This window comes from Syngnathus acus, chromosome 5, assembly GCF_901709675.1.
Source record: "Syngnathus acus chromosome 5, fSynAcu1.2, whole genome shotgun sequence".
In the NCBI taxonomy this organism is placed as follows: domain Eukaryota; kingdom Metazoa; phylum Chordata; class Actinopteri; order Syngnathiformes; family Syngnathidae; genus Syngnathus; species Syngnathus acus.
The window spans coordinates 8,643,643-8,874,832 of NC_051091.1; the positions used below are offsets into that span (position 1 = coordinate 8,643,643).

At 41.7% G+C, this 231,190-nt stretch overlaps 22 protein-coding genes and 5 long non-coding RNA genes across 44 annotated transcripts; 13 read left to right on the top strand and 14 right to left on the bottom strand.

Moving 5' to 3' along the window:
• Positions 1-11,433: 11,433 nt before the first annotated feature.
• On the bottom strand, positions 11,434-22,724 carry rad18 (RAD18 E3 ubiquitin protein ligase). The gene is made up of 13 exons (XM_037251382.1): positions 22,583-22,724; positions 22,156-22,234; positions 21,895-21,956; positions 21,366-21,436; positions 18,299-18,645; positions 17,647-17,746; positions 17,249-17,436; positions 17,013-17,083; positions 16,841-16,901; positions 15,366-15,491; positions 14,911-15,037; positions 14,282-14,323; positions 11,434-11,771 (listed from the first exon to the last, which is right to left on the bottom strand). The coding sequence occupies exons 1-13, from the start codon at positions 22,631-22,633 to the stop codon at positions 11,672-11,674; spliced, it is 1,425 nt and encodes a 474-aa protein (XP_037107277.1). The 5' UTR covers positions 22,634-22,724; the 3' UTR covers positions 11,434-11,671.
• Positions 22,725-26,510: 3,786 nt separating this feature from the next.
• srgap3 (SLIT-ROBO Rho GTPase activating protein 3) lies at positions 26,511-58,771 on the bottom strand. 2 transcript variants are annotated; one of them, XM_037251028.1, is made up of 22 exons: positions 58,286-58,771; positions 49,787-49,982; positions 43,615-43,777; positions 42,701-42,763; positions 40,564-40,749; positions 39,136-39,264; positions 38,356-38,577; positions 37,780-37,881; positions 36,951-37,148; positions 36,744-36,828; positions 35,300-35,327; positions 34,180-34,210; positions 33,611-33,671; positions 33,030-33,107; positions 32,807-32,941; positions 32,253-32,358; positions 31,678-31,905; positions 31,534-31,607; positions 30,223-30,403; positions 29,992-30,141; positions 29,604-29,919; positions 26,511-29,524 (listed from the first exon to the last, which is right to left on the bottom strand). In XM_037251028.1, exons 1-22 carry the CDS (start codon positions 58,347-58,349, stop codon positions 29,078-29,080), a joined length of 3,243 nt encoding a protein of 1,080 aa, XP_037106923.1. In that variant the 5' UTR covers positions 58,350-58,771; the 3' UTR covers positions 26,511-29,077. The 2 variants fall into 2 exon arrangements, with proteins under 2 accessions (XP_037106923.1, XP_037106922.1); XM_037251027.1 differs by lacking the exon at positions 34,180-34,210 and adding an exon at positions 34,640-34,742.
• A 668-nt stretch (positions 58,772-59,439) lies between these two features.
• thumpd3 (THUMP domain containing 3) lies at positions 59,440-63,896 on the top strand. The gene is made up of 10 exons (XM_037251031.1): positions 59,440-59,568; positions 60,081-60,285; positions 60,365-60,442; positions 60,853-61,281; positions 61,673-61,803; positions 62,222-62,291; positions 62,379-62,494; positions 62,907-63,011; positions 63,105-63,228; positions 63,421-63,896. Exons 2-10 carry the CDS (start codon positions 60,094-60,096, stop codon positions 63,607-63,609), a joined length of 1,434 nt encoding a protein of 477 aa, XP_037106926.1. The 5' UTR covers positions 59,440-59,568; positions 60,081-60,093; the 3' UTR covers positions 63,610-63,896.
• Positions 63,897-64,623: 727 nt separating this feature from the next.
• LOC119122620 (prostacyclin synthase-like) lies at positions 64,624-70,760 on the top strand. Its single transcript, XM_037251029.1, has 10 exons — positions 64,624-64,766; positions 64,837-64,960; positions 65,312-65,487; positions 66,030-66,173; positions 66,612-66,739; positions 67,643-67,824; positions 69,171-69,324; positions 69,662-69,843; positions 70,213-70,364; positions 70,451-70,760. The coding sequence occupies exons 1-10, from the start codon at positions 64,699-64,701 to the stop codon at positions 70,596-70,598; spliced, it is 1,458 nt and encodes a 485-aa protein (XP_037106924.1). The 5' UTR covers positions 64,624-64,698; the 3' UTR covers positions 70,599-70,760.
• Positions 70,761-71,585: 825 nt separating this feature from the next.
• On the top strand, positions 71,586-98,059 carry LOC119123229 (potassium voltage-gated channel subfamily B member 1-like). The gene is made up of 3 exons (XM_037252153.1): positions 71,586-71,835; positions 73,048-73,653; positions 94,120-98,059. Exons 2-3 carry the CDS (start codon positions 73,102-73,104, stop codon positions 95,857-95,859), a joined length of 2,292 nt encoding a protein of 763 aa, XP_037108048.1. The 5' UTR covers positions 71,586-71,835; positions 73,048-73,101; the 3' UTR covers positions 95,860-98,059.
• An 8,143-nt stretch (positions 98,060-106,202) lies between these two features.
• LOC119123125 (retinol dehydrogenase 10-B-like) lies at positions 106,203-108,287 on the top strand. The gene is made up of 5 exons (XM_037251966.1): positions 106,203-106,749; positions 107,498-107,596; positions 107,706-107,851; positions 107,920-108,051; positions 108,139-108,287. The coding sequence occupies exons 1-5, from the start codon at positions 106,300-106,302 to the stop codon at positions 108,257-108,259; spliced, it is 948 nt and encodes a 315-aa protein (XP_037107861.1). The 5' UTR covers positions 106,203-106,299; the 3' UTR covers positions 108,260-108,287.
• Positions 108,288-108,586: 299 nt separating this feature from the next.
• cse1l (CSE1 chromosome segregation 1-like (yeast)) lies at positions 108,587-115,257 on the bottom strand. Its single transcript, XM_037251965.1, has 25 exons — positions 115,145-115,257; positions 114,374-114,466; positions 114,104-114,246; positions 113,910-114,011; positions 113,680-113,825; positions 113,424-113,514; positions 113,242-113,349; positions 112,999-113,091; positions 112,746-112,913; positions 112,547-112,676; positions 112,405-112,470; positions 112,045-112,247; positions 111,888-111,972; positions 111,677-111,738; positions 111,462-111,598; positions 111,266-111,369; positions 111,088-111,185; positions 110,862-111,012; positions 110,581-110,789; positions 110,358-110,455; positions 110,187-110,272; positions 110,029-110,110; positions 109,533-109,679; positions 109,170-109,401; positions 108,587-109,100 (listed from the first exon to the last, which is right to left on the bottom strand). The coding sequence occupies exons 2-25, from the start codon at positions 114,456-114,458 to the stop codon at positions 109,011-109,013; spliced, it is 2,916 nt and encodes a 971-aa protein (XP_037107860.1). The 5' UTR covers positions 114,459-114,466; positions 115,145-115,257; the 3' UTR covers positions 108,587-109,010.
• Positions 115,258-115,494: 237 nt separating this feature from the next.
• Positions 115,495-124,079, bottom strand: pbrm1 (polybromo 1). Of its 2 annotated transcripts, XM_037252052.1 has the most exons (29): positions 123,939-124,079; positions 123,750-123,847; positions 123,539-123,686; positions 123,274-123,423; positions 123,083-123,199; positions 122,935-123,003; positions 122,762-122,860; positions 122,605-122,690; positions 122,446-122,531; positions 122,145-122,361; positions 121,681-121,822; positions 121,513-121,607; positions 121,164-121,443; positions 120,985-121,090; positions 119,989-120,628; positions 119,699-119,910; positions 119,451-119,636; positions 119,224-119,381; positions 118,878-119,147; positions 118,656-118,801; positions 118,367-118,524; positions 118,103-118,286; positions 117,683-117,881; positions 117,407-117,605; positions 117,183-117,335; positions 116,688-116,822; positions 116,327-116,379; positions 116,030-116,234; positions 115,495-115,962 (listed from the first exon to the last, which is right to left on the bottom strand). In XM_037252052.1, the coding sequence occupies exons 1-29, from the start codon at positions 124,077-124,079 to the stop codon at positions 115,799-115,801; spliced, it is 4,896 nt and encodes a 1,631-aa protein (XP_037107947.1). In that variant the 3' UTR covers positions 115,495-115,798. The 2 variants fall into 2 exon arrangements, with proteins under 2 accessions (XP_037107947.1, XP_037107946.1); XM_037252051.1 differs by having other exon boundaries at positions 121,164-121,607.
• A 1,728-nt stretch (positions 124,080-125,807) lies between these two features.
• wdr77 (WD repeat domain 77) lies at positions 125,808-128,304 on the top strand. Of its 3 annotated transcripts, none has more exons than XM_037251024.1 (11): positions 125,808-125,874; positions 126,070-126,168; positions 126,502-126,687; positions 126,765-126,906; positions 126,979-127,028; positions 127,206-127,276; positions 127,410-127,467; positions 127,575-127,646; positions 127,725-127,833; positions 127,904-127,972; positions 128,053-128,304. In XM_037251024.1, exons 2-11 carry the CDS (start codon positions 126,084-126,086, stop codon positions 128,195-128,197), a joined length of 987 nt encoding a protein of 328 aa, XP_037106919.1. In that variant the 5' UTR covers positions 125,808-125,874; positions 126,070-126,083; the 3' UTR covers positions 128,198-128,304. The 3 variants fall into 3 exon arrangements, with proteins under 3 accessions (XP_037106919.1, XP_037106920.1, XP_037106921.1); XM_037251025.1 differs by having other exon boundaries at positions 127,581-127,646; XM_037251026.1 differs by having other exon boundaries at positions 125,829-126,168.
• A 211-nt stretch (positions 128,305-128,515) lies between these two features.
• LOC119122611 (uncharacterized protein C6orf132 homolog) lies at positions 128,516-134,728 on the bottom strand. Of its 2 annotated transcripts, XM_037251016.1 has the most exons (5): positions 134,494-134,728; positions 133,029-133,117; positions 131,932-132,019; positions 129,565-131,452; positions 128,516-129,487 (listed from the first exon to the last, which is right to left on the bottom strand). In XM_037251016.1, exons 1-5 carry the CDS (start codon positions 134,570-134,572, stop codon positions 129,391-129,393), a joined length of 2,241 nt encoding a protein of 746 aa, XP_037106911.1. In that variant the 5' UTR covers positions 134,573-134,728; the 3' UTR covers positions 128,516-129,390. The 2 variants fall into 2 exon arrangements, with proteins under 2 accessions (XP_037106911.1, XP_037106912.1); XM_037251017.1 differs by lacking the exons at positions 131,932-132,019; positions 134,494-134,728.
• A 1,863-nt stretch (positions 134,729-136,591) lies between these two features.
• On the top strand, positions 136,592-139,125 carry LOC119122612 (myosin-11-like). Its single transcript, XM_037251018.1, has one exon. The coding sequence runs from the start codon at positions 136,788-136,790 to the stop codon at positions 139,020-139,022; it is 2,235 nt and encodes a 744-aa protein (XP_037106913.1). The 5' UTR covers positions 136,592-136,787; the 3' UTR covers positions 139,023-139,125.
• A 2,454-nt stretch (positions 139,126-141,579) lies between these two features.
• Positions 141,580-143,207, bottom strand: LOC119122618. Of its 2 annotated transcripts, none has more exons than XR_005097920.1 (2): positions 143,126-143,207; positions 141,580-141,928 (listed from the first exon to the last, which is right to left on the bottom strand). It is a non-coding gene; the product is annotated as an uncharacterized LOC119122618 (long non-coding RNA). The 2 variants fall into 2 exon arrangements; XR_005097921.1 differs by lacking the exon at positions 143,126-143,207 and adding an exon at positions 142,298-142,380.
• On the top strand, positions 141,913-145,228 carry irf6 (interferon regulatory factor 6). 3 transcript variants are annotated; one of them, XM_037251021.1, is made up of 8 exons: positions 141,913-142,156; positions 142,322-142,504; positions 142,652-142,847; positions 142,952-143,050; positions 143,146-143,388; positions 143,556-143,948; positions 144,039-144,157; positions 144,348-144,578. In XM_037251021.1, exons 2-8 carry the CDS (start codon positions 142,331-142,333, stop codon positions 144,576-144,578), a joined length of 1,455 nt encoding a protein of 484 aa, XP_037106916.1. In that variant the 5' UTR covers positions 141,913-142,156; positions 142,322-142,330. The 3 variants fall into 3 exon arrangements, with proteins under 3 accessions (XP_037106916.1, XP_037106917.1, XP_037106915.1); XM_037251022.1 differs by having other exon boundaries at positions 141,914-142,156; positions 143,146-143,366; positions 143,597-143,948; positions 144,348-145,228; XM_037251020.1 differs by lacking the exon at positions 141,913-142,156 and having other exon boundaries at positions 142,331-142,504; positions 144,348-145,228.
• On the bottom strand, positions 145,060-151,768 carry LOC119122617. Its single transcript, XR_005097919.1, has 3 exons — positions 151,660-151,768; positions 150,563-150,758; positions 145,060-148,302 (listed from the first exon to the last, which is right to left on the bottom strand). It is a non-coding gene; the product is annotated as an uncharacterized LOC119122617 (long non-coding RNA).
• eps8l3a (EPS8-like 3a) lies at positions 145,710-151,662 on the top strand. The gene is made up of 20 exons (XM_037251019.1): positions 145,710-145,841; positions 146,348-146,426; positions 146,880-146,953; positions 147,019-147,083; positions 147,329-147,487; positions 147,572-147,721; positions 147,905-147,945; positions 148,016-148,098; positions 148,165-148,328; positions 148,498-148,603; positions 148,701-148,774; positions 148,858-148,932; positions 149,045-149,190; positions 149,275-149,497; positions 149,583-149,647; positions 149,985-150,081; positions 150,169-150,276; positions 150,395-150,480; positions 150,603-150,738; positions 150,820-151,662. Exons 2-20 carry the CDS (start codon positions 146,362-146,364, stop codon positions 150,820-150,822), a joined length of 1,920 nt encoding a protein of 639 aa, XP_037106914.1. The 5' UTR covers positions 145,710-145,841; positions 146,348-146,361; the 3' UTR covers positions 150,823-151,662.
• A 640-nt stretch (positions 151,769-152,408) lies between the features above and the next one.
• LOC119123567 (AMP deaminase 2-like) lies at positions 152,409-171,965 on the bottom strand. 6 transcript variants are annotated; one of them, XM_037252762.1, is made up of 20 exons: positions 171,887-171,965; positions 170,716-170,840; positions 170,430-170,500; positions 160,790-160,920; positions 160,036-160,166; positions 159,612-159,680; positions 159,314-159,425; positions 159,031-159,217; positions 158,372-158,510; positions 158,208-158,297; positions 157,792-157,921; positions 157,481-157,675; positions 157,263-157,394; positions 156,915-157,078; positions 156,710-156,836; positions 156,467-156,630; positions 156,273-156,393; positions 156,016-156,189; positions 155,842-155,952; positions 152,409-155,703 (listed from the first exon to the last, which is right to left on the bottom strand). In XM_037252762.1, exons 3-20 carry the CDS (start codon positions 170,482-170,484, stop codon positions 155,488-155,490), a joined length of 2,448 nt encoding a protein of 815 aa, XP_037108657.1. In that variant the 5' UTR covers positions 170,485-170,500; positions 170,716-170,840; positions 171,887-171,965; the 3' UTR covers positions 152,409-155,487. The 6 variants fall into 6 exon arrangements, with proteins under 6 accessions (XP_037108657.1, XP_037108658.1, XP_037108655.1 ...); XM_037252763.1 differs by lacking the exons at positions 170,716-170,840; positions 171,887-171,965 and adding an exon at positions 170,593-170,646; XM_037252760.1 differs by lacking the exons at positions 170,430-170,500; positions 170,716-170,840; positions 171,887-171,965 and adding an exon at positions 168,959-169,170.
• On the top strand, positions 169,176-177,295 carry LOC119123571. The gene is made up of 3 exons (XR_005098106.1): positions 169,176-169,433; positions 176,395-176,689; positions 176,787-177,295. It is a non-coding gene; the product is annotated as an uncharacterized LOC119123571 (long non-coding RNA).
• On the bottom strand, positions 173,586-176,473 carry LOC119123570 (G-protein coupled receptor 61-like). Its single transcript, XM_037252770.1, has 2 exons — positions 176,352-176,473; positions 173,586-175,439 (listed from the first exon to the last, which is right to left on the bottom strand). The coding sequence occupies exon 2, from the start codon at positions 175,234-175,236 to the stop codon at positions 173,851-173,853; it is 1,386 nt and encodes a 461-aa protein (XP_037108665.1). The 5' UTR covers positions 175,237-175,439; positions 176,352-176,473; the 3' UTR covers positions 173,586-173,850.
• A 4,462-nt stretch (positions 177,296-181,757) lies between the features above and the next one.
• LOC119123569 (amphoterin-induced protein 1-like) lies at positions 181,758-185,712 on the top strand. The gene is made up of 2 exons (XM_037252769.1): positions 181,758-181,898; positions 182,247-185,712. Exon 2 carries the CDS (start codon positions 182,285-182,287, stop codon positions 183,752-183,754), a length of 1,470 nt encoding a protein of 489 aa, XP_037108664.1. The 5' UTR covers positions 181,758-181,898; positions 182,247-182,284; the 3' UTR covers positions 183,755-185,712.
• Positions 185,713-186,323: 611 nt separating this feature from the next.
• Positions 186,324-191,557, bottom strand: LOC119123568 (RNA-binding protein 15-like). The gene is made up of 2 exons (XM_037252768.1): positions 187,478-191,557; positions 186,324-187,065 (listed from the first exon to the last, which is right to left on the bottom strand). The coding sequence occupies exon 1, from the start codon at positions 191,399-191,401 to the stop codon at positions 189,005-189,007; it is 2,397 nt and encodes a 798-aa protein (XP_037108663.1). The 5' UTR covers positions 191,402-191,557; the 3' UTR covers positions 186,324-187,065; positions 187,478-189,004.
• A 545-nt stretch (positions 191,558-192,102) lies between these two features.
• LOC119123246 lies at positions 192,103-198,849 on the bottom strand. The gene is made up of 3 exons (XR_005098020.1): positions 198,749-198,849; positions 197,109-197,188; positions 192,103-193,680 (listed from the first exon to the last, which is right to left on the bottom strand). It is a non-coding gene; the product is annotated as an uncharacterized LOC119123246 (long non-coding RNA).
• Positions 196,174-205,274, top strand: LOC119123244 (sodium-dependent neutral amino acid transporter SLC6A17-like). Of its 2 annotated transcripts, XM_037252175.1 has the most exons (12): positions 196,189-196,384; positions 198,534-198,962; positions 199,605-199,762; positions 200,594-200,720; positions 200,897-201,078; positions 201,158-201,268; positions 201,380-201,621; positions 201,714-201,906; positions 201,985-202,177; positions 202,266-202,425; positions 202,530-202,692; positions 202,833-205,274. In XM_037252175.1, exons 2-12 carry the CDS (start codon positions 198,680-198,682, stop codon positions 203,226-203,228), a joined length of 2,208 nt encoding a protein of 735 aa, XP_037108070.1. In that variant the 5' UTR covers positions 196,189-196,384; positions 198,534-198,679; the 3' UTR covers positions 203,229-205,274. The 2 variants fall into 2 exon arrangements, with proteins under 2 accessions (XP_037108071.1, XP_037108070.1); XM_037252176.1 differs by lacking the exon at positions 202,833-205,274 and having other exon boundaries at positions 196,174-196,384; positions 202,266-202,450; positions 202,530-202,620.
• LOC119123245 lies at positions 200,017-201,254 on the bottom strand. The gene is made up of 4 exons (XR_005098019.1): positions 201,156-201,254; positions 200,938-201,070; positions 200,573-200,693; positions 200,017-200,177 (listed from the first exon to the last, which is right to left on the bottom strand). It is a non-coding gene; the product is annotated as an uncharacterized LOC119123245 (long non-coding RNA).
• A 705-nt stretch (positions 205,275-205,979) lies between the features above and the next one.
• On the bottom strand, positions 205,980-212,184 carry strip1 (striatin interacting protein 1). The gene is made up of 20 exons (XM_037252080.1): positions 212,054-212,184; positions 211,530-211,599; positions 211,391-211,465; positions 211,161-211,295; positions 210,956-211,076; positions 210,521-210,696; positions 210,245-210,372; positions 209,966-210,148; positions 209,549-209,769; positions 209,410-209,475; positions 209,270-209,333; positions 209,108-209,179; positions 208,953-209,027; positions 208,691-208,788; positions 208,382-208,508; positions 208,186-208,286; positions 208,052-208,118; positions 207,850-207,954; positions 207,334-207,538; positions 205,980-207,093 (listed from the first exon to the last, which is right to left on the bottom strand). The coding sequence occupies exons 1-20, from the start codon at positions 212,162-212,164 to the stop codon at positions 206,846-206,848; spliced, it is 2,448 nt and encodes an 815-aa protein (XP_037107975.1). The 5' UTR covers positions 212,165-212,184; the 3' UTR covers positions 205,980-206,845.
• Positions 212,185-213,163: 979 nt separating this feature from the next.
• LOC119122507 (S-adenosylhomocysteine hydrolase-like protein 1) lies at positions 213,164-220,884 on the bottom strand. Of its 2 annotated transcripts, XM_037250792.1 has the most exons (17): positions 220,407-220,884; positions 218,931-219,042; positions 218,711-218,854; positions 218,380-218,480; positions 218,141-218,243; positions 217,663-217,757; positions 217,486-217,592; positions 217,275-217,391; positions 216,666-216,729; positions 216,488-216,576; positions 216,275-216,345; positions 216,107-216,201; positions 215,907-216,005; positions 215,731-215,799; positions 215,515-215,593; positions 215,312-215,432; positions 213,164-215,199 (listed from the first exon to the last, which is right to left on the bottom strand). In XM_037250792.1, exons 1-17 carry the CDS (start codon positions 220,584-220,586, stop codon positions 215,193-215,195), a joined length of 1,653 nt encoding a protein of 550 aa, XP_037106687.1. In that variant the 5' UTR covers positions 220,587-220,884; the 3' UTR covers positions 213,164-215,192. The 2 variants fall into 2 exon arrangements, with proteins under 2 accessions (XP_037106687.1, XP_037106688.1); XM_037250793.1 differs by lacking the exon at positions 213,164-215,199 and having other exon boundaries at positions 215,308-215,432.
• A 386-nt stretch (positions 220,885-221,270) lies between these two features.
• Positions 221,271-225,155, top strand: srsf3b (serine and arginine rich splicing factor 3b). 2 transcript variants are annotated; one of them, XM_037250796.1, is made up of 6 exons: positions 221,271-221,410; positions 222,036-222,246; positions 222,324-222,464; positions 224,282-224,320; positions 224,480-224,566; positions 224,658-225,155. In XM_037250796.1, exons 2-6 carry the CDS (start codon positions 222,044-222,046, stop codon positions 224,683-224,685), a joined length of 498 nt encoding a protein of 165 aa, XP_037106691.1. In that variant the 5' UTR covers positions 221,271-221,410; positions 222,036-222,043; the 3' UTR covers positions 224,686-225,155. The 2 variants fall into 2 exon arrangements, with proteins under 2 accessions (XP_037106691.1, XP_037106692.1); XM_037250797.1 differs by having other exon boundaries at positions 221,314-221,448.
• Positions 225,156-226,237: 1,082 nt separating this feature from the next.
• cdkn1a (cyclin-dependent kinase inhibitor 1A) lies at positions 226,238-230,431 on the top strand. Of its 2 annotated transcripts, none has more exons than XM_037250795.1 (3): positions 226,238-226,359; positions 228,316-228,757; positions 229,091-230,149. In XM_037250795.1, the coding sequence occupies exons 2-3, from the start codon at positions 228,322-228,324 to the stop codon at positions 229,144-229,146; spliced, it is 492 nt and encodes a 163-aa protein (XP_037106690.1). In that variant the 5' UTR covers positions 226,238-226,359; positions 228,316-228,321; the 3' UTR covers positions 229,147-230,149. The 2 variants fall into 2 exon arrangements, with proteins under 2 accessions (XP_037106690.1, XP_037106689.1); XM_037250794.1 differs by lacking the exon at positions 226,238-226,359 and adding an exon at positions 226,938-228,157 and having other exon boundaries at positions 229,091-230,431.
• The last annotated feature ends 759 nt before the right edge of the window (positions 230,432-231,190 follow it).

A 231,190-nucleotide genomic window follows, 5' to 3' on the forward strand; every position in this document is an offset into this window, starting at 1 on the left:
AATATTACATTGTGGGCGTTATAAATTTCAATAATTCATACTAATGTGGCTAAGAATGCACATTAGTTAAATCCGTTGAATGCCAAAGTCTCAATCATCTAACATGGTTGTCCATGTCCGGCACGGACTGCAGTTATTCAAGTTGAGTTCAGAAAAAGCAGCAATTTATGCAAAGTGTGAGAAGGCATGAGATGAGAACACTTGAGTAGAGTGGCTTACAAAAGGTTTTTGCTTGCCGTGGAGAAAATAAAGGTGACATGATGGATGTCCACCTTCTTTGGGGCAAGAATGAACTATCAGAGAAAAAGAGGGAAATGCAAGACAAATTACAGCCAAAGGGTTGAGGAAGAAGATGCTCACCGATATTTATGATGTGTCATGAGAATGTCCTAGAAATAGATATTGTGACAAAGATTGAAATGTTGACAGGTCCACTTTCACCAACAGACATGAAAAAATAAAATCATCCCTCTCTGGTCCCATCTTGTACATGTAATTTGATTTTAAGTAACCGGCGCTCCTGAGGAAAAACAATCAATCAGAGACAAAGGTTATCTCTGGTTTTCTCTGCCAAACGCAAATGCTGAAATGTCCATTGAAACATTGCCTACACAGTAAATAAAGTTTTTATGATGGTTTAAACTATGGAGCAAATTATTCCAAATATAAATCAACGGAATTAGATTTTGACCATCTTCACAAAACTCATTATAGTCTCACAAAACTAATTGCACTATCACTGCACTTTTTATTTTTTTGTTCATACATTTTCAGTTTTCTAAAAAAAAAAAAAAAAATTCTAGAAATAAATCCATCCTCCCCTGTCCCGATTCTGGTGGCTCAGGAGTTCCCACTTATTTTGGAGGGCTTTGAGTTGACAGTTCTAATTATTATTATTACATATAATTGCACAGTACACCAAGTTCTCAGCTCGCCATTTTCCTCTGTGATCCAACGTCATGAGCTGCACGAACAAAGTAAATCAATACGCAGCAGGATGCAAGGCACTGCTGTCAATTGCATCTCAGTGGGTGACGCATTATACATGCAAACATCACTCAGTTGGGGAGGGGGCATTTTCCACATCATAGCAGCGCACTTTAAGAAGTTCCCAAGAGTGTAAACAAGAATTGAAGGCGCACATCGCACCGGCTCGAGACATACCTCACCCACTCTTTGAGCTACGAGGCAGCACTTGGGCAATATCTCATTTTCCACTGAAATCTTCTAGTGGGCCTCATTTCTGGGAGAACTATGTCGGTTTTCTGTTCAGGATCTGAAGCATCAGATTCCGACGGGATAACAGGAAAAGACTCTCAGGAGTGCTTCAAGGTATTTTACTATTTGTAGCTTTGACCACATTTAGAGAGAAAAAAAAATCAATGTGACATACTGCATTTTCGATTCCGTGCCTTATGGGGAAGACGCTTGAGGATTCAGTTGATATCCTTGATATCATCTTAAGTTCCAAGGCTGCTCTTAGCACTCAATAATAAAATTATTCAGCACACTAGCAGGGCGACTAGAAGAATTATCTTACAAGTGAGGACAGCCAGAGTATGTGTTCTGAAGCTGTTAGCAATATTTGAATGTAGCGTCACATGTCAAGTCAAATTAATTTGTATGGTCTTTAATCACAGAAGCGTAACATCCCCATAGAGTTGATATAAATATTCAATAAATGCTCAAGGGCCTGTGTAACTTTCTAAACATAAACTTAGCTTATTACATATTGTTGAATGTATTGATTAATTCAAAATGGAGCATAATTATCTCTGAGGAGATATCAGAAATGGGAAAAGGTGAGGTCACACTTTTGGTTCACAGTGGTGGCGAGTCCCCGCATTACAATTTGAAGTGACGCACAAACGGGAATTTTCCACAATCTCATCACAATATTGTGCTTATCAAAATTTATGACCAGTAAACTACAATCCACTTTCTGTTTGCATTATTGCTATGATACATGAAGCTACCATGAAAATGAATACAAATGTATGAACATTAGCATAAAGTGTTGGCTAAGTTAAAAAAAAAAAAGCTTGCAATGTTGGTAGAAAAGCTGTAGTGTCAAAATTACACTTTTAGTTTTGTAATACTTTCAAAAATGACAACTTTTTGCACACCCTATTTAGTTTTCATTTTAAAATATATTTAAATATAAATAAAATATGTGAAGTTCATTGTTTTCCTTGTATTGCAACAGTCTCATAATTGTCTATATTTGTATTGTACGATTTTCATTCATTTATGTTTCCAATCATGCTTTTGCTTCCCATGGTAACTATGCTTAATTGAAAAAAGTAGCCCGGAGTAAAAAGTATGCCATATAAATGATAATTAAAATGAGTAAAAAGCTAAATTGATAAATACTCTTGTCAGTGACTCATCTGTTGTTTACGTACAGAAAAGTTCAAGCTTGGCATTTTAAATATATCCACCATTAAATGGAATGGTTTTGCCCTTGGGCTGTGCTAAAACACTGCAGTCACAGCCAAGTTTTGTCAAAATTGGCCCATGTATTAGTTAATGTATTGTATATACTGCTTATCTTGATATGAAACCCATGCACAAGCCAGATTCAAACTCTCAACTTCACAAGTGTGAAGCGGATGTGCTTCTCACTTTGGCACCGTGCCGCTCAAGCCATGACCCTTGCAACTGAAGATGATGCAGTGACGTGGCTGAGCCCTCCACTATTGACATTTCAAATTTGCTTTTTTATCAAGGACATCGGAGCCCAGGAACAATACATCAAGCGTCCCCATTTGCCATTATTCAGAGCTCGTTCCGAAAAGCAAGAAGTCACCTTCGAGTTGACTTTCCGAGTGTCCCTAGATAGTAAAACCAGCTCAGCTCACAAATCAAGTTTACTTACATTTCAGCGCTCGGTGGCATTTAAAGTAGCGTGCTGTGCACTGACACACACGCTGTTGTTACATTTGACATGCACTTAACACTAAGCAAACAGCGGGCATGGATGTGACGCTAATAAACTTTACTGCCTAGCAACAGCATGAAACTAAACATGAAATATGCTCAAGTGACACCTTGGCGATAAAATCATTCTTTTCAAGTAATGTTCACTTTGACTGACCCGGTCAGAGAGCTATTTGACAATTTGGATTATTATTATGGTTGTGAAATGTCACTTTGACATAATGAGAGGTCTATCCAATATTATTATGTGATTCGGTTAGATTCAGGACCTAAACATTTTTTTTTTAATATGATTCGGTTAGATTCAGGATCTGAACAAAAGCAATTTTTAATATATGCAGTTAATACAAATATGATCTGCTGTTTTTAAAAAAATCCACAACGCCCATGGCGCAAAACTAACATTAAATGCATAGCAGATTCGAATTTGTACAAAAAGGTGAACTGTGTCGCTATGATAGGTCAAATAAAAGGACCTGGAAGGCAGAGAGAAAGAAGGTAAGTGAAAGCGGTACCGAGGGTTGAGTCCTGCACTTGATGAGGATAATCAAGCTCTCGCTCCATTAACTTCCTATAGTCCAGTTAACCGCTGGTCATTGCACCTTTTGTACCTGTGAGCGTGCTGCGGAACAAACTGAGCACGGTTTTGTGTTACCTTTATGGCGCTGATAATGTCCCTCTCGTGTACACAAATATCATTAGAAACATTTGCGACTAGAAACCTGAAATAAACTCGAGAGAACACTCAACCCTCTCGCAAGCCTGCCTGGCTCAGTCCATTTCAATCAAAACGACATCAGAACAATTAAATCAAGTGTTCCAGGATAATAAGGCGTATGCGCCACGGAGAAGTCCAACAGCAGACATCTCAGGTCACGTCTGGGGAATGTGCCAGCACATTTGGCTGGTTAGAGTTGCTTTTTGAAAGGATCCTCAACAGGTGATTATGTCATGCGGCATGAGCTCGAGATTGTGGCATGGAGTACCGAAACTGTGCAATCAACATGAGATTGTAAATTGATTCCTAAGTACTTTCAGCCCATTTGTGATGACACAGCCAAGTGTAAACTTCGACGCGCCCACCAGACCAATCACAAAAGAGAATCGAATGAGTGGCCAAAAATCCTCGGTCCAATTTAAACATAATCCTCTTAAAAAGTGAAACTAAGTTAATTAGTGAGTTCTGTCAGCCTATTAAAAGGAACGACTGAGGATTATTCAGATTCTGGATCAATGGAAACTTTCTAACAAAGTCCAAACAACACCAACATTTTATTCTACTGCATCACTTGGCAGTATTGTGTTAAAATAATAAACTCATTTGATGACGTAAATTATAAAGCAGCAGAGTCATGAGGAAATTAATAAAAACATTTGGATAGAAGTTGTCAATAACAACTTGACAAAATAATTTTTTTCTAGATCTTTCAATAGAATGAATAAAGGCCAAGAAGTGAGTTTGCAGATTTTTTCCCACATGGTCCTTTGTGACAGTGAAATACTGTACACTGCCTGATAACATACTAAAATGCTGGTACTACACATATTTTCTCTACATTTTACAGATAAGGATTTGTTGACTGTTTTCTTAGAAATGAAATACAAGTCGAGTAATAAGTCACATAAACATTCTTCCCCTTCAACACTGATAAGGAATTGCGCATTGACAGAATATATGGGACAAAATTGCAAAGCGCAGATTCTATAAAAGTGAATAATTTGTAATAATCACCATGCATTGCAATCTTTCTGCAGCTACAGAAAGCACAGAAGCGCCGAAAGCACAGGCGAGCCAAACCGAAGGCAGCCATCACGCTTACAAACTTACGACTTCCCTCCAACAAGCTGGCTGAGTTATAGCCGGGGGGACAATTTCACAACCAGCTTTTACATGCAAATGTATTCCAACCCTGACTGTGACATTGAAGGCCTGCCTGCAGCTCTCCTGTGAGTGCCATAGAGTCAGATACCACAATAATGTACTAGTATTTGAACAGGGGTGTGTAGACTTTATCTAGGAGGTAGGTCTAGCATGCATATTACACCAGTGGAGTAATATGGAGTGAACTGGGGTCACAGTTATTGTGAAAAATATTTCAAAGTACTTGAAGACTTTTACTATAGTTCAAATCATTCTTAGTATTATACCCTCGGAATAAATAAATGATTGATCGATGGTCTCGGGGTAAAGTGACGGGAAATAATTACTTCTGCCAAGAAGCAAACGTGTCCATTTATTGCATTTTCATTAGTCTTTGTAGGCCCGGTCCGAAAATTGCATCATGGATCGAATGTGCTGCAATGATGAGTCACTTCTATTTTGTTTTTGACAAAGTTTCGGAAGAATGGGCACTCAAAAGAAGATAACTGTCTTGGTAGTATGCAGCTGAGCAGATAGTAAAAATGCTCAGTGGGCACCCACAAATTTATTCTCAATTAATATAAAACCTCCTTATCTTTAAGCTCATGCATAAGGTTCGTTTCTCATTTGCGTTTACTATACGTTTAATTTCATGCTAATGTATTTGCCCAGAGTAATTTTCAAATGTTTTGGAAGAAAACAGAAAACACTACTGGAACTTGTTTTGTTAAATATAAATCAAAATAAAAACAATACTGTCTGATTATTAAAAAAAAAAAGGTAAAATGCCGAAAAACCACATTAATTCCCTCATCCTGATTAAGCCAAAGAAAATTGTCATTCATTTCTTTTCCCCAAGACAGTAAGGTCAAGATGCTCCTGCTGACTTGTCATTGATGGATGACCAAGACTGATTTTTGAGCATTTCCATTACTGAAGCTCAAAAAGGCTTAGCATCGAGAAGGAAAGGGCTAACACTGCACTCTAAGAAAATGAAATGGAAAAAGAATGAATGACCAGTGTACATTGGCAAACAATTGCATTGCATCATACTCATACCTCCTTCCGAAATCATGGCGACACTTTTTCCCTGCAGGAGGGGCTAAGACGATCGATGTGATACAATGCACATTTTATGCCGCAGCACTTTGTATCGCTAAACATATACCAGAGTGGTTTCTATATTTGGAAGGTTTCTGAGGAATAACAGTGATGCCACTGGCGGAGCTAGATGGGGGTCGCGGGGGCATTGGACCCCCCCAGGTAGTATAGCAGATAATTGACTTTAGGGGATTTTCTGATTTTGTTTTTTTCCAGGAATTCTTTTTCACATTTCCACCAAAGGAATTATCCGCATTTTATAAAGAACTTCTTGGATTTGTCTTTTTTTTTTTTTTGTTCCGCACCCCTCCGAGATATATTTTTTAAGCTATGTTATGTTACAAATAAACTGCGAAGGGCTTTTATATTCTTTATAATTTGTTCGTCTTGTAGTTCGACAATTTTTCTGGAATTACAAACAAAAAGATTGAAGTACAATATCAATTCACTAAATTTTCGACCCACAATATTGGTTTTATACAATAGTTACTTGGACAGGAGAGGGTAAGCAGGCCGCTTCCTATTCAGACCACGTTTCTCAGTATCCAGACTCAACGCCTGAAAAATTTAATCATGTCACAGAACAGGAAGTCAAGGTTTGGTTCATCTTCATGGCCCACTATTTTCTGCGCACACTCGTGGATATTTTACTGATGGCCTCAATGGTGCTTTGAGAGAAGAGTTTTTTTTTTTAAAGAAATGAATTATCCTTACATATTTTCAATGCTCAAACCTAGTTGTTGCTCTTCAGTCCGTTGAGTAAATAAACAGTAAATAATAAAGGACACTGAAAGCACACGTGATGTTCTTGAAGAGGATTAAGTGGCAGGACCCAGTAAGGGGCTCGGAGACGAGAATATATTTGACAAGATGCTGAGTGCCATCTCCAAAGAGCACTTTCAATTCAAGAAATCTCTGTGGCCCCATACAACAATTTTTGGATTGCATTACGGCACTGTTGATGTTTTTTCCATTCCAATCATTTTGGGGGTGACGTAATCGTTCGTCTGTCGCAGAAAACGCTGCCCTACGCGATCCATCATGCTCGAGAGCCATCATTCAAAATACACGACTGAGGCGTCGGTGTAGGAGTTATAAAATCAAATCAGTATAAAAAAGAAAACTATAACAAATCCGGTGATGCAGAAATATCCATGCTGCCATTCACTTAGATTGTGTAAGACGGGAAAAACAGCTCACAGGCATTATGAGCATTTTTCAGTCCATCGTGCAGAATTAAAGTTAATGTTCTGCAAGATGGTTGCTTGGCAACAAAGTGATGGATCCATTCCGCACCCTGCAGAGTCATGAAAGACTGACAAGGAAATGTTCATTTATTGACACATTGGCAGGTAAGAAGACAGCAAATTTAATTACACTCACTGCAAGGATGGCTGTATTTCCTCCTAAGGCCAACGAGCTGCTCGGGACTCATCGGCCTCCGTGTCTGGATCTTCTGTAACCCAATCAGAGACAGCAATCATGGGGCTGGATTTTGGAAGACAAAAAAGACAACATACATTAGAATGAAGGCCTCCACCTCCTTTGATGAACACAATCAAAATTCGGAGTTCTTCCGCCATCAGACGACAATTTTTTTTCCACCGATCACATTTATCATGTCAAACCTCAATGACAATTTAAACAAATATGACAAAAAAGTCAGTTTCCTTTTTTTAAAACAAAAATCCCAAACCCCCATTTAACATGCAATCATTCAATTTCCAAGGCAAGTTCTTCGAGCCAAGTCCTCACAGACTGAGCTACTACAGTTCCCCCCCAAAAACGGCGATTAAAGATAAGTGCAGCTCTGAAAGTGAAACTGCAACATTGAATCTCTTCATCCATGCTTGTTAAAAATAATATTCTGGCGTATAAGCCATCGTGAAAAATTGTTACCTTACTCTCTCATCTGCCTCTTCATTCAACCTTGTGAAACACAAGAAATGACAAATAATAAATTAGGACAAGTCTGCATCAGAATAAATACTCTCGGCTTATAAATAAGACATAATTTGTTTCTTTTCTACAACATTATTAGATGATTTCATATAATTTTTTTGCTGGGCCATTCACTGAGATGTTGAAAAGCAGACAAACAAAACAAAATATGTCATAATAATTCGACTTACAATGATCCGGCTTCACAATAGGATCGTTTTGCTCTTTGTATTACATGAAAATGTTGAGAAATAAATGCAAGATTTGATTAACAAGTACGCATTACGACTTAATTGGTATGTTAATTTGCATGAAAGTGAAATATTGACAATAATTCCTCTGACCCCTTAAAGTGACATCTTGAGGCTTAGGAAGGGGGTCCTAGGAAAATGTTCTCACTTGCAATAAAAAAATAATAATAATAATATGTGCTTTTCCTTGAATTCTGAATCAATCCACCCTCAGGCGCAACACTCAAATAGAATGTAAGAGTTGCTTGATGCACAATTGAAGAAATGCCAGAAAATGTTCCGGAAGCTCCATGCTACACTAATAAAAAGTGCAACTATCCAATTCCAAATTCTTTTTCAAATCTTTCCACTTGCCTGGAGTCCCAAGAGGAAGCGATGAGAAAAGTTTGCAAAGATGTTAGAGCAGCAATGATGCTGTTCTACAGCAACTTTAACAGATCAAACAAACAACATTTTCATTCCCTATAAGGCAAACGTGACAATTTACCGTAAGAAAAAAAAGAAAAAGTTTCACAAAAGCAGTTCACCCTCCAGCGTTTTTTCCATGAGGACAACGTTCCATTTAACAAATGTAAGACAAAGGCAGAGCCACTTTGCTACCTTCTATGGTTCTGCGGGAACTGGACCAAGCAGTGTTACCTTTAATAACCAACTAATTGGACACAAATGGGCCTTCTCTTTGAATAGTTAGGAAAATAAGCTGGTAGCATTTACTTCTCCTAATTAAAATGATGATAAATGATTGGGCCAGAAGCGGTCGACAACAGGAGGAATCAGACAATGCTAGCCCAGAGAATATTTGATTGAGTTTGCGTTGCCCTTTGTTGGGCCACCATCTCAAGAAGGGAATTGATTTTCATTGTAGTAATCAGAATAAGCATGATTTAAAGCGGGGATGATAACAGGGCGATGCAAAATGTGTGAGAAATTGCAGCATGGAATATGCAAGCCTGTGAATGAAATACGAAGCGGATTCTCTGGATTTTTGGTCATTTGCAGTGTTGTCAGTTAAAAAATATATATATATATTTTGTGCGACCCCACTGGTCGTCCATTTTGACCATTTGAATTGCAAGTTAATTTGAATTTACAGTTTAAAAGGAGGATTTATTTTTTTTATGGGTTGGTTTAAATGATCTTTTATTACAGTCCTCAGTTCAAAATGACAAACGATTATATTAAGAAACAATCTTGTTCCAGTGATAAAAAAAAATAACTCTTAACAAGGTTTACATTTCACTTCATCTCATGAGAATGTCATTCTGCTCTCCATGGGGGCCATAAGTAAAGAACCTCGATAACAAGCACTGATAATCCTGCTGGTGATACACCACAGGCTTATTTGGAAGTTTTTGCTATGTATTTTGTTGACCTAAAAGAAACAGCACGGCTGTCTACAAAAAAAAAGTGTCCCCACGGCTATTATGTTACATGTGTACATTCTCTATTGATCTCAGAGATTTGTGTGCTCCGTCTAGTCCTCACGGGAATGCTAAAGCACAAAGTAAAAGACGCCATTAAGAAACATGACTTGCAGTTCAGTTCAAAGAATTTTTTCTTCTCCCAAGGCTATACGGTAATAACATTTTTCAATACTCAATCGTAAGACCCCCCCCCACAAAAGATCTTAAGGTTTATGAAACTGATACATTGAAGAAAAGTTAGCCTCGTTCAGATCAACATTACAAATTGATGTCATCACTTTGAGATGGTTAACTTAAATATACAGAATAAATAAAAAGTGTGCAAAATGTATTCAGAGTAGGTGAGGTTCTAAATGCAGAAAAATCTTGAATATAATCAATTTTCTGTAAACTCAGGACCAAAACCACAAGTCACTCAAGCATGCCTGTAGTATTGAATAAGTGCATATTAGTAATATCATTTTGTTGTAATAAAAACAAGCTTTTTTTTTTTTTTTGCAAACTCCTCAAAACCGCTGAGAGAAGTCAAACAGGTCAACAACGACCAGGCCAAAGTCAGCATGCTAAAATTGAGCTCAAGTGGCTCTTTCCAAAATAATGTCAAACAAAATGTGTCAGGAGGCAGGAATGTAAGCAGATCATTTGGATTTATATAACCCATCCTCTGATGATTATTATTATTGTCAACACTGTCTGCTGAGGTCAGGCAATCAGTGTTTGGCACATCAAAAGAAATAAAATATACTTCCTTTTAGCGTATTCATATTTTGCATGATAGCTAGTGCATTTGTGTAACATGATCTTTAAATTACATATCAACTTTTATCAAGCTTTTCTTATTTGAGGTCGTAGGCAATCATTTCTTTTCATGCCAAAGGGTAGCGGGATTATATAGTCAAGTAAAACAAGATTTTTAATCAGAATTTAATAAGATCTTGAAGATCTTGTCAAGCATCCAGGAATACCACATACTCTATTATAAGCATTTTGGTCATCAAACAATTAATCTTCATCACGTTCTGCGCTTTAATTACTTTTACGCAAGAAGACATTTTTTTGTGTTGTGACAGGATTAGGTTAATACCACTTGACCTGACGTGATGATCGCTGTCGGCAAGGTGGATTCAGCGTCGCTAAAGACAATGAGGCTGGACCGTGATTATGAATTTACTTCTTTGTTATGAGGCATCTAAAGGAGTGCAGGATGAGGAGTTAACAAAACCAAAAAAATGGCCATCACAACTGTGCAGGGTATTTGAGAGAGACGCGACATATAATTCTCACATAGTTATGAGGTTTATGATCCTTCAGCCGGGCCACACAATGGACACGCTGGCTTCCTATCCACGGCTGCAGGTCGAGACCATTATGTGGATAAAATTCTTGTTAGGTCTTGATGCCGCGTCTCTTTGAAACATCACAATCGGGAGCTCCTCAGGACCCCGAGTGCTGTTCCAAGCGGGAGTACAACCCATGCTAAGTAAGGTAAACAGCCATTCGGCTCAGGAGAAGTCAAAGGAGACAAGATCAGAGGAGGTGTAATGAGCAGCGTAGATACGAGTTGGGCTTTTGTCCGTCGGCTTGTCTGTGCTCGGCCCGATGGGAGCGATAAGAGTCTGGAGCGATGCTTTTTTGTCCAGGCTCCAGGCAAACTCTGGTTTCAATCAAGATTAAGTTCTCTCAACCTGTCCCTCATTCACATCTACATAAACACCACATCCCCTCCGCAAGTGGGGGACACCCTTGCTTTGACCCCGGCTTCCCATCAGCATTGGATTGATTGAATTACAGTGACCTCAGTCATTTTTTCCATCAGAGGATAAAATCAAAATTGAGTGAGTGAACGCTCATAAGACAGAACTCCATCTATATATTTACTTCTACTACAGTTTCGAAATAAAATTGCTCACTAAAGTGAAATTGGTTCAATAACAGTTCCTTTATTTATTATTTATTTATTTGGACTAAAATCCATCGTAGAGACAGTAACAGAGGGCCACTTAGACATATGTACAGTGGATTGCAAGGTAACAAATGTAACCACACAAATCACAATGTTAAAAAAGCGTCAACCAAACATGCTCTTGATAATGCATCAAGTTTGGTCTCATACGTGTTCAGCCTTTAGTTCACTATCTTGGATAAATCCCTGGTCACGTTTTACGGCGCCGTTTCTCCAAAGCGGTCAATGAAGCATCCATGTTTTCCCGGGAGCGAGACGTCCGCTTTTTGACAGACGTCAACTTTGTGACACTGTTCAGAAGAACATTTGGTCAATTTCAAATTGGGTATTGGGAAATATGCAACATCTCTCCTAAAAGACATATCCTGAAGACGACAGTTTTATTGGACCATAAGCGAAGCAGATGCTTAACTGTTTTGAGGTAAACAAAAAAGAGCCTTTAATTACACAACTCTGCAATAAACATTTAAACGTTGGCATTTACTACGTTATGTGCAATATAACAGGCCGGTGTATATAATAAGCGTCACAGTTGATGTTTACGGTCCAACTAAACATAATTTAAAACACTGACGTAAAGTCTAACGGCTTAATGCTATCACATGAAGGGAAAAGCTACCAAATAGCGACAGCTATTTTAACACAAAAGGTGGAGCAACACATGTAAACAAACAATATAACAATACTAAGCGACATATCTATATATTTGTCCTCTGCAAGAAAAAAAAATAGAGCGAGCTCACCAAGTCACTTACAATAGTTATGCAAAGTAAGTTTAAAACTATAATATGCTGACGCCCAGTGGCTAAGTTGCTCACAATAGAAAGACCCGCAATGAATTAATCATGATGCACAATCTGTTTAATTCTCTGCAGTCTATTTAATTCTTATTGCTATGTTTTTATGCAGTACTATTTCAAAAATGTTTATTACAGCAGTAATTATGACAACGGGAAAAAAAAAAACCTTTCAACAAAACTTCTGTTCTGCCGCTTGATAACGCTGACAAGATATGAGATTATACTCCAATGACAGCAAAGTGATCACCCATTCTTTATCATTTCTATGGTTCAAATCTATAAGCTTATATTTCTTTGAATAGAAAGATTAAATAAGATTAGCGATAAATGTAGTCGACTATTAATTAACCGAGACTTTACAAACCCACTGACATGAAACGGCTTAAATTAAGCAGAAACTCTGCACCTATTCAATCCAAGTGAATCTGTGCTTGATTAAAATGCTGTTGGGGCGACCGAAAATTATTGCCATCTATCTCTACTAACAGCCATCCAATTTCGTCAACAGCAAATTAATTACAATTGAACTGGTTCCTCGTGTGGTTTAAAACCGCCCTGCAGAGATAAGAAATGTATGCCAGCTAAGTGAATGACGATTACTGATTCCTTCACACACATATGTCTTCCAATAATTCCCATCCTTTCGGCGACAGGGAGGGAAAACTACAAATTTGACCTACAGAAATAATTTCTCAATTATTTTCACGCAAGTGGTGAAATGTCATCTTGATTTTTTTTTTCTTAAATGAGGTCAATTCAACTCAATTGGACTCATTTATGTCATCCTGCTGCTCAAAAATAGGACATACTGGAGTATTGGAGAAATTCAAAACACCTTTCTAAAACTCTCAATAAGGATTTGAAGACGTTTGTGCTTACGGGAAAATATCCAACGGTGGGGGAAAAACAATCAACAAAATCATGGTATGGTGTACTGAATTATGCCACAAAAAAGGGGGAGGAGTCTAATTGTTTGTGGATAATGCAATTAATTGAGACACAGTGGATGCCACTAAAGTATTTGCCGATATAAGGTAAAACAATTTTCATGGTCAAAGTTTCCAGCAGCATTAGTGGACCGCCTGACAACACATCGGGAGCAAGTCGCCCAGGTAACACGTCTGTGAGACAACCGCCAATGAGTTGCAAAGGCCACATGTGGAACCTCTTAAAGCTCACAAGGGGAGGGGTAAAGATTGAGATCAGCTCACAGCCTATGACAAGGTGTCCCATGTCTCTTTACCCTGACTTTATTGACAGGAAAAATAGCATTCCAGCACTGGAATTTGGGTCACAAGTCCACGTGACGAGTGGAAGCTGGAAAGATGACGGAGTGGGTTAGCGGACGGGCAACGGGCCGATATGCAATGCTTGAGCGCCAACCACGACAATCTGAAATGTGGAGATTAAGTCCTTTTCTTTCCGGCTTCCTTCCGTGGAGTTGACATGCCTCCTCCACACCCAATCTGCAAGTCTCCACTTAGTCTGGATTTATTATTCTGAATGTTTAGCTCAAAAACAGAAGCTTGAAGCCTAACCAACTGTCAGAACGTGTGAATTTCACATGCACATTTCCTCAGGAACTAAATTCAAATCTAACTTTGGTACAATTTTACAGTCAGTAAATACAACACAATTGTTAAAAGAAAATCTCAATTTTAGTTATTCATAATGATTTTTGCATATTATGGGGTAGCTGAGTTTAGCCTGGGTTGTTAGTACAAGTTAGAGAGTCTTTGGCACATATGCATGCATGTAAACGGACATCTTGGAAAACAATTATTTTCAAGAAAAATGTAAAATACTGAAATCATACCTAAATATTTTGGATTAGTTTGTGGTGTATTTAGTAGCAGTGTGCAATGTGTGTGTTTTTTTTTTAGCAAGTGTTTGATGGATGCTTGATGTCATAACTCAGAATAAATTTAAGTATCATAAAGAAAAACCAAAACAATGACAACTAGATTTGATTTATTTCTTTTAGGGTGGAAAAGACTTACTCGTTTATGGAAGGTTCTGGTGCACAGATGTCTGAAAGTGAACTGAAGGTAGGGGGGGAAAGAATGGAAGAATGAGGAAAAACAGTTAATTTTACTGATAATGTGGAGTTACTGTGGCAACACAAGGCTTTCATAAAGTTGCTGGATTGGACTGCACTGAATCTAAATTGGTGCCAGACTTTCACACTCAAACTTATAAAAAATGTAAACGTCATACTATCTACACACGGCGTGAAACGCTTCCCTGCTGCTGTGATGAAGTGATTTGGCGCATTTTCTGCTCCCTCCATTTCAAGAAACATCAGGAGAAGATGAGGAAATGCAAGTTGTGCGCAAATATTATTTTCCGACCATGACTTGTATTTGAAAGACTTCTATCAAATCCCCCGCCAGCTCTTATGACTTACAGCACACATCAGCACCCGCAAAGGAGAGCAACACATTTTGCAGTCAATTTGTGGTTTCGCACTTGGGTGCAAAAAAATCCGCCAAGCATTCTGCCAGCCATGCCACACATCTCTCATAGTGCGGACAGCCAGCGATGTCCTCAGGTGGATCACAAGTTTAAAATTCAGGCTTTAAGGGGAGTTTGGGGGGGGGGGTCAAATGTAACCTCATGGAAGGCTCACCTGCTCACTGACACGTCACTGTACGTGGAGCTGTTTGAAAGAAAAATGTCTCTGGGAAAAAGCTCAATTTCTTCCTCTTTCTCCTCATTTTTGATATCCAAGGAATCCCTTGATTTTGCAGCTTCAGCTGAAGAATACAAATGATTTTTTTTAATCACAGTCTCTGACTTCATATATAATGTTTGTCATCAATTTATTGAGATAGTATTAGGCGTGTTATAAAATCTAAAGAAAAAGTTTCCACCACTGTAAATTAGCATTAGAAAAGGAAATCGGGACTAACTTTGGTCAAATTATAAAAGTGAACATAGTGGCATTTCTCACTCTTTCCAACTCAATTACATGGCCAATGTGTCACTGAAGGGAAAGTTCCAAACCCTTCAAATACTCATGGAGACCTTTATCTGGAGCTTTAAAACCTTTGTAATGTAAGAATACCTTAAGGCTCCTCATACCTGCCGAAGGCGATTGCTCCGCATCCTCACCTCCCGCCGCCTCCTTTATCCGAGTCTGCCTGGTTGTATCCAGGCGACCACGAACCTGAGCAACGAGCCGAGAGAAGTCTCTGCTGTGCTGCTTCCCTGTGAAGATAATGAAGCACGAGAAAGCCATTTGGACTTGCGTGGTCGAGTTCACTTGCTAAGCCGCGGGGGTCAATCATGTCATTGGTAGCAAAATGTTGATTATTATGGCTGTGGTTTACAACGGCAATGCATCACAGATTGTTCCAGGGCCGATGATATTGTTGAATAAGCAGCTGTTGATTCTGCAAATGATAAGTGGCATGTTTTGACAAAAGGCTGCAAGCTCGCACGAGCGCTTTGCAGAGTTTCCTATCTGTTATGCTGGCTGTGACTCACCCACATCCTCCTGTGATAAATCAAGGGGTTATCACGCCAGTGGAGCTATTATTAGAAGCATCCTTGTGTGAGTCACGTTCATTTTTCAATTATTTTCAAAGGATTTTTTCGTTCGAGGTTCTTGTCAACACGACGGTTAGCCGGAAAACATTCTCCAACGGTGCGATCCGTGTTTGACAAAGGTAAAAAAAATGGACCCAGGTCAGGTTTTATTTGAGTTTGATTGACTTTGGGCCGGTAGTGTGAAGTTACAAGGCAGGATTGGATGAGAGGTGTATCAAAGATTTTTTTTTCTTTAGCAATTGAGATAACGCCTGCAATTATTTCCTCCTCGTCTGACGGAAAAATGAGTGTTCTTTGCAGAGAGCTTCAAAGGAGAAGCTGTTCCTCAGCTCACAAGAGGCATGAAGATCTACTGCTAATTTTGCATTTTATTGCAATCGAAGACATCTTCCTGACCCGTTTCATGGCCTACTACTCGTATTGATTCCCATGTAAAGTGCCTCCCATCAAAGTATTTTTTGTATCCGTTTTTTTTTTTGTCGTAAGCCTTTAAGGCTGTGAAATATATTGGAAAGGCTTTATATGGACCAGTACGGTATATATCTTTCCCAATAATTTCTTTCTGTGTGGATTTTTTTTTTTTTTTTTTTTTTAAATCAGACAGCAATCCTAATGTTCAGTTTTGCAAAGGTCAATGTTTTATACATCCATCCATTTCTTGTATTTTTATTTATTTATTTGAAATAGAGCCAAAATGTACTTGATTCATTTGATTTAACAGAAACCCAATTTATTTTATTATTTTTTTCATCACAAATACTAGTATTTATGATGTTTTATTTGGCCATACACACCTTGCAATTTTGCAGCCCATTAATTACAGTAATGAGCAGTCTGTTGAACTTTGGCGTCGGGCAATTTAGTGGGCTTTGAATTTTGTTTTGATTCCTTGTGCAGTGCAGAAGCTGTTTTGTGTGCCGTAGTAATCACACATGCAGTTGAAATAGATGCAATTTATAAGACATCAGAACTGACAACAATGACTGAATAACAAGAAAATCACTTACTATATGTTGAGTGAACTTCCTCAATTTCCTCCTCAGAGTGATTCTTTGAGATAACCATAATCTGCACATTTGACATCATCATTGTTAAAATTTCAAAACATTACATCATGACAAAAATGAAATGAGTCCAAAACAGATTTCACAGGAAAGACATTTTAACCAATGAACTCACAGGTTTGGCCTTATCACGTAGCTGAGCTTTGATTCTCTCCGTGGCTTCCACCTCTTTAACTATTTCTTCAACTGTTGAGAAATGATATGTTTAAAATACTTAATGATGCTCAAGTCAAGCATGCTTTAAAGCAAATCCAGCTACGCTTCTCAGAATCCCTTAATCTTCTCCAGAATCGAACCGAAGTCACATGTGAGATTGGCGTTCCTAAACTTTGAAGGCGTTCTGTGCTTCACCTGATTTAGGGTTGAGCGAGTCACGCTGCGCATTGTAAATATGCACAAACTCCTTGTGCCTTTTGATCAGCTGATCTCGGGAGCCTTTGACAGATAGGTGGCATTCCTTGAGCCTCCGCTTCAACTCTTGCATGCTAAGCAGGTTGTACACCAGCTTTGCCATCGGGCGCTTCGTCTTGCCAAGCGAGCTGAGACAGACAAACATTGGAAATTGGTTAGCGTAATCGGCTGCATGCGTGTCACAATATAATTATATTTACGATATCATCATTCCTCACTGTGAGCTATTTAACTTGACAGATATAGTCTGATAGAAATAATACCAATGAAAACATGTTTTTGGTATTTATAAAGCATTGGAAGCAAATACTTTGATGATGTTTTATAGTTTGAATTACCTCCTTAAGCTTCCCTTCTTCTCTCCGCTTGCGAGACACATGTCCAGATGTTTGTTGATGAACGGCTGGGACACACTTACAGAGCACACAGGGCACTCCACTAAAAGAAGAAAACATTAATTGGACTCGACATAAATTCCAGCCAAAAAAGAAAATTAAAAGTGAAGTAGAACATTTGTCATTTGCACAGTATCTGAAAAGTAAATACTCCATGTTTTCAATTTCACAAATAATAACTTCTCTATACACAAAGAAAATCGAATATGAATAAAATAAATATGATACAATTTACTATAAAACCAAAACTTTGAATACAGTAGTTTAATACCATTGAAAGGGAAAGTGGCTTTGATGATAATACCGTCAAAACCAATTTCCCTTTCAATGTGCACATCTTGCATTGCCAAATTTGGAAGGTGACTTTGCAATGTATCAGGTTCCACTTCTTCGTGCCCAAAAAAAAATCTCTAAGTGTGCCAAGAGTTCCTATTATCTGCCCTGTTCAGGTTCACAGCAGTGGCGGTTTCAAGGCTTGATCTCATGGCAGCTATGTGAACCGCTACACTACTAATGTCTTGCGCATAACCAGATTGCCGGCGTTACATAACTGGCAATATCAGAAGCGGCCTTGTGTGCCGGAGATAAGCTTTACCTTTCATTACGGGCTTCACATCTGTTGGTGGTGATGAGGATGAATGCGCTATCTCTTCCTCTGTGTTGTTGTCGTACAATTTTGTGTCCTCCTGCTGTGCGCCTTCCCTCACATCAACGGGTTCTTCCTTTACATTGGTCGAGCAAAGGTCGGCGTCGTCCGCACAGCCTGTCCGTCCAGTCTGGACAACTTTGACAGGAGTCTTTCTGGGTCTCTTCTGGAAAAAGTGACTCACAACAGAACTGTTGGACTTCTGGCCTTTGTCTGTGGGTGATATGCATTTGACTGATGCGGGGTACGTCCGGGATATTGGTGGAGAGTCAAAATAACTTTGTGACAATTGCTGTCTGGAGAAAGGAAGAAAGCGCGTGTATGGAATTACAACAAGGAAAAGAGACAGGAGAAAATAAAAAGATAGTTTTGTGAAAGCTCTGATCTTCTGACAAAAGCACAACAATACAGGATTACATAAACATCAAATATCCTGCTCAACTTTTCAAATCAATGAGTCGAGGCCAACTTTAATGTTCCTTTTCAACGGACCATGAAAAAGGCGACACTTTGTCGCGGATCTTGAAAAGGTGAGAGAAAAACACATGGCAGCAGGGCCATTACATGGCAATAAAATGGAACCAATGAGGTGTGCAACGCTCCGTTTGCTATATTTAAAACTTTATATTTGAACTCATTGTGCCCATTAGTCTTGACTGACACGCATCGGACGTATACATGTACGTACGCACCTCCAAACTCCAAACAAGACATTGGAGAAACTCACTAAGTGGACATTATGTCATTCTTTATGTGGAACAGAGTACAATGGTCACAGATATTCAGAAGTTGTCTTAAAAGTCAAACAAATGTTTGTATGACATTAAAACATCATCTGAGTTTAAATTTGGAAATGAACACATCTTTTTTTGGTCCCGCTGCATTGTCTTCAATGGAGTGAGACCTATCTACGTGTCACATTTAGCTGAGAGATGGGGGAGTTCTGCAAAAGTGCAATCAGTCTCGACTCACTTTAAATATCCAGTCGTATGAAGATAACCAGATTTGCAGCAGATTCTATCCACAGTTCATTAGTCAGTGGCAGGAAGTAGATGGGGATCATTCATCAATTTGGGACAAAGTAAAGAAACACTTCAGTGCAATACTGACACTGTAGTAAATAATATTTCAACTACTTGGTAGCCCTAAAGTGCAAAACATATTAACTTGAGGCTTCCGTTTACCTGAAGCGCATGTTTACGAAAACCTACACAAGCACGAGAAGAACATGCAAAAAATGGCAAGACCACATTCCACCGTGCTGCCAGAATACGTTGCATAAACACCACATGTGTATTTGAAAGGAATTTCATGTGGAGTGAATCACCTCATATAGAGATAGTCGCCTTTCTCTCTTGACAGAAACACATTTTCAGGCACTCAAGCTGACAGGAAATTAAAAGACCAGTTGCGTCACGAGCTCATTCGGTGTCAACATTCTGAAGTGAGACCGTTGTTGCAGTCTTGATAACTCCGAGGTGATTGATGGAAGAACAATGGTTTTGCGGTAACAAAATAAAATTAAAAATGCAACGTCGTGAAGCAAGCTCAGGCAGTTTGTTTTGTTTATTAACTTGTTTGCTCAGAATGATGCCCACTAATGAAAGAGATTATATTCATTGTCAGAACAGATGCTGAATAAAAGTGTTTTTTTGGCTGGATACACAATTAGCTCATACTACGAGGGGTACCAATCAGTCCTACTCACACCCCTAAAAAAATTCAAAATTCAGGCAGTCAAAAGAGTATTTGTTAAGAAAAAAAGAATTCTAATTTCAATTAATTATTTTTAATTTTAATCTCTCAGCCTCAACTGTAGGGAACGTTTTTATTAATTGAGTTTAGAGGTACAACGCCATTAAGTGATTCATCCTAAAATTAATGATGATTATTTTTGATAATCGAATAATCGTTCAGACAGCTTCTTTAAAACATATCTGTGACAACAGACCAAACTGCTTCCTAAATCAAAGTAAGTTTTTGCTTTTCACCACAGAATATTGAAATCAAACTTTAAATTTGGGCATTCAAGCTGGAGTATTCAAAAGAAAAATATGTCAGGCAGACGGAGAAAGTGAAGCAAACCATGTGGTCAGGGTCAACGCTTACTTTAAAAATACTCGTCAATTTCCTTGAGAGCAGCAGCCTGCTGACATTGGGGCCTTAAAGCAAACATGAGCCGCAAAGCTACACAGCATATACAACAACAACATACAATCTTACGTAACCTCAGCTAATGAAAACAAAATCCCCAGTGAATATGCCTTAAATCCTTTGTTTTGAAATGAATTCCAGGACTGGAATACCTGTTTGTTTTTCTTACACCTTCTCAAATGCAAATTACTAATGATGTGGAAGCCAGGAGTCGGGAGATAGGGTAGTTTATGTCACAACTGGATTAATGTTGCAAATAAAGATTCAGTTGAAGAAAAATATGCCACTTTAGAAAAGAAGAACAGCAAATGCGACCGGCAATAACAACCTCATTAAATTATGACGTTAATAATATTGTCACCACAGAGACAATCGATCATTCTGGCGACACAAGTGGCTGGTTAATGTTTTAATACTGACAAATTAGTGGCACAATATTATGTGCCTGTTTTTTTTACAAACTAACAGCAAAACTTTGTCATCCGATTTCGTACATTGATTGCGACAGTAATTGGGGTAAATTATGAGGTCTGTTCAGTCCTCTAACACAAATAGCACACGACAAGAACTGCAAATATATTGTTACTTAATGAGAAGACTAAATTTAATTTAGCAAAGGATAGAGTGTGGCCATAAATGGCATCACAAATAAGAAGTTTCAGATGTTGAACTTCACACAGCAGACCTCAGAAGACCTTAACAACCTTTCCAGTTTCTTACACCATCCATTTGTAAAATGAATTGCCCTCCACTGCATCATCACTTTTTTTTTTTTTGCTGTAGAGGCAGACTGACTTCTAGTTTAAGCGTCATCACATCGGCATAACGCCAACAAATTTTGTTGGATCTCAAGTTTGCTTACCTTCCAGCTTGAAAGTTTACAACCAATTCATCCAGTAAACGGTTGTTTCGTAGATCTTGTTCCGTTGCTTGCTAGTAGAAGAGGAAGTAAACGTTAAATAACAGAAGACAGATACGAATAAATTGTGTTACAAGCCCAGTCAAGGAACGAATTGAACTTGTTTCTGTCCTATATCTGAATCAGCCTAAGAAGGTTTATATCGGGCCAAGGCCACGTTATCATTGTGGCCCAAAAAAGTCTAACGTAAACAAATAATTTCATTGCGCTCAAAGATTATGTGAAGTGGTTTGAAAATATTTTTTAAGGCATATTTTTCGTGGAAATATTAAAAATTGGTGCTGATACACTTTGAAGGTTCTACTGTATTTTCAAAATTGGGGGGTTGGACAAAACAAGCCGAACAGATAATAATTGCAAAGTTTTTCAACATTAGATCACGTTTCCTTGACTTGGTTATTTTTTCTTTTCTAAAGGAGGAATTACAGTTCATATTGGTTAATGAGATTCCTGAAAAATGCTTCAAACTTACCGTATTGCAAACTGGACAGTGAAGCTTATGAGAAAAGAATTTGCGGATGCACAAGGAGCAAACTGTGAAATGAAACACAGACAATTATAATCCTTCTCATACACTGTCTGTTTCTGTCTAGCAAGCCATCTAATGATTGCAGTTTTGTTAAAGACTCAGAAAGTTATGAATGTTTCAAACTCGCATTGAAAAAAAGTTCACCGCTTATATTCTTAAGGTGACCAAAACAATTCATTTACAAAATACAACTGCCGTACTTACAATTGTGAGAGCATTTGGTCATCATTGAAGTGTTGAGAAAATCAAAACAAATAGGACATCGGAGTAGGGCGTCAACGTTCTGTCAAAAGGGGGAAACATAACAAAAAACATGTCAGGTATTAGTTACTCGTCTGTTATAACATGCAAAGATATGACTTAGCACGAAAACATGGTTCGGATCACAATTATAATTGGTTGTATGGAGGGATAAACAGACTGGATCGCAATTGTTGTGTTAAGTTTCTTACTTAATTGGAGATGACGAATGCAACGCCAGAAAAGCTTGGCAGCACATATCTTGTGCATCTTATGTCAAATAATCTTTGGGTGCCTCGTTAGCTCCTGTGATCAACTCACAATTTAGCCAACAAGCTAGCAAAACAAACACACGCGCGCGCGCAAAGTACTGACAGCAGCTCAAACTTACTTTTAAAGCCACCACACACGGTGGGAGATTATTTTCCGTTTGAAAGGCCATATCGCATCAATCAAACTACCGCTGCACCGTATCTCGGACTTTTGATCGGTTTCGCAACAACTTGACCCGCTCGAAATCGAAAATCCGACTACGTCATATGACCACTTCCGCTCGGTCAACGTGTCTGAACCGGGACTCTGTGTCGAAATATTATTGTGATTATGCAATGGTGTGGAACGAGTTCGATTCACAAAGAGAGCTTTTTATAATATTTTTTTGAATCAATAGATCAAGGTATGAGCATGCAGTGCGTTACAAATTGTAACGACTGTTAGATCAAATTAAATTGTGAATCAAAACAGCACTTAATTATTGGCGTAAAAACTATATTTATAAAGTCAGGATTGGGTAAGCATTTGAGCTCGTGACTTTTAAATTGAACAATTCTTGAGTTACAATTAACAATTAATAAATGAGACAAACAGAACAGTCCAGCTGTGATTGAGTCAACACCTGGAAAAATATTATTATTATTATTATTATTAAAGTAATTTGTGCTTGAAAGTGTTTTTATGTTGTCTGTGGGTTATTTCTTGTGGTATTGATCACGTTTCTGCAGCCATTGGATAAATAGAAGTGGTTCTTGAGTCTTTACAGCTGCACCAAAGAAACAAAACAAACACACTCTTTCTTGTTAAGTACTGTGTCATTGTTGAAGTCTCCTGGAGCAATTTACTAAATCTGTACCAAACCCCCGGTGGCTCCTGATGCTGTGTCGTCAGTAAATAAATTGACGAGTGTTGTTTTGAGTAGCTCAAAGGTAGAAAAGGCGGCGGACAAGTGAAAGCTATTTTACCATAATTGTGGGAAATAAAAGGCAAAAAAGATCCCCTTGGACAACTTCAGCTCCAAAAACAACATTGATTTTGTACAGCAGACATAAAAGGATGTCGAGGCAAGTTGCAATGAGGTCCCAAATGAATTGCCAGCCTTGCAAAGGACATTGGATTAGATCAATGGAAAATGAGTTGGGTTATTGCAGTGAACTTCAATCAAAATTGAAATAATGTGAAATATGCACAGTCAAATCAGTTTCAAATAGTTTGTCAAATCATGAAGGGAAACATTAGTTTTCAATTCATCTCAAGAATCAGCCAATTTCCCCTTTGTTTGTGTGCGTAAGCAATTCAAGCCACAAATAATAAGCAGCATATTTTCCTTAACTTTCATCTGCATTTTAATAAGTGTAGCTTGAAAATGGTTAATACCAATTGGGCATTTAAAGAAAAAAACAACAACACATGATTAAGGCACACTTTTGTAGAATGAAACACATAATGCTAATATAATAAATAGAAATGACAAAATAAATCCATCCATCCGACAGGTGTATTTCATTTCCATTTGATCAGACTAAACATGTAATTAAATAGCTTTTGTTGTTTGTTATTTGTCTCACAGTTTTCAATAAAAGCATAAATAAGCACAAAGAGATTTCACAGACAGAGCCATGCAGTGTCATCTCAAAAAATTAAGCCGGCTTCCGGGAAAACGTCCTGTTCGGCTGCACTTAGCTAAAGCCAGGCATGTGTAGCACTTTGATGTGAATGGTATCAAGCATTCCACATATGAAATACATCAAAGAAACATTCACTTAACTTGGTGATTTCGTGCAGCTTTCTGCATTGTTGAAATAAAAAGCCTTCGCGGGGGCAAGCAATGTGTTTCCACTTAAATGTGCGCCCAAAGCAAGTTCTAGCGGCACACCGTGGATCAGTGGAACAAATTCATTAACTTTCCTACGCCCAGGGGAATGGAGCCCTCACATGAATCCAAATCCAGACAACCTTAGATTATCTGTGAAATAGTTTTGAAAATGTAAGATCATTGCATGCCAACAACATGGAATGTCATATTGGGAATTCAATCGCTCAGTCCATATGAGGAGACTCCTAATGAAGCTGTTTGCAAGTTAGTTATGATCCGGTCTTGTTATTGTATGCAGTGCACAGGTGTGACCTGCATGCGGCTTGGCCGGAACTGGAGCAAATGAGTCCCAATAGATGAAGCCAAACATGCATCTGGAATGAAACAACATATGTGCTGATTAGATCATGATGCTTTTAGCATGTGCTTTGTGTCTGTTGCATCTTATGTTGACATGATCTTCAACATCATTAGCAGGATGCAAATGACAACAAGGAATCTTGCGATCTTTACGATGGGGAATGGTTTGAAAACAAGCATGGAACATCGACAAAGCCAAACAGTAAACAAATATTGATTGAAAAAATTTGAAATATGTGCTATTCCTCTTCAGTTCTCTAGGTGGCGGTAATATCTGTACATTGAGGATGCTCACACACACACACAAATGTTGAAGAAGGGGGCAAAATGTTAAAATCAATGTTTACCTATATGATTTTCAATATTTATTTACTTATCCTCATTAGGGTCACAGGTGAGCTGGAGCACATCCCGGCTGACTTTAAGCTTGATGCTAGGTCGGCATAGACCGGTCAGCATGTCAAGTGTCAATTTTGCACCTTATTGAAAAATTAAAACCCTCGCTGAATCTAAATGCAAGTTTTTGGAATATGTGAGTACGCGTGGAGAAAATAAACAAAAAGAGCGAGACCAAACTGCATGCAGGGAAGTCAAGTGCCAAAAGCCATTGACTGTGAAGGAGGCATGCTATCCATCCATCCATTTTCTGAACCGCTTAGTCCCCACGGGGGTCGCGGGTGTGCTGGAGCCTATCCCAGCCGTCATCGGGCAGTAGGCGGGGGACACCCTGAACCGGTTGCCAGCCAATCGCAGGGCGCATGCTATCCAAATCTTCTCCATTTCACCTTGAGAATTATATAAATAATACATAATTCTAGAGTCACGTACAAATTAGGAAGAACAGATGGTGCAATCATGTTAACTGAGCGCTTTATAATGAAAATGCTAGGTTGTTTTCATCATCACACGGTTTATCACTTAATGGGATTCACCTGAAAATACAAGCCGCTACTTACCACGCAAACATGCACAAGGAAATGAAATAAATGATATAAATTAAACATGACTTCCACTTGTTTACACGATTTCATTGTGATTAGGCAAATGAATGATCGCCCGGCTCACCAGTCGGGCCCAGGGGGCCCATAATTGAAGAGAAACGCCATGTTGATGAGGTCAAGGAGGTAAAGGTAGAGGCAGGAAGTACATTTACGATCATTTTGTTCCACTGTGACTTGCGCTAATTGATTATCCGTTATTGTTCTGTTTGCGCTGGTTTTTGTTTTAATTATGGAACAAATACGGCCAACGGCAAGGCCTTGTTCAACCATTTTGACGAATCATTAAAAAGTAAGAAAAAACAATCTTCCTCAGGTTTCCCAAACATATATCGCCTTAATTGAATGCATTCAATGTGGAGGTTTCTTCCTAAACAACAACAGATTTGTGCTCCTTGGGAGAGCTAAGCTGTTTGTTGGACATGTTGTTGGTTTTGTCAGGTGGAACAAATTGGATTTTGTTAATGCTATGTCACTCTAACGAGCGAACTTTAAAGGCAATTTCCAAGAGAGATGCAATCGTCTAATTTATGCAGGATTCCGTTTTCTGAGCATTGACTGGATTGTTGCCTTCCAGGTGCTTTCACTAAGCGAGACACCCTCGCAGAATTTTATACATTGTATTGATGCGCGATCGCTACCTTGTGGCCACAACAAAAACTGCATGCTAGATCTTAATAAAACAAATTATAAAATATTTTTAGTGAGCGATTTATTTGTATTTTTTATACATATATGTATAGCCTACCTTTAATATTTTCTATATATTTTATACACTGTACTTTTTGTTCTCGATTGGGTTTTTTTGTGGAAATGTTTAGTACTGTAGTGTACATTGTATATAGAAGTAAATAATTCCCCAAACAAGACCATTGAGCATTAATGGTTTTATTTGGATGCACATTTTTTTCATCCTCTTAGTGGTAAGGTATATCACAGGTTTCTAATTAACCAGACACTCACCACTAGACATACAATTAAAGAGAAGATTGACAACAACTCACATTCCATCATCACAAGACAGGCACAGTTGTCTCTCTAACAGAAGTGTTTTGTATTATTATTATTATTTTAATTGTATTATCGCACCAGCTCCGCAATCGAGAGAAAATGACTTTTTACATCACACGTAGAGAAAACACAATTGCCTTTTAAGCTCTACAAGCAGGAACCCTCATTCGTGCGTTACCCAGCAACACTGCAATGTGTTTGCTTTGTTCAAGAAGGAAAAGATGAATCTATGGCTCAGGCACAGCACAGACACGTCACCGGGAAAACAACAAGATGCAATAAATATTCTGAGAAAACTCTACTGAATTTGCTAACCAGTAGATTAGGTGCATAGTGGTATTTAAATCTATTTTTTTTATCTGTCACTCAGCACGGGAAAAACAGTTCATAATGACCCTGGACAAATTATTGCAAAAAGAGCAATTGAAGGTAATCATAGAAAAGTAACATTCATAATAAATATGACAAATAATATTAAAAAAGTAATACAAAAGTTAAAAAAAAAAAAAAATCAATGCAGTGCACAAAAGGCACTCTAGACATCCATTTGCACATAGCTGTATAAATAAAACTGACAAACACGATTCTCCTGTATTTTTTGTGGTCTCTTTTGAATATTCTCATATTTTGTACATACAATTTTATAGGGGCAAAAGTCATGTTTGATAAAGACACACATAACTAAAGTACAGTACAGTATATCTTTTTACAGGTTGCGTAAAATGGACTGCTGATGACAAGGCAGTACCATCGATAACCATCAGGGGGAGCAGATGCCTAGTATAACTTGAGAAAGGTGGGGATGCTCTATTTTTGGCAGTACTTGGTAGGAAATCAAATATTTTGCATTGAGAAAGTGCTTCGTTTGCATGCTTGAGTATTGTACATTTTCCTGTAAACGGATTAAGTGATCAATATGAGGCCAGGTAGAATCAAATAGTTTTGAGTCAAGGTTTTATCCGCCAAAGCCAATCATGGAAGCATTTAATCAACAGTGCTGACATTACACCAGAAAGCATGCAGTACGACTTTGACTCCAGAGTTTCTATAATAAGAGATAAGTCATTACACTTCGAAAAATTAGAGCTGAATTAACAAATGTTGCATCATTCAGAAGAGCTTTGATGTTATTAATAAATTGAACTTAATTGATAGTGTGGTGCTGTGGGTCCTCTTTGTAACGTCTGTGTTGTACTTTTTTTCTCTCGATGTAACAAATCTCTAAGTAGAACACGAGACATGGCATCAATCCATCTTGCTTCTCCTCACCCATGTTGCTCCTCACACTCAAGTCTTCAAAGCATGAATGTTTTTGTCCTACAGACGGAAGATGGTGCATGGGGAGAACATACAAACTCCACACAAGAAGGAAGGAGCCCACATTGGAACCCCGATCTCATTATTCCTCCGTGCTGCTCTGAAATTCAAGTTTTTCAAATGAAGACTTTTATGAAGAATATGACGGTGAACCCATCCAGCCATCAGTTTAGTACAGCACACTCAGCAACTGGATTCAAACACGCACAACAGCAGGTTTGATGATTTCACAAAGACAGAGAATAAATTGAAAATGATTACAAGGGTTGTTTGGTTGAGATATTTTTAAGTTCCCTTCATGTCAACGATCTCCTTTTTTGAAATTGAGTCTGTACAAAATCAAAACATTTAGAAAAAAAAAATCCCTGCTATATTTACATATTTGAGGATTCTAACAATTAGTGGATTCATTAGTTGTGTCTTGTCATTCTGGTCGCACATGCCGGACAGTTGTTGTTACAGCACATGCACCACTGTCCGCCTCCACCGGTTTACAAACACATTGTCGCAAATGTGTTTTTCTCCCTCAACTCCCCAGTGTGCCTGAACATCTTCACCAATCCAAATGATGCATTCAAACTGCACTGGGGAAAATCCAATTGTCCATAATCTGACTCCATGGATGCAGATTTTTGTTAGTTGTTCTTGAGGTAAAAAGCAGATACATATGCATGATGCTCATGCATGTGTATTGTTATAAAGAAGGCAAAGCTTGAACCTATCACACCTCTGCAGCCCTCTCCCCATCTGCATCACCATGGCAACCCTTCACTACGGCAGCTTCCTACAGATATGCGTTAAGTCAGGCAGAAAACAGAGATAAAGCATCAGTTTGCCACACATGGCCCCGAGCGTTTAAAGCCAAACGATGTCTTCAGGAAATTCCCCTGCAACTTGTTTTTATTTTTAGAAAGAAATCATACTAGCAGCTCCTCTGATATGAACACTGCACCTCAAAATGATACTTTCTTTTACCCCCTCCTCCCTCGTCACTAACTGGAGTGGAGCATTGATCACGCAAATAAAAGGCTGCGTTGTTTTCTAAACTAGGTAGCCGAAAATATTATTCAAGAGTTGCAGTCCCATTTCCAGCCCTCTTATTTGACCTTCGCTACATGGTGCCAGATTTGTCAGCATCGTTGGCCACATTCATACCGGACCCGGCCGCCGTGCTGTTACTGGGAAACATTTTATCAGTGGGCGTTACAGCCGGGCTGCCCACCCCAGAAGAACCAGAACTGCTGGAGCGGTGCTGGGTGGGAGGGGGACGCAGCGGCCTCATGGGCGGCGGGCGCAACTGAGCGCCGGCGGCGAGCCGGGCCGAGAGCGTCGGCTTGAAGGTGGTCATCATCTCGGAGGTGGAGCTGTTGCTCCGGCGCATGGCTGCATCTGGGTCGCGGATCATGATGGTGTGTAAGGGACTGCCAGGTTCTGAGCTAACCGGGTTCTTCAAGGGCTCCAAGGTGTCCAAAACCACATCGGGAGCCTGCTTGGCTGAGTTCTGCCGCTCCAGCTCACGAAGCTCATGGAGCGCCGTGGTCATGGTCTTCTCTATGTCCTGCTCAAGGCAAGAACCGACATATGAAGAACATAAACACAGGAAATAGCAGAGGTGCTAATTGACATGCCAGCCTCACCTCAGCCAGAGCCTCGGCTTCCAGTGACTTGTGGTCCCCAAGGCTGCTATGGCGTGTGGCCCCTGACACGGGCCTCAGCGGATGGCCCTCGGGATAGACCTTCCTTTCTGGATAGTTAATATTTCCGGAACTACCAAAGGTCCCCAGTCGCTTTTTTTCTGGGCTTTCCATACGCGCCTTGTTGACGGACATCTTGCGAGGACTGCTGGGACAGGCAGCGGCCCGCGGAGGAGTGTCGGGTACTCGTGTTGGACTCTGAGTGTCTGCCCCGCTGCGACGGCGAGGAATGGCTGCTCCGTCGGAACGCAAGCGAACCCTGCGGGGAGGCACATTTTGTCACACAGCAAACCTTAGCTGCATAAAAAGAGAAGGGGTTGATTTCACTGACCTGCCCATGACGCCTCCAAAATTGTAATCAGGCGATTGTTCACATGGTGAGGGGCCGTCGTTTTTGGAGGAACTTCTTTCATCCAGTAGTGGCCCACTGCTGGCTTCACTATCCGCTTTCTGACTGAGGTTATCTGAGAAGGCATCATCCCTGAGAGAGTAGTAGCTTGCTAGTCAGGATGGATTGCAGCATAAATACAAAGTCAACAGCTAAATGGAGAAAGTTACTTACACATCTTGCACGACGATGTATTGATGAGGGATCAGCCCATCCACGCCGTTGTGTCGGCCCTCCCACCAGTCCTCGGATGCACGGTGATAGAGAAGCAGAGACGCTCCCTTCTTGAACGACAGTTCTCTCGGACTGCGGCCCACGTAATCGAATTTAGCGATGGCCTCGATTTGTTCAACCTCTGAAAATAATAAATCAATACAACAAAAGCAATCAAATCAAATACAATACGAGTGTCAAATCTGAAGGTAGCGTAACAATCGTTACTTAATATTTCAGGAAGAAAATATTTTTAGCTTCCTCATATAACTGCCCAAGTCATTTTAACACAAAATACCAATAATGGAGGCGTATCAAATGTCAATGCATTTTTCGCATCCAACCAGTAGAGGTCAGTAATAGTTAATTAATGCTGCTCCCGTCTCAGCAAATATTAGGTCCCAAATGATTTACACCATGGACAAAAAAATTCTAAATGAAATAAAACGTTATCTGTTCAATAAATATTTAGTATAATAATCGTAAGACGTTGTCCTAAGAATGCTCAAATTAAGAAAATATACAAAGTTTTAAATTTAATTGTTGTACTTTATCAGTCTCTTGCCACCAAAAAAACAAAAATACTAAATAATACTATATAATTGATGGACGATGGAATCATTTTGGTACTAACTGAATCTATGTTAAAAATAACAGTTACAAAATGTGCAGATGTTTCAGAATGATCTACATCAGACAATGAACATTTCCAGTCATGTTGAACAAGAGATTTTGAGACATGAGGTTGTTATTGAAAGAGCCCCTGATAGAATCATGTCCATTATGCAATTTGTGGATCCACGGCACGGAGAAAAATATATTCTGCAAAAGTCCCGAGAGAATTGCTGATTCGAACAAAGAGCGGGCAAGCAGAGATGAAGGGAGGAGAGTGAAGAATAAAAAGAGAAACTCATGTCAAATTCAATCATATTTACCACTAGGGCTGAATTGACAGTTTAAATAAAAACATCCATTGCTAAGTACAAAACAAACATGCAAAAAGTTTTTTTTTCCCTCAATAAAGATAATGTTATAAATTAATAAAAAAATACAGCATGGACATTTTAAATGTGGTAATCTGCTTATACAATGTTGTGTTTTCACTGGCTAAATAAAATCGTCTGGGTCTGAGTAGATAAGCAAAACACCTCCATCACTTACTCATAGCCAGCGAGTGAGGATAAGCGATTCAGAAAATGGATGGATGGAAGGAAGCAGTATAAAATGCGGAAATCTTGAGCAATTAACAGTGACGACTACAATGCCGCTGACCTTCATCACTCGTGTGGGGTTCAGTTCCATTGTCGGCTTCATCCAGAGTTCCTGGCTCACTGTGAGGACTGTCACTGCAGTGATAAATTGGACATTTAAATATGTGATTTCTGGTTACCTATGATATTCTGACAGTTCACTCACCAGTATTCCTCTCCTCCAGTCATGCATTTTTCATAGACCGGGCCGTCCAGTTCCCGTAGACTGGGAAAGATGACTTCATTGTGTATAATGATAGTCTTGATGACCTCGTTCACATGCGCCTGGCATGACACCGGGTCCTGGCTGTCAGGAATGGGCATCAGCGTGGGACCAAAGCAGATGGCCAAGTTGTATGGATCCATCATGTTCTCGTCACTGTATTGGGAGAGACTGAGGCACAAAGAAAATATGTCAATCATATCTCAGCTGACATGGAGATCATTTTATTTCCAATACTCAGATTGTTTGGTGCTGGTTGGAAAGATTCAGAATCACCTTGAAATTACTTATGATTTGAGCTAGAACTCACAGCTCACCCTAAGTCACTTGACACATTGGAACATTGTAAGCTTTGACCACAGCCCAGTGCACAAAGCAATGTTCATAAAGATATGCTTGGAAGCTTTGGCCAAGAAGAACTTAAAACGATCTTGATGAAAAACTTCCCAGATCAAATTTGTTCATATCAATGATATAAGTGTGCAAAGAAATGACTCATATGTAAGAACCAAACTCACTGATTGAGAAAAGCAAAAAGGTATCTCATGACAATGATGATAGTCCGAGGCAGCGTCACAACAATCTGCTGGATGTGACGTGCTCGCTCTGCTCCCGACTCCAACTCTGAAACACAACATTAGGCCACATGGTAACAATTTAAAGCCAGTGTCCAAGAGAATTATTTTCACCAATTTCAATTGGTGAATTAAAACAACAAACAGGAAATCCGTCAATATGTTGTCGCACTTTATTTGATTTTTTTTTTTCGTCTCCATATTGCACATGTGACATTCCTGTTTGTACCGAGTGACACTATTTAAGCTAGCATTTTTTTTGATACACCCGTCTGCCTTCCAGCCTGTGACACATTTATCACGCCTCTCTCTCTTCCTACTGGCTCTCTGCTAAGTATTACAGAGGGAGCGCTGGGGTTCGGATTGCTTCCATGTGTTGACTTCTCTCGCATCAACCGAGAGTCTCGGAAACTTTGTTTTTCCCCTTTGGCGATTTTGATTGCACACAAACACACACAGATTCAGTCGCTCTGGCTTTGAATTGCGTAGTGACTCACTGATGGTTGAAATGAAGTCCAGGAAACGTTCCTTTGGGAAGAGGGAGTTCTCCAGGCCTCGGAAGTAGAGTTTAAGCACTCCTGCCACTGAGTTGATATCGTGCTCATTGTGGTCGTCTATTAAGGGATCTTCTCCTGATGAATCATAACAATCAAGCGTTCAACGGCTAATGAGCTCCAGGAACATTAATCGTAGATGACATGATGATAAGAAGCCTCTCACCTCTTTCAAATGAATTTTTGATATCATTCACTTCCACCTGTGATCCAGGAACTCGGAAGATGCCTTGCTGCTGCAGGCCTGACGGGAAGATATAGCAGAAAAACAAACATGAAGCGTGCAATGTAATGTAGACCTAAATGGAGATATTTGATTTTTTGCTTCAGGAGCAGGCCTCTCTGTTAGCCGCCAGCATGTGGTTCCAGTTAAAGGGCTACTAATCAGTTTTCTGGAGTTTCATTAGGTCCAGATTCAGGGAAGAGGCCTGCAGGCTAGAGCAATGAGCTGAAGACAGATGTGAAGGTAGACGGGGTGGAGCTATAAAAAGGTGGGGGAAGGGGGTGGAAGACAACAGAAAGCATAGACTGGTGCATGCAGGGGGGGGGGGGCTATCATAACTGTGTGTGCGTGATCCCTTGTTACGAGCTTGTCGAATCCCCGGGGGAGCAGGTCAAGCCCGGGCACCCGCGGCTATTTACGAAGCTACAAACACTCGAATGCGTCATACGAGAGTTCACAAACACACTTTACAGTAGCTTGTCTTTTATTTGTTCTTTTTCAGCCTAGCACAACGTGAGCCTTACCGTAGAGGTTGATGTATCTGACACAGCTCTCAACCACAAGAGGAATGGCTTGACCTGAATCCTGAAATAAGAGGAAAAAAAATTGTAGTCCGTTTTTAATTGGAAATAATGAGAAATAAGAAAAGCAGTTGGATGCTTCATTCAAGCCAGCTGAAGCAGCAGCAAGTAGTCTATCACAATTGGGAAATTTGATTTGCGATTCTCAGTGGCCACAACATTAGACACTTCTGCATAAACATACATATGACCTATGAGAGTTGTCACAGTCTTAAAATATTCTCTACTGAAGTGCTCTGACTTTTTATATTTATTTATTTGAGAATATTAAAAATATTTAAAAAACATATACAAGTAAGGTGTATTTTTTGTTAATTAATTAATTTAGCTTTTTCTTTGAAGTCATCCTCCCATTTCATTTTTTCTTTTTTTTCACAATCACAAACATGATTTAATTAACACATCTTTGAGTAGACTGAACATGCTCTCTCCACTGTTCCAATAAAGATTTGGAGCCCATTAGAGGTGCACCTAATGAAATGGCCAGTGAGTACATATTCTCAGAGAGGTACCTGGATGCGAGCACGGGCATTCCTTCTCCCTCTGACAAAAGCAGCATAGCACAGTTGGGTATAGCAGAAAAAGGAGGGCAAAAAAAGCAAACCGTTAGATAAGCAATCATGAGGAATGAGATCCTCGTGAGGTTAAAGAAGGTAAAGCGTAAGGACTGAACAACAGGGGGAAGCCACACGTGTGCAGTGAGGGACAAAGCAAGATGTCTCCTTCCACCCAAAGAAGTGACCGCATTTGTGAGGCAGAGACAGTAAATTGCGTGTGAATAAAGAGACGGCTGACGGCCGTTCCGCCTGCGCTGGCAGCGCCGCAGAAGGGAGGAAGAGGATTAGAGGTTAATCAAAGGTTACGTCATGACGAAGGGCCGCGGCAAGGCGGAGGAACAAAAGGCTCAAATGAGGAAGAGCAAGAAGATGAGAGGCTGGGGCTGGCCCCATCCCTCGGAGCACAAGAGGGTACCTTGACGAAGCTCTCCAAATTGCCATTAAACAGCTTATGGTTATAGACCGAGCGTGGTCTAAGCTTCCGCATTTTCTGGGGTTTAGGGGGGAGGGTGGGGGGCCTGGGAAACGAAGGACAAAAGGATCATCATCGCTATAATATTTAGAAACCTCAAGCTAAGACGGAAAATTTACAATTGGGGACAAAGAGGTATTTAGACAAAAGTTTTTTTTTTTTAATCGGCTGTTACGAAACAAATCTTATTGATTCTATTATGTATATGAGATAAAGTCCACTGATTGGATAACGTATTAGGTACACCTGCACAATATAATGTGTCTTAAAAAAGATGGCGCTCAGTTTTGATTGACACAGTCATAAGGTTACTAATTTAGCAGAGTTTAATTATATATTTCAACTCAAGCTGAGTCAAAGAATTTTATTTTGAAGGCATCCTGTCAGCAAGGTCAAAGAATCTTTATCATTTGTCAGAATGAAAACATCGAAAACCGGTTATAAAAATGAGATAAGCAGCATAAAAACTCATTAAAAAAAGATTATAATAAAATAAAAAATCCAATTTAGTTTTTTTGCTCGTATCTCTTTGGCAGCAGCTTTGAAAACTCCTAAAGTCTGGGGATTGCTGAAATAAACAGATGCTTTGAAAACTGAACTTACCTTGTGGTTCCGCACTCGGCTCTTTCCCCTGAGGAAAAGACACACAAGAGGGAAATGTTTTATATTAGTGCTGGAAGTGAATATATTAAAACAGACTGCAGTGTCCACTCTGAGAAGGACAAATGGCGCCCCAAAAGCGCCATCGGGTGAACAATGCTATTTAGCGATAGACGATAAAGCCTCGGGGGACCTGGAGTATATGGCGAGAGGGAGGGGCGGTGAGAGGGGGATGCGGGGGTCCACCAGCAGTGACTCTGAACAATGACTGTGCCGCTTCATTGAGCCTTTTGTTGAAGCAAAAGATTTTTTTTATTTATTGCTGTTTCTTTCTCCCCCAAAACATTGCTGTAGTTCACAATAACACTCAGCATTAACAAACTTGTAAATATTGAGCTCTTATCAAAACAAAATGTTACAAAAGAACCGAAGTGACCAGGTGGGTTCTCTTAAACTGAGCTGCAAGGGAGTCCATGTGCAATAAAAGCAACAATGGCACCAAAGTACTTCAACATTTTCTTTTCACACCAAGCCACAATGGATAATCACAGCGAGAGCTTCGCCACTTCTCCATACATCATTGTGGCATATGGGGCCAAATAAACAGCAAGTTTCCCACACATCATTCCACTGACTGATTACCATGTTTATCTCTGGTTGACCAACCGCACAATTGTACACTTCAAAGATGAGTCTGCTTCAAACCGAGACTGAGGGCTTATGGTATTATCTTCCCAAAGGCTGAATTTTATATTGGCTCTCATTGTAGTGTCCAATAAAAATGTCCACTGAGTGTGCAAATTGTACAATAAAAATATTGTGGACCTTTTATGTAGCATTTAGTATCAAATGCATGACATGATGTTTTCATTAGGCGCCGTGTGGCACGCGGTTTCATCTTGTACCGTTTGACATGCTCACACGCAACCCCACAGATGCGACAGTTTGGACAAGAAGCGGCGAGCTAATGAGCACAGCGCAGTGCTGATTGATCATCTGAATAATTAAACTCAGGCGGTACCTGGAGACGCCATATGCCGCGTTCACGTGCTCTCTGCTGCCCCCGCCCGCCGCAAAGGTAAACAAATCTACCCAAAGATGGATGAGAGCGGCTGTATAATGTGAGGTTGTTTGCACTGAAGCTCAAAAAGCAGAAAGACTGAATATGTTATCAAGGCAGTCGATGTACCCTCAGCTGTCTGCTGTGCTGGTCTATTAGGAAAGCTCTTGATGCAGGAGCAGCTGCAGAGATGAAGATGGACTTTGTGATTGATTGGCTGTAAAATGTTCACGGTTGAGGTGATCAGGGTACCCATGGGAGTAGGAGGGGGGGGAGAATCGCTTTGTCATTTTTTTTCTAATCCCTTTGTGGGCTTAACTAGCAGCAAAAAGGGAATTCCAGTAAGCACTGTAGGGACAGTGAGGAGTCACGTTTACAAGATCTTACCTTCGCCAAGGGTCTGCTTCAGTAAGTCATGCTTGGCCTGCAGTTTAATGATGAGATTACTGCCATTCAGGTACTCCTTGAATTTCTAAAAAAAGAGATTAAGATGATAATGAGCGATTGGCTCCTCTAATCCCGCATCATGGAAATTCTAATCGAACCGCTATACAATTGAAATTTGATGTCACGGCGAGCATTAAATGGACTCACTGAGAGGTAGAACATTTCAGTCTCCTGTTGGTTGGCTCTTCTCTTTGCTACATTCATCTTGCTCATGTAGGACTCGGAAGCCAGGGACTTGATGGATTCAGTGGAGCGGCTATGTTGGAAGGCGTCTGACACATCAAAATCTTCCACTGTCAGCATGTCCTGCAGAGTTTGCATGGTAGCGTCCAAGGTCTTTCTCACCTGCACCGAAAAAGCAAGCGTGGAAAAGGATGTCAAGTCAAGCAACGCCTACTCAGGCTTTGAGGAGGAAAAAAAAAGCCTGACAATAATAAGTGACCTTATTTGCAAGGGCGAGCTAAAATATCATTTTCGTTGCGGTGACATGAAAAGCAAGTCACATCTGAATAAAGGAGAAAAATTCAGGAGTACAAATGCATACATATTTTTGGAGCAAGGCATAGATTGATAAAGCTCATTTGGAGTCATGGCACACCCCATCCATTATTGCACAGAACAGAAAACACGGTGAGGAAGGAGAGGAACAGCAGTTGGCACAGGAACAGGGCTTATTATCACCTCCATTTGCACCTTTTGCGACTGACGCTTTTTGATGAGAAAGCCCTCGCTTCATCAACATAACACACACTTGCAAACTGAAAACAACACTGGCACAGTGACAAGGCACTAAATAAATTCTCAGCTCCAGCCAGTGGGGGGTCAGTGTAGAGTAATTGCAATGAGAACAGATGGTGATGCGGCCCTGCTCTGTGGCTCCAGGGAATGGCAGACAGACCTTTCTCTGTCATGGGGGGGAGGGGGGGTCGTGAAGAGGGGGCTGTTGGACAGACACAAATCCCCCATAAATCCTTACCTCCTCATTCTCAATCTTCAGTGTAGCCAAGCGAGACTGTAGCTGGTGGTAGCGCATCAAGAGCTCGGTCTGGACAGGTTGCTGGGCACTCACCTGGCACACCTAAAAAGGAACGTAAATATTCAGACGCAGATGGAAGTTAATGTCTTAAACTGGGCAGGAAGGTTGGCAGTACAGAGCATAGGTGTCAAACCCAAGGACCGGGGGCCAGATACATCATGTGATGTGGCCCGCGAAGACAAATTGTGCATCGACGTCACGTGTCAATCTTAAATTGTCTTTATTTCACAAAATAGAGGTATTGCTAGCAATTTTTATTACCATTCATCTTTTTAATATATCGGAACAGTTTTTCTCATCTCTTATTTCAAAACTTACTATTCATCAGTTTGTTGTGTAGCCTATACTGTATATCATATATGCCTCCGAAGGAAACCATGATTAAGATATGGCCTGTGACAAAACTTTTGACACCTCTGGTAGAGCATGCTCGACCATATTTGGCACTGGTTGCTAAGCAACCAAGCAGGATGTAGCCTGGTGCCCACTGGTTTGCACAGAACAGTATTATCTCACCTCATCACCCATGTGTGGCAGGTACTCAAAGCGCATGGGAGGGCAGAACACCTGGTTATGCATATCCATGAGCTTGTGTTTATCGCTTCGAGAATCCAAGTTGTCCACTGCGTTCTCGATGACATCGAGTCCCTCGTGGCGAGACGTCTCCAGGTTGTACTCTGCCGACAAGTAGGTCCTAAAGGTCCGTGCCAAGCTAGCGTGGTATCCCAGATCGCAGCACTGTGAAGACATGTCATTGCGGTTCTCGTATATATACTTAGAAATGCAAATGATGCCGGAAGAGCTTGCAGGGAAAATCCCAAAATGTCATGTTCCATGTTGCGCTTCCAAGACAAGAGTTAGCCTCGTAGGACACCAGGGATAATTACAGAGTTTTATCACACTCAGCGGTATGAAGTAACCCAATTAAGTAAAGGAATGTTTGGAGGGAGCAAGAGAGGGAGCTGGAGGCGACTGACAGTTGTATGAATCACGACTCAAACGCTCTTTAACGCTCGTTAGCACGAGGAAACTACCGCTTTACTTTGATGCGGCCTCAATAAGTCACCATATCCTTCTCAGTACGAGGAATGTTTTCACGGTAAGCTAAATATTCAGTCCAAATCTCTTGCTAGGCACAGTAATATTTGTTCATAAAATTCCTCATAAAGCTTTAAAGAGTTTGATTAAGAGTGTCAAAGGGAAGGGCAAGAAAATCCATCCATCGAGTTCATTGCCCAGTCAAATCCACTTCAACTTTCATCTGAACCACGTAAACAAACATTGTTGCATACTTACGTCTATCATGTCGGCGACATCGTGGATGTAATATTTGGCCACCACTGCGTTTGTTGCTGCCAGGTTCAACAAATAGTCATTGCGGGCTTTGGTGCACTTCAGCTTATTCTCAGAGTATTTGGCTTGCCTCTAGAGAGGAGAGAACAGATGAAGAGAAAAACACATCAGTGGGTAAATCAAGCAGATGTGTGTGTTTGTGTGTGTGTGTGTGTGTACTGAGGCACCCTCCGAGAGGCAGAAGAGGTAGCGGGGTGTTTGGAAACACTCCAGGGAAGCTGCATCTACATTAGTCATGTGTTAAGCGGCGCAGGCAAGTCATGAATGTGTTTCTCAGTACTCAGGAGACACCAAAATGCTGACAACAACAAAAAAAGCTGTGACTTGAACAGCTGGTGTACTCAGAGGGGCTAACGCATCTAATGAGGGCCAATATAAGACGCGGCGCACAATTTATATCTAGCAACCAATTATAAAGAGCAAACCGCCATTTGCGACGCAGCCACAAGCACGATATTAATGGTACTGTCCGGCCCTCCTGTGCCGAGTTTGCATGTTCCTCCCATGCTTGCATGGGTTTTCTCCAGGTAATTTAGTTTCCTAAAGAAATGCCGATTAGGCAGATGGAAGACTGTAAATTGTGAGTGTGGGTGCTTGTTTGTCTATATGTGCCTAAGACTCCAAGGATGGTTATGCATGGAACTGGCCCAATGCTTTTTTTGTACTGAATTAATAGAGCAGCTTCCTTTTTGACCGTGCGTGAAATGTTAAAGCCTCCCGGATGCAAATTTCAGGGGCGTCGTCGTTAGGTTGGTAGGCTACAAAGTGTGAGGCAGAGACAACATCAATAGCTTCCAAACGGGGGATGAGAGAGCTGGAACGCTCGTTGCTGCACTGCGTTATAAAAAGTGCACAATTCCCAAGCTAGCGCCATCCCGTGTAAATCAGAAACACTGTCATCTTTTCAGCCTTTTGATTTCCTGAACCTGATATATGAAAGGAATTTCATTTGCATGAGGAAATTCCAGAGGAAGCTCCTGAGTGAAAACTGTTGGAAGTAATCGTACTCTGCAGCAATAGAATGCGAGCTGAGCTTGCCTTTTAGCCTGCAGTCTCCTCAGAGAGTTTTGGACTGCACCAGCTCGCTGTCTCATAGTTTTTATATATGAATATACAATTATATTCTATGTAATAAAAATAAAATTATATTCTATATATAATAAAATAAAGTTTTGTTTTTTTAAATAATTTTATGAATACACAATTATATTCTATGTAATAAAAAATAACATTATATTCTAGATAATAAAATAAAGTTTTGTTTTTTAAATAATTTTTTACATTTTATTTGATCTTTTTTTAATTGATTTTGTTGTTTTTGTTAACTATAATAACCTTGGTCTCGAGTGAAGATCCCTGGTAAATACCCACCTTCTCTTTCATTTTCTCGATCTTCCTACTAGAGCTGCGTCGGGACTGGCGGTCTTCGTGGCGCAGGAGGTTTACGTTGAGATCTCCTGACTTGCTGAACTGCTTCTCCTCCTGTTTTTCTGCCTCCTTCAGCTTGCTCTCCGCGCTGATGCTCTCCGTGTGGTACATGTGGTACGTCTTCATCACCTGTGGAGGATACGTCCAAGTTCAACAATGGCCGCCATCGTCATCTCATTGACAGACTCAATTACCGAGCTTTGGAGATGCTCCGAGGTAAATGTAGAGGCCATTTTTACTTAGTGTGCTTTTATATTTGAATGAAGAAGTCTGTTTTCAATGTTAGAATAGTTTGACTTGAAAATGGAACATCGCCCTTTTCCATTAGAATGAAAAGGCACTTAAAAACGAGCCCAGTCAGACTAATCGATGATTTACAGAAGAAAAGGAGCCTCTGAGAGATGTCCTCTTCCAAATTCTTCAGCTCTTTCCAAAGAGCGCTTTGCTCTTTCACGGTGGCCTGCAGGATCATTTAGCTCAAAAGATATGACACATGTCCCCCACACATGGAATATCTCAACAGATTACAGGAAGGCATATATATCCAAGCCATCCTCACATCCACCCCCTCAATTTGCTTTAAAATCTATTTTTTTTCTTCTTCCCTCTCCAACAAAACAACTAGCAAGGTGACAAGAGAGGCGTGTGGTGGCAGAAGGCCTGAAAAAAAAAAAAAGCCTTCTTGTTAAATGTAACCATATGCTTCTGCCTCCATCTTGTAAAGTGTCACCCAGATGCGAGTGGTGTTTTTAAATGTCTTAAAAGTATTTTTTTAAAACACCCCAGGATGTTGGACAGTCTACATAAACAGTGATTTATTTGTTTCCTCCAAGTTTCCTGTAATCCACTAAATCATGTACGCTTAGCCACTACAAGTCCTTTCATCTCCTAAAAGAACTGCCTTTGGGTCAAAGCCTGTGATAGAAATTATTTCCGATGTTTAGTTTTATTTCGTCCCATTGTCATGTGCGTTTACACAAAAGAAGGGGGGGGAACAACAGCAACAACAGAGGGACAAACAGCTAGAAGGTAAATATTTGAGAAGAAAATGTATACAAGAAAAAAAATATCATTTTCAGAAAGACACAATGACGTGCAAATCTATTAAAATGAATATAGAGGCTGGCTTAATTTGCATAATATTTTCAAATTAAAACTATATGGATGTGAGTAATTGAAAAAAAAGTCAACATAGGCATGAATGACAGATTGAGGCAACGATTGGGAACAGCACAACTTTCCATCTGAGACTTTCAAAATCACTATTGCTATTCATAAGGAGCAGCCAACAGACAGCAGGTGGTCCATCACAAAGATAAGAGCAGATTTATTGATCTCGCTGGGGATATTAGGTCTGTCTGCGTAACCGGAAATTAGCACCGGTTGAAGATTCTTCTGAGTCATATTGCTGAAAACATCAACAGGAGATTTTCCAGCCTTTGCACTTTCCTTATTTCAAGGCTTGGCAAACTGAGAATGTTTTTAGCTCACGGCCTTCTATGTCTGGATCAAGAGACGGGGATTTCACTCTTTTGTTGGCTGCCAATGAAAACCATTGGAAGGAAAAAAAAATACCATGTGTTACCAAGTGACTACAATTTTGATTGGGCTATTTGTGAGGAAAAGAAAATACTAACAATGTTGCAGTCAGGGAAATAAAATGATTCTTATTCAAATGATTTCCCCGGGTCAGTGTCATGAAATGAAAACAAAGCAGCAGGAAGGATTGAAATAAAAGTGCATTGTCAAGAAAAAAAAAAAGATGCACTTTGGGTAATTCATTTTTTTCTCCCTGCAAGCTCCCAATACAGCTGCATTTTGTAGATAAAAACAAAATGACTGCTATGTGACAAAATGACACCTTTGGGTATGAATCCACACAGACAAACTGTGAACCCAAAAGCAAAAAATTACAGAGGCAAGAAAATATTGAACCACTTCATCACTTTTGTTTTTTTTTACATCATCATCAATTTTAATTACTATTGGAAAAAACAATTAAAAGTTGATAAAACTAGGAAGGAAAAGAATGAAAGAACCCATGAAAAGGCTTGATGAAACAAGAGATGATGTAACTTACAGTGTAGAGTTCATTGGTCACCTTCACCAGCTCCTCGTGCATCTGGATCCCGATATCCTTGCTCTGAAAGGCGACAGCGTGACAAAAAAAATTTGCTCGTGTTTAAAAGGTATCTGTGTGTTGTCACAAGATAGGCATCACTTTCTGCCAGATGATTTCAGTCTATAGATGTTCCTAATATTGTGGTTGGTAAATATACTCCAGAGAAAAAAAAAATCTGTGAATCTAGTCCAATGTTTAAAAATAAAAAAGGGTGCATGGAGGGGTGGCGGTGAATTAATATGATTTGATTGTTTTTGCATTCAAACAACTGTCAAACTCGATGTGATAAATCCTTGAATTCCCGCAAGGGCTCAGGCAGCTGGTAAATAGCATCAGTGCGCATCATTGGCTCTGAAGTGAGACCGACTGCAGCATGTACTGCAGACAGTGGCGGTTCTGACGTGGGGGGGGGGTGATGAACAAATATGATGCAACACTCTGTAAGAATTGGAACACTTAGCCCTATATGTCATAGAAAAGAAATGCATCCATATTGCGTAATCATTCTTTGAATGTACAGGATGTGAAAAATAACAGACTTAGTAAGTGGAGTTGTTTTTCAAATGAAGGCTTTCCATTGGTCCGTGTTGGCACACACACAAACATGCACACGTTTTGATGTTTGGGTAAGACCTCAATCATCTCAGCTATGTGCTGACTAGATGCTGCTAACACTGAATGGGAGGCGACAAAATATTTGTCCAGGGGTGTCTGGCCCTCAGCATATTTCTACTTCTACAGTCCTACAGGGCTCCAAACCAGAACTTGTAACACAAGACACACCAGCACAATATATTGAGATTCAATAATATTTACCTCGTAAATCCTTATGTACGGTTTTTGTGAAGTAAAGAAATAAATGATTGACTGACCTTCTTGAAGAGGCGAATGACGTCTTCACTGATCTGGGCCAAGCGCTGAATGACGTTGTTGGTGTAGATGTCACTGAGGGTGGCGTGGTCACGACTCTCGCGCCTGGTCTGGTTCAGCACCAGGTACCAGCAGTTGACAGAGGACAGCAGGTGCTGGTCTTTCCTGGGGTGAGGACATTTGTGTTTTAAATTTGTAGGTCATATTTATTATGTCGAATTACGCAGGAGAGTTTAAACATTGAATCTCTTTTTTTCCTCTTCATTCATTCCATGGCTGCCTCATTGCCTACAGTAAGATCACTCCATCCAAATCATTCTACATGATAGACTCCAAACTACATTGCACTCTCAGCTGGTTAAATGTATAATGATGCATGGGCCTGATTTGCCACATAATGACTTGGCGGCAAGGGCGCTTTCAAATCCAAAGAGCATTGCATAGACGTATACACACATTGGACGATATGCTTTTAAAGCCATTTTTATCTGTGAATTCATCAAACAAGCCACCCCAAAGAAGAAGAAACAGAGAAGGAAATGAGAGCAAAGCAGGACCAGAGTGCGGTGTTTTGGTGGGGGGTTAGTGGGGGGATTACGCTCTGCAGTCTCAGCAACATCAAAGAAGACCCTCTGGAGATGATGCTAATGCTAATCGCCTTTTATGAGGCTGATACTGAGCTACAAGTACTGGGAATCGTTAAGTAACTCACATTCTGATATTTAGCAAAATAATGTCAACTTTTGTCCGAGTTTCTTCTTCTACACTTCAGTCACTTGAAGAGCGCCACCTTGAGGATCCATACAATAATGGCTCATAAAGGTATCTACAGTAAGTGGCTTTGGAATTCTTGGAGAAAAATAGTGAGGCTATATATTAACATTTAAATAACCATATTGGTATAAAATGTAGTCCAATGCTTTCAAAAGGAATCGGAAGAAAATCATCGAAAAATACATGATAAATATAAATAAAGTCATTTTAAAGATTTGAGGAATGTAACATTAATTGACACATTACTAATTACATCTTTCCTAGCAAAAGCGGATCTAAAGTAGCCCATTTTGTGATTCCCATTTGTGGGATGGCCTATTTCTACATGCTCATCATGAGTCCTTTTGTAGCGCTCCCTCTTGAGCTGTCTAATTGCCTCAGTGGGCTGCAGATGGGTCTTCTGTGCTGTTTGGAGACCAAGCACCTCTAAATTCTTATAATCCCTAAAAAGTGGTCAGATTGTTGATCACATGGTTCTTTTTTTTCTTTAAATCTCACTTACACAAAATTGACAGCAACAAGAGGGCACAAGATGTTGTCTCCCGTGCCACTGCCCTCGTTTCACAGTAGCAGGAGGCCGCTAATTAGGCTTGTGCCTGACCCACATCTCTGGAAATATTTCAACCTCTTAATAGATGTTTTTAGGTCTATCAGACATCAAAGATTATCTTTTGACAATTCTTGTTCCAACTGGGCCTGTAACAAGGAAGTAGATGTTCTGTAGAGCGCAGCGGGTGGGGTCGATATCAAATGGCATCACGTCATGAGTATTTATACAGATATCATTAACATGGAGAAGCTTCTGTGCTTTTGTCAATTTCTCCTCTCTGACACGCTCTGTAAGAAAAAAAAATGGAATACCGAGGTTTAATTGGGGAGAGTAATTTGATTGGATGATAAACCAGCTACTGCAAGATGCCACCGTTGCGTACAACGAGCACGCTTCATGCTTGGATGGCATCGTCTTAATCACTCTGATGTGTCCCGGCCAGGAATCCCAGAAGGAAGCGTGTATCTATCAAAGCAAAGACTGTTTGCTGAATGCTCCTAATCCTCGACACACTGTCTGCCTGCCTGCTGCTTATCGACCAAAGAGCCCAGACAACAAGAGCCAAACTGTTTCAAAAGGAAAAAAAGAAATAAATTGTACACGGGCACCATGCTGCACATTTTCCTTTTATCGGGTTTTTGCACATCATGCAGCAGTTTTGCTTGATGAGGAAGACTGCCAATGTTTGCTAATGCGCAGCTACATGCCGGCAATGGGCGGAGCTTTGGCAAAAAATTGCAAAAGTTGCAGTGTGAAGCAGCTCATCTATTGACTTCCACCAGCTGCACTTTGCATTGGGAAAACGGCGGCCTATTGACTGCTGCCTGTAAACCAGACGTCATGGATTAGTTTAACATCTGACCGTCAAAGCGCCACAAAGGAAGCATAAATTGAGAACATTACAAAACCAAGTGGGACTAAAGCCATAGAAGTTAGTTGCCATAGCGACCATTTAGAGGGACAGTAACAGCCCTGATGCTTTCTGTAGATGGGCAGAGCCTTCCAAAAATTCCCAATTTGCATGTTTGTCATTCAGCAGGAAAAAGAAATGTTCATAACATTTTGAAATGTCTATAAATTTTGCACTCACCTGCAGCTCGTTAAATTATAATAAATAAAAAAAAGCAGAGCGAGATGTGGAAACATTTTGCTTGTCAGCAGCAAGCCTGGAGAGAATTCAAACTGCTCAATGTGGCCTAACAGCTTAGCAAATGTCACACATTTAACAACCTACATTTAAATAATAGCCGGACAAATGTTCATTATTTTGTGACAAGCACGCTTATGCCCCACTGGTTGCATAAAGCAATTAAAGATGAATTCTCATGCATTGCTACATTTTCCCTGAGACATCAGCTGGGGAAGAAGATTGAAATCATCCTCAACAAATCATTTGGACACACACTCAAAAAGCGCAACACACACACTCACACACTTAAACAGTGCAATTTTGCATAGCCCTGTCTTATCTCTTCCATCCAAATGGACACTTATGACACTCAGCAGTGATTGTAGTTTAATGAGCCACATCATCGACTCCTCAAAGGTCATAGTTAAAGTCAAAACATGAACCCTTCAGAGATTTTTTTTTCTCAATGTGCCAAATGAGATTTACTAGAGGAGCACAATAGTGTTTGTTGGGTCAGTGTGTTGTAGTTGCAGTAGCTGTAAATCACCAACATTCTGGACTGGAAAGGTGCCAGCTCGACTCATACTAAAGTCTGTTCTAGTCTCAAAATAATAACAGTGCACAATATAGACGGTATAGATATGATCCACAAATGATTGCTTTATTATGACTTATAAAGTTTGTTCATCTTTCGATACCAGCGACATATAGTGACAAGCACAACAATTAAACACTCTTCCACTAGATGGCAGAAGGCGTATCCATCTTGCATCCATCCATCTTGCATACCATAGAAAAATATTTTTTGCATTCAACTGAACAGGGCCAGAATTGACTATTAACCCCACAAAACCACAATTAACTATCACATTATTAGTTCAACACAACAATCTAGTATTCCGTTAGCTGGCTTTGCGCCAACAAAGTGTTTTTCTTCCAGTTCACCATCAACCTAATTACACCAAAATGAGAGGAAAGAAGCATAAAGGGCGTGTCACATCTGATTAAGTGGATTTGTGATTGCCCTCCTGCCTGATCCAGGAGTGCACACAGCAATTTATTGTCTTTTTTTTTTTTTTGTGGCGTTCTGTGCTCAAGTCTTAATTATAACCACCATTTAATTGCTATTAGCTGCAAGTGCGGTGACAGCACAATGCCTTGAAATGCGCGTGGAGGTGCTGCGAGGCCAACACACATGAGGAAATCTGACAAAAACAGTCAATTTTTCTTCTCCTTCTGCTTAAAACATTTCATGGAATCACACTTTGTTGAAGGGCTTGTTAGGGTGAGCTCCAATCCCAGTGGCATTGCAATAGATGAAAGGCATAATAATGGACGCGTAGGCCACAAATGTGGCAATGATCAGCTCTCGGCATCTTATGAAGATCAAAGTCATTATTTCGCATTTGATCAGATGGCTCCAATGTTATTCCTCACGCTGCTCTGAAACAGCCATGATGTTCTCTGCTCTCAATACTTTTTTCCGTTAAGCGACGATATTTGCGTGCAATTTCTGTGCGAATTGCAATTTCTGGTTATTTTGCACAATTTATTTATTTTTGCTGTTATTCTGTGGCACAGCGCAAAGGTTAAGCCAGTCAGTTTGCACCGGCAGCGTTGTGTCAACTGAGAGGAGATTCTCAAGATGCCAGAATGTAACCTGCCGCAACAGCTGGTTTCATTTATCCAGTCAAATGCTCGCCCCAGTTCATGCGTGCAAATTCTACGCCAACTTCACAAATAAGGACTGCCAAGAATGCCCAAATAACATATTCAAGAAGAATCTAACAATATTCCCCTTGTGCTTTAGAACACATTAGTCATCCACAGTTTGAATGCACATGTCAAAAAGTAAGTTTTTTTTCCCACATATCACAAAGAGTGAAAAGACAAGCCAAGGTGATGTGCGTGTTATATAAAGTTACCATTTCTATTGAAATCAATCAATGAAGTGTTTTTTAAAGAAAACCAATTAACATTAGCATCACTGCCTCAGAGGGATTGAATGCATTGAGACCTCATGACTCAGTTTATGTGACTCTACAGAGGAAGATTTATTATTTTCTTTGTCACACAGCAGTTTTGTTCTACAAAGCCTGACGGAAAAAGAATTTGTTTCTCAGGAAACATCACACTGACATTGATGGAGGTGCTCACATTCAAAACTCGTCAATATGACAACGTTCAAGTTGCCTTATTTCCTCCCGCTACGATCAGATGCAGGGAGTGAAATGACAGGTTGGTGCCGGTTTGGGGTGAGATCTGCTGCCAGAACTCAGCTGGGTTACTGCTCCAGGTTTCAGAGCGAAGCACACCGACATGCCCTGAGGTGTTTGATTCTGGGAGCGGCAGAGGCTTAATTTCATGCCGTGCGTGAGTCGTGTGTCAATGTGTTGCTAGGGCTCCCTGTGAGAAGAGTTTGGTATGGATTTTCAATATGATCACGCCTACAACTACCTTCATCTTTTTATTTATAAGAATCCTTTGTAGAAACCTCAATGTAGTTCAACTAAATTATTTTTGAACTGCGATACTCTTGAGAAATGCAAAGAGCGTGCAGAGAGATCCTGTTGCCAAACCTAAACGGCAATAAAATAAATGGAATGAGGACTACATTAGTGGCTAATAAATCATGTAGCCTAGCATATCATGTCATAGCAATCCCCTGGCACCATGCAAATAGGCCCCTGATCAGGTATTACATCACAGCAATCTGATTGAAGGTAGACTAAGTGTTATGATTTGCTAGTGAGGGCAAATTCTCATTCCATTGCATCTAACTGGAATGACATAACCGCATAAAACACTTATAATAACATATTTACTTTTTGCACCTAACTGTGACCCTAAAAGTACAAACCTAATAGAAAGTGGGTAGATAGAGTACAAGAAATCTCAAGAACTACCTGGACATTAAACATTCTGTCTTAAAAAAGGCAGTGGCGGAGCTAGAGGGTGGACCTTGGGGGCACTGCCCTCCCTAAATATGCTTGGACCCCCTCCTTCCAGGTGCCAGATCAGATAATTGACTTTAGGGTATATTCAGATTTTTTTCAGGGATTTTTCCTAGATTTTCATCCATCCCAAAAGAAAAAAAATCGTATCCCCGCCAGTGAATAAAGTCAATACATCTCAGTTTTGATAAGAGTGTAATTCAATTTTGATTACTATGGTTGTCAGATAGACAACTACGATATTTAGTGCATGACGGCACTAGTGTGAACGCTAGTCCCTCACGATTCGGCATCATTAAGGCACAATGGCATCGTCGGTGTGCTCTCTGTGCAGACGGCAAGCTGTTGTTATCTCGACTGAATGACATGATGATTTGATTGGGATGCTCTTTAGTACTTAGGCAAAAGCAATTGACAACTTCTAATGTGGAGCATCTGTTACATATTTAGATGGAAAATGTGATTTGATACAACACAGAGTGAAAAGCTTTTTCCGGGCAATGTCAAGTGCTGAAGTGAAGCACAGTGAATGCGGTCTGTCCACCCTTTCGTTCTTTAATGAGCCGTGACCTGCTTACAACGCCCCGGCGAGCTGACCTTTTAAAGATGTTGGTTATTATAGAAGGTACTCCACTACAGCACATAAACATGATTTAATATTTTGTCTTCTGCACTGCAGTCAAATAAGGCAGCGCTACAAGTGCTGCGGTTCACAGGAGGAGGACAGGCCCACCAAGGACAAAGGTGAAAAGCCACGGCGGACTTACTTGAACTGCTGGTGTTCCCGAGAACTGCGGATTTTGGAGGAAAACCTCTCGGAGAGTTTGTCTAAACTGCGGGAGTATTCCAGTTCGATCTCTGCCTTGCGGCGGAAAAACTCCTGCAGGTCCTGCAGCAACTGGATGCGTGATTCCGATTGTTGCTCCAAGCATTTGAACTGCTCCACCAATTGGTTACGGATTTCTGTCCAAGAAAAACACAAAACATAAGAGTCATCTTGCGTCCTTTGGCTAATTTCAGTTCAGTTCTATTCTGTCAACTGAGCATATAAATGCCTTCGGCCCGGCTACTAATACTTCACTTCGTAGAAAGAAAAACAATAAATACATGAAATAGTCCTTTGAAATGACAAATTTAAAGATGGTGGTAATTACACTGTTTGCCTATAATGAACTGTAGAAGTAGGGCAACACTTCTAATTTTAAACCGTAATACAGGTTATAAAATATCCTCCCATGCATAATTGAAAATAAAAGAAAGCCTACTCATTTAACATGTGAGATGTAATGAGAAGCGTATGTGCTTGGTGGAGTAAAATTTCTCCTCAAGAGGAACCTGATGCTGCCCCGCAGGCAGGCTGCAGCTTCGTATGCCAGTGGGAACCCACCCGAGAAACCTGAACCCACTTTGCAGCCGCAATCACTGATCCCGTCCCAGAAAGGTCCATTTTGCAGAACAAAACCTCCTGTACTAAGAAGTAGATAGTCTTTTGCTATCACATAAACCATACTTATAATTTTTAAATAATGCTAGTAATTTAATAAATTAAACAGAAAATACACCTCCAAGGCAGTGGGATTCATTTTTTTTTTTTTTTTAATATGAATATTACGCGTTTCTACGCGGCAAGCAGAAGTGACCCATGTTGATGAGGGTGTCATTTTGGTCAGCCAAGCCCTCCCGTGGATAAACGCAGGCTAGGAAGAAGCTTGTCATTTGAGGTGCAACAGTGAGGCTTGCCGCCTGTGATGTTCAGCTCGGAGTAGCCGGCTTCAACCCTGCGGTTAACCACCGTCCCAGCCCGCTTTTTAATGCGAGGGGGCCTCCCTTATCCCTTCACAACTTTGCAGTACTACATGAGACTCTCCGGGGATGCAACATCACAGCTTCCCAGGAATCCCTCCTATTCCCACAAGTGATCTATTCCCCGCTTGGGTTTTATTCTCCAAAGAAGCCAAAGGGAAAATGTGACGGTGGTGAAGCCAGAAAACAAGCCACAACAAAAAAAAAAAAAGGGAACTCTGAACTACCAGCTGCAGCGCAACATTTAACACAACGTTGGAAAAATAGGTCACTCACACTAAAAAGTGTGTTAGAAATCCTGAGCCAGTGTGGAGAATGATCCCCAGATCTTCATTGGTTGCGGTTTCGACAAAGTGCCGAATGTTCGCTGCTTGTCCCTAAAGTGTGCTTTGCAATAATGATGGCAGCACTTCAACTACAACTAAAACACCCAAGAGGGAGGAGTCGTCAACATGATTTCTAAATTTGTTTAAATAACATATCAATATAGATGGAGATGACCCTATTAAATGTACCTAAAGCTTCTCTGGGGAATGAAAAATCAATCAAAGTTGCTAATTCATCAATTCATAATTTAGTTGACTCTAAATGATCTAAGTATTCAAAAGGAGGCCTCATTGAATTTGCACAAACATTTGAAGTTGTTGATTAAGCTGCCTGCTATGTGGCTTGCTGTGTTTCTGTTTTGAGATGGAGCCATCTGCTATCTGTTTGGTGGCAAAAGGGGGGAGGGAGGATAGAAGGAGACTGGTGAGGTTGAAAGTTGCCTGAACTGTGCTGTAGATCAGAAAAAAAAAATCGTCCATCTATTTATTTGATTATAGAATATATTTTTATTTGATAACCTGCCCCCTTTTTGTCCAACACCTGCTCCACAACAATGTTTCCTTGATAGAGGCAGGAAATGGTGGACACTGGTCTCCTCATAGAACAGGAAGACCTTTGGAAACAAAGGCAGGATGTATCAACTCCATGACCTTTGACTTTCAAGGACGAGAATCTTGTATTGGCATCTGCATCAGTGTCGTGGTGGCCTTTGAATTGTTTTGCTTTTCTTCTCGCGGATGTCAGAAGAAATGATAAAAGTGATCAGCTTATCATCATAAAACCAATGAAGGTAGTTCAGTGGCAATGAAGTAATAGATTTTTAGTGTGACAATAAGATACTGTCAAATGTCAAGAACAAAATCACAATCCAGAGCTTTGATGATTAATAGAGAGCACGCAGCGGCATCATTCAACAATGCTTTGTACTGAGCCAAGCAAAACAAAAGTGCTGCATTTTTAATCACTGATGAGTCAATTAGACATGACTTGAACGAAACACAAAGTTACCTCACTACAAAGATATCTTTTAATAATTTGAGTTTGAAACAAAAGCCTACCAATAGGAGTCTTTAGAGTTTTAGTAAAGTGAACACCGACTCAATGAGTTTGTTTTTTTTCCTTCACCTCCAACATAATTTCACTCCACCACTCCCCGACTTATAAACTTATTTTATGGCAGTCAATAATGGCGGGGTGTGTAATTAAACATAGCCTGCTCACACTATGAAGGTGTTACGAAGGTGACACTTTGAACTGGAAGTCATTCATTCAATTTCCATGATTTCAAAAAAAGTGAAAAAAAGACTCAATTATTCTACGGAAAGACTTCAGAAATACGCAAACACATAAGAGACAAGCAACCCTAAGCCAAATTCACCATTTTAATCCTCAACTCAGCACTGCGGTTTCTGAGCTTTACACTGCAGAGTAAAATTCACATGAAAAAGACGCCACAGATGCAAGAGCAACCTTTAATTCACTTTCTGCACCTCCTCTAACCAATCTGACAATACGAGTCTTTGAGCTAATCCTCTACTTCTCTGGTCTGTTTTTAATCCCACCATGATAAAAGCAATGTTGGATTGACAAAGGGCTGCACATTGACGTGTCACTCCATCATTAGCTGCCGAACGTGCTCTCGAAGATAAAACCGACCGAGACCAAATCAATGGGCGGCAAGAGGTGAGCATGTCAGCTAATCTTTGGCCTTTCCTCATTAGCGGATGCGTGATGAACTTATTGGCCTTAAAGTATTGCAGTATTGCCTTTAATTGTATGGCTTTTTGGTGCAAGGGCAGAAGAATCCGCCTCGATTTTCCACCCGGGCTGCTTCACATTGATTTTTTCTCGTCGGAAACGTCAGCGCGTTAGCACGTTACATGAGCCCGATGCTTCAGGGAACCTCGTGTGTGAGCCAAAACCCGGAACACGCCCCGAAGCTGTCCATCACCGCTGTATCCAGGATGTAGCTCAGCATGTCGCCATGGTAACGTGGGTGTGCACCAGTCCCCTCGGGAGCATTTTATTGGAGAAGAGATGGTGTGTCTTACAAGGAGCGGTGGCAGCATCGCATGAAAAGTCACATGTGAGTCGAAATGTGGAAACAGAAAAGAAATCATCTACTTCTATTTCAACACCAAAGGCAGAAGAAAATTACATATTGATGGAAATGTTAAATGATTTTTGAAAAGTAACAACTAAAAATGTGAATATGGTGAAGCCTTCCTAGTGCAAGTTTGTATGTCAAAGCATCTAGTTAACTTTAATAGGCTGTGGATACTATCTCAAGCAACTCGATTACAGTAGCTAATTACCGACCGTAATTAGCAGGTAGTTAATTAACAGGCCATTTCGTTAATCACCACCAGCGCTCAAAATCTGCTCCTCTTGTTGACTAAAACAGTAATAAAAAGATCAATAAAAAAAACACACACACGCAACAATCTACTTTATTTACTAGAATTCAAACCGTAACGTATATTTTTCAATATGCTCTGGCATTTAACAGCTTCAATAAAACGATTTATAGAATCCTGGCACTTTATTTGTTGCAGCTTGATCAATTGTCCATAAAATGTCCCATTCGGGAACAAAAGCAAGCTGACTAGTTACAACTTAGTTGTAAACTAACATAATTGAATCTAAGCATCGCCTTCAGTGAGCAGCAATGTTGTCGACTCCTGGCAGAAATGTGTGACGACAAAAAAGAAATAAATAAAAATAAAAATCAGCAAACAAGCACTCTCGAGGCTTCGAGACAAGTCGATGGAATTCAGCTTTGTAGACTTGTACTGACCTGTCCTGTGTCAAACTTGGGTGTGTGCAGCATTTGACTGTGGATATACGTAAAAGCATGGCCTGAGGGATGTTCAAGTATTCCTTCAATTTGTAATTTTTTTAACATATTGGGACTATATTTATCTGTCAAAAAGTGCTGCTTATTGTTACCACATAGTTTATAATAAATCAGCAGTTGAACAGAATCGTGAAAAGGACTGTGCCCAATTTATGATAAATCACTGTACTTGAATGTTTTGTAATATGTGCTAAGACACCAAAATAATAGACTGACATTTTTTCCCCCATCAATGAATACTATCAGAATACTGTCATGTCTAAACAGGCATAGCATATTGTCCGCCCTCTTTGTTGAGTGTGTCAAGGCAAGAGTTTCCATTATTTAGGAGAGCATTGCCGAAGGGGTGAGAGCACATGAATATATATTGTGCAGATTCGTTTTGAAACTGTGATGCCACAACAGTCATAATGTTGAAGGAATAAAACAGTTCTTCAGGCAGTGCTCAATGAATTCGTTCTACATAAACAAGTGAAAGTGTGATCATGAACCGACTGGCACCCAAAAATAGAAAGCGATTGAAACCACTTGCCGTTTTTTTCTACTTTGTGAATGCTGGCACACAAATTCAAAGATGATTGAGACTGTGTGAATAGCGAATCTTTGTCGTTGACTGAAAAGGCTGACTATGTGTGGAACAAACATCCAGTTAAATAGCGGCAGCTGCCTTCGTCACACTGAACGCCACAACCGACCGAATGTGACTGAATTATTGCACAATCTTCACGGTTATAAAACTAGATTTAATGACTGGCCAATTGTCAGCATCTGCAATTTAAATTTTTAATTTCAGTGGAATGGATTTCATGTTTTGAATAATATGTAACTATTTGACATGTCATTTATATCTGTGGCTAAAAAGCCAAGTGTGGAGAGTCTCTGTTGTTCAAACGCACAAGTGCAGCCAGTGAATGGAGCTACAATGATCAATTATTTTGTGTTTCCAGTTGAATTGCTGAGCAGGCTAAGCAACTCTGGGTGAACTCCAAAACTTTTTTTGACCCCCCCAAAAAAAACAATCTGGTCCACCACAGAACTATTTTGCTTGGATATTTGCTAGCTGTTTGGCTAGAGTCCACGCAAGTACGTACATCAGCTGCTCCGTAACAGCAACACACCTAAGGTGACATCTCCGCATGCTGTCAGCAAAGTGACCACAGGCTGTCCCCTCTTTGTTAACACAGTAAACTGTGAGCATTTTTATCGGACTCATTAAATCCTCTGATCAGCATCATTGCATGCGCAAGGTTAATCTCCCAGCAAAACATTAAAACGCAATAATGGGTCAGAGTGCTGCTGCTCTATGAACTGCAAACGGAGGCGATAAACCTCGCCCCCAAAAAAAGTGTTTAATATCCCGACAGGCTTTAAAATGGCTTTGCTTTGACGACTTAAGGATTCCTGAAGGTGCCACCAAATAATTCCTCTGCCGTTTGTGGAGACCAAGCAGAAAAAATGTCACAAATGAACTGTAAAAGTGTCAAAACATGCTTCCTTGTCAGAAACACGTCTGTGTGTGTATGCGTGCGTGCGTAAACTACAAACTACAGCACCTTTCACGTTTTACATCAGAGAAGCTGTCTGACTTCAAAATAAAAACATGCAAAGTAACTTGCAGTCTAATGTAGTTTTACATTTGATTAAAAAGCTTTTTAAAAAATAAATAAATAAAAAAGACACTAGTCCCAGAGGTATAGTGTGCCAGGAAACCTGAGTGGAGCCAAATTGGACTCCACTCTAATCAAGCAAATGAATGATGGATACAAAAAAAAAAACAGCCAGAAAAAGACAGATAACCGCTGACCTCAAGTGAAATACTCTACAATAAAGATGTCCTGGCGCAACTACTTCGAGGTCAAAATAATTAACCCAACCTTGAGCAAATGTAATGCTCAAACTTAAAGAAACAAGCTAGTTTTTTTTTTTTTTGTGTGTGAATGTTCCATGTGTGAACCCTAACAATGACATCATCCATAATTGTTATACATTTGATCCTTGTTATTTTTAAGGCTAATTTTGAAAAATTGTAACAAGCGACCTTGAATTTGACACCAGTAAATCAGAGGAAGTGTGTGCAGCTTAAGAGCTAAAATTTAAGTGAGCAGAGCGCTACAGTGCTACAAGCACACACAATTCCAAACCAGTCACAGTAAACTCGCCTCGTCATTGACATGGAAATGAAAGCTTGAATGGCTTGAATAAGGCCAAGGAGGTTTTGACTCTATCATTTTGTTACACTTTACTATGAAGTTCACTTCATGGTGTTCACTTCTACACATTTTTTCTTTGGTCATACCGCTCATGTATTCAGCCTCATACATAATAAAGCAAGCTTGTGATCTTGGAATGACCCAATCAATGCCACTCTGATGACAAGGGCCCCTTCTGCCATGTCCACATGAACCATTAAGCCATAAGTCACAATACGACAGGTGCAATTTCCAATGTGAATTTCATTAGTGTTCACTCGCTGGTTGGTTCATCTCAAACGTGGTCATTGTTGTGAGGAGGTGGAGAGCCCTCCATGTCTGCAGTCCATGCAAAGCACGAGCGGTGAATGACAAATTATCCATAAATTAAAATCCCCTCATGCCGCTCAAGGACCCTGGCTAATGCAAACCGGGCCAAACCGGGTCTGGCATTAAAACAAAAGCGATACATCCAAAGCGTGGCGGTCTCTGAGCTGAATTATTGACGCGTGGATGATCAAAACTGGCCTCGGGTCAAGCAGTGAAGGGGAAAATAGGATGGATATTGACATGGTGGTGCTTTCTGAAAGAAAATACCCAAGCTCACGCTATGAGATGCTAAAGCTCGAACTGAGGGATGATGAGCAAAAGCCCCTGAGCTGGAACATAAATGGAACCATTGGGTTTTAGTCAAGAGACTAAAATTGAAATTGCATCCAAGCACCACTTGGGGAAAAGCTGGCTCAAGATCACTTCATTCAGAATCATTTCCTATACAATGTCTCCACAAAATAGTATAGGTCATTTTCGGACCCCTTGAAGGGGCTAAACCACGATGGTGTTAGGGTGGAGACAAACCCCAATACATTGATTGGACCACAATGGGAACAGATTGGGAAGATCCAAAAAGTTCTGTGGAATGTGATCTTGGAAATTTGGCAGGATTCAGGACTAAATTGGGTCAAGAAAATGGTGTCTTATGAAAATATTTAATTTTTGCTTAGAGACGCTAGATTTCAGAAGACTCCAACCTAAATCGTCAATACAACACTACACAAACAGCAATGACCCCCCCCCCAAAGCCCTTTGGTAGTTCCTTTGAAATGCATGAGGAGTTATGAAATCCGTGTCCTCCAAAAATATGGACATATTCAATGTTTCATCGAGAGTGCCGGAATGGGAATTTTTCTGCATCAATATTTAAGATAGTCTTCTGTACTCTTGTCCAAAAAAAGATTCATGCACAGGTTTTGTCATATATCTATCTGTGGTCAGTCCTTTGCTCCCCCAGTAGTAGTGATGAAAAATTGTGGCCCCTTCCAAATTGCCCATCCCTGCAGGTCTATATATTGTAGCGCAGTCTTATTTTTCACCACATGAGTCTATAAATATTAAGTGCTATCATACAAACATAAATATAGCGAGAGAGATTGCAGGTATCCAAAATTGTTTCCATCCATGTTGGCAATGCAATGTAATAAACACCTTTGATCACACTTGTGCACCTGTTAGTGTCTAACACAAGTTGTGCCATCAGAATTAATCAGATGACTTCTGAATGAGCTCACAAGGATAAAGCAGTACATGTCAATGAACAAGTCCAAACGGGAACAGAGTTGGGTTATTTCGTGGCCCACCCAAACCCATTCAGAGCTCTAATGAAATAAAATCTGAGTCACATTTCAGTCACTATTTACAATCATTGACTCAACATTTCCTAAATCAGAGCTGGAAGCCAAATAGAGGCCCCAAGATGTGGTGAAGAAGGTGCAGCCATGTAGCCACCCTGCTCGTTTCAACACGGGAATTATTTTACCCGGCAACACGAGCGTGCAGAGGCAGGATCCTAACCACATCGTCATCATACGCCACAAAAATCCAAATGCCTGTGTATGAGTACATGAGAGCATCCATATGCATGAGAGGAACATTTTAGATTTCGGGGTGTGATGGCATTGCCACTGCTTTGGGGAGTGGATGCTTTCATAAAAGTAATGACAACCAAAAGTGCAAGCCACAAGATGTTGTGTGTATGTGTGCGCGCTTTTTGTCAGCGTGAATGAGCGTGACGTGCGCAAACACACGCTCACCTTTCACTTGGGTCTCGTAGTCCGCAATGATCTCTTTATCCTTCTTGAACCTGGATGAGGACATGGTGCTCCTGCTCGTATGGCTGAGAGCCTGCAAGTCGAGCGCTCCAGTAGCTCCGGCTCCGCGTTTCTTGCAGAGGCTGCAGAACCTTGCGACGTTTCCTCGTTGAACAAAAGCGGCGTGCACTTCGTGTGACAATCGTTGGAATCAATGGAGGGAGAACACTCGGGTCCGATGTTGCATTGCTCTCTCTTTTTTTTTTTTTTTTTTTTTTTCAATTTAATCCAGCAGCAAGCGGGTGCTGGTGAGAGGAGTTAGAGGGAGAAACAAAAGCCACAAAGGAGCGGCAAAGTGGACATGTTAAAGGGGGAAATGGTGAGGAGTCAGCTCCCTGTCCCCTGCGTGCGACTATGAAGAAGCTCACATTGATCAGACGCAGCGCGGCTGTCTGACTAATTGAGCTGCAGGCAATTTAGAGGCGAGAGCGAGAGAGAGAGAGAGAGAGAGAGAGAGAGAGAGAGAGAGAGAGAGAGAGAGAGAGAGAGAGAGAGAGAGAGAGAGAGAGAGAGTCACGTGGTTGATCCGTTCACGTACATGCACGCCACTCGGCACATCAGTACATACCTGATGGACCTACCCACGCCTTGCATTTGAAATATAATGAATGTAATCACCATGTACGTTTAATGGTATTCGTTGAGGTGTGCAGGATAGACAAAAATATACTGAAATTCTGATTCACTTTTTTTTTCAGTGAATGCCCAATAAACAGAAATAAAATTAGAATATGCACTAATTAGAATATGCACTATCAAGTTATTAATATATATAGTTAATATTCTCCTGCAGGAGAAGCGGTGTTGGAAAAGAATGGATGGACTTTGAAACATTTGTTTTATCAAGCAGAAACCCAAGGCAGGTAATGTCAGTGTGACACTGTTGGTACAGTGCCTCCCTCTAGTGGAGATAAAATTAATAATAAAATATATTTTGATATTTTTTATAACTATAAAAACATTTCAAACGAATTTTGTGTGGTGATAACTAGTTTCTATATCATATACATAGTAATATCTACAGTAAACCCGAATTTAAACGAGTATTTATTTTCGTAATAAAGTCAGTTTTATTGTGTAGGTCTAAAACCGGAAAGATGTCCCCTATTTCCGTCAACAACAGCAGCAACGTGCAGACACGTCTGGCCGTGTGTGACTACGTCGATTTGGCAAATTTACCTGCAACACGCTTCAAAGATTGTTTTCAGCATCGACGACTCCAGACGGTAAATTCATTGCACTGACACGATTATCGGTGAAGCCAGCGCTTTATTACATGAGTCGGCGTCTTGATTTTGCCGTGACAACTTCCTCCTAGCATTTCAAAGCTAGCATTAGCCAGATATTGTAACTTGTAAAAAAAAAAAAAAAAGCTCTACAGTACAGTACCATTTTAATCTTGTAAACTGCAAATTGTTTTTTTTCATCCGCACTGGAAATATAAACTGACAGATCTCTATAACGAAGTATGGATTAAAATGGGAATGTGTTCCAGATATAATGAGAACAAATAGTTTTACACTTCCCACACGTTTCAAACACATAGTGATTGTCTTTGTGTTCGTGTTTACCCTTAGAAAAACGGCCTTGCATTGTGAAAAATTAGAAAAGATAGAGCGGTGAAATACTGGATCTAAGTATCACTGAGTCAAAAACTTGGTTGTTAGGAAAGTAGTAATTAGTATTTTTCCTAACAGACTGGTGGAGTGATCATAATTCCCTTCATGTCTCATGACAGGATACCCACGGCCATGTTCTCCTCTGAAGACGGCGGTCCCGTTGAAGTTGAGTCCATCAGCAGCGCCACCATTGGGGCGACGGTACCCACTGGGTTCGAACACACGGCTGCAGAGGAGGTTCACGAGAAGATTGGTGTAGAAGCGCGCATAAGCAAAGACCGTGGTCGTATTTACTTCACCGTTACTACTGACAAGCTCTTCCAGGTGAGATGGATGATTGAGGAGGAAAATGCTGTTTGCCACACGCCTCCGACAGCTAAATGTGAATTGAATGTCCCCGTAGGTTCATCAGCTGAGGTCTGTGGACAACCTGTTTGTGGTTGTAGAGGAATATGATCAGTACCAGTTTAAAGAATCTAAGGTAACAGTCACGTGCCAAAACTGGTGCAGTACTGGTTCAGTGCCGTTTTTTTCAATAATCTTTATGGCATTACTATATTTAGCAAACACATTTCAACTTTTGGACATTCACTGTTTTAGTACTCTTTCTGTAATACCCTAAGGTGCCAAAGGGTGGTGCCAAAGTTCCATTTTATTTCAAATGTATTGCCTTGATGGCATATTAATGCTAAGAAATTATGTGAGAGACAAGGCTACTAAAGCAGGAAAAAAGGAGAAACAAAAAAGCAATTGATAATATTGTAGCTAATACCATGTTCAGATGTTTGACCTCTGTTAAATAATATTCTTTTGGAGCCAGAATTTTGCATTCATCTTATTTATTCGGGGTTGCTGTTAAGATCTGCATGTTTTGGTTTTTATTTTATCCAGGACGAGACACTGGCAGAGCTGCAGCAGCTTGCCTCCAAGCTCCCATGGACCAACGCCTTGGAGGTGTGGAAATTAAACCGCACTTTGAAAAAAAGAAAAAGCCAACGTAAAGGAGCCAATGGCACCAAAGTCAAACCCAGCGACGATGTCGGAGACACAACCGTGGTTGAGGGCGAGTCGCAGGAGCAAACAGAGGGAGCGCCTCCAGCTGACGACCCAAACACGACAGAAGAGGCGCCCGACGCCGAGACCAGCACTCAGGACTCTGAGGAAGCAGCACCCGACGCTAAAGTCACGAAGTTCCGTGTGACTTGTAACCGGGCCGGTGACAAGCACAGCTTTTCCTCCAATGAGGCAGCTCGAGATTTTGGTGGGGCGGTGCAAGAGTTTTTCCAGTGGAAAGCCGACATGACCAAGTTTGACATTGAGGTAAGCGAAGAACTGAAATAAGAAGTAGTCTGCCACTCGCTGCAGTTTATCAAATAGCTTTTTTTCCCCCCTATGCTGGTCTATGAAGCGACTTAAAGTAGAGCAGAACTGATTTGATTTCTGTGCTGTCAAATTGAATTGCACCGTGTCGTTCGGCGAGTTGCTGATAATATTTTGGCGAAGTCACACGAGGCGTGCAAAACGCTCTCCGTGCGGTGCAAAGTAATTTCCCATCGCTGCAAACTGCTACCTCAATAATAATTGCATGTCAATCAAAACTGAGCATTTGATAGAGTATCTGCTACACTATTTCTATTTTGAATATGAATAGATGTTGAAGTGGTTGATGAGTGTATTTGATTGACCACCGAGCCAATGCTTCCTTCTTTAGGTCTTATTAAATATACATCATACCGAAGTGGTGATTGGCATCGCACTCACTGAGGAGAGTCTTCACAGAAGAAACATCAGCCACTTTGGACCCACCACACTCCGGTCTACTTTGTGCTATGGCATGCTCAGGTACAGTCTGCCATCTTAACTGCTAACATTATTTAATTAGATGAACTCATTCTGTATTTATTCAAGAGTCCAAAGGAAAAGTTTTCCAAGTCTTCGTTTTAACCTAAACTGAGTAATATTTAAATTAAAGTCTAGTACGAATGGAATGAGTTTTAATCCAAGCAGTTCATTTTTGTGCCACAAGATAGCGGAAGTGAGCTTTGTACAAAGGATTATTATTTAGAACTATAAAATGTGTGTACCATGAGATAGTTTATAAACCTCATGTACATGCAAGTATTTAGTCTGATTAGAGTTTATAAGCTTTCAAACAGGCAGATACATGGCAGTGAAGATGGAGTGGCGCTTGACTTAGCTTGTAAATTCCCTCAGGGCATCCCCCTTTTTCCTTTGTACTCATCTGATTATGTGCTGACAGGTTGTGTAAACCTCAACCATCCGATATTATCCTTGATCCAATGTGTGGGACTGGTGCAATCCCTTTGGAGGTAACAACGCAGTTTGGAGAAATACAATTAATTTAGACAATGATTTAACTTGCCATCTGTTGTGTTTGTGCATGTGTGTGCCTCCAGGGGGCAATAGAGTTTCCGGCATCTTTTTATATTTCTGGAGACAACAATGATATGGCTGTAAACCGCACGGTCAACAATGTGTGTCATATTCAAAAAAGGAAGGCGGACAAGGGCAGGTGAGCTTTATTTACATTTATTTAAATCTGGTGGATGGATATTTTCCATCACTGCAGTCAACTATCGCAGCGAGACATGCTGTCAAAGTACCTTTAGTTTATTTACTGTTTCGTAAAGAGCAAGTTTGCCTGTCACAAACCGGTGGAAAAGGCAGCTTGTAAACATGTCGGGCTCTGTAGTTAATGATCCCGCTAATGACTGGGTGTGTGAAATGCCACAAAATTCTTGAGGCTGTATTTTCAAGGTTAAATAAGTACTCACATTTAGGTGTTGCAAATTGCTTATTTATAGCATTAAGATAGCATTCCTTTCTCTATTGACTAAATAAGGTATGAGCTAGTTTGAAACTCGATTTGGGGAGTGCTTGACAATTGTTTTGACAATATTGTAATGAAGTGTCTGTGTTTACAGTGCCCCTGGGCTGCCCATTGACACTGTCCGCTGGGATTTGTGCAGTTTACCCGTGAGGTCCAGCTCAATTGACATCATCATCACTGACATGCCCTTTGGGAAGAGGTATGGAATCAAAGCACACACAAGATGTTTTAAAACAGCTGTATCGAAAGTCAAGTAAGTCATTTTGCTCCAATGACACTTTTACTTTTAAAGGATGGGCTCCAGGAAGAAGAACTGGGACCTTTACCCATCCTGCCTTAGAGAAATGGCCCGCGTATGCAAACCGACCTCTGGGAAGGCTGTGCTGTTGACACAGGACAAGAAATGCTTTTCAAAGGTATTGCCCTTCCTCATGATGGAAAATTGCGTCACTTTTTTTGTTGACATGCCTTCATTCCCGTCTGCATGACCTCCCACAAAATGATCAATCTGTGAATCAGAAGACACTGTTTCGCAATAGTCTTTCTCAGTTTTAGCCTGCTGTATATGTCTGTTGGTTGATCACCATTTTTTTTTATGTGCTCTGCAGGCCGTGTCCAGAATGGGGGGATTGTGGAGGAAGCAGCACACTGTTTGGGTCAACGTTGGCGGTTTACACGCTGGAGTGTTCCTGCTCAGGCGGACCGGCGCCGTGTTTGGCCAAACTCCTGAAGATGTGTATGAATCACAAGGGATGACACGAATACAAGGAGATCAAGAAGACAGTCAGCGTTCTTAGATTGCAGTTCCCATCATATATATGTTGGATCAACATAATTTTGGTTGTCTTAGCTGATTTCATCAACTGATTTTTTAAGTTTTCATGTCAAGTGGCCAAGTCTCATTTTTCTGTACAGCCAAACAAAAAAAGAGAAAGGAGCAAACGGTAACAAATTGGTTGCTGCTGTACCTAATGAAGTGACTTACACGTTTACTGTTACCGCCTTAAGTTGATTTCATGACAATGAAACAAAGGTTATCGCAGATGTTTTTGGTGCATCAATAAAAAACTCAAAGACAAAAAAAGCCGCTGTCAGAAAAGTCCTAAGTTGAGCATAGCTTCAAAGGCTTGGTCTCAGTTTCTCGTTAAATTGCACTAGTCATTGTGACGATACTCTTGACTAACTAGTTTGTGTGTGACACATTCTTTAGTAAATAATTAAACAACTTTGAAGCAGGAAAGAAAAATTTACCACAATGATGCAAATGAAGATTTGCATGTTGGGGTGCTTCCTTCTCACTTTGTACAACCCTTTCAAAGAAAAAAAAAAAAAAACCTACATTGCGTTAATGCACTGTGAACGATATAAAAAAAAAAAAATCCACCAATCACACAAGGACAATTTAGAGTCCTCAATGTTTATGGAATGTAGGAGGAAGCTGGCGTACCTGGAGAAAATCCCCCCACAAAAAAAAAAACAGCAAAACCAAAACTGAGACTTCAGAACTGTTTAGCAGACATGCTACCTATTGTTGTTTAAACTTTAAATCACTCTAAAAGTTCTACAAGACCTGGCCTTAAAAACACAAAAGCAACAGTAAAAAAAAAAAAAGTAAAAAAAATTCAGGCAAAATGACCTGGCAGAAAAAGAAAATTGTGGGGGGGTTGGCAAATTTTCGCGTTCGAGTCACGTTTCCCAAACTCATATAAATCCCCCAAAGTTTGTGCAGAAATAAAGATGCGACGTGACTCAGTCCAATCCCTTGCAGTTCCTCATCGAGATGCGCAGGCGGAACTTTGCTATGGGGGGAAGTGCCTTTAAAACAAGTGACAGCCCACGGCACGAGCACACACGCTCGACAACGTCAAGGGCAACTTCCACACGAGATGATCTGGACTGTCTTCCTACTGGTTCAAGCGGTGCTACTCTACCTCCTCGTCACACACAGATCCAGGTTGGCGTTTGTTTTTTTATCCGAACTTTCACACGATGTTGCAGCGCTCTGATTTGACTTTACGCTTCAGGTCCGAGAGTGATCCACCTCTTGACAAAGGTGCGATCCCGTGGCTGGGTCATGCGATTGAATTTGGAAAAGACGCAGCCAAGTTCTTGAATCGAATGAAACAGAAGCATGGCGACATCTTTACAGTGAGTACACTCCACTTTGAAATAGACCTCTGTAACAGTATTCCAAAATAGCATTAAATACAAATGGATATTACTTTTTGGTAAAAAAAAATTTATACATGGGACTGGGATTTCTTTATTGACAATACTAATACAGGGAAGAATTTAGTTGTGAAGGAACTGTTTGCTTCACATGCTTATCATGTCTTTTTGTGGCTGTGACATCTGTGTGAGTTTCTACACGTGAGCCGTGGCCAACAGCAGCTTCTGCGTGTGTGCTCACCGTGTTTGTGCTTTACAGTTCTCTCCACATTTAATACACATTTGTAGAAGTACTCACTAAGAAAAACGTGTTGTGTCGGTGCTGTCCAGGTGCGCGTCGTAGGGCGCTACGTGACCGTGCTGCTGGATCCTCACTCATACGACTGCGTGATCAACGACAGCGACTCGCTAGACTTTGAGGGCTATGCCGATGTGCTCATGGAGAGAATTTTCAAGTTGCGCCTGCCGCATCGCCAACCCGCTCAGACAAAAGCGCTGATGAAACAGTACGTTTTACTCTCCTTGCTCCTCCTCTGCCCGAGGGCCTGAGGTCATGTAGCCCTTTCATGTTCATTTCCATTTCTGACGGGTTTGTTTCTTATAAACACTGTGTCTTAACGTTTCTCTATTTTTAGAACTTATGGTTTCACTTTTGCTCACTTGGAGTCCATCTGAATGAAAGTGAACACCCATTTATCAAGTGACATGCATTCCAGCCCCGTCTTGCAATAGGGGAATATAAAATACATTTTAAAAAATATTACTGTTTAAAAAGATAAAAAGAAAGAAAAAAAAAAGAGCGCTTGTTCCTAGAACATTGTACAGTGATTCTCTAAGGAGCACTGATTTTTCTTTCATTCTATACTGATGTAGATATGTGGAAAATAAATCCCAGTGTTATCGTAACTGAGGGAAAATATCGGTAGGGCAAAGTCAATAGGTCAAACTGCATCATTGTGACAGTGAGTAATTCCACATTGTCACAACGCCATCAATCAGGAAGTTCTCATTGTTACGCGGCAGTTAACCCGCCTTTGTTCCACCGCAGGCACTTCCGAGGAATGAATTTGGCCACCTTAAACGAAACCATGTGCAGACACCTGGAGGCCTTGCTGAAAGCCGAGATCCCTCCGAACCGGAAATACTGGAAACAGAAGGAACTTTTCGACTTCTCATACGGCCTTCTCTTCAAGTAATGTCTTTACCTCAAATTTTCCTGGTCTACTAGCTTGTTGACAAGTCAGTTTTTTTTTCTTCTTACTATTTCAGTGATTGCATGTTTTTCGCAGTTGTGTTCCAACGTATAAACAAATCTCTGACTTCACTTGAGTGACTTTTCAAAGCTACTGCTGCTTACATACCAGCCTGCATTGCTTTGTTTGTAAACATCCCGAGATAAACTTAGGATGGCTCCACTTTTAAGATGACTTGTTTGATGACTCCTTTCCGCTCGCCCGCATCGAAATGCGGCTAGCGTGATAAAAGTAAGCAAACATGTGACGTCGGGCCATGAGGCATCCGAGACGTGTCCAGATGCGCAAGCGTCGGGACACCCGATTATGTGGGCAAATGAGTGGAAAAATACCTGAAGTTGAAAATGATTCCTGAATGTCTCCTTTTTTATTTACAGGGCGGGTTACCTGACGCTTTTCGGAGGAGAACAGAATAATAGTAGTGCCGATCCTACGAGTGTCTATGACGAGTACCGCAAGTTTGACAACCTCCTAACCAAGCTTGCAAGAAGAACCTTGAAGCGAGGTAACCGCCCATTAATAATGAAGTAGTGAATGGGAGGTGCCGCCCCCATTTATATATTGCTATGACTCATTGGGTGCGCTTGCCCCACCTCTTACGTGCACTCTGCTGCCTTGACATCATTGCTGTACTTGTTTTCTGGTTTCCATAGCGAAGTTTCAGAGTGGAAATACTGTGCAGTGGTTGTTGATCTACACCTAACTAATGATTATAATAACTTCCAGTAATAACTCAAGGGGGGAATTAAAGCAAGCAGCATCACAAATTTTAGATTTTAATAGCCATGATATTTTTCCATTTATTCCATACACTATACAATAAATTCTAATTCCTGATTCAAATCTCAAATCATATTTTTAGATTGAAATGAATGGAAATGTAATCAATTTGTTTTTTAAAAAGAGAAATAGCATTAAAAATGTTATCCTCGAGATGAGATCAAATGTAAAGAATTAAACCGTTTTGGCAACATTCTTGCTTCATTCAGCGCTCGTATCAAAAGATTTGCTCTCAACTCCAAGCAAAAAAAAAAAACATCCAATCGCGACACGTTTCTTCAAAAACACGACAGAATGTGAGGGAAAACAAAAGGGTGGAAAACGTGATTTTATGATATTTCTTGTTTTGCTCCTTTGTTGTACTCACTGACAAGTCTTTGCAAGCTGTCTTGCTGCTTTGATGTCATTTTGTTTACTGAGCTTACACAGCTATCTGATGTGCTGATTTCCTAGCAGTGAAGAAGCCCCTATGACCTTTTATGTAAATATATTTAAAATTCACATAAAAGCGCTTTGAAGAAAAAATCAATCGCAAGAGAAATGTAATTCTTTCCCTTACAAAAACAGTTACAGATGCATCCGATATATTAGAATATCATTGAAAGTCTTTTGTTGTTTTTGTTAACAGATGAAAGCAGGACAGCTCAGAATGCTCGTCACAGGTTGTGGGAACTTTTGACCCCGGCGAGTCAGACGGAGGACTCTGGGTCACACGCGTGGATTTACGCCTATAGGCGACTTCTGCAGCGTGAAGGAGTGGACGAGGAGATGCAGAAGCGGGCTGTACTGATGCAACTTTGGGCCACTCAAGTGAGCGTGAGATCTGGATGGGAGATGTTGTGTGTGTTGTGTCTAGGGAACATTGGAAGGCTGATGGAGATTAGCCGGAGTTATCTGCTTTATCGAATGAACTTGCTTGAACTTGAATTGCAGTACTCGGCTTCTCTCCACATGAGGGTACTGTTCACTTTCTGCTTTTATGCGGGGGGGACTCACAATTTTGCATTCATGTAGTCCATCTATTTGTGTAAAAAAAAAAGAAAAGGCTCTGGGAGATGACTTTCACTCCTGTACTTAAGGCAAAGTAACAAACTACAGATGCTAAAATGTCCTCAAGTAAAAATGTGCTAAATTTATAACATTTTGTATGCATTAGCCATTTTGCTAACTTAAAAAAAAATGCATTTATTCGACGAAGGAGTAGAAAGTGCAGATATCCGTTTTCAAATGTAAAAAGCCATTAGAAACTTTCTCAATAAAGTAGCTCAAAAATTAGTACAGTAAGTAATTTTATATCCACTCCTCGCCCGAGAGACAAACAAATGATCAACAATGAATAAAAGATCTATTCCAACTTTTCACTCAGCAATAATTGAGCTTGAGCGATTGCCACTTTGGAGGCAAGTTCCGCTCACATTCACCTAAACTCTATTCTGACTCATTCCATCTTGCCTACAGCCCTGCTGGAGGCCCTCTTTGTATTCAACGTGTTGGTTTGATCAGAAGTCAACTTGGCCCCACAGGCAGCTTACTCATCATTTTGTTCGGCACTTGTCGCCTTCGTTTTATTTCCAACTTTTGAATCATAACTGTGAAGTGACGCTGAGTCACACTTGTACGAGTCAGGCATTCATTACAAACATGCTATTTGAATCATAAAGACCATTTTCACACCAGAAATGGTGTTGATGAGTTTGTAATAAATCTAAATTGCATTTCTCATGTTGTTTTTTGCCTTAAGGGAAGAATTTATTGGAGCATTTATGTTGAATTTGATTGTGTTTGGGCATATTCATTTTGTCATCCTGGGAAAAAAGTAAAACTAATATTAAAGTAAAACTCACATTTATCATGAAACTTAGTTCAATAATATAATCATAACTGACTTTTGGAAATGATGTAATGTTTATTGAATGCTTCTGTCCAAATGGATGCAAACAAAAGAAGAGACTCTTGTAATAGAAGAACAATCTGTCTCTACTGGCGTGTTTTGATTGAAGATTTTTTCCCCTTTTCTTTTTTCTGCCCCGATTGTGGCATGTCACATTGTGCTCCTGTTTGCCTTTGCCAAACAAGCACCTGTGCTGTCGCTATGCAACAGCAGAGTGAGACAAAAAGGACAACGTGATCACTGTCCTCTTTTTGTTTGCTCGCAGGGTAACGTCGGCCCCGCCGCCTTTTGGCTTTTAGGATTCTTGTTGACAAATCCTGAAGCGCTGAGTGCTGTGAGGAGCGAGTTCAAGCAGATTGCCCAGATGGAAACATCAGGAACTTCTCTTCTCCACTCCCGTGGAAACACCCCAGTTTTCGGTGGGTGAAACGCAACCGAAACATTTAATTTATTCATGGCCGTTTGAAGCTTTCCTCTTTACCAGTTGTTCTCAAACTTGGCTCCATGACCCATGAGGTCAGCAAAGATAATTTGCAATGAATGATGTCATCATTTAAAAAAAAAAAAAAAAAAAGTCTATACCTAAAACCTGTACAGTCTTGGAAACCGTGCGCCAATAAAACAAACACACCAAACAAATTACTCCTACTTAGCTTTGGGCTAATTAAAAGAGCCGATACGTTTGTGATGAATGACCACACGAGGAACCTCTGCTGTTCTAGTGTTAATTGTAATTCTTCTTTCCGCCCTTTGTAGACAGTGCCTTGGAGGAGACTCTTCGACTCACTGCTGCCCCCTTCATCACCAGAGAGGTAGTGCAGGAGAAAAGCATTCAAATGGCTAATGGTCAAAAGTACCATCTGCGAAAAGGAGACCGGGTGTGCTTGTTCCCGTTCACCAGCCCTCAAATGGACCCTGAGATTCACCCAGAGCCACAGGTGGGTTTTCTTATTACTTGTGTAATTGTCCCTGCTCTATCTAAATATTTGTTGACACTGAATAAATAGAGACAGAGTCCTACAGTGGAAACAGGGAGTAATTTACGCCTCCTCAAAGTGTTTCTAATCTCCCGGTTAGCATTTGCATGGGGGGGGGTGAACTCCCACACATATCTGACCGTTCTTTTCCCCCAATAAGAGGTCAGGCATGCGCCTCTGAGGGATTAGTATGGCAGTGAAACAAAATCACCACTAATTAGCGTGGGAAGGACATAGCAAGGTCACTTTGAAACTTGTAGTGACGCACACGTTGAAGGGGATTTGTGTCAACAAATCCGACGCGTCACTGCTGTGAAAATGTGTTTGCAGAAGTTCCAGTTTGACCGCTTTCTGAATAAGGATGGATCGGCTAAGAAGGATTTTTACAAAGGAGGTAGAAAGTTGAAATATTACACCATGCCGTGGGGCGCAGGCGCACACGGCTGTGTGGGAAAGCAGTTTGCCATCAATACCATCAGACAGTGAGTATGCTGGAATTAGCACAGATAGACCTCCCATGATCTAACTTTGGAACCCACTTTGTGTCTTTTCCATTTCCCCCATTCAGGTTTGTGTACTTGGTGTTGGATATGGATTTGGAATTGTGTGACATCAATGCTCAGATGCCGGAGATAAACACCAGCCGTTATGGATTCGGTATGCTCCAACCAAAGGGAGACTTGTTGGTGCGCATGAAAGCCAGGAAGACGAACTAGGTCTTTGTAGTACTTGTATGTACATGTTAGCATAGCATTGTGTCAAAATGCCTTTTATACTTTTGTATTTTATATTTAAAATGAGAATTTTATAATTATTTTTATAATTATATTTTTATTATTTTTTTAAGTATTTAAGAATAAATAAATGTGAAGTATCAGTCTTTTCTGTTCTTTTACTGAGGAGAGCGCTTTTTGATTCACCTTTTAATTTGATTCGCATATTTGTACTTTTTTTTCAAGATTTTTCAATGTTTAAATATTTTTTTATTGAATGGAAGATTGCCATCCTCAACCCCTAAGCACTGACCAAATGCCCCCTCCCTCCAAGATGTGCTCTGACGCTACGTCTCCTACATTACGCCATGTTCCTTCATGTTAACTGGTGATAATTCATATGAAGAGCAAAGTCGTCTGTACTTTAAACAATGTCACAGTGACATACATGCCCACTGTTTGGAAAGCGAGTGGAAAGTTTAGATTTGTATAGGACCCGGGAAGCTGCTGATCACTTCCTGACAACTGCAACAATTTGTGAGGCTGTGCTGATGATGAACACCATATGGAAATGTAGAATACGAAAACCGCATTTCCATTCATTTCAAAGGTGAACTATGATTTTGAGTTATGAACGTGGTCACAGAATTAATTTAACTCTTATTTCAAGGTACCACTGAGTACTTGTTCCACAGCAAAAGGTCTACAATGGGAGGATTTTATATCAACCTCCTGTGTATTATTACTGTTCTGCATTAAAAAATGCATTTTAGTGAAAAAGAAAAACAGCGCCGCCTGGTGGTCTGGTGCCCTGCCTGGTCGCACATAACGCATTGACTTTAGCTTGTGCAGCTGTCTGGCAGAGTGAGGGTTAAAGTGAGCTGGAGGAGCCTGAGAGAAAGGAAGCCTGGCAGTGGGAGCAGTCTACACTCCCACACGGCGCCCAGCTGGATGCAGCACACTGCGAGGGGGAGCCCCCCGAACCGACTTGTTGATTCTCACCTGGAGGAGGGGCTGCTGACGAAGACGTGTCTGTTAAGGAGGGAAAAAAAGAAGAAGAGCAAGAGGGGAAGGAAAAGGGAACAACATTTCCATCATGTCTCCATCCTGCTCATGATGCCTTCATCACCTCCGAGCCCAGCGCAGCAGCTACGGACGGGTTTGCCACCTTTACACGTGGGTCTGATTGAAATGAAGCCGCTGCACGTCCATGACATGATCCGGGCTGCACGGGAGACACGTACGAACACTTTCTTTACTTTTGAATTTGTCGTTGCTGAAGTTAGTGTTTCCTGTCAAAACTACGATGATTTCCATTTAAAGCATAGTTTCAGCACCAGACAGCGACACAATAATCAGCACTGGACAGCTCACACTGTCCAAAAATCCAACAATCCTTCCTCGGAAACGTATAATTAGTTGATTATTAGTAACGTGGGCAATTAAACAAAGCATATGTTTAAAATAAGTACAATTACACGTATACGAGCTTTGGATTGATTAATCAATTTATTAATTTATTTAAAAATACTGTAAAATAATTTTGAACCTTCTGGCTGTAAAGCCTCATGCTCATACCAGATAAACAGATTGTACATGGTGTCACTGGCATTATTGATCTAATAAGTTTTTTTTTGTTTTTTTTTAAATAGGCACAGAAAAACTTAATTGCAATTTAAACATTGTTAAACAAAATATAGCGTTTGAATATTTATAGAGGCTGAGTTTTCTATACTGTATAGCTCCTGTACTGAATCTGATTAAAATGTCTCCATTAACAATAGTCATATTAGCAAGTGAGTCCAATTTGAGTCATGTAACATGTAAATCCAATTTATCACAGGGATCCCCCGCGTCTTCCCTCGTCAGCAAGAATAGCGTCCCTGCCTCCTAAAGCAGATTAAAATATCTATTCTGTTCTCTGATGAGTGGATAAACCACTTGACATTTCTGCTGTAGGACAGTGCACCGACTGCGCTTTGAGCATAAGCACCCTGTTCTCATACCAGAGCCACCCAGCATAGGGGGAAATTGGTAATATAGAGGTCATATCTTTTTTTTATTGTTGCTATACTACTTTCACATTCTTTAAATACATTAAAACACACTTCAACTTATTAAAACACACTTTGGAAGTTAGTCCTTGGCACCCGCATTCTTTCTTTCACTGTCAAGAAATGAGAGAAATCACTATGAGGAAATGAAAAGACTATTGGGCCAGTTCTCCAAATAAAATGCAAAGCGTGCTATTTTAAGTTGTCATTTGTCCCATTTTTCCCATTTACTGTAAAACCGACAAGAAGAGACTTAATCTTTGTCTATTGTTTACCAAAATATTCAACCAAATCATGTAATAATAAACAACCGCGTAATCATAATAAAAAAAACAGCTGTGATAAAATTTCAAGGCAACAAACTTGGATGCATTTTGAAGTTGCTGTTGTTGTTGCAGCCACGGGAAGAGAGTGCTCTCGTCTTTGGCACTGACTGAGTGGCTCGAGCGAAGATGATCAAAGTGGCGGCAAGGTCGTCCGTAGCGCAGCCGCCGGACGCGGTGGACATCATTCGAAGCAAGCACAACCGCCGGGTAAGGCTCAACGTTGGGGGTCTCCTTCACGAGGTCCTGTGGAGGACGCTGGACCGCCTGCCCCGCACGAGACTTGGCAAGTTGCGGGACTGCCACACCCATGAGTCCATCATGGAGATCTGCGACGACTACAGCCTGGACAGCAATGAGTACTTCTTCGACAGGCACCCCGGCGCCTTCACGTCCATCCTGAACTTCTACCGCACGGGGAAGCTGCACATGATGGAGGAGATGTGCGCCCTGTCCTTCAGCCAAGAGCTGGACTTTTGGGGCATCGACGAGATCTACCTGGAGTCCTGCTGCCAGGCCCGCTACCACCAGAAGAAGGAGCAGATGAACGAGGAGCTCAAAAGGGAGGCGGAGAACATGAGGGAGCGGGAAGGTGAGGAGTTTACCACCACATGCTGCTCGGAGAAGAGGAAGAAACTTTGGGACCTCCTGGAGAAACCCAGCTCATCATTTGCTGCTAAGGTAAAGTCCAAAATTTTCATATGCACTTTTCAATTTGAGGGAATTTTGGTTGCCAAGAAGTCAGTTGAGGAGCTTTGTTTGGACACAAGTAGTGCTTTGCCGCCATCTTGATGAATCTGTAGGCAATTATAAAGCTTTTCATAGGACGGGCGCGCTGAAGTCCTTCCAATCTCGGCAGTAATGAGCAAGTTAGTTTCTGATTAGGTTCCTTGTCCATTTAAAATTGACAGGCAGAAAAAGTGAAGTGCTTTAGCTGCTAGAAAATATAACCTGAAGGATACTTTCAAATCCCAAAAAACAGTGGGTGGCTCAAATGAGCATAACTGTGGGCCTTTTTGCTCCGCACTGTGTCATTATTATAGCAAAATTGGCTTCGTGGACGCGCAGGATACAAAGGAGAAGGTTTGTTGTTTCACACCACACATCCGTTTCAGACGTGGATTTTCGCAATGTGTACACAACTTGTACCTTCTGCCATTAGGTGGAAGACATTTTATTTAGGCCACCGGTTACCATATATTGCTTGCATAGAACAGGATTGGCTGCCACCTAGTGGAAGTAAAATAAAATGTATTTAATTGGTTGATCATTAACTTCTTTCATAGTCCAAAAAGGAATGTAATCAAATGCAAATCATTTCTTATGTCGGATGTCATTGGATTTATCCAATGAATGACTTTCCATCATGTGGAATGAAGGTGTCTAATGTTAAGACAAGAAATGGAGGGGTGGGGTAGAGGGAGTATTTCAGTTTACATCTGGAGGCTATAAATCTCTGCAGTTTGACGAACAGTCTGACATTCCTTTTTTGCCCCAATTGGTACTTTTCATCTGTTCCTTTGAGAGCTGCAGGAGGGAGAAGTAATGAGAAAAAAAATGTTACACACAAAAGTGAAAAATGTTCCTCTAAGTGCAACTTATTCTGTTTAAAATGGACTTTGCTAACTAATTTTGCGACTATGCATAATCAATAATGTCCACCAGCTGTCTTTTCCTAATGACGCATTTTTAGATGCATATATGACAGCCGTTATTGTCTTCCATTATTGGATTCGTTAGCGACTCGAGTCTCGAGGTGATTAATGAATGCCTGTTTTGACGACGCCACGACTGGCACCTTTTGTTTAATTGAATGTCACATATTTATAGAAGCGCACATCTTCATTACACACCAACTTCCTTTCTATCCTCTACTCAATCATCCCGCTCATTAACACGCTCCCGGCCCACGCTTTGCAGCGCTTCACTGGGGATCAATGGACACGGGCTGTGCTTAATAGAGTATATGAAGCAGTTTTCAATTAAAATGTGGATTCACTAGACCCCGTTGCATGTGTTAGCATGACAATAGCAGCAGCTCAGGGAGTGTAGATGTTCACAGAGGTTAGCCTTTTCATTACTGTACTCCACATTCAGCAGGGAGCAGAACCAAGGATAGTTTTTTTTATATTCAGTGCGATACTCCTCGAGACGATCTGTCAGTCTTTGATTTTTTTTTTTTTTTTTTTACCACAGTGTAAGTCAGATGGGTAGTTGGCCCATGTAGTGCATTTTGAAATGTGTCGGAAAGACAGCGGAGGTTCTCAGCATTTCCGAAACAAGACACCTCGGTCAAAACAAGACTAAAGGAAGCTTCAAACACCTCCGTACACGGAGCTTTCTGCATAATTTATCCAGCTCATCTAGTCAGATAACCCGCTGTATCCGTGACCTTGAATAGCTCCTAATTATGATTTCTTAAATAGATCACGTTGCTCCTGTCTGTGACACTTGCTGGCCCTCAGCTCTCCCTGGAGATGGATTTTATTCTAGCTACAGAAAGCAGAGTTGTAATTATTAGCAGCAATAGTGGACGTGTTTTTACATATCATGGGAAACCATAGCACTATCTAATTTTTTTTAATCACTCGTAGTTTGGTTACATAGACATACATTAGCTATGTGAATTCCATAGTCTTTGTCCCATGTCATCAAAACTGTTTGAATCCACAGCTCATGACATGCTCAATGAGCCACGACCTCATGTTTTGTTTTCCATTAAGGATTGCGGAAAAAAAAAATGCTAAACTGAGGTTACCTGGTGGCCCAGAAAGGTGATGTTGTTTAATTGAAGTGTTGAAATGGCTTGTTCCTAAACAGATTCTGCCTCATTTATTTTTCAGCACTGATTAAATTTTAATTGCCCATTAATAAGGCCTCACTTCATGCCAGGAAGAAGTCTGTGCAATGCGGAATGTATATAACCCCACGTGCCTCGTCAAGTACAATATATAAACTGACAGGAGCGCTTGTACTCAAATGAGCCATTTTCACACCAAAGCAGCATGAAAGGACATCGTGCATGCCGCATTTGCTCGCACGACTCCCAGTTTTGAAGTGTTAGAGCGTTATTGAATAGTTTTAGGCTCACTTGAGTCTGCCTATCCACCGTGGGCCAGCCCGCTAAATAATTCAACAAACAATATGGGCTGAAGGAAAACTTGCAGGTAATCAGTGCATCAATAAAAGATAAGATCTTGTTGATGCGGCACATGCTAAGTGTCTGATACTTTAGTTCTGAGCGCTGAGATGTACAGTATGACTGAGAATGAGCGTCTATCGCTCCCTTGAAATGAACACCGTCCCAAAACTCACTTCTTCATGCAAGCACAGGCCCCAAATGGCCGTTCTTCTCCAGTGCACACTCAACGGAAAAGAACATCACTCTGCTGTGTGAGCTGTGCTTGTGTTACTCATGAAAAAGAACACTTGGAACGCGTGCGAGGGTGTTGAGGATGATCAACTAAAGTTATGCTGAAAGCCCAAAAAAAAATAATACATTGCAGAACCACCAATGCCCTACAGCTGAATGATCAACTATTTATTGAACTTTTGAACTTATATAACCACAGAAGTCACACATTTAGTCTTCCTGGTTGATGTCTTTTAGTCATATCGATTTGTTTGGGGGGGAAAAAAACATGAAACAGGTAAATAGAAGTTGAATCACAATCGACTTGTATGCATGTATACATGTAGTCCAGCATGACTCAACTCAACTAACCTTTATTTATAGAGCGCTTTAAAGTAACCGCAACTGCATACAAATTGCCGTACTTGAAGTAAAAATCATAAAGACAACACTTAGTATAACAAAAAACACAATTGTATTACAACAATGCAGAGACTCATGCTGAGTTAAAACCCAAAAGAATAATCATACGCTTCAAGATTAGTTTGAAAGATGGACATTTGACAGCCCAGCAGCATTTTGTGCCAATTGGAGATGCTCAAGGGAAAACCGGCTGACTCCAAAAAAGAAAAAGTGCATTACAATAATGCAGCCGAGATGTAATGGAGGCATGAATTACTGTTTCGATGACTGTACATTAAGTCATATTACCAACCATGAGTTGAATTTCCAGTAATAATTGACATATACTGTATTACGGCTAATGACAGATAGAATTGTAATGATTGACGCATAGTCTGCCCAATGAAAGCTCAAAGAGTGCATCGGTGGTTCTGCCTGTAATGATTGCTCACCTCACAATCTTTGGACCGGAACAAGGTAGCGAGCTGTAAAAACTGACATTCTTTATGTTGTGCAAGTTGCCCCCCCCCCCTTTTTTTTTTTTTGGCTGCAGGCAGTTTCCTGCACATTGACTGCACTTCGCAGTTTTCATAGTTCGAGATGCATTTGCACAAACTGCCGCGTTGCTCCAAAAGGTCTGTCGGTTGCGTGAACCCTTTTTGGGTGAGAATGGGGGGAAAAAATCGATGGCGGAGGCATTAAGTTGTAAGGCAAGCTGGCAGGAGAGAGGAGAGGGACGGCGGGGGCACCCCCCCCCCGGTCTTTATCGCGTCTCCCGGATGTACGTGCGACTTCCAACATGAGCACTGAAGCATGTCGCGCTGTGTCACGAAGATCCCAGTGTAGCAGAACAATCTCGAATAATAGAGCAAAGTAGTTCTTGTCGGTAGCTTCCACTGTTAATAAGCAAGGATGGGACAAGGCAACGGGGTGTGCTTTATGAGCGTGTTGCCGAGCGACACCACCACTTGCCTTGAAATAGCATCAATCAATGGCACACCACTGATTCCCAGCTGGCCCGACTGACTGACTGGTGGCTGGCTGGCTGGCTGGCTGGGCCATGTGTTCCGCCCGGTGGCTTCACACACTTGTGAAAAGTAAGTCGCAAACAACACCTCTCACTCTTTGTCATTCTTTTTCTCTCTTTTGTCAGTCCTCCTTGTCTTGTTACTCAAATGAACTCGCCTACATTTCAGTAAGAGATGATTTCATAAAAACACAATGGCAATGTTTTCTTTTCAAAAATATTCGCCGCTACTCTCTGAATGTTCTGACAATGTGTGACTCATTGAAGAAATCAATTCAGTGAAATATTTTGTTTTGTTTTTCCCACTGAGTAGTACAGTCTTATTTATTCATCTTATTTATTTATTTATTTATTTATTTATCCGTTTATTCTAAGGGTCCTGTCTATTATTGACTAGTTAATGCAGGTGTCAAACTCAAGGCCCGGGGGCCAGATACGGCCCGCCACATCATTATATGTGGCCCGCGAAGACAAATTGTGCATCAAATTCGTGTCATTACTTTTTTTCTTTTCAAATATTTGACCAGTTTTTACTCGTCTGATTTAAAAACGAGTTATTTGTCAGTGTGTTTTGTAGCTTTTACTGTATATAATATGAGATGCTCATACATTTATTTGGGTTGACAGTCATAATGGCCCTCCGAAAGAAGCTATGACTACAATGCGGCCCGCGAAAAAAATGAGTTTGACACCCCTGAGTTAATGAAATCTAAATTTTGGGGTTGCCTTTTCCACTTTTGCTGCTAAAACTCAAAACTTGACAATTTATGGCTACGAATAGAAAATTATAGATCTATGTTTGTTTCAGCGAGATCAGCAAAGCTTTAAATCTAAAGGCAGCTGCAGCGTGAAGCTTTCATGCGTGGTGCTCTACTATAATACATTTCTCAAGCACTCTAAAAAGTTTTTGCGTCTTTCCACATTGTGGCATTTACCAACAAACCCCTTTGTTTTTTTGCACCCAGTTCATAATCGTGTGGCAGTAGCTGAAAGCAATCAGCAGTGTGTATTGGCAAATGCACAGGCTAATGGAGCTGTGCACTAAACAGAGACATTAGCGTTATTGATTGCAAGCATGGCTTTGATGGCGTTTGATCAACGTGAAGAAACACACGAATGGAAAGTCACTTTAGAAAGACAGGCTGCACATCAATAACACACACACACAACTTTCCCCACGCTTTAATATTTCTATTCGACAGATGACAAAAGCTATGCTTTACTTTTAGCGCGATGTCTTATCTGACTTTTGCTTCTCCTGCGTGCACATTTGTGCAGCTGTGAATTTAGGCAGGTGGCATTTAAAAAGGTGAAGGGTCAAAGAAGACGAGAGGATGACGGTACGACTACTTTTACTGTGCGATTTCATTCATTATTTAGACGGGCCTGTCAGGGGTGGAGCATCACTCAGGGAGATATGGGATGACAAGTGGTCAGTAGAAAGCGAAGGTTTACGCAGAGTCCACAGAAGCGATCACACGTTCAGCTCGCTGATGTTTGCATCAGTCACTCAGCAGTCTGAGGTTGAAAAGATCTGTTTTCACAAAGGCATCCTATCATAGTCCAAATATTTCATCGGTTGACTGTGTGGCAATCTCTGCGGCAATCGCTTAAATCGAGAATGCAAAACATGCTTTAAGGTGCTCGTCATCAGTCGATGACAGCAGAACAAAAGCAGTCCTTGAACGTGTTTACTCAGCCGAGCCATCACCTCACACTTCCAATGAGAGTGGCGATGTTTGGTTTGGCTTTGGCAGCAGACGTCGGAGCTGCCTCCGCTTGCCCCTTCGTCCGAGCAAGCTACTCTCTCAGAACGTGTGTTCGCTTCTTTTCAACTGTCTCACTGGATGACAGACAGTCAACACACCTAGCTTGCGTCCTCTCTCAATCTGTCTTCACTCGAGTTTGCCAACCTCAGCGAGCCAGAGTTTTGGTTTTGCTTGTGTTCCTTGCACTAGCAAACCTTTTTCTTCTTATTTTTTTTTTATTATTACGACTTATTGTTGCTCTAACAAACGCCGCTTATTGATTAAGTGTCCTATTCACATGAATGTGCTTGCCATCAGACTGACAAGCAATAATTACCTTCTGAACTTGATCTCCAACCTAATACCCAAAGGACGAACAGCCAACAAGAGGGTTCATTCAACGCCAGACCACCCTGAGTGGCTCACATCAGACACGGTAGACGACCTCAGTCAAACAAAGTGTCGCCTTACATTTCTTGCCGTATCGCCTTACGTCACTTGAGCATTAGTTGGTGACATCAAACAGTCAAAATAAAAGTTTGCAGGCTTCTTAGCTTCTCTTCTACACAGCACAACATTTTTGAGAAATCAACCACTATCTGGCATTGTTGTTTGGCAGTTTACAGAGCGCTCTTGTCCTTTTGTGAATTATAGATGAGTTTTGGAGGAAAACTGTCCCTGTTGGGCATACTGATGAGGATGTAAGTATAAACAAAGCAAAATTAAATAAATCACATTACATGCATACAACGACATCAGATGGAATCCCTCCTTTTGAATAATAATACAATCAAGTTTTAATATCACGCTAAATGTATTAAGTCATGACTTCTAATTAAACCGTATTGGATGATGAAATTAAAAATGAGAGAGGAAACACTTTATTGGATTATAGAGAGGGATGCTTGCAATATTTTCACCTGCTCGGCTTTTGATTTTAGCATGTGTATTATTTTCAAACGTGTTATTTATGGAGAGGTATCAATTTCCAAAAATATGTAGATTAGAAGTTCTCCAGCCACATTACATTTTTATATTAATACTCTTACTGTGCCTTTTACTGAATTATTTTCAGAAAGCACACATTTTAAAAATGCAACTCTACTACTGGATTAAGTGGGCGTAAAAATATTGCATGTAGCATTTTGTGCCAGCGGTTAGAGAGAGTATAGTGTCCAGTATCGCTCAAACGTTCTTTCCAGGCCCGCTTTAGTTGTTAGTGAAAAGGCTGCTGAGCTTTCATCAAATGGCTATTTGAGTTTCTCTTGATGGAACACAGCAAATGGACTTCTGAAGTTTCTCCGAAACACAATTTTACTCACTGCGGCGCCCAAGAGTCAGCAAAAAAACAAAAAAAACGTTACAGATCAACTGTGGCTGCATTAAGTAGACCACTTGCCACAAAATGGGAATATATAATAGCCTTGACATGGATAAAAGTATCATAGAGTATATCCGCTATATGAGTACACTGAGATAGCGAGATGTGACTTGATGAGATGAGAAACGCTTTTGTGGGTCATCAGAAGTCTGCAGTCCACTGAGTGCATTTTTTTGTTTTATACTGGATTCTGCAGGAGTACCTAATCAAGCGACCTACTGTAGCATTAACGGTAGCATTAATTGCTCTGGCAGCAAGTGGGATTGAGCGAATTTCAATCAGGTTCACACTAATCTCCAGCCAGCGGCCCTCGGGAGCCTCTCTTCTCTCCCTTCTGCCTCCCGCTGTTCTCATTTCTTCTTTACCTCCGCCCACCAGACGCCAGCACATCACCTTTCGTCTGTCTGTGTTGAGATATAGGCCACTGAGATAATAGATATGTTGTCTTGATTCGAAGTGGGCTGCAGTTGAGGAGGAGAGGTATTCAAATCTGCTGAAAAAGTATCCTCCATTTGCATCTTTGTGTGACAAGACAACCTGAGAATGGATGGCTTGTAAAGTGAGCCCAGTCATGCTGGTTGAAAAGGTTACTTTTAAGTCTGTGGGAAATTGGACTCTTCTGTCCGCACTCACGTGCTTCCATAGGCAAACGTTGCTGATCAAGTGCATCATTCAAACTACTGGGTCAAAAGTAACCCAAATTGGGTGAAATAGTTTGGTTTTCTGCCCACACAAATCTGCCGAGTCAAAATAATGAACAATTTCCTCAGAATCCACAACTACTGGTGGATTCCGAAAACAGCCCAGCATCTTCCACTGTGTGAAAAGATAACTCGGGTAATAAAGAAGACAGCATGAGACTTTTTTCATCAGCTCAGTAGGTTTGAAGCAGGGCCAGACTTTGACAGCCGAAACCTTTGCTCATTACTGTCTCTCTATCAAACCTCTGCACGGATCACATTCGATGCTGAGCGGAAATCCTCGCAAACCTTGCTACGTCAATAAAAACCAACAACAGTGAGGCTAAATCTGGTGGGATTTTCTTTCTTTATTCCTTCTTATTACAATTTCACACGCTTGAATTTAAGTTGAAAAGTGGATATGGAAATTATTGCGAAATGTCTCACTCTGGACAAATAGCCATGTTTTTGTTTGCCAGCATTGAATGTAGATCTAGAACTTCCAGTCATGTGGATTAGAGTAATGACAACAAAAGAAAAGAAACATAAACAGTTGTATTTATCACTTGTGGAAAATGGGAGGTCACTCAAGGAGTCGGATTATTGATCAGAAATCTCCTTTCATTAGTATTCTGGCTTGACGTCCACGTGTGAGGTTGCAGCAGGAGAACAGCAGGGTGCCGGCCGGCCGGCCAGCCGGCACACAAACATGCTCGCTCAATGTGGGGAAAGACCGTTTCTCTTTATGCTGCTGCTGCTGCTGCTGCTCTTCAATTTATCACCGTGGAAGAACAACAGATTTAGTTGCTTGCAGAGGAGGAATAGAGAGGAAGAGAACGGAGAAGCAAATTTGAAAAAAAAAAAAACGTCCCACGCTGACTTCTTTCATAAAAATATGCAGCAAATCGACAATTAAGTGTATAGTCAAGAGGAAAAAAAAAATCTGTAGGAAAACATTGGGTGTGATTATAAAAAGTCAAATTATCGTACCGACGAATAAAAGTACACACTGTTTACTTTAATTCATATTCATAATTGGACTCTTGATGCTAAAACATCAATGATAAAAAAAAATAAAAAAAGGAATTTTATTTTCTTGTCGATTTGAAGGTCTCGAGTCGGTTTCTGGTGGCGTGCGTTCAAATGTGGGGTCAGCATGTCCATGTATGGCTGTGATTGGCTGCAGACATGCTTGACTGTCAGCCGGTTTACAAGAACCTGAATGGATGGAAGAGGCATGTGCTGCACCAGGCACCAGTCTGGCATGTGCTTCATTGTTTTTACTTCCTTCTCTTAGTGACTTCTCAACTTGATGCTTGGGAAACAGACTCATTATTATTAATTTTAGACAACTATGTGGGCACAAGGAAATTGTGGCTGATTCATTTTTTTGAAAGAGCAAATGTCCTTCTCACTGCCTCTTTTGCAGGACTCAGATGATTAGGTCCACAGTGTTCAACTCTGCCCTGAGATAATTTAGGGTTTTGTTCCACCTGCAAATTACTGCCAGTGTCATTTCCACTTTATACAACTGGGATGTTTGGTCATTCCACACTGGGGCTCAGCACTTTAAGCTGGAACAGATTGCAGACTCACTGGGTTCATCTCCCAATAAATTTTTTATTCGTCTTTCAACGACCCAACCTGTCACGTCTTTATGCCTACAAAGCAAGTTTTTTTTTTTTCATCTCAGAGCTTTAAGCCTCAGCTGTAATTTAAAGCAGTGGAAATCAGCATTTACTGAAACTGATAGTGTATACAGTGATTCATAATTAAATCATATCCACATGAATCATGCCGCTTTAATCCGGCATGTCCTTGTTAGGGGTGTGCCATCTCACCACTAAAGGTGATTCGCTACGAATCTCAATATATGAGCGGCGATACGATTCATGGACTGTTCATTTTAAAGTCTTTACGATTTGATTGAGTTTGATTCAGTGGGATTATAAATTCAAATTTGATATGATGCAGCTCAATTCGAGAAGGGTACAACAAAATGAGTTTTTACAACATGAATGGACTTGATGCTTCTCGAAATGTGTTTCCTATTTTGTTACGGATAGAATTATAATCAATAGTTCAGAATGTTTCGTTCAAATTGGTCTTAGGTGACTTGAAAGTAGCTTAGTTGTTTCTGTTCTAACCCTCCAAGGTGTCAAAAAATGAAAACCCGGTTATCCGACTGTAAAAGTGGGCTTCAAACGTCGAATGGCATCAACTTGACAGACTAGACTCTTAGTGATATTTAGGAATACAAATTGGCTTCCTGAAACCAGAGGAAATTGCACTGACGTGTGTGTGTGTATCTCCCCCTGTGAGCGCCCGCCTCACTTGTCACCGCCTGCTGTAGCTGGCTACGCACTGTTTCTGTGAATGCTTTGCTGCACTTCTTTCACAAATGCTAAAAGAACCTCCCATTGCCATGGAAACTATCAGTTGAGCTACACTGCAGTCTGCCTCCCCCCCCATGAGAAGGCTCTGTGCATGTGTGTTTATATTAAACGTGTGACGCCTGCTTTGTTTGTGTTATTTATACCACTGCAAACATATGTGCCCTCACTACACACTTCTTTTAGTACAACTGCATACTATTCTCTATACTGTATCTAGCGGGGGGGGGAAAAATGGAGAGAAAACAAATAAATGAGATCATGTGGTTGCACAAGTGTGCACACCCTCAGGAACGTGTTTGTGTTCACAATTAACCAGTCACATTCAAACTTGAGTTAAATGGCAGTTTTTAGCACTTTTAAATGACCAATGTACTCTTTTAAATAATGGTAAAAAAATTAAATATGCTTTCACTGGACCATAATAAATTAACTTGTATAAATATAAAAAATAAAAAAGAATACAAATATTAATAAAAAAATAAATATATAAATAACACCTACTATGACTTGTATAAATATAAATATAAGAAATTTAAATATGAATGAAAAAATAAAGCTTTCATTCATTCATACTACATGTGTTGCTAATCTAAATTGGAATTTTTTTTTGCCTCGTTGGAGGTCTGGGTCCTTGTACTTGTGCTTGGATCTCACTGGATTGTGTGCAGAACGTACTGTCAGGATCTAAGAAAAGATATTGCGTTAGTCATTAGTGACATAGAAGATAAAAATGTCCTGCTGTAACATGTCAGCGCAAACTAATGCGAGATGACACACAGGTTTCGGTGAGTTCCACCTCCACCGTTTTGCTTTTGATTTGTGTTCCTGCCAGCTCACAATGAATGTTCGTCTTTTAAAGGTCAGCTCCCTCTCACCTGCTCTCGTCTGAGTTCCGTCGGATGTTAGAAGGGCGTGAATACTGGAGCACTCTTTCTAGCATTTTCATTGAGGTGTGTCGTAAAAAAATAGGTCACTTGTTTTTGTCTGTTGCCGTGGGCTCTTGGAAGTGGCTGCGCACCTCAACTGCATACATTACTTGCTATTCGGTGTCTCTCTGCATTATACATCTGTGACCTCACTCCATGCACCAAGCGGGATTTCTCAGAGTTCAGTGGCCTCCAGGGCCGGCCACTCACTTTTGCGGCATAGAGTAAGACATGCAGAGATATAGCGGAGGGACATTGATGGTGAGGACACAATGTACTCACACATACACACACAGTGTACACCAGAGATATCCTCAGTGGTCCGGTGGGATCTTCAGCCTGCCCTTCCATTCCAACTGAATCATTCAGAAGGAGGCTTGAGAACACAGCAGGTGTTTTCTTCTGTAAAATAAAAAAATGAATAGTTTTATGTTACACTCAGTTTGGGTTCAGGTCATCCCTAGATTTGTGTCTGACTATTCACCATGTCGATAAAAATAGTGTGGCTAGGAAGGGAAAAATTGTGTTTTTGGCTATTTTTATTTGCTTTTGATCAGTGATGGCCGCATTATAGGCACTTGGCCATATGTAGAGCATTTTTTCCACAGATCAGATTGGACTTTTTGGTTATAATTCTCAAATGTATGTTTGGCAATCACAACTCATTAACCGTGATGCATTGGGGCTGTTTTTCTAATGACAGTTTTTTTTTCTTTTTTATTCAAGGTGGAGGGAATTCTGAACAGTTCAAAATAGCTGTCAGTGATATATCTTTCAATTTAACTACAGCACTAAGTGAACCAGTTACTGCGATGCACATGTGTGTTTGCATTCAGGTAGCTAGATGACAATTGTCACTTTTTTTTTTTAATTCATTGATTTTTAAGAGGGCAATATTTAATCCTGCAGAACACCAAGTGGAAGTAACCTAGAAGATGAATCCAATCTGTTGACCTGTTTTGCTTGGCTAGCATCTATATTTGTTGTGAAGTTTTATAAAAAAAACTACGCATTTCTGCTTTACACTCTATTGAAGGAGAAATTGAAAGCGTAAAAGCAGAGTCAACAATATTCTTGGTTTGTCTGTCTGAGTGGTTGGTGCCTCCACTATTTTTTCAAATAAATGGTAATAAATTCCTCAAAGGTGAAAGGCAGACTCCGCGCTGCGGAGGAGACGCTGCAGAAAGCTTTTAGAACGCAACCATTTTTGTGCTTGCACGTTGCGGCCGCTCGTTAGCGAGCGCTGATTGGAGTGTAGTTCATCGCCATCTGGCTGCGGGTGCCTCACTGGTCTCTAATCATTGCTTAATAGAGAAGGACACACACACACACACTTATATGCAGCATTAGGGAGCGTGAAAGAGAAAAGATGCGGAATGGATGCTGTCAAGCTCTCATTGAGACAGAACTGTAACTACAACATGGTGAATGGGTTGTCATGGCGACAGTGAGTGTGGTGGGTCTAGCATGCTGGGACCCGTTAAGTTCATTTGATTTGTTTTCAACACAGCAGAGAAACATCATCAGCACAAACCCATACGTCATTATAAATAGTCAACAATCTAGAAATATTTTTGAAACCTTTGTTTGACATGCTAGTTTGGCCTCAGTGTACTGTAAAAACAGACCAATGGCTTTTGTGGAACTCAGTAGAGGATGTTACATTTGTGTCACACGTTTGCTTAATTTTAATATATATGGCTATAACCATGACCTTTTCTAAAGTCAAGGAAAAAGGCCAGATGTGGCTCAAGGGTCTTCCTTGAGTTCAACCTGTGAGTTGAAAGCAAGGAAAGGAACCTGAAGCCTTGTTGGTTAGCGTGATCATGAAAAAAACACAAGGTTGTTGTTTGTTGATATTCATCATGTCATGGATCGAAATGGAGCAGGGCGACCAAATGTAGCTTGGACCAGGGTTTATTCAGCAAAACAAACTAACAGACCCCTGCAAACTGACATAACGTAATAAACAACAAGAGGACTAACCGACAGGGACGTGAAACAAAGGACCTGAAGACATTAATGATCCGACGGGGGTGAGGGGCAGACAGGACTTAAATACACGACAGGTATCAAGAAGTAGGTGAGAATGATCACACGAATCATGGGCACACAGGAGGAGAGGGGCGAGCGCACAGACGGAAACCATGATAACAGACACATAGTGGAACGGCTGGGGACGAGACGTGACACATCAGCTCACTTTGCCTCCCGTTACACGTGTCCTAGGCTGCCCGCGAAACTGTCTCTGCAGGTCGGACATCTAATCTTGTCACAGGAAGCTCGTGACATCTGCTCTTTGTGATTAACGCCAAAGCAGGACCGCCGTGTCACCGGAGACAAATTGAGTGAACGTTAATTAGCCGTCAGCAGACACCAGTTCTGCATGATGCTTCTTACCGCGCTCGAACTTCATCCGGGGAGCACGTGAGGAGGTGACCCGTGTAAATACCAAAAAAAGTCAAGCCACTTTTCATTGGCGAGTCAGTCTCGACCCAATCATTGATTGTCAAAAATCACTTTTTCTCACAGGGGTCATGAACTCTGATGTAATCTTCGCTGTTGGCACTCTAATCTGCCGCTGGCTGGAATTAAACTGCCAATGATGGACTAGCAAATTAGTTGTGCATTCTAAAGGCTCTCCACTTGTGCAATGATTAGTATTAAGGTGGACAAATGGTAACAATCTTAGCACCAGCAACCATTTGCAGTCAATCACCCCTCCCCATAGTCGAAATTGGAGGCAGATGGCCATCCTGACTCATCGTTCGCTCAAGGCTTCTTCCCTTTGGGGACTTTTTTTTCTGGCCACTGCGCTTACTCATGTGAGATTTGTTGGTCCTGCTGTTATCATTTGGGGCTTCATAAACAAAATCGAGCTCAATACAAAATGAATAGTGAAAGATTTCCTTGTAGAATGCAGCCAAAGGCTGGACAGATTTAATGATGAGTCATCACTTCTGCTATCATGGTTTCCAACACTCCTGCCGGCTGCCACTTCCAGGCGGAGACCGAAGACCATGGCAACAAGACAGCTGCAATTTGACACTTTGAAGAACAAAGATACATAATTTAGAGTAGGCCCTGGCCAATTGGGATTTTTTTTTTTTTTTAGGCCAAAGTCCATTCCAATATTTGGCAAAAAGGTATTTTGATAAATCGATTAATTAGACGATTATCTTTAAAACATATAAGGAATAAATTATGGTCGCTTACAAGATATAAATTACAAGTAGGATAGTCAACTCTTTTAAAATACTTTGTCCTTAATTAACTTTACAACAGAGATGAAAAAAGAAGGAAGTGAGGAAATTAGCTTTAGATTGAGGCCATAGATATACTCAGCACACAAGCAACAAATATAATGAGCATAATAAATTAGTGGCAAAAGATGATTAATTCCTAATAACCTTCAACTTTAAATCACATTTATTGTAAAGTGGTTGGGAATCACTGATCTAATCCATTCTAATGTTCTTCTCACAGATTATTTTTAGATTCACACCATCCTCCCAAAATCATACACTCTGACGCTGCCTCATTTTAACACCACCTTCACACTTGTAAGAGGACACATGGTGTGCATGGTGTGCGCAGCCTGCAGCTCAGTCATCCATCTCCTTCATTTCCTTTCGGGCACACGAGGACGAGAGTTGTGTGTGGGACACAAAAGGTGCGTGCCGGCCAAGGTGAAAATGGTGCCAGTGAAGAGGAGGGCACATCTGTGTGGGTCACTGGAGCGCTTGTCCATTAGAGACATGCTGAAGAACATTGTGTCTTCGGGCTGGAAAGTGTTCCTGGTGTGATTATAATCTGAAAAATGATATTGCTCTACAGGCGTATTGCCGAGTATTAAATAATTGAAAGTATATATATTTATGTGATTTGTTATGTCACTGTAATATTTCTACAATGGTTTTATTTCATTTGATTTGTATGTTGTTCATACTACATTGTCAATTGTTATGAATAATACAAGCAGGTTTAGTGCTCAATTAGTCTTATCCTTTCTAAATTTGGTGAAATATTTTGTTTGTGATATATATCTACATCTCTGCCACCATTTATATTGTGTAGCATTTAACGTTTTGCTTTCGGGGACACAACAGTAAAGAAAAAAACAGAGCCCTGCCGCTAGCTTAAGATTGATACATCGTTGCCTCTGGTATATTAGCTTGTTCGCTAGCTCCTGTATAATGCTACAAAAAAAAACAATTCCTAGTCTCCGCTTGGAATGATTACAAGGTACCTTTAGGCAAACAGTCATTCACACTTCCACCTTATGGACAAGTTTTTTAAAAACCCGACACATGTTTTATAATGCAGGAGGAAACATGATGACATCACACAAACTTTTTACAGAGCGGGGAAATTGGAAATAGCACATTAAGTTCTATTAATTTGCAAAAATACAAAATTTTCTCTCGGACGGCTTTCGAGTAGTGCAATAACACTCCTTTAGAATAATGAATATCCTTAAGGTATATATAAATCCTTTTCGCATTCATTCAAAAAAAAAAAAAAAAAAGCCTCTTGCTGTATTTTGCATCATTTCCAGCTAGAAGCTTCCCATACAAACACCATTTGGCCGAAGGTCTGAATAATTTTGGGCTTAACTGCACATTCTTCTCTGTGCCCTGCCAATGAGTCACACACACTACAATGTGAGACTTTAGAAGCAAAATAATGCAATACGGATAATAGTCCCTCTTTGGATGGGATTTGCCATGAGGGTGACATTTTGCATTTTGCGATAATGCCATCCTTATCTTGTCGCAGCATTAAAGAAAAAACAAGAGGACAGATTTGTTTTCACAGTCTCTTGCTTTTATTGCACCTTAGGCCCTGAGTGGAACTTTCCAAGTAGATTAGAACACCAAGCAGAGGTGTATGATCATCCCGCAACTACCATTTTATCAGGCGAGGCCTTTTGTGTACGGGGAGCGTTATTCCATCTGTGCTTCCCCCTGCAGCAGCCTTGAATAAAATACAGACGGTGTATTCCAGAGGGGGAACTCCCTTTCTGGCAGCCAGCCTTCCACTGGGAGAAAGGTCAGCCCTTTATTGGTAAAACACGGAAAGATGAAGAACAGTAAGAGGATTAGACACGCTACCTTGCACCTGACAAAAAATAAGTGATTTAATCCTTTTGTTGATTCAGCTCGTGTTGCGCAAAGTGTGACTCCAGAGCAGACGTGAATCAGCATTTCACATAGTGTGACGTGGTGGAAAACCCAAAAGACAACAGTGACATTTGTTTTTGTTCATCATCTTGCGCCACCAAATGTCATTGTTTTGTTTATGCGTGTGTATTCTTTGTATCGCTGCGTTGCCTCATCGCAACTGCACAATCTGAGTCACCGTCTTTTTGTTTGAATATTTATACTGTTGTATACACCTAAGGGGAAACTTTGGCATATTTAATGTTTTAATATCTGTAAAACGTAGTGCTGATCCTGATAAAAGTTTGGATTAAGTAGAGCGGAACTTTGCAGCCGGAAATTGGTCTGAAAAGCTGCAGCTGCCACAAAAATGCCGACTAATGTGCTGGTTCATTTTGCACTTGATTATAATTACTTCCACCAAGGACGTTATTTTTTTTCATCAAAGTTTCTTAGCTACAGGACTACACACAAGGTACATAAGTAATTTTAATCACAATGGAATGTATATGCACTGATCATCACTGGCGGAGCTAGGATGTTTTTCTTGAGGGGGCTGTTGGGAGTGGGGGGGGCTATCTCAGGTTTTTTTTAATTATTATTACAAAGCCAAAAAAATCTTCAGAAAATACATCAAATGATTCATTATGTTTTACAGGGGATGGGCAGAAATGTTGAAAACAACTTTTTTCTGCATATTTCATGCATGAGGAGCAGAATAAACAAAAGCTCTTTTACCTTGCTCCCTGAGAATATGGCACCGAATGCAACAAATCATCTTGTGACCGAAGAGAATAGGATTCGGCATTTTTCAGAGTAATTAAGGCACTAATATATGAAGGTAGTAGCCCCACTACTGCCTTATAAATAAAAGTATACTAGTAAGTGGCCCTGAGTGGCCAGAACAAATCATCTTACTTGAGAGTATAATTCACAGTAATGAGTGGACGTCTTATAGTTAGTAATAAAATGTGGATCCTAATGTGAGGCGTCATCCTGCTGTATTCTCTACATATTATCCTCTCCTTGTTTGTCCATCTCTCTTTCCATCACGTATATATAATGAAAGCAAAGAGAACACGAGGCCTGCTCGCTTACACCTTTTCCAGGACAGGATATTTTGTGGGAGGATATTAAATATTAACTCTCTCCAGCCACCAGGGCAAAGCTTGGCTATGTTCGGATAAATAAACACGCGTGGGAACGTAGCTGTGTGTTTGTCACTTGTTATCAGCGTTGGCGGGAGATCTAACTGCAGTTAATTCGAACAGGTAGCGAGACAGGCTCTCCCTGAGTCTGCAAAAGTCATCGTCAAGCGCTAGTTAGCTAGTAACACAAGATCTAAAACAGGCACTGCCTGTGAATTGTGTATTCATAGGGCCTGCCTCACTGTTTTGAGGTTGAACTTTAGGTTAAGGGAAGACTCTTAATTGTCTATAAATCTGAACGTGGATCTTTGTCTGTATGTGGTCGAGCTGCCATTGGTTGGCAAATGGCAATCAGGCCAGGGTGTTCACTGCTTCTGCAAAGTCAGCTCGAATAGGCGCCAGCACACCCGTGAACTTAATTGACCACAAGCACTACAGGAAATGGATGGATGGATGAAGTCATGGAAGATGGAGTGCTACAGATCACAAGTTAAGAATTGTAGCACCCGGAGACGATGCATTTTCGGGGCAAGGCTACCAAGCGAACAGCACTTGCAGGGATAGTGTCACAATTTGTGCTTTGTTTCTTTTTGATCAGATTCAATTTTCTTTCATCTTCTGTCCTGTTTTCCCCCATGTCTCTGTTATTCCTGGAAATATATTTATTTATAAACAGGGCAAATAATGACACAAGGAAATAACCATAAACGCTCAATTGACAAAGTAAAAAACATCAAAAGTGAGCATTTTCATCCTAGCAAAGTCAGCATTTGTTTTGAAGAAAATGGTGTGAGAGTGAAAAGCGATTTCCCCATTTACATAGGCGCCTTGCAATCACACACCGGTGCTATTGCCTCACTGAGAAAATTCACAAGTAAGGCAATGTGAAGGGTGTGCCTCATTCCCACGTTTTCATCAGATTTGACACCACAATGGGTGAAGTGTATCTGCATCTCGTTGGTGTCATCACGTCTCTATTATGTCTCCTACCAGCATGGGGAAACAAAGCGGGCAGGGGTGGAGAAGGTGAAGGTGTTTTGTTGCCCGTCATGCTCGGTCTGCTCTCTACACACAAGACGCCTCAGCTGAGTTTTGCCGCTGTCGTTTGCATTCAGCGTGATTCATTAGCTTGGCGGCTTGCTCCCTGCGTTCAGCTTGATTAGATCCGATGTGATGAGCGAGCGTTCCATCGCACAGCCCATATTGAAGGAGATGCTGCTCAGCTGTTTGTTTGTTGTTGTTGCAAAATACTGCATGATGTATTCTTTTGGGACTTTTGGGATTTGGAACTGTGCCATCAACGGCACATATTGCCCGCAATGATGACTCCGAGTCTGGCCTGTCACCTTTCGGGGTGCCGCTAATGTGTCACTTTGACTTGTTTTACTCCCTCTGGTGTGATTATTCAGTGGCTGGAGAGCGACCTCAAATGAGTCAAATGTGAGCCTTTTCATCCATCACTTGTTTCTCCTGGGAGTCCAAGCGAGCTATTTTCAGGGAATGTCCCGCTTGAGTTTAAATGCTGCCCTGGCCCTTTAATGGCTATTAGAGTTCCCTGAGTCTGCACTCACTTCCACAAGGTCTCCCCTGCTTTTAGGCCCGCTTCTTGCAAAGGACAAGGTGGGTGCGTAAGGATTCACCTGTCAAGATTAATTAAAGTGTGTAAGTGTTAATGAGTGGAAATAATCCTGTCCGCAGCTGGGTTGCAGCCATCCAATATGACCTTGTGCTGGATTTCACACTCTAGAGTCTAGACTGAGGACAGGACGAATGGGCGTGGCCTATATTACCTCAGTAGCCTGCTTAACCTCTGGCACCGTGACCTTATTGTGCTCAGCAGATTACACAATTCGGGAGTGAGACAACTCTGGTAGGTTTTCCAAACTTTTTCAAATTAGAAATACCGGTGAAGTATTGCAGCATATTTGAATACAAATCAGTAAGCATCCTATTTTCCTCCTGACTCACTATCTCCGTCCTTGAGTGTTACTCTAAACTGAGGAGCAAACAAAAATAAAAAATACATTATGCAGGTGCCCAAGAGACAACATTAGCTTTAGCTGTGATTCTTTTGAAATGCAGACCTTGGGTTTGATCAATGCTTTGGAGAGAGAACCTAAATAGGGCATGAGCTAATAAATGACTTTTTTAGAGGCCATCTCGAATTGGATTGACTGATACAAGTGTAGTTCAAAGTGTCGGCCATAATGTTCCATCTTCTTATGACATTGTGCAACTTCATAGTTGAGGGTCATCATACGTGTCCAAATGCAAGCACTAAGACACTTCATTATCCAACATGATGCACAACTTGCTTGCTTGTTTTGTGTTAGTGATAAATTTGGCTTTCAAAATGACGGCTTTTAGAGCGTTAGTTCAAGGTTTTGAGAAGGACACGCTGAACACTTCACACAGATGGCTGGTAACAGCTGAGACAGCTTTTTTAACCCTTCTTTATTATTTATTCTATTTATTATATTTTATATATATATACATATGTATACGTATTATATTGTATTGTATTGTATTATATTATAGAGACACGAGAAATGATCTACCATTGTTGCTTTCATGTAAACGACTTAGTACATGGAATCACAGTAAGATATCCATTTTATGGTACCTGACACGTATTTTAATGCAGACGTTGCATCTGATCTGTCAAACTGACAAATTGCTTATTGTGTGTATGCCGAAAGCAAGCTTGTAAGACAGTGAGCTCATGCAAACTCACCGAACCTTCAAACCCGGAGGCTCCTTTGCTTACTGGTGTGGCACCGTGCTGCTCCCATGTAATCAAATCGAGTAGAATCAAATCGAATAGAATGCAATCAATGTGGAGGACCAACAGGGTCCATTGATGGACTAATAGGAATAAGTATGGCTTCACTCTCAGTTGATTTGCTAATGTGTGTTTACTTCCAGATCCTGGCCATTATCTCCATCCTCTTCATAGTGCTGTCCACCATCGCCTTGTCCCTGAACACCCTGCCGGAGCTGCAGGACAACGATGAGTTTGGTCAACCCATCGACAACCCCAAGCTGGCCCATGTTGAGGCCATCTGCATCGCCTGGTTCACCATGGAGTACCTGCTGCGCTTCCTCTCCTCCCCCAACAAATGGAAGTTCTTCAAGGGTCCTCTTAACATCATCGACCTGCTGGCCATCCTGCCCTACTACGTCACCATCTTCCTGACGGAATCCAACAAGAGCGTTCTGCAGTTCCAGAACGTCCGACGCGTGGTGCAGATTTTCCGGATCATGCGCATCCTGCGTATTTTGAAGCTGGCTCGGCACTCCACTGGTCTTCAATCGCTAGGCTTCACCCTCCGTCGGAGCTACAATGAGCTAGGCCTGCTGATCCTTTTCCTTGCCATGGGTATCATGATCTTCTCCAGTCTTGTATTTTTCGCTGAGAAGGATGAAGAGGACACCAAGTTCAAAAGCATTCCGGCCTCATTCTGGTGGGCTACCATTACAATGACCACAGTGGGATATGGAGATATTTATCCCAAAACGTTACTAGGAAAGATAGTAGGAGGGCTGTGCTGCATTGCAGGCGTGTTGGTGATTGCCCTGCCAATCCCCATCATTGTCAACAACTTCTCCGAGTTCTACAAAGAACAAAAGAGGCAGGAGAAAGCCGTCAAAAGGAGGGAGGCACTGGAAAGGGCAAAGAGAAATGGCAGCATTATCTCCATGAACATGAAGGACGCTTTTGGCCGCAACATAGAGCTCATGGACATCATGGTGGACAAAAAGGATGACAAAGCTGGGAAAACGGTTCAAGTGAATCATGTATCTCAGAGCCCACTGAAAGGGAAGGCCCACGTCAACTCAAGTCCCAGCAGCACCAAGCACAACCTGGAATCAGGTCACGGGGAGCAAGCCAAGCCTTCGGGCAGCCCTCAGCATCTCAGTGCCGACACTCTGGAGGAGATGTACGACAACATGGCCAAGACGCAGTCCCAACCCGACCTCAATAACAAGGAAAAGTTGCAGCCGTCTAAAGCCATAAGGCACAGAGCGGAATTTGCGATGGGAGCTGTGACGGATGTGAGGAGCACGTCCAGCATTGACAGCTTCATTAGCTGCGCCACCGACTTCCCCGAAAGCGCCCGTTACAACATTCTCGGCAAGGTCAGCACAAACCCGAGCCTGGAACCCACCTTGGAGAATGAGAATGAAGGTAGTGCCACACCCCTGACAGGAAGGGGCCACAAGGATCTGCTTTGCAATCCACTCAAGGGCCCCTCGGTCAGGGTTAGTTTCAGAGGACGGGATTCGGGAACGGGGGTGCTCTCCGATGGATCGTCAATCCAGAGCCCAGAGTTGTCCATCTACACCACTGCAAGCAGCAGGACGCCCAGCAAGAGTCCGGAGAACTTACCTCCGCACATCTTCACGTTCCACGACGCTTCCATCCACAAGTTCATCGACGCCGACACGGACGACGAGGAGCACCAGCACGACGCATCGGTGGTCAGCCCGGCGCAGAGACTCCTACACAGAACCAGTCCAAGATTCGGCCGACAGGGAGCCAACCACATGGAGGACTTCCAGAGGAAGCTGGGCAGTAATAGCGCCTGGAGGCGAGACGGGCAGGAGAACCACATGGCTGAAGTACGGCCACTTCAGGGAGATAAGAGTCATTCAAAAACGTAAACTTGACACGAGCAAGTGCACACGGAAACGAGACAATGGAGAAGCACAGTGAACTCTGATAAAAACAAATATGACTGACTTTTCAAACGTGAAGGGGTAGTCGAAGGATAGAGCACAATATATTCCACCAAAAGACTTTTGGATGATAATGTTGTTTATGTTCCGCTTACATTAATTCATTAGCTCGGACCCACCCTGTTTGTACAAGAATTTAGTAGGATTTTTGTACAAAATATAATGCACCGTAATTAGTAGAAGATTGGCAGTTTAAGGACTATTTTCAAAATGTAGTTTTATAGAATGACAGTGGATCCTTCATTTACAATTGAATTGATTTACGATTTTTTTTTGCCTTTACTTATAAGATTTAAACAAGGGATATTTGAACAACAAAGTTCCCCAACAGGCATATTTTTTTATATCTCTGATAAAAATTACTATTATCACTGCAGCTTATAACGTCGTTTGTGAAACATTTCTTCATGTTTTATCTATGTCTGTGCAAAACCGCCCCCTGGTGGCGAAGACACACACATACAAGGAAAGATTTTGCGTTGCCGGAACAGAACGTGGTCACAAAATGAATTAAACTTGTAAATAAAGGCACCACTGTATTTAATGAATTATTTTTCCTTTTTATGAACTATATCATTATATATTATTCTAAAAGATATATTTTAACCTGTGTGTTGGGCACAAAACACATACTAAAAGCTCAAACGGAACAGTGCATAACATTTTCCACAGTTTTTCCAATAAATTCTCCCGATAACATGCTAAAAGGCAAGGAATGCTTGTTTTTCTGAAATCCCAGGACACAAATTAAAATGGATTCTGATCACAAACAATCCAGGGGCATTGAAACATGACATCTTCAACTGTCCAATCAAAAGAATGTACAGTGAAGCCAAAATGTACTTTTAATATTCTTGTCAAGATTTGAGATCAAGTAAATCAAAGTCCCTATTTCCATTTATTGTTTATTTTATTTTTTTCTGGAAATGACAATACTTACTTACCCTTTTCCTTATTTATTTTATGTTTTTATACTTCTTAAAACACATCCAATTTTCTAAATATACAGTTGATTAGAATGCTCAAGCTTTTGCTACATTTTTTTTTTTGCAAAAGATTATTTCCTCAAAATATGAATCAGTTTCAAAAAATTAAAAACTGATAATTATTTTCATCTCTAACACAACCACTTAGTCTTATGTCACTTTCTTGCATCATTTACAGCCAGATGTTTCACATGTATCAAATAAATTTGAAGCTTCTCTAAAAATGTCTCTAAAGTATGAAACATTTTAGGATTGACTGTGTATCTTTTGACATGTTATCATTGGACAGTGACCCAGATTTCTGCTGTCGGCAAATATGATGACGATGAAATGTTTAAATGAGGCATTAATTCGTCCAAATGTATAGTTTGCCTCTGTTAGCCTCCTTCTTCAAAACTGGCCTTAGTTGATGTTGTCCAGAGTTCACTGTCCGTCTAAGTTAAACAGATGCAGCACAGATGAGTGTGTGCAATAATGATCTTTTGTAAACAATGTACCTATTGTTCTGTCCGTTTTGTCTTTCAAATGTAATCTTGAGGAGTGTTTCTGCCCGTTTGTGTTCATATTTGTTTTGCACATGTAAGAGAAACAGCTGGACTTGTCCCCTAAAAGACGGCACCTTAACATTTAAAAAAAAAAAAAAAAGAATTTCTATTTACTCTTGTTTCATTCTTTGTGTTAGATGTCAGCGTACGGTGCAGATGGCTGTTTATTAGCGTTCATGTCACGTCCACTGTACGTGTTCACGCTGGCAGATGCTCGTGGGCATCACTTTTTAGCTGGATAGGCGACGTTGAAATTGTATTGTGCGGATACTGTACAATGTATTACTTAAAAAAAGAATAGCATATTACAAACAATGCCTGTTTATTGTACAAGGAAAAGAAAATAATTTATATTTTTAAGAGATTTTATAAAAGAATGGACTCTTAGTATATACTGTCCTAACCTCAGTTGTGCATTTCAATTTATGAAATGCATAATTTTCAAGTTGCATTTATTAGCCGAAACTAAGCAGTAGATGCATTTGCTTATGTCTCCTTGTGTAAACGTTTCTCCCTTTATCTTTTGTGCAATATGAAGAACCAAAGACAACTCTGTCTGCAACATACAGTAGAATAAATGTATGACTTACTTCAGGGAGCTGATTTCTTTGGCGCAAAACAGACACCGCACTTTGAATTTATTTAGCTCACTTGATTATTTAAATTAAGGCTCTCGATATGTAAACAAGAAGCATTCATGATGTGAGTTGCAAAGAAACACCATGTGCTTACATGATTTGTTTTATTTATTATTTTATATGTACGCCTGAATGAAAAACAACACGGCTTTGATCATCCCAGCATAATATTTTAACATTGTAAACAAATCATCCCGCCATGCTTTTTGTGCATCTATTTTGGAGGTGGTTCATCATATTTACACTCAAAGCAACAATAGCGCGGTCATGATCAGCGATGGCAAATTTTGTTCTCGTGCCTTGGCAAACGGACAAAAGGTTCCCTCATGCTGTCACACTGATGAAGATTCAACATCCACACCAATCTGGCACAGTACATAAATATTAAAAATGAAAAGAAATAGAAAGAAAATGGAAATAAAAATAATGATTTGAATATTTTGGTTCAAAAGAATTTTCAAAAATGTTCAGATATACGACTTGCAGTGATTTGAGGATCATTGAACAACATTTTAATATTTCACAGTTAAAAAGTGGTTTCAATCACATACAGGTGCAAACATGCTCGGTAAAGTGGACAATCACTGTTTCCATGGCAACTGGATTGATCCACTTTTGATGCGAGCAGGGGTCTTACAGTGATGAAGTTCTTCAACATCATAGAACACAGGCGTCAAACTCAAGGCCAGATACGGCCCGCCACGTCATTTTATGTGGCCCACGAAGACAAATTGTGCATCAAATTCGTGTGTCATTAATAGAATTGAAAATTGTCTTCACTTTTAATATCTTTTTTTGTTAAATATTTGTCCAGTTTTTACTCGTCTGATTTGAAAACGAGTTATTTCTCAGTTTGTTTTGTAGCTTTTGCTGTATATAATATGAGGTGCTCATACATTTATTTGGGTTGACAGTCATAATGGCCCTCCGAAAGAAGCTATGACTACAATGTGGCCCGCGAAAAAAATTAGTTTGACACCCCTGTCATAGAATGTCAGGAAATGAATGGTACATATATATAATGAGCTCTCATCAAGTTTTGCAGTCTTATTTAATTTTATTATTTTTGCTAACTCCAAAACATCATTTTAAGTGGCCAACCAGAGCTTTATCCAGCCACAAACTCTAAATATTTACCTCGCCACATAGGGGCAACGGAGGTGAAATGGGAAGGGGACTGGAGCAAGCAGAGCTGTCAGCTTAATTACGACTGACATCCGTGATGTGTGCAGTGCAGTCTTCTTGGAATCATGAGGCCATCGCTTGCACTTCTCGTGCTCTTTTAGAAAGAAAGACACGGGCCAACATACTGTCAGCATGAAGTATAGCTCAATAATACACAGCACTCATGCACTCTATTTTTCATTATCAAAACCGCTCGGGTCCTTTGTGCGGAATGACGATGCAAAAATTGCCTCTGGTTTGAGACATCCTTTGTGAGGATGTGTGATCGTTCTATAAATATGATGGCATGTATGCAACTGGCCGGTCTGGGACAGCAGAGGAGACTCGGTTACACCGATGGGCGTCATGTAGTTCCGTGGAACAAACTTTCTGAATTAACGAGCTTTTCAACTTACAGGTAATCTTAAGAGCAGTCACTGACGTGAGAGATTTCAAGACATGCAAGCTAGGTATCGCATCTAAGGGTTAGAACGGTGTGTACACTTTTGCAACACTATAAATCTTTTTATTTCCCTTCTTCAACTTGTTTTTTTCTCTCAATTGAGTTGCACAGGTTGTTGGTTACATTTAATGGTTTGAAATGACGAATCTCGAGCTTTTCTTTTTTGAGATAAAAATAACAGGGGTGTGTAGACTTTTTAGCACTACTGTAGCGCCATTATTTTTCTTCCATGTTCACTTCCTGGAGGTGTAATGAATTGGTGTCCCGCTGGTTTGGTCCACACGTCAAGCAGAGAAAGCAGTCGTAATGAGAAAAGGTTGGTGTGGCAGACAGTGAAGCTTCATTTGTATTCAGTCACCTTACATTGTGAAAAATCTGTGTGAAGATGAGCATCACAGCATAAGTTTTTTTTTTTTCTCAACAACACATAATCTACTTAAATGATTATTTAGTTCTCTGATGGATTAACTTCCAGCGTCCTTGCTCATTTTTATACCCTCATGTCCTGTTGTTGAGCACCATTATATGTTTTTGGTCCCTGATGGCTGAAGGACTGTCATTCGGTAACTTATTCTCTAAGCACAACATGCCACGCAAGAGGTTTAAGCCAAATACAAGCAAATGATTCATTTGAACCAATACTACCCTTTCTGCTTCAGGCCTGAGGATATAAACCTCTTCGAGACCCTAATTGTGTCTATCTGAAATGCCCCTTTATGTGTCTGACCAAATGTTTGTAAGAAAACAAACATTGTACAAGTTGACGTTCGAGTTTGATGCATGTAGTGCTGATTGACAAACTGTAAATATATTGTCAAATGTAGTCTTAAATTGTCTGATGGTGAGCAATTTTGAAGCAATTGTCTCTTGAATAATAAAGAAGATACTCCAGCCTGGGTCCCCTGAGCCTTACTCGGTGACATCAAGTTTTTTTCATTAAAAAAAAGTGACTATATCGCATTTGAGAGTATAAAAGGGAAGTTTTAAGAAAGGTCGTGGGTGACGGTCGTGACTGGAAATCTAAAACAACAGCGCCCTCTTGTGGTTTTACATGACAGCGCACTAGTGATATGCATTCCAGTTCTTTTAAGTGAACTGAAACTTTAGAATTAGTTCACTCAAAATATTCTTTCAAAACAATCGTTCACAGAATCGTTCGCTACACTTTCTTATTTATTTATTCTTTTTTTTTTTTTTTACCTCGTGTGGTGTACCTATTAAAGTGTCCATGAGGTGTATCTAATAACAGGCCACTTCATTAGGGAAAAATTATGGCCAAAGCTTAAGTGAAAATGAAAAGTGCCACACCCGCCCTCACCCCCACCTCCTGATTGGCTGTTTGATCTGTGACGTCACTTGAACACTCCATTAGGTACACCGCCATTTTCAAGTGTACCTAATAACAGGCCACTTTATTAGGGAAATATCATAGTCAAAGGTCACAGGTGTCAGGGCCGCATTCCAACATGTTTTCCAAGATTCCCTCGTTAATGCAGGCCCCAAAATCAACCCTGATTTTAAGCTCCCAAGAGGGCAAGGAAAACAAAAACAAAAACCGACTAAAAGAAAGAAATAGTCGTATTATTTTATTTCATCGTATTTATATATTTATTATAAATGTATTATTTATTTATATAAATGTATTGTTTATTCATATAAAGGCCGGTCCGCGAAAATATTTCTGACACGTAACCGGTCCGTGGTGCAAAAAAGGTTGGGGACCACTGATTTCACTATTTGCTTGTGAGCTGCTCCATAAAACCATATATATTCCATTCATTGTGATCAAGGCTTCCATTGTGTAGTGGTTAGTGCTCTCGACTCTCACCGCAGCGGCTCGGGTTCAAACCCCAGTGAAACCAAAAGTATTTTATCATAGAAAAATTGGCAACACAATTACTCGTGTGCTGCCCAATATAACCGCTATTTGCTTGTGAGCTGCTCCATAAAACCATATATATTCCACGTAACACAAGCGAGGGTTCCATAGTGTAGTGGTTAGTGCTCTGGACTCTCGCCGCAGCGACCTGGGTTCAAATCCCATCGGGACCTAAAACATTTTATCATAGAAAATTTGCAACATAGTTGCTCGTGTGCTGCCCCATATAACCATACACCTCCCTAAAATTTAGGGCTAGGGCAGGAGTTATTGTTAGAGCTAGGCTTAGGGTAAGTGCTAGGGTGAGGGTTAGGGTTAGTGCTAGGGTTAGAGTTAGAGTTAGTGCTAGGGTTCGGGTTAGAGCTAGGGTTAGGGTTAGTGCTAGGATTAGGGTTAGTGCTAGGATTAGGGTTAGAGTTAGTGCTAGGGTTAGGGTTAGAGCTAGGGTTAGAGCTAGGGTTAGGGTTAGAGCTAGAGTTAGGGTTAGGGTTAGAGCTAAGATTAGGGTTAGGGCTAGGGTTAGGGTTAGAGCTAGGGTTAGAGTTAGGGTTAGAGTTAGAGTTAGTGCTAGGGTTAGGGTTAGGGTTCGGGTTAGAGCTCAGGTTAGGGTTAGAGTTAGAGATAGGGTTAGGGTTAGTGCTAGGGTTCGGGTTAGAGCTAGGGTTAGGGTTAGTGCTAGGGTTAGGGTTAGAGCTAGGGTTAGAGCTAGGGTTAGGGTTAGAGCTAGAGTTAGGGTTATGGTTAGAGCTAGGATTAGGGTTAGGGTTAGGGTTAGGGTTAGGGCTAGGGTTAGGGTTAGAGCTAGGGTTAGAGTTAGGGTTAGAGTTAGAGTTAGTGCTAGGGTTAGGGTTAGAGCTAGGGTTAGGGTTCGGGTTAGAGCTCAGGTTAGGGTTAGAGTTAGAGTTAGGGTTAGGGTTAGTGCTAGGGTTCGGGTTAGAGCTAGGGTTAGGGTTAGTGCTAGGGTTAGGGTTAGAGCTAGGGTTAGAGCTAGGGTTAGGGTTAGAGCTAGAGTTAGGGTTATGGTTAGAGCTAGGATTAGGGTTAGGGTTAGGGTTAGGGTTAGGGTTAGGGCTAGGGTTAGAGCTAGGGTTAGAGTTAGGGTTAGAGGGTTAGGGTTAGGGTTAGGGTTAGGGTTAGGGTTAGGGTTAAGGTTAGAGCTAGGCTTAGGGTAAGTGCTAGGGTGAGGTTTAGGGTTAGAGTTAGTGCTAGGGTTAGTGCTAGGGTTAGAGTTAGAGTTAGAGTTAGTGCTAGGGTTCGGGTTAGAGCTAGGGTTAGGGTTAGTGCTAGGATTAGGGTTAGAGTTAGTGCTAGGGTTAGGGTTAGAGCTAGGGTTAGAGCTAGGGTTAGGGTTAGAGCTAGAGTTAGGGTTAGGGTTAGAGCTAAGATTAGGGTTAGGGCTAGGGTTAGGGTTAGAGCTAGGGTTAGAGTTAGGGTTAGAGTTAGAGTTAGTGCTAGGGTTAGGGTTAGAGCTAGGGTTAGGGTTCGGGTCAGAGCTCAGGTTAGGGTTAGAGTTAGAGTTAGGGTTAGGGTTAGTGCTAGGGTTCGGGTTAGAGCTAGGGTTAGGGTTAGTGCTAGGGTTAGGGTTAGAGCTAGGGTTAGAGCTAGGGTTAGGGTTAGAGCTAGAGTTAGGGTTATGGTTAGAGCTAGGATTAGGGTTAGGGTTAGGGTTAGGGCTAGGGTTAGGGTTAGAGCTAGGGTTAGAGTTAGGGTTAGAGTTAGAGTTAGTGCTAGGGTTAGGGTTAGAGCTAGGGTTAGGGTTCGGGTTAGAGCTCAGGTTAGGGTTAGGGTTAGAGTTAGAGTTAGAGTTAGGGTTAGGGTTAGGGTTAGTGCTAGGGTTCGGGTTAGAGCTAGGGTTAGGGTTAGTGCTAGGGTTAGGGTTAGAGCTAGGGTTAGAGCTAGGGTTAGGGTTAGAGCTAGAGTTAGGGTTATGGTTAGAGCTAGGATTAGGGTTAGGGTTAGGGTTAGGGCTAGGGTTAGGGTTAGAGCTAGGGTTAGAGTTAGGGTTAGAGTTAGAGTTAGTGCTAGGGTTAGGGTTAGGGTTAGAGCTCAGGTTAGGGTTAGAGTTAGAGCTAGGGTCCATAAAACCATATATATTCATGCAATGTGAGTGAGGTTTCCATAGTGTAATGGTTAGTGCTCTGGACTTTCACCCCAGTGACCTGGTTTCAAATCTCAGCGAGACCTAAAATATTTTATCATACAAAAATTTGCAACACAGTTGCTCGTATGCTGCCCCATATAACCATTATAAAAATTTGCTTGTGAGCTGCTCCATAAAACCATATATATTCCATGTAACGTAAACGAGGGCTCCATAGGGTATTTGCTTGTGAGCTGCTCCATAAAACCATATATATTCCATGCAATGTGAGCGAGGGTTCCATAGTGTAGTGGTTAGTGCTCTGGACTCTCACCCCAGCGTCCTGGGTTCAAATCCCAGTGAGACCTAAAATATTTTATCATAGAAAGATTTGCAACACAGTTGCTCGTGTGCTGCCCCATATAACCATTATAAAAATTTGCTTGTGAGCTGCTCCATAAAACCATATATATTCCATGTAACGTAAACGAGGGCTCCATAGGGTAGAGAGTCCGTGTGATTCCCTCGTTAAGTGCACCTGCGTGAAAAGTTTTAGCTCCTGTAGAACGTGAAAATGACCAAAAACCTTTCACGCAGATGCACTTAACGAGGGGCTCTTGGAAAATATGTCTGAATGCGGCCCCGAGGACTAAAGCTTGACACCTGTGACCTTTGACCATGATATTTCCCTAATAAAGTGGCCTGTTATTAGGTACACTTGAAAATGGCGGTGTACCTAATGGAGTGTCCGTGTGATTCCCTCGTTAAGTGCAGCTGCGTGAAAAGTTTTAGCTCCTGCAGAACGTGAAAGTGGCTAAAACTTTTCACGCAGGTGTGTTTAACGAGGGTAACTTGGAAAACATATTGGAACGCGGCCCCGAGGACTAGAGCTTGCCACCTGTGACCTTTGACCATGATATTTCCCTAATAAAGTGGCCTGTTATTAGGTACACTTGAAAATGGCGGTGTACCTAATGGAGTGTCCGTGTGATTCCCTCGTTAAGTGCAGCTGCGTGAAAAGTTTTAGCTCCTGCAGAACGTGAAAGTGGCTAAAACTTTTCACGCAGGTGTGTTTAACGAGGGTAACTTGGAAAACATATTGGAACGCGGCCCCGAGGACTACAGCTTGCCACCTGTGACCTTTGACCATGATATTTCCCTAATAAAGTGGCCTGTTATTAGGTACACTTGAAAATGGCGGTGTACCTAATGGAGTGTCCGTGTGATTCCCTCGTTAAGTGCACCTGCGTGAAAAGTTTTAGCTCCTGTAGACTGTGAAAATGACCAAAAACTTTTCACGCAGGTGCACTTAACGAGGGTAACTTGGAAAACATGTTGGAATGCGGCCCCGAGGACTAGAGCTTGACACCTGTGACCTTTGACCATGATATTTCCCTAATAAAGTGGCCTGTTATTAGGTACACTTGAAAATGGCGGTGTACCTAATGGAGTGTCCGTGTGATTCCCTCGTTAAGTGCACCTGCGTGAAAAGTTTTAGCTCCTGTAGACCGTGAAAATGACCAAAAACCTTTCACGCAGGTGCACTTAACGAGGGACTCTTGTAAAACATGTTGGAATGCGGCCCTGAGGACTAGAGCTTGACACCTGTGACCTTTGACCATGCTATTTCCACACGAGGTTAAAAAAAAAAAAAAGAATAAATAAATAAGAAAGTGTCATGAACGATTCGGTGAACGATTCTTTTGAAAAAATATTTTGAATGAACCGATTCAAAAGATTCAGTTCACTTAACTGGAATGCACATTACAAGTACAAAAGAGTGCAGACGACAGTCGGCTGCCAGGTCGAAATAGCCGACTGGATAATGACATGGGCTCTTGCTCGGTAAAAACTTGGTTCGATACCAAGTGGGAAAATGTATGTAAATGTGCTTTTATTGGGCAATTAACCCTTTATTTATTTATTCTTTTTTTTTTTTTTTTTAACTTGTTTGTAGAAACAGTACATATTTTCTGGATTGATCATGAGAAAAATTCAAAATATTTTGGATTTGTGCACACGTGCTAAGACGTTTATCACCTTAACATTTTTAGTCTGGGAGGGATAATCCACCTTACATCATCAATTGCTCATAACTACAAAAGGAGTTTTTCCAGAATAGATTTGGAAAGCGTAATACTAACCTGTGTAAAATTTGAATTAATTGCGACTGGTTGAGAGCAGAGGCGTGACGAAGTTGTGACAATGTACCCTGTCATCGACAACTGTACAAATACATTGTATTTGGCCCTTGGGCCTATGTTTGTCACCTCTGGTCTAGATAATGAAATCATAAATGTTTTCTCAATACACCATGTGAATGGCTCATTGATTGGACACTACCAGAATTTAAATCGGAATGACCAAAAATTAGTACTTATATTGTGAGATTGTATCGTTGGGTTATGGTTACTAATCATAATCTTCCGCCTCGCCTGAATGGAGTTATGAACCCGTGAGCGTCACTCACTTTCTGACATCAGACAAAAAAAACAACGCTTGTTCTGTTGGTGCCGCCAAGCGTCTAACTCGAAATCCTAATCCGGTTATATAAAATGTCCATCCAATCCGCACCACACCACACGACAAAATTCTCCTCGCGGCAACATCATGATCATCATCGTAGACCTGCTTCTGATGCTCATCGACCTGACCTACGCCATCCTGGCCGCAGTTGTCCAGACTTTTCTGCGCCCGAGGCTGAAGTGCATAGACGGGGAGCTGTGCCTGATCACCGGGGCCGGGGGCGCCCTGGGCCGCCTGTTCGCCCTGGAGTTCGCCAAGGAGGGCGCCCGTCTGGTTTTATGGGACTGCAACGCGGCTGCCAATGAACGCACCGCCCAGCTGGCCCGGGATCTTGGCGTCAAGGTGCACGCCTACACGGTGGATCTGTCGCGGCGGGAGAGCATCTACGAGGCGGCGGGGCGAGTGAGGACGGAGGTCGGGGACGTGTCCATGTTGGTCAACAACGCGGGCGTTGTGGCTGGCAGGAGGCTGCTGGAATGCCCCGATGAGCTTCTGGAGCGCACCCTACTCGTCAACTGCCACGCTTTGTTCTGGGTGAGACGCGACTTTGATTGCAAAAAGGGCGTGATGCTCGGACGAGTATTTGCATGTCGTGCACTCTGCTGAACGCCAAAGTACAAAGTCAACTAAAAGTGACACGTGCTTCTGTTTATAGCGTTATGTATTTTAAGGTATCCGTGCTTTGTTTTAATATTTATTTTCTGACAACTTTTTAGTTTTTATATCATGCATGGGGAATTTCTATTCTGACACAATTGAAGCGAGTAAAAGCCAAATGCAATCAGAAAAGAGCACAGATAAATGACTGAAGAATCTTCCTAGGCATTAATGTAATGTGGTTTCATGTTGGGGAAGCCATATGCAGCATTTACTCGCCTGACATGAGTTACATAACCTCTATTCAGTCGGTATTTGTGCACTAGAGTGTGAAGGGAGCAGCAACTCCATCACATCCCCAAGAGGCCTTAATGGTCAATGTATACAGCAAAGCTCATGGGTAAACGTTGCCCACCTCTGCTGTACAGTTCTGGTGCTCATGAGAACAACCAGTCTAAGCATGCGAGTCTATTGTTGATCCGCTTACAGCCCCGTGCTCAAATATGGAAGCTCATTATAACAGCACAACATATTCACATAGTGGACTTAGCAGTCACAACATTAGGTACACCAGCACTATCTTGTGACAAACAGTACGAGAGACATATGGTGTTCTTCTCATGTCATGTTCACAAATGACAATCAGTGGCACACGACAAGACTAACATTATCTTTCTAAACTCAGATGACCAAGGCCTTCCTGCCTCAGATGAAGGCAAAGAACCACGGTCACATCGTAACCGTTGCAAGTGCTCTTGGCCTCTTCAGCACTGCATGTGTGGAAGTAAGTAAAGCAAGGAGTCTCAACATGTGCTCAAGTCGTACCGATGATTTGAAAGGTTCTGACTGTACATTACAAGAAATGTTTGAAGGTATTGATGCTCTTCCTACAGGATTACTGTGCCAGTAAATTTGGGGCAGTCGGTTTCCACGAGTCACTGACCCACGAGTTGTTAGCAGAAGAGCTGGATGGAATTAAAACCACGCTAATTTGCCCTTACATTGTGGACACGGGGATGTTTGCAGGCTGCGAAATAAGGTGGAATACTACAGATCATTTTATTGTCCATCTGACCGTTATTTTAAGATCTAATCTCCAATTTTTAGGAAGGAGCTTCGCAGTCTAATCCCACCATTGGAGCCTCTGTACACCGTTCAGCAGTCCATGACAGCCATTTTGGCAGAACAGCAAATGATTTGCATCCCTCGCCTTATGTACATCCCGTTTTTGACACGAGCGTAAGTGCAGTCCACTTTTCACACAACCTGCTCAACATTTGAGGAGTAGGCGACAATTGATTGTGTTGTACTCTTTTCCCTTTGTAGTTTATTACCATGGGATGCAAATCTTGCCACATATCGCTTCATGGGAGGAGACAAATGTATGCTGCCCTTCATCAAGAACGTTGAACAGAGGACATGTAATGGCCATATAAAATCATCATGAGACTCCCGTCGTTGCTTCTACAATATTTAATATGCGTATTTTGTGTTGAAATGAAATGTGATTACAACAGACTTTAAGTGACCGCTATTTTTACACGACATCTCAGGACTTGATAGCAATAAAACAGCAATTTTGTAGTCTCCATTTTGGTCTAGATTATAAAACGAACATTTTGATGTCAATAAAAAGTCTGTAAAATACAGTTAAGATATTTTGACGTTGAGCAAGCCAATACTAGAGAATGTCAAATGATAATTTACATTTGAGATTGTGATGCGCAGACACAAGGGAGGAACCAAAGTGATACGGAGGCCAAATCTATACAAGTGCCTCTTTTTTTTATTCACAAAAAAAACAGTGTCAAAACAAGCGAGAAATGACGAAAGCTACGGGAAACATGCAACACAAAATTCAAACATACAAAAAAAAAAAAAAGCCTAAATAAATTCAAAAGCTGGTGTTCAATTTCCTTTGCTAGAGTTGTTGTAGGAAAAAGTGACTGATGGACTTCTGCACCTAATACTTTTCCAACTTTTTACTCACGACAAACGCAAGAGCTCAAAAAACAAATCTGTAGGTGTTAGGCTAGCGTTTGGTCATGGTCTTTAAAATATTAAAAAAAAAAAAACAACCTAATCATTATAGTCTGAGGAAACCCATATTCATGAATGATTACCTCTGGGGTGAATTCCACTGTTTGACGGCAGTCGTGTGTGTGAAGATTACAGCGTCTTTTTGTATTGAACAGCGTTCAAACCAGTTGCACATTGGCTCCCTGTAAATAAGCCTGCAGGAACCGGAGGGCGTCTGCGTTAAGACTGCTACTGAGCATTGATGGAACCTACACACCAAAAAAAACCAATCAATTAAAAACCTGCTCAAAATATTTAGCGCTCCATGACAAACATACCCTTCCTGGACAGGCTGTAGAAAGCTTGTGGAGCGAATGTGCCAACAAAATTTTCGGATTGCTGACAGCGTCTCCGATAGGGTCGTGCGCCTTCTTCCCGGCGAAAGCCAGCTGCGAGAAAGCCGTCTGATAGCCGGGCGTGTCTTCAATGTCAATGAAATGCTCGTCATCGGGGATGCTGTCATCTTCAGGCAGCTCAAAGAGACCAATGAGGGCCTGGAGCAGTGGAGGCCTGACCCAACACATACTCAAATAACTAGGTTGTACATTTAAAAGGATAGTATTTTTCCCAAATCTCGCAGAGTAAGCAAATGTTACTCCTGCAGCCATTATTTCAGAAAAAGACTCAAATAAGCGCTTTACCAAAGCTTGGTGTACTCAGTGTCCATCATGGCAGGACATTCGGTGAGGAGCTTTGTGATACCAACAGCACAGATCTTTTTCTCAACTGCTCCAGACACTTTCTGAACTTCTGGAATAATGATTTTCTCCAGGACCATACCAAACATTCTGGTAAAAACAGACAAGATTTAGGATTCATTGAATGGCATCAATTGATATTCTATTTTGTACCGAGAGCTGAGTTGAGGTTATTATGAACACAATTCAAGATGTCATTTTGAGAAATGAGACCTTCAGCTATTGAAGGCTGAAATATTTTTGGGCTGCAGCTCACGAGCGTAAAAATGCTGCAGTCAGCCCGATATGTACTGCGTAGAAAATATAACATGATAGAGGCAGCATGATTCAGTCAATTTGAATCTTTTGAGACACCAAGATAATTATTGACTGATGTTTTCACCTCTAAACAAAAACGGAACTACCAGAGTCACATCAATGATGTTCAAATTAGACTTACTTGGGCTGGATGCTGTCAAAAATCTCCTGGAGTGCAATAGCACCATACCTGACACAATACAGGTTGATAAATACCAAGAAACCTGTGAGTCCGACATAGAAAGGAAGAATTTAGAACCCCATTCAATGAAATGAATGAAGCTTGATGACTCGACTCACTTTTGATGAATTTTGTGGTTTTGGAGCTTTGGAGTCTCTGGAAGAGCAAAATGAAGATCTGTTTTCTGTACTGAGTGAGGGATTCTCTGGCAAAACAACAGCAAAAAAAAGTGTCACAGTCAGTCAATCAGAGTCACCACTCAAACATTCAAATAGGCTGAGCTGATTTACGGGGGCATGTGCTCGATGATGCTGTTGAGCAGGTAAAATCCTTGGTGGTCATTGGCCTTGGAGGCAATAAGCTTTTGGAAAACACCAAGCAGTCCAGGCTGAGGAGAAAAAAATGAAAGTTAATGAATGAAATAAACAATGAAGTAAGTCAGATCATTAATATTTATCTTTGGGGCCAGAGGGGACAGACATGCAACATTCTGGTTATCCGGCCGTTACGTACTATTTTATCAGCAGCAGATGCGGCAATAGTGGCTCCCCCCTTTTCCATGTAGGCCTGAAGCAGGCGCACCAGAGGGGGGATGTTGCCCGTGCGCTCCCACAACACAGGTTGCAGCAGGTGAGGGAATAACGCCATGTAGGCAGCGGGGATGGAGTTGGAATGCATCTCCAAGAGGAGAGACATCACTTGGAATACGTACGGCAAAAACTCTGCGGCAAAGCACAAAAAGTGAAAGTGAGCCTCAAATATGCACACCGAAAACGTCGATGGAGGAAACGGACCCTGAACATCGTTCTGGAGGATCTCCGTGAAAACTGGGAAGAGGGCTTCCTCGAAGCTGCCGACGGTGGCGGGGTTAGCCTTGCAGGTGATCCGGACAGACAAGCAGAGAGACTCAAACAGGTAATGGTTAAAATGTGGCTTGCTGGGGTTCTGAAAGCGACACATAAGGAAACTTTAGTGTACTGCAAATCCAAACAAGCGCTGTGTGTTCATAAAACAGATTACCTTGCTGACTAAAAGCAGCTTCTGAGTGAGCTGATCAATCAGAGTGGGAATGTAAGGAACGATGGTTTCTTGGAGCAGGGAGAAGCTGCGCATAATGGCTTAATAAAAAAAAGCAGCATCAAATAACTGTGCCGATGCCTACGCGGTGAGAGTATAGAGAAGATCAAGTTGAGGATACCTTTCATGATGTATTCATTTTCTGATGAACCAGGAAGAGACATTGCCTTGAACAGGTTGGTAAGTAGCATGTCGCTAAACGGTGCCACCTCTACAGCGGTGATACTGAAAAGCAAGCAGTCAAAAAAAGAGGATTTCAACCACATTAACATTATTACCAGGACATGGAAGATGGCCATACATGACTCAACACTCACAGTGTTGTATTATTTGGGCCCCTCATCGTAAACAGCCTCTCCAAGGCGTGCGCGGCGTACGTGTGTTCCACAGTGCTCTCTGCCTGCAAGTGCGTTATCAAGAGGGGAACAGCCTGCAGCAGTTGCTCCTTAGGAAGCTGAAAGAGAAGCACGGGGTAAGTTATTCAGCCTTGGGGGATGTGCGCACACCAAGGAGAAAGCAAGTTTGGGCATACCTGGCTTCGAAAGATCATCACGTACTTGATGGCATCTGCCTTCAACACTGGGAATTCATTCACTGCAATGACATCATCAAGCCCCTTGTCAAAAGATGGACAGTAAGAATTGTATTTTGGCCACGCTATTTATTCAAGTATTAAGATGGTGAAAGTAACAAAACCTAAGCATTGCAGACACGTACAAGTGCATTATAAGGAGACCACATACCGTTAGGGGATTTTAGGTCTGTAAGAATGTGATTCACAAAGAACTCAGTTAAATTCACCAGTTCGTTGGCTTGAGTTATTCCGTGCTGGGGAAAAAAAAAAGTCCATTATGTAAATGAAATCATTCAAGAAAACATTCACAAAAGCACCACCAATACCTTCTGCGTCTGTGCTTTGGATGCCAGTGATGTGACTAAATAGATGGCAGCGTCTTTGTGCTTCCAGTTCGCACCGGGGTTCTTTGCGTACTCAGCCAGCATGGAGCTCACGTATCCAGAGAAGATGGCGGTGACCGGGGCCTCGAAGAACTTACAAAGGCCTCTTACCAAGTCGCAAGCTGCCCTACGACGAGTGTCGATGTCTGAGAAGGGAAGAGGGCCGTACAGGAAAAAAAATGCATTGAATCACCACTTTAGGTCAGGTTAATGAGCAATAAAAATAACATTTGGCGACAAACATCAATCCATCGGATAAGAAATTATTATACATAGAAAAAAAGGCAGTAATTTAATCTTTACCAGAGCCTTCAAGGTCCCTCCGGATGTATTCTTCAGAGTTATCTTCAAAAGCTTCCTCATCCGCACCTAATAAAATGTTGTGGACAAAAGTCACTAATAAAATTTCCACTTGTCCAAAACTAGAAAGAAAACAGTCCCTTACTCCTGAACTCCATATTGGGCACGATGACCTTCTCGCAAATGCTCGTGAGTGTATTCTGATCCTCGAAAAGATTTTTGTAGTGTGGCCTTTCACAGACTGATGCCAAAAACTGGATGGCATTGCTCACAAGCTGCAACAAGAAAAAAATGGGTTGAATGTTGACACAAAAATGCAACCAAATGTTAGCGTGTAACCTTACCAGGTCATATTTAACCTCCCGGCCTGTAGAAACTAAAAGGTTCCAGATGGCAGTGACAAACCGAGGAAGATATGGCTGGAACTCTTCATCGTACTTCTGAGCATAAAGCGCAGCATTGTCACAAATCTGTGACTTGAGGAGCTCAAGGAGACCGGCTTCCTCCTCATCCTAAGAAATCGAAACAACAGACACTTTTAATCTCCTTTACGGGGAGTAAAATGTGAATTTAAGTCGAAACTTTCGACACGCTTACATCTGTTTGTAAAAGTTTATTATCCAAAGTCAGAAGTGCATGGAAATTGGTCATCCAGGTTTCCATGTTATCTTCAAAAAACTCTGGAAGGTCCTATTGAAGAAGAAAAAAAAAAAACACAATTTGGAGCCAGTGACAATCAATACATTGATGGGATACGTCTCGTAAGAAAGCACTGCATAAATAATGAAGACTTTGTTCTGAGAAGTTTTCTTTAAACTCAGATATATAAAGTGAACAAACCTGAAAGTTAAGACTGTAGAAAAGCTTGGAGATCAGCGTGAGCGAGGAGAAGAGGACTTTCAAGGCGTTGATATCAGTAGCATGAGTCTGACACAACTCGATAGTTGCCTGCAACCCAAAAGAAGAGTCTCTAAAGTAACTCCCGACATGACTGGTTGGAAATTTTGTGCGCCACAACAAACCTTGAACAACTCCGTCAGCGGTAAGGCAAATGTTTCAAGAACTAGTTTGATCTCCAACCAAAGCTCATTTGACTTAAATTCATGACGGTACCTGAGAGGGATAAACAAATAGGAGGCAAAGAAAGAGAGAAGCATCTCAGGACAATGCGGTTGGATAAAAGCTTGCACTGAAGGTGCAAGATTCTGTACATGGATTGATGATTGTGGGATTTGCTAATCGTATTGGATTAGAATGCCAGCCAGAAATGAGCTTTACCTCTTAAAGAGAGAGTGTGCAGTGCGGAGCACTCCATTGATAATGTGGAAGTCTCCGCTTTGGAAACGGGTCACCATCTCTGTCAAAAGGTCAGGCCACTTCTGAGGGAAGTCTTCCCGTCCGATGATGCTGATAGCATCACTCAACTGAAAAAGAAGAACCGACAGAAGCTTTGTCTCAAAACAGAAAAGAAGAAATGGTAGTCCTTAATTCACATTGTGATGGATTACCTGCTTCTGAATCTGTTCCGGACTACTAAGCATCAAATTAACAATGTTTGCTTTGACTGTGGTTCTGTCTTGTTCTGAAATTTTGTTCAGTTCATCTTCAACCTTTTGAGAAATATCACACAATAAATCATAACGTTCATAGCAGACGCAGCGGCATCACTGACAAAATAATCAATCTAGTTGTCAAAACTCACAACGCGCCAGTTCCTTTTGATGTAGTTTTTGAATGTAACAGCAGCGCAGACCCTAATAACATTGTCTTGGGACTTTTCCAGCAAAGTGAGGAGTAGTAAAGGGTAGTTCTGGTTTCCCTCAACGGATTCAAGAAACCTTTCAGCTATGACAGAAGAAAGAATGCAAAGTAGCTGTTATGACCTGTTCAATGAGCATAGCAAATCATGTAAATATGTATTCACATGAAAGTATGAGACTGTACTGTGCTTTTAACACTTTCTGAGTCTTACCTGGGCGACGCACTGTTGGGTCTGGGTTCAGTGTTTTTCTGAGGAACTCTGTGAGGGTTTGTAGGTTAGCATCATTCAGTTCCATGGTTGCTCCTGGAAAGAAGATCATGAGTGAGTCACTATGAAGCACAATACAATAATAGAATACTTCATGTTATCTATCAATTGGTGTCAGTGTTAAGTTGTTCAGGGCTCCAGACTGCCCTTAAATAGCGGCATTTGCGTGAAGACACAGCGGATTCAATTCAACGTTAAGGCTCGCGTTTATCTAAATAAACACTATGTCTCAAATACACGAGCGATCAGGCCAAAATTGTACAGTTCTTTTGACCCCTAAGCATTGATTACCACTTATCATTCAAACATTGAACCTATAGCTCTGACGTTAGCTTGCTAGCAGCTAACCTAGCAACATGCTACACTCCTGCAGTCATTCAGCTGGCCCTGCTGACTTCAGATCAGTTTCACGTTTAAACGTTATCTAGACTGAAAAGGCTCTTTTTGTACAGGGTGGTGTGAAAATGTAAGATTTTAAACTGTGTTTAATTTGAATGCAATGCTACAATGCCGCGAGACAAATCATCTGAGCAGCATGGAGTGTCAGGTCCTGTAAATAGAACCACGGCTAGCCATAGCGCTAAGTTGCTAATACAAGGGATAAAGTTAGCTCATTCCTCAGCGACACGCCTTTTATAGCAATCTAATCGCCAATGAGCCCAGTGTATGTTTTTGACGTCTCCGTCACTCTTAATAAAGATAATACAGTCTTACCGTCACTGTGACTTTCTTTTCAATTGTCAGTGTGAGACGCAGCGGTATAACACACACACTGCACGTTCGTGCTCGCCGTGCCAGCTTTCAAACGTCTTGAGCAAAAAGGAACTGCGCGGTCACACAACTGCGCCTGCGCACATGGCAACCACTGGCGATAGCTACGCCCCTAGTTCACAATGACTCGCGTCTTGACAGCACAAAAAATATATATTTCTTCCGTTATGAAATGACTGACTATGAGAAATAATGTCACAAATTCATAATTGAAACAAGAGTGTCATTGTTGGCACTCCATGTCGTACTAAAACTTGCACTTGTAATTTGAGGCAAATAAAACTGAAACTTGGTCACAACCAGGCAACTTTGTTTTTTTAATCCATTTCCATGAAACAAACATGAAATGAAAACAGACAAATGTAACGCTTTATAATTGCGAAATCACAAAGGCATTCATCACAGAATGATGGTTTGAACAATATTGCACTTGGAACAGTACATCTTAATGTTAAATGAAAAATTGCTTCCACAAGCAACCTCTATAAACATAAACACATCTCATTAATCATAACAACACAAAGTCAACACTTTTAGTGAGCATAACCGCATCCTTGTTTTACAGGTCTGGGAACAGAGGCTCAAATTGTGAGCATGCTACAAGTTGTGTGTGTAGCGAATATTCAAAGTATCTCGTAGCATCAGGTCACGCAGTCGCCAAAGTGCATCAGCCATTGTCTTGTGGGCCCCTTTACTCTTCAGCCAGTGGGATGGCAGTTTACTTTCCTGCTCTTTTGTCAGGCGCACATCTTGTTTTTTAACTAAAAGGCAAATATACAGTCATATGAGTCGATTGCTTATGGATTTATGACAAGCAAAAAGACTGACCTGAAAGTGTATGGTCCCACTTGCTCACGGTAGATGATTCCGCTGTTAGACCCTCTATGTAGCTGAGGTAAGCGTCAGAGTGGAGAAGCCTCTGAGACTTGGCTGGAGGGGACACAAACAACGGGGTGGAGGGCTGTTGAAGGGCAGCCTGCCCCATCTGGCCTTGTCCTGGGTACGCCGGTGGAGCTTGTTGACCAGGACCCGTCTAAAAATCAATACAATGAAATAATGTGCAAAGACAACATTTCTTTACCACCAGTAGAAGTGAAATTATTATTTTCCGAGCTTATACATTACCTGAGATCCGAGAATGTTCCCTGCGCCTGTTTCACCCCCAATACCGTTGATGCCTGTGACATTCATTACAAAAACAAAGACTCACAAAACCCATGACCGCAATTCAATCAATGTTGTCTTGGCAACATCGCAAATCTCAGGAACGCCAATAATCAACATTTAATGCTTGCTCGGTAATTTCCTTGAAATAAGATTGAGGTAATCAAAAAAATGAGTTTGACTAAATGACATCCTGTAATCAGTCGGTCATCATTAACTAAAGGTCACGGCCTATTGGTACAGGTAGCCCCTCCGGCAAAGTCAGATTGGCAGACAGGAAGCAAGTGTGTGGCAAGCGGGGTGGCTAGGACAGCACTCTTACCAAAATATGGCATTCCAGGGAACTCAGGCATAACAAGCAGAGGATGCTGGGGATATAAAGGCTCCCCTGTGAGCTGTGCTGGTACGCCAGTCATACTAGCCATTCCAGCCGAGCGACATGCACTCGTCATAGCGTCTTAAACATGAAGAGCAGCAAAACAAAACACAGACAACATGCAAGCATGCATCATGTTAATTAATATGCACCTGTATGTTCTTTACTCTTAGTGAATGCAAAATTAATATGACTAAAATGGAAACAAAAAAATCACAAGCACTACTTTGAAGCCCTTCTTGCCAAGGGATAATTTCATAGATGATTGTGTTATTGAGCAGGACGAAGAGAGGCATGCAACAACACTTAACATGTTCCTCGGTTTTGGATAAAGAAAAACAAATATGATGTAATACAATGTGAGTAAATCAAGCAGGGAAGCTTGTTATTCCAGCCCTCTACGGTTTTACTGGGAATCCATCTGCATCTTTGAGGGGTTACCTGACACAGGCGTCAAGCTGGGATTTAGCATCCCCATGGGGGTTGGAGCAGGCACCACTCCTATCAGTGCCCCTACTGGGGTACCTGCTCTCGGGGATGTCATGTACTGGCTCCTGTCGCGCTCCTGCTGCTCGGCCACTTTGGCTGCTCGCTCTGCAACGGCATCAAGAACAAATGTGACATCTGAGCAATCATTGAACGCATTCCTTCTCGGCCTTCTTCACCTTCATATTCTGCTTTCCGGGAACCTTCCAGGTTCCGCCACTCTGTGCCGACGAGGCGGCTCAACTCGCCAAAGGAGTAGTCCGGGTGGCGAGCTTTAATGACGGCTCGCATCTCGCTGCTGAACAGGATGTAGCCGCTCATGTTGATCTTCCGCTTTGAGCCCTCCTTCTTGGAAAGACCCTTTAGAGATTTGGTTGACTGTGTACACACGGGAGATCAAATCACACAAAAAGTTCATTCTTTGATGCATTTAATCAACCCACAACAGGCCTGACCTGCGGGGGAGCGTATGTCATTATATCCATGTCGCCACACAAGGAAGAATGCATCCGAGGAAGAGAATGATCAAGCTCGCTGTCATCATCACCGAGCTCCTCCAGTTCCTCATCAGTCATATCGGCAAATTTAGCTTCCAGTTCCTCAATTTTCCTGTCCAGCAACGGTGATGGCTCCTTTTGGGGAACTATAAGCTTCCTACGTGGGAAAAACATAGCTCAATATATTCACACAGTACAAATCCCTGAATGGAACAAAAGAGATTTTTGTTGTCTTATGAAATTAAAAACTATGATGCAAAACAAAGCCAATATTCTACTGCGCTAAAAACGTCATCAACAAAAAAATCTTTTGGCCATTTTTGAGATCTCAAGTACTGTTGGCGTATATGAATGCAGACATCTTTTTGGTATTGTTACCTAAAATAATAGATTTCATCCTCCACCACCTTTGCAGATGATGAAAAACGCTTCAGTCCTTTGAACCGCTTCATTTGCTTCTCACTTTCAATGTAGCGACTTTCACAGAGCAGGACATTGGCTTCAGGCACTTCAGTTGGCCGACAAGAGAGATACTCTTTGAAGGACGACACCACACACTTCCCTGCGAGGCAAGAAATATGCATATGGAATGCACAACTGAAATTAATATCGGACTAATTACGGTGTCGAGATGAAGGTCACCTATGATGCAGGTCATGGGACAAGCCTCTTCAAGGTTGCTCAGGAAAACTTCTTTCTTGTAGAACATTTTAGTGGGCTCGTGTTCCGTTTCCTCTGGATGGATGAAGATTGGACCGAAAAAATAGCCGGCTCCGTCGCGCATCCACATTTTTTCAATCCTGTGCAGCAAAGTTTAAACTTCTTGTTAGAGAGCAATTGACTGTTTTTGCTATATTTGTAATTGTTCCATGGCTCTATGTGAAACAGTTGCTGTAAAATAATTTTGTATTTAAATATGCATTTACTCCACCTGGCCACACGATGGCGCACAAGTCCATGAGATGCAATGTAGACGCAGTCGCCCACTTTCAGCCACAAGTTGCTGTAGCAGAGTTGTTCATAGTACTGGCATCCCGCTTCCCCATTGGTCATCTCCATTGGAGCATCTTCCCTCTCCTGCAGGAATAAAATAGAAAACAGTCCTAAAAGTGGCATGTGGTATTTATTGAGGAGCACGAAAAAAGGACTCGACCTTGTCTATGCTGCTACAATCTGTCACTTTGGTTTCATCTGTGTTTTCTGTTACTTCCTCCTCTTTGTCTACTTTTTCTTCTTTGGGGGCAAATATCGATGCTACCCGTACAACTGGCAGAGGCACTTCTCTTGGGACAAAGCGAACTGAATTCAAGGGCATGGTCCACAATTTGATCTTCTTGAAGGACTTGGACTTGGCAGAGTAGCGTGATTCGCAAACATGGACGTCCTCTTGCTTGAAGCCTTCTGGGTAAAGTTTGAAGTACTCCTGAAATCCCGCATGAAAGAAAACATGCATTTCGACTTGACATAATAGTTGCTCGGGTGACACGCGGAGTGGTTACCTTGACAAACATGACCACGCATTTGCCTAAGATCTTGCTGATCCGTGCCTTGTTGTAATAGTCGCTCTTAAATACTTCCTTCTCCAGGAACTTTCGTGTCGCGACGTGGAAGGTCTCATTTGGCCGATAGAACCAGCAGCCATAGAGCCACTTCTCACCTGAACGTATTGAAGAACGATAATCGAGCAGGTACACAAACAAAAATGATCTGGATTTCAGGGACTGACCGGTGTCGTCTTGCCACAGGCGTTCGATGTAGATGATGTGAGGCTGGAGGTTGGACTCGGCAGGTTCCACGTACACGTAGTCTCCAACGCAGTACATGCTGTCTTTGAAGCTGCAGTCTTGGCTGTATGTGCGCTGTGTGCTCAGCTGCCACGGACCTCCAACGGATTCCTCCCTCTTCTCAGCTTCTGGAAATTAACACCAAATTCAACGCTAACTTCAACCCACAGTAGTTTCAAAGGCGTTTTACCCATTTTCTCCTCCTCCCTCTTGATTTTGTCTTCCTCAATTTCTTTCGGGAGCTTTTGTTTCTTCTCTTTGTCCACATCATTGTGCAGATGTTTAGATGTATAGCTCAGAGCAGGAGTCATCAAAATCTCGCCGTTCTTACAAAGCTCATCGCGGATCCGGATGAAAAACTGCTGCAGCTCGACGGCATCTTCAAAGATTTCAGAGTCTGTCCTGTAACGACAAATGATACAAAACAATCCCCGAGGGCACGCGAGATGTTTCTGTGTAAACCTGGTGACAATATCTCACCTATTTAGGTGTCTGGCCTTTTCCAACACTTCAAACATGTGGTCCTGAAAAACATCCAGCCTCATATAGTGTCCTCCATCCACATTCTTTCTAATGATCTCAAAATTAAGAGGGGGCTTGTTTGGATTTGCAGGGTCAATGGCAGGGATCTCGGCCAGAGAATCGCTGTAGCAACGCCCCTCGTCATCTTGGTGGCCAAGCACGGAGACAAAGAGGCTGCGGATGAGTTCCTGGATGAGGCGAGGCACGTCGGGCACGTAGGCGTCCTCCCCTCCTTCCAGGGCATGCCTGGTCTCCAGCAGCACCCGGTGCAGCACCAGAGCATCTCGGTAAATCAGAGACTCGGGCTCGTTATACGTGCAGGCGTTGTTGAACATGAGCACCAAGTCCTCCACCAGTGCATCTACATCTTGGTACTTATTGGCCAGCATGTGACTTTTGATCTTCTCCATGTCTACCGGTTTCTTGATAGCTATGTAGTAATCTGGCAGCTCGGCACGGGACGGAAGACGCAAGAAGATGGTGCTGAGGCGACGGCCGCGCTTGTCTGTGTAGTTCTTGACGGACTCGTACAGCTCGTTCAGTTTCTGTTGTAAGGGTGTGAGGTACTTGGATTTCTTCAGAGTCATGTTTGTCTTTCCTGAAAGTGAGGGAATTGGTGAGTAACACACTTGGGAGGAATAGATGGCTTTCAAATGAATGCTTGGTTAAGGAGAGGTTTTTTATATGTTTGGCGTCAGGCAGAAAGCTCCCAGGTCCAAATTTAGTCAATTTAGTATTTTTAGGAATCCATACTATTGGTTGTTTTAACAAATTATTGACTCATTAAAAGTCTTGAAAATGGCTCACTCTCTTTGACAATGCTCAACAACCATGTCATTTTTTTTCCCTTGAAAGTTATCATTTTGAAAATGCGAGGACGCCAGAGGTGACTCCACTATTTTTTATTTGGAAGTTTGTCCATCCAGCATTTGCTTCAAGTTTTAAACCACCTACTTATCTTCATCTTTGAAGACACCGTGTCATCCTCATCTGTCACTGGTCCGAGATCCCTGCGTCTGTCTGTCATGATTTTCTCCAGTACATCAGCATCATTGAAGACCTGGGGAAAAAAAAAAAAATAAATAAATAAAATTCAGCTTCAAATAATCAATAAAGCAAGTAAAGTGGTGAACCTGTGAGCCTTCTTCATTGTAGTGTCGCGCGTTGCGGAACATCAGCTTCATATCCTCCACCATGGCATCTTCACTGAGATACTTATCTGAGCGGACGTTGTGCTCGATGGTCTTCAAGTCCATGGGCTCCAAGATGACCTTATAGTAATCGGGGTAGTCCTTCTTAGACGGCTTTACCATGAAGAGGTCACACAGTCGCCGGCCAGTGCCCGCCTCCCGTGCGTCGGTCACGGAAGCGAAAAGCGCTTTCATTCGATTTTTCTTCGTGTTCTTCTTGTGACTGCAACGAGGGCGACAAAGAGGTGTCACGTGCTTGAAAATTAAAACGGCACGCACGGAGAGTGACAACCTTTTTCTTTTTGTGCAACTGGTGTCCGAGGCGGCGCAGGAAAGCATACTGTCTCCATCGTCATCATCTCGCTGTAAAAGCTCCTTTCGTTTTATCTAAAAAAAAAAAAGAAATCAATCCACGTACAATTGTCACTTCAAAATGTGAGAACGGGACGCGGAGGCTGACCTGCTGAATGTGCTGCAATTTGAGCGCCCGCTTGTAGATGGAGGAGTGAGGAACATTATAACGTTTGGAATTCTCAAACATCAGCGTTAGATCAGAGTCCAAATGCTCCACACTGTCGTACTCGTTATTCTTCATTTTGTTCCTGCGGGGAATTAAGGGCTCTCACATTTGGGAAGGAAGGCACACGATTACTGTACTGCAAACCAAGCGTACGTCATGCCAAAGGAGGATATTATAGGACAATAAACCCTGTAAATATAATTCTAATATTTACTTCTTTCCTCTGAATAATTTTTACAGGGATCAAAATAAAGTCAAACTAAACAAAAAAAAAAACATCATTGCAGAAAACATGTTCTGGTCACTGCCAACCTGATTTTTTTCCATCCAACTATGTCTACCAATATCAAACTCAAATTCCTAAATGATAAGCCTGTAATATTTGGTGATAGCTGTTTTCATACTTGATCTGATGGAGGCAGAGGGGCTGAGTGATCTGCTGGTAGTAGTCGGGGTAATCCTTCCTGGAGGGCAGCTCCAGGAAAGGTTCAGAGATCAGGAGGCCTTGGTTGTTCCTGGCACCGCGTACTGCTTCATACAGTTGGAAGATGGGGTTACTCATGTCGATGTTTGTGGTCAAACTCTCTGCCTCGGACTCGCCCTCGTCGTAGTGAACAGACCCTGAGCGGTGAGGAAGAGGCAAACGGATCCTATTTACATATATTGATATTCTGTACGTCTACTTGAAATGATGCCAACATGTACCAGAAAGGATTCCGTCCTCATCACTTTCATACTGCAGAGCCATGCTGATTGCCGAAAGGCGCTCACTCTGAGCGTGCCTCCTATTCCTGGAGATAAAAATAGACTTTGAATACAAAGACAACGATTTACTCACATCATTCACTTTATTGGGGTTCATACCTGATACGAATGCTGGACTTGATTGAATCTCCGTGTTCAATCTCTGACTTCTTTTGTGCAAAAATCTTTTTAATAGTGTTTGCATCCTGAACACAAATGCAATCTGAGAAGTTAAAAATGTCAACGTGCTATATAGCATAGTCTTTGCTACACTCACCTTAAAGACCTGTGATCCAGGCTCATTGTACGTTTTGGCATTTTTGACCAATAAATCGATATCTTTTGCCATGGCATTAACGCTCCTGTAGTGGCCCATCTTGAAGCAAATGCATTTCATAAGCATTAGCATTAGCGTCATAATTTATCAAGTGCAAGTTGGAAGCAGAATACCTGAATCTTTTGAGCGATGAGTTTAAAATCTATGGGCTCCTTGATGATTGCGTAATAATCTGGATATTGCTAAACGAAACGGAAAAGATTGCACGTCAAAGCAAAAGTCATTCAAGCCACCTTAAATTTAAACCTAAAGGTTTTGTACCACTTTGGACGGCAGCCTCTGAAAGAGATCGCTAACCAGGCGGCCTGAGGGCTCAGCGTATGTCACCACGGCATCCAGGAGATGCTCAAGGACGTCTCTCAAGCAGGTCGACGTACTCTGGCATCACGTCAAAAGTTAAGGCCTCAAATGTTTTCATTTCACCTTGGCTGATTAAGTAGCCCTCGACTCACCTCATCTTCAGTAGACCCGCTGGGGACATCTTGCGCATCATAGCTGGCCTCGTCTTCCTCATCGTCATCGCCTGGCTGGACAAATTCATTCTTGGTACGTTGGTAAAGATCCCACAGTTTGCAAGCTGCCCGGAACTCAGCACTGTCTGACTGTCAGAAAAAAAGAGAAGTTCATTACATATTTACTGAAGGGTGATTTTAACTATGAGGACAACTTGATTGTTTATGAGGTGGGCCTAACTGCTTGTTTATGACGGGATGTTACCTTATAATATGTTTTGGCATTCTGAAACAGGAGCTGAAAGTCACTGGTGAGCTGTTCCACATCGTCGTATTCCTCCATCTTTAATTTCTGCTGGATCTTCATCATGTCAATAGGCTGAGACACGACATGGTAATAGTCTGGCTGGTTCCTTGAAATGCAAAGTGGATGAAATGTAGGTCACTGTCAAAAAAGAGCGCAACCTCACGCTCACCTTCGTTTCGGGGCTCTGATGAACAGCTCGCACAGCATCCTGCCTTGGTCATCTTTGTAGTCTCTGACTGTGTTGTAGAGTTCATGGCACACAGCAATCTGAAAAGCAACACGCCAAAACTCGCATGCAATTGATATCAGCTATGACATCATTTGGATTGCGAGAGAAAAGAAGAAAAGTGACAATTACAGGATCCACAGTTGGAATGTTTGAGGTCCTTCTCCTCTTTCGGCCACTTGAAGTCACTAAGGATGAGGGCTGGCTATCGTCAAAATCTCCTCCACTCACACTGCTGGATGGGGACGTCGCCCTTCTCCTTTTCAAGGCCATGACGAACCCCTGAAGCAAAGGTCAAATGAGGTTTGACCTCATGGACAAAATTTCATGTCAAGAGACAAGAGTCATACTGTACCTCAGTAGAATGGAATCTCGTAAGGTGTTGTACAGTTTGGAAATTGACATGCTAATTTGAGTTAGTTTTATAAACGTATATTGTAGTTGCAGTACATTTTTCAATCCCTTTCATTTTTATTTTAATACATTAATAGATTAGAGTGTATGTTTTGTTTTTGGAGAATCATCAACAAATACACATTAGTGGGATGAGAAAAAGGTTTCAGGGGTACGCAAGTTTAAAAAACAAAACAAAAAACACTGCACTAGATGGCAAAAGTTCCAACAAACGTGTTTACACCTGTTGCCTTTTATACAAAATAATAATAACTCTAAAATTATAACAATTCTAAACTTTTTGTGAGTGGTATAAAAGCTTTGGTTGTGTGTAGATAAAGAAACACTAATATAGTGCCTGTTAAAAATGAAACGTGGGGGGATTATAATCTGAGTTTGGTCAAATCAATACCAAAATATACTTTTTCTTCAGGCCTACACATCAGCTTGGAAATGGAAGACAATGAAATTTTTACAAAGACACATGTTTGCAGCGTAAAGATGCAATTCCTGTTCAACAGTAACTCAGCAGGCGTTAGTGGCAGTTGTCAGGTGTATTATGGTTTGTCTTTTCCTTTGCCTCCTTAATGACACTTCATCCGTCCTGCACGTATGGAGTTTTCCCCCCCCATCCAGGCCTCGGCACGCCTGCCCGTATGGCAGCTGTCTGTACACCTGAGCTGCGGTGATCCTCTAGGCGCGCGCAATACAGCTAACGTTAGCAAAACACCGTTAAATCGGTGAGCCTTCCAAAAATCTCAAAACGCCAAAACCGAGACAAAGGCGATTATTGTGACAGTGAACGTCACATAGCTAGCGTGAACTACCCCGAGGACTGCTCGTTTTGTAATAAGAACATTACTTGACTTCGACCACTTGACATGGTTGGCGTTTACCTTTCGCGTTAATAGACCCACAGAATCTTGACAGAGAAGACAGCCAATCACTCATCGATTTTCCATATGCAGACAGGAGTGTAAAGTTAGCGCTAATGTTAACGTTAATTCCGCCGCCTTTTGCCTTCAAAACAAAAGCTTTATCGGAGCTGCATTTATTTAAGCGCAGGTACACGGTGTGTAACAACAACAACGCCAACATTATTATTATTATTATTCATCCATCCATCTTCCACTGCTTATAACTTATGACGTTTTTTTTCTGTACATGAATTAGTTGCTTCTTTTATCACCCTTGTGCACAGAATAAAGCAATTGCCACATGTTTGTTGAGACGCTTGTTGATCGTCTGGCCCACATTAAAAGGGATAACTTGGAGTTTGCAGGTTGAGTTTAAAAGGCATCGCTTGTGACATCAGTACCAGAATTTTTCTGACACGTCTCCTATAGCAAGCGAACTATCATGCCACTCATTTCCTGTTAAATGAAGTGAACTTTACATAGAACACAGTTTTTTTTTTTTTAGATGGTTGAATTAGGCTGCCACTCGTTTGGCATACAAAAAACAATATGTATAATAAGCAGGAACATTCTTTTAATTTAAAACTCAGAAGAGAAAAATACATGTGTCCAAAAAAGGCAGCTTTTGGTAATGGTTAACGTCAATGACGTCTAACATTAGATGACTGACCGTGTTTGTCCTGAAGATGGCAATATTGCAGCAGCACCCACCAAGGGAAAACAGGAAGCAAAAGCACCGAAGAAGAACAAGCCACCGCGTGCGTGTTCTACTTTCTTATTATTGAAAAGACGGTCATTGTGTTTTGTACACTAATTTTAGATAAACACACTCCTTTGCACTGTGTGCTCTGGCTAAAACAAACCTGTTCCTTGCTTTTAGATTTTTTTGCGCTCAATCCTCTGTGGCTAATCTCGTCCTGCTGCAAACTGATTGTTTGGATTAAAAAATACAGGACTGGAAACTACGATGCTAAAGGAGAATCCTTGGAATATACCTCCTAATGCTCCAGCATGCATGGAGAAGCATCTGTGTGCGGCGCAATACAAAGCAGGTAGGTGACAACAAGTGAACGACTCACGCAAATGTGATTTTGTTTTCAACTGCTCACCACATGTATACACAACTTAAATGTCTCTGAGCTAAAATGCCAATGCCAGAGAAATGGGTTGAGGCTGTGTCGACGATTTAGTTGTGTACATTAATTCAAAACATAAACTCAAATGGAGATCGAGTGAAAGCTATGTCCTATTATGTGAACCACTTCAATACAAAAAGTGAACCTCAATTAAAATCGAATAAATGCTTCTTCCTTGTGCTTTTGTTTTGAGTTGAGCTGTTGTCGTCATTAACATATTGATTTTCCCTCCATCATCTTCCCTCCCAGATGGCACCTTGTTGCTCGGTTCTTCCAGTCTCGCTGGCAGGAGTTGGCAGGGCTCTGTGTGGATCTACAGTAACCCAGAGCAGGCCCCAAATGAGGGCTTCTGCAAAGCTGGCGTGCAGACTGAGACTGGAGTAACGGACGTCAAGTGGGCATCAGAAAAGGGTGTTGTCGTGGCAGCGGATTCGGGTAAGAACATACCTTGACAAGTATGATGCCTTTGTTGGAGAATGATGAGCTAACCTGTGGTGGTTTTACTGTCATAGGTGCCTTGGAATTTTGGGAACTGGATGAGGATGAGCGCCTCCTTGTCAACCGTTTCACCAAGCATGAGCATGATGATATTGTTACCAGTGTGAGCCCTGCAGCTGCAGGAAACACTGCCATCACTGGGAGTATGGACTGTAGGTAAGAAGGTGTTACACACATTCACACTGCAGGATTTTTTTTTCTGAAAGAACATTTATTTCATTTTTGCAGAATTAAAGTGTGGGACCTGAGTCAGGAGATGGTTGTCACGTCTTACAGTGGTAAGGACAACGTTCCCATGGTGAAAAGCCACTGCACTCTAAATGCACTTTATAGTGTGCATACATTAGAAATTTTAAATCACCCCCTTTTTAACAATGCAAACACTAATTGTCCAAAAATGTCTATTAAGTGTATTGTTGCTTACCATTTGCAAAATGTTTGTTTCCATCCTCCAGCTCACACACAAGCGGTCACTTGCGTTGCCTGCAGTCCTACAGACAATTCTCTTTTTGTCTCCTGTGGTCAGGTAAGATGTTGTTCATCATTTGAGTTACTTTGTTCTCATCTATGTCTGACCAATCAATATTAAATGTCTAGCTGATGCATAAAGAGGACTGTAGAGTTATTTCCTCTAAGGTGTGTCTTATCTCACCGCTTAGGATGGCCGCGTGCTTATGTGGGACACGCGGAAACCAAATAAACCCGCCACAAGAATAGGTGAGCAACGTTCACTACTTTTGTATTTGTCGCAGAGGATGATGATGTTTTTTTTTTTTTTGTGTATTCTCATTTTTCTGTTATAGTATATCTGCTTTTTTTTCTGCTTTTAGAGACTTCCAACTGTTTGCCCACCACTGTCTCTTGGCATCCTCAGCAAAGAAGCACCATTGCATTTGGTATGAACCCAGCTTGTTCAAGGAAGCCGGATTTTGTAATCTGTTTTTCCACCCTCAATAACATTCCATGTGCCTCAGGCGACGAGCTCGGCAGAGTGACCGTCAAGGATTTCCTCGCGACGGAGCCGGGCCATGTGGCGAGCGTCCACAGCCGCAGAGTTAACAGCCTGGCATTTTCTACACACAGGTAAGGAAAAATGCTCTGTTCCTTATCTTAATTATTAGTATTTATTATACTTATTTTATTTTCATTACAGCGTATCTTTGCTGGCTTCCATTAGCGACGATTGCTCCCTTGCTGTTTTAAATTCTGAACTCCAAGAAATGTGAGTGTTGGCACAGACCTGCCTTTCTGAGATTTTAAATAGTTTACAAAAGTTTTAATTTTTCCTGTTTCCTTTTGTAGATTCAGAGATCGGCGCCATCAAGACTTTGTCAAGGGCGTGTGCTGGCTCCACGCAGGCTCGAATAAACTTACCACTGTGGGCTGGGATCACCTTGTGCTTCACCACACCGTGGAGCCAACAGGGGGCGCCCCGAACTCGTCTTAGACCCAAACACTAGAAATTTTAAACTTTCAATTCCATAGTCTTTGCAAATCATCTGTTATGTTTAGCAAATAAACCATGTCAAATAAAAGTTTTTCAGTGTCAATGAATTCAGTAGTGCTTCTGTTATGAGTATGACGCGAGAGATAGAAGAGACAGCGGAAATAAAGATTACCGGCTGTCAAGATTTCCGGCTTCAGATAGCTGGCTATCAAAAGGCAAGGAATACCAAGCAAAAAAAAGGAGGTCTAGTGATGTAGAAACTGAAAATATTCAAACGTGCTATCATTTGGCGCAAACACAAAATTCGACACTTTTGAATATTCCTTATCAATCAGAATTTATTAATCAGATTGAGATTGGTAAAACCAAATTTGCATAGGTGATGAATACTTCTTAGACCCTAGCCTAACATATAAATATATGTACAAATATTGCTGCATGTCAGCATTAGAACACTTAGTTTGTACTGCACAAAAACAATATAAAACTAAATCTCCTTCATTGATTAAAATAAGAAATAATACAAATCAAAGATCTACGCAAGGCAGTCTGATTGCAAAGATCCGGCAATAGATACAGCTTGACAGAAAATTAAGATTACTGCTACAATATACTGTATGGGATGTGCCTAATTTCAGTTTACATTATTAAAATTTACATTCAAGATTCTTTAAATAGATGAATCTGATAGCAAAAGGTTTATGCCAAGCTGTCCACTACTGCACGTCTTTACACTTAAAAAGTCACAGCTTTTTTCCGTAACTTCCTACGTTTGTCTATACTGTCACAATTTTAGCCCTCATCGTAGGATATCTAAGAAGATTGTAAAACTTATAACTTTGTGTTCTCCTTTTTCGGTTAATTCTCCAGTTTATGATAAACTGACTAGTAAAAACAGCTATACTAGCTTTGAACATGTAGGGACTAGCATCAGTGCTAATGCTAGTTTAAAAAGGTGATCTGTTAGCGTTTAGCATGACACATTAACTGTTTGTTTTGCTTCAATAACAAATGCCCATTTACTATCTCAGATTTGTGATTAAACTGTGGCTAGAAACTAAATTACCCTTCCAGTTAGTGGGCATGACCTCAGTTGTTGTTTTCCCCCCTCTACATTCTGTGCAGCATTCCGTCTTAGCACTAAGTATGATATCAAATCGACCATGTAATGTAAAAATACCGATCCTGTTTACTCATGATGGTCCTTTTCTAATGAGAGTAATGGGTTGTTGGGTTCCAGGCCGAATTCGATAAGTCATTCCATACTGGTAGCTTGAGTGCCGTTCATTGCTGGAAAGAAGAAAATATTGATCATTAAACTGAGATATATCCAAACGTGATCAAGCAATTAGCACTGGAGGTCTTACCTGTTAATTACTGGAAGTTTGCTAACCATTTTCACTTCCTGCTTGTGGGTTGTTGTTTGGTTGGTTCCAGTGGAAGCACTTTTGACCTGTGGTGGGGTCTTTGGGATGACAGGGACTTTGACTTCCTCCGAGAGTGGGACACTCCAGTCTTGAGCGTCATAGTCTGTCTCGTCCGTGGGAGTAATTTTGTGGTCCATCTCCAACATTTTTTTTTGTAAGATGCTCACAAGTGTGGTTTGACTTGGCGATAGAGATGTTGGCTGTTGTGCGGAGTTTACCGTCGAATATGTCTGGAACTGCGGCTTCGGTTGGACATTGACATTTCGAGACGGCTGTTTTGAGGGTTTGGGAACCGGTGAAGGTGGAATGTGAGCAGGTGGAAGAGAGTTTCTATTTGTTTGCGGTGCCATTTTCAACAGTGGGTCAGGAGAACGAATGGAAGGAGAGGGCTCTGTAATGTTACCAAAATCTTCAAATTCTGCAGGTGGAGGAAGAAAAAAGCGTACCTTGTCCCCTCCAGACCTAACATAGGAATCATTCCTCTCCACAAGCCGTTTCCTCATATCTGATGAAGTTGGTTCTGGTGAATTGTATGTTTGTCCAGTAGTCATCCGTGCAATGGTTGCTGATTTTGTATCCCAATACTGGACGGGACTGACAGAAGTTGGACTGTCTTGGACTTCATCTGGATGAAAGAGTGCAGAGCTTGAGAGGGATCTTGACATTGTCGGCAAAGTTTGGGCAATCGAATTGTGAGTGCTTCCTTTGTGCTGATTAATCTTCATTGTCCCAATTTCATAAGACTTATTCTTATCTCGTTCCTTAGCCGCCATTAGCAGCGAAAGCGGGGAAGCCGAAGAAGTCTCTCGAGCCGCAATAGTTTCATCATTCTTGAGGCTGTATCGTTTATGAGCTAATGATGGACTAAATTTACCATCTGGTTTTGGATTAAGTTTTCCTTGGATATCCTCAGAGGTCAAGAAAGTTTTGCTCCATGTCTGAAGCTTTCTTGGGATTTTGTATGGCACCCCGCGTGGTTTGACCATTTCATTTTGTGCTGAAACTGTTACCGCATTAGCCTGTGTCGTCACCTCAGGGACCGATGATTGAGCGGGCAGAGTATTTTGTAAATTCTCTAAATTATAATAAAGAACATCGTTGGGAATTGATTTGGGAGGCTCATGTAGAGGTATCTGACTTTGTAAAGTCTCTTTGTGATGCTGTGGATCTTTGCGAATCGGCTTGGTTGGCGTCTCCCTGGGAACATTCCCGTTCACCTGGACCAACTTTGGCATTGGGCTGGCAGGACCAGTATCTTCAAGGAGTAACATCTGCTTGGGTCTTGGGTCTTGTTCCACGTAGCCTTTGAGGATTGACGTATTGGAAACATGGTTAAGCTTTGCTGAGTGTTGAGGATTGAACGTTGACTGCGTGTGCGTCTTCACAGGGGGCGATGGGGCAGGAATATGCGGAGGGGAATCGGTGTTGGCCATAGATGAAAGTCTAATTGGTTTTGGAGGGGGAATCTTTGCGGTCTTCGGCTGCTCTTTAGTCGGAGGAGGCGGTGGGGCGAAATTTGGATGTTTGGGAACTTTAGCCGGGGACGGTTTTGAAATGAGAGTTTCACTGGAATCCATGGACGGAGGCTCCGGTGGGGCCTCAGTTGGGGGTTTTATGACGCGACGACTTTTGTCTTTCTTGATGGGTGGCTTCGGAGGACTTGTTGAGGGAGGCTGAAGGGCGGCCATCTCTAAACTGCTTAGGTAGCCCATGAAGTCTGGTGGAGGGAGGATAAATGTCTCTGGAGGTGGGGGAGGGGCCATGGGGGGAGGAGGCGGAACTATTATTTCTTCCTCCGCTAAGTCATACGAGAACACATCTCCATTGACTATGAAAGAAAAAACAGAATGACTGAGATATTCTCATCAGCTGTAGAAAATTAGCGCTTTAGGAAATTTTGAAGCACAAGAAGTTCTGACAATCCTTTATAGTACAAGAATGAAAACTAAAAGTGTTTCCACTAGATTAGTTGATAAGTAAACCGCTGTGTCTTGAAAGACACAATGGGTTGTTCTCCAGCACCACAAACCAATTTGGATTGTAAATGACTACAGATGACATTTATAGTTTGAGAAGGTCAAATCAGTGGAAAGAAATTGACTTGTTTCCAAGAACACTCCCATTCTTTAAACAAATGTGTCATGTGGTTGACGGCACATTTAGAGAGACCACTGAGCAACAGACTAACCAAAAATAAACCCGTTAAAAACTGATTTCAATCCAAGATCACAAACACTCACAGTACCAAAAAGGTCAAATCTTTGGGGTCGAATATGAAATAGTGAAAAGCATGTGTGAGGCACTAACCTGCACTATTGACCTTTGAACCACTGATAGGTGGGAGGACTGGCACTTTCGGTGTTGGGACAGCAAATGCTTGAAAACTCTCTGAAGTCTATGTTGGAGGGGAAAGCAAATATTGCACAAACTGTGACCCAAAAAAAAAATACATGCACCTGTGAACAACGATAAAAGCTTTCCTGTTTTAGAGTTGCTGAAAATGGTAGCATGCCAGGTGCTTGTGCGATAAATTAAATATTTCAACTGTGTTCTAAAAAAGTATCATGGGGTGTTCTGAGGTCAATCTCTGTTCAACCTTTAATTTCTGTAATATTTTCCATTGAGCGTTATCTTACATTGCACACACCTCGTATCCTACGCATTGGTGAATCAGAATAAAACGGTGCCACCTTTTTATTGCTCACCACGTTGTCTCGTGCTCCCTCGAAGCCGTTGCTTAGAAACCTGATTGTTTGTGCCCAAATATTTTCTACTCTGATCACAACTCAGACGCCAGTAGTAGTAAACAAACATTTTGTTTCCACGATACAAAATTCCTAAATGGTTTTAGCGTCACTGGGCAAAAAGAATCAATCTGCCATGTGAAGGGAAATGCGACACGTGACACTTGGATAAAAAGACACGCATGACGTGGCCGTGTTGTTAAGCATGACGAGGCTCACCGTTTGCTTTCACCAGTTTGTACGCTCTGCTGCGCTCTGATTTTTTCTTAAAGCACATTTCCTGCCCATGCACTTCTGGGTGCGCCACATCTAACATGCCTCAGATGCAAACACTCACCACTCCCATAACACTGGGGTGTGTGAACCGGAGTGTTTAGTAATGTATTTTTGTTTTTGTAAAACAGCTATGTAGACTGCTCAATGCAAATAAATGTATCCTTAACTTGAACTTAAAATTACTCTGATTTCTTGTATCCTTTATGATTTATCAGACACATGAGGTGTTGCCTATGGGCTAATGGCTGATGGTATTGAACATCTCTGTTGGAAGTTAAGGTGTCAGTTAAGGTTATTATGTAACTTACAGACGTTCCAGATAGGCAAGTGTTCCATCTAAAGAAAACAATCAACAGTTTGCTCAAGGCAAGTTGAGTAACTTACTGTGTAATGCTTGACGGTCGGTCTAGCACGCACACTGGCGGTACCCGACTCTGGAGAAGTTGGTGAGTTCAGCACCAGCTCAACGTGATCTGAGAAAAGGAGGGAGGATAATAAAAATAGCTGTGATAGGGGAAGATCACGCTCTTCAGCTGTTTTTTTTTTTAAGATTGCCAAGTAAGAAAGTGATGAGAAGCGAAGACATACGATGTCGCACAAAAGCACCGCTGTTTTAAGACACCACCTACCAGTCTGGCTCTTTAATGTCTTTCATTTCCACTAATACAAAAAAGCATTGACTGACATTTCCTGTTTGAGGTTAAACTGCAATTATAAATGAATACCACATAATTATGTCACCATAGCTCGCTCGCTCGCTCTATCTATCTATCTATCTATCTATCTATCTATCTATCTATCTATCTATCTATCTATCTATCTATCTATCTATCTATCTATCTATCTATCTATCTATCTATCTATCTATCTATCTATCTATGAGGTTATTTTTGAGGTGATCTGTATTCTGACAGATATTTTCAGTACACTCAAATTATTTTATTCCATCCCAGGTTATATTATTATTGGGACTTTTGTGACATATTAGCTATGCGCTAGCAAGTAACTAACTAGCTAGTAACAAAGTAACTAGCTAGTCACAAAATACAAATACAGTATTACTTCACTCTATTTGAATAAATATTTGAGGTATTTTCACTGCACTATTGTATTTATTCTTCCTTCCTTCCTTCCTTCCTTCCTTTCTACTTTTATCCCCAACAGGTAAAAAGACCCTGCTCCTTACTTTGTCAAAATAGACTAAAATAGACAACAGCAGCAGATATCATAATAAGATATTTGTCTACTTGAGAGAATTGTTTGAACCGACATTTTATTATAGTAGCATATATATTATATAGTATAAGATATATTATTGTGCCTGTTTGTTGTTTTGTTTACTTCCACAAGTCTACATTTCGAAAAATATAATGAATTATACTTTTGGGAAAAATGTTTTAACAAATGCATTGTTTAAGAATAACAACAGCAAAATTTCTGCCTAATCTGGAAAAAAACATACAATGTATCTTTTTGGCAGGCGTGTTCATTTGTTATTTAGTAAGCAAGCTTTGTTAATGTGTTTTGATTGCGTAAAGGTCAAGCCAAATTTAGCTCTTGGCTTACAATTAAAACAAGCAGCAATATCGAACATGATTTGGGTATTCTATGTGATTGACAATATTTGTTTAAATGTGTTTCAATTTCTAATTTTAAATGAAATATAGGAGTTGAATCTGTACCTTTTGGGCACAAAGCCTAATACTTTTTTTTATGTACAGTGTGAGGACTTTTGCTACAATTTATAAGTTATAGGTTACAAGAGGTGCCACTCGAGTGCAAATATCCTTCCTAGTAAAATACTTTCCATACCCCCCCAATGCACCTGCCGCACTTGCAAAATACTCACCCATTTCCCTCATTTTGATGCTGGTGTCGAAGAGAGAATTATCCTTCCGACCCAAAAAGGCCAGGGTTCCCCTCTTCATCTTGACTTCTAGCGTTAATGTGTGTGATGATCACAAATCACACATTTTGACAAGATGCTTCGTGAGTCCGTTGTGGGACAACAAGGACGCACTCAAGCGCGATCTTGCAAGGAAAGTCATGGAAAGAAATGAATTAACTCCGCCTCCCGTGCTCAAGTTACATTCCCGACTACAGGTGAGGCCCCAACCTGCTCTGCTCTGCTCTTTCCGCCGACATTCCAGCACTAATCTCTGTCTTTAATTACATACTTGGTGCGTAGATCTCAGATTTTAGTTGTTAGATCCACTGCTTCTTTGAAAGGCTCAATGCTTGCAAACTAGCAAAACATTTTAACACTTGCATCTGTGGCTTTTTTTAATTCTTCATAACTTTTGCATAAACTCATCTGTCGCTGGTGGCACTGCCACAGGTACAAATTACAAAAAAAAAAAAAAAAGAAAATCATAGACCTATATAGACCACGTACTGAGTAAGCGGGTGCATTACTCGCCTACGTCAGCAAGTCGGCCATTTTGAATGTGACCAACATGACTACTAAAACCCAAACTTGACAAAAAAAACAATAGTCAATGAATATAAATAAATAATCAGTGACGGTGATTAATGAATTACCGTTACACAATTACACATAGTTTATTATTTAGCTGTTCAAAGAGAAGTATGAACAAGTACAAAACCCTTAAACTTCTATTTCTTTATGAATATATAGACAATATTAGCAATATTCAGGAATATTTAATATTAATAATGTATTAATTTAACAATATTTATTATATCTAGGAATATTTCGTTGGTTTGTACATACACATTGTTGAAGATCCATCTTTAGTCTGTAAAACATTTCCACATCACAAATGTATTGAACTTCATAAAGTGCCTTTCTACAAAGTGCAGAAATAGCTGTGACATAAGTCTTCTGAATAAAAAAATAAAAAAAACATTTTCATTTAATTATTTGTAACAGCAATCACTGGAGATGGAAATGTCCACTAATTGTATTGTTGTATGGTAGCAATGACCTACATACTTGGAGGAACTTTGATGAGGTCATAACTTCTAGTCGCTGTCATCGTGTCACCGTCACCATCTATGTCATCTTTGCAATAGAGCTTATCAATGTTAAATGACTTCATCTCTATTATCACAAGCCAGATATGTTATTTTGATGTAATAATTTTAACCAGGTCTTAAACTAGCCCTTGTATCCCGGCAACAGTCGTCTTGTGTGTCATAAAGCTGAAAAGCACTATTCTGCACACATTTTTATTCATTTTCTTATCTTGACAAACCCAAAGGTCAAAAGAAATGTGTATTTTGAGTAAACTAAGGCACCGTGTTCAATTTTGACAAGGTGTTAAGGATCGAGCCATTCATTTTTTGTTCCACCTATCAGTAAGGATGTTTTCCATTTTACCTCCAAAGAAACTGTTTAGGAGCCATCCAAATCATGAGAGGATAACTCCGAATCTCCAATTTCTAAATAAGGATTGAAGGATGTCCTGGACAAACAGGCAACTACTAAGCAATGACCATTACGGCGAACACGTTAAAGATCCGGAAAATAAAGGAACCATGTTGCTTGAGCAAAGACAAGTCAAGGAAGATTTGGCTAATCTGGAGTCGGAAATTTTCAAGATGGAAACAGAGAAATATGACTTAAGCGCCCAAACATTGGGTCGTCTTCCATATTCAAATTTCATGGGGGAGACAGCGAATGAAGATTTGGCGTTGCTCAATCTTCAACAAAAAGAAGATATTCTCAGTGAGCAGAATAACCTCTTAAAGCTTAACAGGGTAAAGTTCGGCTCTCGTACCGAGATGGCTATGCTCGAATGTCGGTGTTTGGAGATGGAAACACGGTACGAAAACATGAGGACACATTTTGCTCAACTTGAAGAAGAAAATAAAGACTTACGATCGCACGTTGAAGAGACGGTGATACTTTCTGGGACGAAAAACCTTGCCAGTCAGGAGTGGTCTCGTTTTGGATCGCAAAATGTCGACTTGAACACAAACAACCAAGGCGTTACAGGAGATGCTAAAGGTATTCCCAACAACAATCAGTTTGAGCAAATTAAGGCCCTCAAAAATCCTACTGTCAACCTAAAAACACAAGTTAAAAATCTTAAAGAAGGTGAGGACATACTGATTTCACAGAATGTTTTTCTAAAAAATGAGGCAACTGAGCTACAGTCACAGATTTTGAAAATAAAAATGCTGGAGACCGAAAATAATGACTTGAGGGCGCAACTTCAATTTCATCAAGAGAAAATGAAAACTGAGACGAAATATTTCCAAGATGAGGAAATTAACAAGGAAGTGAAAGTGGCGCAGGGAGAAGACTTAAGGCCACAACTTAAAGCCCTTCAAGAAGACAAGAACTGTTTGGAAGATAACATTCGAAGCCTGAAAGTTGGACTAGTTCAAGCTCAAACTCACAAAGACAAGATGGAAACACAGAGTTGTGACTTGAAGAGACAAGTTAAAGCCCTTAAAGAAAAAAACAACCAACTAAAGGATGAATTTAAGTCACTCAATGATCAGGTGGCTTTGCTTCTGTCTCAGCTAGCAAAGATGGAGACTCACAATAATGACTTACGGGCACACGTTAAAGGATTTCAAGAAAACGAGGAGATTTTGATTAAGCAGCATGAGTCACTCAAGGATGAGGTTTCGCAGCTCGAAAGCTGCAACATGAGAAACGACAAACAAAACGAAAACTTGCGGGCACGGGTGAAGACTCTGAAAGAATCGGAGATCAACTTAAATGAGAAGGCGGAGACGTTGGTGGGTGAATTATCACACCTTAAATTTCAAAGGGAAAACGATCAAACCGAGATTCATCGTCTGAGAAGAGAGGTACAGACGTTGAGGAGTCAATTACAAGATCAAGAGGAACTATTGAGGAGGATCGACGATGCCGAATCGCTCATGGAGAAGGAGTGGGCAGAGAAGGAAAAACTGAGCAACAAACTGGGTGAGCTCGAGGAAGAAGGCAATTTTGTTCAAAAGCAAAACGATGACGTTCGAGTGGAGTTAGAGAAGAATAAATGTGTTCAGGAACAACAGAGCGAGAAGATTGCTCAACTGAAGGCGACGTTACAAGAGCGTAAACGGCAACATGAAGAGGCTCAATTTTTACTCTTCACAAAAGATGACGAGTTAGCCAAGCAAAACAGGAAAATTGTTTATTTAAATGAAATCACGGAGGAGCTGACCTCCTACGTTAGCAGTCTTAAACAACAAGTACAGCAGCTTAAAGTCCAGCTGGAAGTCAAGCAGATGGATGAGATATTAAATAATGTTCCTGGAGGCCATTTGGAGACAGCGCCCGAGCACGAGCCGACCCATGAAAACCAACTGGGTTCGAAGACCGAGATAGAAGACGTGAACGTGCAAATAAAAGATTTTCATCTAAACAATTTCTCCATTCAGCTAAAAGTGCTGAGCAAGCACAACTTGGCTTTGCTTGACTCTCCAAGTCTGAAGCTGGAAACGGAAATCGAAGACCTGAAGACACAAATTACAGATCTTACCGAGCTGAACAAGACCCTCACTGAAAAGCTGGCCCATCTTGAATCTTGGGCTGCCAATGGAGATTTGAGGGCACAAGAAGAAGATCTTGGAGGAAACCAGGACAGGCTGACCGAGCAGAACCACCTCAATGAAAAACTGGCTGATCTCCAAACAGAGAATGGAGATTTAAGAGTGCAAGTTGAGGATCTCAAAGAGAACGAGGAACTAATAAAGCAGAGGACGGAGACCCTCGTGGCTGAGTTGGAGCAGTATAAAACCGAGCTCAACCATCTGAGGACAGAAGCTCAGAAACTCAGGTCTCAGTTACACGATCAAAGCGACCTACGGAGACGAATAGATCAGGCCGAATCGCAAATGGAGAAAGATTTGGCAGAGAAGGAAAAGTTGAGCACTAAATTGCGGGAGCTTGAAGAAAAGGACAACTTGTTAAAAAAACTGCACGGCGACGTTCGAGCCGAGATGGAAGAGCTTAAATCTACTCGAGATCAACAAAAGCAACAGATTACACAGTTGAAGGCAACGTTGAAACAAAATAAACTCAAAGTTGAGAAGGCCAGATTTCTCCTGGATAGTAAAGAAGACGAGTTGGAAAAGCTAACGAAAGTTACAGAGGAGATGAAGACTCTGATTATTCATTCAAAGCAAACCACGTGCCAGCTAGAATTTAGTCAAATGGATGAGGAACATGGCAACATTTCATATGTGGACGAACTGAGCGAGGTGCACCCGACGTCCGCATCTGGCAGACTTCACAATCAAACCAGAACTTTTGGCTCTTGGCTTCTAAACGTTGCTAAGATATGTTCCATTAGAACACTAATCGAGGTTGTGGTTGTGCTCTTTCTTTTAACCATATTTCCCCCGGAGAATGACCTCCCAGATTTCATCGCTGATCAGTTTCATCAATGTTAAATTTTTGTATTACAGGAATTCCTTGTCTTTGGGAAAATACTGCTTGGGTCATATATGACTTGTTTCAGAAACTTTAAAGCTCCCATTGTTTTTTTCCGACTCATCTCTTGTCAATGTGTGTGTGTTTTTTTTAATATCTCTAACCTGACAAGAATGTCTGGACTTTTCTGGAGAGCCATTTTTGTTTTATCTGTCTTCAAACTGTTTGTAACCAAACATCACTTGCTTTGTATTAGTCAATGGTTTTTAAATCAATATAGTTTTTTTCCCCACAAACATTTTTACAAAAGATGAAAAAAATGAAGTTGGTATTTTTTCACTTTAGGAATAATTTAATTGTCCCGTAGTGGACAAGCAATACTCACAAGTTTCGATTCAATAAGCCGAACATTTACCTTGCAGCGCTTCAATAATGCAAGTTTTTTCATCCATCAGCTGCTCTTATGATGAATCATAAAATTGAAAGCTACCAGCCCATGCATGACTTTACAGTATTTTATTTTTAATTTACAACGCTTTTCCCCCTCACTCAAATCTTATTAGTCATAGACAACACACACGGTTACCAGTACTGTCATGTGACCTAGTTTTCTCAGTTTACCATGTCGTTACTGAGGATCAAGAATCCTCCAAAGACCAGAGTGAGCTGACCACCGGCATTAACCCTCGTGAAAAGAACCCTTTAAAGTGCACGTCGTGCAACAGGTGTACTACACAAGGTTAATATATCTTATTTACTTTGACAAAGAAATTCAATTCATGAACAATATAAAGCATTTTAGAGTTTTGTTATATATATTTTTCTCCAAAATGTAGAAGGTACATATACAATATTATGATAACTGAAGATTTATTTGGAGTATTTATACTCCTAGATGTTATCTTTTTTTATCCTGTAAAGCAAAACAACAGTTTTCTATCACGCCTTAAATATGTGGAAACAACCAAGACTGGTTCATCCGGTTCCTCAGTAGGAATTCATTAAGCCATCTGAAATACAGTATGAAGAAAGAGCATTTAAGATTCCTGCATTTGTTTCTCCATGTCTATTGTACAGTACACTGATATTTAAAGCCAGCAGCCTTGAACTTGGGTTTTAAATTGAATTATGATTTTCTTAATTTCTTAATAAGAAAAAAAAACTGCAGCTGGGCTAAAACCTCTGCTTTCCCGACAGCCTTTTCTATTGTTGAATATAGGAGCAAGGAACATACGTAAATACAACTCTAAATGGGTCTTTCTGCCCTTACGAGCGCTCTAAATAGTTAAGTCTCACGGGCCATTTTTGTGAATATTAGTTTGCTGATGAACTTTTCCATGAGAAAGCTGCTATCACCTATCTTGCTCTATTTTTTTCTGAGAAACCGAATGTTATTCATTTAGATAAGGCAAGATTTTGTAAAAAAAAAAGTCAATCCAGACTTCTTCAATGATTTGTCGGCTCATCTTCCCTTCTCCGGTTATATGAACACGCCATTATTAGGAACATAGAAAAATACTAAATTATTTGTGTGTTGTTTTTTTAGGATGGTTTCATTGATTTCATGGAATATGTAGCTGCTCTCAGCCTCGTTCTTAAGGGAGCAGTACAAAATAAACTTCGCTGGTACTTCAAACTCTACGATATTGACGGAAGTGGCTGCATTGACCGCGACGAGCTGCTTCTGATCTTCAAGGTAGCATAAGCCTTGCTAGAGCTGCTCAACTGCATAAATCCGGACTTGGTAGAAATCCCACCTACTGACCTATTGGTTTCGATTAAAGTAGACAAGGGATGAAGCTGTGGGAGGGACGCTAGTATAATATTATTTTGTGACACTTTAGAGACATCTACTGGTGAATCAAAGTAAGCTATGAGTCACATCATTTCTTTTTTTTATGCCAGTCTATTGATGCAATCAATGGAATTCATGATGACGTTAAAGCAGAGGAGTTTACCAACATGGTATTTGACAAGATTGACATAAATGGAGATGGTAAGTAATACTGTCGTTTCCAGTTAAATGTTCATTTATGCCATTTAGTTAAAATGGTTGACTAAAATTTAAAAGGACAAATTTCACCACACCCAGATGTGTGTGTGACGATCATTGGGACTTTAACTTTAAATCCAAATGTATTGGTTTTATTGTGCCAAGGTGAACTGTCCTATGAAGAGTTCATCAGCGGGGTTCAAGAGGACGAGATGTTGCTGAAGATGCTCACGCAAAATTTGGACTTACACATTGTTCAGAAGATTCAAGGAGAAATGACTGCTAATACCTTCAACATGCACCGTGAGGGCAGAGGTCAAGAATCATGACTACAGGACTGATCACTTGGTTATTTCCCATATAATTGTTGCCACTGAAGGACTGTATGTTAACCCTGAATAGTAGATCTTCATTTTATGGATGACACCAACTCCCTAGCCGTCCAACAGGATCTACAAATTGCTGTGATGCTCTGAGAAATAAGAGGAAGAGCGTTTCAGTTGTCAAGACAGCTACTGAGAAGTTGACTTGGTGGTGATGCTCAGCCATTTTGTTTTATACTATGGTACATTTTTCCCATTGTATTTTTTTTTTTACACAATTTTATGACAGTGTGCAGGCATTTTGTGGCCAATTTTATCTTGAGGTTCATATAGGTTGTTACAAATCTTAAAAGCAATGCAGCCAAGACAAACACTTGGGCATAAATAAACCCGATTTCACTGAGCCAACATTCGAATTTGTCAGTGTTTCTATTAGTATTTGGGCCAGCAGAGACGATATAAAATAGAAAATATGATGACGCAAAAAAAATTACGATGTACTTGGAGCGTACACGACTCGTGAGTTTGACATTCTGGAAAAGGTGTGTCATCAGTGTGACGTCACAGGCGTACCTGAGTTTCGGCTGAGTGGGAAGTGGGCGTGGTGAGGCTGAGGAAAAAAACAAAGAGCATTAGGTTGGAGTTGGCTGGGACAAACTTTTAGGCTTGTTATCGTCACATTAGTGGTTTATCAACAAGGTTAGCTGGTGACAATTACATAATTGGGGTCAGTATAGTCGCGCGAAGGCAATAAACGCCTGGGGGGGGGGGGGAGATCGGACAAATTTGTGCCAGAGACCGACTGGAAAAAGAAACAGCGACTTCCTGGTTCGCGCAGGTAGGTTTTATTGTTCTTTTCAAATAAACGGAACATATGGATCACGTTTAAATTGGTCTCCTGTGTAAAAGATCAGTTCAACCTATTTAAAGTAATAAACAGAATTAATTGGAAGAGCAGCTTCATTCGCACGATCGTCACCTTCGCTGCCTTGTGTTTTCTCAGCCAGTCGCCATGTCGGTGACGCCGCGACGTGTCCGCCTGAAGCCGTGGCTAGTCGCCCAGGTGGACAGCGGGAGATATCCTGGTCTGGAGTGGATCGACCGTGACGCCATGCGTTTCAGGATCCCGTGGAAGCACGCCACGCGACACACGCCTCAACACGAGGACGAGGACACCATATTTAAGGTAACCAGTCACCTAAGCAGGTCAAGATTAATAGTCTGTCCCAAATGTGTCATTGATGAGAAATAATCATTTGTAGAGGGAGCCTGTTTTTTTTCCCTATAAAATATATACTCAATACTAAAAATACTTTCATACATGTTACCACAGGCATGGGCTGTTGAGACTGGAAAATTCCAGGAAGGGTCTGATGAACCCGATCCTGCAAAGTGGAAAGCCCAGCTCCGATGTGCCCTGAACAAAAGCCGGGAATTCAACCTCGTCTACGACGGAACCAAAGAGGTCCCGATGAATCCCTTGAAGATATATGATGTCTGTGATATCCTGCAACCATTAAGTAACCCAGGTACAGTAAATGAATGACCCCCCCCCCCCCCCCCCCCCCCCCCATTCTTCCGTATGGCTGGTACAACTCTGATTTAAAACCACTACTTGCCAATGAAACCACAGGTTCTTCAGATCCTGGTTCTTGGACTCCAGGTGAGGAAGATGGCGCAGAGGAAGATATTCCAGACACACCAGAATCTCTTCCTCCCTACCCATCCAATGGTAAGGACTTCATCTTCCTTCTACTTTTATTACATCCATAAAAGAACAAGAAATGAAAGAAACTTTGATGCTGACATCCTGATTCCCCCAACCAGGCACAAGTCCGTCTCCTCTCATCTTGTGGTCTCCTATGGGCTCGGAGTCCTCCATGCCACCAAGTACAAGTTGTCCTCAACCTAATAAAGTCTGGCCCAAAGAGGAACCTGAGGATGTGGAGATGCAACCCACGCCCATGGCTGTCATGCCCTCCGCTGCCCTGGCCGACCCCTCGATGCAGGGCCCTACTATTACCGACACCTTATTTGCCTCTCCAGAGATGTGGATCAGCTCCCTCCCAAGTACGTTTTTTTTACATCTTCCAAGCATGTCCACAATGATCACTGACAGTTACAGCATACTAAAAATTGCCAATGAAGTGCCACCAACAAGGAGAGCAAACTAGCAAAACATGTACTTCTTACTTCAAATGCAAAATACCAATTTTCGGAATGCGTCTTGAACTCAGTGACCGACCTGGAGGTGCAGTTCCTGTACCGAGGGAGGGAGATGTGTCCTACGATCACAGTCAGCAACCCCCAGGGTTGCAGGCTCTTCTACGGCGATCTGGGTCCAATGGTCAACCAGGAGGAGCTGTTCGGACCGGTCAGCCTGGAACAGTTGCGCTTCCCCACCACGGAGAACATCACCAACGACAAGCAGAGACTCTTCACCAACCGTCTGCTGGACGTGATGGACCGAGGTCTGATCTTGGAGGTGAGCGGCCACGACATCTACGCCGTCCGTCTGTGCCAGTGCAAGGTGTACTGGTCCGGCCCCTGCGCGCCAAATGCCTCCGCGCCAAATCCTATCGAGCGCCAGACGAAAGTCAAACTGTTCTGCCTGGAGTCGTTTCTCAGTGGTGAGTTCCTGTTCCTGTCGTTATAGTTCATTCTCTGCCAGTTTGATGCGGGGCATCATTAATAATTGGAATGTTTTTTGTGCGACATAGGTGTGATTGCCCACCAGCGTGGCCAAACCCCAACTCCTCCGCAATTTGAAATCAACCTATGTTTTGGAGAGGAGTGGCCTGATGGAAGGCCGACCGAGAGGAAACTTATCATGGTTCAGGTGAGAATTGAACGCTGGCTAAAAGGAAAGTCACCATCTTGTGGCATCTATAGGGGCCACATTGATCACACAAATAAATGTTCCTCAAGTAGAACCTGACCAAAAGAAGATTTTGGAGGCAGGACAAAGCCCATCTACGAAACGTTTTTGTCAGCCCTGTTTTAAGCAGACAATGTTCATCTCATTCCAGATCATTCCAGTGGTGGCTCGCATGATCACCGAGATTTTTTCTGGAGACAACACGCGATCCTTCGACAGCGGCAGCGTGCGCCTCCAGATTTCGATCCCCGATATCAAAGATAACATAGTGACCCATCTGAAGCAGCTCTACTGCCTGCTTCACACCAACCAGGGCCAGGACGGCTGGGTTTTGCCTCCTGGCTCAGGTTTCAACCTCGTCCAGACTCTGCAAGGCCAATGAGCACCTGCCGGGGAACAGCAGACTCTGGTCTAAAATAGTTTGATCACACGTCATGTTAGCAAACATTTTCGGGTATTCCTATTTGAAAGTAATCCCTTTTTTTTTTTTTTTTTTTTTTTCACTCAATAGTGTCCCCCCCCCCCCCTTTGTTTCTCGTGCTCTGCATCTCTGTACAGTTTATGCAGAAGCACAACATGGATGGGCCAAAGTCCTGCTTGCTTCAAAATATAGTTTAACATAGTTAATGACTGACAGAGATTGCCTTGTGTATCCTAAATGTGTCAGAGTAATCAATCGTCCACAATGTTGAAAGCTACACATAAAGCATGTGATCTAAACGTTTTGGAGAATTTTTATATTGTACAGCTTGCCATAAACCTTTTACTCGACCATGCTAAGAAGTTGCATTTTAAACAAATATATAGTTAGAGATGTGTTAATTATTTGAGCTGGTTCTGTTTTTGTCATCTGTTTATTTTAGATTCAGTGTGTGTTTTTACAGATATTTTTAATCCACTATTTGTATGCAAAAAAAAAAAAAGCATCATTCCATTTTATGGCTCTGAGATGGACGCTATTGCATCGGTGAGGTGTTCAGTGGTGCCTTTTTACGCTCTGATTTTATGTACAATAAAAAACGTCACACTCGCTTTAATTTCATGGATTACTTTGACTTCAACACATCGCCTTTGTTTACTGTGTGAAAGTTGACCGATAACAGATCCAATTTATGTTGCCAAAATCTCTAAATATAGCGGTGCCTCACTGGTGCGCTCTAGTGGTTGAACAGTGTAAGCACAAGTAATCATAGTATAGTGTTCTATTTTCAAATGATCACTTCTACAACATTCTAAGGCAATCACAGCTTTATCACTGGGGAGACATCATTAAGCAATATACTTAATAAATAATTTTCAAAATTTAATTTTGATAAATGGGCTTGTGCTTTTATTCACAATCCCAATTATCACAGAAAGCTGTCAAGTTGATTAGACCGCGCAAGTGAACTTATCGCCTTGGCAACTATTAAACATGTCATCTCCACAATATGTTTTCATATCTAGTCTAACCTTTGCCCAGGCGGGATACCACACTGGGAAATGCAACTCACTTCTTCCACACATTCGTTGTGTCACAGCATCTGGACTTTGTGCTCTGTCTTTATGGGAAGGTCTTAAGTGTTTGCTCAAACTATGACTTGGAATTTGAGCTGGATTTTAAATATTCCATACGGCAGATCTTAAATTGCATTCAACACAAAAGGTAAGAACACTGAAAATTTCCTAAACTTTGTTTATACAGTATATTCCAAAGTGTATCTTTTAACTATAACAGAATTACAAGAACCCAAGTGATGCTGGTAGTTTTGTATCTGTATTTTTGGATCTATATTTGTTGACATAATGGTAATTTTGGTTGTAAAAGGTGATTCAGTTGGAAGTTCTTTATTGCTGCATAAAATACTAAAATGTTGAGTGCTCACTGAAATAAAAGAAAGTCTGTTTAAAGCGTTCCGTGAACCTGAATGGATGTTGAAAATTACAAAAGAAATCAATACAAGTATTAATCAGTGTTTATTTTAACATTAGTGTTAGCATTTTTTACCTTGGCAAATAATTATATGTGGACCTGAGTAAAACAGAAATTCAATTAGAACTTTGGATTTTGGATCCGTTAAGGTTTTTCTATAATAAGGCGTAAAAACTAAATATAGTACCATACAATACTATAACGCTACCTTGTTTTATGACATTCATGCGACACGACAGGTGTGTGCGTGAGGATGTTCCGGAGCGACAGTTCACTGGCGAATGACACCAGCAGTTATGCCGGATCCGTCCTGTCCAAGTATGTGCGTCATCCTGTCCATTATTTTATCATAATGCCCACAGTCAACCTTGAGCAAATGTACAAAGTAACGACAAATACTTCACTGTACTAAGTACAGGTCCTGTCTTTTTTTTTTAACTGTAACACGAGTACAGGAGTTGAATTTTCCTACACTTGAAAAAAATGACGTGTGCCTAAACCGCACATTTCAGAAAGGCCCGAAGGCACGCCTAAGTCATAATCGTGCTTTCTAATCAGCATCTTAACATGCCACGTCCGTGTGGTGGAGGTGTTGCCTTGTCAAAAGGGGAGTGCTTGCAAACAGATTTCAATAGTTGAAAGAAATATAGGACTTTTGTTTGTTAAAAAATATTTGAGTTCAGCTCATGTTAAATTGAAGTAAAATGTAACCACAAGGCGTGAGAACCTTTTCTACCAATGGCCTCCAGTATTTGCTCTTTGTTGTGACAGTGGCAACTCGGTCACAGACGAGGTGTCATCGCAGGTGTCATGTATGTCGAGGCCCAGTGCAAGGTCGATATACAGTAAGTAACCGCACCGTACAATTTGAGCGATGTGGGATCACTTTCATGATCCACTGTTTCGACAGTGCGAAGGAAGGAGTACGCCGCCTCCGTGACCAAGACCATAAAGTATTTCCATTACAGAGTGGAGGTAAGGTCCAGAGTCATGTTTACCAGCAAGGCTCTAAGCTAGCTATGTTTATCCTCCTCGCTACCTTTACAGTATTATAGAAGTGTTAATGCAAGTGTGATGAAATTTCACCAAGGCTGGTGATTTTTGACTGATTTTGTCAGCAATCTAAAATATATCTACAATTGGCCACGATCAACCTGAAAAGCTATTAAAATTGATCAAAGGTCTTAAGGGGATAATTTGATGTTGTTGTTGCTTGTCAGCATCTCCTCACATGCGACCTGGATGGCAAGGAGCTGCGAGGCCTCGCAGACTGTGTGGACAGGCTCAATCTGCTCGACAAGATGAGCCGAGTATGGGGCCAGAACATGCTGCTGGAGGTCAAAGAGCCTGACCTGCTGCTCACCGACATAGAGACCAAGGTCACTTGCAGGCGCTCGTGCGGAATCCATCTATTTTCTATCGGGCTTTTCATCACAGGATAACAATGTTGGACTTTCTCTCAGGAGGTGCTGGAGTCTATTCATCTAGGTGACATCGTGGAGCTGAAGGCTGTGTTGGACACATCTGCTTCAAACTCACTCCTGGCAATGACGGTCAAAGCAAACAAGAAACACATGACAAGTGTCTTCCTGTTCCACTGCGAAGATGTCAGGGTGAGAATTAAGACCCCATCCGATAAGCCTTTCGAGTGGTTCTCAAAGTGTGGCACGAGGGCCACGAGTGGTCTGCGGGTTTTCTCCACGCTTATTTTATTATTTATTTTACACGTTTCATTCCTCCAACACAACTAATTCAGACTACCAACCTGATAATGAAATTTCATGTCTTGTTTCCAGGCTGACTACGTCCAAAGGGGTATTTCAAAAGCACGTTTAAGGTAGGAGCAATAAAACCCGCTCATTGGGTATTCTTTGGATTTGAATGCGGTGACAATTTTGACTCGACAGTGCATTACATGAAGAACCTGAAACCCAAAGTAAAATTGAACCCAAAGAGCAAACTCCCGAGTGGGCCCCTCCTGATTACAATGGTGAGGCTGCGTTGACAATAGTAATGAGATATATTTGTTTAAATCTGGTTTTGGTTGCCCGTTTAGAGGACACTCACCTGGTTATAGCTCGGAAGGATGTTGATGACCAGGAGGAGGAAGAGGAGCTCAAGGACGAGGAGGAGCTGAAGGAAGAGGAGGAGGAGATGGCCTCCATCATAGTTGAACCTTTGCGACCTCCAAGACCTTACAGAGAGTTGGACAGAAATGTGGTATGTAAAAAATGAGGTATATAATCATTATGGTGAATAAGTCACGTGCAAGTCGTAAGCATCAAGAAGTTTGCAATTTTTAAACATTTTTTTTTTCTGCCTTTGGTGTGAACTCTGTGTTTTGAAGTAGTTTGATGATATTGTTAATCTTCCCATTCTTACGCCACAGGACATCTTGAATCACATCATCAGTGACATTGAGATCTTCATGGGAAAGGTGGCCGCCTTTGCGGTGAAAAATGCAAAGAAAAAAAAGAAAAAGAAAAAAGGAAACGGTTTGGGAATGCAAATATTTCAACGTATTCTTCATGAGGCCAGCTGCGATTTCAGATTTCAAGTATAAAGCTAAAATACGTTTGTTTTGTTTGTCAGCCATGTCCGGCATGCCCCCAACGGAAGAGTTCGTAGAGTGTCTCCAGAAGATTAAATATGGGTTCAACCTTCTAGTCCGTGTCCTCAAAAATATCCCATAATTTCTTTTGTCTCCCCCCACTTCTGCTTGTCTTCATTATCATTTTCATGTCTTCAGGTGGAGCTGAAGGAAAAGATTGCTAACCCCAGTGTGTCTGAATTTGTGCACTCCTTCTTCTCTGCATTAGCATTTGTAAGTTGGAATTAAAAGACCGCATCTTTTTACACAAACTGCAACTTTGACAAAAATAGTCATATCTCCTCGGGTGTACCTAATTTTGTGACCCATGACATACGCTCACCAGATTGTAAGTCATTGCTCTGAGGGCGTTCCCTCGAGTATCGTGGCGCCTTTGCTGACACCTCAGTGTATCTGCCTCATGAGTGAGGAGGCGACGGCAGAGGAGGACCAGCTGTGGCAGTCTTTGGGAGATGCGTGGAATATCCCAAGGTAGGGCACAGTCCCAAATTGCGTACCTAACCTATGTTCGAGGCGACTCTAGATTATATTATAGCATTTCCTCCTTTGGCGCAGCACCAAATGGCCTGAGGATGACGAAGACATCCCAACATACACGCTGGAGTTCTTTGATGGCTGGCAGCCTCCCGAGCTGACGGAGGCCCCTGTAGCTGCCAGTCTGACCCCAATGAAGCCGCAACAGGTTCCACGGCAGCCTCCCGAGCTTATGGAGGCCCCTGCAACTTCCAGTGTGATCCCAATGAAGCCGCAACAGGTTCCACGACCCCCGTCCAGTCAGGTGAACCCTCACGCTTCCTTTCTTTTAAGGACTAGAAAAATAAATCGAACAAAACCCCAAGAGGACATTTGCTTTGTGTGTGCAGACAAGCACAGAGGAGACAGCGTCACCTCCTGCACCAGTACAACAGTTTGTGAGGATACCAGCGAGGTACTTACGAATGGATATGGTCCTATTTGCAAAGTCACCAAGTTGTGCTTTTTAATCTATTTTTCATTATTTATTGAAAATTTAACCTAATCTCCATTCAATTAGACATATGGTGCAAATGGAACTTTCTCCAACGTTATGCCCATATGACACCCTACTTTAAAACGGTAACCGTAGTTTGAAACCCTACTTTGAAAATGTAACCCTAGTTTGAAACCCTACTTGCACAGGGCGCCATTCTAGGACCCCCACTGGGCGCGAGGGTCACGGGCGGGCCCATTCATCGGAGCTTTAATTACAATTCTGTGTGTCCATACGTGTTTTTTTTTTTTTATAGGCTGCCAGAGAAGAAGCTGCGTCGCATGCGTGTCACGCACGACTTCATCTCCCGGAATAACAGAGAGCTGACCATCAGGAAAGGCGAAGTCGTGGAGGTGCAATGTCGTTCCATCCTTTTGAAACACAAAACTCTGATGAAATAATACAGATCAAATGAAAAGTACGCTCGCTACATCCTGTAGCTGCTGGACGTTTCCAAGCTGTGGTGGAAAGTGAGGAACAGTGAAGGAGAAGAAGGATTCGTCCCCAACAACGTCCTCACGGAAAATGAAAACAAAGCTGACGACGTGGTGATTACAATTTTATATAGAACCACAAAGTCATCTTGAAATTTGCTGTTTACCACCGTAATCATCTGATTCCATATTTTCCCCATGAGCCTTTAATTAAATCTCTGTTCTTCTTCAGCCCATTGAAAGCATTCCTGTCTTAAGCAAGAAGTCCAAACCACCCGAGGTGAAAGCCTGGCTTGAGCACATGGGCTTCACCAAGATGTGAGTACATACATCATTTTTGTAAAGTCTAGAGAACTTGGATGACTTTCGTACACATTGCATTTGAATCCATGTCGGTTACCTCAGACGTCTGATTTGCTCTTGTTCTTCTGTGCTTGCAGCACGGTGCGCTGTCTGGCCGTGCTGAGCGGCTCCATGCTACTGAGCATGACCCGAGAGGAACTGAAGACGGTGTGTCCGGAAGAAGGCGGGAGGGTCTTCTTCCAATTACAAGCAGTCCGCTCCGCCTCCTTGACTGTAGGTGGCAACTTTTCCATCTGTTTCCATGGACACCAATAGTGTGTGTGATGTTTACACTGTTACTTTTTCTTGCAACAGTAGGCAGCAAACTGAATTGGAGAGTTGTCATGGACGAAAACATCACCAGATCGCGGTCTACCTTCAGCTCACAGTAGAGAAACCTCTATCATTTTCACATTGGCACTTTTGACATTAAATATGTCACTGCACACGTAACACAACGCTGGGCATTTTATATTTTAAATTACTTTGTTTACAATGATGATGCTATCCTATGAATTAATTCTGTAATTTTATTACTTTGCAGTAGTGTTCTACTACAGTACTGCCCATAGTCCTCTAATACTGCAATAAGAGCAAAATATTACCTTAAGAGTATGAAAGTATTCAACCTCCAACTCCATTAATGGAAACATCTTACGGGTATAAGTTGAGTTTAAAATTCCAATTTACATTGGATACCTGACAGAAAATAAATGTCATTTAAATCTGACATCATGGTTATAAATCCTTCCTTTTTACATTTTACTCAGTTGTGCTCAATATAAAGTGGAACAGCAAATATTTTGTCTGAATCACATACATAACACGTAACAAAATAAATCCCCTCACAATATTTATGAACACGTATTGTAATCAAGCACTGCAGTCAAGTTAAGAAATAAGCTAATGCTAGCGTTAGCGAGAAGCTAACGAATGTATTTAACACATTGTGTTCCCCAAGAATAAAACAGCACCTCCGATGCAATTCATCTGATACAACTAGCCAAAATACATTCACAAGTGAAAACATAGAGCGCACAGCACTACAATCAGCAGAAATACTTATGCTAATGCTATGAAAACGAGGGCATCATAGACATGCAATAATATGAAAGTGAAATACAGTTTATTATTTTTGTGTCATCTCAAACTTACCACTTTACTGTGTCCGTCGTTTCTATAGATTGGAGGAACTGAACACTCAATGAAACGAAGTCTTTGGGCGAATCTTGACGAGATTTGTGAAACACTGAAGTGCTTTTCAGTTGTGGGAACTTCGTCCTGAAAATTTAAACTTAACCAGGCCCTTCTTTGAGGTTCTGATGCTGTGTAATGAGTTGTGTGGATTAATGCATCCAACAACGGAACATTTTGATCTCTCCACTTCGGCATCCTTGAATTGTTTGAACTAAGTAATAAAGATGGCAGATTGGCGAAACAGTTTGGCCGCACCCATTACCTTGTTTGGTAGTGCCGCCCCAAATAGATATAATACGTAATCGAAAATCGATAAAACTGAACGGAGTAAAAAATATCCCCCAAACACATTATAAAGGTGTCTCTCCAACACCTGGAGAGATTGATTAAGCTTTTCTACAATCTTGGCTCCAAGTACACAATAAAATGTATTTAAAAGGTAAAATAGTGGATTTTCTATATGTCGCCATTAATGATGTTTTACTGTTCCTTGTGTGTCCGTAGCATTTGTTTCAAATCATCACCAAAACGTGTGAAGACGTAAAAGTAACACCATAAAAGGAGACATTGCAACACAAAAAGTCGTTGAATGTAGTGTTTACCTCCTCACAACGAAAAAGTGAACTTTGACGACATCCACTGGATAAAAAATGAATTACAGTAACAGCAAATTAGGAGAAACCTCGGAATAAAAACAGGCACAGCAATAGGTGATGAAGAATCGTGCTTTATTTGAACTGCTCAGACATGTTAGCTTTCTTCTTGTGAATATATTGTGTGCTGATAATCTCACTACAGACCGACAGTAGGCAGCAATAACTAAGGAATTTGAACAAAGAAAATGATAGAAACTACTCGGATTTAACATTTGAATACTTTTAAAAGATGCCATTCATTTGTGTAATAAGATAAAATGTAATATTAATAACTACAGGATTAGGCATTGTGAGGTAGGACGAGCTACATTAATCTGAAAATTAACATCAGACAATCAACCAAATTAAAATTTGACATTACGTTCAGAATTTATATATTTTTTTAAATGTGGACACTGACAATGAAATGGGGAAACTGCTGGTTAGATTGTGGTAAACAATGGAAAGATAGATTGTTTAGGCATGGGTCACATTAAGGTTTCCCCCTGGGCTGAAAAAAACGACACGTGTTGTAGCCAAAGATACTACTTGAGAGTTGATATTAACATGAAGGTCAGAGCGTGTGCAATTATTAATTGTTGCTACACGACACCTAATACGTAACACAAATTTGGACCATCTATGTCGCCAAATACTGGCAAACCAACTATTGTTTTCAAGTCAACCAAAACTACATGAGATACCACCAAATAAAACCTCTTATATGAGTCAGAATATAGTTTAAAAATAATTTTGCATTATTTCTATTTTATTGGTGTAATGCTGTGATTCCCCACCAGTGCCTTAAGAGATTATTTTTAATCAAACAAGCAATAAAAGAATGAGTTAAGCAATAATGACCCGCCTCCACAATGGCCAAGCAGCATCATAATTATGTTAAACATTAACAGAATCAGATTAACACGAGTACAAAAATCACTAATACACGCTTTTAAAAATACACTTTGTATAATAAGGTCAACAGTCTCATACTTTGCAGCATATCTGCGGTGCACCTCCTTAGCTTAGCGTAGCAACTAAATGACAAAATGGGGGGAAATGAAGAGAATAGGCAACATCTTCAGGTACACTTGCACAATCTACAAAGGGCTACATTGAAAGTTTTGTCCCTGTGAAGACAATAATGATCCATTTTGATTAATACTGTCTGGGGGGTATTTCATTACTGTAATTTGCTGTGTTCAGTGATGTGCTTGTTTATTGAAGCATTCAAGCTTGGTGTCAATTAGAGTAGAGGCCACTATTTTGAAATTTCAGTATACAGTGTTCTCACGCAAATTCATCCCATCTTTCTATCTGCTGAAACAGTCACCTGTTTGACATTTTTGTGTGATGTCCAACCTAAACATATTGATTTTATGTCATCTTGGTGCCAAGGTACTGTGTTGTAATGAGGTTATCTTTATTAAAGTCAAGCCAGGATATAGTGTAATAGAAAAGTAGTGCTTGGTCAGCAATTTGTGACATCTACAGGCAATTATATTTCATTTGTAGCAGCAACATCAAATACTTGCAGGTCAGGGCTTGGTCCCGAACCTCCGCAACATGGGGGAACACTGCACAGTGGTGCCTTGATATACATGTTGACTTTGTTTCATGCTTGCAACTCGAAATTTTTATGTTTCAAATCACCTTTCCATATTTAAATGAAAGTGTTTCAGCCCCCTAAAAAAAAAAAAAACTCAGATAGTAGATAGTACTCCATAATATTGTACTTTATAAACCCATGCAGTAATAACAGTTACACAAAAAGATTAATTCCTTCTGGCGTACATGTGCACTTGGCCACCAGGGCACAGTGTAATAGACAGCCAGACACGAAGAAGAGTTTCACAACTACTGTTAAGTGACTCGAGTCACTCATACGTATCTCAAGGCACCACTGCACTTTGTATTGAATCCTTCATATAAAATGCTTGGTGGCCTGAATGAGATTATTTATCAATGTAAGGTTATAGGTGATTCTTTAGTTGATGCACAAGTATTTCAGATGTAACATGTCAAGTTTGAATTGCTACAAGAGCCAAGCAACAGTCTGGACCACGACCTAGCATGGTCAATGGGCTAATAGAAAAACAAAATATACAATTCAACAGTTTGGGTGTCACTTTGAAATATCAATACTAGAACACTTTTTTGGGGACATGGTAAAACCATGACATGTATTCTTAGTTGGATTTTCCCACTACTGTATAAAGGTGTACCAAGTTCCCACATGGAACATTAACTCATCAGCTTAGCCGCTAGTTTACTCCGTAAACAAATACAGCGCAGCTCAGCCTCTGGCTAGCGGACGTCATGGCGAGCGATATGCTTTTGTTGATACAGCACACGCATTTTAAACAGTTTTTGACATTGTATGTTGTCACAGGTTGTTTCTATACAAAATATGTTCCAAGTGAGCCCAAACTCTTTGAATGGTAGCCTATTTCTATGCTAATTCTATAGCTGGTTGGTGGGCATGCTGCCTCACATGCCTCATGCAGGCATGCAAAAAAAAAAAAAAAAAAAAAAATCCCTAAATCAGGTGCATGCCGCCAGGTGACTTCAGTTCCATTCATTTGAACAACCAATTCTAGATGCAGGTAATGCTGCGTGAAAAAGAATGAACAAGGCACTGTGAACATTTGGTGCATATGTACAGTGCGATGCATGCAAAGGAACAATCATGTTAATTTTGAAAACAAACTTTCAGGCCAATAAAGTGTGGAGGAAGCATTCTTCATGGCCACAGTGAGGTAATGCTGGGACGTACATTTGATTTACGGTTGAGGTCCCACAAGAACGCCTTCATTCTCTTTCTCTCAGTGGAATGTTCTGACAGAAGCGTGAAGGAATAATAATCGTGCTTGTCGCTGTGCTTTGAGCCGCAAACATTTGCTTGTGCAATTTTTGATATTCATCAAGAACAATGAAGATTCGGCCTACGGTGCATCACAGTGAGTACACATAGATGGATGGATGGATGGATGGATGGATGGATGGATGGATGCAAAAATGGATGGATGCCCAGCTGACCTTCCTAACGCCGGCTGCTGATAATGTGTGTGAGGTTTGGAAGTGTGCAGGCGGGACTAGTTCCTTACGATGACCTCGGGTGTCAGGTGACATGGCTGACGCTCGGTGTGCTTTAGCAGCACTCGGGCAGAGGGCCCATGCTCAGCGTGTCCTCCTCGCTGATGGTCTCCAGCTCCTCAGTGCGCACAGCGTGCGTAATGAGCTGCAGCTCCTCGGTGAGAGTCTCGCTGCGGTACGCCACCCGGATGTCGGGGAGGTTGCTGCGGCGGATGTCGTTGCTCTCGGGGCCCTCTTTGTAATAGTTGGGGCCCAACCAGTAGCTTTTGGCCTGGGGAGACAACAAGGACGCAGCTGTCACTTGATAGTCATATACAATTCCATTTAAATATCACATCACAACTATGCACAATTACAGACGAGTAACATAAAACCGACACCGGCTGAAAATCAAGACAGCAATTTTTACCTTGTGTGAAAAGCCACTCATGAGAACACTGTTTCTTGCCAGCTCGCACATGTCGCAGGAGCTCAGCTTCCACACCTGAGTGGCGATGCTGTACTCCTCCATGAGAGGCTCCTGGAAACACACATTGTTACTTCTGACCATCTATTACGCAAGCTGAAGCGTCCTTACGCTGACCTTGGTGAAGTGGAACTGGAGGGGATCGTCCGTGGACAGGGACACCATGAGGCCTCTTGACAGGTACTCTGGCAGCGGATTGCGGTGGTAGCTTAGGAACAGGCTGTTGTTGCTAAGAGGGGACATGGCGATGCCGATCTGGGCCAGGTAGTACAAATACTGCAGCACGGGAGCCTGAGGAGAAAAATGCCAAAGACATTTATTAATAGAGGAGAGAGTTGAGTCTTAGCTTATTCATTACGTGATGTGGTGCTGACCTTTCTGAGCAGCAGCCCATGGGAGATGTTCTCAGATAGCATGAAACCTGACACCAGGTGATGGATTGGCCCCGCCTCCCCACAGTGAGGTCGCAGTACAAACGTATGAAAGCCTCGCCTCCTGTTTTACAGAGATTATTTTGCTTTTTTTTTTTTTCTTTTAATGAGAGGGAAAGTTGTCAGTTTGACGTCACCTGCGCAAGTGATTGAGCACGGTCATGTTGGCGTAGGTGTAATAGAGGTAGTAGGAGTAGGGCGGGTTGTCCTCGTCTCTCCAATTGGCTGGCAGAGGACTATCCAGATTGAAAATGTGGTGCTCAGGTTTGGACTCATCATCCACGCTGTCGAAGCCCACCACCTGTATGAAGAAGAACCCCCCATGGAATTTAGTCTGTGCGAGTAAGAGTCACGACTAAAAATTTGAAATTGACACTCACGTGCTCCAGGAAGAGATGCAGCTCAGGATGATTTTGGGGGTTGATGGTGGCTTCAAATAGAGGCAGGAAGATGTTCTCCAGCATCTCCTGGAAATTAGCCAGTTGCTTCTTTGTGTGATACACATCACTGTGGAAATGGAATGCTTGTGAGAATTTGTTAAAAAAAAAAAAGACTGAGGCTGGGTTCTTTGGTCGTGTTACTTACAAAAGTCGGGGCACCTGGACAAGCCAGCGCACATTATCCGAATACACCCGATGTTTGACGGCCCACTGGGCCAGCTTGGTCCATTCATCTCTAGAGCGACCGTAGATGGACAGCCGCAGCTCTGCGTTCTGGTATTTGCTCTCCTCAAGATCGTACATAACCTCCTGTAGAAACAAATGTTTGTTGATTTTGTGTCCGTGTTTAAAGTCTTAAAAGTCTGTGGGTCTGATTTTCTGTGTTTACTAATGTCTTTGCGCTTTAGCTACAATAGCGCTGGCAGTTTTGACAAAGAAACATTTGCACGAGCAAACCTTCAGTAAATAAGGCCATATGAAGCTTCTTCCAAACCTTGACTATGTGTGCAAAGTATTTCCCCTCAACGCAATTGTCAGTCTTGATGAAGATCTCTCGGAGGATGGACTCTCCGATGGGGTTGTATTTGGCATTGAATTTGTCAAAGCGATGGAACGTGTTACGGTCCTGTAAAGTAAAAAAAAAAAAGTTATAATGATGCCCTCACACACACGGATTTACTATATTTTGTCCTCCTTGCTCCAATTTCTCACCGCATGCATGTCAAGCGTGTCCACGCTCAGGTCGAAGGCCGTCAGGTTCATGGTCTCGAACACCTCCTTGAGGGTTTGACCCCGGCCGCGCTCAATATGTACAATCTCCTCGGGGTATTTTTTCATGGCCCTCTTGATGAAGCGCAGCAGGTGTTTTTGGTTCATACAGGACGACGCATGTATGTGTGTGTCGACCTGGAGTCACACACACGTGTCATCATTTCAATATTCAAACAACAATTTATACATAATAGTCATTTGGATAAAGTTTGGTTACTGTAGCTGAGCTAGCACAGTTTGTTGGATCTTACTTTGCGTATGTTGTAAAAGTCTCTATGAGGAACTTTCTTCTGGGCCGCCAGCTCCTTCATCTCATTTAGGAGGATGTGCATTTGATATTTGGAGCTTAGGTACTGGAGGCGCCGGTAGCAAAATGATTTCCTGTTAGAACGCACATGGAGATTTAAAAAAAAAAAAAAGAAAAATGTAAGTATATTATTGTAAATAAAATACATTTTACTTAATAGTCTATTATAGAAAAATAGTGCAAGACATGTAAATTATATGAACTCTTCCGGTTGCCAAAATACAAAAAAAATACAATAAACGACAATGAATAAAATAAAAGTAAAAAAAAAAAATATATATATATATTAATTCTACATTTATTTTAATATAAGTCACCAATATGTGGATTGTCACCTAGAGTCAAAAACCTAATACTTACACAGGGCCATTAATGATGAGGGCCATCATTACGTTCATATCTGCAATATATTCTTTCAGGTCAGGATATGGCAGGTCTAATAGTGTACTTCTGCAAACACAGATTTGATGGTCAAACTTCAATGACACAAGTACTGTTGAAACACTCTTTGCCAGGACACGTACTTCTCTGTCGTGTTCTTGGTATAAACATGCATTACTCCATCTACCATCTTGCAGCTATATTCCGTATCGGAAGGAAGAATTTTGGGGTCCAGATTCTCATAAGGGTGCGTCTCAGAAACAGGTGGGTGGACGGGGGCATCTGTACAAAAAGTGTGGAGAAATTGCATCATCTCAACTGCCGACTATCATGTTCAACATGGAACTCGCTCGAGGACAGTCAAAGCATGGAAATTCAAATGATCAAAATGTTTCCTTTTGCTCAGTGGGAGACTGCTGTATTCAAATGAGCCCCTTAAAATGATTCAGAAATGTATAATAACTAAGTAAAAGGTTAAAGGATGCAAAAAAGAAACATGGAAGGATCGACTAAGCCTGAAATCAGCACAAAAGTGTAGTGTAGCCTAAAAATAAATAAGCAAAAAAAAAAAGGGCTTCAATTTGCTAGGGGGCATGAAAACTAAACTCTGTAGCAGCAGCAAATAGGTCATGTGGTCAGATGAGTCCAGATTGAGCAAAAACTAAATCAGGTCAGCTGACTACATTTTGAATGATCAGATTTTTCCCACCAAGGCAAATGGAGCTGGCTTTTGAGCTAGAGTCGAACTTCAAACAAAATATTGTTCCAAATGACACAAACACGTCGGCGGATCAACGCATACCAGCATCGACGGGGGTCTCGGGGAATTTGTCATAGATTCTCAAGTCCAGTGGCTTCAAGCCAAGGTCCTCCAAGGCGTGAGCCGTGGTCTTGCAAAAGGACTGCAGCGATCTGGTGATGTACTTCTCTCGAATGAACAAAGCCTTCACCACACACTTGGCAGCGTCAACCAGGTCAGTGAAGGGCACCTGAGCAGATATTAAATCCATATATAAGAGAGATGGGCTACCTGGAAATAGCTTCAGATTACTATATTTTTTAAAACACGACAAAGACTTCCTCACCCCGCATTTTTCCTCTCCGGATATTGAAACCCGCTGATACTCTCTCTCCATCGGCAGTTCCCGCTCCTTAATGCCATTGTCAACGGCATCAACACTTTTCTCCTTCATTAACCTTAATAGAGGGCAGTTGAGAGTTAAAAAAAAAATGTGTGTAATTTTCAGCGCCATTACGTTAAACTAGTCGATCTCACGGGGCACACCCGATGCTCTTTCTAACGTGCCGCATCATAACAGTCGGGGACTCATTGATACGTTGAAATCAACTAGCGAATGACAACGTGAAGCAGAGCACACTCACTCGAAATCTGCGGCACTGTCGATTTTCATGAAGTCCTGTTTGGCGCGGAGCAAGATTTCGGGCTCAAGCCTTGGCGTGAGCGGGGGCAGCGTAGGGAAGCGTGTTGAAGAGGGCGGCGAAGTACAGGGGGCAAATTTAAGGTTGAGCACGCAGACAGACAGTGAACAATAGTGTGTGCACTACACACAGATACATACACAGACTGATTACAGCATTTGAGTAATCAAGGGGATTTTCAGAGACATGATCATCAGATTGAGTGGTGCAGATGCAGGAAGCAGCAACTCTCCTTGTGTAGCGCGCGCACGCGTGTCCGTGTGTGTGTGAGTGTGTGTGTGTGAGTGTCTACAAGCAAGTAAGCAGGAGAAAGCCAACACTTTGTCTGACATATCAAAGACTGCAATTGACAACTTTTGCTCCTCACTTGATGTCCTGGCTGATCTGCCGCTCGAGTCGGTGCCGGCGCTCCTCCAGCTGCTCGATGGGGCTGTCTTCTGGGAACTCATAGGGGGCGCTGCGCATCTCACTTTCTGCCATGCTGCGCGTGAACAGCTCCTGGCGTCAAGAACACAGTCGTCAGTGTGGGGAACATCTGGGGTCAGCTTTCACAGGGAAAAACAAACGCGACCTCGGCTGAGGCGATGCCGTATATCATTGGCAAGGTCAGTGTTGAGCTCAAAAAAGCTCAAGTGTCCTCTCCATGCAGAATTTCGCAAGATTACGAGCATAGCGGGGTGATTTCAAAATTCCCACTCAGATATCAAACAGTCCAAGTCCTGCGTCTGCTGCTCTCTCTCTTATGAGCCGCCATGTTCTAACACAAAAAACATGCAAACTTATTGCTAGCAAACTATACATTTATTCTTGTAAATGTCTTTGCCTACTTTTTAAAAAAATCCATAGATTGTTTTTTTTAGTTGTGTACTTGTTGAAAAATGTCTTGTGATTTTTGTCCCTTCATGTTTTTACTTTACTGTCATTATTAAAAAATATAAAGGAATTATCTTCACAAAATTGAGCGTCATTCTCATGTCAGTTTGTTTTAATTACAACTTAAGTCCACTGATTCGATAACTTAATTACCATCATTGAAAATTAAGCGACGCTATGTAAGATTGTTCCCTAACAGTTAGATACAACCAAATCCCTAAATGAAGTCTAAGCGGATTCATTCTCACCTCTGCAATTTCTTTGAACTTCTCTTCCATGGAGGTGCGAAGGTCAACCGGGAAGTGTTTCAGAGAGACGGGGGTTCCCGGGAGGGAACGTTGGGGCTTGAGGGATTTGGACCCAGATTCACCGCACAGATCTGAAGACACGCCAAGATACATCGTCTTTGTGAAGGCGAGGGCTAATGGGGTGTAGCTGCATACGAGTCGCGTCCCATGCTAGATCCCAAACAATGACATCCATCACTTTACTCGCTTCACTCGAAAGTTGACACAGCTTAATCAGACATTGTGCATAAACGCAACATCAGACAAAGTAAACAACTTAGACACAAATAGAAAAGTGGTTGACCCCAAGATTCCAGTGTGTGTGTTAGCAAGCTAAAATTGGAGTCTCATTCTGAGCCACTGTGATGAATATTGAAAATATTCCAAGTGGCGTGCAAACGTGCGGTTACCTAGAGAGCGTAAAGTAGCTTTCAACAGAAATCTTAAAGGGGCCGCGAAGCACAGCAACACATAAAGGGAAATCCGGATGAAGTATCCTAAATGCCACTCGTTCCCTCACTTGAAAAAAAAAAATGTGGCCAAGCCACAACATGCACCTGAGTTTGACAGAGGACTTTTCCGTTATCTGGACCTGCTGCAAACAGATGGCTGCGTCCACTCCAGACCAAAGCAAACACACTGCAAGCAAACAAGACAACGCTGCACATTTGCTGTCTTCATGGTTCCGAGAAACAAATATCTCTGAGAAAGCCTATCCTTAGATGTGTGCTCTGTTCACTCACTCGAAGAGAAATGATGAGTTGAGGACAGTGACACCGTGAAACATGTCAACACACATAGTGCCCTCCTCGGTTTTAGCATGCAGTAATCCCTTCAATCTCCCCTGCCACAGATGACTCTTAATCCAGCAATCCTGAAACTATTTATCTCGGCCGCATCATGTGACTGTACCCAGGGGGACACACAACCATCCCAGCAACAGGCACCCTACCAAAAAAAAACTTGTTTTTGTGGTTCTAATGGATGGCTGGCTTCCAAATCTCAATCTATGGTGAGTAGAAAAGTTCTGTGTGGGTAAAGACGTGGCCTGGTCTGTAAACAAGACATGTAGGACGTCCTTGGCATTGGTTTAGTTTGGGGGGGTGCCTCAACAGAGCAGTTTAAACACTTGAATGTTTTTCTTTCCTCTTCTTGCTACAGCCATGGCGAAATCCTACTTGGTGTGAATGTGTTGCCAGGTGTCGAGGAAGCTCCTCACCTCAAAAATGTTGTTACTTGTTTGTGAGCGTGTATTTTTGAACAAAATTCTCCAGTTCCTCCATCCGTCGTTACGCTCGAGCCGAAAAGGCCCTGTCAAATCTATTTGATGTAAAACTTTTGAATGGAGTGTATGTCCTCAAAGTTGCTCAAATTGCTGTATTTGTCAAACTATGTGAAGGCAAAAAATATGCCAGATAAATTTATTATGATTACATAAAGAATTAAAGCGATTCAGAAGGCACTGCAGAGGAAAAAAAAAAAACCTTCTACTACAGGAAGTCTCCCTTATCTCTTTTTCCACTCGGGTAGTGATTGGTTTACGGTGACAGATTCAATCTACGTTTACTAAAGGTCTGACTTCGTTGCTCAATGAACATGTCAAGAATAACCACAGAGTGTTGTCATGTTGACAAACATGAAGCCTTGCAGTATTGTGTTTGCACGAAGGTGGATGGAGTCATGCGAGGACATGAGCCCACAGCGTTTTATGAGCTATAAAACCAATTTGTGACATAAAGCCAAGACCAAACTCTATGTTAGTGTTTATTCCACATATGTGTTGCTTTGCATACTTAAGTGGCACACCCTTGCCTTGTCACTTGGCCTGTTCTACCATTTCATTCAAATATGCAAAACCAATCATAGTATAATTATTACCTCTGTGCTGACTACCATTATGTAAAGCAATTTATTGGCACAAACCAAGGAATTACATTTATTTGTAAATTTGATGATGAACATACATGGGAAAGGTTTGAATCTACACAGTATTTCTTTTTTAAGTATTTTTGCAATTCTACTTGGATACTCAGCAAAAACCCACAGTTTAATAATCAGTTTAGTCTTGGGAGTAGTTTTATGATTGAGATTTTACTTTCTTCCCTTCGAAGCCAAGAAAAGACACAGGTGCTCCTTAGCAACCAAAGACGAGAATAAACCTCCACTTTTGGTCCTCCTCATCTTGAACATTCATTATCTTGCAGGCGAACAAATGGATGATGTTGAGGTCATTTTGTTGACTCTCAGAGGACTTTGGCAGGGAGCATTGTCACAGACAACGTGACAGCCTCTTTGAGGAAACAGTAGACCGCCGTTTTGTCAGAATACCAACCAACACGACATCACAAGACAAGCCGCTCACACCAAAACAATGCCCCACGAAACACGAATGCGTCTCCTCTCTAATGAGAGTGATGACAACATTGAGCTAATAGGCAAACTGACTGACTGACTGCAGACTCTTGCAGCATGCGCTCTCATTATGCTCTGAAGTGATTAAGCCACTGGGGGGGAAACTACAGCTCCATAGCAGATGCCCTGAATGTCCACCCACCGCAATAAACTGAAGCTCATCAAGCTTTGCTAAGATCAGCATCATAGCAACAGAGCAGCCGAGCAAATGCATGACGCAGCCGCCTCTTCCATACGTCCTTCCCCATAAGAAAAACAGGCTGTCAGCATATTACACGCTAAACAAGTTTCCCAACATCCCATTTGGGACTTGCGCAACCTTTCTTGCATGATAAGAACCTTCTGTGTCGACCATAAAGAGGGTGCTGAAACTTATAGTATTCGCGTCAACGCAGCAAGTCAGTCATCATGAATGAGTGGAAGTTACAATACCTCCTCTGCCCTGTCTTGTCCTGCTTTCACAGTTAATGTCGCAGTGGCCTGGTCGGAGCTCCTGCGGGATGCTGGGACATTTAACTAGGCCTGGGACAGTCGCTGTACCTTCCCCCGTCGGCCCGGTACATGAGAGAATGTCAGTAAATAGAGAGCGATGGGGATATTCTTACAGCGTAAGCTGCTCTAGCACCAGGATGACAGAACGTCCCTTCTTTTTCCGCTAGGCTTCTGCTGTTGTGCTGTCAGTACGGTGTTGATCGAGTTGCCCCCCTCTTTTCTGGTTCAGCCCCCCTCTCTCTGCCTCGCTCTCTTTTCCCCTGTGTGCTTCTCGGATTCTTCCTGGGTTTCACCGGTTTGCAGAGGATAAACAGCCCGGAGTTGAAGCGACCGGATTTAAATACTGGGCTGGAACATACCACGTGGACAAAAAAGGGTGGGGGGGGGGGAGGTACCCGGACAAATAACCTCACCCTTCATTGTGCTTTAAAATGGAGGAGGCTCTCGCCTTGTGGCCACGCCCACTCTGCTCTCTTCCTTCCTCCTCCTTATAAACAGTTGCCTCATGAATGCATAACATTTTTATTTTGAAGATGGAGCCAAACTTTTAAGTAGGCGATGTTTGCAAATATCATAACTTTGAAGTATTATTTGAAAACTGAAATGTATTAATTATTATTTATGTATTTAAAATTTCTATCACAGGATATTATTTGATATTATAAGCGTGTGTGTGAAGTTCATTAAAAATAATCTTCCAATGTAAATAATGAATAATTATGATTATTTTATGATTATATATATTATGATAATTATGTTTATATAAAATAAGTAAAATATACATACATAAAGCCTACTGATGATTGAAATAAAGCAGTTTTTGTTTTTTGTTTTATTTTCCAAATGGCAACCTTTGGACTTAAATTTTGCATTCCAATATATTCGGTCGTTAATTTGAATTGAATTAACTGTTCAATTGATGTGAATGCTTGATTGTCTATATGTGCCCTGTGACTGGCTGACAACTAATCCAAAAGCTCATTTACCATCTGTGGCGTTACACCAACACATTATGACTCAGATGTGCAAACACAATTTAAATAAATTGTCAATATGATTTTCAACGTAACAAAGCGTGACTTTAACATTGACATAATATGTCTCTGTACTCCAAAGGTTAATTCAATTCTTGGTCTGAAAATGTCAGTTAACAGTAATCGAGTGGCAGATCAACAGCTTAAGGGGCACAAATATTTGACGAGTCGCGAATGCTTGCAACCCAACCAAAGTAGCAGTTAGGAACACCTACTTTGGTTAATTACACCCTTCTTTCTGTCAGAAAAAAGAAATATGACCGTAGAAAAACAGTGTACAGTGCACTCAAGCTGGGAAAGGCTGCCTTAAAGTCTTTACACAGGGCTGACATGAAGTGTAGTATCAATCTATCTATCTAAGTATATGTTCATGCACTGTATGACAGCAACATATAGTGAAATGCAAGTAGAAGTAGCTCATCCTTTAGACAACAGAAGGTACAGTTAACCTGTGTGCCCACCATTTGGTGTGCCATGAGAATTTTGTAATGTCAAATATGTTCCTTGGCTCACTTAAGGGTGGGAAACACTGATCGGGCGGGACATTGTGTTTTCAGAGCGCTAATGAGTGGCACATGAGAGTAGCTGTGCGTTTTGTTTCCCAGTACGAGGAACAAAAACAGGCATTGCAGCAGAGAGCTAATCTGTGACCTTGTATAAAATTCCCATGTGAATTTACCGCAAAATAGCACACGCACTGACTCTTCACTACTGTCAAACTCAACAGATGGGTTCCCAGAAGCTCTTATCTTCTCTACAACTCATCCCGAATACAAACTATATTATGGATGGTAGCAGGGCAAATCCACACCAAGGTTCATACATTACCAAGTCAAATTTCAAATATCGCCTGTTTCATGTCAAAGGTGCTTTCACAATATGGGAATATTGCAAGCATGTTACATGACATTTGTTTAAGGTACATACATGACAGTGACAAGTCCAAAGGTGGACGCAATAAAAAGAATGTTGCTTCAGAGACGGACCAATGCTACACCTCGATTGTTTGAAAGATATTTTTATGTCGGGGAGGAGATAAGATTAGCCTGGGTTGTTAATGCATGGTATGGGGATTGTTTGAAGGGCAATGTAAAAAGAATTTCAAATCATATCAATGTGTTTGGGGATCACAGTTAGTTGTATATTTATGGTTGAAACATTAATAATTTGGAGGGGAGCTCAGATGTCACAGTGAAGCGGCTTATGCGTGTTTGTATTAAACATTGTGGTGGTGAGTTTGAGTTTCTTCGACCTGCTGAGGGATAAAAAAAAAAAAAGTCAAACATCAGTCGACATGGCTTCATTTGGGATCAAACCACATGGAGCAAAATTAAACTGGATCTTATAATATAAATATTACAAAAGAAGCCGAGATGGGGATAAAGCTAAGCATTGCGCTTAGCTGCACTTAAGCAGTGCAATGGAATCCATCACATTCATAAACATCATAAATCATCCGTGCTGACATAAACTCGTGTTGGCTTCATACTCCGCGTGATTCAGCGGGGAGCGTTCTTTCCACTGTCATGCTGTGTGTGAAGTAGTAAATGAATAAATGTATGTAAAGACTGGATTCTCATCGACTGCTGGCAGATAATACTCACTGGTTAAGAATTTGTTTCCATCATATTTTTTTATTAACATGTCTCAAGCTGAGGGTGTTTGGGCCCGCGGGGCTGATTAGACACATGCTGTGGCTCTGCAGAGAATCTGCTCGACCTTGTATTATCTGTCCCACCTGTTGGGGTGATGGCTTCCGAGGCACTCCCCAAATCCCTTTTCCACTACTGACAGACCTCCACTGTTAGACACAAGGTATACATAGCAGCAGAAAGGCGTTGAATTTTCCATACAGGCACAAAGTAAATTCAAACACACCAATATTTTTTTGGGGAAAAGATCTTTCAAGGAGGTCTTGATGTCATTTAATCACAAAAGCAGACAACTAGATATGATTAAAAAACGATTCTATTAAATTTCAATACTCAGTCCCGCATATGCAATAGGTTCTCTTTACCTAAGGGCTACAGTACGTGACTCAGACCGGTTGTACAAAAATTGTCTGCTAAGGTAACATGTCAAAGCGCAAAGCAAATATTTTTTTTAAATGGATCAGTAGTTTTAAATTCAAGTTCAATGAGCCTGGTGGGGCAGTGACCTTCTACATCCAGCAGATGGCGCTGCTGTCAAAAAAGGATGGCCGTACTGTACGAGGCAATGGGTAGCCATTTTAAAGCACATTATCGCCACCCATAGGATTGTACGGGTGCAGCATGGCCTGCAACTCTTGATTTTTCAGTCAAGCGAAGACAGATGTGTTTAAAATTCTTCAGCATATTATCAGTATAAGGGAGTGATCGCTTTAATCAATCAAGCTGAAAATAAAAATTCACTCCACCTCTCTGGCAGACACTTTAATAACATCTATATATCACAGCATGTCGCCCAGTCTGCAAATCTTCAGTGCTACATTATATATTCTACTTCATGTGACGCCGAAGGGGTCCGGTGGGAGGGAGCCACCTCCAGAAGGAGAAACTGACAGGCTAATCCACGTTTCCCTCCAAAAAAAAAAAAAAAAAAAAAAAATCAACACTCATATAAGAGAAGCATTTCAAACACACTGGGGCATCAAAGATGGGAATTTATTTGGAAGCTTATCAGGGTTGCTCTAAGGTCCGATGCTGTAGAGTTGAGTTTATTTTTATACGAGTAGCAGACAATTTGTCATTACAATTATTACAAGGACTTTTTTGTGATCTGCATGTGGCTCTTATGACGGATCACGCATTCAGGCGGTTCAGCCGAGCGACCAAGTGAGAGCACAAAAATGGCTGCAGAGCCCTCTAAGTTATTTATTACTGCAGCAAAGATGGGTTTCCTCAGCAAATATGATTCAGTATCAGCAGCAGCGCCCCTTTGAACACACATTTGTGCTTGGTCATAGCATGCTAGTGCTACAGCATACTGTGATTACATAATGAAATCACTATGAACATGTAATTGCTTCAAAATGTAATTATTTCTGCTTTACCATCACCAGCAGGCAGTCACTCATCAAACTAAGTAAAGAACCTCTGTATTCAACAGCTAGATATGCAGTTCAATATTGTATTGTTGACATGGATGCAATGAAAAGAAATAATACAGTAAAACCTTTAAAGGACATATATTTTCTCAGAAGTAATCTTTTAACCAAACTCCTCCTGGGTCAAACTGTCACATCACCAAAACCTTTAAGAGGCGAACAGGCAATGTTTTAAATAATATTTGCGCTTAAAATAAAGTTAACAACAACAGTTTCTTACATTTTAAAATTAACTGAAGAACTGAGAAGTCGCATAGAGGCTGGCGCTAATGTTTACATTCGCAGTTGACGTCAGAGTCCTTATCTTCACCATGCACAAAACCTCTCCCAACCAGTTTTTCTTTTTTTTTTTTTATAAGAGCCACTGAAAAGGTTAAATCCACACCATCAATGTTCTGAAATTTGCTGAAATGACATCTTAGGGATGCTCAGGTCTTACTGATAGCATAATTTTAACTTACTGGAGCCTAGCCCTGCCTTGTTGACTTTAGGCGAAAGGCAAGGCACATCTGGGATTGGTTGTAAGCGATTGGCAGGGCACATACCAACAACTATTTTACACGTATTAGTAAGAAGCATGTTTTGTTGGGAAGGTAACGTGAGAGGAAGCCAGAGAAACTCAAGCACAAGCAAAATATGATTCAATATGATGTTAGGTACTATTCATCTAGAAATTAAAGTTGTATTGGGTTTTTACTTAACAATACCTAGCACACATACGCAGAAAATATCATCATCTCTTTATGGTGACATATTGGGAGAGGTTAGCTGACAAGATAGAATGGTTGCAAGCTGTGCAGAAGTAGAGATAAGAATGATGCTTAGCCAGGCCCAAATGATAAAACTCTCGTCACTACCAGAGAAGGGCAAGTGAACATAGATGTGTATTTCCAATATTCAAACTCAGTCAAATGCATTTTGCACAACTCAAGTAATTTCTCAGGACTGTAAAACTTTTTGAAAAAAGGTACATCCATGGCAATTCATTCTAACAGTCTCCTCTGGGTTATAAAAAGCTCCTTCACCTCACTTCTTTGACACACAATGTCAAATATTTAGCTTTTCTCACTGATTCTAAAGAATCCCCGATTGAGTCTCACTCACCAGGACTGGTGGTGCTCTGCAGGCTCCCCCTCTTGCGGAGCGGGGACTTAGGCTTCCCTGAGTTGTCACCAGTGGAGAAAGATGCTGACATCTTGCTGCCTCTATTCATGCCGCTAGTGGAGCGAAGCCCATTAGGGCTGCGCAGTGACCAAAAGAGGGAGGGGGGAGGAGGAGGAACGGCTCCGACGCATGAGCTCCGTCTCACATTAGGGCAGTCAGGCAGCTGGACCCACGTGAGACTGTGACAGGCTCCTCTGCAGACTTGGCTCCTCCTCCTCCCTACCAGCCGCAGGTCAATCGAGACACTAAAAGCAAGGATTGCCCAACTCCTGCTGAGGGCCATCCTCCTTGGTTGCCCTAGCAACCGGAAAATAAGCGTCAAGCAGCTAATGTAAGGGGATCCAGCTGTAGGAGGACACTGGTCGCGAGAGTGCAGCTAGCATACCGGGCAGCTTGCCTCAAGATGGGCTGGAAGGTGAGCGAAGGACAAAAGTTTTTTTTCCGCCACACTGATCTAAAAATAGCACAGATATACAACCAGACCCGCAAAAGGCAAAAGGAATGCTGGAAAGGTGAGTGAAGTTACTCAAATACACCAGCTTGAAAGCAGTCCCCAAATAATCATCTGAAAAGTTCCAAAACAAGATACACAGCCCAAACACTACTCAAGATTTAGTAACAGCGACAAGCAATGTTAAACAATGTCAACAATTCAACATTGTGTCACATTATTTGCTCATCTTAATATTTAGTACCAAAGTTTTTATTATAGTATCTATATTAAGAGACAAACACATAATACATCTTGTAGTACTGCTAATGACATTATTCTTTTGCCTTTTCTAAATAATAATCTGTCAAAGCCTGTGACATTTTATAAACGGTTAAGTATTAGCTGATGATGAAAGATGAAGCCTCAGTTTAATGTCAAGTGCTTTTTGCAGTGAGACTGAAGCAAGAGCACCCAACACCACCACCTAGTGACGACAATTATTTATGCAGCTAGAAGTGAAAATCCTCCACGATGCCATACACAGCGACCTCACTCACTGTTGGTCTTGTGTAGATAGATGCAGGTTTAAGTTAAAATATTGATATATTACAGACAGCAGGGTATCATAGTGATAAAGTTGACACACACGAGCCAACACATACAGTGGGTACACAAGTCCAATAAGGGAATTCAATGCAAGAAAAAATATGTAGATCAGTTTTTATAATATTAAGTTACATGATGTACCATTCGGGACAGTACATATATTTTCTTTAACATTAGACAGTCCAGTCATTGATCACTTTGTCCACTTTTACTTTCACGTTTATGTGGAGATCACGTGACATCGTACTTGAAGCAACCAAACTTTAAATGAAAGAAAACACTAAATATTTCGAAGAGGAATTTGAAATGCGAATGAAAAATGCCATGTTATATGTAACTTGGTAAATATAATATGGGAAATTGATGACTTACCACCACCACCACCCGACATGGTTGCAGATGAATCGGAATTCGTGAAGCAGCTCATTAAATCAGGAAGTTGCCTGTCAAAACACGACAAATAGTTGATGTATTTTTATTCCCCCGATTCAAAACATAAATTCGCTAGCGTAAACGGGAATCATATCCCTTAAACCTCGAAGACTGAGCTAACTAGCTGCAACAATTTAGCTTTGTGTTCTCTCGACTCACGTTAGCGTATTAACGGCACCGCTAAGTTAAATAAGTTATTGTTCAAATAAGTATGTCTTGTTTTTACCTTGGCTTTGTAACGTCAGCATTTGCGTGGTTAAACTTGAACGGAAGTCATCCAGTCGTAGGCGTGTCTTTTTTGTTTAGTGTTTCCTGCTGTGTGCTTCGACTAATAAATCATTCCTCCCACGACTGAATTATTAAAAAAAAAAAAAAAAACAGTAAGGTGATGGTAGTTTAAAAAAACAAAATGGTTGAGCACATGTACTCACAGGGGAAAACAGGCTCTTAGAAAAAGTAATTTATAGCTGCAATATTTTGCTGACATATTGTAATTTGATGACAGCATCATAATGTATCATTTATTATCAAATAAGTAGATTGCAGGGTGCTTTTTAAACCTCTCAAGTAAGCTAGTCATACACAACTGAGAGCAGATGGCGGTCACAAAACGCAAAGTTAGTGTAAACAGTAAAGTCTGAAATACACAAGTTAACGATTTACCTTCCACTATCTGATGAAACCAAGTTTAATTGTCTATAAGACGGTAGTATAGATAGATCAACAACAGCATTATTATTTTTAGTAAATATAAATAAAATAATATTATTCAGACCAATTAAAGTAAGTATCTAAACAAAGGTTCACCAGTTAAATGAAAATAAGCGGTGTCGCTTCTATTGAAAGACAAAAAAAAATGTCTTGGTCTACTCTATACCTTTACTATGATCTTAAATTAGCTTGTAGTATATGATGAAATTAAATGTCTTTCTAGGGCATGAAGAAAATCCATCTTCTTTCTCGCCTTATCACGCTTTTCATCCGCCCCCGCACTCTCCAGGGCCTTCTTGCATAATAGCACTTCAGCTTCAATGGCCTTTGCCCTCCTACAGGCAGTCAGTACAAAACACTAACTTGAAAACTTTTTTTATTTTACAACTGCCACAGCACGAATTCATACTCGTCTTCTGAAACGGGTTGCCTTAAAAATTTGCTTCGGTTATACCAGCCATGCCAAGATGTTGATGTGCTTTTCTCCACAGCCGTGTAAGTACAGTTACAGTTTTCAAAGGGTGAATAAAAAAAGTAAACAAAAAATCATTCTCAATCTGCTGTTGGGTGTTTGTATAGAGCAAGGGTTGTTTTCATTGTTGATTGCTGTATTCAGTTCTATATTTTTCTTAATTAAATACGCTAAGAGGAGATCATGAAATGCAACTCATTGAATGAATACTCACGCGATCCGTCCCAGATAAAATAAGTGAAACAAATGTGAGGAGGCGTCTGGTATAGTCTGTAAAAAAAACTGTATTTAGAGAAGACACACAGATAGAAAGAGCAAGCTCCTCCCACCACCCACAGCAGCACAGAAAAATGTCACGAGGTAAAAATTGCCATGGGGATGGTGGAGCCTGGCGGATCTGGAGGCGAGTTGATCCATCGTTGGGGCGTGAGGATTGCCACACTCCGCCATCCTCCAGACTTCAACACAGAAGCCGCATCATCCTGTGAAAAGCCAAAATAATTTTTTTTGAATGTGCTAGCGTGTCAGAAGCATGTGGGAATCATGTAATTGTAATGTACTGTGAAATAAAATCGTACTCATATGATGACGAATAATAAATAAAAGATTTGTGGAAGTCCCTAAGATGATGTGGGCTATCTGGAGGTGGAAGTTCAGAAGTTCGAGACCTGACCAAGCTTTTTAACTATGATTTAACTCATAAGAAGGCATCAGTATTCTTTCAAAAACATAGAAACTCTTTATTACAACCGTAGCTCTCAATGAACGTTTAGCTGTGTACAGTACACATGTGCAAGCAGTTCTTTCATTATAAAGAGAAAGGAAAAACTACCCTCACCCCAATTGTAAATGCTCCACATCATCCACAATTGAGGACATACATGATGAACATCAAGTTCATTTCTGGTTTTAACTCGCTCACTTAGTGACCCTGTATCCACGTTAGTAAAGCACCTGCTATTTCGATCATTTCTGCATGTAGTTTTCATATTCAAGGTTTATCCTGTACATAAAACCTGATGAGGCCAGGAAAAGAAATTATATACATTTCTCCTCCATGATGATAATCTCCACGACTCACAAAGAAGGCAGCGGCAGGTCAAAACATTCCCGGCACCTTGCTAACAAATTCAAAACGTGTACTTGACACCAAGATAAAAAAATAAATCAAAGAAAAGATTGTGTAAAGCGTTACAGTATACACAAAGCACACTTTACAAGTCTACCAAACACATAATTTAGCAGATGAATGAATTGAAAGGAACCTACTGATCAAATGCTGTGCATCAAGAGAGTATAGATTTCTATTTCCTCGAGTTCTAGAATCAGCTTATAGTCAACACATCTGGCTCGCTGGTCCGAAATAAATAAAAAACAGTCAAAGATAGCGTTTCCATGAGAAGTGGGTTACACGATGCGTGCCAGGCTGATTTTGAAGAATTGAGAGGGGGCTTTATTATTGATGAAAGCCCGACTGTCAAACTCGAGAGAAACAAAATCCTACGTTTGTACTACAGCGTTGAGTCTTCATTTGTGATTTTTAAAGGCAGAAGATCACAGCACAATAATTGAGTAATCCATCGAGAAAAAGATGGTGATCAAAGGCAAACTCAGCTTAGCTTGATATCTAGCTTGATACCGGCAGTTCCAGATTTTGTAAAATCATTATTCACTGCACGGAACTGAATTATTTCAATTGAATTCCCCAAACTTTTCAAACTGTTAAATCCATTCATTTGTTTACATTTATCCATATTGTCGAAAACTGACAGGAATCTAGTGAACTACCCCGACTAGTCATGACAGCTAGAGAGGGGGGGGAATGGGGTCACTGCCCCCCTCCCAAACATGCTTGGAACCCCTACATTCAGCATTTTCACACATAGGGAATTAATAATGAATTTTTATAATTTGAAGATTTTGGGGGGTTTGGTTCTGCAGCCCCCTGGCCCTGAGTTATCCTAATGAACTAATTTCAAGAATTGTTAAAAAAAAAAACTTTCACCTTTTCAAAGACAATGCTCAGTTTTGATTGACACGTTCAGCGAGGTGCTAATTTAACATTATGCTTGTATTTTGGTTGTAATTTGCAATGGTGATAAAAAACAATAATAAGAACCAAACAACTTTCCTGATGTCTTCAACACAATCACAATGGTGTAAGAAAAAAAAAAAAAGTTAAGTGTCTATATCTACGTGGTTGTTTTTCGCCTGATCGGTATCGACAAACTCGTAGGTATCCTCTGCAATTTGTCCCGGTATACGAAAATCGACAGGTAGCGGATGTGCTGGCTCAGATGCTTGCGACTGAACCATGGGGCAGCAGGCCTCCCCTTTAGGACTGGAGGTGCTTTGCGAGTTCTGAGGTTCCAAGTTGCAGCCGGTGCCCTGAAGAAACTGGAGGAAATTTTCCTCTATGGAGCCTTCGCGGCTGGGCAGCCTCTCCTCCACCTCGAGTCCCGCTCGACGAAACAAGCACGGCAGATGTTTGCCCAGCTCCTCCCGGATCTGTCTGTTGAGACAGCCGTAGAAGAAGGGGTTGGAGGTGAAGCAGAAGTAGCCAATCCAGGTGACCGCCTCCTCGAGAGATGCCAACGTGGCCGGGGGGCTGGCGGCCAGAGCGGAATACAGGTGGAAAGAAAAGTAGGGCAGCCAGCAACCCAGAAACTGCCCGCCAACCGCCATCAACACGGCTGCCGCTTTCCCTCCACCGAATGGCCGCACCGGTGTCTCCCTCCCGGTCCCTGTTCCAGAGCTGGTAACCATCGTGGACCGGCTACTGAGCGACTCCGACCTTTGGCGACGAGGCGTGTCCGTCCAAGTGGGCAGAGGCCCGTGGTGCATGGCGGCGACCCGAGCCACCTTGAACATGTTGCAGTACACCACGAAAATGACCAGCAGCGGACACAGGAAATAAAGCAGCGTGAAGAGGACCATGAACGCCAAACGGTTCGAGCCGCCCCCCGTCCAGTGCAGCGAGCAGCGCCTCTGACCCTGAGCGGGAGGAGAGGGGACCCCCCCGCCTCCCCCGCTACCCTCCAGAAGGGGAGTCCTCGCACCTTGCAGGATCCAGGCGAGCAGCGGCAAAGCCGACATGGCCAACGCTTTGACCCATATCCCCACCAGCACTGACGCCACCAGGCCCACGGTCATCTTCACCTCGTAGCGCATGGGGTGCATGACGTAATAATAGCGCTCCACGTTGATGACTGAGATGGAGAGGATGGCGGCGCTAACCAGGAACACGCTGAGGAAGAGGTAACTGCGGCACAGGGCCTCCCCGAAGAAGGCTCGACTGGAGACCATGCCGAGAGGCATCAGCACCAAGGCCGCCAGCAGGTCCACCAAGCACAGGTGGAAGACGAAGGCAAACTTGTGGAGCTGCGGGACTTTGGCGATGACCGTCATGACGGCCACGTTGCCCACCACAGCGAGCAGATCCATGAGTAGCATGGCCGCTAGGGCTACCCACTGGTACGGAGGCCAGTCCTCAGCCGGAGCGGAGGTAGACGTGTTGGACGGGAGCTGCCGAGGCGGGTGGGAGGAGTTCCACGCTGGCTCCATTGGAGGGTGGGACGAGGCGGGCGGGCAGGGTCCGTCACTGGCCCATCACCCATCCTTCACAGCCAGGAAGTACGGCCAGAGGACAGCGGCTGGGGAATTAGGTAGACCCCGCGGTTGTGATGCTGGGCTGATGCTCGGGGGAGGTTCTCAACAATCTTTTTCATTTACAAAATCCTCACTTGTGCCCGCAGTCATAAACACCCCTGATGAAAGAGAACACAATGAACTGTGAGTTTATTCTGCTGGGATCATCTCAAGTCAAGCCTCAGATGAACTAAATAGTACAAAAGAACTCATTTTAGCCACAGGATGGCAAAGAGAACGAATAACACATTGCACATGTGTTCAACTTTCTCACGGACACCCTCAAAATATCATGTATTGCAGGAAAACAAATACATTTGACCCAAAAAAAAGAAAAATACATGTGCACTAATCCAATGGCCAATGTTATCCAATCTGTATTTCGCTGTACACATAAATATCTGCATTACTTATACTGTATAAATCGTGTATCATCCAATTTATTAGGAACAGCACTGCAGTTCTGCAAACTACGGACACAACAGTAAACATCGTTAAATGATCCCCCAATCGGAATGGAATATTTGTTTTGCTTCGTCTCATGTTTTGGATGTTATCATACTGTGCCTAATGAAGTGTCTGAAGAGTGTGTACTTTTTGTATTGGAAGGACTTTCTATTGCATGCCCATGCAGATCTATCTAACTAAGCGCAAAGATGCATAAGGATCTACTGATGTGCGGTAAACAAAAAATACTGGATGGTTTACGATTATAACACCAAGAATTAAAATCAAAATGAATCTCTGAGTGATTGGCTTCAGTCAGCACTATGTGTCTAAATCAAACAACAGGGTGCCCCAGTTCAGTTTTACCCTCCTGCCAGGTTTAGTCATGTCTTACCACCCACTCGTTTGTATGTTAATCATTATTATATTACACCCACTGTGTAAAACAAGACATTATACCTGTCATCATAAATTTAGGTGATTCATTTTACCCTCATAATTTTAATCTTAGAAGGGGAACAAACAGGAGTCGGGGTGTAAAGCAAATAAAGGGAGGGAGGGGGGGGACAGAGAGCATGATGTACCTGAATCAGAATATTTCCTCACACTGCTGCTTTGGGTTTGAAGGATGAGAATGCGGTGCATCTCCAACTCAAGTAGCGTCATGCACCTGCAACGAACGCGGCCCCCCTTCGCTCGTCTTCCCTTGCTCTGCTTTGTGCATCCTGCTTGACTACGGCCGTGGTTCCATCCAAAAGATGCTGATGGGAATGTGTGCAAAGACACCAGGCAGACAGCCCACTCTCCTCTCTCCCACTCCCCTCCTCCTTCCCATGGTTGCATTGAGGACCTCCGTGTCGTGTCTCCGCAGGGTCCTAGCGTCTGTGATGTTCATGGTGAACTGTCGAGAACAAGAGCACAGGTATCAAAATTTGCAGTCCGATATTTACATTCCTACAAGTTGAAATCCCTCATGTTCTCACTCTCCTCCATGTTTATTCTTCATTTTTGTTATTTAGTGGTGATTTGAGCACTTTCATGGATCGGCACGGCCTCCAGCACAAGATTTATTGAGAAGGTGAGGGGAGTGATGAGGCCGGCCTTCAGCCTCCATCACCCGAGCTTCTCAAAGTGGGGCTTCTGTTGCCACGGTGATCCTTTTCATATACAGTCCATCTCGTTGCTCTATCTATGGGATGACAATGAAATGTGTGTGATGATGGACACAACTATACTCCTAACAACTGCTTTTTTTATTTGCATTTGTAAGGTCGCCCGACCATTTGCATTTAATGACAATCACCTTGCGCATCATTCATGTAACACCTCACATGCAGTGACTGATTCATTTCAATTACTAATAGACTTATTAGAATAATGTCAGAGTGACATCTCAGCTGTTCTGGTTTCAGTATGACACCGTTTTATATCACAGCTTTCCTGGAAGTGATTGTTGTTGTATCGCAAATTATTTTTGTCCGCTGGTAAGTTTTAGAAACCTAAGGGTGTGTGTGTGTGTGTGTGCGTGCGTGCGTGCGTGTTAGTTTCCATCCATCCATTTTCTGAACCGCTTAGTCCCCACGGGGGTCGCGGGAGTGCTGGAGCCTATCCCAGCCGTCAACGGGCAGTAGGCGAGGGACACCCTGAACCGGTTGCCAGCCGATCGCAGGGCACACAGAGACAAACAACCATTTGCACTCGCACTCACACCTAGGGACAATTTGGAGTCTTCAATCGGCCTACCAAGCATGTTTTTGGGATGTGGGAGGAAACCGGAGTGCCCGGAGAAAACCCACGCGGGCCCGGGGAGAACATGCAAACTCCACACAGGGAGGGCCGGAGGTGGAATCGAACCCGCACCCTCCTAACTGTGAGGCGGACGTGCTACCCAGTGCGCCACCGTGCCGCCGCGTGTTAGTTTGTCCAGGGATAAACATTCACCACTGTGTCAAATGTCCAATTAGTCATGCGGGTAACAGACACGCACGAACATGGCTCAGACAGCAGAACACACAACATGCAGCATTGGAGTGGAATGTCATTACAACGGTTGTCATGGTGTCAAGATGTCTGATGATGAAAGGCGGCATCAACACATGCTTGTTTATATATAGTACATTAAATGATTGCTGCATATGTGTGTACATGTAATTTTATTTTTTTAATGGGCAGATGGCACAAATGTCACCCCCGAACACCCTGCCGCATTTTCATTCATTTTCTATAAAACAAGTACAGACAAGCAGACGAGCCAAAACTCCTTTGTGCGCTTTCTGACATTGAGCGCGCCACCGCCATCTAGTGTAGTGGATGTGCAATTACACTTTATTCTACATAGTAGCCCCTCCCAAAATATGTTTCCTGGGACCACTCTTTTTAGCTCAATTAAGTATGAATTACAATTTTCTATGATGGTTTGGAATCACTGCACTGGGCCACCACTGCCTCAGACCAGTACTATTAATTGAATATCAGTGACATGTGCAAATTATTTAATTTGACCAAGCACAAATGTGTGTGTGTGTGTGTTCTGTGTGTCGGACGTGAGCGAGTGTGAAGCGTGCACTGTTGACTCATGACAAAAATAGCAGAATCCTCACTCGGCTGGCATCACCTATCATTGCCACCACAAATACAATGGTTTCCGTAGCAACCGTGAAAATAGACTCCACCATCACACTCAGAAATAGCAAAATGACGCCACTCCAAGCCCAGAGTGCCGCCACTGCCAATCACAACGAGCACCGATATCAGCTGCAGTCATGCGTGAGCTCATGCCACTGCATTTACCCAAACGGATTTATTGACGCCTACACAAACAAACAATCAGGCCCGAAGCGGCAAATGTGCCCTGAGTGGGATCATAGTGACCTGCATATTGTTTGATAGCATCACTAAAAGGGGGGAAAAAAGCTTCTTGTGTGGATAATTTGGTTAATGTGATACACGCACACAGGAGCATGTGATAGCTATACACAGGAGCAGGAGGCGTGTTATGTGTTAAAGTCAGTTAGAATGTAAACGTATTGAAGTTGCTGGGGATAAAGCATAGAACAGAGCTCACCGATTCCGGTCCTCGGGGTCAGGTGTCCTGCATGTTTTATGTCTCCCTGGTGCAACGCACTAGTGTCAAATGATCAGATAATCAGCAAGGTCTGCAGAAGCTGGATCACGATCCTGATCATTTGAATCAGGTTTGCCACAGCAGCGAGACCTATAAAACCTGCAGGACACCAGACCTCAATGATTGGAACTGATGACCCCTGGCGTAGAGCAATGAATGTTTCCTTGGAGACTCGCAATGTTGAAGGTTTGTAATGCAGCGAAACAATTCAAAAAGTGATAAATGTGTTGCCCTAGTGATCAGATTATGGTCCCCATGCATGTCACCCTAATTTGAAACCTTACTTTAAAACAGCCTAGTTTGAAACCCTACTGTGAAACCCTAATTGCAAACCCTTATTTCAAATCCTAACCCTAATTTGAAACCCTGTCAAAACACTAACCCTTGTCTGAAACCATAACCATAATTCAGATTTAAAATTAATTGAATTTAATCGTCACACATCATTACACTTGCATTCAAATTTCACACCTGCAGACTTGGCACATTATTTAGTTATTATTATTATCACTATTATTTTCAAAACAATTATTTTTATTGCTAATAACTTGATGCATATGACAATGAAATCTTTTAATATTGTTATTTGTGATTGATTTGGCTATAATCATTCAAATTATATTTGTATTTTTGTTTTGTGATTAATACTACTTTAATGAACGGCTTTACATTTTTATTATTTATATTATTCTGTATTTTATATCACACAATTCTGTAAGGTGAGCTTGAAGGACACGAAAGGCACCTGAAATAAAAATGTTCAGTAGAGCAGTACGAAAACAAAAAACAGCAAGCCTCCCTAAATGCGCCACAAGGGGGCAGTGTTTCCTCTATATTGCGCATTAAGCGCTGTACTGTACAGAACAGAAATGCAGTGTTGTTATCTTAATTCTATGACAAAATATGTAAAGTGTCCCATTATTCACGTGTGTTTAAGATGATCAATGTTGTCAGAGAGGTAAAAATTGTGGTTGTAGTCGTTTACTGCATTATCCACAGAGATGTCGCTAATATTATAAATATTTAAAAACACCTGCCAAAATGGTGCAAAACACTCTATGAGTGAGTGGCAAAAAGATGTTTGACAACAGTGGCAATCAACACAACCTTGTTTGGTTTTACTTTACCCCACTCGGACCAACTCGTTTATAATTCAGGAGAGGAGCATAAATCTCCTGACGGGCGTAATGTCCTTCTGCAAAGCTGCTGACTAAATCAACTCAGCTATGCAGTAGGACACACTGCAGTCCATCTTCAAACTATAGATACAAAATAATGTTTGCAAATTCTAACAGATATGTAATGTATGGATTAAATGTATTCAGTTGCCTACTCCGTTTAAAGACTCCCTCGCTCCATCTTGCATTCCATTCAACACTGGAGACTTTCCTCCATTCTAATTATCTCGGGGCTTTCGGCGTCGGCAGTCATTCAAGCGTTTACGCTGTCACATTAACAACCACTCTGGTTCAAGATGGCGATGGGCTTAAATAGCTCCAATATTGGCCTTTCATATCAACCTCATAGCACTTTAACAAGCCTTTCCATGTCACATGAGTTTGAGTTGTTAAGGTGATAACGCCGGTCAAGGTTGTGTATTCACGTTTATACTTGCGCAAGCTAATGAGCTCCAATGGACAGGTCCCAGCCAAGAAATCTGCCTTCACTCATAAAAATGCTGGAAATAGTCATCCAGATTGGGTGAAAGAGCTAACACACTAATGGGGCTAACCCTAACATTAACCCCTAACTGGTACATGCTAATTCCAAGGCCAGATCCCAGATTTGACCCCACATTTTTCAGATGCAAGTATGTGCTGACCACTAGATCACAGTTCTGACAAGTTTATGTAACATGTAAAATCCCCGGAGAAGCCAATTTCCATTGCAAACAAAATGATTCACCCCACACAGCTGTATGCACATCACGTCCAGCAAAAACTACTGCAGTGCACACACACACACGCGCACATCCGGCCTGTCCTTCACCACAGTAACAAGGTGGGCTAAAGGGAAGGTCTTCATCATGACACTGACATCATTGCCTGCAATGTAAGGGCAATGCCAAACCATTAAGCCGCCACCCCCCCGTTTTCGATTTTTTTTTTTGCTTTTAAGAAAACTGCACCAAGCAGTCCAGTAATCAATTCCTCCCCCTTGCAGAGCTGATACTCGCTGAAAAAAAGATTACGAGGTTCCTCGGTTTATGACAAAGCTCTGTTCCAATTGCATAGAAAATTCGAGTAAGAGAAGTTTATATACTTAGTGTTACAGATTAATATCTACATCGTATATTTCAAAATGATTATGAGAAATCGTTAACGTCATCAGTGTCGTCACATGAATATAATTAATTACTAATAAGGACATATAATGAAATTAATTAAAGTTTTTTTTAAATAAATTTGTTATATATTAAGTGTGCCTTTGCACGTCGCTCAAGTTGATGACCGCAGGTCTAGTTTTTAAATTCTCGTCTCGTCTGTCGCATAATCACAACGTATCAGCTAAAAAAACAACAACCTGATGATGTGGAATAAATACTGCGCCCATAAATAAATTACAACAGGGACCGAACTTAACCTCTCTGCACCCGCTATATTAGTAGAGCAATAAGTACAATAAAAAAGTGCATTAGATGAAATCGCAAGGTTTTGTCTGAAATTAACTACGCATGCTACGTGGGAGAGAGAGAGAGAGAGAGAGAGAGAGAGAGAGAGAGAGAGAGAGAGAGAGAGAGAGCAAGAATTGAGCAATGACGTACGTGACACCGACCCATTGCAACAACTGTATCCATCACATGGTGCCTTCGCTCTTCAGCACTCGAGGACTGCGGACAGGTTGCCCGTCGCGCCGTGCTACTCACTCGTTTGTTGTGATGTAGTGGCTGTCGGGGACAGAAAGAAAGAAAGAAAGAAAGAAAGAAAGACACCGGCCGATCCTGTTCAGGAGCGCCTCGCGGGATATTGGACCCAGGACTCTGCGTGTTGCAAGGAGCAACCACATGGTAAACATGTTTTTTCCTTTCTTCTGGTAAAAAAAAAAAAAAAAAAGAGTAAGATAAACGTTAAATTAGAATTTAAAAAAAAAAAAATGCTGATTTTTGTTCGGCTCCAGAACTTTTGGGCCGACTGCATTTAATATTAAAATCCATTATTTATTACCATATCTACATGAGGGACAGTGGAGGACAGATTGGAAAGTTGGTGCATTTTATAACGTTAATTGAAATGAGATTCTAGTGCGTATATCAGTAATGGATTCTTGAAGTTTGCTTGTTATTATGTCAAAGTGTGTACACAAGTCCTGAATTAGAAGTTCAACTCAAAAATCAAAAACTGGATTATCTCCACAGGTCCAAGACTCTCCTCCACTGTGAAGACTGCTGACACAATGGGGAGACTGGACATACCTCATCGGAGGAGCATCTTTCTTCTTGTTGGGCCTCTGCTTTGGTCGCTTCACGCCAGTGGACAGTTGATAGGAAGCCCGCTGGACTGCCAAAATCTGTGCGTGTGCGCAAGCAACATCATCAGCTGCTCAAAAGGGAATCTCACCAACCCCCCTACCCGCCTTCCCAAATACACAACGGTGCTGGACCTCAGCTTCAACTCCATCGGCAGACTGCGGGCGGAGTGGACGCCCGTCCTGAGTCGACTCCACACGCTGCTCCTCAGCCACAACGGTCTCTCCTTCCTCTCTTCGGCGGCGTTTGTGCACGTGACAAAGCTGCGTTACCTGGACTTATCTGCCAACCAGCTCCGCCAGCTGGATGAAAACATGTTCGAGCCGCTGGAGAACTTGGAGGTGCTGCTGCTTTATAAGAACAGCATTTCGCAGATTGAACGTTTCGCCGCTTTCTCGGGACTGGCCAACCTGCAGAAGCTCTACCTGAGCCAGAATCTCATCTCGCGCTTCCCCTTGGAGCTGGTGAAGGAGCGAAGCCGCATGGAGACCCTCACACTGCTGGATGTCTCGTCCAACCGGATCAAAGCGCTGACGTTACTCGAGCTTCGAGCTCTGCCCGCGTGGATCAAAAACGGCCTGTACTTCCACAACAACCCCCTGCCGTGCAGTTGTGATCTTTTCGACGTGGTTGCACACTGGCAACTCAAAGATCTCAGCTCGGTCGTGGACTTTAAGGATGAGCACACTTGTATCCTTGCGGGTCAGCCCAAACGAAAAGTGCTCACCCTTGACCTGGACAAAGCTTATTTGAACTGCAGCGAGGTCAAGCTAACGGATAGAGAAGCGTATCTGGAGCAGGTTGTGGTGTTGGACTGTGACACCAAGCAGAAAGACATGGTAAAGACCTGGGCCTTGCCAGGGAACATCCTGGTATCTTCAGCAAACAAAAGCACAAGGATACTTCCGGACGGAAACCTTCAGCTCGGACCTTTGAGGGAAGACGACTCGGGCGTGTACACCTGCTACGCCATCGGAGACGCCCTTAACGAGACGATTAACATCACCGTGGTGGTTTTTAACTCAACCATGATCCCCGGCTTGGAGAACCTGAAGACTGCATACACCACCCTCATAGCATGCCTTATCAGCATTGTGATGGTTTTCATCTACCTCTACCTCACACCTTGCCGCTGCGCCTGTTGTCCAGGTCAGGAACTGGAGAAAAATGACCCGACAGGCAGCCTCCACTCCTCCAACGTCAGCAACGCCCAAAGCCATCAAGAGACTGGACCGGAACGAGGGAATGAGGGCGATAAAGACTCCTCATTTGACACCAAGGACTTGTTAGAGCAGAACGGGTTGAACCCAAAAGGTGAAGAAGTTTGGAAGGTGGGGAACAAGAAGAGGAAGGCATCTGTTAGCTCTGTGAGCTCAGACACCCCCATGATGGTGTAAAAGTGTTTGAGGGAGTGGAAAAACTGCTATGCATGCTTGTGATTGATGGTTACCAGTCACTGGCGGAGCTAGAATTTTTTTTTCTTTTTTTTTTCTTTGAGGGGTGGCACAGATATCTCTGGTAGGCGGCAAAACAAACAAAAAAATCGTACAAAATGCACAAAAAATTCATTTTATGTTCTCTACCAGTTTGTTCATAGTGCAAGAGGGATTCTACTGAATATTCTCGGCAATGTATCCAATCTCTTAGTGGTTGGTATCCAGGAAGCTTTCTTTGCTCAGGGGACACAAATGGAAGGACCTGAAAGGTTCTAGCCATTACTGCCCAACCCTGAGTAAACCAGATGGCCACAAAAACATTAGCGCGGTCAACACACAAGCAGCAAGCGTCACATCAGACAACAATAGAGCGGACAACAGATAAGTAAAACCTGACATAAATAATGTCATGACTCAAAGAACTTTACCATTAAAGAGTAATAATAGCAAATATATCTAGCTACAAAGTACATATACAGTAAATATGGTCGAACAACAATTGTCACATGGGAAAATTTATAGGATTGAATGTTTTTTTCTTTTCTTTTGATTAATTTGCCTTACTTGCACTTGCCGTAAGGATCACACTGAAAAGGAAAAACAAATATACACAATGAGAATATAAAACCATCGTGGATCCTCATCTCACACTGTTGATTTTAGGTTTAGGCACATGGCTTATTTTTACAACATTGTCGTCGTAACATTACAACTTACTGTACGTACTTTTCCCAGTGTGGCCCTTTAGTAGCATTTCAACCCTCATGGTGCTTATTTTTAAACTTGAATGGTCCCTCATTATAATGTAGCAAAGAGGCATAAATATATTTCCTGAATGTAAATGTTGTGTAAAAGTTGTTGTTCATGTTATGATGCATCAATTATACAAGACTAAAGACAACATAAATGATGCAAGTAACCAATACGGAGGATCTGTATTCCTTGTTTTACTAAAGCCATGAAATGCTACCTGCTAAAAAGATGACATCATCGTCTCTCACTTTAATGCTGATTTAATGCCTGCGATATTATGCGACCTTGTGGCTAAGGCTAGAGGTTCTATGGCGGCTCGTATAAATAGAAGCAGTGGCAGGGGGCAGGCTTGGTGAGTAGCACATCGAATATTTAAGAGGTCACTGGCAATATTTCTGTGGAAGAGCTCAGCACTGTGGTGTTTTATCTCAGAACATTATTGCCGTTCAGTGTTCACTCCCACTTCAGACCTACTCCACTGTGTATTTTCTTCTCGACATTATAACTCTGGAATCAAAAAAAATTTCAAGGAATGAAATGATTACTGTTCTTTCATATTAATGTTATCTAATCCATCCATATACTGTTTATATTGTTTTCATTATGTGGACAAAAAAAACACATATTTACCTCAAGACATGAATTAGAAAGGAGATTTCGTCTCTATGTCCCAACTGGGAATGCCGTAAGCCCGATGACAGATTTGCAGAGAATTTCAAAACACGACCTATAAGCATCATGTTACACAGCAAAGCTGACCTGACGTGTGTGTGTGTATATCAGACTTCAATCTGCTAAGTGGCAGAGACGCCTTCTGGCTCATGTTACTGTATTACACTAATACAGACCGTCTTGATGACTTGAGAGTGAAACGGGAGATCACGGAGATGGATGGAGTGCAAAATGTCAAGTATCCTTGTGTCCATGTTCTATCCCGTGCGCTGTCTTATTTGAAGTGTAAATCACATGATCCTCCCTCACATAGTAATCTAGTACCTTCTCCTTTGGGGTCTTTTGCCTTCTACCAATAAACCGTGACAATATAAGGGGCCGGTGCGGCAAATTTTAATTGAGTGTGAAACGTCACCCTTAATGATTGAAGCGGTCTGCGCTTCTCATGTTACCATGTTTACTCACAACACACAGTAGCTGTTCACCACAGTCGATCATGTGGCTGAAAAAAATAATAATTCAGATCAATAAAAAAAATGAGGACAGTAACTCACTTAGAGACACAAGAGAGAGGCAGAGACTGCATTAAGTGTCAAACTGGCACATGTAGTCTATGAATAATGAAAGCGTTGTTGTGTTTGAAAGTCCTGAAATTTGAAATAGGGTGACTCATCCTTTCCCCAAAGCCCCTCCTAAGACTCTCACATCAAAAGTACACAAGAGTGTGAGTGTGCTGCCGCCTAGCGGCGACCACCTCTAAATGCATCCAAGTCTACACTTGGGAGCTTAGAGGATTCCAATGACATTGACATTTCAGATTCGGTGGTTTATTCAATACGCAGTGCTCTAGGGAGTACGCCACCCCATACCATGAAGATGAATCATAAATATTTGGAGAATTTGTCTCAACTAGGGTGGCCTAAAAAGGAATTTGTTTGGACTGGAGACAGTTTAGTGGAAACTACACTGCAGATCTCCGACAAAGGTCAGCAACCAATCTCATGGGCTATTTGGTCACATGATCAAACATGTTTTTCCCCCTCAACATCCACCATCTTGTGAAAATATCATTTTAAGTTAACCCACAAGAAAACGCAGCATGATGTGATCATTTCTTCCTCAGCAACAACTGACTTTATTAACAAATCAGTTGCAGAACAAATATACACACGATAGTAATTTACACATTTTTACGTTGTACATCAATACTGAATCACCAGTAAAACAATTATGCCCTCCAGAATGAAATCCACCGAAGCTTATGTAAATCCACGAGTAAAGTTTCTTTACTATTAAGAGCTGAGTGTACTCCAGAATCGAATCAGATTCAATACAAGAGGCAGGTCTAATGTTACAAAAACTGCACGAGGAGTCAAATTACCTCACTAGAAATGAGGTGGTACTGATTTCCATCATAAAAACCACAAGATGCATCATCATCAATAGCTAAACTGTTGGGCCCACCGCAAGCTGGTAACTAGTTTTAATGAGTGGCCTGCTGTTGGACTCTGGTTCTGCAGTTTTTTTTTGTGATTCCTTAAATAATATACTGCATGTGGAGGCTGAAAACCAGATCCATGATTTCACTCTTTCCCATTGCAGGATCACGTATCTATGACACCAAACTCCACTTACCTTAAGTGCTCTGCTGATGTTATCTCATCTGTTCATCTTAATCGTGTCTTGCGCTCGCTCACTCACTGAAAAGGGATGAAGACAACAGCAAAACGAGGTCAACTCTCCAGCGGTTGGCTTACCTCTGCTAATGGTTTCTGTCGGGTCTCCGCAGCAGTCGTGAGGTCCCAAAACCCGGCTGCAGCTTTAGAATGGGCGATGCACGTGTGAACCTGTGTAGAGGAGAAACAGCAGATTAACTTCACAAAAAGTGCTACTGCTCCATGTTAGTCCCTCAAACATTTACCAACCTGTACTAAATTTTGCGACTGTTTGGATGAATTGGCACGAAATGTGTATATTTTCAAAATCTGACATTTTAGCCATAATGAGGTGATTACTGCTGAAGTTGATTAGGCCCAGGAAAAATGACAAAGCTCAATGAACTACAACAAAGTAATAAAAACTTCCATTTTTTGAATTCCATTCATCGTGGATCTCAAGTACCCATAACAAGGACATTAATTATCCAGGTCATGCAAATGTGCAAAGGTTGAACTGGGCTGCTTCTTTCAAAAACAATCCAAAATGACTCGAGCAATTTGGGTATGCTAAAAATGGCGAGTGTATACAGTCCATATTTACCTGCAGAACTGAAGTGGATGCATCAACTCACAGCAGCCGGAACTCTCGAGTCCCTGTGAAGTCAGTCTGGTCCCACGTGTTGAAGATGAGGGACGAGCCATGTCTGAGGTCCTGCTCTTGAGCTTTTCCTCAATGTCATTGGACTACTTTGCAAAAGGAAGATTATGTAACTCATCACCCAAGTAATAAAGTTACATGGATGCTTTTGTTCCATTCCAGTTAATGTCAGAGACAGGCAGCGCTGCTCTTTGACGTAGACAAGTTGTGTCAACTGTCGCCTTCACACGAGGGTTCTCCATGCGAGAACGCGACAACGCGAATAAACAGCCCTCCGTGTCGAACCGGGGCATCTGCGCCGGTGGTCCCGTTGAGACCCGAGGCCCACAAAAGGCCGTGCAGATGGACTGGAAAGCGCTTTGAAAAGAGGTCAATCAATTGTATTCAACACACAACACAGTGGTTGGTTTTCCTGGGAACTCAACACTTCCTCTCCTGGTTGCTGGGAAACTTCCCGCCGTCAAAGCCCCCGTGAGGCTTTGGAGCTGGATAGACAAATCCGAGAACAGAAAAGGTCACAAAGGTAGTCTTTCCTTGAGGTTCCCACGAATGAGCAAATTTATTGAGACACAATCTGCGAAGTGCACTTTGTTTACTCCCCATGAGCGCGGCCGCTCTCCGTGTGCGTGTGCAGATATCCTCAGTACACTGCACACACATGTTCCATTTCGAAAACAATAAAAGGAGACATGGAGAGCAACAATGACAAGTCCCGTTCAGAGGGAGCAGAGCTGGGCGCTTCATCCCCCACTTTGATTCATCAGTTGAGTCCGTTGCAGCCAACAAAGTAAATTGTTTCAATCACACATTCTTGAGGGTTTTTTTTTTGGTTTTTTTTTACCTTACACACTTTGTTGCTAATTACACACAAAAAATGACAACCTTGATTATGTCTTTTTTTTTTTTTTAGGTAGTTTTGACCTCAAATGTAAAAAGAAATTCTGACATGTTGCAAAGCTAAAGAGAACATGTTCATACTATCACTGTTGATTTTGATTGTTGAATCTTATGAGGACATTTGTGAATTAGGCAGTAATGAAAGTAAATGATGAGATAAGTTCATAAACATGCTATGTCACAATATCTAGCAAATAAAAAAAAACGAGTGGAAGCATTCCTGCAATTGTCTATTGGGGATTGACTACTTGTTGCACATACTACTACTGTGACGTGTCTCCAAAAAGAGCTAAGGCATCAAAAGTAACACTCGGGTATTGTCACATTTTTGTGGGGGTTGACTTAAAAAAGGAAAAACAATGATTAAGACTTTCTCTGTAGGATTCACCCCCGAACCCTTTGTACTCAAGTTAGATTTGTCATTTAACGACAAAAGGAGCAACTTAACAAGTTTCACGTTAAATTACCGGTTTACATTTGTTCATAGAAATTCGCACGAGACACAGTTTAGGTAACCTCATCGACAAAGCACACTGACGCAGTGGTGAAACTTTAGTTGTTGTTTTTTTTTCCTCATGATGCTCCTCTAATAATCACCATCACCATGTAGTCATGATCTGATTTAGCAAGAGCTTTTGCAGACTCATCCATAAACTGCATCGAGAACTCACATGGAGGGAAAGCGTGAAGCACGCCGCTGTGCTCCTTGTTGCGGGCACCCCCCACGGGGAGGCTGACGATGCCGGCCGCCTCCTTCTGCTTCAGGTAAGACACCAGGTTCTTCAGCGGGCGCTCCGTCGAGTCTTTGCTGTCCGCAGCCGCGTCGTCATCCGATTTGCCCGGCATGGCGAGGAGGACGGAGTAGCCGCTCGGTCCGGCGGCCTTGATGCGACGGGAGACCTCTTCCAGCTTGGGCTGGTCCATCCGCAGGCGCTGGCTGATTTTCAGTTGCGCAGCTTGGCTGCCTTTGGGGCCGTCGGCAAGGAGTCTGGAGACCACCACCGCGTCGCCATCGAGCAAGTGCAGCACGGTGGGGAAGCTGCTGTTCTTCAAGAGGAGGACACCTCGCCACACCCGACTCAGCTTCTGGGCGGACGCACGCTCCGAGGCGTCCTCCTTCCCCGCCGGGCTCTTGGGTTTGTCGCCGGGTTTGCGTTTGCGCTCCTTCTCGGAGGATGAGGCAGCCGCGGTCGGGCTAAGAGTTCTCCGTCTCCTATCCTGACTGTTTGGCCGCTCTTTAGTTGGGGAGGCTCGACCGGGCCGAGAAGGTCGTTCGCCGTCACTATCGCCGCCTCCTTCTGCGGGACTGCGGTCGGCGGGGCTGCCGGCACGCGGCACGCCGTTATTGTCAGGCGAGGGATCCGGACGCCACCCGTGCTCCAAGTGTCGTCTCCGGCGGCTTGCATCTCCTCTTTGTAACTCCCACTCCCGGTCAACCGGCCAGTGCTCACGGGAATGTCTCTCCAGGTGAGCCACGGGTGGGAAACCGGAGCCTCGCATTCTTTCGTGGACTCCAAAGCCAGACCATTCGGCAGGGGAGGAGGGATCCCGCTCCCGGAAGCGAGGCGGCGGCAGCAGGGGTGAACGCTCCCTCATCAAGTCAGCGAAGCGGTGATCGAACGGCGGACGGACCAATTCAAAGTGTGGGAGCGGCAAAGGGGGTTGCGTGTACTGCTGCTGCTGCTGCTTGTAGTGGTGTTCGGTGTCAGCAAAGTCCACCCGGAGCCTCCTATCAGGACCGCCGAGAGGGAAGCCTCGCATGTGCGTGCACGCCGCCTGAGCGGCATCCAGGCTCTCGTACTGAACGTACGCCCACGCCTCACCTTTCCTGTAGTCTATAGTCCTGATGGTGCCAAAGCGGTCAAACTCTTTGGCCAGGGCGGCAAGGGAAATCCACGGGCCGAGGCCTCCCACCCACAGCCTGGTAGTGGGCGTCGGTTTGCCATATCCGATTTTAACTTGGTGGTGGCCCAGCACTTTACCCGACATGGCCACTTTAGCTCTATGGGCCATGTCGAGATTTTCAAACTTGACAAATCCGAATGTGGTGCTCTGGCCACGCGCTGCTCGTTTAATGTCCACTTCAGTTATAGCACCAAAGCGGTCGAACGCTCGCCGCAGGTCGCTCTCGGTCAGGCCGATGTCCAGGTTGCCGAGAAACAACGTCCTGTTTGCCCTCTGGTCGTCATCGGACGAGTTGTCGTTGTGGAATTCTGGAAGGAATGCGGCGTGATTCCTGCCGTCGTACAGGGAATAATATGCATCTCTTTCCACTTCTGTGAGGTGAGGCAGGGGAGGAGGAGGGAGGGGGCCGAGCGCCATTTGCTGCAACCGGAAGTCTTTGTAGCCCAAACCTGTGGGGGAGAGCTGTCTGGTGGGGGGAACGTGTCTATGCCCTGGTGGGAAGCTGTCTTTAGAAAGCGGAGAGCGGCTCCTCCGCCGGTTCATGTACACCACATCGACTTTGAGGGGCCGGTCGAAGAGCACCAGTCGGCCGCGAGCATGCTTGGCCGCCCGGGCGTCGTCAGGCTTCCGGAAGTTGACGAAGGCTACCCTCTCATCGTTTTCCCGACTCATTTTCACACTCACGTTTCCAAATTTCTTAAACTCGTGGAACAGGCCGTCTTCTATGTCCTCGTCGTTGAGCTGCGAACCCAGCTCGCTGATTTTAAGAGTCTTGTACTCACTTTCGGGAGATCGCGGGTCGCTGCGTGAAGCAAGGACAGCGCCACCGTGCGGAGCCCCGTAGTCATAGCCATTACCGGCCCGAATGTCCGAGTAATTGTCTCTTTTGTCACCGGGTAAGCTTCTCCTGGACGAGGCGCCGCAGGGGACGTAGCTGTTGCCGTTGTTGCTGGCGACGCTTAGCAGCTCTCCGGTCCTCCTGCTAGGGAGACTTCCTCTGCGCTCTTTGGCGTCATCTGGCACCCGTGAGCGTTTCCTCGCCGGCGAGCGGTCTTTCTCCTTCATTTCCAAACGCCAGTATACACGTGGTGAACCACAAAACGGCGTCCTCCTACCAGAAATTCAACTCAACTTTCCCAACTTGAAACTAGGCCGAAGGAGGCTCCTCACTCGAGACACACGGGCGCCATGTTGGAATACTTTACGACTGTACCGGAAGTCACGCCTTTGTGTTTGTGGAGCGATCTGATTGGCTTGATAGGGTCGTCGATCAAACCAAGAGGAAGTGCGTCAGCCTATCACAAACAAGGGTGCGGCTCCGGCTTCGCCATGAAAGGATGTTAGAAAATGGTTCGAAGATAACGATTGTGACACGAAGCACACGTTACTACTTTCTTTATAACGTTTAAGGCTTTCAACAATTTAGCAGCTAGGTAGCACGGGCAATATTTATTTGCCTAAATGCACAACACACTTTGTTTGAAATGGGGGGGGGGGGGGGATCTGTCTCGCCCTGGAATGGGCAAACTTTCTTGTAAAAATGCCACATTAGACTTTTGAAACAGTCGGATGGGCAGGTCATTCGTAGATGAGGTAAAAAGGAAAAATAATATTGAGATTTGCATGTAAAACAAGTAAATAGTTTGGTTCATTAATAAAACAAGCAAATCACATGTAAAAATGTACATTTATTCACAAATGAAATATTTGACCAATTACTTTGAATTATTTAAATTTATTGTAGCTTATTTAAATAAAGCAATTTATTCGAAATTTAAGTTGAACACCAAATGTTTAATTTATTTTAAAAAATGGCAAAAAAAAAAACATTTTCTCAAGTTCTCTCCAAAATCACACCAAAAAAAAATTGCATTTCCTTAGACACTGAGAAATTATTTTTATGTAGTTTTGCCCCATCAATTAGTAGTATTTTGTTTCTAAACTCCTGAGCAAGCTCATTGGTTGCTGTTGCGAACACAATTACCACTAGAGCGCAGCAACTCTTTATAACTCAGACCCAAACCTAAATGATAGCTGACTGTAGTACCGTTTTCACTTTGCCTTAAAAAATCTTTTTAATTGGTCAATTTTTTAATTTTTTGAACTGGCACCACATTTTCAAAAAATATTTAACTCACAGATAGATGGAAACTATATGTACACAGTTCTGAGGCACTTTCTTGTTTTAATCCTGATCTGGATAAACGTGCAAAAACAAATTCAGTGACATCACTTTTTGTTTGCCTGTTACTCATTTTGAATAAACTTCATGTTAGCAGTTTTACTTTGCAATATGCTTCGAGGCCACTTGCATAATTACTGATGCGTTCGTTTAATTGTGATTCTTAAGGGGTTAAAATGTTAAGGCATGTATGTAGGGCACGCCCACACAAGGATTACAGCTTGCAGCGCAGCATAGTGAGAAATATTCATGGTGTTATTAATAAATTATTTTTATTCTTAATAAACGCCCACACATTATAAATGTTTGTTTTTTTAATTAAATTTCTTTTTGTGGGATCAATCTGACCCAGTTACTTGTTGCATCACTAAGAAGACCCTTCACTATCATTTGCGACGAGATCGTTTCAAGGGATTATAGTGTCCAAAAAAATGGGGACAGCAGCTTTGGCCTCAGCCCTGTGTGCTGGCCTGGGCTGGCCCCTCTTTGAGAGACCATCTGGTGAAGTTCCTCTATGGATGGTCACATGTTGTGGGAGATGCAATCTGCCACCAGCATTAAAATATGCCCAAGTATATCGCAAACACGCACATCATTCACTCGGAAAACAGTGAAAGTAAGTGTTGGAGAAAATGTAAAACTGTACCTAGCAAAAAGTAACGTATAACTCAAATATCAAATCAAGACGAAATATCTTGGGGGTGTTTTGTCAGCCCAGATACTTTATCTTACCAGGTTGGCGTGGTTGGTTGTTATGCGAGCTCTGAGAAAGTGGCAAAATGGCAGCCGCCAGATGGATAATAAAGGGCGTGCAACATTAATCCCAATGCTGTATTTAGACTCCTCTGGAACATATTGTAAAGAACATGTTAGAGTTAACTTCCTCTTAAAGGTCGTAGATGACTTTGGGTGAGAGGCTGTGAACGTAACTAGGCATTACTCAGTAAACAAAATGTGCATAATTAAAATCCCTTCACAACACTGTAAAAACAGATCATCACAAATGAGTCATTCTACTTGTGCAGTAGTAAAAACCTGTTTGAGGGCACGTGACATCTTCCTGCGGCGAGCTTTGGTGGGGCACTGCAGTGTGTCATGACAGGACCTGACACACTTTCTTCCTGGTTTGAACACCTGCCCAGTAGCAGCATGCCCTTTATGGCTAAAAAAAAAAAATTAAAAACCACGCTGGTATGAGAAAGACTGCTGGTAAAGAAAGGTAAAGAATATACCAAATCAGTTATCTGTGCAAAATCATTCCTGTTATTATGTTTGTGTCAGTGTTCATACAGAGGATTCCGGATCTGATATGTGATAATCGCACAGCCCAGGCTTGAGGCTTATTTTTAGCAGCTGAGACTGACCCAGACAGTGCAAACACAAGAGGAGAAACAGCAAGGATGGAGGGAGGGAGGAATTTAAATGAGACCGGAGTGAAGGAAAAGTACTGGGCGGATGTGGTGGTGCAGATGCAGAACGCTCACGTGAGTGGAAGTGGGCGTGAGGGAAAACTCAGGAAGAAAAAAAAAAGAGCATCACATGGCAGCCCAAGGTGAACGGTATAGCAGAGAAGGAGTGCTGACGTCACCCCGCCGAGAACGGGCCAGAGGGAGAGAGAATCGCAACTCAAGATTGTCCCTCCAGGAGATTGGATCGGAGGAAAATAAAACGCATCATTAAAATGTGACAATATTAAACGTGGTTAAATAACGTTCTTGCTGTGTTCAGAGATAAAGTCTGGACTAGTGTCTAAGGTTTCATGATGTTTGAGTTCCATCCATTCAGTAGTTTAGCCTCTTGCTGAAAGGTGCCTTTTAAGGATGAAGGGATCAACCGATAATTGAATGGAGATGGATGGCTGGCGACAGAGAAGACGTAGTAAGCAGATGGAAGCATTGTTGGACATGGATCAATGGTTAAGTAAAGTCTTTTAGGAGCTCTCATCTCATGACGGTAATTCTTTTACAGTGCATGTCCACGTGTATATTCACAAACTCCACATTGAAGGACGAGATGAGATTCAAAGCTGAAACTTCTCAACGTTGAGGCAAATGAGCTACTACCCGACCAACGTTCAACATAATGAAAACACTTGAAATCAGTTGACCAAGACGACTGACCTTTTCTTACACGTTGACTCAGATGGACAGTTTATGCACTAAATGTCAACTTGCGATCATTAATTATGTATTTAAAATCCAATTGGGCCTTATGAATATCAAAAGTGGGAGTGGCACAGTGGGCAAGGGGTTAGCATTGCTTTCTCAAGGCGAGAAGTTAAAAATTGGTCTGATAACACAAACATGGCGGAAATTGTGCTCATGCTGGTGGCGGACAAAAGACCATTACAATCAAATAATACAGGACTTGTATACTAATCAGGTTAGCTTCCTTGCTATGCAGGCTGCACCCGAAAGGAATCTTTTTTTATTTTATTTTCCTCTCCTCATATGAAGTGATGCAGAGCGATGAGTGTCATATGACCTCAGTGTTGCTGTGGCAACTGTTCCCAGAAGTCAGCCTGAAGAAGGTGTCACCAAGTTAGGGCAAGAGGTAGAAACAGATATCAGATATCAATAACCTGAGAATGTGTGAAAGCATGTTATTAAGGATGCTTACGTTTTAGATTTTTTGTTTAATTGAGTTGTAAATGTTATTTAATTTTTGCAGCCCATTTCCCACATGAAAAATGGTGGCTGGCGGTCAAGGTATTTGAACGGGGCGTGTTCTCTCTGTCTTAGTGTCGGGAGAGGTTTTTTTTTTTTTAAGGATGGTGCATGATTTATGGTCGCTGTCCGCTGCTGTCTTGCATCTCTACAGAAAAAAAGACCTACAAGGTGAAGACAAAATGGTTGCAGAAAATTGATGCGAGAAAATAACACACAACCTATTTACTATGATGATCATCTGAGAGGGAGTATTAAAAAAAGAGACGATAAGGCATGATTGATCACTCATTGGTGAGATTGAAATATTACAGGACCATGATGGGACAGATGACAACTGAAGGACAGCGCATAGCAATTTTGGAGTGGATTGAAAATGGAAAAAATAGATTTGCATTGAGGTACATAGCATGATTGTCACGTTCGCCTCACAGTTCAGAGGTTCTGGGTTTGAATCTCAGCTGTTCCTCCCATAATCCACGAAACATGCATCCAAGTTCAGAAGGTGTTTTTTTGTCCGTTGTCCATGAATGCAAGAGTGAATGGTTGTTTGTCTACATGTGCCCTGCCATGGATTGGCGACCAGTCCACTCAAGCCCTGGACTGGTCGCTAGCCAATCCCAGCGCACATGTACGCAAACAACTACACACTCACATTTGAATATAATTTTGAGTTTTTGATGAACCTAACATGTTTTTGTATTGTGGGAGGAAGTAGCAAATTGATGTTCTAATGATATATTTGTCATGTTTTTGTGATTCCACTATTGCATGTGAGAAACTGACATACTCATTTCTACCAACAAAACCAGATCATATCGCGTACGTACAAGACGAAGCCTGCGTCACTCCATCACGTCCTCAAGTAGGAGTGATGACCTTGACAACCCCCCCTCCCCAAACAGACACTTCCTCCCGCTAAGTATTGAATCGTCTCCATCCAAGCACAAATGAATGGCAGGTAATCGTTAGTCATTTGTGGGGACAATGCACGTAAATTGTGTGCGTCACAGCGCGGCTTTGTCCCACCGCGCGTGATGCTGCATCCCGCCCCTGTCCCCTTCCCCTCCCCCTCCCCTCTCCTCAGTCATCCACCCGCCCCACTCAAAGGCGCACACAGTGGATGTGCTACCCATGCTCCTCTCTTTTGGCAGTTTCTACAAATGCGTGGATATTTCCAACCTCGCCAAACGACTAACGGTAAGCTTGTTTTACTCAATGGCACCCATCAGCACAAAAGCGTAAAAATCATTTTCTGATGGATTAAGTAAAAGTTGTGTTTCAGATTTGAAAAAAAAATGTCATTTTGGATATTTGTTTTGTAAAGGGGGAAAAGGGCTTGGTGTTTCGTGCATTTATTAATGAAGCAAGCAGATGCTTGACAAGGTGGTGCAGCAGTTTATCATGAGTTGTATTTATTCTAATTAAATTAAAAAGGATTCTTTCAATTATTTGGTTCAAGTTTGAGGGTGGGTGCTTTCAGCAGACTTACTATGTAGTTTGTGTTCATACATGTGGTGTCCTCTCCGACATGTTCTTAATTGGTCTGTGCCTGTGACCTTGCTCGAGATAGAATGTAAGCTAGACTGATAAGTGAATTATTGATGAGAGACTATTGATTTTTATGACAAGGGAAGTGTCACTGTCCCGTATCATTGTCTTTTAAAAAAATGCTTGAAACTCTTCCCAAATCACCAAATATCACTTAAAAACTGATGACTGTCACACTCTTTCCAAATTGTGCTAAAAAAAAAGTCTAAATGTGTTACAGAAGAACCTTCAAGGTCAAACAGTCCGGGATGTTGTTTGAGATCTGTTTTGTTCATATTTAAAAAGTATTTGCCACAAAATAGTAATGATAATAGAGACTATGTATTCCCACAAGATCATTTTAACATAATAATAATAAAAGAAACTTACTCACCGTTTAATGACATGTAGAGGACGTGTAACATTTGAGGAAGTGCAGCTGATGCTTATTAATGGTGAGTCAACTTCATCGTGCTGCCACACAAGAGTAAAAAGAAGACAATAGCTGTAATGTACAGTGAAACGATATAAAATTCCAGTCTGTCTTTAAGATACAGTCTTAAAATACAGTCATAGCATAGCCTTGCCTTAATCGTTCAGCTTTATGCTAACAAACAATTCTAAACACCATAGATGGGCTAATGAATTGTGTAAGCAATTATAACCGAACAAACGGTGGAGCACCACATGACGACAGACAATACAAAAATACTCAGATACATATTCTTTATCCTTTGCAGCAAAAAAAACCTGTTGCTGTATTTTACCGAGTCAGTCGTGAAACTCTTGTTAGTGTGTGTCTGTATTATATCGCACCCAATCCATAAAAGGTGGATCAAAATATGATAACATCTGTCAGGTGTTCAGAGGACAGGATGACTGATAGGGTAATTAACATTTTGATAGCACACTAAAAAGGGCGACAGAAGTCATTTTCCTGCCACGGTAAACAAATTTACTTCGTCAGACCATCAACTGGGGGTCATCATGTGGATTATTGGATGGCAAAGTTGATGTTTTCATCTGGGATGTCGCGGCCTGTACATGTCTCGTGTGCCGTCACGCGAGATTGAATGACAAATCAGGATGAAGGCTTTCCGGTTAATGCATGTCGGATTACGCAGACCTGTGAATGGCTGTGGATTATTACATCAGAGGTTCATGTTGACATGCAGACGAGTCATGCATGCAGATGTTGGGATGAAATAAATGAGCATTAAAAACTGAGCGGTACAGAAGCACGAAGGAACTTGTAGTGTGAGATGAATTTTAACTTGGATCTGATGATGTTGCTTTCTGGTATCCAGAGATGGACCATTAGGACTTTGGGGGCGGGGCTTGTGAAATACGATGCAACATAAGCAAGGCACATGAAGGCTGTCCATCCAAAATGTCGTGTTCCTGTGCTCCATTAGTTTGGGATGTGGCAGAATCTCCCTGTTAGATGGGTGGGTGAGCGAGCGGAGAGGGACGTCTACTTGGCTTGAGGGGATTAGGGGATTTATAGCGGGTGGGAGGGAAGCTTCACTAAAGTTAAGCTCGCAGAAAAGGGAAATTAAATTTTCAATTTGCACGAGTGGAAATTTTGGTAAGAGCCATGAAATGCAGACTGAGTTGCTGTTTCTTCATGATGACATGTTTGAGTTACTCACAAAGCACAGAGGTGACTACTTAAAGCCTTATTTATGGATCACAAGCAGGAGAAGGAAGCTTTGAAGTACTTTTGAACACGTGTCAATTTTTTTTCATATCGTCGTGTTATTAAAGTTTCGATTTTTTTGTGGTTGTTAGTTGACGTATTCTGTCTTTTCAATTGCAGGACTGAGGCCTAACCAAAGCACAAGAGCTTCTATCAATTTTTAGCATCTCCCTCCATCTCCACCCTAAAAGCTTTTCAAGCCGTCACTTCTTCCAATTCCCACCAGTCTCCTCCCCGACTCCCCCTCCCGACCCTCGGCCTCCCCGATGCCTAAAAACAGCAAGGTGACGCAGCGCGAACAAAGCCAAGAGCATGTCACAGAGTCGGTGGCTGACCTGCTCGCGCACGAGGAGCCGGTGGATTACAAGAACAGCTCGCTGAACGTCGGCGCCGCGCCCGGGAAGAAAGCGCCGCAGATAGAGTTGCCGGAAAATGATGGCCGCCCAGCTTGGAACAGCAAGCTGCAGTACATCCTGGCGCAGGTGGGCTTCTCCGTGGGCCTGGGGAACGTGTGGCGCTTCCCCTACCTGTGCCAAAAGAATGGAGGAGGTGAGTCGGATGGTGGATTGACTAAGTAAGCTTAGTAATGAACAAAAACTAACAAAGTAACTAAAAATTAAAAAAAACATTTTTCATGAATTAAATTAAAAAAACAAAAAAAAAACAATTATAGCAGAAAATGTACTTTTTCCTCATCATGGTCAAATATATACATTTATGAGGTTTCATGGTTAATTTCAAATGCATCAAATCTTTCATTCATATCTACCCCTCCCTTTCTTTTCTTTTCACTTGCAACACTATTTAACTCCTCTCTATTTCGCCTTTCATCTTCTTATGCTTCCTTTTTTTCTCTCACCTCCTCATCCTTCCTCACTTCTCCATCCTTTCATCCATCCACCTCATGTGAGTATACGGTTGCTATTTTGGATGCGGTTCATAAGTGGTTACATTCCGGATGATGAGTCAGTTTTTGCCCATCCTGATTTTAGCTCAGAGGATTAAGCTTGCAAAGGGACACATTTAGACTACAGATTGAAAGACTAATTGAGGCGGGGGATTTTGGTATATATATCTCGTTTTAGAAAGATGCCTGTCATGTCGTGCGGGTAAAATACCATCTGTAAATCGGCTTTATTAAGATGCGTGTCTTATTCCATCCATGTAAGTCAAAAAGATTATGTTTTTCAGGGGCTTATCTCGTCCCGTACTTCATTCTCCTGCTTGTCATCGGCATCCCACTCTTCTTCCTGGAGCTCGCAGTGGGTCAGAAGATCCGACGCGGGAGTATCGGGGTGTGGAACTATGTGTGCCCACGTCTGGGCGGGATCGGGATGTCTAGTTTGATGGTACTACAACCACGCCCATCCATTATTTTCTTCATACGGTTTGCGGGAAACTGGAGCCTCTGTAAAATCAATGTAAAACGCTATTGAGATGCTACGATTAGCATTGATAGTTGTATTTTTTGGAAGCAATGGATATTTAAACACAAACGGTGGAGCAACACATATAGAAAGGTATACAGTGCTGTACACACTTTGTCCTTTACAAAAAAACGGCACCACTGTACTGTAGTCAAAAAGGCTGCATAATTGTGGATGCATAACTATGCACGCAGGATGAAGTTACTCCCTCACCGCAACAACCCGCCTCCACCTCCTGAGTACATGGGAGGTATTGACGTGCTTGGCAATGAAAGGGAGCCTTCCTGTCGAGTCACACGGCTAGCGCAGATGAAGCTAAAAATATCTCTGAGAGTATCTAAGTTGAAAAGAGAACACTTTAATTATTCATGCTTCCCTTCAACACGACACAACTGGCAGCAACATGAGGCTCATTGTGCCTGCATCGCTGCAGATCAATGCAGCGCGGCTTCTATTTTCATCGGCCGCCGCCCAATGCAAATACACTGGTATATAGTGATTTTCGTGCAAAGATATTCCCGGTGGAATGACAATTTGGTGTTATGCAGACAGAATTCTTTGCCTTATGGACATGGATGTCATCATTATGTGTGTTCCTACTCACAACGGCGCAAATCACCTTTTCTGTAATTCTGGCATTGGCAAAATTACTAACACTGAGTCTAACGAGTCTTCAGATTTACACCCCACACCACACTGGATTTTTCCCAGTCACAATAGAAAAATTCATACCTTTTCTTTCTGCCCATCTAGGTGTGTGGCTTTGTGGGGCTCTACTATAACGTGATTATAGGCTGGAGCATCTTCTACTTCTTCCAGTCCTTCCAGTATCCTCTGCCATGGAGTGACTGTCCTATCAGGAAGAATGGAACGCTTGCGAGTGAGTTACTCTACATTACATCCAATTTCTTGAGAACATGAAAACTTCACGCAGAAGGAGCTTGGATTTGACCCACAACACCATACCATCACAAGAATGTAATATTTTGAAGATCTGTTGAATTTTAAACTAGGCCTCTCTAAATTAAAAACAAAAATTTTGCTTTCACAATTCAGTCGTGGAGCCGGAGTGTGAGAAGAGTTCGGCCACCACTTACTTCTGGTACCGCCAGACCCTGAACACGACCAGCACTATCGCAGAGAGCGGTGGCCTCAATGTGAAAATGACTTTATCTCTGCTGGCCGCCTGGATCATCGTCTGCCTCGCCGTCATTAGAGGGATTGCCTCTTCTGGGAAGGTCGGATAGAGGAGATGGGAGGGACATTGTTATGTTACGACTGCAAAACACTGCATCGTGTGTTTTATGTGTCTCACAGGTGATGTACTTCAGCTCTCTTTTCCCCTACGTGGTGCTCTTCTGCTTCCTGGTTAGAGGGTTGATGCTGAAGGGATCTGTGGATGGCATCGCGCACATGTTCACTCCAAAGGTGAGCCCACGGGAACTGCATCAAATGTTGCGTAGGACAAAAACATTTACTACAAATGCCTTTTCACATTCAAAATTGCCAAATGCTAAATGATATTGTCATGTCTCCCAGTTGGAGAAGATGCTGGAGCCCCAGGTGTGGAGAGAGGCAGCCACCCAAGTGTTCTTCGCTTTAGGTCTGGGCTTCGGAGGAGTGATCGCGTTCTCCAGCTACAATAAAATAGACAACAACTGCCACTTTGACGCCGTGCTCGTATCCGTCATCAACTTTCTCACGTCCATACTGGCCACGCTGGTGGTGTTTGCCGTACTGGGCTTCAAGGCCAACATCATGAACGAGAAATGCGTCATAGAGTACGTTCGGGAACTTTTTCCTTTCTCCTCCAGGAAGTCAAAATGTGTGGTCACTCACACAATATCATATATTTCCATGTTTGTCTTTATAGCAACGCTGAGAAGATTGTCGGATACCTCAACTCAAATGTTCTGAGTCACGATCTGATCCCGCCGCACGTCAATTTCTCTCACCTCACCACCTCTGATTACGCCGAGATGTATCAGGTCATCAAGACGGTGAAAGAGGACAGCTTCTCCCAGCTGGGTCTGGATCCTTGCCTCCTGGAGGACGAGCTCAACAAAGTGAGCCAGAACTGGTCCTGATGTGCTTCCACAGCAGGTTCTGTCTTTGACTCACCCTCTTGACCTTCTTCTATGCAGGCGGTTCAAGGCACCGGTTTGGCTTTCATCGCTTTCACGGAGGCCATGACCCATTTCCCCGCTTCGCCGTTCTGGTCCGTCATGTTCTTCTTCATGCTCATCAACCTCGGACTGGGAAGCATGATCGGCACCATGACCGGAATCACCACGCCTGTCCTCGACACCTACAAGGTCCAAAAGGAGCTTTTTACAGGTGAACAACACAGTGGTAGCTTGAGATACAAGTGATCCAACTTTGAGTTCTTTCCAACCTTTTTTTTTTTTTTGTCTCACCTCTCCAGTGTGTTGCTGCATTGTGGCCTTCCTGTGCGGCCTGCTTTTTGTTCAGCGCTCAGGGAATTACTTTGTCACCATGTTTGACGACTATTCCGCCGGCCTGCCTCTCACTGTGGTGGTCATTCTGGAAAATGTGTCGGTGGCTTGGATTTATGGCACTAAAAGGTACAACAACTGCAGATGAGTGTAGGTAGGTGAGTGGGGGATTGTTTACAGAGGCAGGATCCCGCATATACCGTTTAATGTTTCTGCTCCTCTGTTGCTGGCAGATTCATGCAGGATTTGGAAGACATGTTGGGATTCCGGCCTAACATCATCTACTTCTACTTATGGAAGTACGTCTCCCCGATCTGCCTCATTGTGCTCATCTCGGCCTCTGTCGTAGAAATGGCGATCAGCCCGCCTGGATACAACGCGTGGGTGCAAGAATTGGTCAGCCATGGTTTTTTTTCTACACATTGTTTTACATAAAATCACGGAATTTGAACAGAGGTGTGGATACATTTAAATTGTAATGCTTCTACCAAACCTGGTAATGACTCATCGCTGTGTCCATCCATGTGTGTGCGTAGGCCCAGGAGCGCTTCGAGAGTTACCCCACATGGGCATTGGTCATGTGCTTTGCTCTCATAGTGGTAGCCATGCTTCCCCTCCCCATCGTCTTCATCGCCCGTCACTTCAACCTGATGTCAGACGGCTCCAACAAGCTTTCCGTGTCCTACCGGAAGAGCATGATGAAGGATATCTCCAACCTGGAAGAGCAAAACGAGTCCAGGTTCATACTCGGCACCAAACCTGGCCAAGTGCCTGGCTCACTGGCGGCGCGTAAAGCCTACCTGGCTCCCGGTGGAAACAAACCGCTGGACCCCAACTCCTTATCTCCTAAAAGCTGCTATGGAACGGGTTACCAAAATGCCGCTATCAGCCCGACCACACCGACAACTCCTACCACACCTGAGTCAGACTGAATCATCACTAGTCCAGTTTACCGTCAGGGGGGCAAGAGTCCCTACCACTGCCCACCGTAAAAACACATTTATATAGCTGCAAATCACTGAATCCATGCACCTAACATCATAATTTCCTTTGCCTTAGCACAAGGAACCTCGGACATCAATGAAGCACCACTCACTAGTACCGAGGCAAACAGCCCCTAGACAAAGGCTGGCTTTGTTGCAACACAGTCGAGGTTATCACTGCAGTGACGTCAGTGTGTGCGTATGTCATAGCACCTCTGAACAGATGAAAATAAATGGATATATTTGCAAAGCTCTTGTGTATCATAAACTACTGTACTGTACTCATATTTATTGTACTTCCTCAAATAGTGGCCAAGCACATATTGTACATTTGAGAACTTTCAAGGCACATCAGCAAACAAAAACAAGTCTATACATAATTAATGATGAGCTTGTATCGATCAACAACTTCATCAAGTGTGAAATTTGGTCCCTGTTAAAACAAAAATTGTAAATTGCACAAAGCTATAGAAGATAATCGCCATCTAGCGGAAGAGCATATAATTGCAGATGACAAATTCCGCATTCAAATGGAGTGTCTATTAAAGTAGAGGCTGCTATATGATGAACTACAGTATTTCATATCACACTCCTGTGTCCAGTCTATTGTTCAATGTGGAGTTGGGGACCTACTGTAATATAATGTGTTGTATAATCCATTACACATCATCATAGTCAGAATTCATTGATTCTATTTTATACACACCAAAGAATTACAAGCACACAGCAAAACACTTGAAATGTGAATGTTCAAATATACAGTGCTCAAAAAGCACAGTTTTCCCGCACACTAAAATGCACGAATGACACCCTCAAAGCACTGATTTTGTCTTTTAATCCAACTATGAGGCACAATAAATTACTGAGCCTAATTGCTGAGCACTGTATATTCAGTACGTGCACAATTAATGCTCTGCGCAGACACACTACAGCAGTCACCGTAGATGATATTCTATACGTTTTCAAAAACTTGATCAATGCACACAAATTACTACACTTCAAGCGACAACTTAAATCTGGTGTATACGTAATACATTCGTCACCAAGTAGCACAAACATGTCAAGCTGGAATGGTTATTTAATTTCTGTACACACTGCATTGTTGATGATTGTAAAAAGAAAAAAGCTAATTAAATCTTCTGTTACAGATATCTTTATTTTCTTAACTCATAATATTTAAAGCTGGTCTATTATTAAAAGGATTATATTTATATTCCTGTATATTTGCGGCAAAAGTAGATTTATCTGATAGACGATGTATATTTTCACCTTAATTGTACATTTAAAGACTATTTTGTAGTTTGCGTTGTTGTTGGCTGGTGAAAGTGTCACAGTCAGGCCCAACTATATTTTTTCCATCTCGTCAAGATCCAACGAAGGCAATGATTGTATTTACTTGCTCCATCCATTGTTTCTCTTCCATTGTTGTGGTTATAGTGAAGATAGTCTCATGAGGCACATTTGTGTGGCTTTAAAAAAAACTTTTTTTTGCTTCTCATTGCAAGTGTGGGGGGAAAACAGATGGCAATGTGTTTGCAATAATGTAAATACTGACATGTAACCATTTTGTTGAAAATATTAATTTTATCACGGGACGCATCAGATCACCATTTATTGCGAAGTGTTGCATTATAGAATAATGAATGTTAGGAATACACAAGGACCTAGAAACCTGTTAGTGTTTTATGTTGTCCTCATATGTGCACAAGCAATAAAAAAAACTGCTGAATAAATGTGGCTTAGGGGGGAAATATATATATATATATATATCTAAATTACAGCTAAATTGCCATCTTTAACCTACATATGCTCCAGTGTGTGTTTTTGTGCACTTTATATAAGATTCCCTGCGAGTGCAGGGACTTGCTGAGCACACGTCTCCTAAGTTACATTCTCCTCAGTGATGATGATTGTGTTATGATGAACATTTCTGTACAAAGAAAGTGTGGTTTCACTAAAAATATTAATAAATATAATAATATTGCTTAAGGATCATTTAATGTCATGTCGCTTTATTTTTGTATGAAGTAAAGCACAGTAAAGACTTTTTACTACTCAAACATAATTTCTGCTCTATTTCCTAATAAGTGGGGGCAATCTCTACCTGGTCAGGGGTGGATGTACTTCTTACTTCCTTCCACTTGTGGGTCACAGCAAAACCTTTTTTGAGGTGTTTGGATGGGACCAGGTCTTCATCGGCTATGACAAATGTTGAGAGTAGGCTCATATTTATCTGTTAAAAGAAATAAGAGTGTCTCTTTAGGTAAACAGGCGAGTCTCTAAGCAGCTTTAAATTTTGATTCCAGAACGAGAACATGTCTATGCAAGAGGATATTGGATATTTTCAATACATTGTAATAAACTAATTTATTTGTACTACTGCAATTCAAGACCGCCCCCTGGTGGCTATGAGAAGCATAAAGAATGACAACAAGAAAGATGTTGGTAGAGCTGCCAGAGATGTGTTTGTGTTCTTGTGCACAGAGAGAAAGATGCTCACTTACTTTTCCTTGATTGCAACAACAGAGTCATGCCATGTCGCTTCCTGATTTACATGGCTGTTGCTCAGAAAAGAACAAAATAGCATGATATAAAACAACAATGACAATAATATGGACGTCTGTGTTAAGTATAATAAAACTGTGATGTTCCATTTTTCCACATTTGTCACAAAACAACAAAACAGACCACGAGTAGAGATAAGAGAAAAGTCATTGACCTGGAGATTTTTAATATTTGTTATTTCTTTGAGTGATGCAACCAACCTAAAAATACTATATTTTCAAAAAGCATAGAATATTCTAATTACTGTAAATAGAAATTTAAGTGAAAATGTGCAAGACATATTTCTGCAAAACAAAGCATATTTCAACCAAGGCTGTACTCGTTATGTCCTTTGGATCTGTGATTGCCTCCATCTCCGCGGGACCAAGACGATATCCGAGAATTGTAACAAACATAAAATTAAAAAGATTGGTAAACATACTTCTTCTACCTCTAGAGGCAATAACTGAAATATATTTTATTTCCATAAATCAACATGCTAAAAAAAAGTCCCTTTATCAGTCTGATAAAATGAAAGTTATGCTAAACATGGAATGGTACATTTATTAAAATGTAAAACATCTAAAAACAGCCCGCATTCCCCGGCCTGAGTTGTACAGTTAAAACTTGTATTTATTTCCCACAAATGTATTTAAAATGCGTAGCAAAGTAGTGAAATATGGTCACGAAGGAAAGTGGCTGCAAAGGTAACGGATCACAAACAAAGCTGCTTTTGTACACTTGCATCAGAGAGGTGGCATCTCACAGAACCTTAATACAAAATCAATAGTATCTACTATTAAACACATTACATTAGCATCATACTAACTCCTCGAGGCATTTGATTAAATAATTTGTTGGCGACTATGAAGACTGACGGACAAAAACTTTTTCCATGATCACTCAAGCTGCAAATTCATTTATCAAGGTTGTTCAACGAGTGCTCGGTGCCGGGTTACCTGAACGCCACACTCGAGAGAGAGTCTGATCCTCGATCAAAGATGGAGGACGGTGGCCGTTTCTCACTGCAGCAGCTCCTCCCATGAAATGGGTTTGGAGAAGACCTCTCGTTCCAGCCAGAGGTCGTAGTTCATTTGGAAGTCTTCAGGCAGGTCCACCCGCTGCCCCAGGACGCTTTGCAGGCAGTTGTCCACGGGAAGGAAGTCCGGGTTGCTTTGATTCTTGTCGTAGCGGCGACTGTTGAAGCGTTCGATGTTGGCACGCAGGGCACATTCCTCAGCTTGAAAGTCCCAGGGACGAGCGTCCAGATCTAACCACAAAAAATAAATAGGACAGGATGTAATAAAAAAGATTGGAAAAGTGAACCGTGGCTGTATATGGTTTGTGACATTGTGAAGAGTACCACAGAAACTAGTGGTACTGACAAATTGCACAGTATAGCTCAGATCTTTGGAGAACAATTTTAAAAGTTAAATGCATTTGGTATGAAACGTAACCAAATTGTATCTCATTGTGGAGAAATGAATTTAGAGACTTGGCGTCATCTCACCGTTTCCATAGGCCCAGTCGTCGTTCAGCCTATGTCGCACCTTCTGGTAGATGGCCGACATGGTCTTCATGTTGCTCTTCCGCCACTGGCGCCCAAGATATTTGGTCTGCACTTTGAGCAGCTTGAGGACGTAGAGCTGCATCATGGCTTGCTTCACCTTTAGCGCCCTCTTCAGGATGGGTGCAGACTTGAACACTACCAGCATCTGGGTGACAAATTTGTGAGCGAGTCTGAATATCTCGGATAGAATCATTCAGTTTACTGACTTTAGAACGGCTATCAGGAGGCAAATATTTATGATCATGTTCATCTTTGAAGTCTCACTGTCACTGTTGGAGTCGGCTAGTCTACACTCACTGTATATTCACTTTGGATTAGATAATAATAGTCTACTTTGAGGTTATGTTTGGTCAAAATGTGAGTTTGCCAGTATGCCACATCCAGTCTGAGATACTAATAAGGAAGTGAGCGTGAGGAAGGATCATGTGACTTGAAGACTCGTGAGTGTCTCATCACCATTGTTCTTGAGTGCTTCCACTTGGTCAGTTTATTGAGAATCCTCAGCAGGTTAATGCAAGAAAACAGGTTTCGCCAGCAAAACTGGTTGTTGTCTCCCGCTTCCTACAAAAACGTGTCATCAGTATTCAACGCTGATGGAAAAACAGCATTTTGCTCAACCTAACAATGGCCTATAAAAGAATGACATGGAAACACTTGCCAAACTCTCCGCTGTTAATTCTGGGAGCTTGTGCACTACGCAGAACGGAAAGTCCAGCACTGAGATGCTGCAAAACATGAAAAACAGGATGATATTCCATAATAGTTTATGCTATGTTGTAAAATATAAAGTACCCGTTCTTAGCCGTGATGTAAGACATGATGTTCTGATTGAAGAACTTTAAAATGAGGGGGATGCAGTTGGCAAAAACCAGGTGTTGAGACATGTACTCAAACTGAGAAAACACAAAATATTTTTAAATGACTTCAAATTGCATGGATACCTCACCATATTCAGATTTGGCACATGCAAAACTGAAGTGAGCTGTACCTGGTAGATGTGGTTAAGTTTGAAGTGTTTGAGGAGCAGCAGTAGGATGGCTGAGATGGCCTTCACGATGATCTCTTTGTGTCGATTGACGTCGACGCCGAGTTTCATGCTCTGCAACACGGTGGTCCTGCAATAGGACCAATTCGTTTCCCATCAATGTGTGAGAAAACAAGTTTCGAAAACGGTTTTATTATTGTGGTTATTGTTCACTGTGATTTTAAATGTTAAAGTACTTTGGAATTTTTGCCCATATTTGCCTCAATCCAATCAAAATTCTCAAAAGTGATACTACAATTATGCATCACTCACGGCATCTCCTCTGGCAGTACGTCTGCCAGAATGTTGATTGAATCCGTTTTGGCTTTGGAGGTCGGAGCTGCTGCGAGGAGAATCTTTAACAGAGCGATCTGAATGCCGACAAGATAGGAATTAAAGTCAATTATGCATTCGTAACTGCCTTCAGGTGCTAAATTATAAACAAATGGCTGTTTTTAAGAAGGATCAGTCCAAATAAAAACATTATCAATTACAGCACAAATGGTGACAAAATGTCCGCTGTGAGTGCACTAACCATGTACTGAGGTAATGTGGGTAGGATTCCCCGATAGAGCAGCTCAGTGGCACACATCTCAACTTCCTCTTCTCCCTATAAACCAGGAAGCACATACACACAAAAACATGATGCGTGTTCATCAGATATTTTTTTTTTCTCCTAAATTCACTCACCCCTGACAGAGGGGTTTTCTGATACTCTTCCTCCTTTGCGATCTGAATCTCGGCTATGGAGACGTATTTATGCTGAAAGGAAGATAGTGTCGGAAAAATTAGAGACAAAGAATTCAATAGTAGGGGAGGATTTTTGAAGAATCATATGAAGTGCGGCAATACCTGCTTTAGTGTCTTGATGCTTTCGTGAATAGGTCTGGGTAAGCCGACAACCGTGTCGGTGTCACTGGGAGACGCACAAAAAATGATGGTTGCCTTACTGCGATTTTATGAGTATACAGCAAAATTCTTATTGTGCTTACCATCCAAGTGTGTAACCTATAAATTTACTTCTGCTTGACTCCAGGAAATTTTCAATGTCCTTTTCCCTAATAAAAACAATGAATGTGGTATCAGCGAAATCTGTGAAACGAACCCAATGGAAAATGTGAACCCAAGTACCTGACTTTGGGAGCCCACGGCAACCCTTTGGGGAAGGAGACCCTCTCTGATGGAGGATGAGGAATAGGGGGCGGCATGACCTCGTCCCTTTCCAGTGGGAAAGTCTCGACCTCTAATGAGTTGTCATTGTCGTCGTTGTCGTCCTCGTCCTCGCGGGGGTCGTCCGCCTTGTAAGGGTCCTTTTCGTTGAACGCATCTAGGTTGTCCTGTTTTATCAATGCCTGGATGAAGAGAAAACAGGTGAGGTGAATAAGAGTGGACGGATGAGTCTATTTGGCATCAAATCCTCTTTTATGATTGACACACTACAGAATGAAAAGTGGTTTGACAAGAATATCATGCCAACTGTTGATTTTTTTTTTCTTCACACGGTTAGTTTTTGCTGACATTTACACTAAGGCCAGCAACAACAGGTACCTTGTGTTCACGCCGCGCCCGCTTTTGTTGCTGCTCTATGAGGTCAGAGGCAGAGGCAGGAGGTGAAGCGGCCCTCATACTGCGTACAACCCGGATGCTATCTTCTGGCAGAGGGGGAAGGTCCAGCTTCTCACGCTTATGGACCTTTATGGTTTGAAGCTGCTCGAACCCTCCAAGTGTGAACTGAAGAATGAAGGAGGAGTTATCACTTGTAACTCTCCAGGCGACGTATAAGATTTGAAATATGTGACGTCAAATACAGATGTCCTCATCACTCACCAGTATGCTTTTCCACAACAGCAGTAACACCTTCTTCATAGGGAAGTGAGGTGCGTGGCCACTGCAGAACTTAGTAACCATCCCAAAGAGCATAACTGCAATTGGCTCGTTGTTGTATAGAGGAGAACCTGAAATGGAACGGATTAGCAGCAATATGATTGATGATACCGTTCTTCTGTTGGATTCCGTTAGATTTGGCAGGTGTTCCTAATGCTACGGCTGGAATGTACATTATAAAGCACGTCAAGGTGGCACATTGCTTCTTATTGTACCCACCTAGTTCGGCTCTAAAGGTTTCCCTGATAACTCCCCATTCGGCCAGGTCAGCTGGGTCGTCCTGCTGGATGGTTTCTACCATCAGGTACATGATGTTGATCAGCACCCGCAAATCTGTGCTGTCAGCAAGAGAGATGGCTGGTTTTCTCACAGCGCTGCTACAGGCGGCGCTGTTGCTGAGCGAAAGAGGAAAAAGAAGTGATATTCAGGAGTAGCTCAACTTTTTTTTTTTCTTTTACACTCGAGCGAAATGACCTTAAAGATATGAATCAAAGCGCTCACAATAGCCGAGGCATATGCTTAGCACCAAGCAAATTGGTTCTCATGAGCTGATTTTATAAAAATGTCATTAGTGTGGACATTATTACTTTTTTCTCTATTGATTGTGAAAGCCGCTGACATGGCCGAAATTAAAAGAAAAAGTGAATGACCTACTCAATTTCCATGTTGAGCAGTTCCACCAGAGCGGAAAAAGTTCCAACTTCCAGCAACAGGAATGTGTTGTATCTCATCCAATGCTGCACTTCAACCTCGGAATTGCACTCGCCAAAGGTTCCTACATTGTAGGATTAAGTATTAACGCAATAACAATGTTTGATTTTTTTCATTTTGAAAAGATATACTGCCATTAAAGACTGACCTTGCACCATGTACAGAATTGCTCTTGCAACCTTCAGCCTTTTCTCACGAGCAGTCACCTCCAGTCCATCAAGCATCCGCATGGCATGGGCCCTGTGCTGGGGTGCATCAAGCTCTGTCCACTTCTTATCACACACTGAGTGACAGTGGAAAAAATAGAACATAAATAGCATCACTCTTTATCATTGATTTAATGAGCTGGATGATACAAGCAGATACTTGACCACATACCATGTGTTTGGAATTCCTCCTCAAAACATGTTCTATTGACGGAGAACTCTGGCCCTTCAGTGTAACTGTACAACTCTAGAACCCACAGAATAAAGTGTAAAACACTAAGATACACAAAGTAGACTTTTCTTTTTTTTACCTGACAGCTCTGCAGCCCACTTGTCGGTATCAGCATATTCAAACTCGAGGTCTGGGGACTCAGACAAGCCCTAGGTACAAAAAGAAACATTTTGTCCATTCAGACAATGAAAAATAATGGACAATAAGATACACTGCATACAAATAACACTTTCATTAATCATCATCAATATAGTAATTAATCGCCAAATGATAACAAATCAGAAACCACCCTGTGACAGCTGAATCTCTCCATTGCTACATCCAATCTGCCCAGCTAACTGTAGCTCGTTAGCACAGGCTAAACTAAAATACCGTCGAGTATGACATTCATTTTAAATGGCAGAGCACTTAAACCAGCAGTGACAGTAGACAAGAAATGGACAATTTATTTTAGTGGAGTTTAAATGGTCCAAATGTCAAGCTATCCTAACTGACTAGCTAGTAGCTAACGATGCTAAGAATTGGCTACGTCCGTTCGTAGTCTTTTGTGAAAACTACTACAGACGTAATAATATAAAATGACTCGCTTTTGAATATGCTTACCTCTGAATCCTTTCTCTGGTTACGAGTGAATTCTCCCCTACTCTTGTTTGGCAGCATCGCTCTCTGTTTATTGTTTACAACTAGCCCAGCGCCGTTTCCTCCGACCTCCATTTTTTTTCAAGTGAGAACGTAGAACGGTAAAACTCCTCCCACAGCCAGCTACGTCACAGTCCGCCCCTGCTCACACAACGCCCCTATGTCGAAATATAGTAATCCCTCGTTTTTCGCTGGGGTTACGTTCCAAGAAGCACCCGTGATAGGTGAAATCCGTGAAGTAGAAACCTTTATTATTTTACCAGTCTTATAACATTGAAACCAAAGGACAAAACATGTTTTCAGGCCCAAGCATTTGTTTAACTTTCTTCCAGATATCAACAGTAAAATAGTCATTTTAAACATCAATACAAAGTACGTACTATATAGTGCGCCTCTGTGGCCTGACTCCGCTCTGTAATGTCTTTTTCTCCTGAAGCCATAACACAACGCACTGTGAAAAAATTCCGTGAAGAAGCAAGGCCATGATAGTTGAACCATGAAATAGCGAAGGATTACTGTATGTCTCTTTAAAGTGCATATGACCACCCTGTTTATTATTCATGTCATTTATTAGTGCTATATGACCAATAATCTTCCAAAGCTTTAGTAACTCATTATGAAATGATTTGCCATAGCCATTTGCTAAATTACCAGCAGTTTATTAAAGGGAACGGTGCACATGGATTTGCCACAGCATACAGTATTCTGTTGTGATTGCATTTTAAAACTAAATACAGTTACTGTGCTCTCAAAGCCTACTTTAAAGCTAATAAATCATATCCATAACTTCCACGCCAAAGACTACATGTGTGCAACTAAAACTCACGACTACATGTGTGCAACTAAAACTCACAGCGGTGTGCATGAATCCTGTTGACAACCATCAGCTAAAAAAACACATTCATATGTCCTGTCATATGACATAACACAAATTAAAACGCATTATTATTGATCAAAGCAACATGAATCTACCATTGAAGGCATGTTTAAGTGCTATAAGGAAAACATCATTAAAAGTCTTGATTGTGATTACATGGAAAACAATCAAAGGAATAAATTACAAGGGCTATAACAGAGAACAAAACATTGTGTATTCACTTAAAATTACTGTTATGAAGACATGAGTAAGATCCCCCCCCCCCACCACTGCAGGATTAAATCATTTTTAACAGACGAAAACTGCATAGCGGAACACCATGTTGGTATCAGCAATACTTGCAAAAACAGACACATGTACGGCAGATACAAACTGTACTGAGTCACAAGGCACTGTCAGCTGCGCCGTAACCATGGTTACGGCACTCAGCTTCCTGTGTCCTCATAGATAAGTTTACCTTTGGTTCATATGCTCTTGAAATTACAAATGCAACGGTGACATAGTAGCTCACGCAAGGCTACTTTTAAATTAAACTCAGTGGATAGAAAGAAAAACTTCAATGCACAAATCTGCAAAAAGGTGCTAAAATGAAAGGCCAAATGAGTAGATTTTATCATTTGAGATAGTAATTAAGTGGCCCACATAGTAAAGATCGAATGCATGTCGGAACACATAAAAGCAAGACTCTATCTCAGCTAAATAATTCAACATGGTCTTTAAAATTTAAAACACAAGAAGTACAGAAATAATCTAATTGTACGTGTGATAAGAAGCCTCACAATTGGTAGCAGGTTGAACTGAAAAATGTGAGCAGTGCAAAAAGCACAAGAATGTACAGCTAACTATAACATCTCTAAAAAGATACCAAAGCTCGTCATTGTTCCAGATGTCTTTGTTACAAAAATATTGCGAGAAAAATCTTTAGACAAATCTCACAACGCATATTTTGTGTATGGGTGTGTTGTTTTTAGAAACTCCACCGAGATGATCTATTGGTGGCTGTGTATACAGTACAAAACAATGTTCTAGACTTTGCAGAGCATGCAGTGTGTGACTCACGTGTTCTAGACACAATAGAATACGCAGCATTACGCTTTCACAGTGGACTACTTCATTTCATCTATTTGATTACATCCTAAGACTGACATCAACGCTTATAGGCCAGAGGTCACCAATGTGAGGAGCTCATGGACCTGTTTAAAATTTGCCCACCAGTAATTTCCTCGGAATTTTGCAGAAGTGATCCTTTGAAAACGTAAACAATTGGAGGCTAGATTAATAGGAATAAAGTGTTGCATAATAATTTATTTTTTTCCAACATGCTTAAATTAGTCATGTTAGAAATCATTATCATGTTTTAACCTAGACAAAAACAAACACTTTAATCAGTATCCAAAAGAGCAGCTCTCAGTTTCCAAACAAATTGGTGACCTCTGCTATAGACATCCCTGTTTTTAACCGCCCTGAGTTGCATGCACCGTCTTATCATTCTTTTTACGAACAAATCAACGTTTTCTGGGATCATCAAGTACGAGATTTAGTTTACATACAGGTGGTGATTCTTCACGGAGACTTGACACTACAGAGGCAAGAACATTTCTTCTCTAGCTTATCATTTGGAATGTGATTCAGTCAGCAAGTAACCAAAGTTTTCCGCCTGCAGGACGGTATCAAATGCCAACGTATTTTATGGCTCATTTAGAAGCGCAGGTAAGTGCTACAAGGGACTAAGTAGAAAAAAAATGAATTATTGAATAATATTTGCATACCAATACTGTTGTTTGGTCCATATACTATCGATGACTCATTATTGTTAAAATTAGACAAGGTTAGACTTGCCGTCGACAGTGGCCATGTCTCATACATAATGTTGATGGACAATTATAAGTAGCAGTCAGGTTAAAAGATTTCACAGATTCCCTTGCACAAGGTTATAAAACATCACATCCCAGGGAATTAATTTCTTTCCATCACATAAGGTGAACCATTACTATTTTAAATATGTGAGCCTTCCCTTTTACAGTTATTTGGCACAAAATTCTAAATACATTTGTGTGTTAATGTGGACTACCACAAGCATTTCTGTGAAATAAAGTAGATGAAACGAATATGAACATACACTAAAATGTCTTCTTGCGTAGACTACAAAATAGGACATACACTAACAGGTCTTGTGTCTTGGCTGTCATCAACACATGGGCGTGCCGAGGTGTCGCTTTTTGCAAGCTAGTACCTGTGTAGAACAAATGGGGAAAAAGTTACTCCTTACATTTTGCACATTTATGCAATCGAGATGTAAAGCAATTTCCAAAGAAATTTCGTTAAAAGAGATAGTCAACACTTACCTGTAGTAGTTGGGTTTGAAGGGACCGTTCTTATTCAGGCCCAAATATTTTGCTTGCTCATCACTAAGCTCCGTCAGGTGGGCATCAAAAGTTGCTAGGTGAAGACTGGCCACGTATTCATCTGGAACGCAGGTTTTCAAAGATATGTTGAAACAAAGTCTAATTTATCATTTCAGTAAGGTAGAATCCTTCATCGTCCTTACCCATTTTTTTAGGAAGCAGGTAAACATCTTGCTTGTATCGTCCCTCTGGAGCATTGTACAACTCTATCAGGGCCAGTGCCTGAAAAAAAGGAAGTATAAAAAAATGTCTAAATGTAACTCAACTGCAGGTTGGCTATTAGCTACAATATTTTAATTACCCAAAAAAAACAGATGAAAAAGATGCTTGGCAAAAAGTATTGTAGCCCTTGTTGTTACCTGAGTGGTGGCGGTGATGGACAGCACAAAGGTTGGAACAGTGGAGCAGCTGAGATTGAGGAGGCGTCCCTAAAAAAAGCAACAGCATTCAAACTTTGTATTGCCTTTCCTACAAGTACATACTTTCAAATTCCCCTCTATAAATATGAATGTATCTATTGCATATGTCCGCTCACTTCAGCTAGCAGAATGACTCTCTTGCCGTCGGGCCAAATGACGTGATCGACCTGCGAACGCACCCTCTCCCATGTCAGCTCGGGGGTGCGGAGGCTTGCCTGGAGGGAGTTTCAATCATACATGGTTAGTGAGTTGCGTTTGACATCTCGAATAAATATCGAGTTAGAATACTCCATTTATGAATAGATATTTATTTTACCACATCAATCTCAGTATTGGAGTGCCCCATGTTGCACACAATGGAGCCATTTTTCATGCGGTCCAGCTGGTCTCTGGTCACCACATTCTTGTTTCCTGCGGAAAAGTACACCCAACTCTGAGCGTACACAGTCAACACAGCTCGATGCCTCGTGTTGAGTGGAGTTACCGGTGCATGTGATGGTGATATCAACATGGCGAATGACCTCATTCAGCTTGACAACTCTGAATCCATCCATGCTGTTCACACGCAACAAAAAGAGGTTGCATCACCACAATGAAAAAATGCGGTTGGAAATGTTTTGAGCAATACATAGTTTTGGTTAGCTTGACTCGATTTCTGATTTTGGTTTCCACTAAATACTCTTTTTGTTTTGCTCACCAAGCTTGCAGAGCACAAATAGGATCGATCTCTGTGATGTAGACAATCGCCCCGAGAGCTTTCAATGCAGCACAGCAACCTTTTCCAACCTACAAAGATAAAAATAATGCATTACACGTTGCGTTATGAAGATACGTCGGCATGAGGTTATTACACAAGATTAAATGACGCATCTCACCTCACCGTAACCGCACACAACCACTTGCTTGCCTCCAAACATGACATCTGTGGTTCTCTTCAAGCTTGAAAACAACAGAGGCAGAACATGATCACATTGTGTGGAGGAGGGAAAAGGCCTGTCAGTGAATCTAAATCAGCTGAGTCAGCGTTCGACTGAACAGTCTGTCTTGTTGCACTGAATGTACTGCGGCGCAATTAATGACAGTCCTGTGTTCTCTAATCTAAAATGTCAAATGCAATGGCCTTCACCTTCATAACCATAAATAAGTTCGATTTTTTTCAGTGTGGCCTTTGAGTGGGTTTGATGATGGAACAATTGCTACAAGTCCCTCTGGCCGATTATTAATCAGAGGGAAACAATAAATTGCGAAGTGGCCGGCAGTAGGACAGTTGAAAGCTTACAGAGCCGTAGACGCGTTGCGCAAGACCTATGAGGCCTTGGTGAAAATTAACAGAGCTAATATACTTTGGAGCGCTGTCAAGCTTTCTTAGAAGTGATAATGGTATCTGATGTCTCTATAGAGCTGCCAAACAAACATTTTGTACAATTGTTTGGACATGACTATCTTGCTCAGCCTACACAAACTCACACATCAGACCCACTCACCCGTCCAAGATAGACTCTCTGCAGCAGTAAAGGTTGTCAAACTTCTGCTTCGTCACAGAATCATTCACATTCATGGCTGGCACGCACAGTTTGCCCGCTTTGGAGAGCTGATACAGCCTGGAAAGAGAAGACACGATGTGTTGTCTTTACATCGGACAGCCCTGCTGTGTTTGAATATTGCGCTTGTGTATTGATGTTAGTAACAGATAACCTGTGAACCCCAGTGACGCTCTCCTCTACGATGCCTCGGATCTTCTTGAAGACATTTGGGTATTTCTTGTACATCCAGTGTGTCAGGTCACCTCCATCGTCCAGGATCTAGCAGGAAACTATTTCTCAGTTGAACAGTATACATTTTCGACTCCAGCCTCCGATGTTGTTTGACTACCATATTAGGCTGCCATCCTTCAGTGTTGACACATCGGTCGATACACCACCAGAAATCATCCTCGGACTCCCCCTTCCAGGCAAACACGGCTACACCTGAAATATAGCACATAGGTGACATCCAAATTTCCCACAATGATTGCATTTGGTGAGTTATATGCAGGGCTACTCCTGCACCCTTCGAGTTGCTTGTCCTAACTTTGTTGCAAGCCATTAACACGCCAGAGGACAAATCAATAGAAGTGAAATAAATGACATAGTTTGACCACCACATAGCAACCACCTGATAATGTTGAATGTTTTCATTAAGTTCCGTGGTTCAGGCCCATTGGAGGTCCCGTTGTCTCCAAAACTAAGACTTTTTTTTATCTCCAAAGTAATAACATGGGACAGTGACTTTTTGTACTGTATCCAAGCCAGAGAATTTATGGGCCCATAGCAATGACCTTCAATGAATGTAATCTGTTCTGAGTGTTTACCTATCTCTGACAGAGCAGCGGCCACTTCATTTTGTGTCGAGTAAATGTTGCAGGCGGTCCAGCGGCACTGAGCCCCAAGAGCCACCAGTGTCTCAATCAGCACCTAAAACCACACACGGGAGTGCTTTGAGAAAGTGATGCCCTCTATGCTCGACGCTATGTAAAGAAACACCACAATTGATTAAATGTAATTAAAATGGAACAAAAGTCTCGATTTGGGCTCAAATTAAATATCTTACTGCGGTCTGTGCGGTGATGTGAGTGCAGCCCACAATTTTGGCACCTGCCAATGGTTTCTCACTCTGCGCTCGCTTCCGGAGAGCGATCAGTGCCGACATGTCTGAGAACAGAACGTCAAGAGAGATGAGTGAGAGCAGTGTGAGAGAGTTACAAGTACCCAAAGCAAAGAGAGGGAGGATTTATTGCATTATTTTCATGCTGCTCCTGATATATATGCAAATTAGTTGGTGGGCATCCAAATTATGGCTTTGGTGAATCCTGATTTGCTCAATATCACGGCAAACTACAAACCACAACAATAAAAATCGGACATGCTAGTAGGTGTCCTACCTTGTTCGGCAATCTCAATCTCACGTCTCCCAAACTCTGCTTGTTTAATGTTCTTGACGCAGAAGTCACTGCTGCCCTTGGAGTTGATCTGTGTTTTGTCCCGAGGTGAAGTTTCGTCGTCTGAGCTGTCTGTGTAGGACGCAGCTGGGAAATAAGATACAGAAGACAAACAAAGTCATTACTGTTTACTTTTTAGGACAAAAATTAGATGGCTTCTTACCTGAGCTGTAGCTGTCGGTGGACGACTGGGAAATGGAGCGGGACAGGGAACGACGGCCTGCCTTGGTGGGGAACCGGCTGAACTCCTGCTTGTCCTCCACAAACTGGATTTGCTGAAAGTTCATCATAAAAATTGATCCGTGAACAAATGAAAAACTGGGATCTAAACAGCAATCAGATTTCTCAAAGAATATGTGATTGCAATGCCAGTCTCGACGCTAGCACTGCAGATAGACCCTTCGAAAAGGAAACGACCTTTCCGAAACTCAACAGACACTGGAATATTCACACTATGACGCAACATTCTGAGCAAGAGTATAAGCTTTCAGATGCAATTCCAGTCATTGCGCTTCACCTCCCGGGTTTTCAAACGTGATCCATCGTTGGTTTCTAGGCACAACCGCTAAACTGCCTGCATACCAGTGTAAATAACACACCGTGGCAACAAAGAACAAAGTGGTTTCCTTGAGATGTACCTGACAAGACACAGGCATACTTCACCACACACTGTCTGGCACAGTCCCAAAGTAAGAGTTACATGGAGATAAGGGAAAGGATTAAATAAAAAATATTTTCCTCAAATTTAGTCAAGGTAATTGAGTTTAATTCAAACTATGTTTTTCCCAAAACAAAAAAAGCAAAAAACTGTGTTCAGGGATCTGTGATGCAATGCATTGTGTCACTTTAAAAAAAAAAAAAAGGAAAGAGGATGTGAAAGTATAAGTCCAGAACAAACTTGCTGGGTTAAAGATTGGACAAAGATTTCTGATGAGCCTGGTTAATGTGTATTTTTTTAAAACTGGTCTTCTCTGGTACGCTACAGCTTCAACAAAGATACTTTCCATTGGCTTTACAATATTTCAAGGACTTACTTCCTTATACTCTTTGATCATGTGGAACAAACAAGCACAGTGTTCGCTTCGTATTAGCTGTCACGCATGTCTCAAATATAACTGTAGTGTTTACAGTGTGCCTGTGCACAAGACACTCCATCTTCTTGGATTGATCTACCCTTATTTTTGCTCAGTGTACTGTCAGACTAAGTGTCTCCACGGTGATCTTGTTTGGGGTCACACGAAACCTTCATGTGTAAAGTCTAGCAGACAAGAAGACAAGGCTAAAGGATGGATGTGGCATTGCAAGAAATGAAAATACATTTTGCTCAATTCGTAGGCTGTTGTGTAGCTGATGCAAAAAAAAAAAAAAAAAAAAAATCATTCAATTCATATAGTGGAATCGAAGAAATATTTAGACATATTATAAAATGAAGATAAAATAATGCTCCTGAAAAGGTAGATATTTAAATATCTATTGGCTAAACTGAACCAGAAGCTAGTTATAGGGCTTAAAGAGACCAGTTGGCGGAGTTTAGATTAGCTGGGTGTTACACACATTAAACGATTATTGCCTGAAATAGGTCACAAAATGCGGCACTACCAAGCCTCGATGTGTTTCGATCTTATGACAGCGTAGTTACCTTTTTAACCGGCTTGTGAGTGGGCACGGCGCTGAAGGCGGACGACAACTCTTCCATGTTCATCTCGGTGTTCTTGCTCACCGTCATGACAGAATATTTCTCGGCTACGTTTTCGCTCTCTTTCACCTCTTTGCTCGCCTGCTTCACCTCCAGCTTCACCTCCACGGTCGGCTCTGACATGGTCGGCGGCGGCCTGTCAGTAGTTACCAGGACAAGAACGAAAGCCTTCGGTAGACGTCGTGCCGATTAAGTCCTTCGTCTCTCTGCCTGTCGACGTCAGACGATTGCTGGACAAATGCTTGCGAGCTTTGTGGTACCAACGAGGGGGGGGAAGGATTCTCAAATGACGCAGTGTATAATGTAAAGTATAGAGTTTTTTTTTTTTTAGCGCTGTGAGTGTCGCTGTTATGTTGGTAGCCTGAGTGAGGTCGTGCTGTTCCTCGGACGAGCTCAACTGTCACCTGCTGCCCCAGCTGAGTGAGTTTGTGGGCGGTGGCGAACGGGCTGTGGGGGCGTTTCCCTCGACAAGGAGCGTTCACGAGTATTGGAATTCTGTAACTCCTAATATTTTGTATGTCTTTTGATGATTCTAATTTGCAAATGTTCAAGACAGAGACATGCTCCTAACTTTGCACATTTTGTTTCCTTTTCCTTTTTTTGCCTTTGAATGTATCCAAACCGTCAAAATGTTTTTTAAAGTAGGACTTCAAGCATGGCCGATTCAGCATAGGAAACACAACCCATTTAAAAATTTGATGGCAATAAAAATGGATTCATTAAAAAAAATATATAAATGTCTAACGTTATCATTGGCATTACATGGAAATGACCCAGTTGCATTTTAAGTCGGAGCTAGGGGACCTAAAATTGCCCCGCCCTCCCAGGACGACGAGGGTAACTGGATGCGGACGATACAACACGCCATTTTCCATCGACAGCGGAAAAGGTACATTACGTTCCAAGAAAGCGCAAAGCAAATCAAACTCCTAATCAACATCGATAAGGTAGGAAGCCTTTTCATCATCATCATGTACGTGAGCATGTAGCCTTGCATCATTGTTCGTGTTATTAATTGGAGACAAATATTTGATCCTTTGTTTGCTTTCTGTGACCGAAGGGTGAGGCCTTGAAACAGGCGACGGCCATTTTAGCTGTTCTCGTGCTAGCCGTTAGCTTCGACGGGACGAAACAATGCCGTTTTATGCGAGTTACACATTTAAATGGCTGAGATGGTGCAACACCACTTTGTTGATTATGTTACCAATGGACGATTTGTTAACTGTGAGACTCCGGGAGCAACTCCCTTTTGCTCTAAGACTAGCATAGCCGATCTTGAAAAATGGGCCGGGGCCTTTTCTGACTGTCCTCCCTCCAAGACGGTATGTGATGAAGGATGTTTGTAACACAATATGGATGTAATGTAAAAGCTAAACGTTAATGCATCATTCGATCGACGTGTTTTTGTCTCTCACGTGTTGATACGTGTTGCATTTTTTCTTTTTTTCATTTCCCGCTCGAAACAATTGATCATATCATAGATGTTGATGTAAACTGCCTTACCAATGTGATCAAGTGATTGTAAGTTTAACCAGTAAAATATCCTTAATTTTAAACATCCCACTTTTACAGATCCAGCCATGCACCGTGAATGTCCACTTGACTGCAAAGTCTACGTTGGAAATCTGGGCAACAATGGAAACAAGACCGAGTTAGAAAGGTCGTTCAGTTACTATGGGCCTCTCCGCAGTGTGTGGGTGGCGAGAAACCCCCCAGGCTTTGCCTTTGTTGAATTTGAAGACCCCAGAGATGCTACTGATGCGGTGCGAGAGCTTGACGGAAGGTAGGGATTGAGCACAACTAAACGTGAGATACAATCAGGAATATGGAAACTAATTTCATATTTTCTGGTTTGTCTAGAACATTGTGTGGTTGCCGTGTGCGAGTAGAGCTGTCCAACGGGGAGAAACGCAGTCGCTCCCGCGGCGCCCCGCCATCGTGGAGCAGACGTCCCAGAGACCGAGATGATTACAGGCGGCGTAGTCCACCGGCAAGGCGGAGGTGACACTGCGAGATGTTTTTGACTTTGGTCGGCCATAGCCTACATTTGTAATCATGGCAATTTCCGCCGTCACTGTCATTCGCGGGATACTTTCCAAATTGGGGATAGTTTTGTCTTTTTATGTGTGATTGTTCCATTTGTAAAGGCTTGTTATCAATATCGGTGACAGTATCATTTTATAGGGACAATTAAATAGAACCAATATTAGTATAAGATGAAAATAGAAGCTTCCATTATATTTTGTAGTCCCTGCGAAGTGATTTGACTACATACTGTATGTTTTGGTGCTTCGTCCCCTAGCAAGCAAGGCCTTGTTAATTTTAAAAGTCTTAGGTTGGAGATGGTCTCGTTGCTCTTTCCAATGCAGTAGAAGCTCCGTTCCAAAACGTCTGGCTAAAACGAAATTGTACAAAAATATTTCTTGTAGTAAGTAACTCCAATTAGTATTTTCAGACTAGAAGTTTTTTTTTTTCTTCAACTTTTACCCAAAGTTAACGTAATCACTTTGCTGGGACTGCATCGTCTAGCAGTTTTCTAGATTAAACGATAGATCGTAAGCTTTAAGCACCAAGTACGCAATCGACTCAAGAGGTTGTTTCTACATTGACTGTATGAAATCACCCAAAAGTTGTTAAACTGGGAAAAGGTTGTAAGAGTGCCAAATGTGATGCATTTCCTTTTTGATTGAGGATGCTTTTTATTTTCCATATATATTAATAAGAATGAAACCCGTTGCAGAGCCACCACCATGCCTCTTCTCACCACCCTCAGAGTCAATCAACTAGTCCTCTTTCAGCATCATGTGACTGCTGACCATCGTGCCTCAATCAGCTTGACTGGTGCTGTCACATGACCCAGGCATGGCCAGTCGTCAGGTTGCACCAGGCCATTGGTTCCTCATCATGCTCTTCTCAGCCACCTCCTCCTTCAACCTTAACCCAAACGGCAGCGGCCCACCTCACATTCCAATCAGCGTATCGCGTTTCCAAATGTCGACAACCTACCAGCGGCAGCCTTCGGCTAACCAATTAAAGCAGGAAAAAAGCCGCAGCCAGCCCCCCCGCCTGCCTGCCGCCTTATCACCTCGCAGCATCTGGCCAGGCCTATTCTGCCAATTCTTCCTACCCGGCCTACAGTCTGCCTCCCTTTCGTCATATCTAGCTTGTTGAAAACCAAAAATACTAGTAAGTTTTCCTGCTTCATTCAGTACACTGATAACAGTTTTAAAAGTGAAGAGACAGCTGGTTTAGAGGTTTTTCTTTTTTTAACATACAAGTTTGTCATTTTTGTCCTCACCCATTACTGTAACTTCTTTTTTTCCCCCCTTCCCTAAAAGGTGAAGGGCCCACCATCAAATGTCCGGAAACTTGTCCAGACATTAAATTAGACGTATAAGGGGGTTTGAGCATAGTTATCAACTCATTTATTCTGAATTAATTTGGCTACTTGGTTGTTTCCAAACGTTGTCGTGGTGAGCATGCAGTGGACCAGTAAGACGTTAATCCTACAAAAGTGCCAGTCCCTGGGGTGGCGTCCTATCTTCGCGTAGGGCCAGTTGGTGTTATTAGTTGGCTCATCTCGAGGCTTTGGCTTTATTTGCAATTCTAACGGTAGTTGTTGAATGGACCTTGTCCTGTGGGTTAGGTGAGACCTTCTGAAGGGTGTATTGGCATACGGCCTAATGCTAGTATAGTTTGTAAAACCTTAGTCCAGTCCTGATGGGGGTCCACAAACTAACATGGGTTGTGTGTAAAGGTCTAGCCATGAGGGATGCGTCAGTTGAGGTTTTTAACATTTTCGTATTTTCCCCACACAGATCTCCACGCAGGAGGAGCTTCAGTCGCAGCCGCAGCAGGTATGTCACTTTTCGACATGATCGTTCAAACTCGGGCTTCGACTGTGATAATCGTGTCATGTTTTTGTGGCAACAAGATATTATCGAGATGAGCTACTCAAGTCTCGCTCAGCCAAACATGGTAGTAGATTTAATGGGCTGTTTGTTTCTTTTATGCAGGTCTTTCTCAAGAGACAGGAGGAGGGAGCGGTCCCTCTCTCGGGACAGGAACCACAAACCTTCAAGGTCCTTCTCTCGGTCAAGGAGGTATATAGCCTTGAATCCTTTAAAATACGATTGGAGCTTTCAGCGCTCCGTTGACTAAATCGCAACTTTTTGTGCCTCTCTCTTTTCACAGTCGCTCCAGATCTAATGACAGAAAGTAGAAGAACAGGATGAGAGATGATGAAAACGGTTGTACTTTGTTTTCACGTGATAGACATTGTTTTTTATCCGTCAAGAGTTTTAGGCTCCCTGATTTTGTTATGGTCATTTTACATACATTTTTGGGTGTGCACGGGAGTGATGTTTTCATACCAGTCCTGAAAGTGCACCACCTTAGCATTCCACCAGTAATCACCCAACAATGTGTTGGTCTTTCTGTTTTTATAAATGGATGTGTAGTTTGACCCATAGTTTCATTGTGTATGGATTTGGAAGGAAGAAATTTGCGCGCTGCATTCCTTGGTGCGATATTGAAGGCCAACTGATGTTCATGCTACTTTCTTACGGAATAGTGAAGATTTCCATCCATAAAACCTATCTGTTGACCTGAATCAATTTTTCATTTTCTGTACTTTGATACTATGTGTAATTGTCCCTCAATTAAAGAGACTGGTTGTTTCAAACAAGTTTACACTGCTTTTCCTCTCATTGCTATCTTTGCTCATATGTTGGTAAGTTCCAATAATCAAACTCTAGTTCCTCAATTAGAGGCCATCTTTTTATTTAGGTGCTCCCAAAATGCTATGGGAAACATTCTATTTTTAAATGTTGCCAAAAAAAAAAAATCAATTCTTTCACAAACCACAAGTCTGTAAATGTTTAATCTGCTCGTCATATCATTACATTATACATAATTAATTGAGGATAACATGACTATTTCATTCAATTTTCAACAAACAAAAATTTTGCAACAAACATAAAAATATACTTGCAATATCTGGCTGTTTTTTAAAGACAACGATTTTTACCAGACAAATGAAGCATATGCATGATTTGCTTTAGGTGTGGTGAACCAAATCCTTGAGTTTAACACCTGTGGTGTTGTGGCCAGTGAATGTATTCTTTTAAGTGGCTGCAGCGCAAAGGCCTCGAGCAGCAGAGCTCAGCTGCACATATTGACAAACCTTCACTGTAATGTATAGCCCCTCAAATGCTGATCATTTACAAACTTATCTTTGTGTTTTCACTAGCTTCAGTACATATGAGGACTGGATGTATTGGTCCTATTGTTATTAAACTGGAACCTAGTAACCTGTAGTTAATGTTGCAGAGTGGGGAAGGTCAAAGAGCACAGAGTGAGTAAGTTATTAAAATAGCACATGCAGTACAGCAAATACACCACTGTAACTGCACTGAGGTTGCAACATCTTAAATTCCCGAGGCTAAACTGGGTGAGCACAAATTTGCCCACCTCTGGATTATATCAAGGGTAGTGGGCCAAACCTCCTATGTTCCAATTTTGTCATATTTTTCCCCTCAAAGGGATACTATTTGTCAGTCTCCATGAGGGGAAAATGCTGACAAAATGACCTTCCACGCATATACAGACATTGAGGTGCTGGAATTTCCTTCAAGCACTGATCCAAGTGTCACGTGTTTACTGGGCTCGATACACGTGTGGGAACCCAGCAGGCCACACCCCCACACAAGAAACTGAGCTCCCCGCCTATCGCAGCTCAAAAAGCCCCTGACTAACCTCCGTGTGAGAAAACTTGAGACACCAAGTTGTCTGTCGGAAACCTCACAAAGCTTGTCATCCTTTTTTAGAGGCTAAAGCCAAACGGCTTGAACTAGCACAGAACAAGGCTTCAATCAGACGACTGTAGACTGTCAATGTAAGTAAAGCGATTTATGTGTTTTTCAATTGTTCTTGACTTTAAATTGGGGCTATTTTGTCTGTTTTAAAAGTGACCTAATTAGCATTATGGAATAAATAAGAATGTGTTCCACCTGGTTGAGTGATGTCCTAGTAGTAGTAGTAGTTGAAGTAATAGCAGTAGTAGTAGATTATTATATTATCAGAATCAGCTTTTTTTGACCAAGTTTGTACATGTCAAACAGGGAATTTGACTCCGGTTAATCTCAGCCTCTGTCCAACATTTAAGTGACTTATACAGTAGTCTTGATTCTCATTTGTTATAAAATTACACGTGTTACTTACCAGTGTTGTTTGACAAAGGGAGTGTGTCGGTCTTAGTTGACAGGTCATAGTAGGCCGACATAAGTTTGGTACTCACGTGTACCGGCATAGTAAGTGGGCTGGCTCTCCTTCTCCCGCCACAGCCTTGAATCCCTCGCTTCGGTCCGCCCATCCAGCAGTCCTCCTGCGTCATTTCCGTTTTAAAGGGGGGGGGGGGGGGGGGGGGGGGCATTTCAAATTTAGTGATACTCGCCCAAAATGTCACATTCTTTTCAAATTGGTGTGGAAATGCCTATAGATTACATTTAAATTGTAGAGCAATTATTTAATAAGCCAATTAAAACATACATTTCACAGGAATCAAGTCACCATTTATGTCATAAGAGGCTGGGAGGTCAAAAGTCAACTTTTCCAAAGTCATTCTCAGAATGTTCTTAAGTCCATTACAAGCCACCTATATGTTCATATGCCTTATATGGAATTGCTATTCTTACTGCCATAATCGTAGACCTGGTCTACGGGAACAGTTGAATTTTGTTGAAGTACATTTGGAAATGTCAAGTTGGGTGGGTGGGGTCAGTGAAGTTATGAGTCCCGTGAGTACAATGATCCTATGTATAGCTTTACTGTTTCAGACTCAGTTTCCACGTATGAATTTCCAAACGTGAGAACGGTCTCTAGAGTTCAAATGAATGAGCCCCAATTCCTGGAAAAATGCCACATTGCACCAGTCCTCTTTGACTCCACCGTGTGGCCAGATTGAGTAGTGCATATGTTCTACCAGAACCTTTGGCAAATATCCAATGAAAATTAGTGAATAAAAAATATATTTTTAATTCAAAAGTCAAACATTACACTATCAACACAAAAAATGGTACCCAAAAAAGGTAGATTGAGGTCTTTAGATATTTTAGAGCTTATCAGAGTATCGCAGTGGGAGGGTCTGGGTTCGAATCTCAATACTGGCATCCCTGTATGTTCAGAGCTTGTGTTCAGTTTTGATGTGTAGGTCTTTCCATGTTACTGAAGTTTCTAAATTGACCATAGGACCTGCCCAACCCTTCCTGGATGGGTGTAATGACTCATTATTCTCACAAGATACAGTTGATTCCTTCCTGTGTAGCTTTTAGGGTAAACGTACCATGCCAGTATTCCCCCTCGACGAATTGCTTATCACGATCATCATCATGATGTTGCTTTATTCGCTCAATTTACTTGGCCCTACATGCCCCCTTGTGTGATCTTCACCAGTGGACCATTGCGCTCCTTTCAATGCAGATGGCCTGAGCACCTCCTAGTGGTGCAGTCTTGCAATTTTAGCCTGAGAACTTGCCCTCACATGTCTGAGTGAAACTGTGTCCGGACATGTACAAGTCACGCTCGTGTGGGAGGGGCTCGTGAGTCACGTCTCAGGCTCAGTATTATAAATAGAGTCCACAGTAACACCAATCTCAGATGCGCTGTTATACTCACTGAGGAAGCTTACAACAATGGTAAGACACTTTTTGAAATGTCTGAAGGTATAGCTTCGAACTCGCGTTGTATTGGATTTAGAAAGTTCAAATGAAATCACTTTTTGTATTAAGCAAATATTGAGCTTTGGTAGAGTTTGAGACTTGACCACCTTCTGTGTGTTTTTGTTTTTTTTAAGTGTCGAATGATGGCAAACATCAAGCGGATCTCGAACCCCCTGGGGAAACGCCCTGCGCGGCGGAACCTGTTCGGCCCAGTTGACAGGGCGCAGCTGCGGGCGGACTACCGGGCCGCCCTGAGGAAAGACCTGGAGGAGGCATCGCAGCGCTGGGGTTTCGACTTCATATCCGACCAGCCTCTTGCCAGTGGCAATTTCCAGTGGGAGGGCGTCCCAGGCGCCAAGGTGCCACGACTCTACAGATCCACTATGCTGGGCAAGGCAGCGGGTCAAAGGGCAAGAGAGGTGACGGTCCACCCCAAGAGAGTCCGGGCGGGGCCACCAGAGAACGAGAAGGAGAACGTCCCTGAAAACAAGTCAGAGAAATGTCCTTTCAATATGGAGAGAACGCCAAGGAAGATGGAGAATGGAGGACTCAAGAGGAAGCAAACTAACATTACAGGTATATTTACAACACCTGGCTATTTTTAACAAACCTTTGAATTTTTTATTGTCATTACCATATGTGTTTATAATGTTATAGAATGGTATTTTTTACACACTTTAAAAACATGCATGTGACCTGCAGTCAAGCCCCATTTCATACGAGATTAATATGTAATTGCTCATCCACTTCATTAGGTGGCAGTGGCGCTCTCATTGTCGGTGTGAGCAAGGAGGGTTTTGAATAGCTTTATATTCATTTCAATTGAGAAAACTGAGCATCTTCATGAGCCATCTGCAGTTTGATTTGCTGAGATTTGCCTTCTCAATGTTCTCCTCTCTTCCTCAACAGATTTCTATCAGACAAAGAGAAGAGTCGTTGGAATGCCGCTAAAATCCAGCGAGTGATTCACACCCTTCTCCCCCAATCGGTACAGCGTTCCTAAAAGAGTGCCAATATTCCAACAAGAACACTCAAGAATGCCAAATTGGGCAAAGACTGGACAGTTGCTTCTAGGGAGTCAACATAAGGGACCTCAGCCGTCGTGCATGTCTTTAACGTTCATTTTGGGTCTTGTATTCATTGTAAATGTGGGGCGGGGATATCAAGATATTAACAATTGATCTGCAGAGATAACTGTTAATCTTTGCACTAGTGGATTTATCATTTGGATCAAGTGAATATCCCAAGTGTCGACTGAAATAACGGGCAGTTTTCACGTGTCAGCCACACGGAAGCGGAGAAATGTAGGATGACCGTTACTTGAAATAGACACCATCAGGGTTCACACCAATCTGCCTCGACCAAATCAACAATGACGGAGGATGGAAAGTCCATTGGCTCCTCTTTGCTGGAATCCACTTTTTACTTTGTTGTTTGTCATTGATGGGAACAAGTCATCATGTTTTGTATTTTCCTTTCTACCGTAAATAGCACTTAGCGTGTGTTTATACTTTATATTGTTCGATGCAAGAAAGCGTTCTAATGTGCTCTACGCACATTTGCTTTGCTTAGATTAGATGTGACACGAGCGTCATTGTGTTTGTTCCTTCTTCTGCCTGTTTTTTTCCCCCTTTGTTTAGGTTTTAATAATCTGCCCAGTCCAAATATGTACAGAACCAGATGGTAGCACATTTAAAAATCATTTAGTAAAAGACAATTTTCTAATAGACTAGCACTGTAAAGTAGCGTAATTGAAAACCCATTGCGGTATTGCACATGCACTTGATGTACTGCACCCATCCGGTATTTAGTGTTTCCTCGGCACGTCTCTCGCTAGTCTACGATCACAAAAATGTTCTCACCCTCAGTTAGCGTATTATCTACTAAACTAGAATGAAGTGCCAATCCTCTCCTATTGCTCTAATGTGTGCAATGTATTACACTAATTGTTGTTCTCTGCCTTAAAAAGCAAACCGTTTGCAACACTCTTATTTATGTCTATCTTATTTTGGCAGTCCTGCTGCTTGGGCTAATTTGAGCTGGTGTGGAAAAAGGTCATTTCAATGCTCACAAAGTGACAGCCTGGAGATAATGAGCCCAAATATTGACTGTACTTCCTGCTTATTGATGCTCGTGCACAGGGCCTGCTATAGACTGTTTTAAGTGTAAAGCTACAAATGAAAAATCTATCCTTTATTTATTGTACTGTAAGTTGTGACTTCAAAATGAAAATAAAATGTCTGACTTAAATAGGTCTGTTGTCATTTCCAATAGTAGGGGCGCACTGCAGAGATTTTCGACTGGTGCACTTTAATTCTCTTCACCAACGTCATGGCACCGTGAAAACTATTAAATGAACTTTTAAACATTACAAACAGCAGCTCTTATTAAAATGAAAATAATGACATTTGTTGGACAAATAAATAATACACTTAGTTTCCTCATCCCTCCTTCTGCTTCGAAGGGCGCTAAGTTTGAGTTGTTTCTCCAGCCTAGCTTCCGACTTTACCCCGCAGTACGTGTTTACATATAACAGGCAAACGGCACAACAACAACAAAAAGGCACAATGAACGACGTCTCCTGACTTTCAACACAAAATATGACAAGTAAAAACATCGTCTTACCACACTGAAGCAAGGTGAATTTGTCGTAAACTGAGACGTGAGCAGGAAGTTTGGAGTCACCAAAACAGGAAGTAGTAGAAAATGAGCTCTGCTCTTCAAAATAAAGGTACAAAATGTAAAATGAGAAAATCCATATTATTTTCCTTTTTAAGAAAATGGTTGCCATTTACACTGGGTGATTGTGGACACAATAGAGAGAGAACCAATACAGTTTTTATTTTGACTCATGTCCATTTGAGTGAATCTGGTGCTTTAAAGGGGCGATTAGTCACATTTAATTAAACCCTGACCCAACAGCGTCAGTAAATATACATATTATTTAATTAACAAAAATGTTTTTCAATAGTAGCTATATGTATATTTAGCTATTGTAGCTATTTGTTT

Excerpts from the sequence above, each read along its gene's own strand:
- LOC119123229 (XM_037252153.1), top strand. The coding sequence starts at position 73,102 with ATGATCAAAGTGGCGGCAAGGTCGTCCGTAGCGCAGCCGCCGGACGCG. Across the intron at positions 73,654-94,119 it reads GCTCATCATTTGCTGCTAAG|ATCCTGGCCATTATCTCCAT; the intron begins GTAAAGTCCAAA and ends GTTTACTTCCAG.
- LOC119123125 (XM_037251966.1), top strand. The coding sequence starts at position 106,300 with ATGATCATCATCGTAGACCTGCTTCTGATGCTCATCGACCTGACCTAC. Across the intron at positions 107,597-107,705 it reads TCAGCACTGCATGTGTGGAA|GATTACTGTGCCAGTAAATT; the intron begins GTAAGTAAAGCA and ends CTCTTCCTACAG. Across the intron at positions 107,852-107,919 it reads TTTGCAGGCTGCGAAATAAG|GAAGGAGCTTCGCAGTCTAA; the intron begins GTGGAATACTAC and ends TCCAATTTTTAG.
- LOC119123244 (XM_037252175.1), top strand. The coding sequence starts at position 198,680 with ATGCCTAAAAACAGCAAGGTGACGCAGCGCGAACAAAGCCAAGAGCAT. Across the intron at positions 201,079-201,157 it reads GGATTGCCTCTTCTGGGAAG|GTGATGTACTTCAGCTCTCT; the intron begins GTCGGATAGAGG and ends TGTGTCTCACAG. Across the intron at positions 201,622-201,713 it reads AACGAGAAATGCGTCATAGA|CAACGCTGAGAAGATTGTCG; the intron begins GTACGTTCGGGA and ends TTGTCTTTATAG.
- LOC119122612 (XM_037251018.1), top strand. The coding sequence starts at position 136,788 with ATGCTGGAGACCGAAAATAATGACTTGAGGGCGCAACTTCAATTTCAT.
- LOC119123570 (XM_037252770.1), bottom strand. The coding sequence starts at position 175,236 with ATGGAGCCAGCGTGGAACTCCTCCCACCCGCCTCGGCAGCTCCCGTCC.
- rad18 (XM_037251382.1), bottom strand. The coding sequence starts at position 22,633 with ATGGCCTTTCAAACGGAAAATAATCTCCCACCGTGTGTGGTGGCTTTA. Across the intron at positions 17,747-18,298 it reads TGTGAAGCCCGTAATGAAAG|TGGAGTGCCCTGTGTGCTCT; the intron begins GTAAAGCTTATC and ends TTCTTCTTTTAG. Across the intron at positions 17,084-17,248 it reads CTCGCTCAACCCTAAATCAG|TTGAAGAAATAGTTAAAGAG; the intron begins GTGAAGCACAGA and ends ATTTCTCAACAG.
- irf6 (XM_037251021.1), top strand. The coding sequence starts at position 142,331 with ATGTCGGTGACGCCGCGACGTGTCCGCCTGAAGCCGTGGCTAGTCGCC. Across the intron at positions 142,505-142,651 it reads ACGAGGACACCATATTTAAG|GCATGGGCTGTTGAGACTGG; the intron begins GTAACCAGTCAC and ends ATGTTACCACAG. Across the intron at positions 142,848-142,951 it reads GCAACCATTAAGTAACCCAG|GTTCTTCAGATCCTGGTTCT; the intron begins GTACAGTAAATG and ends ATGAAACCACAG.
- LOC119122620 (XM_037251029.1), top strand. The coding sequence starts at position 64,699 with ATGATCTGGACTGTCTTCCTACTGGTTCAAGCGGTGCTACTCTACCTC. Across the intron at positions 69,844-70,212 it reads AGATTCACCCAGAGCCACAG|AAGTTCCAGTTTGACCGCTT; the intron begins GTGGGTTTTCTT and ends ATGTGTTTGCAG. Across the intron at positions 70,365-70,450 it reads GCCATCAATACCATCAGACA|GTTTGTGTACTTGGTGTTGG; the intron begins GTGAGTATGCTG and ends TCCCCCATTCAG.
- LOC119123567 (XM_037252760.1), bottom strand. The coding sequence starts at position 169,067 with ATGAATAGAGGCAGCAAGATGTCAGCATCTTTCTCCACTGGTGACAAC. Across the intron at positions 159,681-160,035 it reads CAGATCAGCCAGGACATCAA|GCTTGAGCCCGAAATCTTGC; the intron begins GTGAGGAGCAAA and ends GCTCACGCCAAG. Across the intron at positions 159,218-159,313 it reads CCGGAGAGGAAAAATGCGGG|GTGCCCTTCACTGACCTGGT; the intron begins GTGAGGAAGTCT and ends ATATCTGCTCAG.
- cdkn1a (XM_037250794.1), top strand. Across the intron at positions 228,758-229,090 it reads GAAGCAAACTAACATTACAG|ATTTCTATCAGACAAAGAGA; the intron begins GTATATTTACAA and ends CTTCCTCAACAG.
- LOC119122611 (XM_037251016.1), bottom strand. The coding sequence starts at position 134,572 with ATGAAGAGGGGAACCCTGGCCTTTTTGGGTCGGAAGGATAATTCTCTC. Across the intron at positions 132,020-133,028 it reads CGACCGTCAAGCATTACACA|ACTTCAGAGAGTTTTCAAGC; the intron begins GTAAGTTACTCA and ends CCTCCAACATAG. Across the intron at positions 131,453-131,931 it reads TTCAAAGGTCAATAGTGCAG|TCAATGGAGATGTGTTCTCG; the intron begins GTTAGTGCCTCA and ends TTTCTTTCATAG.
- LOC119122507 (XM_037250792.1), bottom strand. The coding sequence starts at position 220,586 with ATGTCAGAGCCGACCGTGGAGGTGAAGCTGGAGGTGAAGCAGGCGAGC. Across the intron at positions 216,006-216,106 it reads CCAATACTGAGATTGATGTG|GCAAGCCTCCGCACCCCCGA; the intron begins GTAAAATAAATA and ends AACTCCCTCCAG. Across the intron at positions 215,800-215,906 it reads GAGTCATTCTGCTAGCTGAA|GGACGCCTCCTCAATCTCAG; the intron begins GTGAGCGGACAT and ends TGCTTTTTTTAG.
- LOC119123569 (XM_037252769.1), top strand. The coding sequence starts at position 182,285 with ATGGGGAGACTGGACATACCTCATCGGAGGAGCATCTTTCTTCTTGTT.
- strip1 (XM_037252080.1), bottom strand. The coding sequence starts at position 212,164 with ATGGAGGTCGGAGGAAACGGCGCTGGGCTAGTTGTAAACAATAAACAG. Across the intron at positions 208,119-208,185 it reads TACATCACGGCTAAGAACGG|CATCTCAGTGCTGGACTTTC; the intron begins GTACTTTATATT and ends CATGTTTTGCAG. Across the intron at positions 207,094-207,333 it reads CGACTGGGCCTATGGAAACG|ATCTGGACGCTCGTCCCTGG; the intron begins GTGAGATGACGC and ends TTTTGTGGTTAG.
- pbrm1 (XM_037252051.1), bottom strand. The coding sequence starts at position 124,079 with ATGGCCTTGAAAAGGAGAAGGGCGACGTCCCCATCCAGCAGTGTGAGT. Across the intron at positions 123,004-123,082 it reads AGAGGCTGCCGTCCAAAGTG|CAATATCCAGATTATTACGC; the intron begins GTACAAAACCTT and ends CGTTTCGTTTAG. Across the intron at positions 116,823-117,182 it reads CAGCTTGACGCCTGTGTCAG|ACGCTATGACGAGTGCATGT; the intron begins GTAACCCCTCAA and ends TTCATGTTTAAG.
- cse1l (XM_037251965.1), bottom strand. The coding sequence starts at position 114,458 with ATGGAACTGAATGATGCTAACCTACAAACCCTCACAGAGTTCCTCAGA. Across the intron at positions 111,739-111,887 it reads AGACCTAAAATCCCCTAACG|TGAATGAATTCCCAGTGTTG; the intron begins GTATGTGGTCTC and ends ATGTCATTGCAG. Across the intron at positions 111,186-111,265 it reads AAATGAATACATCATGAAAG|CCATTATGCGCAGCTTCTCC; the intron begins GTATCCTCAACT and ends TTTTTTATTAAG.
- srsf3b (XM_037250796.1), top strand. The coding sequence starts at position 222,044 with ATGCACCGTGAATGTCCACTTGACTGCAAAGTCTACGTTGGAAATCTG. Across the intron at positions 222,465-224,281 it reads AGTCCACCGGCAAGGCGGAG|ATCTCCACGCAGGAGGAGCT; the intron begins GTGACACTGCGA and ends TTCCCCACACAG. Across the intron at positions 224,567-224,657 it reads TCCTTCTCTCGGTCAAGGAG|TCGCTCCAGATCTAATGACA; the intron begins GTATATAGCCTT and ends CTCTTTTCACAG.
- wdr77 (XM_037251024.1), top strand. The coding sequence starts at position 126,084 with ATGCTAAAGGAGAATCCTTGGAATATACCTCCTAATGCTCCAGCATGC. Across the intron at positions 126,688-126,764 it reads TGTCGTGGCAGCGGATTCGG|GTGCCTTGGAATTTTGGGAA; the intron begins GTAAGAACATAC and ends TTACTGTCATAG. Across the intron at positions 126,907-126,978 it reads ACTGGGAGTATGGACTGTAG|AATTAAAGTGTGGGACCTGA; the intron begins GTAAGAAGGTGT and ends TCATTTTTGCAG.
- LOC119123568 (XM_037252768.1), bottom strand. The coding sequence starts at position 191,401 with ATGAAGGAGAAAGACCGCTCGCCGGCGAGGAAACGCTCACGGGTGCCA.
- eps8l3a (XM_037251019.1), top strand. The coding sequence starts at position 146,362 with ATGTTCCGGAGCGACAGTTCACTGGCGAATGACACCAGCAGTTATGCC. Across the intron at positions 147,946-148,015 it reads ATTTCAAAAGCACGTTTAAG|TGCATTACATGAAGAACCTG; the intron begins GTAGGAGCAATA and ends TTGACTCGACAG. Across the intron at positions 148,099-148,164 it reads GGCCCCTCCTGATTACAATG|AGGACACTCACCTGGTTATA; the intron begins GTGAGGCTGCGT and ends TTGCCCGTTTAG.
- srgap3 (XM_037251027.1), bottom strand. The coding sequence starts at position 58,349 with ATGTCCTCATCCAGGTTCAAGAAGGATAAAGAGATCATTGCGGACTAC. Across the intron at positions 37,882-38,355 it reads TGCCACACATGGGTGATGAG|GTGTGCCAGGTGAGTGCCCA; the intron begins GTGAGATAATAC and ends GTTCCTTTTTAG. Across the intron at positions 34,743-35,299 it reads GCCGAGTGCGGAACCACAAG|GCCCCCCACCCTCCCCCCTA; the intron begins GTAAGTTCAGTT and ends TTCGTTTCCCAG.
- thumpd3 (XM_037251031.1), top strand. The coding sequence starts at position 60,094 with ATGTTCTCCTCTGAAGACGGCGGTCCCGTTGAAGTTGAGTCCATCAGC. Across the intron at positions 60,443-60,852 it reads ACCAGTTTAAAGAATCTAAG|GACGAGACACTGGCAGAGCT; the intron begins GTAACAGTCACG and ends TATTTTATCCAG. Across the intron at positions 62,292-62,378 it reads CTGGTGCAATCCCTTTGGAG|GGGGCAATAGAGTTTCCGGC; the intron begins GTAACAACGCAG and ends GTGTGCCTCCAG.